General features: G+C 40.1%; 4 protein-coding genes across 12 annotated transcripts in view; 1 reads left to right on the plus strand and 3 right to left on the minus strand.

Moving 5' to 3' along the window:
- The window catches only part of LMO4 (LIM domain only 4), a 14,706-nt gene extending 11,165 nt beyond the window's left edge, over positions 1–3,541 (minus strand). For both annotated transcript variants that reach the window (XM_086617407.1, XM_086617406.1), the window contains exons 1-2: positions 3,305–3,541; positions 720–958 (exon numbers count right to left, since the gene is read on the minus strand). In XM_086617407.1, the coding sequence (XP_086473533.1) occupies positions 720–955 (236 nt within the window). In that variant the 5' untranslated portion in view covers positions 956–958; positions 3,305–3,541. The remainder of the gene's footprint in view (positions 1–719; positions 959–3,304) is intronic.
- A 40,060-nt stretch (positions 3,542–43,601) lies between these two features.
- HS2ST1 (heparan sulfate 2-O-sulfotransferase 1) lies at positions 43,602–195,402 on the minus strand. 3 transcript variants are annotated; one of them, XR_015222367.1, is made up of 9 exons: positions 195,279–195,399; positions 137,277–137,333; positions 132,701–132,939; positions 126,128–126,213; positions 115,463–115,601; positions 111,601–111,698; positions 110,222–110,379; positions 106,409–109,191; positions 43,602–43,619 (listed from the first exon to the last, which is right to left on the minus strand). XR_015222367.1 is itself a non-coding variant. In XM_086617523.1 (8 exons), the coding sequence occupies exons 1-8, from the start codon at positions 195,382–195,384 to the stop codon at positions 108,965–108,967; spliced, it is 1,110 nt and encodes a 369-aa protein (XP_086473649.1). In that variant the 5' UTR covers positions 195,385–195,399; the 3' UTR covers positions 105,822–108,964. The 3 variants fall into 3 exon arrangements, 2 of the variants coding, with proteins under 2 accessions (XP_086473649.1, XP_086473650.1); XM_086617523.1 differs by lacking the exon at positions 43,602–43,619 and having other exon boundaries at positions 105,822–109,191; XM_086617524.1 differs by lacking the exons at positions 43,602–43,619; positions 137,277–137,333 and having other exon boundaries at positions 105,822–109,191; positions 195,279–195,402.
- Positions 195,403–196,316: 914 nt separating this feature from the next.
- Positions 196,317–223,326, plus strand: SELENOF (selenoprotein F). Its single transcript, XM_086617324.1, has 5 exons — positions 196,317–196,399; positions 200,294–200,461; positions 212,541–212,604; positions 219,912–219,961; positions 222,379–223,326. Exons 1-5 carry the CDS (start codon positions 196,331–196,333, stop codon positions 222,508–222,510), a joined length of 483 nt encoding a protein of 160 aa, XP_086473450.1. The 5' UTR covers positions 196,317–196,330; the 3' UTR covers positions 222,511–223,326.
- A 17,377-nt stretch (positions 223,327–240,703) lies between these two features.
- SH3GLB1 (SH3 domain containing GRB2 like, endophilin B1) lies at positions 240,704–269,299 on the minus strand. 6 transcript variants are annotated; one of them, XM_086617334.1, is made up of 11 exons: positions 269,180–269,299; positions 264,545–264,686; positions 261,863–261,991; positions 259,964–260,097; positions 259,482–259,574; positions 257,359–257,397; positions 255,882–255,905; positions 248,525–248,614; positions 247,896–247,996; positions 242,152–242,383; positions 240,704–241,148 (listed from the first exon to the last, which is right to left on the minus strand). In XM_086617334.1, the coding sequence occupies exons 1-11, from the start codon at positions 269,249–269,251 to the stop codon at positions 241,041–241,043; spliced, it is 1,164 nt and encodes a 387-aa protein (XP_086473460.1). In that variant the 5' UTR covers positions 269,252–269,299; the 3' UTR covers positions 240,704–241,040. The 6 variants fall into 6 exon arrangements, with proteins under 6 accessions (XP_086473460.1, XP_086473457.1, XP_086473459.1 ...); XM_086617331.1 differs by having other exon boundaries at positions 257,311–257,397; XM_086617333.1 differs by lacking the exon at positions 257,359–257,397.
- Between the last annotated feature and the right edge of the window lie 7,088 nt (positions 269,300–276,387).

A 276,387-nucleotide genomic window follows, 5' to 3' on the forward strand; every position in this document is an offset into this window, starting at 1 on the left:
AAAAGAAAGAGATAAGAAATAAAGGGCAGGAGCATATCCCTCCTCTCCTATGCCCTGCATTTCCTATACTGGAAGTTAAGAAAAATGTCGGTTCAAAGCTTCTTCCTAACAATGCGAAGACAAACATTATGCCACTGGTTTTGGCTATAAGTAGAATCGGTGGCCCTCCGACTGATGGTTAATCAGCTCCTTCACAAGGAGAACAGAGAATGAGTCATTCTGTTTCCACTCAAAGGAGTTTAAAGGTGCTTATGTAAATATCATAATTAATCAGATACTAAGGGCAGGCATTTCATTATTTAGCACCTCTGCCACAGCCTTATTTAAGCCCTACGATTTTAACATTTACCGTTCAGATATGCACACTTCTCCTTCAACACTACAACAAAAGCAGATTAATTTAGCCTCTCTGATTGCTGTTTATTTTTAGTTAGGACTTGTTTTGTGCTGACAAACCACTTTAAAGTTACAGTCGTCGTTCCGCCCCCCCAACTCTTCCCTCCACTTGGCAGTCGCACCTGCGCCCTGGGCTGGGTGCTCACATCCGACTCCGCACCCGCACGTCTCTCCGCTCTAATGAAGGAGCGATCCTGAGCCAGCCCACCCCTCTGCCCGCGCCACGGACACCCACCCGCCTGCCCACCAGAAGTAAGGGGGGCGAAAAAAAGGCAGGGAGGAAAGGGGAGAAGCGGTCCCCGCCAGCCCGGCCGCCGCCTCACCTGATGTAGTCGTTTCTGCAGAGGATCATGCCGCTCTTGGTGTAGCAGGAGGTGCCGATGTCCCCCAGCTGGGCCTGGCAGCAGGAGCACTTGAGGCAGCGGCTGTGCCAGTAGCTGTCCATGGCGTAGAGCAGGAAGCGGTCGGCGATCTTCCCCCCGCAGCCGGCGCACCTCTTCCACGAGAGGGAGCCCGCCGTCACCGGGGGCGGCTGCGAGCTGCCGCCGGGGTTCACCATGGCCTGCGCAGAGAGAGGGGCGGAGGCGGGTCAGCGACGGGCCGGGCCGGGCCGGCGGCGCGCCGCTCCCTGCCCGCCTCCCGACTCGCCCGCGGCGGGGCCAGCGCCGCTCCCGGGCCCCGGCGTGGGCACTGCCGGGCCGGGCCGGGGGGGCGGCCCGGGGCCGCGCAGCTGGCGGGGAGCGGCGGGCGTGGGGGGCAGAGCGAGCGCGCCCCGCCGCCCGCCCCCCCGCCCCGCTCCGGGCTTGTGCAGCTGCAGCTCACAAGTCAGGAACAGTCCCGGGGTTTGTTTTGCTTATGAAAAAAAAAAAAAAAGTGTGTGAAGAGTGGAAAAAAAAAAAAGTTGTGAAACTGGTTTTTCAGTCTGGGAGAGACTCTGCAGGCTCGGGGCGGTAACGAGGGGCTCGGGACCGGCCGTCCAGACCTCGGGATTTAAGTTTTTTTGTTGCTGTTGTTTTTGTTTTGGGTTTTTTTTTTTAGTTTGGAGACATGAAAGCACCCAGAGAAAACACTCCAGACTGAGGACACTGGCCCGAATAATAGATCATTGAACTTTAGGACGCCTGTTAACTTCCTACACAAACATACTCAACTTTTGTCTCGCTAATCTGCCCTTGATCAGCAGTTTAAATGCTAAAGCTTTGTTACTCGGAAAAAAAAAAAGTTTACCGACCATAGGAAAGCAGCAGAACACTGAAGTGCACCGCTCCGGCCGCAGTTACTCTGGCCGCCCCCGAAACTGCTACTAAGGGCATTTTTCACTTTCTAATAAATGCTTTACGCAAGCAGGCAACCGAGAGATAATATAGGAATCAATTCATAAAGCTTACTCTAAACCGATTAATTTGTTGCCTTCAATCCAGAGTCCAATAAACTCCCGGTGTTCCTCCAGTCACTTATACTATAAAAAGATCAAGTTATTTACTGCCAATTAAGCAGCATGTTTTGTCTTTGTCCTTTGTAAGCCGTATGTGCTCATGCCGAGGCATCTGGCTATCTGCTAAGGACCTTCCGAGCGATACCTCCGGAGCAGCCAGGACGAACTTTTCCTGCCACTGGCCCAACTTGGCTGCAGGAGGAGGAGAGCCGAGGCCCATTTTAAACACACATTTCCTCAGAAAGAGTACCTGGAGGTATGTCCAGTGACCGCACAATAAACCAGAAGAACTGCACCAATTAAGCTGTAACAAAAACCCCGAGACTTTGGAAAGAAAACCACTCTAAAAGCCATTAGCATTGCATTTATCCGAACGCATCATATACCTTTATGTAAATTGATTTCTGATGCATTTGTTCAAGGAATTGCCTTTTGTTACAGTTTCCAGCTACAGCCTAAATGAATCTGCATTTCCTGCTCCGAGTCTTTAAACCGTTTCCCTACGCTTTAAATCACTTCGGATTTCTTAAAAAAAAAAAAAAGACTCCATGCCATCACCTTAGCCTGTCTTTGTCGAAGGCAAATATGTATAAATATAAAACGGGAAACGTTACACTGAGAAAACCATCCAGTAACCCCATTAAGCTAAAGCTCTTAAGGACAAGCAATACCTTAATGCTGATTAAATCTAAAAAGATGAATCAAGAGGACTGACCAGAAAGTGACTCCCTTGATAACTAAGGACGGGCCCTCATCAAGTTTCATTTAGAGTTGGGGGGAAAAAAGCTTTTAACTTAAATAGGCTTACTCTAGTAATTACACTGCCAAGCAATTTAGGTCCTGGGATAGGAGTCAGTGAAATAGAAAGCAGAGCTGGAAGCTAGAGGCAAAATAACCCCCCCTTTTAACAGCGTCTCTGGTGTTTTTTTAATGGAGACCAAGGGAGGGACAAGCGGAGAGCTGGCAATTTGTAGTACAAAAATGGATGCTTAATTCATGTCTTGGTTTTAATTAGGTGATTCACCGGATTTCTCCTGGATTGAAACAAAAGACCGTGCGGGGGGCAGGAAGGGAATTGGAGAGAAATAGAAAGCTCACTTTGATCTTTTCTGCCACTGTTTCAGAATAGTGTTTACTACGGGGGACGCGGGTGACCCAGCCCGCCCGCCCCCCCCCCCCCCCGTCCCCGTCTCCGTCCTCTCCATTCACAGCCGAGGCAGGCAGAGCCCTTTCCCGGCGGCAGCTGGAAAGGGGGGGGGAAGGAAAGCCGCCCCGAGTGGTGGCCGCCGCCAGGCTTTGTACGCGGGGTCCGCCACAATGCCCGGGGCCCGCGGCTCCCCCGCGCCCGGGCGCCCCGCTCCGCGCCCCTCCGCCGCGGCGGGCAGCGCGGGACGGCAGCGGGGCAGGGGGCGCGGGCATGCAACCGCACACACGTACGCTGGAAAATAAGGGGTAATTACCGGCACTTCTTACCTGCTTCCCCTCTATATTGCAAAAGGCCGGGGAGCAACGTCGCTCGGGGTGCCTGAGGAGGTCTCCTTGCAAAGAAACAAATACAGCGCTCGCCCTCTCTCTGGCTTTCGGGAGCGCTGGAGGAAGCCCCCCGCCCGGAAACGGGCAGCCCAGGCTGGAAAAATATAGATATTTCTATGAGAGGCGTCTGCCCGGGTCCTTCCTCCAGCTCCCGCTCCCCTGGAGGGGAGCTGCAGAGCTCAGTCCCCGCCGCCGAGCTGCACACGCAGGGCGCCGCCGCCGCTCGCTGCTGCAATCGCCGGGCAAGTTTGGCAATGTGGCTTCACTTTGTACCGCTTCCCCCCCGCCCCCCCACCTCCGCCCCTTCTCCGGGCTGCGGCGGCTCCCGAGCCTCCCGCGGCGCGCAGCCGGCCGGCCGCGGCCCGCCGAGGCGCCTCCGAGGAGAGGGCGAGAGCCGGCGAGTTTGAGCGGGGCCGGGCGCGGAGCTGCTGCCGGGGATCCTGCGGCGGCGGCGCGGGCGGGACGCGGGAGGCGGCCCCTCCGCCTGCGCGAGCGCGTGTGTGAGTGCGTGTGTCCCTGCGCGCGCGCGTCTGTGCGCGCGTGTGTGCGTGTGTGCCCGCGTGCGTGCGCTCCGCGCTGCCCTCACACATGTGTTACTGACAGAGCAGAATCCCAACTACACTCCAGCTCGGCTCCGCCGTCAGCCCGCCGCAGCCAATCCGCCCCCGGCTTGTTCAGGCGGAATAATAAAACCTGCCAATCCCCGCGAAGACAAAGGAATGAGTGAAAGGGGAGAGAGGGGGGAAAAAAAAAAAAAAAAAAGGCGAGAAAGGGAGGGGGCGAGGAGGAGGAGGGGAATGGAGAGGAAGGAGCGAGTCAGGTGGGCAGTGGTGGCCGCGCCGCCCGCCTGCCCGGGTGCGGAGGAGGCGCGCGCGCACGGCCGTTAGGGCGCCGCCCGCCACGCTCCGCTCCTGGCCACCAGTTGAGAAACTTGGCGGCGAGCGGCCGTCCCGGCTGGCCCCGGGCCCGCCGCCGCCGAGGGCAGGCCCGCTCCGCCCGGGCGGCGCTGTCCGCCAGGGCGCTCCCGGGCGCTGCCGCGGCCCCGTCGGGCCGGCGCGGAGGCGCTGAGGGGAGATGCGGCCCCGCGGCAGCCGGGGCTCGCCGCCCTCCTGGCGCCCCCGGTGCCTGCGGCCTCGTCCCGCCCCGGGGCGGGCTGGCAGTCGCGTCCCGTTCTGGGGAGGTGAGGAGGCCATGGGGGACGTGTCCGGCGCGCCCCTCGGCTGGAGGGGCCGTGCCGAGCCGCCGACTCTTAAAATGAAATTCCCCCGGTGAGACCGTCGGCGGGCCGTGCTTGGGGAGGCGCGTCCGGATACGGCCCGCTATTCTTAGCGCCCGGTAAAGGTGGAAAAGGGTTGAACGGGCGCAACTGGCCGGCGGTTAAAGCACGGCTCGTCGTTTGAGAAGACAACTGCGTTTCCGAGGAAGAAGCCCAAGGCCGAGAGCAAATCAGAAGGAGTAATACTCAGCAGGGACACTTAAAATTGGAAAAAAAACCCGATGTGTTAATTGCGCGGTTTTGAGGCCTAAGCGCAGCACGCGGAATAAGCAAAAGTACAGCACGATACACCTCGAAAAGACCCTCGAGATAATAAAAGTCTCAATAAACGCGCCATCGCGAGCGGGTGTTGTCCCCGCGAGCCGTCCGTCCGGCGAGCCGAGCGGCGGGGACTTGCCCGGCTGCGGGAACGGGCTCCTGCCCGGCGGGGTCTCGCGCGGGGGCACCGCTGTCACGGCACGCGCCAACGCGCTGCACCGCGCGAACCGCGGCCGACGGGTCAGATACGTTACAGGTTTCCAGGATCCGTGGAAGGACAGAAAAAGTTCATTTCACGAGTTTCTCGATTCCAGGCTGCTGACGTAAGCAGCAGCCAATGCAGTGAGGACAGCGGGACCGGCTGGTCAGGCGCGGCTGCGGCTGCGGCGCGGCGCAGCGCGGGCAGTGGCCCCGTGCGCGCACCGGCGGACACCGGCCGGCGCCGCAGCAGAGGGCAGGGCAGGTCGCGGCACCGCCCGGGGGGCACAGCTACTTGCTGTTGTCAAATAAACATTTCGTGACGGCAGCGGGACTGAATTACGAGTTTGCGTGCATCCGCCGTCTCTCCCATTGTCCAAGGCAACACAGTATTTTAAACCTGTTCCTGCTGGAGGCAAAGGCAGAAGGGATGCACCCGCACAGCTATACGAAACTTCAGCCGGCGGTGTTTATGTACAGATAAGCGCATTGGTACGAAAACGCGGAGCGACTTCCCTCTGACAGGCCGACTGGTGAATCTGGTCCCGGGCGTCCCAGCCCAGGTGTGCTTTAGCCACATCGCCACCTGTGGGCCTCCTTCATTCCTGCATCCCTGGCCTTGCCGGACCACGAGACGTGAGCCGGATAACCAGTTAAAATTTAAGGAAAAAAATGCCAGGCTAGGAAAAATGTACTTGGGAAAAACATAGGATATCGCGGATATGTTTTGTTTCTAACTATATAGCAAATAAAATACCGAAACTCGAGTGGCACCGGAGGTATGATTTAAAAGCAGGAGAAAAGTCTGTTTCTGTCTTTCTCCACAGGCTGGGATGTGTTTAGAGTCTGTGCGTAAAGCAGGCTGTGAGCTCACTGAAGGCTTCCGGGAGGAAAAGAGTGAGAGGACCAGTGTTGTGGTTAAAAGTAATGTATTTTTTAGCATACGTCTATGAAATATATCATCTGGATGTAATCTCCGTGTACGTATTGCATTTAAACGTACTCAGCAGTTTTAGATTTGTTATTTAGGATCTGGTACAATTTAAAATATACAAAGTAACAAGGCATGCTACAGATAATCAGCAGTCACTGTTATTCTAGCTCTCTGACTGCTAAGAGCACAAGAATAGGGCAAATGCCAAGCTAAAATAAAATCTACGTTGTCTAATTATCTAAGCCTGTAATGGCTGGAAGCTACCAAATTCAGACTCTGGAAGAGCCATCAGGACTTCCCCTTATTGGAAAAGATATTCTACCAAGAAACTCTGCCATAGGCACTAAAATGTTTACTAGTCTTAAAACTGATCATGATACGAAAATGGGAATTACCTTCTCAAGGAGCAGAGTTTTAAATGGTTTAATGACGTCTTCCAAATACCATTACAATGTTCATATCTTTTTCTGAAATCTGATCTGCACTAATTTTTGTGATTAATTTTAACAGAGGAAACCTTAACTGAGAGCATTTTGCAGAGCAATATTTTTCTAATTTTTCTTTTGTGCAGCATCTGCTGTTGCTGTGCTGTCATCTTCGTTATGTTTTTCATTGTCTATGTGCCATAATGTAATTAGTTAGTTCAACATCATCTGTGCTATTAGATGAGATGTTTCTATGGTAAGTTAACATAGTTCTGTGTAATTGGTAGATTTCAGCAGTAGGCATGAATGTATCCATCAACTTTAGGTCGATTTGAGTCCGCAATATTTAAATTCACTTGGCATACGTTATCCTTGAAGACTGTTAATTTTGGCTGAATGGATAAAAAAAACACAATGCAGAAGAAAATCTGGCTGCTTATATCATGGTACTGTTGGAGTCAGGGAAAGGAAAGCATAAAATTGCTGGCTTAGTAGTTGAAATCTGAACGTCTGGAAAATGTTACAGCCTGTGATCCAAATCATTCTTAAACCTAGACGTGCCCCTAAGATAGCAGGTAGTCCAGAATTCATCAGGGTTATCTCTCCATTCGTGAAAGGAGTCTTGGTTCTCTTCCTAAATACTGCATTCCTATAGGACCTCCTCAACTGTCTTTTCCTCTTCTTGATAGAGAGAAATGTTGAGGCTGCTGCTTTGTCTTGAGATCTTCCATGCTGCACTTTGCTAGTCCTTGTGTCTTGTGAGGTACACCTTTCGGACAATTAGACTTTTAAAACAAACCCTCTGACCCCAGTCTCTTTGGAAACAGTGATGAAAAATCAACAGCCATTTGTTACCTTAAAGTAATGCATCCTTTTACTTGCACAGGATCTTCTGGTTTAAGGCCTCAAACCATTTTAAAATGTGACTGGATTAAGTATTTAATTCTGATATCCAATGATACAGGAGAGTACACATCCTGGCAGAAGCTGGGAAGAATCCTGGATCGCTTTACTCTCAGCATTCTTTTCCAAGCAGTAGACTGTACTATTTGCCCCAAAGAGCAAGATAATTCACTGTTAGAAATAAGTGTATAGACTTTGACTCGATTTTATATACAGGAGTAACTTTATTTACAGGAACCCAGAGCCATGGAAGGTAATTAGTAAGCATGGTTTGCTTAGGTAGGGGCTTGCAAGACCCTTTTATCATCACTGTATCCATAACTTAGGACAGGAGCCAAATAATATAAATGTCAGTAATTATATATATATATTTATATTAACAATGAAGTCCTCTTTAGGAAGAGCTAAGGCTATTTTTGTAATGACCTCATATGGCTAAAATTATGTTCACTTATTTGTCCCATGCACATTCCTGTTGGGAGAATTGATACATTACCACAAGCCATCAGTAAGAGAAAGTCCTGGAAGTGAGTTCCGCGAGTAAGGTCAAAGACATCAGAGTTTGAAATTATATTTAATTTATGTTTTAAATTAAAAGTCTCTATTGGCCACTAGAATATGCATATGTAATAAAGAGTTCACTGAAACAGGGCTCTACATTCCACAGTCTAATAAAATTATTTTGATATTCTCAAAATTATTTTGATATTCTTAAACATAGACTGACTATTTTTGTGATGACATATCTGTAGAGTGATGTTTTGTCACAAAAATAAACATATTTTTATGGTTCAGATGTCACCATCTTTAACAAGGAAAAAAAACCCTTTGACAAATACTTAAAAATATAAACTCATATGGAACTTTAAATTAAAAACAAGTTTTCTTCACAGATACTTTTATAGAACTTGCATTAACATGTTGCCTCTATTCACTAGTCACCATAACAAATGGTCAGATTCAGAATGGGATAGCACAGTTTGGAGGCCCAAATTATAGATAACAGTAGCTACTTTAAATTTACAGAACAAAAAAGATCAACTGGAAAGGAATTAAAAAAAATAAATCTGACTAATTCAACTGACCAAAATGCTTTCACCTAATGCAGACACATGTTTATAACACCATCATTTATGCTTCTGAACATACATAATATAACAGTAAGTTATTGTTAGGTCACTGCCACTTCTTTTCAGTCAGAATTCACTTCAAAAAATTTCAGCAGAGAAAGTAAACGTCTTCTTTTCCCTCTAAGATAAGAAATCATTGAAACATATTAAATATTTTCTACTCAGAGCTGAGTATTTTTTCCTTGTAGCCATTTTTTTGAATTTCCTTTGTCAAAGGAACATTTTTTGAAGAACATAGCTGCACTTTGGTGTGATTTCTGAAAACAGTCCTGTGCAGAATATAGTAAAAACAATGTTCCGGAATAATGTGTTACAATGAAAAATGAAAACTTAAGTCTAGCCTGTATTATTTAATTAATTAGACAAGTAAGTTTGAATATGCAGAAGAAATTAGTATTATGCCCGAGTGAATAAACAGCGTGTTCAATATTTTTTGATGGTGTTGTCCACACATAATACCTTTGTAATTGCTTTGAAATTATTTTCAAAGGTGTGTGTCCAGAAGCAAATCCTAAGTCATTAGAACATCTGCCTGTTACGAGTGTATCCAGGAAATGAGTTATTTATTGTAACTCATTGCTGTTGAGGAGTACATCTGTTACCCTTGTGAAGTTCCCATAACCTCTGAACAATGCTGTAAATTACAGAAAGGTCTGTGACTGACCTTTTCCACCTATTTTGCACCTATCCACAGAGAAGACCCTTGTGATACCTGGCTTGGGCTATAGTAAACCAATGGAGAAACATTTGCTCGAGCCATTTTATCTGTAGGTCTTCACGGGAAGTCCACAACCTGGAGTTTCAAAGGGTTTTGTTGTATGATACATCGTTGATAGGAAGGCATAGTTTCAACTAATACATCTAGATGCTTATGGTGACTGTTTCTGATGGGAATTTGACATGAGCCATTGTTTCAAAATGCTGAGAGAAAGCAAGGTACGGACCAAGAACTGAAACATGACAGGGAGCTCCTGTTGAAGTTGTCTTTTTAATTTAAGGGCTAGCAGCACAGTATGAGAAAATAGAGGGTTACAAAAATAAAGAGGAAGAGCAGCCTGGTGACTTATGTCTGGCAGAAATGCCTCTATCGTATTTGATTTGAAATTTACATAGATGCCAGTAGTTATGACACGACTGTCACTCTAAGTTCACTTAACTGGACATGAAACAATAATGACAAACAATCAGAATGACAGTTCTCCTTCTATTTTGCAGTGATGTTCTTCATATCTTGATTCTGCAACATTCCTTCTGTTCAATCCACCAGGCAAATGTGTTTCTGTTATTATGATTTCCCTCTTTGACTCGGCACAGCCTTGCTTTCAGGAAGAGTTTCTAAGCTTTGTATTCAGTTTTTTAGTCATACCATTTATCAAAGCAAGAGTTTCTTAGTAACAGCTTTTAACATTAACTCTTTAATAGTTACTTTGCTGATGTAATTCATTATTTTAAAACATTTTCTTGTGTAAGAATATTACATTATTTTTCACATAAAAATATAGCCCCTTACTTTTCTTAAGTTGTTTTTCAGAACTGGAGTGACTACTATACTCCATGACCATAACTCTTTTTATCATTCTACTATGATTCAGTAGCTTTTGCTGTCTTATAAACAATCTTACAATTAAGAGCTTATGTTAATGCAATAGATTGTTGTCATAGGATAATGGTTTCCTGCTGCTAGATAAATGCTGTGGCAATGCTAGGACATTTATTGAAAGTAATAGTGAAGACAAAGCTAAGAGATTTATTTTTAAAGCAGGTGCCACAGATCCAGTGACACCATTCTGTTACAATTGTTTTATTTCTATTTCACTAAAAGACTGATGAAGATGGAAGCGTTTTGCCTGATGTATGCAAGTGCAGCAAAGTGACAGTGGCACATTTCACTGTTACTGAGTAAGCTGCATTGCACTTGGCTCACAAAAAGATTTATCGTGTGGCTCATCCAATCAGAAAACAGTTTATCCATTATCCACAGCTTTAAAATATGTTGTATTTCTGTGAACAAGATGGGGCTTGATGCTTTCTTTCTTTCTTTTACAGAAGCAGTTAGGCATAGTTCACAGAAAAGGAGGAAAGCGAGGCCCTACAGTGCTTGTCCTGCAGGTCCGCCCAGAAGCCCTCCTTTCCTCTGTGCCACGGGGGAGGGGGGGGCGGCGAACGTGTCCGTAGTGTGTTCCCCTTCTCCCGAATCAATGCTTCCTTGTCTCCCTTTTTCTGCATTGGAGGGTGTCGCCTCAGCATTAGCAGAGCAGAAATGGCAGCATTGTTCTTATCAGCGCTGCTGTGCAGGGGGTGGAGAGGAAAGTTTTTGACTAGTGTAGTACTTCCTTTGTCTTTGAGCTCACAGGATCTTGAAGTCTTGGAAAATATGCCTTCTTCCTTTTCCATGACTTTTAAAATTGCTCACCTCTGAACCCTCCAACAGAGAAGTGTGGAAAGCAGAGCTTCTAAAGCTTCCTAGGCTCCCTATCTGCTCTTGAGGAACTGCAGTAAACCACCTTCATTACCCCAAGTATCCAGCTCCTACAAAACTAGAGCTGATTGTCAGGATATGCATAGGATCCATTCAATTCAACAAGCTTTCTCAGGACAGGTATGCTCCAGTTGCCTGACTTAGGCCTCAACAGATCTTTCTTTTCTTTTGAACTGTAGAGCAGCTATTCCAACAGGCAGGGTTGTAGCTATGACAGCTGAAGGATATCCCACAAATAATAAATAACCTGATCCCTTCCCACAAACTCTGATCATTCCAAAGCATCTTGAAAGTTATGTTGTAAAAGAGCATAATGGCTTTTTATGACCATAAAGTCCCTGCTAGGATTTCCTTAAGAAACAAACTAATTTTATTATTAAGGCCCAAGGACCTTGATATCAAACCAGCAATTCACTCTTCCAAGGACTTACTCTCTGTAGCTGCTCACAGCACAGCTCTGAATTAACTTCTAAGACCAGAGCTTGAAGGCAGTAAACAACTTTAACCTTTGCATGACCCCAGCCACATCTCACAAATAGGAGTTCAGTAAATGCATGAATTTCACTGTAACTCATGTGCAGACATTCTAAGAACTAATTCACTTTTCATTTTTTGAGTTTTAAGAAAAAATGTATACTAATAAACAAGCAAGTGTTAAGCACTTGTGCCAAAGAGCCATCAGATAAGGATGGTCCTCTGCTGAGCCTAGCTCTTTGTGAAAAGCAGGAGCCAGAGACAACATCATGGAGAAAAGCAGACATGGGAGACGTGTAATCCCGACAGAATGAATCCTGGCAGCTGTGAGGTCCGTCAGGTCATCTGAAGAGCACACAGGGTACAGAGCTACTACAAATATATACTCTTCCAACTAGATCTCTGTAGCAGCAGTGTATCATACTTGATCATCTAATGCTTGTGTCTTCCAGCATTAGTCTCTTATCTGAAGTTTAGGATTCAAATGAATGTTCTAGGAGATGGAGAATTTTCACATCTTTTAAACATTGGAGTAATTTACCTAAGTACTTTTAGGGATGTGACTGTAAGTATTGTAAAGTTCTATGATTTTATCAAAATATTTGGTATATCTATTTAAAGTCCCAACTCTGGAATCATGGTCTTTATACAAATCTACTTTCAACTTTTTTAATTGGAATTTTGAGTCTTCCTGGTTAGGTAAAAACGTTAACTCTTAAAGATCAACTGGAAACAAATAAAATTGATTTATTCTTGTTTAGTATTTTATTGAAATTGATAAAAATGGATTCTTCATTGGATCTAATAAATAGTGAGGAGTCGCGCTTTCTGGATTTTTGGGATTGCTAGTACGGTAACCAAATGTCCTCACACCACGTACTGAATCTGCTCAAGGAATCCTCCTCAATTCAAGGAATTGTTAAACCTATTTTGTTGATAGGCATCTTCATATCACACAGGATGGCACACAATCAATTAATATTTAACTTCCACACCGCATATTGCTCTCACAAAGGGCCAAAATTCCCACTTGTCAGTTATCCTATCTCAAAGTGAATCCCTAGCCTCTTGCAGCTCTTTTGACTAAGGCAGCAATGTACATCCTGCCTGGATCTGGCCCAGATGCTTTATTTCTATTGCATGAGATGATTAATTATGTGGTTTCTTTCTGTTTGTCTGATAGACGCTGAGGTAAGAGAGTGATGGCTGCATAGTGCACTGTTATTAAAAAGCTTCCTTTGATAGCCCTGAACAGGCTTGAGTTGTGTGCTACAACTAATCATAAAGCTGCTTACTTGGAAATGTAATGCTTGTTAATACTATACCGTACTTTTATAAGTAAACTCAATTTTGATTGGCTAGACTTTAACTATAATCAGTAATTAAGGGTCAGCCATCCAGTAAACTCATTAGTTTACACCAATTACATTTGGTATAGTAACTAATGATTTCAAGGATCAAGCCATTTATTTCTAAGCTTTCAAAGTATAATTATTGTGTAAATCAGATAGAGTGTAAATCTTTTCCATACGTTTTGGTTGGTAATTGAGAAATAAAATGGTTTCCAAATGTATTCTCTGTCCAGTTTTTGTTCTGCAGTAGATCTCTCTGGGGACTCTTTAAAGTATATGGAAAAGGTGATGTCAACAGAAGTGTACGCTGGGCAAACTGAGACAGGATTAATTAATAGAGATGAAAGAGAAAAGCCAGCCCCTTGCAAATCGTGGTCCAGCCCTCAACTTGGACATCACACCTTAAATGACAGTTTATGATACTAAGCATGAGTCACACAGATTGACAAGTATTCAAAATAGAAGAGAATTAAAAATCCTTTATGTTTAATGTATAAAGGCCTTTCCAATATGCAGTCTTTAAGATGGTGTAATCTCTGGAGCATTTTTCTTTGAAGTTTAATATGTAGTTCCTCACATCCACATAACATTTTCAACACGTTAAACAAATTAGTCTCTGGTTACAGAAGTTTTTAGACATTTACAAGTTGCCGTTTAACTGAATTTAATATGTGCCAGCGAAGTTGCTCATGCACTTGTTCATTTAGAAAAATGCACTTTTGGAATGATTAATAAATAAACCAGCCTTTCCTATCCCTTCAACTTTGGTGTTTATTTGAAAGCAATCTACTTTAAAAAGACATTAATATCCCTGGAATTATTATTAGAATAATTGCTTTTACTCTTCTTGGAACACACATTTTTTCTCATTTCCCTTCAGCACAGACAGCTTTCGACTCAGATATAAACTTCCTATTATTATTCCCCACTCCCCACCCCAAAAATGAAGAATAGGAATTATTCACTTTTCACTAAGGAATAATTAATTTGTCTCAAGTATTAGAACAGAGAATTGTAGAATGACTTTGAATGGTAGTCTCTAAGGAGAAGCATTGTTTGTTCTCTTCGGTCTTTAATGAGCTTTAGTAAATGGCCAGGAAAAATTACCTTCTTTCTGTAACATGAGAAAAGCGAAGAATGAAGGAAGCTATAGAATCCCTAGGAGAAAAGGGAGCAGCCACACATGCGTACGCGCGCACACACACATAGAGCCCCCTGTACTAAATTGCTTCCAATGGTTAGTGTTCTCCTTTGGAACTAAGCACTAAAGCTCCAGTTTTTCCATTACAGTTAAAACATATAATGTCCTTAATATTTTTGTAGGAGAGAAAATTCCTGGATGTCTCCCACATACTGACAGTGTCTGGCTTATGTTGGGGGACAACTGCCTATAGCTGAGCTCTGGAAGTCATTCTGGCTTCCTCTGCTTTGGCACTGATTTTGCCTTTTAAGATTCTTTAGTCTATTTTTGTTGTATTTCCACCTTTAAAAGCAATTTCCCTTATAGTGCCCCAGCCTACTGCCCTGTCTTTTAACAGACTATAGCAGGACACTCTGCCTAAAAAGGTGGGTGAAATAAGAACTTTGCCCTACTGAAATAAAACTGGAAATTCACTCTACCCTACATACATAGCCAGATGTGGTAGAAGGTAATGCTGACTTTAGTGTTGGAGAACACTACAGACTCAGCAACCACAACCCCAAGAATAACCCAACCGATGTTGCAAGGGAGGAAGTGAATCCAGATGGTTCTGAAGAGGAACCAAAGATTTTGCTGAGCCAGAAGGCTTAGTTGAGCAACAAATGACTGACAGTCAATCACTTTATAAAAGCCCAGTCCCATCTTTAGATGGTAGAGATCCAAATACACCTCTCCAAGAAGTGTGTTTGTGAAGGAATTATCCTCTGAGTAGAGACACTCCTCAAAGGTACCCCTCAGGACTGAGCAAAAGATATCTACCCACCATCTTCATCAATATGGGTGAGAAACAGCAATCTCTATAACATAATTGTATGTTACATATATAAGTCAACTTTGCACTATTACTCAACGTGTTGAGTATTGAGTTAGTAGTGATCACTGAGTATTTGAATATTGATGTAATGCTATAGCTGTTGTAAACTTGCAGTAAATGTTCTAATGAATGGTTTTTAGACTGGAATATATTGCTATCAATTATAACAAACTTTCCACTTTACAGATATATTATTATCCATCATCAATTACAATAAATATTTTATTTATATATATTTTTTTTATATATATAAAATCTAGTCTGCCATCCTCAACCCAATGAGACTATTAACACTTAAATCTTCATATCTAATCCGTAGTCATAAACTGTTGACCAAGTCTGGAACTAGGAGTATATTCAGATCCACTCCGAACCTTGTGACTCAACAGGAGGTTTTCCCTCACCCCTTTATTAGATGTATCTTTATTGGATGTGAGCTGCATCAAAAGAAGCATGGCCAGCAGGTCGAGGAGGTGATTCTGCCCCTCTACTCTGCTCTCATGAGACCCCACCTGGAGTACTGGGTTCAGCTCTGAGGCCCCCAACATAAGAAGGACATGGAACTCTTGGAACGGGTCCAGAGGATGGCCACAAAGATGATCTAAGGGCTGGAGCACCTCTGCTATGAAGACAGGCTGAGAGAGTTGGGGTTGTTCAGCATGGAGAAGAGAAGGCTCTGGGAGACCTTCTAACATCCTTCCAGTACCTAGAGAGGGCCTACAAGAAAGCTGGAGAGGGACATTTTACAAGGGCATGTAGTGACAGAACAACGAGCAATGGCTTTAAACTGAAAGAGTGTAAATTTAGATTAGATATAAGAAAGAAATACTTCACTGTGAGGGCGGTGAAGCACTGGAACAGGTTGCCCAGAGAAGTTGTGGATGCCCCATCCCTGGAAGTGTTCGAGGCCAGGTTGGATGAGGCTTTGAACAACCTGGTCTGGTGGAAGCTGTCCCTGCCTATGGCAGTGGGTTGGAACTAGATGATCTTTAAGGTCCCGTCCAAGCCAAATTGTTCTATGATTCTATAATGTAAATCGTTGACCAAGTCTGGAATGAAGTCTGGATCTAGCTGCACCTAGACTCCTCTCTGAGAAGGAGTTTAGAGAGCAAGGGGGCCCATTCTGAACCTTGCGATTCAACAGGAGGGTCTTCCTTATCTTCTCCCTGATCCTTGTGCAAATCATTCCAGCACTGTTGCTAATATCTTTAATGGTGACTCTCTAAATAACCTAGATCACTTCAGCCCCCTACGACACAGACGGCTTCTCCCTCCACCACATTTTCATTGTCACTTCTGTCCAGAACAGTAACTGAGGCAACAGTGGCAGGTGCTTGTTTCAGCAAAGGATGTAGACCTGTCACCATGGGTAGCGGAGTATGTTCAGGAGCACCTTTTCCTTCCCCCCAGCCTCAACGTATGTCCTCACTACTTATTCCTGTAATGTGTCATCAGTGGTGCTGAGGCAGCTGCTGTTGCTACTTTGGGGTATTGAGGGGAGCTGACCCACTGCAGCCAAGTGAGAACAGCAAAGTCTAAAAGGATCTTGTGGAACGGGGCTCTCGGCAATCCATCTCGCTGGAACTGTTCCATTATGGAATAATTCAATATTAACTGGATTGCCATGTGTGCTTGCTCTCAAAGCACGACTGAGAGCAAGAAACCTGATTGCTGTTTCCCCCTTCCAGGGAATACTTCAATACTTTGTGTTTAGTATTTATTGGGGCAGGCCGTGGCAGACGTGGTTCCCCACCCAGGGTGGTGGCTCCACTACATGGCTGACAAGCCAAGCACAAGCTTCCCACTGAAAGAAAGGGCTCGGGTCACAGTCCTCACAGAACCGTTGGTAATCTCTTGGGTAGGGTGCTCATTCAGGGGGCAAGAGATTCAAGTTCAAATTGCCTCAAGCAGAGGCTGAATACAAGTCTCTCGTATCTTGGCTAAATTGCGACAGCCAGGAGACTGAACCACAAAAGCCTGGGAGAAGGGCACAGGAGCAAGAAGGAGAGACGTGCAGAAGGCAGCAGCGCTATCTGTCATTATTCTGTGAGAAAAACCTGGCGGAGGCGTCCAGTTCCTAGAAAGCAGCAGAGCAAGCGTGGTAAGTAGGTAAAGTAACGCACGGTGTTACAACACCTTAGTCTGATCGTAGCTCTGGATCATGGGAGGTGCTCTCATGGCAGACATCAGATTGCTGACTAGAGTTCAGGGTCACGAGGGATGCAAGGAGAGATGATGAAAGTGGAGAAAGCTGCTTGGACCCATCCCGGACATTTAGGGAAAAGATAAAATTAAAAAGCTGCTGCCAAAGTAAAAATAATTTCTCTCTGTCATGGGCCCTCTTCTGTGCAATTGTTAGAGAAGAATAAATGGAGAAAGATGGTTGAAAGACAGATAGGAGACAGTGAGAACAGGACTAGTAAGTGAAGCAGAAATGTTGGAAAGAAGACAAGGAGTAAGAAACATAAGAAAGCAACAGGAGGACTGGACAATGAAAGAGGAAAAGGAAAAATTGTGACTGATCAAGTCACTTCATTTCTCATTGCTTCAATCTTCTGGCAATAGAATCATAGAATCATAGAATTGTTAGGGCTGGAAGGGACCTTCAAAGGTCATCTAGTCCAACCCCCCTGCAAGGAACAGGGATATCTCCAACTAGATCAGGTTGCTCAGGGCCTCGTCCAACCTGGCCTTGAACGTCTCCAGGGATGGAGCATCCACCACCTCTCTGGGCAACCTGTTCCAGTGTTCTACAACTCTCGTGGTAAAAAATTTTTTCCTAATATCCAACCTGAATCTACCTCCCTCTATTTAAAACCATTACCTCTTGTCCTATCACAACTGGCCCTCCTGAACAGCCTCTCCCCATCTTCCTGTAGGCCCCCCTTGAGGTACTGGAAGACTGCTATAAGGTCACCCCGGAGCCTCCTCTTCTCCAGGCTGAACAGCCCCAACTCTTTCAGCCTGTCCTCATAGGAAAGGTGCTCCAGCCCTCTTATCATCTTCGTGGCCCTCCTCTGGACCCTCTCCAACTGGTCTATGTCCTTCTTATGTTGGGGGCTCCAGAACTGGACGCAGTACTCCAAGTGAGGTCTCACGAGGGCAGAGTAGAATAACATCAGCAAGAGAATCATAGAGCATTTCAGTGACTTTGAATTCCATAAATATTTAGGAGATGTTCAAGTGTCCTGTTGATCAGGATTGTGTTAAGAAGAAAGCAGGAAAATTTAAAAGAATATTTTGACAAGTCTGAAGCGCTGCTATCAGGAGGAAAAAAAAGGAACAGGACTTACGTGCTTAATTTCATATGTGTAACTGAGTATTACAATCCACACCCAAGCACACTTATACTTTTCAATAGTAAAAGATCGGGCCTATTTCAGACCAGTAAGAACACATGGTTTAAGGCATGCAGCTGCTCTTTCTTCAGTAACAACCTACTGTGACTCCTATAATTTATTCCTCCCAAGATTCATTTGAACATCTGCAGTATCATTATTTGAGTTTGTTATACTATTAGCTTTAAAATTTTATAAGCCATACAGTAGGATAGGTGACAAGTTGAAAAGTTAAGGAGGGTTAATTTAGAAGTTTTAAAGCAAAGCTATTTTTGAGTTATACAAGTGCAAAAAAGCATCTGAATCCAAACCTCCATGGTTACATTTAAATAACTCAGAAACTGCTGAAAGGATTTTCTTCGAACTTCACTCAAGACAAATCCCTCTGGGCTAAGACCAATTCAAAAGGTGACTGTTGTCTAAACGGAGTTTTCTTTTTCCCTTTCCCCCCGCCCCTCTCCTTTTGCCTTTTTTTTTTTTTTTCCAATGGTCTGAAAAAAAAATAAATAGCACTGAAAAATAAGGGTCTGGAGTGTAACTGTTTCATATCCATTTTATCATTATAGTAAGAAAAATGCTGTTCGTAAACTACCTTTTTATTAAAACCAGACCCCCTACTTTGCCTTTAGCCATTACCAGCAGTCTTAGTACCCACCTCTAGCAGGCATTTGATAATGCTGTGACTGGGCTGCTCAACAGAGAAGTATTGAGCTGTACTCTCAGCCCCATCTGCAGCTTCTTTGCATGCCTCAGCAGTTCAGTGCAGCTATAATACTACCCTAAATGGACAACTGAGGATTCCCCTTAACAGGAAGTCTTTGGAGAGCAGACAATGAGCAGCTCTGCAGCACTCTCCTTTGCTCCCCATCCCCAGTTCATGGGAGGTGAAGCGTGCTCTGTACCTGTCGGCTGACCTAAACTATGTTTTGATTTCTCACTGGTCCAGGATTTGGAAAGCAGAAAGGTATCTGGTAGTTAAGCTTTTCTCAACTCACCGTTAATTCAGTGCATCTGGCAACCTCCTTCGTTCTTCCCCTTTACAGTTGAGACCAAGGGACTGACCTCCTAGTTGTGTAGCTGAGGGAACCCTGTAAAGGAAGAACCTGAACAGCAAAAGTGGAAATTTGTATTTCCATTCTCAAAGTCCTTGAAGTCAGTTCTTTTGAATAGCAGCATTATGGGTCCTGGTAGACTGGTTATTTGGATTGAAAAAAAAAAAAAAAAAAAAAAAAAGTGGCACTGGATTTTTTTCCCCCTGTTCATTTCAACTCTCTCCCACATTTTGTTTTTTAAAAATTGTCCCCAGACAGACAAGAGCCTTTCCCTCCCCCTTTTGTCCAGGCTTGTTTCTGATTCTCTGGCAGTGCCTGTCACAGTTACTCATTTGTTTGTTTGTTTTTCCACTTGCAACTTTTGCCCCCTCCAAAGAGCTGCCTTGCCCAGGAAATTACAGTAACATATTTAATTCAAATGCATTCAGAAAGGCATTTGAATTGTTTCCTTTTCATTTAGAGCAGCATCCAAATTTGGAACTTGTGAAAAACTGAAGGGGAAGGTTTGGAATATATTTGCTGAAATAATTCCACAATTTAACCCAGGCAAGTCAGATATATGCGGAAATAGCTTCCTTTGCCTATCTTCCATATACATGACCTGGATAAGAGCGTTTTGGGCAAGGGCCAACTCATTGTTTGTGGCCCTAACACAATGCGGCTTGCAAGCTGTGGCAATACTGTAATACCTAGGGATTTGTTTCAGGAGACCTTGATTTGGAAACAAACTACATGTTTCCTGATGACTGCTAGCACTGAACCGTGGGAGGAATGGCTGAAATGGGTATGGAGAGGAGCATCAGGAATCCAAAGTCTTGGGTTCAGCTCTTACTTGTTTTGATTTTGGAGAAGTCTACTGTGGCAAACAGAGAGGCCTTAAAGTTGGTATCGAGATGTGGTAGCTTACAGAGGGATAAGCAGCTCCTGGAAGCTCTGTGCTGTACTACCCTACAAGAGCAGGCAAATTATGGCAAACATTGAAAAAATTGAGAAAATTTAAAAAAAATGTATCACAATATTTAAATAATCAGAAAGTTTTTTCCATTCATAAATGTCCATCTGCTCTCCACCACCAAATTCTGGGGTATCATTTTTCAGTCAGCCTTGGCACTCAACACTTTAAGCTGTCTGCTACTATCTCATTCATACAGCTTTTTCATTGAAGGTCAATATTATCTGACTAGGTTCAGATTAAATCTTAATTACACCGTTCATCTAGAAAACCCCAACTCCAAGCACACTGAAAAATTGCAAACATAAACAGTGCAGTTTCCATGGTTGATGACATATTAAAATGTATCCAAAGGGAAGAGTAGCAGGAAAAAGTGGGAACATGAAGTTATAATCACAGAAGAGAACGCCCTTCTTTTTCAGCTGAGATTTTATGTAAGAGCAAGAAGGAATGTGGCAAAGAGAAGAAAGGTCCATCTCCTCACTCCTGGTTCTGTAGCAAAGAAGATTTCATATCAGCCATGGTAAAATTAGGTAGAGAAATAGCAAATCTGAATATCGTATGGGAAGTTGCGAAATGAGGAAGAGTTCAGTGCAGTTCAAGGATGGCAAAAGTATAATGAAGGCAAATGGAAAGTTGGAGCTGGAACTGGAAGAGAGTAGCTGAAGGAATTTAATATGAAGGCACAAGTTTAATTAATAAAAATGGGCTGAACAAGCTGAAAAGAGAAGATCCATTAAAATGTCAAAATATATCTTCAGTTGTGGCCACTAAGGTAAAATAAAAGTAAGCTATGTATGAAAAGCATGAAAGTTGAGGGGTGCAAGATTAGGTTCAAGGATGGGAGTGCTGAGCAAATCTGAGACTGCAGAGAAGCTCTTCTGGGAGATGACAGCACTGTCTTTAGAGCTTGTTGCTGGCTTCCAAGTACCCAGCATACTGCTCCATTAGTGAAAGTGATCACAAATTACCTCCTAATCTGTTTAAGCTAAATCAGCCAGATTCATTTCACCTGGTGATGAACATGGATATGAGCTAACCAGGCTGGCTTACTTGTCGTGCATTAGAGATGTTTGTTTGGCTTCTTCTGACAGCAAAGCTATGGGGAGGGACCAGGGCAAGCAGCAAAACGTGGCATAGTTTTCAGGTAGTAAATGGTGGCTAGACACTGGGGAGGAAATTTGTTCTAGGAGAACGCATGAACTTATAAGACTGGAACCAATCCAGACATGTGGAAGGATGCAAATTTCTTGAGGTTGAATAAGACTCAAGGAGAAGTTATCATCAGCAATACAGAGTGCAAGAAAAGTTCATCTTTCTACATCTCACTGATATGAGTAAGGAACACATTTAATATCTTTGCTACTGATGCAAAGATAATCTCTGCAGAGGTGTATCTATGTGCTTGGAGAAAACAACAGTTATTGTTTGGTTAGTAACCAACAGGAACTGTAACAGAAGAGACTCATGATTTTACTGTCTCTGGTCCAATAGAAAACCATCATCTATGGTACTTAAGCTTCATATGCTCAGCATTTGCAAATGCCAAGTAATCAAAATTTTTACGGACATAAAAGTGAGCAAAGTTGAAGAGCAACTGCATAAAGGGATCACTGGGACAATACACAGTGGCTTTTGCTTCAGGGTAATAGCTTAATACCTGTGTTCCTTTAGGGACTTGCATCAAGTGAATCGGTGCAGTTAGGAAGCACATGAAAATCTGAGCTTGCATACCATTAATTTACTTCTATTACACAGAGTGGTTCTCTTCTCCAAGGTAGGTAAATCATGGGAAGTTTGTTTTGCTTCAGCTATTGCTACAACAATTCAAAGAGAGGAAACAAGAATTTTGTTTCTAGACGTGGATAAATTTTAGAAACATTAAAATAATGTCTTAAACTGAAACGTGGAAATACGCTTGATAGCCCTCTCTGTGGTGCTCCTTGTAATTCTACTTGAGAATAATCACAAATCAACTTTTATAAGAAAGAGACCACCCCTCTCTGCATTTTTAAAGAGACTGCAGCTCTAACACCTTTGCAATTACTTTTTTTTACATCTATCTACCTATGTTACAATTTAGATTGAGGCTTTTAATATCTGACTCAGTAGGCCTTACGTTTAGTTCTCACCATTTAGGTCCTTATTTGGGTGCCTGTCATTCACGTTTCTGCAAAGTTCAGCTGAAACCAGTAGTGCTCTGTTCACATTACTGGTGCTTTGCATTGCAAATATCAAGAAGTAGAATTTGCAATCCAAGTCATTCACAGAACATTCTTATACAGCACATAATTTGCCAACAGCTAAATTAATCTTACTTCACAATGTGAGGCTGTGTACCTGTGGTTTCTGATACAAAAGGTTCCAGTGAAATCAATGGTATAGGCATCATATTAACTCAGAGCCAGCTTTTCCAGGTCCATGAAGCTTAGTCACGTGCCTGCTAATTTAGAACTCAAATGTAAGCAAGAATCTCAGCTCTCCTTTTTAAACAGTGTGAAGTTTCAATCCAATTTACCTTGCATAGTTGAAAACATGAATCAGTAGCTAGTCTCCACTGCACATACTAATTTAATGAGCTGGGGATTTGACCACGTGTATATCCACTCTGGGAACCTGAAGACCTTTCCCTCTATACTGCATTAGGTTTGGGTGCATGCCAAAGAACTATCTACAAGCTAAAGGGAGGAGGGAAAGGCAGTTTGGCCCAATAGTTAACACTAGGGTCTAGAACAAGGGTGTGAGCCACAGATAAGGGGTCAAACACCATCCATACCCTCCAACTGGTGACTGGTCAAATAAATACATGTGCTGCTGCAAGTGGCACCACAGCCTGGACAGCAGCCCCAAAACATGTCCTCAGACAATGTCTAGGGACACCACTGCTCAGCTGGAAGGGCTTTTCCACCTCTTCCCTTTGTTAGGAGGGAATCCAGTACAACATAGATGATCTCCTGGAAGAAAGCACTGAGAAGAATGTAAAACAAAAGCTTTCTCAGACCTACGTTTTGGCTCATTGTGTGGTGTACTACAAAACTAAAGACATTTGGGGGTTTTGTCTAGTAGGTCTTCAAAGAAAGTGTGTAATGACAAGTCTGTCAGAATGCAAAATGAAGTTGATAATAAAAAGACAGAAGATTGTGGCATCCAATTATTATTACCTAGCTGGCTTGAAGTGAAACTGAATGTAATTAAACTAATTAACTAAGGTTGAGACCCTGCCTACAAAGGTGGCCGCTTCCTCCTGGCTGCAGAAGATGCAATGGCATCCTTGGAGCTGCAGCCTAGGCTGTGGAGCAAACATCTGGTGACCCTGATGTGATATGTCTGAGAGACTCTGAGGACTGCGACTCCCTCACTGGAGCCAGAGTAGCCCAGGGCTGGAGTTGAGAGTTCCTTTGGTTAAAGAAGGTTAAAGCCGCAAGCCCCGACGTGGTATTCATGGGAGGGAAGCGTGCTGGAGTTGGAACGAATGGACTGGGTCTCTGCTCACCGTAAAGCCTTTACTTTCCTCTAAAACAAAAACTGGTAAACAAAAAGGGGGAATTGTGCATCCAATTATTATTACCCAGCTGGCTTGAAGTGAAACTGAATGTAGTTAATTAACTAAGGTTGAGACCCTGCCTACAAAAGGTGGTACATTTCTCCTGGCGGCAGAAGATGCAACAGGCATCCTTGGAGCCACAGCCCAGGCTGGTGAGCAACAGAAGATAAATATCACACACAACCATCAACTGTGCTTTGGCGCTATTCACATTGCGTGACTTGTATTGACCTGACAGGACTGTGACCTGAAGTACAGACTCAGAAGCAGCAGTTTCCAACAACAGAGAAGTCTCCTCAACTTCTCTCTCCCCCTTGCCTTGTCCCTCCAGAAGGGTGAAGCCTTGCCCTTATCATTCTCACACCTCCGTGTGTCTGAGTCCATTCATAAACAGCTCCCTTCTGCTGAACTAACCTAAACCTATCTTCATACACTTGTCCAGGCAACAGCACATGATATCCCAAGTTCTTGTTTCAGTTGTGTGAAACAGTGAAAACAGACTTCTTTGGGCAGATGTTCTTGAGCAGGGAATCTCAAAAACACGCCTACCAATGCCAGGAGTCTTTGGCTTCACAGAGGAGGTTGAGGTAAAGTTGGGAAAAAGCAGAATAAAGCTAATGAATAGAGGTGGGGTAGAGAAGAAGAAAACAATTCTGGAACATAAATTCTTCGTTCACTATAAAAGCAGAGATTGCAAGACAGGTTCAGATAGCACCACTACTGGTCACCTCTGGTTAGACTCCTTCCTACCAGAAGAATTAAATCTAGGCCAGATTTTGCTGAGGTGCCAAAGGAAAAAGGAAATTATATTACCATTTCTGTGAATCTGAACAACAGAATTAGCAACAATCTTTACACTTGAAATTTATTTTAAAAGCATGTTTAGCTTAGCTTATCAGATCAAGCTTATTAAAAAAATCAAAAATTAGAAGCCCTGTGATGTGAGAACAAGCGACACTGAGAGTGAAAAGTCAGCACATTCCCAGCCTGTGGGATGGGAGGGCCATCTGCTATCAACATTTAGGAAACACTTTGGGTGAAAAGTTTCCTTGCAGCCTCAGGCTTTGTTATAGTAACTGAGTTTAGCTCTTAAGCCCTTGTTCTAGCTGTAACTCTAGTTCAGAGCACCTCAAATCTAGGCCTTGCCAAGGGTCCTAGCCTACTGTCTTCTAAAAGGGGATAGTCCTTTATGCTGAGGTCTGTTGGTGGAGTCATGCTGAAATCAAAAGAACTTTGAACAGGCGCAGGAATCCCTGCTGTCAGGTCCCAGATCATAGTATAAACAAAGCTTGTCCAGAAAACCCACGCACAGGTTTTCTTCCTTGAAGAAAAGCCAACAGAAACAATTTTATTATATTTCTTTCTCTCTCTCTTAGCTATACAGGAGCGTCATTTGTTTTTGCATTTTTTCATTATGCAAAGTCGCACTGGACCCAACAGTGCAAGTATCTCCTTCATTCTGCTGGTGTTTGGCTTCTTATTAGAAATGTTATCAGAAGGTAAACATAATGCTCAGGAAGGTTTGCTGTGGAGTAACCAGGTTTTAATACCATACCATGCCATGTTGACAACTCAGAGATGTTTTAACAGGTTAAAACTATTTTTGGTAATTACAAAGAAGCTGAAAGGAAAAGCGTTCCCTCAAGCTGACACCATACATTTTACATAGAAAGAGACAAGATATGAGACCATGAAAATTGCACAGACACAAATATTTGAGATGTAACTGAGAGGCAGAAAAATATATTAAAATGATCATTGATTGAGCAACATGGAAAGAATTCTCTCAGCAGGAAAAAAACAGATTTTTGCAGGTCTCTGAGAAAGATTACCATTTTTTGACATACTTAACACTTTCCACCTGAAATTTTAAAGCTGCTTCTGGATATGATGCCTGTCTCTCTTGATATAGCTATTATTGTTTTTTTTTACAGATTGAGAAACCAGATTTCGGAATGACTGAGAGACTTTCCTGAGGTCAAACAGTAAGTCAGGGGCAAAGACAGAAACATTCTACTTCTCCCCAGTCTTATGCTCAATCCTCCCCATTAACAGACAGTGCAGCCATAAAAAGTAATCTCTTCCCTGTGAAAAGGTAGGTTTTGTGAGAAAAATAACAAGCTCCACCTGTCTCTCCAGCTGATATTAGCAATAGTGAAAATTTCATTCTGCAGAAAAACTGCTGACGCAGCACTTGTAAAAATCCTCCAAATTCATGGGCAGATCACAAATTGCCAATGTGCTGTCCGCAGCTGCAGCTACCACACACTTTCAGAGGGTCATGCGAACTCATCAGCTCTGCCTCTGGGATAGATGGCTCGGTTGTACCTAAAGCCCTCGTGCCTCCCGGGGGGCGAGGCACCACGAGGAGGGGGCCCTGCAGGTCTGCGCGGGCCCGGGTTAAGGTGGGGCACGCCGGTGCCGCAGCCCCGCTGGCCCTCCCGCGGTGCCGGTAAACGGAGGATGCTGACAGGACGTATGCACGTGCAAGTGTTTAAATACTCGTTGTTGGGGACTACAGGAAAGCCTACGATAGACGTTTCGCCTTGGGAAGTTTTCTCTATTGCAAAAAAGCAATAAAAATATGTGCTACTCTGAGGGCTCTTTCTCTGCTTAACCAGCCTCTTTATTATTATCCAGCTTCTCTCAGAACACACCCCTTCTCCCAACGAGCCTGTATTGCTGCAAAGGGGCAAAGCTCAGGTCTCAGGCAGGGGTTGTTGATGCACACTTTTTCACTTTTTCACGGTGTCCATCCGCAGGCCAGTACAGAGCTGACCCCCTCGCTGGGTCCGGTGGCCCTTGGGCACAGATCAGCTGCACAGGGCACACGCTACCGCCATCCCCTTGGGCAGCCCCACTACCTGGCCCATTGTGCTGGAAGCACGCAGGGCAAGAAGGGTTTTGGGAGCGCCGGTCATCCACATCGCTGGCAGAACCAACCGAAAGAAGCTTGGAAAGCCTGGCTTTTTTATTCTCCAGAAGTAAGACACTGATTAGCTGCTGGCCCGAACCAAAACTCCATCTGAATGCTTTAGACAAACCCATCTGCGCTCAGTTTGGGAATGGAGGAGCGCATGCCGTGGCCCACTCCTCACCCGTGCCAGGCAAAAACAAGGGAGAAGGAAGGGGGGCGAGGAGCAGGGCGGGGAGGAGTCCCCGTGCTTGAGCTAGAGCCTGGCCTCTGCTCGTCCCGCACCCACCATGGCCATGGGCACTGCCCTCCGCTCTCCCTTCCCAAACCCCGTGGTCCCTCATGAGTCCCCGCACTTCGTGATAAATTTCATAATTATTCAGCCCTTACTACCAACACCAAAATTCATCACTCAAAGCAAATTAGCCGAGATTCATTAGAATAAGACATCTAGTAGGCACATGTACTTTATTAGCCTCTTACACCAATAGTTTTAATTAGGTACATATTTCACAGCTCTAGAGCTACTCGAGTGAAGGGCTGCTTTTATCTCTTTTATTTACAGTAACAAGCTATCAAACAAATACCACCATAATTAAACTCAGATGCAAAAAAATAAAGGAAATAAAAGATTAATTTAAAAAAAATTTTTCTTAACAGTGACCTACTCAAACCTCAGGTTTGGTAAACTTGGGATATTTAACTAATGAACTAAATGCCCTGCAGCCGCGCAGGACGCCAGGGCAGGGCGGCATCCGCCCTTTCCCCCTGCCCCTGGCCTGGCAGGCCCTTCCTCCATGTCACCTTCAGGCAGGGAGGAGAGCTCTCCCCCGGATAGCTACCGTCGTGATGAGAAAAGTGATTAAAACCCAGAACATTTCTAAATTATTAATGAGGAATTTAAATGATGTTATAAAAGAGGGAAATACAGGCGAAAATGTTACACATTCATGGAATTTTTACTCATGCATAATAATAAGTTGAAACACTTTAGTTATAATACTTCCTAAATGAAAGGGCGGCGGGGGGGGGGGCGGGACACGCGGTGCGTTTCTCGGGCCCGGCCGCCCGCCCTCGCCGCGCGCCACTCGGCGATCAAGGGCGCCACCTGCCGGGCTGCGCGGCGAACCGCGCCCGCCGCCGCTGGCGGGGCCGCTGCCCGCGGGCAATTGCTGCTCTATGCTGTAATGTTTTTATTTAAGAACATGATACTGCGGGGAGTAAGCATGTGAAAAGAGCTCCTTTCTGCCCCGCTGCGTACGCTGAGTCCAACCCGCTCCCCGGGCAGCAGAGCTGCAGCCCAGGGGTCTGCCACGCACCTGGTCAAAACCCCCACCGAGCTGCCTGCTTGTGATTTTGTATCCTCGTGAGTAGCAGCAGCAGTTGGTGACAGCAGAACAAAGGTTCCCCCAGGCAAAGCTGCACGTGGCATGCACCTCACATAGCCATATTTTTTGTCTAAATATCTATGCCGTCTTTTCTGTAAAGACTTCCCACGCTGTCTCTCCAGACTCCCCCGTACCTAAATGCTGTTTGTGTGACCTACGGAGTCACATAACAGTTAAGGGCCTCATCTTTGAAGAACCTATTAAGGTTTTTACACAATCAGGCAGTCATTTGTATTGGCTACACAGATTCCAGTCATCATTTTCCTCTCCCGTGACAGGGGAGAAACCTACAGGCCCACAAAAGTAGTAGTCGCTGGAATACAATCTTAGCCACGAAGTCTCTTGGACCTGCATGTCCCTCCGGCTGAATTCCTTGGGGACATCCTGTACTTCCAGGTGCCTTTCAGTACGATAAAGCTGTTTGGTAGCTCTGCAAAGCAGAGAGACACCAGCTGATTATAGGGGCAGCAAATAAGGCAAGAACAATCCAGGCCATTCTGGACTGTAAGTCTATACAATGCTGTAAGTCCTGCTGAATGCTAACTGGCAGCTAGCACCAATTACTGAGTAATGGGCTCTCCACATGCCCCTTTACTTAATAAGTAGACACGGTCTGCACTCACTTTGGAGCTCAGTTGTCTCTGGCTGTAATACCAACGGAATGCTTGCAGTGGGCTAGCCTCACAGCGGACCTAAGCTCACATCGTTACAGTGAAGTCTCAACCAAAAGAAACTGCCACGCTCTTCTCAATTGGAGCTGATGGAATAAAGGCTCTTGGACACAGTTCCTACTAGGGGCCTGCCAGAGCCTAGTAATTGCAACATGCTGTGATTCTAAAGAAGTGCGACATGGGAGATACCCAGGCTAATTCTGAGGGAGGTAAATTTGCCTGGACGAAAGTCTTCATTAGCACAGTGTTATTTCTTCCACTGATCCAGCCATTCTGGTCCCTTTCTCCATGGCACTAAACTGAGTACATTTACTATTGTGAGCCACGGATGGCAGCCATGGTCCTTCTGGACAAAGCAGTGACATTCAGATCAGAAACAAAAATTTGTGCTTTCTTTTCTCCTTTGGTTCCTATGAAATCTCCACTGACGATATTATCATTACTCCTTTGCCTGGACAGCACTACCTAGATTTTTTGCTGAATTTTGGGCACTATGGTTCCTCTACATTTTACTGTCACAGGAGAATTAATTCCCTATCTTTATCTAGATGGAGATGCAAAAAGGGTTCTTTCCATGAATGTTCTTGAGTTCCTCATTTTCTCCCTAGATCTTCAAAGGAATATACTGAACAGAAGATAACAGAGAAGATCCCTGTGAAATCATAGTGCAAAAAGAAGTTACTGCCAAATAATCCCAAAGCATCTGAGATAGTTTCCACCAAGAAAGCAGTGGGGACTCCTAAAACACAGTTGCCATACATCTTTATGAGGAATGTGACACCATTACTTTCACAGCTAAGGCTATGAAAGGCTGCTGAATGTTCAAAGGAACTTTAGTAGGTTTATTTTGCTCTTTGGAAACAAAAGTTATTACTAAAGGCCTTATAAAAAGTAAGAAGCTTCCACAACCTTGAGTCTCTACAGGCAGCAGTTACATGCAAAGTGTTGTCCTCAGTTTGTATCTTTGGCTGTTTTACAATTTTGGCACTGGGAGGAGGGCATTTGTGGCCCAGTTGTTAGCATCAGATCAGTATTTATTGCAATCAGCTGCATGAGTGCAATGCTGTGACTGAGACTTTTACATCTACGCAAGTCAGCGTATGCAAAACCATGGTTTCTGCAGAGCCATGATTTGCACCCCGTGTATTACGGATTATCTGACGGTATTATAGACAAGGAGCCCCTTCTGTGTGTGCCAGAAGAGAGAAACCAGCCACTGTACTGAAGGCAAACTGAAGTTTTGGGTGCCAAAAAGACACATTAAATTTCAACCTCACGGGTTTATTATCATACACAAAACTGACGTGGCCGTCTTTGTCTGAAATCAGTTTTTTTCTAATTTCACATATACATGTGCAACACAGTGAAGTAATGATGGCTGTTCCATACTTCTTGCCCTTCATGTATTTTGATTCTATGTCTTGACATCCTGTTAAATGTGGTTACCAGGATGGACTGTCCTTCGGTGTTAGTTTTAAAGTGCGTGTGGGAGGTGGGAAGAGAACCCACTGACTGCAGTAGTTCATTGTGTGAACCAGGCAGTAAATACAGATGTGGAACTCCATATTAATGTCTTAGCACGGTATCTCTTCAGTGTCACACCTGCAGGTATTTATATGATCTCACACTGAAATAAATGCAGCATGTGTGGGTGTGTAGAGCTGCACCTGTACTTATAATGAGACATTCAAAGAAATCCACTAAGTTTTGTTGCAATCCCACTTGTCGAAATCATTCTTGTATGTGTTGTCTTGCATGTTCAGTAGCTTTATCCCTAGTGCTGAATCTTTCTCTGGACTGGGCTGGACTGCCCTATGTAGCCATCTCCCTCCCACATCCCAGAAAGAAAACCTCCTACTCTGTCACTTCGTCATTGCTTTCTTTCTAAAGACCAAATCCTGTGAACCATCTGCCTGCACAACTTCTCCTGAGCTTAAAGTTACTGGAACTGAAACTGGGCACAGTAGGCAATTTGCACATCCTTGGATCTGATTATTTGCCTGCTTCATAAAGATCATATAGGCTTTCCCCTATGAGGCAGCTACTGACTGGCAAGTCCTGCTCTGGCACAGAAATATTATAGATCATGGGACTGGTTTTGAGAGCCCTCTTTCAGCCAGTGAAAGGACACAAATCTAAAACCTCATTGTTTATGTGCCGTGTAGAACCTAGTACCTAATATAATAAAAATACTATTACATCAGTCAAAGATCACAAGGAGCATAGACATTGTTCTCCCTATTTTTCAGAAGAGGAAACTGAGCCAAAGTAGCCAAGTAAATTGCCCAAGCAAGCATCAAATATTAGGTTAAATTTTGGAACACCCTTACTTACCCAGAATTTCCAGCTGTGAAGTAATTTAGAGCTCCTTAAGACTGAACAATTGCCTGCCAGGATGGGTAGGAATCTCAACATCGGTGGTAACTTAAGAGTACAAGAGAAAACAGAGAAAATTAAACCATCATTGCCATGCAAAAGTGCTATAACCACTGGATGTTGACTTAGAAACATTCGGACTTTGTGTTGTAGTTCAACCTCACCATAATGACATGAAGTCTCCATATCTGTACACATTTTAAGGAAACAGTAATAATAAGAAATATAAATTACTCTGTCACATGTTACAACCAGACTTAGCATTTCCTAACGGTAATTGTAGAAGGAGAAAGTACTGCCTGGTCTTTAGGCCAAGATTTACTGGAGTAGAGAATAATTCCACTCTGATTCCACTCTTGTAACTGGCTCAATCAGTCAATTGTTCCTGCCTTAGTTAACACATCCATATCACAGGTATTATAAATCTCAAAATATCTCCTTTACCAAAAAAAGTCTTCTCTTTGCCAGCTGCATATTCCATTCCCCTTTCCTTTCTAACAAATGCTTTGGTGATAGATTTGTTTTATGACATTTACTGCATTTGTTGTGCTGACATCATAGAGTCAACGAGAACAAGTATTTATACTTCTATATGCCTTCATTGAACTGAACACGGTGTTCAACAGGACATTTTAATTATAATCCCACTTCTAACAGCATGAGTAAAGGTGTTAAAAAACACAATCAAGCATGAAATAGAACAGTAAACATGCCATTTCAATTACAATATTATGTATAAGCACATCCTTGCACAGCAAAACATTTGAAGACTGAGAGAAATGCTAAAATCCTACCTGAAATCCTGGGAGGTTTTGTGCCTGGGGTTGAAGAAGCTGAAATGCTCTCTCCTCACGTTCTTTTGTGCACTCACAATGAATTTTTGACTCCAGAGAGAAACTTTCAAAGTCCCAAACTGACAATTTTTGTACAGATTTCCATGGAGGGAGACTAGCCATAAGGGTTTTTTGTGTTGCAGTGTCATGTCAGACACTTGTTCGGTTTGGGGAGCTCTTTGAGCTCGTTTTTACTTCCTGGCCCAATGGTGCTGAAATTGAAGAGCAAATGCACTGGCAGATCTTTGCATTGTTATCCACCACCATCTACCCGTACTGGTACAAACTGCTCTCCACCAGGAATGCAATGGAGTAAATACTGTATCATGTTTACAGACACATGTGACCCACCAGAGACTCCTGGACATGGATTGTCCCTCTGGGCACAGCAGAATACTGGGCTGCCCTGCAAAGTGCTGTAAATCCCCTGGGCTGCCAGAAAGGAGGATTTCATTCCTCACTCGACACAACTATACTGTGGGCTTCACCAAGTCCCTGGTTCAGGGAACTGATGCAATATATTATTTTACAGCGGCTCGAGGGAACGTATTGAACTCCAAAATTACACTCTGGAAACAGCAGCAGAGCTGCCTTCCCATTGCAGAGACACTCCACGAGCTTCTGAGCAAGTAACTGATGCCTCGATTTGGCAAAGTCCACCCTCTCTCCAGTGAATCAACACACACTGCTTAAAATAATACAAGGTTGTCACAGAAGCCTGGCAGCTGTGACAAACTGATGTAGTTCAGGACTTTTCGGCATTGTAGGCAAAAGGGAACATTGTTGCTTCAGTGTTTGGGGCTGAGGACGGGACAAGGAGGTCTGTTCTGTCTGTGTGCAGGTGAGCATGCAGGGAAAGGGCAGTGGAGATGGGAAGCTGGCAGTTGGCGTAGACTAGCTAGCTTTCTGCAGCCAGACAGGAGCGTGGACAAAGGCTGCTGCTAGGTGGGGCTTTCCCCTGGCCTTCAGGCAAATTCCTTTCTCCAAAGCAGGAGCACGATGCCCATCTACTTCTCCAGCACTCTGAAACCACATATGAAACAGGCAACGAGGCCACAATCACTTTGCTGCCCTAAATGATTGCCTGCTTGGCCAATGTGTAGAGCCAGCTCTGATGAGTACATATCAGAAAGACCTGGGCACAGCGCAAAGATGAAACCTTTTGTTTTCTGCACGTGATACCACTGGGTGCTCCAGGAGCAGTTGGCAGTGCAGTGAATATTCTTACCAAAGCATGGCCAGACTACCCCAGCCTGTCCTCTGCAGCCCTTGGAGAGACAGTTTCTCCGCACAGCCCCAAAAAGGAGGAAAATGGGAACAACTTGCATTTCGTCCATGCAGATTACACTTTAACCAGTACTGGATGCATTAAGTTCTCAAAGACATCTGGAGATCATAACATAAAATCTGGTGCTATCTCGTGATCTGGACTATTCTCTTTTCCACAAACCACAGTGTTCTGTTTAACAGACTATGCGATTGTCCGTGGTATTGAATCGTCTTCTAGAAAATTGGATCTGGAAATTACTCTGTTATTGTGATTTGAAATTAATAACTTTCTCAAGAATTTTATGGTCACTTACATGAACTTGTAAATACAACATATAATTAGGTGAAGTATATAAGAATCAGTATTTAATAATCTGCTAAACATACACGTATAAGCATTTAATTGATAAGAATCTATACTAGCATCTGTAGGTATTTAATAGCACAGACAGCATTAAAAGTTTGACTGCTATCCGTTTTTTGAAATACAGTTTGTTACTCTCTCACTAGCTTTTCAGAACTGAAGGAAAAACTCAGCATATTTTTTCCGCTTCTGGAAGAACCTGTCTCTCTCAAAATGCCAGAGCACCTCATTAGTGGAAGTCTTGGTTAGCTTGCAGATAGCTGGCAGAGGTGTTTTGTTGTGCTTGTTTCCACTTCGTTTTTCCTCACTGTTATGAGTAAGTAGAAGTAAAAGCATAGTTTTCATTGCCTTTAATGGGAGCAGAATCTGCTTTTACTTCATAGCTATTTTCCATTCTTCTGGCACTACACAGAAATGCATGTGAGGGGAGACGCGGCGGTGAGGTGACTTGGCGGTGAAGGTTCCAAAAGCCAACACTAAATGCAGATAACATATTTTTGACTGGTTATGCACATTTACAGGCCCTGAACTGAAATTTAAGAAAAGCGCTATATGGAGAAGTCATTAACTGAGATTTAAATTTGGGAAATACAGGAAATACGGGAAAACTTAAAATTTAAGGCACATATTTAACATTTCTCTACTTCAAGCAAATCAGCAAATGGGGCAAGGCTGTGAAGTTCATTTATAGTAGAAGAAAGGAACATGAGACCTACCTGATTCCTGCATCTTCTCCTTGAATGCACCACTTTTTTAGAGGAAAGCCATGCTGCTTTTGCTGTCTTTCAGAACTGCTGGAGCTTGTTCAGGTCCTCCCCATCTTCTGGATAAATCAGGTTCCAACCTCTACAACTGAACAGATCCACAGAAGGTTCTCCATGCGTTTCTCACCAGTAGATATAGCTCGGGGCATAATTAGAAGTTGTGATCGTAACTAGCTAGTCCTGATTAGTTAGGAGAAGTAATGATTCATTGGAAGGAAAACATCTCATCTGATGAAGAGAATATAATTTTCAGGGTCAATTTTTAGAAAGGCATATTTTATCTCTATATTCAACACAGAAGCAAGCATGAAGCTTGCATTTGAAAGGTCAGATTTTAAATTGAGGCCATTGTTCAAACATCTTCCTTCGCAATGAGAAGCAGAAACAGTCTAGGTGAAGACAATCTTCGTCTGACTCCCACCTCCCTGTGTGGCTCCCCTGTGCAATTCAAGAGCAGTCTCGGGGCTGGTCTACCTGTGCCTGCCTCCAGGAGGTATTTGTTTCTCTTTCCCAGGCACGGACATGCCCAGGGGATGAAGGCTGTGGAGGAGGACTTCCTGACCATAGCTGCTGGGCATTGCTGAGTCCCCGAGCCTGAGCTGTGGCCTCTGCAGCCTCCAGTCGGGACACAGTGCACTGCTTGGAGGTGGGCACTTGGAGCACCAGCCAAGCTCACAGATGGAGAGGGAGCAGTGACACCAGCTCATCAGTGGACCCGAGGGTTGTCAAGACCTTTCAGACATGAAGGCAAAGGAGAGTGACAAGGAGGTAGTTGATAGCTTATACAACTGCTTGCAGAGTACAGCCACAATGGGAGCTGTATCACAGAGGAAAACAGAGTGTCTGTCTGAAACACTATTTTCTGCTTTATTTTGTAAATACAGGAACTATGACTTCATGTCTCACACTTCAAGAGACATACTCTTGGGCTTGTTTTCTTCTATATCAGAGCTCTAAGAAATCCAAAATGTGTCTCTCTATTTCAGTTCTGACTCGAGGTTAATCTCTAGAAACAAGTAATGTAACATTTCCATCTATCTTTCTACTCTTTTGGCGGTTTAATTATACTAATATGCTATGACAATTTAACAAGACGTATCTCCGCTTCTGGCCTGCTCTGTAATGGTTCAGCTGCTACATGTGCTCCAGCATATTTTGCTCAGACAGGCTGCTGCTGGAGGCAGGGGGGAGGCAGAATAGTGCCCTTCTGTCATGAGAGATTTCATTGCACTGATCATTGTATGTTTGACAGATTCTTTGTCAATGTCAAGTGTCTTTTGTGGTTAAGCCCAGTAAAGCTAAAACAAAAGGTCTCCTAGATATTAGATATATAGTGACATTACTGAATTCACTTGGAGGCAGTAATTTTTTGTCAGCCTATGAAAAGAAAAATGAAGCTAATGTGAAAACAAAAGGAAGATGCTGGCATGCCTTTTTAGCTATTTTTGTTTATGTCAGACATTGTGATTGACATCTGGCCCAGAACACCTCTTCAACCATTGAGGCTGATGTCATGAAACAGAACAAAGAGAAATTGCCAGCCAAGAAAACACCACTGACTCAGAAAGCACTGCTTTTGGTTTATTTTCTTTTAAGCATTTCATTTTCAGTAATCAGTACCATTACACAAAAGTAGTTCACTCACATGCACCCCCCACTTACTAATTGGACTTTTAAGTTTCCTTCGTGTTTGCTTTCTTCCTGCCTGCTTGAATGGCACCAGGAGTGCTGGTTTGCTTGGATGACAGTCTGTCATAACAGTGATGTTTGAGGTTAGTGAAAACTGGCGTGAAAAATACAATCCACCGGCCTTTAACTGAAATAGCAGCTCTGTTTTTTGTGGAGTTGGCAGGCAGCATTTTTAAACCCCTTTCACGATGAAGGCAGTTACAACATGTTTTCCTCTGTATCAAGCAGTTCCATCATGAAATACATTATCTATGTCTGTTGTCATATCAGGATATCGCCTTGGAAGAGCAGTTTGCTGTTTCTTGTGTAGGCACTTCTCTTGTTGAAGTGCTCTAAAAGGGTTAAGGGAATTAGGTGGTCATTCTTCAGGGCCAGGCCAATTACAAAGCCTTACAATTTATTTAAGAGTAATTTTTGGGAAATACCAGTGACCAGAATAGGTCCTGCAGGCAACACCCAAGAGTGTCAGCAGCGTTCTGCAAGTGCTGTAGAATTTCAGAGACTTGTTCAAAATTATATATCAGCAAAAGGAAATTATTCCCTGAATTTCTAACTTTGTCTTGAGAGTATGGTGCTGAACATAACGATAACAAAAGAAAGACGAGAGCAAGACAGTCAGTCCATCAGCCACTTCCCTCCATGCACTTACATGCTGAAATCATATCAGAACTCTTACCTGACAAAAAAAGATCTTGATCACTTAAAAAATTCTAAGGAAGTTGGCCCTCGAATGCATCACATGCGCTGGAGCTAAACGTGCTTGCACCCTTTTAATAGGGCGCCTTTCAGTATTGAACACTGGGGTGCATTCTGCTGTAGAAGCACACACTTAACTCCCTCAGCGTTAATAGCAGATATGCTCACACATTGAGCGGAGAATTTCTCTCTGTCTCTTTGCACAGTGCTCTAAAAAGAACTTTGAAGAAATTGAGAAAAATAGAGAGAGCAGTATATTAATTTTAAGGAGATGAAAGCAGTACATGTCATTCCTAAATTTAATGGAAAATGCACCGTTAGTAACAAAGATGAGTAGAAAATTTCAAAATCATTTTGAGCAGCATTAAAATCAGTCTTCCCTGATTTTCTGTTTTCCCCTTCTTTTCAAAGCACATACATTAAACTCATTTTATGCTTGTAATGTATATAATGATTCTAGACAACATAAGAAGGACACTGGGATTCTTGCTATTTCAACGTATAAAGTGGCAAGCCAATTTATGCAGCTTAAACCATTGCTAAAGAAGATGTATCAAAAATTGCCTGTGATCATTACAAATAACAGCCTGAAATGCTCACAAGAAGCTGTTTGCTTATCATATTTTCATTAAAACATCTTTTCACCTGCTTTGCTTTTCCCATGCCTGTAACCTGCATTGTAATCAGTCTTATTAACTGAGAACATAAATATGATTTATTATGGTCTGATAATGGAAGCTGCATGGACCAAGAGAAGGGATATATTGTCCTTTGATAAAATGGCTCTTTTCTCTCAAATAGAGCTCTATCATAGAGCATGCAGAATGTAGTGAGTGATTATTTCCTGAGGGTGAATGATGGCAGAACCCTACAGAAAATCTTCTTGTTGGCCATGACAGCCTCCGAGTGTCCCCAAATCTCACCGAGTTTGACAACCTGCAGACACTTTTGATGAACTGTATTCTTCTGTCAGAGACAGCCTGTCTGGGAGGAGAAAAGGGAACCTTTATCGTCTGATCTGCTATTATTGTCTTGATCTTTTATAAGCAATCGCTAATGCACATGAATATAATATCCTTTCACACAAGTGCCAAACATAATAGAAATGTAGTTAAAGGACCCTTTTCCCGGTTATGTAAATGTCCTAATACCATAATTAGAAAAGATGGTTTGTGAATGATAGCGGTAAGGAAAGGGTAATCAAAATGTTTTAACATTATCTTTCTGTTTTAAAGACCAAAATCTGTGATAAATAGCATTTATGGTAGATACGGGGAACCAGCTTGTGCTCAAGCTTTTACGTAAAAGAGAATAGTTTTGAGCGTAAAACTGGTGTTATATTTTCATAAAACACATAAATGGCAGCTGGTCTTAAGCCAGGAATGATTACTGGCAGATATGACTTAAAGAAAATGAGTATTCCACTCAAATTCCCTCCATGGCTGTTACAGAAAGAACAAAGCGTTATTATTAAGTAGTGTATTTGGACAAAGGAGTGTTCAAGACCGACTAAAGTTCGCCAACAAATCTCTCTTTTATCTACATCCAGAAGAACAAGCATAACAAAATCTTTTTCAATTAACAGCTGTACACATTAGCAAAACACTCGTCTTTCTCAGCTCAAGCAGTCTGGCTTATTTATCACAAAAATGAAATGTTTGGGGGGAAGGTTTCCAAGTTGCCCAGTAAAAGCAAGATACTTGATTTTTCATTAACCTTTTGACATCTGGAACTGGGATGTCCCAATATTAACTACTAATGGTCTTTTGCATTACCAGTTGGTGTTGAGAGAAGTCCCAATTATCAGAGTCAAAAGGTTAATCAGCAATTTCACACCAATGATGCGGTCAGAGTTTGCATGTTACTGCCTGAACAGCAGGAAGAAGAAAATAAAGTCACTAACAGAAAACTACGTCCCAACATCGTTAAACCCCTCTTGTATTTTTTTTGTTGGAAAACATTTCATCATCTATTTACTAAATATTCTGACTTTTTAGAGGGCTGTGCAAAACTTTGCTGAGAAGTTCAGGTCCAAATACGTGACCAACTTGTTTGGTTTATTCTACTTTTCATGAGAAAAAAAAAAAAAAATTTTACTCACCCACCAAGTGTTCAGACCAGGCCAGAGCAAGGCAAAAGTCTTTCTGGTCTGTTACCCATGGAGATTTAAAAAACCTTTCCAACTGGGGCTAAATCAGCCTGAGAGTTGTGTACTGTCTCCGGGAGGTGAAGACACCTGAATGCCCGTTCATTCAAGGTGAATTTCATAGTGCAGATGCCATATCAGGGATGAAGTACGTCTAATAGCAAAAATCTGAGTGTAGACTTTTCCCTTCTGCCCCTTTTTGCCTTGGTTGTAGAAAATAAGTCAACAGCAGCATTCCCTCAACAAATACAGACAGGAATATTATTTCATGTGAAAGTACTCGTACAAACAGCCATGCCAGTACCTCAGCTGGTATCATTTGATCAGAAATAGCCATAGCATACTTTGACTTGTGGCCCAAGAGCTCTCCTAGCTGTAGAAAAACAGATTTATTTTCCAAAAGAAAATAAAAACCATTTCTGAAGCGTTACAGCTTGGTATTTGCTACCAATGACAACGTTCACGCAAAATGACTTCTTGTTTGCCCTGGCAATATCTGAAGTTGTTAACCGTTGTTTATCTTTCATTTAGCCCCGATGATCAAAAGCCTTCTTATGTCACCATATGGATCAGGCCAATTGTTCTATGTTTTTGAGACATTCTATCTTTTTCCTATGGCTAAGACAAATAAGTAGTGAATCTTGCCCTTAACAACATCCTTCATCCTAGATATTTTCTACATCACACAGTTTCTCTCATCTCTTTCTCTAGTCCCCAAAAATCTGCAACTAAAATCTTTATTCTCTTCATTGCTTCAGTTTTAATGGGGAAAAGATTCTACTCTGAAATGTTCTGAAATAAATTATCAATCTTTCCAAGTGGCCTATTATTTAGTCCACCAATTAGCTGACTATGGAGCCTGAGTGTCCTTGTACATCTTCCCAGTCCCCATCTGTATACTTGGCTGCATATGTTTATGCAATTAGAAATGGTGAAAATCTAATAAAATTAGAACAAACCTGAGTGAGCCATAACTCTGTTTAATCTCTCAAACTGGATTGTTGAAAGCTTGCTGAATTCCCCAAACCTCTCTCAGGTGCCAATGAATGAGTCAATATCATACCAAAGATCTCACAGCATAGCAGATGTAAATTGTACTTCCAGAATCTCACACACACCCTCAAATAATGAATCTAATGTCTCTGAATTAATGTCAGTGAAAAAAAAACAAAAGTTTCCTCCAGTTACCAGCATCGTACTTGGTGGCCCAGAATGGAAAAATGGAGAATACATGGCAGATTCACGTGGGGAAGGAGTCACTTAAAAGGCTTATGCCTTCCTATGGCAGTAATAGAGCAACTCAAGCTGCCTACTTTCAGGGGAGGACTGCTGATATTGTCACACTGGGCGTTGCTAGATCCCCTAGGAAGACCTGAAAAACTCCACAAGGTGGGAGAAGGAAGTTTTCTTTCGTCTCAATGTGATGCCTCTCCAGACTTTTTCTTTTAAAAGCCTGTTTTACACTTCACTTTGTACTGCAATGGTAACTGGTGGTTTGCATAGAAATAATCATCAGTCTGGAAGAACTCCAGACCACTCCATACCTGTGTCCTCTCATCACCCACTATTCAAGAGAAGCCAGGAAAGGAAGTGAAGAGTGATTTTGGCTGAAATTAGGGGTAATTTTCTTTGAAAGGGAGAACAGAATTATTTGGGTTGAAGCACAGTAGAGCAATTAATAACTCTGTTCTTGCAAGAAGGGTCCCAAGATCTTTCTTTCATCTCAAGTTGTGAGGGCTTTGGTTTTGCATCTAAGTCAAGCTATGTTAGTTGTTGCAGAATGGTTTTTTTTTCAGTTTAAGAAGTAAGATGTAAGGGTTGTGGCCTTGGGTCCATAGCTTAGAAGAAAAGATTGTCTTCAGATCAACCAGTTCCTTTCCTACCCCACCACCCTGTATGTTCGTCTTCCTCATAGACTTCATCTCCAAGTACGTGCCTTGTTGACTCTGTGAGACCTTACAGAATTTCAGCCAGGAGGTGACCAGGTCATAACCAGGTCTCCCATAATCACACAACTGAGGTACTGCTCACACTCATACACATTGGGATGCTGAGGTCATAGAAAATAGAGCTGGACGGGATCATAAAAAGTCTGTTACCTGACAGTATTTCCTAGATTTTTTGACTGCTCTGTCATCAAATCCTCCAGTGGTGGAGACTTCATCACCATGCCAGTCAATTATCCCAACAGATAACTATCCTTCCTAAGTGACAAAAACAGTCTGACAGTGAGAGAGACTGATTACTTTCTTAGACATTATATGTTTTTCTCAAATATAACTTAAATGTATTTATGCCTTTCACCTCGTTTCTTCTCCATTTATTTCTGTCTCTGTTACCTTTCCTTCGCCATTTTTTAACTTCATCTTTCTCCCTACTACCTTATTTTTTTCATTAAGTCATTTCCTTTCTTTTTTGACTTTTGAGCTATGTGATCTTTGGCACCCTTGAACTTTTTCTCAAAAGTCTTTTGTCTTTCCCAAAACATGAAAAACAGACTCTTATGTACCAGTGGCCTTGCTGCAGAGACCCATCTCTTGTCATCTCCCAGGAAGGGAAACAAAATGTCACATTTTCATTCATTGCATCAAAACCACTTTTCTTAAATAATGAGAAAGTATACAGAAGCATTCAAATTCAGGTCTAAAGGTAATGTTCTTGAGCTGTGACTGAAGAGCAGAGCTAGCACACGATCTGCTCTGCCCATGCACATGCAGGGGTAGGCATTACATAGCCTCTAAAATAGTAAATCAAAACTCCTGACAGTCGTGTTAACAGATACCTGCTTCCTGCTATTAGGGTGTTTCATGTACAAAATTAGTTACAACACAGGCTCAAGAACACCAGATTAAGTGATTTCGTTTGTAATTTATGCCAGTGAAAGCACCATCAAAAAGAGTTAAGGTGGAATATCACCATAGGCAGAGAATTGTTTTACTTTTGTCCCTTCAAGTCAGGCCTGTTGCACTATTTTAAGGTTGCACTATTTTAATGCATAAGTACGGTAGTGTCCCTGTGGCACTTCGGGCTGCTTGCTCTCACAGGTATTTGGGGATGTCAAGATAATCTCCGAAATTCAGTGCAGCTCAAACACACGAGTTTCTTAAAACAAATGTTTCAACTTATTCTTTCAATTTTTGACAGAAAATTATCAGAGGCAACTACCCCTGCCATGGAAGGAAGCAGTATGATAAATAAAGGGGAGGGCTAAGGAAAGCTTACTCCACACCGAAGAGCAGAAAAGAATGTTTTTTTCCAGCACATGTGTTTCATGCCACATTGTTACTGCAATATACATTTTTTGAATGGCAGTATTTTCCTAGCTGCTTTGACCAGGGTCTGTGCTTGAAAGGGCTCGGTGCAGCGGTCTGAAGTACGACTATTGTGGACATCTGATAAGGAGCTCTCTGCATGATCACTGAGGACCCACAGCAAGAGATCTCTGACAGTGCCTTTCCATAGAAGTTCCGAACATAAAGCAGAGAAACCAAACTTGGTCTTGGGAGGCAGAAGTTCTTTGTCCCCTGTGTGATCTCAGACAACATATTTCCTCTCTCCGAGCCTCAATTTTTCCCTGAAATAGGGAATGACAGCTTCCTATCTTCTCTGTCTGGACTCGTGGCTTTTTTGGCTAGTGGCTGTTCCTGATTATGGGTAGGTCTGATGACTGTGAGTCTGACCTCCAGGAGGCCTCTGGACACTTCTATATTATATTTGATAATGAAGCCTCCTGTCTTATCCAATCAAGACCAAAAAAGTAAGTCAGACCAGAGGAAACTGGCTCAGCACAAAATGGCAGCTTCAGTGGAGTGAAGTCAGAGCCATTAGCTATTGACTACTATAGAAATACTGAAACTGCATCAGGGATTTCTTTTTTTAATTGCTATTTAGGGATTTAAATGAGATTTTTAAAAAGAAAGAAAGACAGAATGTTTAGTCTACAATCACTCTTTGCTGCCAATACAGGCTATCATATAAATTACTTAGACACTTTTAAAAATACATTATTTACTCAATAACCCATAATGGGTCCAGAGCTCCTTTTACACGCTATTATAGAAGTACATAATTGCTGAATTTTCAAATGGATATTTCTTCTAGGCAATAGTCTGTAATGGCTCCTTCAAAGCTCTTAGGCTTTTATCATATGAAGGCCTAAGTAGAAAATGTTTAGTTCACTGATCATTGACCTAATAGAGAGCAACAGCTTCTCTGGAACAACTATTGTCTGCTAGGGCAGATGATGTATGAATGACATTTAAAAAAATTCTTGGAAGTATGTGCTAGGGAAAAATTACTGTTCATGTGCAAAGCAAATACTGCTGATGAGATCCTCAGAGTTCTTTTGTTTGGTTATGCTCGGTTTAGTTTTTTAGTTTCTGTGTGAGCCCAGGAACAAAAGAAAACAGTGGGGTTTGTGTATGAAATGAGAACTCAGTCTAGGATCCACTTGGATCAATGAGAGACATTTCCATGGTCATCCAGCTCAAATGAAAATTGTCTCAAATGAAAATGCAGGTATTTTGTACACATTACAATGCAAGAAGCTGAATCCCGAAGTAAGGAATGCTGCAACAGGGCAAATCACTTTTCTTAAAATCATACTGAACACAGAAAAGCCCACAGATCTATCCTGAGCATGATCCAGAAAGGAAAAAGGCAACTTGAGACATTTTCAGCACTATTGCTATGAATCTCACGATTACTGAGTTGCTGTTCTGTACTTACATTTACCTTTGAAGTTTTCTGCTTCCATTTCAGACACAAAGAAAGGTTCAGGCTCCTAAAAGCTTGGTGTAAGAAAACACATTTTCTCTGCCTGCAAACTTTTGTTAGTAAAACCCAAAGAGGCTATATTGCCGAATGAATGTCAGCTGGGTCTAAGTGCAGGAGCAGAAAGGATGGATGTGAGCTGGGGGGAGAGTCAGGCAGAGACCCTCAGAGAGGCTGAAGGACAGGGGAGAGGTCTTCGCTGGGTGGCACAGCACCCTCACGGTCTTGAGGCTGGTGGCAACAGGAGTGCAGCTCATCAAAGGAGGCTACCCAACAGCCAGCCCAGGGGCTGGATGTGATCTTAACAGCTTGTACCATGAAACCAGATCAACTATCCCCAGCACAGTGTTGGTTTGTATGTGACCTGACAAGAGCAGCTCTCCCATGCCTTTTATTGGTGGATTTCTCCAGCCTAGTGAGGCTGCCTGGGACTCCTACTATTCTGGCATGATTAACAGAAAAAAATACAGTTGCTGGCAATTCTAATAGTTCCTTCTGTTTGATGCATCTGATCGAAGAGAAACTGAAATCACAGACCAATATGCAACCAGGCTGCACCAGTTAGCCTCATCATGCAAATGAGGCACACTTGCAGGCGAACTTATTAGAGATCAAATAGTTTTAGGCACTGCGGATAATGAAGGCAGAGCGCTCGTGCTGCAACAGTCAGAGCTGGAATTTAATCATGTTGTTGATATCTACCGCAGCAGCGAACAAACACAGAAACAGCCACAAAAATCAAGACGTTAGAATGAAAGGAAGGTATAAACCAGACAAATAATAACAATAAAAAAAGGCTCAAACCAAGAAACTTAGTGGTTTCAAGAAGGAATGATCTTGCAAGTTAGATCTGGAAATACTTTGAGCCCTGCTTTTTGTGGCTGAGCGGCTGGAATAGGGGAGGTTGCAAGAAGAAGTTGTTAGGATGTTACTGTCCATTGCAAGAGAGAAATGGCTTCTATGTACCTGTGGAAATGGCCCTGCAAAAGGAGAGGGGAATGCCCCGCAGGACGATGCTTTGAAATCAACCATGAGGTGAAACATAGCCCACTCTGGGAAATAGCATCTCCTAGGAAGGAATTCAAAAAGAAGAAGAGAAACAGCCTCCTGGGGTGGAAGTTATAACAGAAGTTACACAACTGACAGGTTGGATTAGCAATCTGGTAGACATTAAGAAGAAATAAATTCTGAAGAGGCATTAGCCCCTTCTGCCTCAATAAGCCCCTCACACACTCCCACCATCCTTTATGCAAACACCTGGGGAGGACCCCAGGCAGACCCACAAAGGTTTGCTTGTTTTAAGGAGCAAAGATAAGATCCAGCAGGTGAAAGCTGCAAATGGAAACGTTTGGATTCCTTCTGGCAGACAGAAATGGCTAAAAAATACCGGTTTGGCATTTATTCAATACCAGTTGGTAGTAGAAGAGCTCCAAAGATGTCAACAGGAAGCCCTAGAGGTTAGACGGAATGATGTAACCGCATGTGACATAATGCTTGGTGCAGAGATTTCCTGGAATCGATTAGTGCCATTCATGATAACAGCAGCCAGCGAGAGTGTGAGGACGGGGTGAAGGCCCAGGCAGCATTCAGGCATTGGATATTTTTCTTCTCTTTTAACGCGATGTCTGGTCTCATTGTTTCAGATGCATAATACAATAACTGTGTGGTATTCCCACGCAGCTTTGTCTGGGAAGACTTTGAAGCAGCACACGCACCAGCAACGCGCAGCTGCTCCCACACCAAAGCTCACAGATATGACTGCAGAGGTGGAAGGACAACGAAGACTCCCGGTCCTCCTTCCTGTAGAATATTCTTCCCTCCGTTCCTCTCTCTTTCCTGGAAGTATAAGACGCAGCCAGGTCATCCTCATCAGTATATTGTTTTATGCCTGGGCTGTATGCGAAAGCTCTGAAGTGCCAGCTATATTTAACGGGAGGCCTCTGATCTCTGTGAGTGGGTGGTAATTGATAGCGAGTGACATGGACGCTGACAATGGTACACAAACTCCGTGGCACTCTTAAAACTTTTAATTGCATTTTAAAGTAATGTAACAAGGCAATGTTTAATGAGTACTTTGTTTAAGAAATTCTGACTTTATAAGCTAATTAAAGAGAAGGAAGGGTTACTGCACTAGGGCAACAAATCCAGGCTGCTGAACGTCTATATGACAGCAACGCGTAGTTCACATTCAATTGGCAGCCTTGCAAATCTCCAGCCAGCCAGCATGAATGATTTTTTTTTTTTTTGACTGGCAAATAAATTATTATTATCATCATGATTATGTTAATAGAAAAAAGTAAAGGATAGGCAAGTAGTTTTTTGCCAGGGCTGGTAAACTTTCATGATGCTTTTTGCAAAGCTGTCATATGGCTGGGTTAGATGAAACTGGAAGGCTTTATGTGCGTAGCATTTAACTTTAAACATTCTTCATGGAAACTTACACGGCACATAATTTACATATTCAATACCAGTGACAATTTACTTCTCCCATCTGAGCAGGGCTTTCAACTATGCCACTTGAACTAAATTAATAAACAGTAATTAGAGAATGTTGTGTGAGCGAGCTGTTGATGTTGAGAAGATTCTAATCAACACCTTCTTTTAAGGGCCAATTAAAGCTGAACGTATGCAATATAAACATCTTCTTGTATTTAGACATGAACTGGTGAACAAGGTAAAAAATAAAAATCAGAACAATTACAGCAGGTTAGAGATTGTCTAATGGAATGATCGTGAAAAAAGCAGCAATTTCTAAAAACCACTGGCCACCTTCCGTGGTGAAGCAATAAGAACTTGTGCAAGTTAATTCTGACTAGGATAAACCTTCATGCTTTCATTGACAGGCTTTTCTCTGAAAGCAGCTCTGCATCTGCCTCCAGTTTCCCCTGCCGTGTTTACCTGTCTGTAAGACAACCCTGCATCTAAAGTGAGTCCAGGGCTGTAGAAGAAAGAAGGCTTCCCTGGGGGAGGCAGTAAAGGTGAACGTACCCATCCCTCTAACTCTGCCTCATAGCAGAGCGAAAGGCTTCCCGGCACGTGGTCTGGTTAGGATTTGCACGGCACAGCCCCCAACAGCACCACTAGTGGGAATACAAACACAAGGATGAGCCTGAGCGAGAGGTAAAGCTGCCCCAAATTATCTCACATCTGTTACTGGGGAAGAGCAGCACAGGGCAGTTATGCCAGAGCAGCTAATGAACTTGCACCTGTTGCCCATGTGTACTCCTTCACCCCACTGGAAACATAGGTGGTTTATTCCTGAAAGGTGAGTTTAAGACAACCCTTGTTTCCAAAATTCCTGAAGGACAGAGGAAAGGCCATCTTTGATTTAAACAGAGATGATTATTCGTGTACCAAAGGGAGCCTGCAGTAGCAACACAGACTTGTGTATCACCATTATCAACTGTCAGTAAGTTAAAAATAAGCATAACTTGATTCAAACCACAGCTCACTGCTTCCTAAAGCACATTGAAAAAAAAAATAATCTAAGCTGGTGCAATGAAGCACACGTAAAATTTGTCCTCCAAGTTAGAAGTTACAACAAGCTAATAAAGGTAAGGGAAACATCTGTTCCAATACTGCACCAGCACCATTTGGAGAAAATGACTGCATCACTTACGGCCGTTTGGTATCCAGAAATACTACCACAGTAACAGGATGTTGTCACCTCAGGCTCTACTGAAATCTACAGGAATTTTACTTGTTTAAGAATTATAGGATTAGGCACATGATCAGTATTTCTTCCCTTCAAAAATAAACATTTCCACTTACCATTTCTATAGCAGTGTGAGATCATTATCTTGTGACAGTATTTGGTTCCACTGGCATTATCTCCTAATTAGCTATTTAAAAATATGTGTAAGAGGTGGAGGTGGTGAGTGGACTTGTAAACCTGAGAGGTCTGGTATGTTCTTACAAGCTCTGCTAATACCAATTATTGAAAAAATATTAGTAAGGCCAAGCTAGCACTTTTAAGAACAACATAGCAGAAGCCTCACGTCTTGAACTCCAGGAGTTCAGCCTGCAGCAGAAGGGCTCTGGCTCCCGGAGCAAAGCCCTTGGGCAGACGAGGGGCGCAGGAGCAGGGAGGAGTGGGAAGCAGCACGACATGAGGGAAAACAGCCCTGGGAAGAGAGGCAGCACTAGAAGGCTGACAACTTCTGCAGTGTGGTCAGCCCCACGTTACAGTCGTACCATCACCTAAGACGTTTCATGTAGGACTTCAGGGGATTTCTGAAAAGCCAAGCACAGAGAAGTTTACCGGGGATGAGAAGATGTGAGTGATACAAAGGGAAAGGGAAAAGATCTAACAGACGGTGTTCGATATCCCCTGCACTGTCTCCATAGCCTGAGAGAGTATTGCGTTTATAGGCACAAAATCATAAAAGCTTTCTCCAAGATGCTTCATAAGATATGAGCAGGTCTGGGATTTCAGTCTGTGGCATGGTAAGAATTAAGAAGATGGTTACTCTGGTATGCTGGGGTCGTTTTTTTCTCCAAGTGTTAGATTTAACTCCTAACAAACTCTGTTTAAGAAAGAAACTAGGACACATGTATACACGACAGGTCGCTTTGGAGGCACTCAGACGCTTGCAGGAAGCACCCCCTCAGCAACAGTATTTTTCTAACCTTCAGCAGAACTAAGAACTATGATTTGTTTCTGTTTCTGAGTTGCTTTAAAACCTCAATTCAGTAAATGCATGGTGATTTTCAGGGTATTGGGAACAGTGGAAAGCAGCAAAGCAATGTCTGAGGAATACTGATAATATGAGAAAGGCTCTAAACTGCCATTTACTCCAATATCTGCCATTCGATTCAATATGCAGCATGCGACATGATTTTTATTCTGATCAGATGGAATTTCTAGGCCTGAATCTGCTTGCAATAACCACGGTGCGCCAGTAACTTCACAGCAAACAGGGAGGTGCGGAGGAAAAAACTGATGTAAGCAGGAAGAGAATGAGCCTACAGTAATGTCCTCTATAGATTTTTGTTTTCCACTGAAAGTTTTCTCTTGCCTAAAGTCACTTCTGTCCTTTTTTCACACCTCTTCAAGTCCACTTGGTGAATAAATCAAATGAAATTCCTCACTCGTCCTTCATACTTTTTAAACACAAGCTGAGCCTCTTGGCTTTTCATACCTGGACATCTACTTTTTAAAAAATGCTATTGGATCATTTCTCTCTCTTTCATAGGCTGGTGCTTTGGCCCATTTGCACCCTGTGCGCTCCCTAAGGCTCATGCATAACTGCAATGGATGATTAGTCCAATTAAGTCTCCAGCAATTTCAATGGCTTATGCAAGAGTAGATGGGGCACAATATGTAATTTCAGCTTTTTTTGTGAGAGTTTTCAATCCTTCCATGAACTAAATCATTTTATCAGTTTCTCTCTCTTTCTTTCTTTTTTTTAAAATTTGTCCCATTAAACTACAGAACTGGAACATATTCATGAATAGTTTCTTTCTGCTTTAACTCAAGGAGTTCCTGACATAACAAAAACTGGTAATTAACTGGCTCGAAGACTTTTACAATAGCCTCTTTAAATAAGTCCTAGTATGCGGCACTTGCCGCACTGACTCCACATTGCTGATTCCACTGCAATGCACCCTCTATTAAACAAGGTTTGCTACTCTGCCTCAGCATCAGTTCTTGGCCGTTCTCTCCACCGCTCTCCTACTTGAGAACAGCAAAGTCCTCCAAGATTTCTCTATGTGGCAAAGGTTAACCAGCTCCTCCACAATGGGCCCCTGCTCTCTATCCACTTGGCTTTGTGCCACTTCCTCGAACCCTCCGCTATGAGAGGGCCACCTGCCACCAGCGTAAGGACCCAGTGGCGGGTGTCCAATGGCTGGGCATGGCTCAGCCGCTCTTCCGACCTAGTGCCACAGGCTGCTCTGCGCTCCCGGTGCTGATGCGTTTCAGCACGCTTTGGCAGTCCCTGCTACCTGCCCCCTGCTCGGCACCTGCTCAGAGCAGGGATGAGCTCTTCCTGGTAGAAGAATCAGGCTTTGATTTTTCAGATTTCCCTCAGCAGTGTGCGATTTGTAGCTGCTGCTGCACGTCAGCTCTGAGCATCGTCGGTTTTGCCTACTCATGCTTATCTCCCCCGGTTACAATACATTCTGTTTCCAATGAAAATATACTCTGATGAGTGTTTCTCAGGCTCCACCATATTTTATGCTTCCTGCTAACTAGCTCAAGCCTTATTGTTGCAGTTCCTAGTATTTTGCATCATTTGTAGATCTAGTAATTTCGTTTGTAAATAGCATGAAAGAAAGTATTAATGTATATCTTTCCCCAGTGCTCCAGACAGATTGGTTCACCGTGGAACAATTACATACATATGTGCTAGCCTATATTTCTTGTAAAATCAAATCATGTAAGGATGCCTCAGCCAGAACAAGCCATAAAGCTAGACAAGGCATGGAAAAAAACATCCCCAATATGTACTGCTGAAATTATAAAACTATAAAAAATAAAGCAAAATTGAAAAGGGCAAAGGAGACAAAATGTAAACACAAGCTTTTATATGCTCTGTGTAATACAGAGTGAATGTCATTTTGACATGCTGGTATCATGAGCTGCCAACGTAGTTCAGAAAAGAAAGGGGTATCTCCAGAATTATGGCAACGTTGCTTTCTTGCATCAAAGGCAGTTACAAGATCTGTGTCTGTGGTTGCCAGGTATAACTGTCTACTTGGAAACTAAACCAGGAGAAATCATTTCCAAAGTTGTCGTATTTAAAGTGTCCAGAAAGACCATGAATCTTCAGAACCCCCTTTGAAAATGCAGCCCTTTTAGTCAGGGCTCACGACCACTCCCCTCAGTGGAACAAGTGCCTCACTGCAGCTGAAAGCCCCCCAAAACCTGCTGCACCCAGGCCTTCTGTAGGACCTCGATGAGGCAATTGTAACACGCCGCTAAGTTGATTTTGCACCTTTGAAAAATATCCTCCTTAACACAAATACTCCATCACTGTCAGCTGAACACATTTAACTTTCGAATTAATGTTATTTTCAAGAGGTCAGACATGTGACAGTAACTACAGTCTTTTGCCAAGCCATGTATTTCAGGTCTGCATCTGAATTTCCCCAGAGCCCGGTATTGTTTAAATACGAGTAACTGACTCCGGCTCATCGCTAATGCAAAACTTCTGTTCTCCAGACTCCTTCAGGGCCGGGCTCATGGCGGCCTGCCCCACGCAGGCGTGGGGAGGCAGATCTGCTCGGAGCCCTCTCCTGTGGTACACGCTGCTCAGCAGCTCAGAGGCACCTCAGCAGCTGAGAATAACAGCAGTCGTTTTTTCTCCCATTTTGTCCCCACCTCAAAGAGTGCCAGGTGTTTCAGGGGAGGTTTAGGTGATAGCTGCATGGTTTGTGAAAAGTCATGCCTCCACTGAGCGCCGCAGCTGCCTGGCCACGCTGGGCACAGGGATGGGGGCACCGCTGGCACCACGGCTGCTCTGCGGGTGCTCGTGGGCTGGTGGGGAGGAGCGAAAGCCTCTGGCAAGAGGGACAGTGGCTGCCTCTGCTCATGGCTGGGCTCTCACGGAGGAGGAGGAAGCCAGTCTCCACTCAAAGGACGGTCTATTTTACATCACATTGCAATTATACGAAATACGCTATCAGTGCTCTGCACAGTGTCTTTTGGTGGTTGTACAGATCTCGGACGTTCAGAAGTGTTTCAGGAAGCGCTATCGGCGGAGGCACATGCAGCTGGAAGGCGGCTGGGTTCTGTCTTTGGTGGGAATGAGCAGCATGTCTGCCCAGCCGCACCAGTCCCTGTGACTCCGGCAGTCATCAGTGAGTCGCCACGGGCTTTGAGACAGGTCTGGAGTGTACATGGTGCCACAGCCCATTTCCCATGACAAGCCAAGTCACAGATTTCTGCAGTACAGTTTCACAGCAAGCCTGCTCTCACCAAATGAACTATTAACACCAAGCAATATTGCATAAATATAGACATTAGTTCTCCCCATGCAGTAATGCTATAAACCCTGCTCTGCCACTGTGCGCTGCTGAGGATTTTGGAGGGCACGGCCCCTCTCTCCAGACCTACCTCCAGGGAGATGTACATGGCCAATTCCCGGGACTCCTTTTCTCTCTTTCTCTCAGCACAGGTGGGGTCCAGATCTTCTGTCAGTTAAATTTTATTTTCCAGTCTGCTTTGTAATTCAGATAGTGTTTTGGTTCACTTGGCTGGCACAGAGCATTTTCACCACACCCTTGTTTCTTCAGACAAACAACCTCTTTTCTAACCTCTGGCAGAGCTAAACCTAGTGAGTAAGAAGAAACAGTAGTTAAGGCATAATAAATAAAGCTATTCTGAAGAAATACCTACACAAAGCAAGATGAATGGGAATCATCTGCCTGGACAGTGCTTCTGCTAAACAAGGGAGGAATAAATCAGACCTGCCAGGTGCACTAGGACACCTGACAAACAGGGAACGACGTTTCTTGAAACCGTAGTTTTATCTCTGCTTGTTTGGATCAAACACTTGTAATAGTTATGGATTAATTTCCTTTCTATAGTCAAAACAATAAAAAACAGGCATCATTTTATTAATTTCCAAACCAGTGTCAGATAAGCAGAATTGCATTTAAAAAAGTAAACACCCTGCTGTAGAATTGGAGGATATGTAAGCATTTGGGTTTTTTTTCCCGTGTCTATAAAAGGAGATTTTCAGCATTATGAATAGATTTTGTTTTGTAAGTCATACTACAAAGCACTGATAAGGCAACGGGAAAGCAGCAGAGATTGAGGCAGAGCAGGAAGAAATACCACCCATATTAGGAGACAGCCACTTACTTAGTCGCTCCCATTTGAATAAGGATGTCATTGTTCAGCCAGAAGAATGCACATATTCAGAGGCCTGGCACAGAATAGCTCAGTGTATCTAGAACTCCAGAAGTGTCCAAATTACAGCCCCAGGGCCAAAACTGCCCTTGAGTCTTTCTGAAGAATGACCCTCTGCTTAATTAATCAGTGCTTTAACTGTGAGTGATCCCAGGACACACTTTTCTCAGGCCTTTTTCTCAGCCCTGCTTGTTCAGAACAAACCTTTAAATGTTCTCTGGCTGATTTTTGACCATTTTTTTCCCCCTTTCAAGATTATTATTTCCTGTTTTACTGTGAAAGCTCATTAGAAACGAAGACCAGCATCTAGATGATCTCAATTCAGTTTACTTGCATAGGGAATGATTGACTCAGGATGGAGAGACACTGGCTCCATTTCAAGACCTACCAAAAAAGATTAAGTCTACAGACTCTCAGAATATTGCTACTGCAATTTTCTTTCCATGTACTAGAGAAGAATTATAGCAGGGCTGATGAGTTTGTACATGCCATTCTGTTAGTCATATTTGATCCCATCGCCATAACTCCAGCTGTTGTGCATGGGATCCTTACCAAGATCTCTTTCCCGTTTACTCTGCACAAGACAAGTCTGAATTTCTAGCACTGAAAACTCCTTTTGGCTGTCACAGTCCAGGTTGTCTGGATTCTCATAAAGCTTTTTTTTTTTCCTGTCTGGAACAGAACTGAGATTTGATGGGAACTAGAAATGCATGAAGACAATGAAAAGCATTGTGCAAAATTTATCTTCAAATTGGACTCCACCTTGTCTACCTAGGTTTGATGATAAAACTAATCTTATTCTAATTGAAGTTAAAGTTTAACAGGGTAAGTCAAAGGTTTTGCTTAAACAGCAACATCTTTTTTTTTTTTTAAGTGCTTTTTTTGCAGTGAAAACCAAATTAATTTTGACCATCTTTACAAACTCGTAACAAAATATACAAACTAAAAAATGTCAAGGTTTTAAAAAAGTCAGCATGAATGTTTTGAAAAGCTATAATGATAATATAATCTGCAGCTAGGGAAGCTGGAGCCATACTGTTTGATAGGCCCTATCTTATGATATCCAATATTAAGCTAAGTAAAATGATATGACCGGATGGCCTAACTAAATTTAGTAGTCTGGTGAATTGCCATTCGACTAAATTTAGTCAGCCCGTAATGGGCATTAGATATCTACAGTCCAAATGATAAAATCTGTCTTACTTTTTTAGGCTCCTAGCGAATGCACAATGTACTACGTTGCACTGTTAAGAAATAAGCAAATCTGAAAGGGAAACCAGAGGAAGAGGAGAACCAGTTCCCTAAGGAATGCAGAAGAGAGATTTGCACGGGGTGTGCAAATCACATCCTCGTATTCAACAGTACCCTGGCAACAAGTGACGGTGCATAGGTGCTCCCCAGATACATGACCCGAAGGGAGGAGAGGAGGAGAAGGAGGGCTCTGTAGGTCCACTAATCCTCCGCACCATAAAGCTGCCACTCCAAACGTATCTTTGTGCTGGAGCCATGGGAAGAGGAGAGGTTATGGGTAGGACCCGGGCTCTCTCAGCTTTGCTGCTCTTAAAAGAACATATGCTGGCTGCATTTTCATACTATTCTTTCTATATTTTCCATTCTGGGCTTTGTGATCCTGATGGTAAACAGGGCAGTATATTTCTATATAGATTTCCATGCATCTATGAGCCAGCTTTACAGCTATGAAAACTGCTAAGTCACTTTTCTCAAAACCGTATTCAAGGTGTTACTTACACAGTTCCTGCTGTTTAAGGGGATTTCTGCTTCTCGATCCATGTGTGCTGTGACCTCTCTACTGGTTTGAAACCATGTAGGACATTTTTATTTAATGTGAAATCTAAAAGAGTTAGAAGCTTTTTAAAATTCTGGTATTAATGAATAGAGAAGAATAGTAATTGGACATGAAAAGGAAGCACCATTATTCCCATGTCCTTAAAAAGAGTTGCATCCTTCTGTCCTCATATAAGAAGCTACTGGATACCCCATGTAACTCAATGATACTTCTTGATTATAGACAAGTAATATTGCCCTTGTCCTCACTTCAGTTCCCAGTACAGCAACGGAGACATAGTCCCGATATTCAGCAGGTTCTGCAGATCTAGCTTTATACTCAAAGTTGAATATCATAAACTATAAGTTAGCTTTTATCTCCCCACAATAGGCAAATTTCACCTGTCTGAAGTTCTGTATGCATCATTCTCTGCAAGAAGCAAATTAATTGATCATAGCTGGGTGTACATGTTCAACAGTCAAAGACTCAGAACAGTGATTTTAAAAAATAATATATCTCAAAATAATCAGTATAGAAACTCCAAATTTCCTTAATATTTTACACTAAAAGGGAACAAATAGCTCTTTCGAAAAATACTTTGCCCTTTTGGTGAGGGGGAGACCTTCTAAAATTTTAGCAAAGAAGTAGATACAAAAATAAGATCATTACAGCTATTGTAGTATGTAGTCCATCCGTGTAGGCAGAGTGTTTTGGAAACAAGAGAAAGGAGAAGGATAGAGTCTCAAAATTCAGAGCATTTTGTTCATTTGTGAAATTCCAGTTTTCACCCTTTCACAAGATTTTTTTCACCCAGAATTCACCCTTTCACAAGATTTTTAAATCTGAGTTCTCAATAAATGAATGTGGGAAATGTGTTCACCCTTTGCGAGTCCCCGCCTCGTAACTTTTGGAAAGGCTGGCCATTTTGACCCTAGTTGCATTTGGAGATTGTGTAGGTCACACACACAGGGCTATCGCAGGTATCACAAAGCACACCCCTACCAGTGCCCCATCGAGGCACCAGCCCACCGCTGCCTCAGAGGGGCTGTCAAAGAGGACACGTACGAGACACCAGAGAATCCAACCACAGCATCTAAACACAGCGGGAACCAGGGTGCCCTAGTTCTGCTGCTCACACAGTAACTTGTTTTTCTTTTTATAATTATGTCTTAATCATTCTTTATGCTGAAATAATCATAACATATTTACAACCAGACTCTATTTTAATTTTCATCTTCAGATCACTTTCCATGTGGCCTCATACTGCCATTTCCAACCCAACTGACACACTTCCTATCAAAGCCAATTTGGATTTCTTCGCTCAGACGCGAGTTCGCGAGGTATTTTTGTCAAAGGATTTACTCAAGTTCAGATGTTACAAATAGACTTGCTGGTGTAAAGAGGCAGAGCAGCAGCTCTGGATCTGATCCAACACAGATTGGGTTTCCTCATCGCTGTGTTTTGTAACTCTGCCACAAAACCTCATTTGTGTAGCATGGCTTCGGAACCCAGCAAACCCGGCGCTCCCCTGCTCGCTCCAATTGCGCTTCTCATTTCTAGTACAAATGAAAACTTACTGGCCAGTAACCACTAGCATCATTTTTCCAAACATCATTAGCTTTTTTGTGGTTGTTGTTGCTTTTTCTTTTCTGATACAACTTTTCCCCCATCTGCCATGTTTTTTCCAAACTACTCGTAAATATTTGGAAAAAATGCATTAGTTTCGCGTTGCTCTCAAGACGGGTTTCATCTAGATGTGTTCGTTTGCATATATTCATGTTTTACATGTTTTCTCCCCCTCGTTTTTTAATCAAACACCTGTTTTCACAAGGCCTTCAGTTCTTCCTAATTGTCAGTCCTTATTATTTTTGTTAAAGACTGATTTTTTCTTAAAAAAAAATAAAAGCATTCTATTGCTCATCCATTTTAAAATCATAATTAACTTCATCTCCTTCCTCATTTGCTAATGGGTCTATTTTATCTCCAGTATTTCCTTTTCCCCTGATACACTCGTAAAATCTCTCTTGTTTCTCTTATCCCCTTTGGCTGACTCTAACTCATTCTGCCTTAAGCTGGGGAAAGGGAGACGTTCACAACACGGCACTTGGAACTTCCACAGTGTCATACTTTCAAAGTCTTTTGCAGATGTCGACTCATTAACTTTCATAACATGCCAGTGAGGTAGAGAAGTATTAGAAACAGCTTTATTTTGATGAGGAAAGGGGAGGTCCTGGATAATCAATGCTGACTGCAGAGGGACTGCTCCAAGGGCCAAAACTCCCATCCGTGTGCTCAGGCAAGTAGACAACTAAGCCTGCTAATGGGCACAACAGCAGCAGCAGGAAAGTCGGAAAGCTGAGCTCAGGGAAGGGAGTGTAAAAGCTCTCTGTCAGCAGCCTTTACTTTGGTTTATTTTTTAGGTGAAGACTCCACAGAGGTTACCCAGCTAGGTTTCTGTTCAGTTCTGCTGGATAGATGTTCCTACACAACATTAATACATCTGGTTAAAAACACTGTGGGAGAAAGCAGTGCAATTGTTTGCCTAGAGGATAGTTTTAAAAACCTGTTGTTGCTTTATACAAGTGCCTGACAAACATCTTTACTCTTTGATAGCCATTACTCTTAGAAAAACAATTTCAAAACCATATGCTCAAGGTGCTTGGACTAAGATTTAACTAGCCCCGTTTACACAGGGGCATATCCAGGATGTATATTCTCATTCAAATATGCCAGCCTGGGCTTCCTGCAATTTTCTTTAGTTTTGTTATACCCACACAGCAATATATAGGATTCTCACAGCGATTCTTAGCTTGTGGTCCATGGACCACTGGTGGGCTATAAGACATCAGCAAGTGGTGGATGAAACAACTGCACATTTGTCAAGGAAGACCAAAAGCCTAAGCTGTACAAGCATGTTCCAGTGAGTAAACAAAGAGAAGGGGGTGAAATCGAATTAACAAATGAACAATCAAAGCCTGTCTTAATTTTCAGTTGGTTTGCAAAGAAAAGCATTGTGGCTAGACACAGCCTGGGGATATTTTTTTCATGATCCTAAACAGTGGTTAAACACTGCTTTGAGTGTCTGGAAATCTAAAAAGTTAAATCATTTTCATGAGACTCTCTTCTTCTAAGCTGGTGTCAGCAACATTGTCATTACCCTTGCTTGAACTGTGCTGCATCACAACACTGCTCCCTAGCACGAGGGTCCTGGAGCCTATTGTAGCCCTCCTCTCACACTAGCTGACCAAGGGGACCCTTACTGAGCCTTCTGAGGAGCCCTCTCCACTTCCCCTTCCATCCTTGCTGCCCCCCATGCCTGCCATGCCCCTTGACAGGCACAGACAGGACAGGCTCACCTGCAGCCAGGGGCTTCCACAGGGTGAGCGAAAGCTGGTGCCATGCTGCAATTTACAGGCTGGCAGCCAGACGAGGTACAGAGCTGCAGTTTTCTTGTCTCCTGGGGGACTTTCCTGGGGCGGAAAGTGAGATGTGATGGTCTAGTTCCTCCACCTCCAGCGCCTTTTCCAGAAAGAGGTCCAAGTTAGTTCCTGAATCTCCACTTGTGTGTGTGTGTGTGTATGGAGGTGAAAGCAGGGGAAGTCTCCAGCCCCTAAAAAAGGCTAGGTTAAGTTGTGCTGGGCAGGAGTGGCTCAGCACTCAGCCTGCTTAGCACTCCCAGACGGTGCTGGCCAAGTACCCAGTTCAGTTGTTTATGGAGGTATCTTTCCGAGGGCTGAAAACTTGCATCTGTGCTTCTAGTTCAAGTTCTTTCACAAATTTGAACAAAAAGCTTGTAAAGTTCAGCATCTTCCAAATTGCCCCATATAAGTCACTACTGAAACCACATCCAAATGGCTCCCCCCCCCACCATACCTTCCACAGAAATGACCTAAACTTTGTCAGGTTCACATGTCCCTAGAGATGATCTCATTTCACTGCTTCAAAAGAGCTTTGGTCTGCACAGCCTGTAGCAGCAAATTTACACTTCAAAAAGCAGACAGCTTTTTCCACATCTTATTCACTTAATGGGTGAGAATGTAAAATTAGTTCCGTTGCTGATGAGGACCTTGAGCCAAATGAAAAGTGTTCATTTGTCAGCACAGACTTACAGCCTGAAACATGATTATATAGCTAATCCAATAATGGGTTTTGATGCTGAGCATTTATTTATATACAGTATGTCTTGTTATCTGTTGATAATCAGGCTCTACAATTTACTCTCTTTTGTGTCATTAGACATAGCAACATCTTCCAGACCTATTACATTTGCGTGTCAACATACAAACACACACAAAACCTTTCTGACCAAAATACTCTCTTTGCCTGTTTGCCTTGAAACAGCATTTGAATTTGAGCTTTTTGTAGTTTAAAATATTAGTAGTAAATTAATCATTTTAGACAGAGAACCTCTCTGCATTTTAGAAGTCTTAATAGATTAAAATTTGAAACATAAATTTTGTTTCCTTATCTATAACATCATGTGAACTGATTTATTCTTTTTTTGCCTGATGTGAATACCAATATTTAATTATCTCAGGTACAAACTTGTATACATTAAATGGTCCCCGTCCTAAAGTATTCCATGTCCTAACATTGGACGGTATCTCAGACTTTGCCAACTATGCAAGCTCCACTATTTGATGGCTGAACAGATTCATCTTTTATAGAACAGAAAATAGGTATAACTTGTTAATGTTAATATCAAGCATAGTTCCTACATTGAGTACATTAAAATCAAACAGAAAACCAGAAAGCTGTTGGTTTGCTTTTCCTTTTTCAACTTTCTGACTAACTTATGTTGCTAGCTAATACTCCTGCAGTTGTGTGGATGACTGTAAATATCTAACGCTGAATTACTGGGACGGTTTACTCCTCATTTAAATACAGAATACGTAAAATTCAAATATTTAAAACGGGGAGGCGTTTTAATAGCTATACTATAGTATGATACACTGTAACATTCACCAGATAGTAAAAAAAAAAAAGTCTATGGGAAAGTAAAATCACTCCAGTATTAAACTGGGAGTTAATTGCAAATGTGGGGCACACCTGCAAACTCTGCGAACAATCCTGCAACACTACAGAAGGCAATTTCTGTGCTAAAGGATAGCTCTGCCTGTAGAAAAACCCAGGAACACCTCTGAGGGTTGGGTGAGGGCTCCTCTGAATTTGGCAGTCAGGAACCTTTAAGAAGTAAAGCTATTAAGTAAAATTTACCTCAAAGGATACTGCAAATCAAGGGTGCAGGTGAGAAGAAAATAATGTATGAGCCAAACTCGAGCTTTGCCGCTGCCTTTCCTATGAGCAGGATCAGGCCTCCCTGTGTGCTTTTGTTTAGCTGAAATTTACTCTACAATAAATACTTATATATTGCTGCAACATGATGTTTTATTGGGCTGCACTAGTTTACTAAAAACAGCAGGCTGGTAATAGCAGTGCTTGTGGTTTTGCCTGTAATTCATTTGTGCATGGTAATGCACAGGGAGAGATATGATACAAGATAATAAGGCAAATTAAAAAAACGACTAAACTCAGTACTTGCAATATACAGTATATTAGGACCATGTTCAGACAGGCTGATTCTTTGGGTATTTTTATTTTTTGTTTTACCTCGGCAAGGTAATTCATTAGGTATTCGCTTGGGTAAAGAATAAATGAATATAGCATACATTACATCCTCACTTTAGCTGCAGAAACAAATCTTTCCTGTACCCGCCAATGTAATCTTCAGAGTTTTCGTTATATAAAACACCTCAAGAAAAATGCACCTCGGTAAGATTTACACTTTATTACTCTAATGATTCTACAAACACTGCCACAATGTGATGAAAGGCAAAGCAGTCCTGATGTGATTGAGAGCTAATAAAAATCAGTACTGAAAACTGAAAATAGCACCCTTATCATCTTTCTTTCATTTAGACCTGATTACTAGGGGATTATAATGCAATCACAGCTATGTGTGAGAGGTAGCTATGGGAACCAGTTTTAACTGTTTATCTAGCCAAAGATCTTAATTTAAGTTTGAACACTCTGATTCATTTATATGTAAGACACCAAGGAGACAAAATGCAGAAGAAACAGATGCTCACTTGTTCTTTCCATTTAACTTCATAAGCTACCAGCCAATTTGTCTTTCAGGGACAAAATTAATTTCTGATGACAATGTGAGCAAGTAATAAACTAGGAGTTCCTGTCCTGGGAAACTTGTTAAGGCCATGTAATGTTCTGGAGTTATTTAGAAAAAAACAATTTGCTCATAGACTTGCAGGGACATCTGTAACAGAGTTTTCTTTGTCCCTGTGCTGTTACTCATTTCTGGGGGCTTTATGACACCTTTTCCAGAGGTTGATTTGAAAAAGTTCAAAAGGAAACATATTGCCCATTATTTCTTTCCTGAGGGGTATTTTATTTTTTTAGACTGCTCTTTTTTTCCCTTCATATTCACTAATCATGCAAACCTCAACCCACTTGTTTTGCTGCTTCCACACAGCCAGAGAAAGTAACCACCAGCCAGGAGGCCTAACAAAATTAATCAAAAATTATCTGAGGAAAACAGTTGCTTGGAAATTTCAAGGCAAGTACACACCTGAAAACATCTGACAGAGCACTGCGAAGAAGTCTGTTGCAAATTTAGATGGAAGGAGTTTTGCCCATTAACATTGTTAACTCTGTTAAGCTACCATTGTTTTCACGGGAAGAAAAGCCAAAATGAGGGGGGGAGAGAGAAAAAGAAAGAGAGAGAGAGAGAGATCCACCCCAAGAGCTCATGTTTTTGGTCTCAGCTGTGTGTACATGCTCCTGCATCAGTTACTTAGGTGAAATGTTCTCTATCTTTCATTATCTTTGTTGGCCCTATTTCCCCATTTTGCTATTTATTTCACATGTATAGCTCTTTACTGTGGTAACACTTTTCTGTCATTTGGCTCATTCATTGGGGTTTTATCCTCACCTGGCAGTCCCTCCACATCTGAGGTTTCTCTTAGGTAAATTCCTACAGTCTAATGTCTGTCCATTAGCACATTTAAAATCACTCCAGCCACTGTGCTTAACATTTGTTTACAGCTTACCTGCTTCACAAGAATGTTCCTTTTCCAGCAGCTATTTTGAAGAAAGTTTAAAGTAAGTTGCAAAATGTTTCTTTTTCATCTAAACAGGGAAATGAATTTAAGAAAGGAAGAGAAGAGCCTGAAGGTTTAGTTCTTTCAAATTTTAAACAGAATTCAAAACACTGTTGGAACACATCTGTCAGAGAAAGCACAAGAGCACCTGCATTTTAAGAGTGAATCTCTTCCCTAACTCCTTCCTTGATAATAGCTTGCACGAACAGCACCTTTAAACCACATCAATCCCTGACGCTTTCCATCCATCCAGTTATTATTTCTCTTGGCACTGAACTACCTCTAGACTGAAGCTTCTCAGTGATGTGCAGCCCACTGTACAGCACCATGGCTCACAACAAGAAGCGATTAAAACTATTCAGCTGAAATTACAGAACAAGGGGAATTTTGAACTGGTAGTTCAAACCAGAGCTCGGCCTGGATACTGCACAGAGCAACAGTAACTCTTGATTTAAAGGCCAGGTTTCAAATATAAATGATAAGGATGAAGTTTGGAGAGGAAAAACTGAGTATTCAATGAAAATTATAAACTTTACCATATGTCTGTTTGTATTTATGTAGCAGGACCTCACTGCCCGAGCGCATGGTACGTGGCCTGAGTTTCTATCTGTAGGGAAGGGTGCACCATGGTTCAGCTGTTTCTTACCACTCTCCTTTACCTTCAGTTAGTTTCCAGGGATCCTGTTAGTGCTTCCATATGTCCACACATGTCCACCCAAGTGTGGTGGCTTTGCCATTAGCTGAGCACCAATAAGGGTGTTACTGGCAAGAACTGCTGCAAACTTCTTATCAGCAGGACTCACAGAAAATTGGAATTCGTTACTTTAATGGGGATTCGTTTTCGTACTATCCTTGCCACACAGATTCGAAGGCTTGTGTGCGATGACAGGATACATACTAAGGCCATACAGATGAAAACAGAGCTTTGATTCATGTTTCAAGGACACAGAGTAAGGAAAGTTCACACATTTTAGAAAAAAACACAACATTTTGCAAATGAAATTAGTGTTTGAGAGAGATGAGATGAGATGAGATCAGCCAGTGCTCTGACATACTCTTGCACAAGCAAGTGGGAGCAGCAGCAGGGATGTGTCGGCAATGTTCTTCTAAGGCGGGGCTGAGGAAATTTCCCACGTAAGACACTCCACAGATTTGGGACATATCAATTACTGAGGCAAATTTAATAAAAAAGAATGTAAGGATATAAAACAAAGACTGTCAGGAAGGTTTTGTTGGGGGAGGTTTGACTGGTTGTTTCTGGAGCTCTGCTACAAGTCTGAAAATCCGTGTTGGCCTGCTGGGAAGCACAACAGTCGTCTTCAGAAAAAAAGAAAACAGTTTTCTGGGCTGCAGGTATAGGAGAGAGATGGCTGGGATAGGGCTACATTTCAGATAATATTCATCCTCCACAAAGCAAAATGTTAATTAGCATGTAATGAAGGTGGAAAGTATCCTTACTTAAATTTAAGAAATCCTAAACCAATAATGTAGCTTAGTCATCAAGTACAAATATGGGGAAAATTGAGCATTTCAGTCCGTTTCACCAGTCATTCAAAGCCCAGGGCAAACTGACTCCGTAAGAGCAGTTTAAGATGTGGAAGTGCATAAAGGTGAGGGGGTGAAGAGATGGGCTGGGGCAACGTTGGGAAACCTGTTCCACAGAATCACAGCTGCCACTCCACTTCCTGCACAGGTCTGAGACCTGACTCAACATCACAATGCAAAATTTCTTAGATATACCGTTTTAAAATTTGCAATAGTCTAATGATTTACTTTTTAAAACTTGTATATCAGGAAGACATTAGTAGAACAATGAAAAACTTGGCATCTAAATGACTCTATAGTGTATTTCCAAAACCAAACAGATATTTTCCACTCTTCCACAGAACTCAATATAGTATAATATATTACACATTTCCAAGCAGAAAGTCTTACATAATCTATCTCCTTTTTGATGAAGCTGTAAATTTGGGGGTCCAATATCTGAAATGCAATTTTGATTAAGTTAAGAAGCGGGAAACCACAGCAGGGCTAGAGTCATGTGAGTTTGAGACAAGAGAAAGAGTCCACAGGCCTCTCTAAAAAGCCCTCAACACAAAATGAACCTATAACATTGCCTTTACGGTATTGGGCCCAAAAGCCCAGAGGACAACAGACTTGTTGAGAGTAGGAGATGCTGAAGCAGGATGCCTGTGCCCTGGCCTAGTTTTAGTTTAGTGCTTTACAGGTCATAACCACCATATTCCTGCTACAGCAGAAGCAACGTGAGCTGCCTCAGCAGTACATTGGGGTGCAAATTGACAACAAACAAGGAAACGTTTATTTTAGCTCCAAAAATCATTACAGAAAGCATATGTGAGCTATATGAGAGCTGTGTCACTAATACCTCAGTCTTCAGTGAGATAATCCCAGAGTGGGTCACCTCTGGTCTTGGACGGCGTCAATCTTTGGAAGACCAACAAGTAACCAGATGCTCCTCCTTTCTGCAATGCCTCAGTACGAACCAGACATTTGTTTCATGGCGCATAAAGGCTGTGAAATCCATGAAGCTCAGAAATCTCAAGGAGTACAAAATAAATCCACTCCTATGCGGTGCTAATACAGGAAATTCCAGCGTGAGGGAATGCAGCCTCTGTCCAACATACCACAACCAGCAGAAGAATGTGGCTTCAGAGGAAAAAACTTTTAACTGGTTCCTAGTGGGCTCATCCATAAATCGAATTTGCATTACAGTAACCAGCCTCTTGATCTATTCAGTGGTGGCTGTATTTCTGCTGGCCTTGCTGTGAAAGCAACAGAGCCAGGGCAGACAGGGTGCCCGGTGTCCCGTGTGGGCAGGCTGCCCTTCACCTGTGAGACCAGGCACACGTGAAACACGGAAAGGGTGATTTTCTTTTCCCCATGAGCTGGCTAGGAGGCAGGCAGTACTGTCAAAGTCTCTCCCTTTGAGAGAAATTAGTAAAAACTGCCCTGAGGCTACTCACCTCTCCCTCTCCTCGTGAAGTCAGTAAAAACCATCAACACCAAGTGTATTAGTTTGACTAAGCAGCAAACGTAAATTGAAACTTAACATGTACCAAGAAAAATGCATTTCGTTGTCTCCAGCAGCTGGCAAGACTACCAGTTAGCACACAGGACATTGTCTGTACCTGTCTAATAGAAACCTGACTACTGAGACTTGAGACTCAAACCATGCAGACTATGTGTGGCCTCCAGAGATAACTGTTCTGGAAACATTGGAAAAAAAAGGGAAAATATGAGAACTGGACCCTGAACCTGGCATAGCTCCAATAAAGGCATCTTTCTGAAAAACAGGTGGCAACAGAAAAAAAAGATGCAAATCTTGGGCCTGAGAGACCCTCTGAAGGGATCCGAACACAGCTGCATCGCAAGGGTGGTGGCAGAGCGTGTGGTAGGGTGCAGGTCACAGCATCCCCCCTTCCTTCCCTTCCAGCTCTACCTGCCTATGTGGCATGGGGAAGGGACAGCATGGACACAGCTTGTGCTTTGAATTTCTGACCCAGGACTGTCCCTTACAGTAATGTGCCAACCCAGCTGCAATTTCTTAGGTTTAACCATACTATAAATGTTAGCCAGTAATCACAAAAGCAAAATCCCCCCCTTTTCACAGAAGGGCTCTCTCCATCACCCAGGTGAAAGCTAACAACCTGAGAGCGACTGTTACTGACACATGAAAGCTTGGTTGTTCCAGCTAGATGAAAGGCACCAAACCTGAGACAAGTATTTTGTCAACCCTCATGAGGAATCTTATAAAGCCATCTCCCATCCTGTAACTGTTCTGTGGTTAAATAGTAGCTTCAGTTCTCTGATGTTGCAATCCAGCACCTTTCACAGGCATTAAATTCCCTCTAAATTAATTCTAAGGAAAAAAAAAGCATTCTGCTCAGAGTTATTTCTATTGCCCAGTTATTTTATATGAATCTGATAACTAGTTTCCTGCTACAGAGATTACATCTTGAATACTTAATGCCAATTTGGAAATTTTTTAGATAAAACAAAAACAGATCTAAAATATAACACACACGGTTTACCTAAGTGTAGAACATTAATGCAAGGCATGATTGGAAAAACAGCACGTAAATTGGAGGAGGAGAGCAGATTCAGTGGATATCTCTCAGGGTTAGTACTGGTCTTTCAGGCATTTCTGGTTCTGAAAGTACATTTTTCTTAGCATAAAAATCTCAGAGTTCAACAATACTAAAAAAAAAGTTAGAATGAAGGATAGAGTGCAGCCAAAGGATAGCCTTTAACAACCATTTCAAAATGAAATCTAAATATGCTTACATATTAGATAAATGTTGGCTTCCAGGGAAGCTTTACAACACTTTAATTCCATCCTGGACTGGGATATATGGAAATGTTTTGAATTTCCATAAGTGTCCAGAGCTCTCTGCTAAGCTAACAAGCTGATATTTCTATTCATATAACAGAAGCTGGTTTTACCCTGAAGTAATTCACGGGGCTCTCTTTGGTGACGTTTCTTTCTTTTGTGCTGCAGTATAATTTCATTAATAGGACTATACAATAATTACTCTTCTCATATTCACATAACATACTGATAACTCAACTGCCCTATTTTTTGCCACATGAATTCCAGGATCTACATTTTAAAAAAAAAATATGTCAGAGGTCTTTCCCCCCACTCTATTACTTAAGACACAGCAAGGGTTGTGGGTTGCATATTGGTAGAACATCTTCTCACTAACCATTCTCACTCCCTCCCCCTCCCCACTCCAACAGCACATTGACGTTATTTGGAAGTTTTTCTTATCCTTCATAGCCAAACCAGCAGTGGCCAATCTACAGCTCATGGCTCATCACACACGTGTGATATAACACCTGTAGAACAGACAAATTAAGGCTGGCCTTAACTTTCCCTAGTCCAAGATATAGTAAAGTGAGCAGAGAGGCCCAGTGAGTTGTCTGAGGTCTGCAATGACCCAGGGAAAGTGTGGACAATCATACTCCCTGCAAAAGATGAGGAAAATGCAACCCTAGAGTCAAAAAGATCAGCCCTAGCTGAGATTTACAGACACCTGAGAAGGGCAGACTGGTACCCGTTCCCGAGACATGCTAGGCATGCTTCCATCTGCATTTTGTCCTTGTTCATATACAAGTAAAATGAGTAAAAAAGTCCTATAACTGGCTAAATCAATCAATAATTTTTAACAAGAAACAATATATCAAGAAACACCTCTTGACACTGTACCTTCAGGCGGGCATAGGCGGCTGGTCTCTCACCGCTTGCCCTGCTGGGGCCGTGGCAGGCTCCGGCTGGCAGAGCCCAGGCGGCCACTGCGGCAAGCTCTCCTGCAGCAGCTGCCAGTGCCTGTCCTCCCGTGCTGCCCTGGAGCACCTTGGAGACCTGAAAACACAGCGGCAGTGCTTCCTCCCCAGGCAGGACTGCTTAGCCACTGCTTTCACGGGTACAGCACCGGCCGCTTAACACACAAATCCCTCTCGAGGAAAGAACGGATGCAGAGCCCTTAGGCTTGTGGGAGCAGCCTGCAGTGACCACGGGCACTGGTGATGACAACCTATTTACCCACACAGACTTACAGTACTAATTTGCAAGCAACGGACAGAAGCAGGGCTGTCAGCCAAGCGGTAATATTTTGTAGAGCTGACGCCATATGTCCTGTATTAAAGGTCTTACTTCAGAAAACACACGGTTTAATGCTAAGCCCAAGAGTGTCCCGGTGAAGCAAGTCGCATCTCATGATCTTCAAGACAGCTACCTGAAGAACTGTATAAATGGGGTTGTAGCTATTTCACTGTAAGTTTTTCTTTATATTAGCCTTCTTTCTCAGTCTCCGTGTTTAAAGTTGAAGGAAATTATATGAAAAAGCAAAAGATAATTATAGCAAGATTCATAGCAAAGAAAGGAGGTACTTTGATTTTAACTGTACTTAAAATTAGGGAGGAACTTGAAGGCCAAAGAAAATGGCCCATGCTGCTTTTTTTTTCAACAGTTTTTGTAACTTGTCGTTGTGCACGATGTCTTTAAGCAAGTCCATCACTGAAGGCTGTACTGCCTCACGGAACCTGAAACCCTGTACAATGTTTTTGTCTGGTCTAGCTCCCCATGGCTAGTGTATCTCAAGACAGGAGGGAGATCTTATCAAAACAGGAGAGATTAGGAACAGCAAGCAAACCTGCTCAGCAAACAGATACGAATCTGGAGAGATATACCCTCTCCTTGCAAAAGCAGAGCCTACAGATAGGGGTTAAAACGGGTAAGCTGACTATTTCAAAAGATGAAACACTATTTGGCATCTGCAGACTGAAAGGTGATGCCACACTGTAACTGCTTATCGGGCAGGGGCACACACAAACCCTTTAATACAGCTACCCAAGCAGCGGCCCAGGATGAGCAGCTTTCACAATTTGGCAGCCGGATGTGGAGATAATCGTGAGGATACAGGCACTGACCTCTCTACTAGAACAGATAATAAAACAAAAAAAGAGGAAGATACCAAGGAGATACTTGATTTCTTTGGGTAATTGTGACTTGCAGTTTGTTATCATGCTCAAGTGGAACATCAACGGGTTTTGGGTTTTTGTGAATTTTTAGGGAAAATTGATAACATCAGCAGCCAGCTATCTCCTACCACCACTGTCTTGGTTCCTAACACAACTCATAACTCAGACCTGATGGGCTCCTTGCAATCATTTTGCATCAAGATCTGGAGTAACAGAAAACGATTGCAAAAGAAGGCACCAGAGAGGAGGCTGTCCCAGGCCACGCACCAGCCTTTTGTACAACTGGAAACCTGCACTACAGATACGGCGTTGCCTGTTGTATTCCCTCCGCTGCCAAGGACCGTGACTACACTGGCCAGGTGGCCTGTTCCCTGGATGCAGGAACCTGCTCACATCAGCCCTTGCTTTCTCTCCAGCGTTAGGGAGAGGTTCCTCTGCCTTTGAAAGACTGAAGTGGATACCTCATTAGGCCTTGATTATCCTCCAGCGATTGCTTAGATTTCTGCCCTATTACCAATCTGCCTTTTTTAGCAGAGGTCGTGGAATGGGCAGTGGCTTTCTTGTCTTCGTTATAATGCATCATTTGAAATTTTTCAATTAAGCTTCAGATCAGGCCACAGTACTGAGACCGCTTTAACGAGGGTGAGTAATGACCTTGTGCTGCACGTGATTTCTGGCACACCATCAGTTTTAATTCTTCTTGATCTTACTGTAACCCTTTGATACTTTGGATCAAGGGTTCTCTTGAAATGCTTTAAGCACATCGTAGGACTTTCAGGGACTGTTCTGACATGGTTTCTATCCTACTTGTCTCAATGTAGCCAGACTGTCACCTGTAAGTTTTCCATATAAATTCAAATTGCCAAAGATTAAAAGGGAGCTGAAAATCTGGCCTGTGCGCAGAACTGGGGAAATCTGGTGCAGGTCCCCAGAGTGAGAGAACCTAAGGAGGATTCTGCTACAAGAGCAAGGTAACCCCTTTGATGTGCCATGCCCAAGTACAGCAATGCTATGATTAGAACAGAAAGCTACATTATGCTGGAGTAGTGAATTTAATAATAACTACTGAGAGAGACTTCCAGAAATTTAGACTTCCTTGTTAATACCCACCTTTACATTACATATAGGTCAAACTAAAACTCCGTGTTTTAAAACACAGTGTTGACCCTCATACAGTTAATCCAGTGATAGAAATCACATCGACATCAGCAAGATAAAGATCTCACCTTTAAATTAAAGGATGTTTGGACCCAGATCCCAACCCAAGCCTTGTAGCTGGAACCAATTTCCAAACAGGCTGTGTGTGTATGAAGAACATAAACCTTGGTATTTTCGAAGTGCGTTCCCAAGTCTTGGAGCCTCATGAACCTGGATTTCCTTCTCTGGTGAGAAGGAAGAGAATCTGACTATAAAATTCATCTCAGTAAGAGTTTACCAGAAGCCCCTTGACTTATCCATGGTTTGTGGGCTCCCAACGGCTGACGCAAGACTTCCATCAGCATAAGGCGATGAAACAGATACAGATTTGATCACAAAAACTAATATAATGCTTCCATAGCTTTGAGGTATGAATGTTTCACAATGCCTGGGTGCACAAATCTTCAAAACATGAGTCCTTTCCAACACAAGTGATCGATTCCTATCAACAGCACAGGACCGAGCACCAGCTGCACTGAGGGGCCAGACTCAGCATCCGCGAGGGAGAGGAGCAGCTACAAGCCCCCACACCTCAAATCGTGGGCGGTATCAGCAACTTCACTATCAAGGAGACAGGCAGTGAGAATGGGACTGCAGCCTACGCCTTGCAGGCAGGTATGTGGGAGCCTTTGCTATTTGGCCCATGGCCCTGGTCTGTCCTGTCGAGGTACCCAGCACAGGGACTCCACTCACTGAGCTTACCAGAGTGTGAATTTTTAGGTAGCTGTTCTCATCTGAAACCTCCCCTCGAGGCATCCCAAAAGCTCCTTTCCTGGCTCACAGGGCATGTCCTGGGCTGTTACCCCTGAGCAGGCTGATTTACATCAGGCTGCTGATAAATTCTCAGAGGCTGCCTACCAACAGAGCAAAGCAATGAGATGTTTAACACTTCCCCTCCCGCCATAGTTTAGATATCATCACCCTTAGAAGCAATGGACTGAGCCACTTAAAAGTAATAACGCCGTGTGCCTTTTTTTTTTTTTTTTGATTCTTGAAGCTCTTCTTACGTGCAGCATGAGGGGGGTTTATCTGGAAGGGTATCAGAGAAATCCATGTGTTTTATTGCAGTTGGATGGCACTACCAGGGAACTGAAAAAGCTTTAAAACTTGCTATCAATCACTTGATATATGCAGGAGGTGATCTTTATTGATATGCCTCTAGTCACCAACTGAAATGGTTTGTCTTTCATTACACCCTTTATAAGAGGCCTTTTTCACTGCGCTTGCCTGGTGGCTTCTGCAGATCTGTTAACAGTGAACAAAACTCATTTCCCAAACCAAGCTTATTAGATAGAATATACATTTTTTTCCTGGGATGTAGCAGGCAGAAAACACTCTCATCTGGCACTTTCTAGGCTGCAAGGAGAGCAGATCAGCAGTGCCATTAGTGTCCTACAATAGGAGGCACAGAAAAGAGGTGAGGGAACTCGACGGATGTCACTCTGGATAAAATTGTCATCGCTGTGTCGGGATTGACTGCTTTGTCAATCCAACACTGTCACACCTATTAGCATGAAAAAAAGCAGGGGTCTTTTATCACAACCCTATTTACTGTCCACTGGAAATACACCTTCCAGCTCCTTCGAGTATTAACAAAGCTGCACAGAGCAAATTGCAGCAGTGTTCCATATCCCCATATTGGGTCCTCTAGGCAGCAATTATAAAACCCAGTTGTGTTATTGCCACATTTCAAAGTCAGAGCATGGCCACGCTGATGTGTGGCTCTACACCCAGCAGAGGCTGATCTATTAAACACATAAAGGGGTCTGTGTTTCACAGGAGTCTGGCCTAATCATGGGACAGAAACCACAAACTCCCAAATTCGAACCCCAGGTTTCTTTGGCTATTTGACCAACACTTCAGAGCGCATCCATACATTTTAAATTTCACACTCTAATAGGAATACATAGCAATGCTCCTTTCAAAGGTGTTGCATTGATTAATAAGCTTGTCACCGAGGATGGAAATTGCTACATAAGTGTTAAGCACTGTTAACTAATGAAAGACAATTCCGTACATTCTGGTGGAATCCAGAGAAGTTGAGCAAAATTTATTAGTTTCATTTGCATATATACTCTGACAACAGTGATCAAGCTGGTGAAAGTTGCTTCAAATGTTTGTTATGCTCCGTGACTGCAGAAAAAAATAGAGTGAGAATTCTGGCTCACAAGGCAGAATTGTGCCTGCTGAAAAATCTTTAATTTCTGAAATATATAAAGAGCACAAACAAATATTTCTCTCATCAAATTTGCACACGCCTCAGTGATATTTAGCTTAATAACTGTGCAAAGAAGGAACAGTATTGATGAAGTTAAAGTACAGAACAACATTCTGCAGGAATACTGCTAATGCTTTCCGTTTCAGCCACATGTCCTCATTAAGGGCTCAGGCTTCTTGGCAAACTAGAGAACATCTGCTTAAGGCACTTAGAGCTCAGTTTTTCTGTGATTCACCTTCAATGCCACATCACCAGAGTGAATCACTATGGACCACCTGAGACTTTCCTGGTACAGGGCTACGGGCACTAATTTTACATTCTCAGAGGTCAAACTATGGTTTTCCTCAAATAAAACTAGATGAATCTGTATTTCTAGATTGTATCATCCTTTCTGTGAAGACTTCCTGCAGCAGAGTTTGGGATTAGAAACTAGGTCCTTAAACTCCTATTTCAATGCCTTTGCCATAAAACCATGGTTTCTCTTGATCAGCTTTGTAAACAACAAAAAATAGCTGAGCAAGACTGGAGGCTTTTGCCTCCAGGGCTTCCAGAGAAGAGGCCCATTGAGTTTGCAAGCATGGCAGGCTGCAAGAGTCTCAAAGAACATAGGATAATCTTTTTGCCCCTAGATCTTCCATTTTTCTGGGCCAAGGCTGCCTCTTAATTTATGTTGGTGTTGCATTCCCCAGCACAACGGGGTTTGGATGGCTCCATGTGCTGCTGGAATCTGGCTTTCTCTCTGTCTCTTTTGTTCTAAACAACCATTTGGAGATGGAGAGAGATTTATATCTCCTCCCATCACATTGCTATGGAAAGCAAAAAGTGAAAAAAAAATCCCAATAGGCATAATTTCCTGACATATTTGTATGGACCCATTGTGTCAAGGGACATGCTGTGCATCTACCGCGAATTGCTGAAAATGTAAGGTAGCCATGAAAAACAATGTTCTTGCATTTACCAAGAACCACCAGCCCTTTGCCTTTAACAGAAGATCTGTAGCCTAAACAGGCAGTTTTAAGAGCTCTCCTGACTCAGTTGCAATCAAGATACCATCTACTTAAATAAGCATTTGTACTCCCCGTGATTTTAGGAGATGAATTACTGATCTTATTACCATAGTAAATACCCTTGAGGCAATGCACAGGCCAACAGAATATTGCTTTCTGCTGGTACAGTACCCATTTCCAGGAGAACTCTAGGAGTATTTCTAGCCATATGGTAATAATAAAAGATTTTCTTTGTCTATGTTTGCCAGAAAGTCCCATTTGCAGAAGTGGCTTTTAAATCTTTGACACTGTTCATGGGAAACAGCTTGTCAGCAATGAAAATATTCCTACCAGCTCCTGTATATCAGCCTTACTAGTGGGGTGAAGAGAATTGCAGGTGGCATAGCTCAGTACCAAGCAGAGAAAGTTTTCAGCTGACACGATGACTGGCAGAGTTACATTACCTGGACAGGCAAAAGCGGTTCTTGCCTGCCAGCAGCAGGGCAGCCTGAGGTGCCCTATGAGACTGGTCCCCTTTCTCTGCACAGCTCTGCATCTGGGTGGGCATCGGGAGCCAGAGAGGGACCGGGAGTGATGGCTTGTAGGAGGCCTCCAGGTCAGGCACACGCCATTTATTTATCACTGAGCCATCATTTGGTCAACAGGAAAAGTTGATAAAACTGGTGCCTCTGGGGCTCCATTCTCCTTGGGAGTAACAAAAAGGTGAAACTGGTTAAGGTCAGTGCACAGGAGGCCCTGTTGAAGGTGGGAGCAGGTTGGCCATGAATTACTGAGCATCATCTGGTATCACAGATAAGCAGAACGAGTAAGAGACTAGGCAGGCTCTATAATAAGGGATGGATTTAATTAACAATTGCACAGAGGGAGCAGACCGTAGCATTTTGGCAGAAGGACATCCTACATCTGACAGTTACTTAAAGAGACAGGGAGCACCCTATTATAAAAAAATATATTACTCCTCAATGTATTTTAAAAATTACACAAGAAACAATAACATATTGTATTACCCATTCTCTGCAGAGCTGCCTGGTTACACCGGCACTGAGCAGCGCATGCTCTCTGCAGATATTCTGCACCGGGGCCTATTTAAAAACATTAGTCCAAACTTGGTTCCAAAAGTACAACTTTGCTGAAGTCAGGGGGTTGTGCAGATGTAACTAAAGGCAGATGTTAATCCATATTCACTAAACTATTAAATACATCAATCTTACCCAACCATCTGACGCTTTGTCCCATTTCCCAATATTTTGTTTCCCAAAAGTTTATTTAAATTTATCCAGCTGAGAATTTGCAAGCTTCTGGGTAACACCTTTTTTGTAATTTCTTGCTTGGGTTTGGGTTTTTTCCTTCTCTCTCTCTTTTAAGGATATTATTTTAATGTTTAGTGAATCTTTTAATTATTTTGAAAGTTAAAGATGATCATCGTAGCACAGTTCTAGCTGTTCCTCTCTGCTGTCAGTAAAAACAACAACAGCAAAACATCCAAGGAAAGAAGTTGAAACAAACCAGAGTTCAATTCTTATTTCTTTTCACAAATGTGTTAGCAAAACAGTTAATTAACTCACCAGCTCCTTACCTCACGGGTCTGTGTTCAAAAAAGAGCAGACGGGTGACTGATGATCCCAGCCTCAGTCCCAGCAAATGTTTAAGCACATCCCACAGATCAGCGCAGCTTCAGCGGGTGGATTCTCCTCCTGGGGAGCCAAGCATGGGACATACCCTTGCTAAAATGGGCATATATGGAAAATAGAAAAGTACAACCCTGAACACACCTGCTTGAGTAAACAACCTCTGTTCTTTGTTCACCTGAAAAAAGTACTGCCCAGTCACTGGGAATAATTAATAGTGGGAAGGAAATTATTTACTAATCAATCTATAGGAAAAGAGGTTCATAGAGTTCAGAGCTTCCCTACCGGTAATGTATCTGATTTTCTACATTATTCCACCAGCTTTGAGACCATACAATACGACTTACGCTGGGCCTTTTCACTCATGACAAGCAAGACCCACCACTGTATCTTTGTCCTCTTCTAACACTTCAGTTTACTAGAGCCCATCTTGTAGAAGTAGAGTGCTTTTTCTGAATCATATTTAAAAATCAGTAAATTGTACTCTTAAAAAAAAAGGCCACAGAAAAGGTGTGACCTGAATGCATAAGAATTTTTTGAATGAATAGAGCCTTTAATATTTAGTTTTGCCTAATGAAGTAAGGCATGAATGTAAAAGGATTACTATTCCTGTAACATTCAATTCACACACACAAAGTGTAATTCATGGAACCTGGCTTTAATTTTTTTTCATATAAATAATTAATGCTGCATTTAAAGCATTTTAAAATGTTTTATTTCTTAATCAGCTAATTTGACAGAGAAACAAAGATGCCTTTATTTTCATTTTCCTTGACTAGAGTTACTGTAGTAAAAGGACCCCTCTAGCTTTGGCCTTCACTCTCAAGTTTGCTGCTGCCAATTAGTTTTCTAAAGTCACTATTTTACAAAACGTTTCTCACTTTTTAAAAAATGTAATTGAATGTCTGTACATCACAGGGTTTCTTGTGTTCAGACATGGGGTGTTAAATGTTCTTTGGGTTGACTTGGGTCAGCTTTAAAAAATGTCAGACACTGAAACTTGAGAGGCAGTCATGTGCTACAGTGTTTTCTCCACATCCTGTTAAGTATTAAGTGATTATTTAAAATAGACTTGTTATACTCAGCAACTGACTTAAAGTGCTCGATATAGTTTACAAGACGATTAATTAAATGAGAGCATTGCATGTGATGCACATGTATTTCCATAATCATTCACATTGGCCTATAGTTGCCCTTTAATTTTCATACTAATTAAAGTAACACATTGAACTGCAAATTGTAAATGGCTGCATTTCTCAGTAGATGTTAACACTGATGTAAGCTGAATGGTGAATAAAAAACCCCAAGAATTAAGCAGAGTGTTTTTTGACTCTGATCCATTCAAGTTTCCCTACTTATTCCATTACTGGACCATGTCCATATTTTATCAAGATTGCATTTTTTCTATGTTTTCAGCCCCATATTTTTCTGAGGTACAATATGCTTATTTTTTTGTATTGTGGTGTCTGCTTTGTTGGTTTCCATCCGATACAATAGAGCAGTTACACAGGGTTCACAGTTACAGATTAGGTTTTTGAAGTGGTGGTGGGACTGAGGTTTGTAATCTGATGGGCAGAAAAAGAAAACTGAAATGCACAGCTATTTCACCAGTAGTTTTGCCTCTTAATTACATCTGACCCATTATCCTCATTGATTCTTGTTCAAATCTTGACACGGCTGACTTGGAACCTGAAATGCAAACTGAAGGGCTGTACTTTTAGGTCGCATCAAGGAAGGGGGAAGTTACTCCCTAGAACATTTTCTGGGACTTGGAAAAGAGAAGCAGCAGATAGGAACAATTATCCCATGGCTCACACAGCTGCTGGCATTTCAACTTGGCACACGCTCCGATGGGGACCACTGCATCCACCTCAAGCAGTCTCTAGCATGTAATGGACATATGGTAATTGCTGTTGAATGAGAAGTAACCTCGGACTATAGGCATATGAAAAACACCTTTAAAAAAAAAATCCTTGACAAAAAAAACCTCTGTCAGGGCCAACAGCTCAAAAATTAACAACTAATCACTCCTTTCATTGTGTCCTCCATCTAATTGCTTCCATGATGAGGTGGGTTTTTTTTTTCCTTTCAGAAATGAGCATTATAAAAGATTTCTTTTTAATTTAAAATGAAAAATTCCTCCACTCCCAGGTGACCTATCCAAGAGAAATAATAATAAGCACTCGATTGCTCAGAGAGCATCAGCTCTCACACATATTACAAGGCTGAGCGTTCATGCTCTCTTACACCCCCCCATCTCACTCCCTTCCCGCAGCGTGTCCTATCTCCAGATCCTAACTTGGCTCAGCCCAAGATGTTATTTGTTAAAATTAACTTTCAGATCAGGCTGGAGTCAGTGTACTTGGCAAGGAGGAGGAGAACCAAGACTGCAAGGGAGGGAACGGCTTCGGGAGAGGGAGAGAGAAGCCAGGAGCAGGGGTTTTCAGGGAGGGGAGCAGGTCACAGCAGCACTGCAGCAGGACACAGCAACAGAGTCAGGTTTGCTCCCAGGTTTGTTGCAGCCACCTTGAGGATTGTGCTGTCCTCAGGTCCCTTCTTGAGGGCCAGGCAAAGGCTTCATCTACCTCTGCCCCAGCCCCCTGGGCTGCAGCCACGCAGGGCCGAGCCCCTCCTCCTGCCTTGGTGGGGGCACCCCAATGTGACCATTCCCATGATATGCTTCATTCTAGTAAAAGTCTTCTGAAGCTCAGTCGTGGCGATGCTGAACAGCCACGCATCGCAAAATGAACAGAATGACACTGAGAGAAGACCAATAGACTATGGTAATAATGCAAGACCTTTTTTTCCCCTCATAAACCAGATTTCCCATAGATTTATGGAAGATTAATTTAGATTTAGGGAGGTTTTGAGTGAGGTACTGGAAAAGAGATTCTAAATGCAAGGCTGGTTTCTACCTGACCTTAACTACTATATCAGCTACCACTGCTCCGGTACATTTATATATGAAAATGTACATGCACTTCAGTTTAATTACCTAAGGACTCTACAAAAGAAAGCCTTTAAAATGTTTCAGTTGTGAATTCTGTCTTTCCAAGAGCTACACAACAATGGTATTATCCATTGACCAATTAACCACGTATTTGAGGAAAAAAATAAAACAACTCTCGGCTACATGGACATAGTATTTTTTGCCTTAAGTAGGTGATACATGTAAACATGTGCATATACAGAATTAGGTAGTAATTTTAGTTTGTTGGATTTTGTTTTTCCTTTGAGACTGGTTGCTCTAAGTGTAACATCAGATTTATTTTCAAGTTTATCCTAGAACTCTGTTGTAAGAAAGAAAGAGTTATAAAGGAAAAAAAAAAATCCTAGAAGAAAACGCTCTTGAAGCTTTCTGACTCCCATGGCACAAAAGGACTTGGTACCTGCTATGTTTCCGAGTGGGAGGTCCAGCTGACTCTTCCACTTGGACATAAATCTCCTCTCCCCCTCTCTCACTCCCCTAACTTTCCTTTGCACTCATCTACTAAATATAGTGTGGACTTTCTCTTCCTCTGTTGTAGCTTGCAGAGATTGCCTCAGACAGGACACGGCTGGTGAGGCGCAGTCGGGCGATTCGGTTGCTGGCAGGGCAGTTTGCTTTGCAGAGCACTGAGCTGGCACTGCAGCCCCAGTGGGACCATGGAGCAACCCGGAATAAAGGCAGGGCTGAGCATGGCTCGGGAATGGCGCTTACATGAAAGCCAAGGGCCTGGGAAGTCTTTCATCTATCCAAGGCAAATCCTTTTACACAGACTCATGACAGCTGGTTATGATGAGCAAATTAAAACTAATTTCAAAGTTACTCGTGGGCATAATTGTCAGTCTTTCGTTCAGGAAACTCTAAACAAGCGCTTAACTTCAAGAAGGTGCCTAAATCCCACTGAACACAGCAGGATTTATACACCTGTTTTAGTGCTTTCCTGGGCAGGGATGGCCCTCAGCAAGTGGTATGTCACAGTCCAGGAGTCCCAAAGTCCAGCTGGCTTATTCTCATCCAGGTTTAACTGCCACCACTACCGCTAACCAGATTTTTATTTCAGTGCACATCCTGTCGTACCGCAGCCCTGCCACTAACGAGCTGCAGCACGGAAATGTGAGCACGAGAGCTATCTAAGAAGGTTCACAGTCACAAACTGCCACTGTGGACAGCAATGTTGTTCTTTCAAGCCATGAATAGCACATTAGAGCCATTCCTTGAAGTTGCAGCTGAGGCTTTTTTCCCTTTTTTATTCTTCTGAAGACCATCACTGCAGTCCTGGCACAGCCGGGATAGCACCAGGAGCCCCAGTGCCAGAAGTCCTCTCCTACCACAGAAGCAGAGCGTGCAGAGGGGGCACATTTGTGGTAATCTCCCTTTTACAAGATACAGATGAGCCTGCTCAGTGGCAAAATTAGCATGCTGAGAAAAGCTCTTCTCACCCGAGAGCAGCAAACTGCAGAGCTGGTGGGAGGAGAAGGGAAAGGGAAAGGGAAAGGGGAGGTTGGCAGTATGACAAGTAGCGTGAAGTATTTTTTGAAGCATTAACATTGAACTAAGCAAGACACAACGCCGAAAAGTAGCAAGCATTTTCAATGAAAAACCCTCTGTGTTTCATAAACTTCCATTCATTCTTGTTACTTAATTGGAAAGCAAAACCAGAGTTTTCATTTCTCTTCCTCTTTCTCTGCTGGCAAGATGGGAAAGGAAACAGAGAAAGAAAGGCTCACCACTGAGCTTTCTAAGGTCTTTCCTTTTGATACTGTGACTTTCTTTGGTTACTTTTTCATTACTTATCTTCACTAAAATAAAAGATGTCTAGAAAAGCATTTGTTTTGGTTAAAATCAAAATTAAATCTGATACACAACTGAGGAAAAAAAACAACTGGGTCTAAGGCAACCTCTGTATCAATGAGCTTACATATTAAAGAGGGAATGCGCGAGTCAAAAATGCACTGACAGACCAGCATAAGTCAGATCCATGGGGAAAAAAAAAAGGATTTTTGACAATCTTTCAGCCCTCTCTTTATTAGACCTTAATTAAACCAATGGGTAAAAGCAACAGAGGGAAAAAAAATGGTTCAGCTAGGGGACACTAATCAACCCCTTTCAGTGGACTGAAAGATATATCTTAAGCAAGAACTAAGCTTTAAACCAACATCTGCCCCATGTAACACAGACAATATTTCTTAAGAAAAATGTACTTGTAGGACTACCTTTTCTTGAAAATAAAAAACTATTTGTAAAAAGAAATATTACTAAAAATCACAAGGTCAGTCAGCGAACATGCTTGAATGAGAACAATCAGATAAATCTTTTGGGTTTTGGTTGAACACCATCCTTATACATGTGAATTTTAGAGAACCCAGTGCTGAACTGAGATTCAGCTCTTGAGTTAGTTGGTGTTGGATTCAGATGACACAGCTGTGTTGCTCATTAGACCTGTGAGTAGTAATTGAACCATTTAACTAGATCAATTGAAAGTCTGGATTTGCCTGTTTTTATCCCCACAAACCTTGTCTAGAAAGCTGAACACTCCCTAAGATCGACCCTTAAGCAAGACAGAAGGGACAAATTCAATTACGTCAATGCAACCTCAGTAGCATCAGGAAAGCTGAAAGGCTTCAGCCCTGTGATGGAGGGTGGCACTTGAGCCACAGTGGCCAACATGACTGACAGAGTGAGCGCTGGCAGCACTCAGCAACAGAGTGTGACCCCCAAACTAGCATGTAACCCCCCTGCAAGAGCTGTATTGCAAACATAGACAAGCAGAGAGAAGAAACTGAAAGAAAATGGTTAAGATGAGCATCCTGCCTTCAAAATATAAATGATTACTTATGGGGATATTCAAACACAAAATCATCATCCCTGTTCTTCACAGCATACGTACAGTATGCCTGCCCTGCAGAGGCCAAGCCAAGTGGCAAGGCCAAGCCAGCACACAGTGCAGCCGTGTCCCTCCATCCCAGCATGAGCCCAGGGTAAGGAGACATGACTCAGAGCCAGAATTTTCTCCTCTGCTCAGTCCTGGCTGTGGGGGAAGCTGACTTCCCCGTGGCTGGGGACAAAGAACGCCTCCCCGATGCTTGTCCTTCTCCTGGGTTTTGTGCAGCTCAGGGGCACTTTGAATAAATTTGTCTGATTCTTACCCTAAACGCAGACCCAGGATCCGCGAAGCTCGTGTTATGGCCCTAAAAAAGAAACAACAGATTTTTTGCTTTCTTGATCTATGTCACATTAGGAGATAATCTTACATCCTAAAGATGAAATAGTAGATTATAACTAAAGTGTAGCAATTAGCAATGAACAAAGTCTGATTCCCAATATTTGTCTATTAAATAACATATAATACCTCAAATGAGCTTACGATTGCAAACCTGCTGGTTCAGGCACTGTTGGTTGTGGCTGGTTCCGTAACACTACTAAGGGAACTACTCTCTCTCTTACCTGAAGGGCATTTGGAGCTGCACTACATGTGCCATTTAGCCGAGGAGAGCAGTGGTCTCTCCCAATTCCCAAATGGCTCTGTGCAGTTCTCATGATGGAATGCACCCAGGAAATAACACCAAGTTGCCATACAATATCTTGCCGTATTACAATAATAATTATTTGTCTCTACTGCTTAAAAACCACCGTTGCATGAGAAAGTTAATATTTCCAAGGCACTGGGTGGGATACCTTTTCTGGAAAACATGCTCTCAACAGGAAACGCAAACACAGTGCTAGAGAGTTATCTTAAGTAGATTTAAATAATTAAATCCAAAATTCTCAAACCACTCGCTGTTTCAAATTTATTTCTTTAATAACAAGCTTGTTTCAGCGACACACTGGATTAGGGTTTCATTTATTCAAAATTTAAGGTCTGTCCCACTCTGAGTGTTATTTTAAGTATTTAGGGGAATTTTTGTGCTTGTGAAAATGAAGAGATTGTTGCATTATAAATTCATTTCCTCTGTTATTGCACAGGCCACGCACAGTGCAGCTGTGAAAGTGCCGTAAGAGCCCCGGCAGCGTCCTCAGGCTTAGCCAGAGGGGCGAGCCTTTGTTCCCGCGCACAGAGGAGCTGGTCCTTTCCTAGGTCTCCAGCTACAAGCACATCCTAAACAGTGGCGCACCTAACGAAGAGGGGCCATTTAACGACGGCAATGACTGTCCCCTGGGGACAGCAGCCCAGGGGACGAGCGGCCGTTTTCCTGCGGGACTTCCAGGAGGGCTGGAGCGCGTGGCGCCGCGCCCAGTGCCGTGAGCGGCTCCCGCCGCAGGTGTTACTGCGTAAGGAGGGGCTCGGCGGTGCTTGCCATCCGCACCAGCAATTTTACAAACAAGCGAGTTTCTTATACGTTCTTCACCACCTCCAGGCATTCATATTCTTTTTAAGTACAAAAACATTAATTAGATTTTGACCACAGACCCCGGATTTGACTCACCCTGACAGGGTTTCCATTAGTGCAATCTGTAGAGGAATTCACTGTTTTAACATCTGTGCGCCTAAGGCCTATCTCACGTTTACGGCCGCGGTCTGAAAAGCCTCCCTTGTACGGCTGTGTGTTTCTTCGTGCTCCCAATTTCACAGAAGTCATTTCAGCACCAAGCGGTAATTAGCAAAGGGATGGGCCTCGGCTGACATGAATGCAATTTATTGTTTTCCACAAGGCCCTGAACCGAGCAAACAAAGAACGCAGTCTTGCTGTCTGGCATTTTATTAACTTGTATTGTGCGACGTACCTTACTGAAGGGAGATCTCCCAGTAAATGCAGCAGCTAGTATGCAGTAACACGCGTGCTTTTGAAGAATATTAATTTCAGTTCAATTAGGCGAGTTTTGCGGGACCTCAGCCTCTAAAATAGGACAGCCACTTTTATAATTATCTTCTGTATTAACTTTATCACCACCCGACTTTCTACATAAACGCAACCTTTCATCTTTAAAATGCCAACACTCCTTCAATTTTGGCAACCGTACAGCATTGCTAATTATTTGCTCATTATGTGTGGTTAACTGATGAATCATTAATAAATGAATGAATGGCTAATATATTTTTATGGTAATTGGAGATATAACTGATTGCAGACTTCCTTTGCTTCTCAAAACTGCCCTGAATGAGCAGTAGCTGCTTAATTGTTTACAGATTATATTTATGCCACTGACAAGCTCTTCCCAGCACTGTGGTTTCTCAGAGGTGAGCCCTCTGCCAGCCCCCACAGGGACAGAGGGGCGATGCTCTCCCTTCCCCGCAGCCTCACGGCAGACGGGCACGCGCACACGTTTCGGACGGGTTTCCCGCCAGCTCCCCACGACAGCTGGGAGCAGGAGTACTGTCACCATGGCATTTATTGTCAGCATTTCCAAGTTATACCATACCCTGACACGGAAATGATACCTTTCTGCGAGCGTTCTGCCACAGTCTAGGTGACTGCAGCGAGTACCGCAGATAGGGCAGAGAAATCAGGCTCCGGTGACATTTCATTTTAACTCCATACCGTGCGTTACAGTAAATGGCTTATATAACCTCTTGCTGCCAGTGCGCAGTTAATGAATTCAGAGATAATTGCTGGCTTGATTTCTTTTTTTTTTTTTTAATAACCTATATTTCCATAAATCATTCTTAGGGTATATAGTTCCAAAACACAGCATTTAAATCTGCTTGACAATTCACATCAAAAAGAAAAGATAGTAAGATGGCCAAACAAGGCTCCTTTAGCTATGCACACACGTCCTGAAGATCAAGTTAAAAATGCAAAGGAGATTACCAATCCTTAATTATAATTATTTAACCAGGTGGGTAGTTTCTCTAATGAACATTTCTATGAAAACAGAATAACTAATGATGGTCTTAAAGAAGTCTTTGTCTTCCCATGTACTAATGATCACATTTATAAATATGCAGGAAGGCCCCCATGTACATTGCTAATGATAAGTAATTAAGCGCCAGGCGTCAAAAGCTATAGAAAAGGGTCAGGGTAATGCAAGAGAAAATTAAAAATGCAATAAAATAAGTTGTGGAGCAAGATTAAATTTCTGGCTTCTGCAGGCCTGGCTATAAAGAAATCTTTTCCCTCTTCAGTATAAACCAGGGCTGTTGTGGGGTATCAAAACAAAATCTTCTAAGCACTTTCATTAGATTTTACTTGCCTCTGTACTTGTACTCATATTAAAAACAAGTGAACCACCAGCCATTTAAAACAGACACTATACTCAGTAAAGCTACAGTTTCTCTCAATGTTTATGAGAAATCACTGTGGCTGAGATTACAACTATCATCAACCTCCTCAGAAGCATTTCAACATTTCAAAACTTCCAATGAAACAAAACAGGGACGTATTAAAATTGAAACCTGACTTATTTATTACCTTTTTAATCCAGAGGTCCACGCATGAAGGGCCTGCGATTTGATCGCTGGTGAGGTCCCCACCCAGAAGACTCAGACCTGAGACACGCAGAAGCCTGGCTTGAGCCCACGCCTTCAGTTCAGCCGCTGAACCCACACTGCAGCCTATTGCAAAGCATTAAAGGCAGTTTCCAAATTGAAAAGAAACTAGTTGTCTTTGGTAGCAAAGATTTGTTTGTCTCTAAATGTAAAGCTGTTAAATTCAGGTGACACTGACACTTTCCTGGGGGCTCGACATGGCGCTGCGGGAGAGTGGAGGTCCCTGTGGTCCCGCTGGCCACTGCAGCTTCCCGCACCAGGCTCCCCCCAGCATCCTGCATCCATGGATCCTCACCCTGCCTAATCCCCCTGCACTGAAATGCAATTTTTCGCTGCTGCAGTTCAGGGTTCAACAATATGACAGCCTGAGTCTAAGGGAAATAATGTACTACTATTGTTCCTCACCGAAAGTAGAATTAAACTTGTTTTTAAAATCATGGTGAGAACACAATAAAGAGTAGAGGGAGAGAGAGACAAAGCGAGGGGAACGCAAACAAGGGCCGTCCCTTTGCCATGTACCTCTTGAAATGGAGTTTCTGCAGATGCTACAGCCCCGCCACGTTGCAGCGCCACGGCCTCCCTCAGCACTCTCCTCCATGAGCAGCAACTTCACAAGACTTCTTGGCCTGATCTCAAATTTAACCAATGGGTTAGATTAAAACACACACAGTTGTCGTATTTAGAGCTTGTGGACACCATGGCATTATTTGCAAATAAGGCTGTTGCATCTCTTTCAGGTGAAACCAGCGACTCTCCTGTGGTTCTAGCCTTCCAGGACTTCTTTTTCAAAATAATCTTAATATCTGACTTACAAACTGACCTTTTACTGCCTCACACCAGGTATTTTCTAGCACCACGTGTAGCCTGGCCGTGGGTCAGGCTCCCACACAAAGCCCCAGGAGCAGAGGAGCGCGCCAGCCCTCGCCAGGCAGCGCCGCGTGCACTGACAAGTCAGCTCGGTTTTCGTTTTTACGGGCTACGTGGGCCAGCCTGCCTGTTTGAGCTGTTTCATTTTGTCTGCAGCCGAAAATCAAATAACCTGAAATAAAGCCTTGACGGTGAGCCACTGTGGCACGAGCAAGCGCGCTCGGCCCCGAGAGCGGAGCGCACACGCAATGCGGAGTCGCGGCACGTGGACAAGGTCCGCCCAGGGCTGAGCCCCATTCCATGTCCAGATGTAACTGTCCCCTGCAAAATGTCCAAAGGGACATCTCTGAAAGAGACATCCTCAGGGACTTCGTTATCTCCTGATGCTGTCACCTTTTTCCCTTGGGGCAATGACCCATGCACGGGACTGCGCTTGCTCTGCCACATGCTGTGCAGCCCCACACGGCCCCGCGCCTCCGGGACGGCCCGAGAGGGACAGCTGCTCTGCTGCTGCCATGGCCAAAGTCCGCAGGGAGAGGGGACAAGTGTCTGCGTTGCTGCTTGCAACTGCTAAAATACAGAGAGACAGGAAAAGCAGGTATTGAATTACAGTTATCTTCAATTAAAAAAATGTTTATCTTTGAAAATACGTATCTGTTACCGACAAGCTCTGAAAACCACCGCTCCAAGCCTGTCAGTAAAACCAAATGTTAAATGGAAAATATTTGCCAGGATTTAAAATTAGACCTACACATTACTTACAGATGTTTCAATGAAAAACACTTGAAACTCAACTGCATAGAGTAATAAACTCCACAATGGTGTATTTTTTTTTATACTTCGAGTTAATTTTTATTATATAAGTAGCCATACGAAGAAGCTGTTGCATACTGCTTAAATTAAATGTAGAGGAATGAAATCAGCAGTATCCCTTTACAGCATATGGTCCAGAAAATCAAATTACAAAGCTTTCCACATCTCATTAACTGCAATGAGTACAGTGAGATTTCTAATAAGTCACTTCTTTTTCATGCGAGAGGTGAGCAGTGACTTATTGTAAGTATTCTCACAGGATGATCCTTGTGCTGAAATTAAGAACTAATCTAAAATGGGAAAGGTCATTTGGTCAAGTCCGATCATAACATTTCCTCGTTATTGTTTTAGTTGGCATTGAAGCACAAGCTTTCCCGGTGCACCAGCTGAAAAATGCCTTTGATAATTTCACTGACAGCAAGTAACCCACACACTGCCATTTAATGAGTTTGGGCAGGATTAGCTGACAATAAAGAATACAGTATAAATGTTTTTATAGAATGAATTTTTCAGCAGGAAAATTTCATACGGGCGTACTTAACTAATTTATTTGCATTTACCACTGAGATGTCAGTCCAAGTATTGCTCTGGCGAAAACTCCTGGTCCCCAATTAGACAGCAGTCTCCCAAATTGTAGCCTTCCCTTGGAGGGAACCTGCTCCCTGCTCACCGCTCATGGCTCACCTGTAGCCATGGCTTCAGTTGCAGCAGGAGAATCACATTCAAACACTCACTTCCTCCTCTGCACAGAAAATCAAATCGTCGTACAATTGCTCATCATGTGGCTTTGCTTTACGTGGATTCCTGATTTAGTGGCAGATCTGGTCCAGGAACTGAGGCATTCCTGGCTCCCTGTCCTGGGCTCGAATCTCTAACCTGAATCCAATCTTCCTTCCGCCATCAGCCCGAAATTGTTTGCTATAGAATATGTTGACCATAAAAATACAGTATAGTGCACAATGAGAGAAACATCTCAAGACAGTGGAAAAGAGAAAGCTCAGCCAGGCCAGCTGAAACACTTGCGAGGAAAATCAACAGGCTGTTTTTAGCAATTACAAAGTTGTTGGCTGATCTCATGTAGCTGGGCAGGAAATTCCATAGTTTTTGGAAATCATTGACAAAAATGCTCTGGCACTTTTATTCTCCATTTTGTACTTCAAGAAGAGTTAATGCGCTGTGCCCAAGAAGTTCAGCATGCAAAGGAAAATGGGAGAAAGCTTTTCAAATAAATACGGAGACACATCGTCTTCAACAGTAGAAGAAAAGTACTGCGACTTACTCAAAACTTCCTGACGCACCACTGTAATGACTGGGCAGTAGCAGGAACGTGATTGTTCCTGCCAGGACGTTTCACTTGGTTATTAACCTCGTGGAAAATTCTGGAGGACTGTAAATCAATCCTCAAAGGATAGATTTCTTATTTGGTCTAAAAACACTGCCTTTTGTGCAGCCACTACTGAGAAGTCTGAAACCAAGCTACTGTTTAGATTAATTTAATTCCCCCTTAATGTTCATTAAACACTAAGTTGTTATTTTAGGGCACCTCGAGATGAGTTGCCAGAGCTAATTTTTGGAAAAAAAACAGTGTTTTAGTGCAAAACACGTTGTACAGGAACATTCACGTCATTTCCTGTGAGCTATTTTAAGCATCTAGCATCAAACTTGTTCAGAAGCCCTGATGTCCTCAAGCCCATGAGTGGGTACAGGCGGGCACCTGTGACCACCCCAGGCCGTGGGAAGAGGAGGACACGGGATCAGAGCACCTCCATCAGACAGCAGACAGCCATGGGCTTGCTCTGAGAGGAGGCTAAGCCTGGGATCAGCGGCAGCAAGGAAGAGAACGGAAGGAGAGAGATGATGGGCACCATGAGGCTGTTGAGTCCCTCCACCCCATGGCTGCACTTGTGGGACACCAGCTCCACTGTCAGCTTGTGCTTCCCATGTCCCCTCTCCAACATCCAAGCCTGCTCTCACCCTGCTTTCGAAAACATCGGGTGGGTCGGGTGGTGTTTTTTTAAAGTTGCATTTGAAAATTCAGGGTGTGGGGAAACCTTAAAAACATGAGTTGGAGCAGTGACACTCAGAGTGCAGAATGCCTGAAACAACGATTTTTTTTGGCAAACAGGGACAACTCTCACATATCGCACTAGAATTAACTTTTGACCTCCAGACCTCAGACAGTCAAGAGTTTCAAAAAGTGCAGCTTTGCACGACGTGCACTGAATTACTGCAGATCTCAAGTGATACAACTGGGTAATCACATATGCTAAAGTTTCAATTAATTAAGGCCAGAACAGACAACGCACTTTAAAACAGCTCGAGTTGTTTTGCTGCAGTGAGTTAAGCTGAATGCCGCAAAGAGTTTACTAAAAAAAAGCTCAGCCTCTCCCTTTGTGTAATGGTCACGTTGTCCAGAGTAAAGTACTTCAACGCCCCCAGTTACACGCCACCGTCTCAGCATCTGCTGAAGATCTGCTGCAGAAGGAGGACGGTGCACGATGGCACAGTTGCAAGGCCTTCAGTGAAACAGGATCTCATTTAAGAAGTCATTTGCCCCTCTCCACTGAATTCATCTGAAGCTCTTGATTGCGCCTAGATACTGCATTTATCTAACTACATATTGACGTTCTGGGCATATGGGAAAAAAATGGAAAAAGCCAAAGATGATACACTTGAATGCAGCACCTTGCAGCTGTGCTGGAGGGATTAATTTTCAAAATACGGGCAGCCTTTAGTGAACTCTTAGCTTCTACTACAAGAGCTTGGCCAGGCTCCTCTGCACGAAGGCTCAGGGCATACGGCGTGGATGCGAGGTCACCCTCCCAGGCTCATCAGAGCTACGACTGAGCAAAGCTACCGCTTTCCAAGCACCAAATGTAGGCAATTGCCATTAGCATTTCCACGCATGTTTTACTTTAAATAGTTGCTGGTTGCTCATTCTTCCCGTAGCTGAAAATTACCTACATACCTAAATGCATACACTTGTTATGTTCCTGCATATATTTATTTTAAAATAGCTTATGCCTATATAACACAGAGACACAAAAGTTCTCCAATGCTTGTTCCTGGAGGGGTAATAACACAGAAATATTTAAGATGATTCAACAGTGGACGGCTCGGCAGATGTCTCCAGCATGGTGCAAGACATTAACGTCTGCTGACTCATCATCAGAGTTAATTCCTGCCTGGCTCATGTTCCCGTCATCTCAGCAGCAATTTAGTACTTGGTAAATTTTCTCTCATCAGGAGTAAATGTTATCACAGACTTGTGATTATGTGCTATTTGAAACTGGTAGAGCTAAAGCCATGTGTGATAATAAAAGGTAATTGTTTACCTTTGAAGTTGATATCTATGGCCTTCGCTGCTCTCTGCAGGAAATTGGGCCAGTCCACGACCACTCGGCAGCCAGGCTGTGTCTGACACCCCTCACCAGGGCGTGAAAATGAGGTGGGTGCACGTGCAGAAGTTGAAACAAGCTAGCGGCACTTTTATGGACTTGTTTTCCCCTACTGAGTGAAGCTGAACACAATTAAAAATTCAGTAAGGAAAAAGTTCCCCTTCCATTTAGTGTAATGACATTGCTGGCTAGCGTGCAGTAATCGAATTTTCTGCAGTGGAAGGATGAGCGATGAAACGCCATCTACGTATCCACAAGCATACCTGAGCATAGATGCAAGTGCTGCAGCTGTGATGGAAGGTACGGAGCGCGTCAGAGCAGGGCTGCCCGCTGGCTCCAGCCCAGCCCTAAGCCAGCAGTGCTGCCGCCCTCGCAGTGTCATGCCTCGCTTTGGCTGCGTGCGGTACCCGGACACCTGAGGCCACAGGTTCCTATGCGTACAGCCACCATGTCCTGGGACACAGCGTGCCCATCGTCACCTCCGCGTCTGGGATGGATCACCCAAGCCTCCTTGCAGCCGATGCGCACCAGCTGATGGACACCTCGCCAGAGACAGCATTTTGGGTGCTCCAAGGGCAATTTCTCCTTCAGCAGGGAGAAGCTGGGGTGCAATTTCACACCGACCTTAGGAAAAGGAGCCATCAGTGCCCAAAGTTGGCTCTCCGGTGACTGGTGTGGCCACAGGCAGCTGCAAGCTCCAGCTATCACGAATTCCCTGATCTAAGAAATAGGGAAAGGCGTAAATCGGAAATACCAGTTGAAGGGATTTAGTGTTTGTAACACAGGCTATTAACATGCTGTTAGCTTTCACAACTCATTTTCAGGGGATTATAACTATTCCTAACAGAAATGGCCAGGGAGATGAGAGGTCTCAACATTTTTGCCTGTTTTCCTTACTCGGCCTTATCCTCCCAAACAATCCACATTGGAATTCATAAATAAAGACATATGCACATTTGGAGCATGTTCAGATCAATTATCCCACATCTTTTTTTTGGAGCTGGGAAGAAGGTATATTGCCTAAACGCTAATGCCTATGGATCTTTAATATTAATGTGATGCTCAAGAGATAATTACTTCTCATGAACCGGAATGAGTCTGGCCAAAAAGGTTGAACACATCCAAAATTCAGCTGATTTCAGTGCAGCTAATTCTGGTTGAGGGTTTTTCTCCCTGTTGGACACATTGCCAGATGTAATAGAAATAGGCCCCTCTAAAACTGGCTGAGGATACGTATCATATTCTGATTGGTAACAGATTTGCAGATTATTGGAGGGGGGAGGAGAAATTACTGAAAAACAAAAGTCAGTTAAAATACCGTTATGGTTCAGGCGTGACCCCCCGTGAAATAAGTCTTTCCCAAGGAGGATCCTCAGATGGAAACATACCTCCTGCCCTGGCACAGGATCCCAGAAGGAAGCGAGAGGAAACAGTTTACTAACCCTGCCCACGGCTGAATGCAAGAAAACTCTGGCGCCAGTGGGACTTCTGGAAAAAGAAGAAAAGATTAGGTTTGGATTGAACTAAAATCTAGGAACGGCAGACCTGTGGCAGTGTGCTTTGTGGGTAACCTATAGGGAACAGCAAGGTTCAAAGCCAGAGGGAATAAAAGCTGCCTCTATCACTTTACAGAGGGAGAGGCATCTTGGTCTCTTGTATCAAGGCACGGGAAGAGGATAGCCCTCACATGCCGGCCCTGCAAAGTGACACTGAGCCCAGCTGCCGCGAGCATGGTGACTTAATTCTTGCAGCCTGGCGAACAGCTCCTCACCGTGGGACTGCCTTCCACAAAGCTGCCCAAAAGAGGGCTGGGAAGCAGGAGTAGGAGCTCCCGAGCGGCCCAGTGCTGCCCTGGCTCCTCTGTCCTGCTGCGGATGAGTCATGTACAGAGCCGGAAAGGAAATAAATGCAAACACATGGCAGTCAAAATGGCTTTCACAGAAAAGAAAACAGTGGGCTTGAGCTGCTGTAGGTGTGCAGCATGGAGTCGGTCCTGTGTGGGACGGGCACCTCTCAGCACGCAGCTTTGTGCAGCCGTCTGCCATGGCACAGGGAGTTACGAACATTTCCTGACTTGCTAAAGCTGTTTGCCAAGGCTGGGCTAAATACCTCATTTCTTCATAGCTGAGTTTTAAATGTTTGATTCACAGGGTCCTGTTTGACGTAAGAAAGGCTGGAAGAGGGAAAAAGGGGCAGTGGAGCAAAGGAAAAAGACAACAATCCTGGATACAACAAGAGTTGAGGGAGGGGAGAGGAAAAACCTAGCTGGAAAGAATACATTCATCTACTTCTGATATTAAATGTAAATATACACTTCAACCTGTAGGTCACAAATTCAAATGTGGGCACATCATATACTTATCCCACGCCACTTTTATTTCACTTCCTCATACAAGGATTGTTTAATAGTTTTGAATTATCATATTCTGAACTATCATATTCTCACCTTGCAGTAGCACCACCCTGCAAAGGAAGGTGGTAGCTGAGAGATTAACTGTGGCGTAGCAGATCCCTGCTGCAGGACCTCTGTTTCCTTTGCTTTTAGCCAAGCCTGGCCTTGCTTCTCCTCAAGAAGTACCCCTGCAGTTGCTTTTGCTGAGCTTTCTGCTCTGGTAGGAGTGTAAAAGCACCCATAGAACATCACCATTATTTTTATTTTGGTGGTCTGACAGCATCTTCCCAACAAGTTAAAGGGAAAAGACAACTATATTTTCAACAAAAGCTCACAAAATTTGATGGGACAACAAACAAAAAGAATTTACTCTCCAGGCAGACTTTCTTTACTCCCCCTCAGAATGATGTGACTTTTTACAAACCATGGCAGCACTGCAGCTTCCTACAAAGTCGTAACGTTTTTTAAGCACAGTCAACATAATGAATTTTACCTGACTCCTCTACCAACACAGCCTGAACCTTGTTATATTCTTGGGTCTTGTTCCTTCTACCATCTAGGAAGACCTTTCCATTAACAAAGAAGATGCCCTGTTTTAATAACACAGTGTGTCTTCAAAGTCAAAGAAAACACTCATGGTTAAAGACACTTACAGAGCAGGGACATGACTTTTTAAACGCACAAGTGATAAAATATTTCAATCCATTAATATTAGCACTTCAAAGCTGAGAGGAATTCAGTAGTTATTCCCACAAATACTTTTTGTATGTATAGCATACTCTTGGATCTCAGGTTCTTATGACAAATACTCACATACATTTCAGGTGTAAAGGTGTAAGAGAACACTCAGCCACAGTGTGTTTTGTTAGCATGAGGCAAGACACTCTGCTCAGCTTTTGCATAGCGATTCAGCCATGATTTTAAGTATTCAATTCTACTTGTATGACTTCTTAAAATTCCCTGCAATATAATTATACTGATGGGAATGCAGAAAGATAATTGCTTTTAGAGAAAAGTTTCTCTTTTGTTTCACATTCATCTGGCTTCCATAAATAGAACAAGAGACCTTGAACAGCAGCAATATGCATCCATGTGTCTCTAGCTATTTATTTACAAAGCTAGACCTTGACAAATATAATTTGTTCAATAAAATTAAAAAGGATGCACAATAATTCATTTAGACAAAAAGGCTTGAAAAGGAACGTCACTGGGAGCGTGCCTCATCACTAGAAGTGATCAACTGATTCCTGAAGAACTGGCAGGTGCTCTCCTTTCGGAAAGCAGCAGTGAGGTAGTACTTTGGAGAGGAAAAAAGTGAGCTAGGAATCGGAGCAATTCTTTATTCAGGCAATAATTATACAAATTAGATCCATGAAAGCCAGAGAATGACTGTGCCTTGAACCCTGTCTGTGTGCATAGAACAATGGAGAAATTAATAATTAAATCTATTACATATGCTCATAACTCAGCACAAAAGATACTTCACTAGCTCAAACAATTCTGCATTTTCATTTGAATAAAGCTTTCACACATTTTTTTTCTCATTATATATGTATTATATTTTAAATTTAACAGCTTATTTTGTTGCCTTTATGTCTTGAATTAATAAGGCCACACTTTAATGCACTAATGTTGAATAGCATTAGCATGCTTTACAGTCATTACTTGAGGAAAAAAAAAAAATCCCTACTTTCCCAGTGGTGAAATCAATTTGCCCATAACTTCCTGTCTCTCATAACCTCTGCTAGCGTAGCTTGAAACTTTGTGCTGCTTTTCGTACCCAAAGACTCGTTTATACGTTCTGGCTGCGGACGGGGCAGGATCCGAAGGTAACGGCTCCTCTGTTAAGTTTGCACCAGCAGCTCAAGAACAGACCAAAATCTTTTCAGCCAGTTGAAGCAATTAGCAGGCCAGATACAGCGACCTAACACTATTGCCCTTGCAAGAAACAATTTAGCCTCAGAAACGCAGAAGGCTCAGTGAGTTCTGACCCAGCATTCTTTCCCCTTGCCTGGCAGCGGGACACGGTGGAGGGCAGGGCGAGGGGCATGGCGGCTGTGCCCCTTCCTCGAGGGCAGAAAGGCCCCACTGCATTATCTGAATGCCGAGGATGGGGGGAAGAGGAGATGGGGGAGAAAAACCACTGAGACACTTCAGATGTAAAAATTACCGAGTCGCTCCCAAGCCCTGCTTCCTAGACGGAGGCTGACTCCGGGCAGCCCACGCAGGCCCTCCGAAGGCTGCCAAGTCAAATAACGCTAATTGCATTACAGACTGTGAGCAGAATTCGCTGTTCTTTTCAACTAAACTGAAGACTTTCCATTCCCATTTTGTTCGGGGAATTTAAGCAGTGTGATTATTCCTACCGCCGGCCAGGATATGGGGTTAGGAAAGGGGTGGCCATCGCTCACTTGGAGACCAAATGTAGATCCGTAAACTTGAGAAAGCAGCGAGGGTAATGGAAGGAGCACGCTGGACACTGACAGCTGTGGAAATGGCCAGCTGGGCCAAGGCTTGCTGAGCCTCACACACGCTGGGCAGCGCGGGGAGCGGGGAGACCTCTGTGGCTCACCCACGGTAGGTGCCTGCAAACCCTCCGCTCCCCGACATGGGCACCTGCACCCTCACCCGCGCTACCCAGCCCCCCATGGGAGGCACTGGTTGGGCCAGGCTGCTGGGGACACTGAGCCACAGCACAGCCCTCACCCACTCCCCAAAATAAAGAACCTGGGGCAAGCAGTGCCAAGGCTGCCTATCAGGTATCAGTGGGGGAAACAGCCCATCTCCGGGGGCACAACCACGGCTAGTGGTGCTTCCTGCGGCAGCACGCGGAGAAGTGATTTTCAGCTGCTGTTAACGTCGGGGCACAAAATTCCCCCCATTCCCCAATACATTTTTGGGAAAATTTAAAAGGTCTAAAAACTTCAGCAGGAAAAACAGATGCCCATATTTAACTTCAGAACTTTACATCATCCTATTACTTCCCTAGAAATCTATGGTACAGAAACATATGCATGTGTCTTGTCTCTTTTTGCTTATTTGCACATGTCACATTCAAAATCCCAAACACTATCTAGTCTTGAAGTACTTTGCAATTATTAGGATGGCTCCCGTTATCTAGCAGCTCCAAGGAGAAATGAACTCCAATGTTTGGAATGAACAGAAATTCTGACAAACCCTCCTATCATTCATTTAATATGGGAAGACTCTAGTCCTCTTGAAAACCTCTTCAGGATTGCTAACCTCACTCCATCAGCTGCAATGTAATACACATTTCGCACTGCAGCATCCCTTTCATTGGTGTTTCAGCTGAACAGAGATGTTATACTGTCACGCTTATTTAAGCAGAAGGGTTATCACTGTTCCTTCATACAATACTATATAGCTCAAAGGTGCAATAAGAAGCCAAGAAATATACCAAAAAGGTTTGGGAAAATAAACAACGTCAATTTGCTCCTTTAAGTATCATCATGACAAATTTACTGGGCAGCTGCTGGGATAAAACGCAGCACTTTAAATACCTAAACTAATCAATAGAGAGAGCCGAGTGTGCAATCCATTTTCTGAGAAGGGCAACCTTTTAAGGTTAATTCTTCATTCATATAAACACAATGCTAGGGTCATTATTTAACTTAAGGCAGCTCTTCTTTATATTATAATAATTAGGCTCAATTTAGCGCTATTTAGCCCCCTTAAAACAAGAGGATGAGCCTGGAAAGAAAAAGCAGCGCCTGTATTTTTCCGGGAGGGAGCTCCCTGCCGTCGCTCGCTGGGAGCACGGAGCACCCACCACCTTCGCCGCGGCCTGGGGCCGCCGGCCGGGGGTGGCGGTGGCTGGAGGGGGCGGCGGCCGCGCCCCCCCCGCCCCTCCGCCTCCGCGGCGGCCCCGCGGCGCGGCGCCGCTCCTTGCGCGCCATCTAGTGGCGGTCGGTGGCTGCGCGCGGCGTCGCGGCCGGCCGCTGCCCCGGCCCCGCGGGTGCCCGCCGCTCCTGGCACGGTGACTGCGCAACTGCCACCTCCTGAAAAGGGCGGGGGGACGAGGCGGGCAGCTCCCACGCAGGAGTCCTGGGTGCCCGCAGCCTCCTCTGCCTCCCCGCAGCCCACCAAGATCCCGCCACAGCTTGGCACGGGCAGAGGTCCCGCTGCCACCCCTGCACTTGGGCAGCCCCACGTAGGGCCCTGTTAGCAGAGCAGGGTCTTGGCAAAGAGCCAGTGAGGACAGGGCCTTGTCCCGCTCATGCACTGCGCTCCCAGGGCTCTCCAGCAGCACGAAACGTCAGTCACTTGTTGGCCAGATCATTCCGTATGTTAGTGGCAACAACAAAAAAATTTTCCTGTATGCCTTGAGGAAGCCACTGGATTTTGCCATGCCTCAATTTTCCCCTTTATAAAACAGAGCTAAAAATCCACTACTATTTCCATTATCCTCATCTCTGAATATCCCCCCTTTTCTAACATGTTGCCTGATTTCTGTCCCCTGATGGGCTCAACTGCTACTCCATCTCCTTTCAAATATTGCTAAGAGAAAAAAGAAAATCAAATGTCTGTGATCAAACAAACAAAGAAGCTTTTTGCAAACCTTTCCCTGGAACATTTTCAGTTGTGTCCTGCATGACACCGGGAGCACTGGCATCACCGTTTGCTGCAGTACAGCACCTGAACGGGGACAGATACAAACCATCCACACAGTCCTGGGGCAGACGGAGCTCTCACAGCTGACGTCTCGCTACGCTGTCAGCGTTCTTGCACAGTCAACCTCACAAGAAGGAAAACGATTAGCAGCACTCTGGACAAAGCAAAGGAGATAGCACGAGTTTAAAACGGCTTTCCTGTGGCCACACAGGAAGTCTGCAATGAGACGGAAGGTATGACCGGAGGCTTGTGACCATGGCTCATTCTGGGAGTGGTGAGGGGCCACCCCTCAGCAGCAGTGGAAGGGCACACACACACTCTTCCGAGATATGAATACGGAGCGAGCTTAATGCCTTCCCTTGGCATAACCTATCAGCAGCGTGGTTGCAATTGACCTTTTAAGGTGAATTAAAAGTGGACTCCCTCTCACCATTTGCTTTAGACTTCTTTACTTTTGACTTTGTTTCTCATAAGCAGAGCATTACTTAAATCTAGTGAACTGAAATCTGAAAAGATAATAAATCGTTATATCTATTTATTAAAAAAACCCACAAAACGGGTCTTTTGCTTTCCATGAGAGTCACCTGTGACACGCGGCCACGGAGGGTCTGTCCCCTGCGTGTGCTGAGTGCTGGCAGCAGCCAGCAGCAGTTCCAGGCGGCAACCGATTTCACCGATTTCCTGAAAGGCAGTGTGTTAGCACAGATCCCTGCCTCAGCACACTGAGGAGTCAGAGAAAACACAGGAGACGTGGAACGTCTCCGACAAGGAGGCCAAAGGAGGTGGCAGAGTGGCGGGACGCTGCTGGGCTGGTGGGGAGGGGATTGCTCGAAAGCGGGAGCAATGGCAGCATGCTCCTGGTGAGCACCACAGCCGTCATGTGCCCTGGACAGAAAGATCCCTGTATCTCCATAAAAACAGAAAAGCTTCCTTTGAAGAGACAGCAAAGAGATGTAGAAACATCCAGGTTCAAACAAAGTTTTATGAGGAGTCAGAGTGCACTCAGCCTGTAAAACAGCCCAACAGTAGTGGCAGGCCACCACCTGATGCACTGCCTGGGTAAAGCTATCTCATAGCCGTGCGTAATGAGGACATGCTGCAAGTTTTATGAGAGGGACACCACTGTCAACAGGTGATTGAATAGCTCATCACATAAGGAGCAAATGACAGACCTTGCCAGGGATCAGCAAGGGGAACGACAGAGACAGTCATTCACCATGACATGTTTCTTCCACACAACCAAACTAATTGCACACGTCAAAAGGAAAAGGCAACGCATGGCTTTCATCCACTTCCGATAACGATCAGATAGGGCTCTTCCTGTCTTCTCCAGCAGCTCTTCCTCCAGCATAGTATGCAGAGGAGGAAGAAAATACAGCTTTGAAGGTCAGGTAATGGCCTAATTAAAGCAGAATTCCAACTCCAATGCTGCGGCCCTGCCCTTTTAAAGCACAGGGCTGGGTCAGGCTGTCAGTTGTGGTTTAGTGCATTGGTGCTGTTAGCACACCCCTAGTAATATGGTCTTTGGCTTAACGTGGGTCTTTTGACATGCAGGTTTCTAAATAATTGCAACAAGTGCAAAGAGACACGTCTTAATTTTAAAGCTGTTGTTGCTCTGTGAAGGGCACCTACCCTCAGCGCCTCTGGAGACAGGGAGAGCTTTCAGAGGCCAAGAGAGCAAGTCTCTCCTTCAAAAACCAAACCACAGAGTGCATGATCAAGGATGAGGAGGACAATACAACAGCCTTAGCAGCAATGGTTGGGCAGAGTTTAAATCTGTTGCTTGCCCAGAGCCCCAAAAAGCGTGTGGTGATCCAGTCAGCATGGAAAGCCCTGGGAGCATGCTACAGTGCTCAACTTGCACAGATGCACATTTATGGCACAACAGTATTTAATACTCCTTTTGACAGTGTTACTGCATGGCAAGTAAGCCTGGACATATAGCAAAAAATCAAAGTGGTTTTTTTGTGATCTTAGTCCGATATCCTTGCACTTTCATTTTGCATGACTAGTCCTTGCTGGGGCAGATGCTTGCTTTCTTTTTCAAAATGAAGCAAAAATAACTTGTCTTTACTCTGTTAAACATTAGTAGAGTTTGGGCAAGAGGAATGTTGGTCTGAGAACACAAGTGGGCAGGTTCAATACAATCGACGTTTTCTACATCTCCCCAGTTCGTCCCACCGGCTGCATACTTCCCCACAAGGCTATCTGAAGCATTCACTAGACAGGACTCTGAAACACCACTGTTCTCAATGGCTACAGATGTCTAAAAGGATCTGATCACATTCTCTGATCTTTTTCTCCTTGGCTTTTAAAGCGGTTAATATAGCAGACAAACAAAGAAGGTAATCGTGGCATTCCTGTTCTCTGATCACACAAAACCTCAGAAGCAAGAATCAGACTTGGGGGAGAAAAGCAGGCGCAACTGCTGCACTCTAATCCCCTAACGCTGCCAGCACAGACAGCTGTTCTGACCCTTTTCCCAATGAGTCAAAGGAGTTAGTTCCAACTTTCGGAAAGTTGTTGTACGTTGTTTTATTTCCCACTTCAGGGGCTAGGACTCAGTTTAGAGTCTCAGTGAACGACATCTTGTACCCTGGTATGCCTTCAGCCAACAGCGGCAGGTTTGAAGGATTCATTACTCATGACCAGCCATGCAAATACAGCGCTCCCCAGACACCCACACCTGTTCTTTGACCCCTCCTGGTGCCTGAAACATGATAGGCAAGTACAAAAATTAAATTCCATGTTAAGACATAAATTATTATTTTATTATATTAAAATACTAGAGGTCAGTATATATTAATTGGGAGCATTAGTCATGCCAAGGTAGAAAGTTATATGAGTAGAAGATTAGCCAAGAGACATAAGAGGAGCCCTTGCAGGGCTCAGGAGGTCTCAGCTGAATTCCTGGCTCCTCCTTCTTGCATAGCTGTAGGCAATTCACCTATACCAACATCCCTGCTATGTTCGCAGGCACCACACTCCTGGCTTAGGAGGGCAATGAAAAGCCCAATCTAGCTATTATCTCAGCACGAATCAATATCAAAACACCTCAGCAGGCATACCCACCAGGTCAAGGCCCTGTTCCTCAAAATGATTCGTTTGCTGTACCCGAGGGCTGGCAGCAGCGTTCTCGCTGCCGGCAGAAACAGAAATCCAGCTGGGCTATTGCCTCCGCTGCACGGGGCATCTCTGCCGAAGCGCCAGCAGGCCCACGCCGTAGCTGGGTGAGGGGCGAGCCTGCACACTGGCAGCAGCAAGGATCGGAAGATGCAGTTTCTCAGGACAGACGAATTCCACCTGTGTTTCAGTGCCTTACCTCTGATACAGGATAAGAGTACCAGATTCTCTAACAAAAACATTGTGAAGGATAAGAGGAGTCTATTCGATACTATCTGGTAACAATCAGATATTATGGCAGCCACATGCCAATATTGCTCAACAACACAAGCTTCCTTTTGATCTGCAGCGCTATTGGTTTATGTGCCAATCAAAATATTTATGTACAATAATACTAACACAGCTCTTACGCCAAGTTATCTACAAAGAATCAGCATCTATTCTGCTCCCAAGTAGAAAAAGAAAGCTCTTACCTGATGGAGAGACTTTTCTCTACTGGATAGATTATGAAGACAACAGATGCCCAGAGATAAGTAGAAAGATGAGAAGTGCAAGATGCAGGAATTCACGTCCTCCATCCACGTTAGTCTACTTGATTCACCTGTGCAGGGTGAAACATTGGTCTCTGATGAGTAACTGGGAGGTAGTGACTTAAACTTCTCAGTTGTGCTCTATGTCATCTGACAGATTGGAAAATCATCATTCCTAAAACCGGACACCAATATCCCACAACTAACCTTCCTGCCTTTCAATAGGCAGCCAGTTTTGCCCATCACCTGCATATTCTTCAGAGAAATTTGAGACATGAACAAACGTTGCTAAAAAATCTTATTATTTGATGCATTTATAGACAGCTAATGTATCGTCAGCTGAAGCCTATAATCATCTGTAGAACCCTAAGAAACACTCCTAATCTGAAGGGAAGTTCCGAGAGTGGAGTCGATTTTGAAGTCATGTGAGTGGTTTTCTGCCCCAGCTTTGTGCAGGTGGAGAATTTGGCTTTGTTTTTCATGTATGTTTCTTAAACATTGTTTCTCAAAAATCTTTTAAGATATTGTTCCTGTCCTGTTTCTTGTGGTAGTGACATCAAATGAAAAACAGCTATTTATTCCTTGAGGGTTCTCCCTCCTCCCCCTGCCTGATTTGGGCAGAACAGCAGTATGTGTGGTTTTTTTTTTTTGATTTATATGGAAAGAGGAAACCATCCTGGGCAAAAAGTCTACAGTCAGCAGAAGCAGCACTTTGTCTTCAAAGACTTAGAGACAAGACTCCCAAATGATTAATGTTCCTAACTCACATTTTTCTTGCAGATGTGATTACAGAAGAGAATATGAAGAGGAAATTATTTTTTAAAAAAATGTTAGAAATGTATTTTCATAACAAGTAGCAACAGAAAAAAATTTTCTAGGTAGTTTTAAAAGAATAAAGTCAACGGTTACAAACTCAGATGCGAAACTGTTGATGGATGTTAATACTTTGGCACAAAAACTAGATATTCTGCTTTCCTAGAAAGTTACTGATACCTTCTCAACCTGGAAAAAAACAACCCATGAACAATTTCTTAGATAACTACATATTAACACAAATACCTAAATTCAGGCTCCATATTTGAAAAACTGACAAATAGAGTTATCACACTCTTTTTGCATTGCTTTTAGCTATGGAATATCACAGACTGCAAGCAATTTTAGAATATCCTGTATGGCTGCAATACTCAGGTCCCCATTTCCTAGTCTTCTGCAGTATCTTTGGAACTAGACAGTAAGACTTCCAATTATCAATCATTATTTGAATTTTGAGAAACAAAATGAGATTGGCATGGGGGAGAGCCTACCAACACAGCATACATAGAAAAGCACATTCTTTTGGATATTGAACAACTGGTTTCCATGCATATGAGAAAACACAAGAAAAAGTATGAGTTTAAATCAACACGCATAAGCAGAACAAAAAATGATGAAATACATTTTAATAAACATCTCAATGTCTCTGATAAGCCATGATCAGGGTCACTCCCTCCTCCTTCAGTCACAAAGTACATCATTGTCTTGGAAAACACTGCTGTTAAAGGAGCAATAAGCATTAGTATCAGGATCTTTCATTGCCGAAAGCTCTTCTAAATTTGTTTCCTAGATGCTAGAACTGAGTAAAACCCAAGCTGGACTGCGCAAAAGATGCTGAGAGGCCATTTCAGGTACACAAAGAAACTGGGTTTTGAAAGTGCATTCACATGTCTGCCTGGGCATGCTTTGCTCCCTCTCACTACTGACAAGGTTTTCAAACTTGTCTTCCAAAGCTGTCTTTGAATCTGACTTTTTAGCTTTGTAACTCACTTCCATTTATCTCAGTATGATCAAGGATCAAGTGATAATAACTATGACTATATATTTGTAGATACACAGGCACACACATATATGTAAGGAGACTCACTGGACCAGTGAGTTGGGGAGGAGAGGGTATGGAACCAAAGTTACACATGAGCTGGCTGCAAAGCTTTTGCTAATAAAACCTGTCGATTGCAGCCTGATTCTCATGTTGTCATGTACTTGTCCTGCACAAAGATTTTTTTAAAAAAAAAACAACCCACAAGTTAAATATCCTTACTGGATTAAGTGACTGTCAAATACATCGGTAAATGCATCCAAACAGTTGTGCGCACAAGCTAAATCGGCACGATCCACGAGCACTGCCTCTGAAAAACAGGACAGGGACCTCTGTTGCCACCAGACTCTCAAAGGTGATCCTGAGTAAACACCATGTTTGATAAACTCCATACTGGAGTGTGATCTCATGTCCTGTAACAACACCTGCAAGATAAAACTTGTCCTTTGGAAGGCTGGTGAAGGAATGAAACCTATTATGCTATCTCACAGAGCCAGCTGACAAAAGGGAGAGGCTGAACACAGATGTCATACACTCTCATACATTTTTCCATTCACTTGGGGGAAAAAAAAAGGGCACTGACAAAGAATTTGCTGGGGGGAGGGAGGGCACTGGTTTTTCCTTTTTTGCTCTGTTTTTAAGGAAAAAAAATCTCCATTTAAGAAAAAAACACAAACAAAAACTTTGTTGAAAAGTTTTGTAGAAAAACAATGTTTATGGCAATTTAAAAGTAAACCTCAGGTTTCCAACCATCTCTCTGAAGTAACCTTTAGTATTAACAGATGTCTGGTTGGAATCCGCTCGAACCAGTGAACTCATTCTGAATGGACACTAAAAAAAGTGCACAATTTTTGTTCCGCATAATCTGAGCGTAAGATGCTTTCTCCCAGGCTTCAACTATTTGACTTCTATTATGCAATTACTGACTATTTTATCTTCAAGAAGCAAGAATCTCAAATGCAGAGCAGACAAGCCTCCCAGTCAATGTAACCTGCTTTTCCAGATCTATAGCTTAGCTGTAAGTAGCCCTGGAGCAAAATGCTGGAAGGAGGTATTTGGTCTGGGGTTATAAATAGGAGAGGTTTCATTTGTCCGTGTACAGGCCTTGTTTATAATAGCAGCGGCCTTCATGGCTGCAGCTTTGAATTCATTAATTCAGTCAAGGGAAGGCACTGAAGATCCAAAGCAGATAATTAAGCCAAAGATAGCCATCGTAACTGTTAACTTTAAGCAATCTCATATAGCAGTTTATATTTCCGCCTCCACTTTCCTCTATGTTCTTTACATACTGTCTTCACAGATACATATGTACCCTTTATTACTGTTATCAACTGCTTTACACAACGTTTGCCCTTATATTCACTCATCGCTACGCACTGCACTGAGGCAGTCTTGACAAAGCCAGCCTGTAACTGCCCAAGTCTCGAGCAGTTAAGCATTCCTTTTCCCCTCGCCGATTCTCCAAGTCACGCAACATTTTAAAAGTTATTAAATTCTAAATAAAGGAGATTAAAGATGCCAAATTCTATTCTGTGCTAAAAATGGCAATCACTATTTGTCAAGACAATAATGTCTTCAGGGCCAGAAGACCGTTATTCTCTAGACTAATTTTTTTCTTTTTTTGGTAAAGAGACAGTTCATAATATTTTCCAGTAACTGCTGTATCAAACCCAGAATTCTGGTTGAGTTAAAGCATTTCAATTATCATACCAAATTAGGTCTGTTTCTGTCTCAAAATAGAACAGTGTTTTTCCTTATTAACACTGAATTTGTTTGAAATACAATGCTTTTTGAGTTGAAAACACAGATGAGATCATATCAATAACAGAGTGAAACAACACATGCATGTATACAGCAAGGTAGTGAACCCTTTCTTAAAGCACCAGAGGAATGCAATATCTGTATATTTGAACTATAACCATAATTCCCATGAATCACCATTTTAATCTATTTTGTTCCGAGATAGATTATTTTTTTTTTTGATAGGAAGATGTGTAGTTGTTCTTTGTGCGATTATTTTGACAGTCATATTTATTATGAGAAGTTAATGTCTGTGTGCAGCAAATGTAAGAGTGGATTCGCGACCAGCCTTGCAAACATGCAGAAAACGGGCAGAGAATGTTTATCACAGTATTTTCCATTTTTATGAGGATGCAGTTGGTTATTATGACAAGGTGAAAGGCCTCAAAGCTTTCATTTTTAGGCCACAGGTGTTCTTTGTAGAGGTTTTTTTTAATAAAGAGTATTATTAGTCCTTTAAATTAGCTCTTATTGAAAGTTACCACATCTGCGTTATGTGGTAATGAAGCCAGGGGGAGGTCATAGCAGGGGACTTGTGCTTGAAGAAAACATCTGGACATTGCTTTGACATTCACTAGCAACTTCTTGTATTTTATTAGGAAGTAAGGAAATTATATTGAAATCAATGCAAGATTCAAACAATAAATAAAATGAAAATATAGGACCTGGGGAAAAAAAAAATTAAAAAAAATAATCGAACTTTGGACAAAAAAACTCCTTTCCTTTTTTTCACTCCTCTCCCATGAATTCCAACTGATAAGATTAATTACTTGTGCAAATGGCAGCATCAGTTAAAAAAAATAGTTCAACCAGTACTTAACACGTATGTGTAACACTACAGTTATGCTGTCTTTCACGGGAGAAGCTACTGTCATTTTAAATAAAGGATTTTTTTGTATTGTAACTTTTTTTTGGCTGTCATTTTGTTTAGTGCAACATTTCAGAAAGAGGTGCAGTGACGTTAGGAAGTCCTGTACCTTTATATAGGCAATTTTTTCCTCCACTTCCCCTGGATGATGTAAGCAGAGAGACTTTATTTCCTGTGCACAATTACAAATATCACTCCTACTGACAGAAGTAAGGAAAAGTCTACTTGCAATGGGAGGGGGATTTAAAAGCCACCAAAATCCTCAAGTGGAAGTTGCTGAGTAACTGCATGATGGTTCTTAATCGTCAAGGCTGACCAATTTAGTAACTATTGCATTAAGAAACTTGGCTGGGTCAGACAACTGTTCAGCTCCATAGTGCATGCAGCCAGGAATGTTTATAGGGCAATGGTTACAGTACGTGTCAGAAATCCTAAACAGAGTAGCCTGTCCACGCTCGTTATATTTCTTGGTTTAAGTGCTGGCTTACAACTGTTAATGACGCTTCTATTCTACTCAAGTTCTTACACCACACTCATCACTGCAGTAACTGAGTGTCTTCCAGTACCAAAGTAACCGGTCAGGCCATTTGTTCCCTGAGGCAGGGAAGCACGTATGTATTAACGCATTGTTTTAATGCCAGTTTTTTATTCTTATGAATCTCTGTTTTAATATTAAGAACTTTTCATTGACACTTCCAGTGCAGTGTATATCCTCTGCTAATTTATTACATTTCTGGTCAGAAAGTCCAAGGCCTATAAATATATTTGGTTATAGCTCTATGAAATCATTACAGACAAGCTACACTCCAGCTCGCTCCTCCCCTCCAAAATCACAATAGCTGCAAACGAAGTTCTCAATATCACATATAACAACAACTTCTAGAAAAAAAGCATTTAATGTGAATGTGACATGCAGATATTAAGACAGGACACCAGACTTTTCTTTCCCCTTCCCACTGGGTGTTTTATTTTATAGCATTTGCATTAGGTAATCAACTGAAACACTTCAACAACAGAAAGCTGGCAGCATAGTAAGGAAAAACGGAGATTATTTCTCAAACAGCTGTGACAAAATGGTTTCAAGTTGGAATAGTATTGCACAAACAAATCAATTTACGGAGGGTGAGTGGGAGCGAGCATCTTCAACATGGATTGTGAGGAAAAAAGGCACTATTTAGCTGTGTGTGTTTAAAAAGAAAAAAGTCATGAAGCACAATCCATGTTTTTCAAAATTACATTCGGTACTGCTTTAGAAATGCTCACAAACCTGTCTCTTTTTACAGAAGCTACAGAAAGCTGCTGATGTAAATATCAGACAGTACAAGCGCATGAACATTTATAATTATGCTCCAGAAAAGTCTCAGGAAGAGGGCTCTTTCTATAAATATTGCTGCAAAGGTTACGTAGTTGCATAGGCTTACAGCAAAGGAAGCACCTATACAACTAGGCAGCCTTACAGTTTACTTAAGTTTAATCTCTAGTAGTCATAAAATACGCTCTAATTTTGAAGAGCTAAATTGGCAGTGCACTTGAATCAGGCTTTTCCACTGACTGCTTAAGCAGCACAGTTCAGACAGCGTCATCCATATAGATTTTTGTCATACACACATTTAGCAATGCCAGGTAAGCTTAATGGAAAAATTTGACACAATTATAACAGAAAATAACTGAATTTTCCCTGATATAAAATAGAACTGCTCCAAGACCATAAATAAGCAAATGTTTATTCCTGGAAAGTAATGATTTCTATGATTCTATGATAAATATCTTAAGAAAAACTAAGTACCCAGAAAAGGCATTTCAAACAAGCAGGACGGGCTGCTTCTTCCTCTCCTGTATTGTACAGCTATAGATTTTCATGCCTGTTTGAAAATGAAGGCATGATCAGCGTACCATTAATAGAGAAACTGCTTGAAAATCAACCCAGAGCAAGTGGGAATGTGCACGTAGTTCATTCTGCACCCTAGCCTTGTGTCTGCTGATAGATGCACTAACAAAATTAGTGTGAAATTCTTGTTGCATGGCTGCAGAATTATTATGGGAAGGAGTTAAAAACACTGTTGCTCTCCTGTCAACACTGCCCAGTGTATCACCAGTGCTCCAGGCGTGCTGTGGTTATGGCTATGCAGTCACCAGCACAGCTGGACCTAGCACCATTATGCTGACATCAGGAGTTTCAACAGGGCTACAGTTTTGCACAAAATCTGGGCGTTAATTTTGCACAAAAAGTACAGAACAGTGTAACAAAACCTACTCTCAACTACATATATATATATATATATATATATGAGCATTTCAGCACCTTTCAAACGAACTCAGCCCTGCGAAAAGCCAGTCTCACTCCTGTGCAGAGACTACAGTGATTTCAGTTAAAAGATTCATATTCAGGAGCCTGCATAGTAAGTATACTGATCATACAACCTGCAACAACAAAAATCCACATATTGCTGCTTTTCACTACAAGTCATTAAGGGAAAATACACAAAATACATTCTGTTTATATACCGTAAAATATTTTTAATGCCAACAGTTTGGATTGTTTCCATTTCTGAATAGAAGACGAATAGAGCAGGTTATTAAAAAAAAATCTGTGAAGTTCCTTTTCCTAAACTGTCTTTTGGGAAATCCAAGTTTGATAGTTCTGAATTCAAAGGACTCTAAAAAGTTCACAGTTGGCTTAATGGTTGCACTTGATATAAAAGTAGACTATCTTGATTCCTTCTGTGTTCCACAGGCAATAACACTTTCTGAGTACATCTGGAATGAACATCTCTCCAATAGTAGCTAGCATTTAAAAAAAAAATTTTCCTAAAATTCTTGTTTGTCTCAACCCTGTCAGTTCACAGCAAAGAAGTGATATCTGATTAAATAAAATGTGTTTTCTTATATGAACAATGAAAAATATATTGCTCTTTTAAAAGCAAAAACAATGGCATTATTCTATTATTTTTGTTACTGAAGACTCATAATTAAGAAATCCTAAATCCTGGAAGGAAAAAAAAAAGAAACATAACTTTTAAAATTGCTTACAGAATAGGTTTCTGTAGACTCTACTGAAATCAGCAGAAGTTTTGCCTATGTTTTTCTTATCAATACAGAAGCATTTGTCTACATACCTATTCATTACTTAGATGAATACTGAATGTTTTCACTTAGTAAGCTCTTCTGCTCTCTTAGAGGTGCTCTGCTGAAAATTCTGAAGGACACTTAAGAAGGCAAACTGATCTAAATTACTCTGAAGGAAAACAACATAGTCAAAATAACATCTAACATAAAACTATCACTGAGTGGATAATCTTTCCTGGGATTATAAATATTCATTTTATTTCAGAAAAGTTACTGCTTTGTTATGGACACTTTTAGATCTCCATTAGGTACTCCTTGTGTATGACTCCTCAGTTCACTTCTTTAGCTAGGAAACATGTCTTCATGTGTGAACTAACACATCCTATTCCCAAACACGTTGGCATTATTAACGATGTCAATAGACAAGAACTAGAACAGGAAATCTTATGCATGATTCATGCTATATAAATGGTAAGCAATCAGAAGGACTTCCCTGATTATTTGGGAAGAACAGAGAGAGATGAATTTTTAGAATTCAAAGGAAAAGATCCATGAAAATAAAAGAAAATGCAAGATATACTTGATACTTTCTCATTATCCTCTCTATAATTAAGCTGTTGCTTTTGGCTGCAGACATTCAGTTCACAGACCATTTTCCATTTCCTTTGTTTTCATTACAAGAACAAGCTGGTTAAAGAAACTTCCACTTGGTAATTTTAAACTAAGCCTTCAGCATCATCCCTTAGGAATTTAAGCCTTTACCACCATTCCTTACTTTGTCTCCTCAGTGCCTTCCCCTATCAAATTCTGTGAAAAGCACTTTAAGAAAAGGCAGGTGTAAGATGTGTAGATACTCAGATCTTTAAGAAAATTCAATAAGAACGAAACTCTTCTAGTTCTCCACTGTCATTTCCTACAATGCAGTGGCCCCAAACATCTGTTCTCAAATTTCAATTTACTTCATCTACCAGGTGTTTCACATTGTTAATAATGGCAACTCACAAATTTACAATAGTCACATAAGGCAGTTACAGAAATACAGTTATGTCAGTCAAGTTCACTGCATCTTTCTCAACCAGACTACATATGATATTTTTCTTCTTTTCCTTTTACCATAACAAAAGGATGAAGCCTACATTTCTGTAAAGAGAATCCCTGGACAACTTTCTGGTATTGAAGTCAGAGAGGTCACTGAAGCGCATTTCAGTAATGTCCAACAGTTAACTCAACCAGGAAGTAGATGTGATGTTTTTCACTTCACACATAACAGAACTGTTGCAAAAAACCCACTTTAGTTACTTTAAACCTTTTGGTCCAAATACATAAAATAAGCAGTATTTACAGCATTTCACTTATTTCGTAAATGCAATGCTTTAAAACACATTATAAAGCACCTTAGTAAAAATATTCTACAGGTAAAAGTATCGAAGTAGTAGGAAAACCCTAACCATACCACAGCTCACTAATGGAGTCATAATATGGATTCACCAATACCTCAGTTTACAATTATTACAAAGAATTCATGGAGAAACTTAATACTCAATTTACGATTTTTAGACCACTGTGGGAATCAACTAGAACTGGACAATACCGACTTTCTTTGTAGTTTTCCCAACCTCAGTCAGTGGTGGTGTGGATAAACAAAAACAAAACACGCAACCAACCATAAAAGCCCACTGCTCTGATTCTTTAACTTTTTACAGTATTAATGTGGAAATGATGTTTTAACACTAATAATTAGTCGTAATTTTTTAATAAAACCGCATATATAAATATGGGCAATTCCAGCAGCAGCAGCATTTCTGAGCAGAACATGATTAACCATCCCAATTAATGACATGATTCGCAAAAACAAAGCACAGATGTCAACCAGTTATTAACACTACTCAATATTGTATACAACAAAAAATTTCCATGTTGAAAGCTGGGAAAAATGATTTCCTCTTCACAGAAGTATAAATGAAAATAATTGCTCTGAAAATTAAAAAGAGCATCAACAGAAGGATTTTTTTTGTGTGTATATTTTCAACTAGAACTGTGTGTATCAATTGCTCTGAATTAAAGTGTAGATTTCTTCAGGTAAAGCATATTAAGTCTCACTGAAAGTATTAGTTAGATAAAAGAAATGAAAAGCCTTTGCTTCTGGATTACCAGCATAGTTAGCCAGTACCCGATGCCCTGGAGGTGATCCACAGCCAACTTTTCTCAGATCTATAACGAAACATCTTGGAGGTCTACAAACAATCTAGTTTCCGTGGCTGAGGACCAAGATGACGATGTGTCCAAAGATTTAGGTCCATAAATCTAACAGCATGGTGAACTTAGTTTGATTTAGGGTAAATCTTTTCATAGAAAAAGTTTTGAGCCAGAATATACAATTCTCCATCTTTTTCCCGAACTGCATGTGCTCTGACAAACTGAAATTGCTCCAGTGCAAATTCATAGAACTCATTCTCCATTTTCCAGATTTCAGACTGTTGTAGCTTGGCAATAGTTTCTTTTGTGGGAAGTTTTTTCTCAGTTGTTTTCCTAAGATGAGACTTCTTTCCTAAATGCAAAATGAAAGCAATAACTTCACTTTAAAGTTCACGTGATTAAAAAATGTTTACAGTCCTTTTATTTACAGAGTTTTATACTCTCAGCATGATGATAAACTGCATTAGAAGTGACAGAATTTAATCCTGAATTTATTAACATAACATGCGGGGTTGGAAAATTGCAGTCTCTCTCACTCAATATTAATGAATTTTGCATCAGTTCTTTCAGTTCTTTCTCTTTACTCTAATAAACCCAAGGAATGAACACTTCATTTAAGGAACAAGATTACTCTACATAATGTACTTGGAGCAAGATTGGTCTTTCAAAATTAATTATTTAGACGTTAATCTGGTATCAAATGTTAAAAATTTTACAAACTGCAGAGCAAGAGACTTCTTTCATGAGACAAAGATGACCAAAATGATGATTGCATTTTCCCTAACTTGTAAATACCACATATCTAGGCTCTATATGTCAGACCTGTTTCTCCCTCTATTTGCAGACAAAAGCCCCGCTAAGATGGACCATTTCTTCACCATAAGTTGCATGCCAGCTCCTAGAAACTGAGCTTCTAGCTATATAACAAACATCTTATTAAGACCCCAGGAAGATAAACGTGTACTGAGGCCTTTGTATCCCCTGGGAGTTTTTGCATAGCCAACCAGGTTGCATCAAGCACAGTTAATTTCAGCAGCAGAGCTTCTGAGGAAATGAAAATCTGCCCCTGCAAGAACTTTCAAAAATGTTCTGACAAATGCCTGTCACAATTTTTTAAGTGTGGTATACCTACACAACTGCCTTTACCCCAACCTTAAATAGTAACAATTTGTGTAAGGCAGGAAGATACTTTGGCTGCCCTCAAAAATTTGTACTGAGAATCTTTTAAAGAGTTTGTCTCTTCTGTAGGAACATAAGCCAACTGAGAGGCAAACCTGGTAGAGGCTCAAAACTATCCATCTGGGTGTAAAGAATTCACAATTAAAAAAGTGATAAGGGGATGTAAAATCCCTGGAATCCATGGAAATCAACCGTTTAAATACCTGTACGGTACAATTCAGTGGCACCCCTGAAGAAACGGGGCAAAGCTGCCTCCAATAACATGATAAAGTCTTCAAGCTCTTCAGTAACTCCCACTAGGAAGTATTCATTAATCAGATTGTATTTGGCTTGTTCCAGAGCCCATTTGCTTCCCACATTCCTAAAATGACAGAGAACAATTACAGCAAGTTCTGATGTCAGCCAACAAGCCTTGGTCCCTAGATGGAGATTACTTCATAGCAGGACATTTGTATAGGAAAGGCAAGACTCATTTCAAGTTAGGAATGGTTATAACTTCATTTCCTTTTCCAGTTTCTCTCATCTGTGTTCTTAACTAAAAATCTGATTCCTCTATTTATTTTGACTAAAACTCATCCATGAAAAAAAAATCTTGTGTATATGGTTACTGTCTCTATTAATGCGATTTTTGGAGGTTTTTTGTTTTCTCCATGTCAATACTCAGTCTCCCCTTTCACATTAGATACCAGAAATGGTTCTGGTAAGAACACACCTTCCCTTTTGCATTCTACAAGCATAATTCTGAACTAGAAAGTCGTTGTGCTTAATGCCCTACAGAACGACAGACAGAAATTACACCAATATTTTTTCTTCCTTCTTATAGCTTTAGACAGGGACAAAAGATAGGTTCAGAGTTCGTTCTTTCTTTGCTTCTCCACCTGGCCCCAGGTGCAGATAGGTCTGACCAAGAGCCACTGAAAGAGGAGCTCCCAAGTGACCATTTACTTTGCTTGTGTTTGGATAAACAGTGCCTTTGACAAATAATTGCCCTTGATTTCACTCAGAATCCTTCAAATTACGTCCTTTATCTTTTTCTTTTTTTTTTTTTTCCAGTTTGCTGAAGAGTTTTTTAAAATCTGTGCCATTGTTATAAAACATGCTGCATTGACAGATGGCCACTATTTAATTTGTTTCAGTTTCTACTAAGTAGCATTGACTACTGGATGTCTGATACAGGTTTAGGAAGATAAATTTATCCTTATCTCTATTATTTTATTCTCCACAAAAACTCTAGGAGCTTGAACAAAACATCTCCATTCAGAAAGATGGATACTGTAGCCTGACTGAGAGAAAAAAGTCAAGACGCCAAATCTACAAAAATTGTTTTTAAAATTGAAATAATCTATTTTCCCTCATAGCACTGCTGGTACAGTATCCTAACGTATTGCTTGTTTAAAGAACTGCAAGACTGTTTCAGGAAAATGCATCTTCAAAAGAAAATACACTACTGAAGTACCAGCTGCTTCCCTCTGTCCAGTCCCTCAGACTTTCCCCAACTGTGCTACATATGCAAATTTGTTAAGTTTAGATTTCATCATTGATATACATGACTAATAACTTAAGCTACATTTATCTCCCTTACCAGCATTCGGAGCTGTGGCCACAGAAAAACGGAATCTGAAGCCAAAGTTTCTCTGGAGCACAGTCTGAACCTCCAGCTGCCACACATTCATCAAAGGTCTGGAACAAAGAGAAAATTGAGTTGAGCTTTAAAATCTAGTATATGTATCAAACTTCTCAACCTGGTTAGTTGCTAAATGCAGGGGGGATAGAAAAACAAGATATGATGTGAAAGAAAAAAAAAATATTCTTTTCAAGTCTTGCTTTCACATTGTTGTTAGGAGGACCTATTTGTCTCAAAATAGTACTTGGACAGTCTTTTACGATTAGAGCTAATGAACAATTTGATTTTACCTGATACATTTGATATACCTTTGATATAACCTTGATAAACGTTTTAAGTCAAAACAAGCAAAAACAGTCAATACATGTTGGTATCATTATTCTTGCGCCCTACAAAAGAAGTCCCTATAGATACAGAATCAAATGCCATCAGAATTTGTATGATATTAGAACAGCTGGATCTTTATACCATAGAACACTGTGCATTTTGTGCTTTAGATTAAACAATGTTTTATTACATTTTAAATATTATGACAAATAACTGCCATTTCAGAGGCTAATTTGTTTTTGGCAACCAGAAGAAGTCAAAGCACGTTGTTCCCTGCGTAATAGAATATTCCTTACAACATTGCCCTAAATGGCTAGACAGTTGTAGCAACACAGTTTTAATTGCAGAAACACAGTTACAATAAGAACTTCATTAGCATTGGAAAGAATTTGTAAATATTTTATCCAGTCACAATAAAGTAATTATTAATGATATTTCTTATCAAGATATAAGCCATGTATCTAAGACAGATTTAAAAAAATTATTTAATAACACATAAGTGATCACACAGCTTTTTAGACTGTTTCTTCTGTATAAGTTCCTGTTCAAAACAACTATGTAAAAATACATTTGCTTAATTATTTGGTGTCAGAACAAGGACAACAACCTCTGCTTCAATTTTAAGCTGAAGTTCCTGCGATAATCTGAAAAACTTACTGATACCAGGGCAACGCAGGGATTAATCTGTAGTGTCTTGGTCCACATTGCACTTTGAGTTTAGAATAGCTCATATACACCACACGCCACAGATAAAACGCAGCTTAACTAGGAAAACAAGACATTGGTATGCTTTCTCTAGCATGTTCTCTAGAGAAATTCTGCACTGATCTATCATGAGTACTTTATAACATCAACATTACCTAAGAACTAAATTGTTTAAATGTACCTCCTAATTTATGAATGTATATATTAAATATGAAGTGGCATCTGTCAAAAGACAGACTTCTTTGCTTATACCTGCAGGTTATTTTATAGTTAATACACAAAACCAAGCAAGTAGTTTTCTAAGTAAGATGAAATAGGTCAAGCTTCTTTCCCCACTTCCTCTTGTATACTTACTTTGACTACCCCATTCAGAGATTTTATTATAAGAAACACTTGTCTTTACAGACTCTGTTCTTGGAGACAAACTATCTCTAACTTTGGAAGCACAAGGATACAGAAAGAAAATGAATGAAGAACTCTTCCATAGAAATGCAGTCATATGGACTGGGAGAGGATGAGGGTATAAAGTATGTTGAGATTCCTTTTCATTTAATAAAGGCACAATTGACTTCCATTAGAAAGATTGCATTTTTGACCTTCCCTACTTTTCATTTGAAGAGCTCTTAGTGAACCTACTATAACAGATTAGAATACATATCAGTGTTACAGACACTGCAATTGGGTCAATCCATTGCTGAGCTTACTGAATCAAATGTATGTAAAACTGCCGCCATCTATATATGTGCAGTTTTCTTCAAAACACCATGGAAAAATAGTATTACCTGTTATAAATGAAAGAAACCCTAAAACCTGCAATATCAAATCAATTTCGCTTCAAATGAACTAGAGATGTTTACAGGACAAGTTAAATCTGTATGGCAACAACTCTCAGACCTAAATAAAGTGGTATGTTAGTGATAAAATAAAAAAAAAGCATCATAAATAGAAAAACACAAAATTATTAATGCAATGCATTACAAACACTATAAATAGGAATGCATTCTAACTTACTCCAGCAAATCAGAACTGTGGAGCCTACCAAGCAGCAGCATTTGAGATTTTGGCTTAACATCTCCCAGTGACTACTTAAGTCATGTGTTCAGATTGTAATTAAAAAATAAACCACTACTTTTAAATTTCATTCTTTTTAATAAATATTAAGTTCTGTAAACAGCTTGAATTACATAGCATCTGAGCTTTCCACCTCATCCATCTCTACCAGGAAGGAATTCCACTGGCCAAATCATGGTCCTCATGAAAAGGAACTGAATAGGTTACAAAATATGAGATCCTGACTCTCTTTTAAAAAATGCCTTTATGATACCAGAAAACCAAACCATCCCTGTAGCCAGTCTATGAAGACGCATTTTTTTAAGTGTAATTTCAGTTACTGTTCTGTTGGAAGTTTTCCTCTACCCCTACCTAAGCTGCAGGATGTCCGGACAAACTGAAACGCAGTAGCTGAAGGTGGCGCCAAACCCTAAATAACAGAGGAGCACTTAGTTATCAACTAGAAAGAGAAGATGAACGGCCTCTTCCCAATATTTAAAAAACACTATTTGGATGAGGTGGCAGGGGGCATGCGAAGTGATTAGCATTAATAAAAATAATATATAAAAATATAATAAGAATAATAAAATTAATAAAATGTTTAGCAGTATTCAGTGTGATTTTTGCTTAGTTATTTTTTTTCAATGTCTCTCAGTATTTGCATAGTGCTACACTAAATTGACAATCCTCCAGAAAAATTTAAGTTTAAGAAAACATTGCCACTGAAATTTTAAAAAATGGCCTTGTAAAGTATAAAACTCCTTAAGTTTTATAGAAGTTTCCACACTGCTCTAAATATAGTTTTATAAACTATATTCATGTACTTAATACCCTACTTTTCTTCCTGATTTAAGGAAATCAGTAACATCCTCCAACAAAAGTCTTACTGCAAACCATAATATCATAGAATGGTGGTTTGGGTTGGAAGGGACCTTAAAGATCATCTAGTTCCAACCCCCTCTCATTGGCAGGGACACCTTCCCCTAGATCAGGTTGCTCAAAGCCTCATCCAACCTGGCCTTGAACACTTCCAGGGATGGGGCATGCACAGCTTCTCTAGGCAACCTGTTCCAGTGCCTCACCACCCTCAGAGTGATGAAACCGTTACAGTGGATGTACAAATTCTTTCTGAATAAATATATTATGGAGTTTAAATGATGTTGTCGTTATGAAACTGTATTAGTAATCAAGGTTTGAATACGCTAACCTGAAATACTTCTTCAGCCTCCTAAGACTGATGGAAGAAATATAGAAATGTATGATTCATACTCCATAGTTTTCAAGAAGACTCTTTATACAATTCCGTTGCAATATTTACATTTAAAAAAAATTGTGTTTCTAATTATAAACAAAATAAATGTAAAAGCCAAAGCACCAGCAGCTCTACAGCTTTTGGTGAAAAATGTATCTATCTTAGTCTTCAAAAAGAAAAGATGTAGATTTCTTACATAGGAGGAGAAGCTTAACTTCATACTTAAAATTTCTGTTACATAACTGAAAGATTTTTTTTTTAATTTTAATTTTTTAATAAATTGCAACATAAAGTGAATTTATAAGGTTACAAAGAACATACACTCTTGTCCAGTATGGACACCAATGGGAGAATATAACTTAGAAAGCCACCATTATCACCAAGGCTGATACAAGAACTATTCAGCATTTATAAGGACATTTTTTTTTTAAATAGCTTTCGCATTAGCTTTGGTAAGAACAACATATATAGTAAAGTGTACTTTACCTTTTTATCCCCTTGTTTTCGCCTCCGTAGCCCTGGTCTGTAATCATCTCCAAAGCGCAGAAAGTAATAATAAGAAACTAGTCGTTCTATAGGATCTCTTATGACATTTATGTAAATTGGTTTCTTTTTAACACCAAATCTAAAGTAAAAGAGGAAAAAATGTCTTTTAAAGGCCCATCAAAGCTTCTCATTAATACTTAAAAGCCTCTGTTGATACAACTGAAATCTATATACAGAGAAGATGATGGTAAGAGGAAGTTTAATGACCACTTCCTCCCATCCTCGTATCCAGTGTGTTACATGAAAGTCAGTTCAATTTCAGTTTTCCTAGGATTGTGATTTTATTTTTTTTATTAGGGAGACAAACAAAGCTGAAATATTCTCACACAATAGATACTAAAAATGTTTATATTACTATTCTGACTCTAGAAATGCCTTAATTAGTCTAACAGCTGTGTATACATTAACAGTAAGTACAACAAGACTCCATACGGAGTTTCTGCCCCCCTGAACTGTGCTACACAATGCTGCAAGTAGTTTTCCTGGCAGGTCTCCACTTGTCGGAGACATGAACTCTAACAGAAGGAAGACACATCCCAGAGCCTATCCATTACCTGGGTTGAATCCATATGGCTATGCTTATCAAATTTAAGCCTAAGATAGTATTTGTAATCATATTAACTTCTCTATCCAAAGACATAAAATTTTTCCTTAGACATTTACCCAAAGTAAATTTTGATTTACTGCGGTACAAACAGGAAGCTTGATAAAAAGAGGTAGCAAGCTCATGGGACACACAAGAAAGATTTAAACCATCAAAACTGTTTTGTGCAACTGCTACCTTTCAATGATCTACTTTCAAGACAGATTTTACAATACATTTCTCAGTTGTCTTTTCCTTTCCATTTGAGACATTACTGTGGCAAATAAATATGGTATCCAAACATTAAAGAGGTTATATCACAATGGAAGTTGCAAGTGTGTCAAGTGACCTAAAGTAAAGCTAGGAGCTGGAAAAAAAAAATTCTCTTCTCTTCCCATGCAAACTGGAAAGATGTCCTGCATTGACAGAGGGCCATTCAAGTCTCCTAGCTTGGCTAAAACAGAGCATGCTCATAGTTTAAAGACGCAGTGCTATTATTGTTAAAGTGGTACTCTGTACATTTTAATTCCAGATACTGCTCATATGAGGAATCTTAAGTTGAAAAGCTGAAGAACAGAAACGCAGAATAAGCAGTAGAAAGGAGAAAGTTGGAAAAAAACAATTAAAAGGCATTTCTTTGGCGAAAGACCAGCACTACGGATAGAGAAATTTTTAAAGGCTACAGAAAGAGCAATTGATTCTTCAGATGTTGCCAGCAGAGTACCAACGAATCAGACTGCAGCAGTTAAAGGCAGCATTGCTGACATCTGTCTGTGTGCCAGCTCTTACTCCCCACAGTCTGCAAAACAGGAGCGTGTGAATGTTTCAACCATTTTTATGCAAAGTCCAGACTTTGAATTGCACCCTCTTCCAGGTCCACTGAAGTGCCTGAGACATGCACGTGTGTCCCCTTCTACAGACTCTACTGCAAGTGCTGTAGAAGGTTGTAACAAACCATTTTGATATAGTAGCAATCTCAAACAATAATATGTATCTGTGGGTTAAATGAAGGTGTCGAAGTCCTTGGAAATGTTTGTGCGGGACTGTACATCCATATGGATTGGCACACAACCTCGCAAAACTAGTTTCAGTTACGATAACATAAGACACTTGCTATTTTAACTTTATTAATAACGATAATGATTTAGCAATTGCATTGTTAAAGAACTTTTATTCCATTTACCAGAGAAAATAGGGAATAAAGGTGGATCAGAAAGAAAAAAAAAAAAATTTAAACTTTTATTACTGTAGTTTCTACATAGATGGCTTATGATAATCAGTACTCAATACTGCAAGTCACTAATTGAATACAGTACCTATGAGCTTCAGCTTAAATATCAGAAATACCTCTTAAATTAACAGTGGACATAAGTCTGACTTCTGTGTACAAGCAGGCATGGACTTTTCTGAAATATTTTACATTTCTCAGCTACAAGAATGTCTACTACAAGAACACACTTTGCAGCCTTAAAAGTGTGTGCCTTGCCAAGCACAAACAGAGTATTCAAGATACTATTAAAATAATGAAAACCTAGCGTATGAGAAAGCGAGCTGTTGTGGCAAAGAAACAAACCATTTAGGTGAAAGGATAACAAACAACAATCACAAGGATAACACAGTCCTGGAGGGAATATGCAGATGAAAGAAATCTGTGAAATTGCTCAGATGCTTTCTGGATGTAACATAACTATTTGTCCCAGTTTTAGCTGGGACAGAGTTTTTTTTTTAACAGCCAGAAGAGCTCCCTGTTTTGGTTTCACTCAGAGGCTCACTCTGAGAAGAATGTTGATAGCAAGCTGATGTTTGTGGTTGGAAGTGAAACTCCAAGGACTTTTCAGTGTGCGGAGTACAGAAACACGGCAGGATAAGGGGGGAGCATAGCTGGGACAAGGGGGACACGATTCCCCTTGTCATTTGTGTGGAACTTAAGACTGAGGGCCAAACTGGCCAATGAGTATTCCATATCATGCAGCGTCATGCCCAGTATAAAAGTGAGGGTCAGCCGGGAAGAGGGGCTTTTGCGCTTTTGCTCTTTTTGCACTTTTGCTCTTTTGCGCTTGCTGCGCTGTTGCTCTGCTGTTTTTTTTTTCTTTCTCTCTCTCTCTCTTTCTCTCCCTCTCTGCCCCTCTCTATTTCGGGGCCTCGCGTTCGTCCGGGATTTGCAGTTTTCGGGACGAGACGGGCTTCGCATACGAGGGGTGGTGAGCACCTACATTGTATTAAATCATCTGTATTAAATCACTCTTATCTCAACCCACGGGTTTCACGTTTATCCTTTAATTCTCTCCCTCATTCCTGGGGGTGGGGGAGGGGGAGTGACTGGCTGTGTGTGGGGCAGTTCAACATAACCCACGACAATCTTAATTGGCGCCCAACGTGGGGCACGAAGGGGTTGAGATAACGATGTGGCTGGCCGGAATGCTGTTTGTTATGCTTGCGTACATGTTACCGGACATTCATAATTTATTGTCTTATCTACCCTATATGATGTTAGGCGGAATGTTTATGCGGTTTTCTGGCTCTGGGTGTTGGACCGGCATGAAAAGTATGTTATCGGTAATTAAGGGTTTTGCTATACTGTACGGTGTAACTCTGATAAGATCATCGGTGCTGGGTCCGGCTCAGTCTTTGTATTCGGCGGTGCAGAGGGGGATGGTGATGTGGAACTCGTTTATTAATTTTGAGCGTCACCTGGCGGATATCATCGCCAATTATACCGGTGACTTTTCATTCACAAAAGCTTACGTTGATTTTGATAATGCCGAACATCATTGGAATAATTTAACCGGTTTGATTGTCCTGCAAGGTCTCCTGAATATATGTTTAATTATCTATATATTCAAAATCAATCGGCCATTTAGGGGTGTATATCAATTTATTTCTCGGGTTATTGTGCTTGCCATCTCAACTCCCATGACAAGCACTATAGCTACTCAGACTACAACGTTATCAGTTGCCCCCGTAAGGAAAAGAAAATGTATACAAAAGTTAGACGACGAAGAAGAGGAATCAGGGCCATCACAACAACCAAATGAGGAAGAGCAACCAGGACCATCAAAGCAACCAGACAAAGAAGAACAACCGGGGCCATCACAACGATTGGAGGAAGAGAAACCAAGGAAATGTCTGCGAAAGTCAGAATGCAGAGGAGAGGATGATGATGATGATGAAGAGCGACCAGGGCCATCACGAGAAATGAAGCGGGAGCGTTCTGTTTCGCCCCAGAGGAAATCTCAATGGAGGAGGAGTGACATCATAGATGAGAGGATAACCACCAGGTCTCTAAAAATGAGCGAGCTGCGAGATATTCGAAAAGATTATGGCCGCCTTAAAGGTGAGCCCATTGTCTCTTGGTTGCTCAGATGCTGGGACATGGGAGCCAATAGTCTGAAGTTAGATGGTAGTGAAGCTAGGCAGCTGGGAGCCCTTGCCATGGATGGAGGCATTGATAAAGCAATTGGAAGGCAGACACAAGTCCGCAGCCTCTGGAGACGACTCCTGGCAGCCATAAAGGAAAGGTACCCCTACAAGGACGAGGTGCCATGTAATGTAAGCAGGTGGACCAACATAGAAAAAGCTATTCAGTATCTGAGAGAACTGGCTGTGCGAGAGTTGATTTATCTTGACTCGAGAAGCGGACCAAGACTCGAAGATCCAGATGACGTCCGGTGCACACGACCAATGTGGCAGAAGATTATACGGAGTGCGCCAGCCGCATATTCCACCTCATTGGCAATAATGGACTTCGGGGACGATGAAGCACCACTATCCGTAGGTAATCTGGTCACCTACCTCCGACGATATGATGATGACATTTCTATACGAACCTGTGTTGCGGCTGTGGAAAAGCTGTCTGAAGAGGTCCGAGAATTAAGAGAAAAAGTAGATTTCCCACCACCCGAACGTTCTAGAATTTCAGCTGTCAGAACCAGGCGTTACCCTCCTCGAGAGAGACAAGAGAGACGGTACAGATCACGGGGTGAGCTATGGTTCTACCTCCGTGATCATGGAGAAGACATGAGAAGGTGGGATGGAAAACCCACCTCCGCTTTAGAGGCCAGGGTACGCCAGTTGGGAGGAAGAACCAACAGGAATAGAACTTTCTCCAATTCCTCCAGGACAGCTGTTGCCCCAGTCTACAGTGAGCAGTCCACTAGTCAAAATGGGAGGGCTGATCCTCCTAGCCATCCTGACTCCAATCCTGCTGATTCCTCTGATGAATATGATAACAGGCATTAGAGGGGCCCTGCCTCCAGCCAGGTGGAGGAGAGGGATAATCGAGTGTACTGGACTGTGTGGATTCGGTGGCCTGGCACATCATACCCTAGAAAGTATAAGGCTTTAGTGGATACTGGTGCCCAATGCACTTTGATACCATCGAACTTCAGAGGGGCAGAATCCATCTCTATTTCTGGAGTGACAGGGGGGTCTCAACAACTGACTGTGTTAGAGGCTGAAGTGAGCCTAACTGGACAGCAGTGGCAAAAACACCCTATTGTAACTGGCCCAGAAGCCCCGTGCATCCTTGGCATAGATTATCTTAAGAGAGGGTATTTCAAAGACCCAAAAGGGTATCGGTGGGCTTTTGGCATAGCTGCAGTAGAGACAGAAGAAGGCAGGCAGCTGTCTACTTTGCCTGGTCTCTCAACGGACCCTTCTGCTGTGGGGTTACTGAGGGTCGAAGAACAGCAGGTGCCAATTGCTAATACAACAGTGCACCGACGGCAATATCGTACCAACCGAGACTCTCTAATTCCTATCCATAAGTTGATTCGTCAACTGGAGAGTCAAGGAGTCATCACAAAGACCCGCTCCCCTTTTAACAGCCCTATATGGCCTGTGCGTAAGTCCAATGGCGAGTGGAGGCTGACGGTAGACTATCGTGGCTTGAATGAAGTTACACCACCATTGAGTGCTGCCGTGCCAGACATGCTGGAACTTCAGTATGAACTGGAGTCAAAGGCAGCCAGGTGGTACGCTACAATTGATATCGCTAATGCGTTTTTCTCAATTCCTTTGGCACCGGAATGCAGGCCACAGTTTGCTTTCACTTGGAGGGGCATCCAGTATACCTGGAATCGACTGCCCCAGGGGTGGAAACACAGCCCCACTATTTGCCATGGACTGATCCAGACCACACTGGAACAGGGTGATGCCCCAGAACATCTGCAATACATTGATGACATCATTGTATGGGGCAACACAGCAGAAGAAGTTTTTGAGAAAGGTGAAAAGATAATCCAAATCCTTCTGAAAGCAGGCTTTGCCATAAAACAGAGTAAAGTCAAGGGACCTGCCCAGGAGATTCAGTTTTTGGGAATAAAATGGCAAGATGGGCGTCGTCAGATTCCGATGGACGTGATTAATAAAATAACAGCTATGTCCCCACCAACCAACAAAAAGGAAGCACAAGCTTTCTTAGGCATTGTGGGTTTCTGGCGAATGCATATTCCTGACTACAGCCAGATTGTAAAACCCCTCTACCAAATAACCCGAAAGAGGAATAATTTTGAATGGGGCCCAGAGCAAAAACAAGCCTTTGAACAAATTAAACAAGAAATAGTCCATGCGGTAGCCCTGGGACCAGTCCGGACAGGACAAGATGTCAAAAACGTGCTCTACACCGCAGCCGGGGAGAATGGTCCCACCTGGAGTCTCTGGCAAAAAGCGCCAGGGGAGACGCGAGGTCGACCTCTTGGGTTTTGGAGTCGAGGATACAAAGGATCCGAAACCAACTATACTCCAACTGAAAAAGAGATATTGGCAGCATATGAAGGAGTCCGAGCTGCTTCTGAAGTGATTGGTACAGAAGCACAGTTGCTCCTGGCACCCCGATTGCCAGTGCTCGGCTGGATGTTCAAAGGGAGCGTCCCGTCTACACACCACGCAACTGATGCCACATGGAGCAAGTGGATCGCGCTGATCACACAAAGAGCTCGGATAGGAAACCTCAATCGCCCAGGAATTTTGGAAGTGATCACTAACTGGGCTGAAGGTAAAGACTTTGGAATGTCACCAGAGGAGGAGGAGGTGACACGTGCTGAGGAGGCTCCACCTTATAATGAACTATCAGACAATGAGAAGAAATACGCTCTGTTTACCGACGGGTCCTGTCGCCTTGTAGGAAAACATCGAAAATGGAAAGCTGCTGTATGGAGTCCTACTCGACAGGTCGCAGAAGCTACCGAAGGAGAAGGCGAATCAAGCCAGTTCGCAGAGGTGAAAGCCATCCAACTGGCTTTAGACATCGCTGAACGAGAAAAGTGGCCAATGCTCTATCTCTATACCGACTCTTGGATGGTAGCAAATGCCCTGTGGGGATGGCTACGGCAATGGAAGCAGAGCAGCTGGCAACGCAGAGGTAAACCCATCTGGGCTGCCCCGTTGTGGAAAGACATTGCTGCTCGAGTAGAGAAGCTGATTGTGAAAGTACGACATGTAGATGCCCATGTACCCAAGAGTCGGGCCACAGAAGAACATGAAAACAATCAACAGGTGGATCAGGCCGCCAAGATTAAAGTGGCTCAGGTGGATCTGGACTGGCAACATAAAGGTGAAAAATTTCTAGCTCGTTGGGCCCATGATGCCTCAGGCCATCAAGGAAGGGACGCCACATACAAATGGGCTCGTGATCGAGGGGTGGACCTAACTATGGACACCATTGCAGAGGTGATCCATGAATGTGAAACGTGTGCTGCAATCAAGCAAGCCAAGCGGTTGAAACCTCTTTGGTATGGAGGGCGTTGGTCAAAATATCAATATGGAGAGGCTTGGCAAATTGACTATGTCACACTTCCACAAACTCGCAGTGGCAAGCGTTATGTGCTTACAATGGTGGAAGCGACCACTGGATGGCTGGAAACCTATGCTGTGCCCCATGCCACCGCCCGGAACACGATCTTGGGCCTTGAAAAGCAAGTCTTGTGGCGGCATGGCACCCCAGAAAGAATTGAGTCGGACAACGGGACTCATTTCCGTAACAATCTTATAGACACCTGGGCCAAAGAGCATGGCATCGAGTGGGTATATCACATCCCTTATCATGCACCAGCTTCTGGGAAGATTGAACGATATAATGGATTGCTAAAAACCACACTGAAAGCAATGGGTGGTGGAACCTTCAAACATTGGGATACGCATTTAGCAAAAGCCACCTGGTTAGTTAACACTAGAGGATCTGCCAATCGAGCTGGTCCTGCGCAATCAGAACTTCTACGTACTGTAGAAGGAGACAAAGTCCCTGTAGTGCACATGAGGAATATACTCGGGAAGACAGTTTGGGTTATTCCTGCCTCGGGTAAAGGTAAACCCATTCGTGGGATTGCTTTTGCTCAGGGACCTGGGTGTACTTGGTGGGTGATGCAGAAGGACGGGGAAGTCCGATGTGTACCTCAAGGGGATTTGATGTTGGGTGAAAATAGATGATAAAATGAATTGAATTGTGTGATATTAATTGCTGAATAACCCTGTCCCTGCATACCATCATCACTATGGTTGTCACATTGTACTAATGTCATTATATTAAGAATCATCCAGGTTAATGAAGAATGAACTTCGTCAGAATCAGAACTGATTCCAAACAACCAGCAACTTCTTCAAGATCAACATCTTCAACCTGCAGACAGCGGCCGGATACACCAACTACGAGCTCCAGGCGCCACACGCAACAAAGACTACATGTCATCCGTTCTACCGACTGAGCGAATTCCACGTCATCTTTCCTGCCCTGAGAGACTGCTGTAACAGATGAAGACACATTTTGGAGGGATGACCCATGGCTAAGGGAATAGTATATATGTAAGGTTTGAGCATGACATGCATGGTATGGAATAAGGGGTGGATACTGTCCCAGTTTTAGCTGGGACAGAGTTTTTTTTTAACAGCCAGAAGAGCTCCCTGTTTTGGTTTCACTCAGAGGCTCACTCTGAGAAGAATGTTGATAGCAAGCTGATGTTTGTGGTTGGAAGTGAAACTCCAAGGACTTTTCAGTGTGCGGAGTACAGAAACACGGCAGGATAAGGGGGGAGCATAGCTGGGACAAGGGGGACACGATTCCCCTTGTCATTTGTGTGGAACTTAAGACTGAGGGCCAAACTGGCCAATGAGTATTCCATATCATGCAGCGTCATGCCCAGTATAAAAGTGAGGGTCAGCCGGGAAGAGGGGCTTTTGCGCTTTTGCTCTTTTTGCACTTTTGCTCTTTTGCGCTTGCTGCGCTGTTGCTCTGCTGTTTTTTTTTTTCTTTCTCTCTCTCTCTCTTTCTCTCCCTCTCTGCCCCTCTCTATTTCGGGGCCTCGCGTTCGTCCGGGATTTGCAGTTTTCGGGACGAGACGGGCTTCGCATACGAGGGGTGGTGAGCACCTACATTGTATTAAATCATCTGTATTAAATCACTCTTATCTCAACCCACGGGTTTCACGTTTATCCTTTAATTCTCTCCCTCATTCCTGGGGGTGGGGGAGGGGGAGTGACTGGCTGTGTGTGGGGCGGTTCAACATAACCCACGACACTATTTTATTTTTAAAAGTTCCAGTACCTGATAATGTTTTCAGCTTTATGAAGCAAGTAATGTATAAAATAACATTCATTTTTGCTGTTCCAGAAAGCTGTTATTCAGTTCAAGGATTTATTAATGTGGCAGCATTTTAACTTTAAAAGGCAGAAAGGAAGTATTAAATTTGATACATTTTATTTTATTGATTAATTTGCAATTAAGACTTCTTGTGTGTTACTTTTTGTAAACTTCAAGCATTTGCTTGGTACCATTGGTAACCTCCAGCTACTACTGCAGCTTTTAGCATTTTCTAATATATAATATACTGTACTGGGAATCTATAAAGCTCTTGCTTCCCCTTCTCATTCTTTGTAATAAAAAGCTAGAATTAAAAATCAGTGTACAAAACAGAATGAATAATTAAAAGCAATGACTAAACAAAAGAAATTATTACATACAAAAAAAACTCATTTCATTAAATAAATGTTTTAACACGCAGAAACATAACATTACTGAGGACTGACGATCAGCAAGAGGTAAAAGTAATTACTATTGTTCATGCAGTCAAATGTGCTGTGATGTGAAAATTCCACTTTCAATTTTAAACCATTTTCTGCATGCTGCAAGTGCAAGATGAAGCACTGCCTAGTAAGCATCTTAAGCAAAACTGACTTGCCAGTTCAAGGGGAGGTTTCACAAGGCTGAACTACCGAGGATCACTGCTTTAGATTCAGAAGCAAAAATAAGACAAGAAAAGAAAGACATGGAAGTGGGAATACAGACAGGAGCCTGAACCTTTGAAGTCACTGGGAGAATTTTTACCTCATTTTCTTTTAAATTAATTTTAGAAGTAGCAGGATTTAACTTCATAGGAATTATTTCAATGCTTTTTATAGCAAGTCCAATTACTATTAGGCTGGAAAGCTGCTTTAAAATATAACTTTTCAAATTTGATAAAGTGCAAAAAACCTTTTAATATTTTAATAAAGTGTAGAGTTCTTATCTATCTCTCTGATAGAGAACAACTACATAACTTAAGGGCAGGTGGTATTACTTGTTATATCAAACATATTTGAGAACAGGTATCTTAAACTTCCCAGAACAGGAAGCCAATCCTAAGGGGGAACCGCCAGTGTTCCAGAGAAAAGCCAGGATTTTCAGTAAAATAAGCTTGTAATTCAGACAAGGAATACTAAACCTAGCATATAAATAGTTTTGAAATGACACTCGGCTACATTTTATCCTGCAAAAAGACAAGAGAAAACTGTGAAAATCAAAACCAAATATTGCTCATCATAGGGACATGGTTTAGCGATGGACTTGGCAGTGTTAGAGTTATGGTTGGACTCAATGATCTTAAAGGTCTTTTCCAACCTAAATGATTCTATGATTCTATAGGCATTTCAGTGTGAATTTTTCAAAACTGCAGTTGTCAGGCTTTCATCAGGAGAGGGCACTAATATCCCAGCTGGATCCAAGCAACTCAAACTACTACGCTACTCAACAGCTAAATCCAAGGGTAACCTACTTTGCAAAGTCCAAATAAGATATGTGTCCATGGTAAAATCCTGGTTTCATTTCCTTCCAGGAAGTCACATTCTTCACAAATCGAACCTGTAAAAGTAGACAGCAGAAAGTGTTTCTGTACAGCTGGAACACATTAAGTTTCTCCATACATGGTGTTTTCTGGTTTGTAAGTTAAGGTCTTATAACACATTAGAAAAAAGTATATTCTGAATACTACCAAAGAATTTGTGCCATCTAAAAAGCTTTTCTGCAAGCATCCAGTTTAGATCATCACAATTCAATGATCAGAAACTAAACAAAAACAGAATACAGCGATCAGAAGGACAATTCAAGGAAAGCTACCACAAAAACATTAGCAAGACAAGCATTTAAATTTCTGTCAGTCCATTTTATTTGTAATTTGAAAGGAACGCGGAATTCCCTCAGCAATAAGTAGAAATGCAAGTACACCTTTGATGGAATTGTCTGATCTGGATTTAGTCCCTTGCATAAAAGCGTACCAGATTTACAAGCACGTTCTTAGACCTATTTTACTGGGACATAAGAAACAAATCTGATGATTCATTTGCTCCCCCATCCCAAAACGCAATGCATGAGTAATCCAGAAATTTTATAAATGTACACAGTGTAAACTAGATCTATAGTTTACCATTTTGAATAGTTACTGAAGCCTAACGTTTTGATGAAACTTCCATGTTAAAGCATGTAGTAGCCCTCAAACAAGGGCTGATAAAGCAGTTATTGGCAAACTTGACAAAAACAGGAATAGCTTTACATTTCAAAGAACAAAATAAGATGCATGCCCCAAACCAGAAAGCATGATCAAATTAAGTGGGACATGCAAATCCTGATATAACATGACTTTATTAGATGAACAGAATATTTTAATGTCAAAGCATTTAACTTTGAAAGTTATTTCAAAACTAGCAAATAGGATAATAAAGAAAAGATAAATTTGTACTGCCTGCGCTGTCTGACAATGATATGACATTTCTGAAGCTGAGAATTAGAAGATAGCATTCCCTACGCATCCACAATATCTTTTCTGTTATACAGTGACATAGATACTGAGGTGAGACAAGAGAGTCAAAAAAGGAAAGCCTGAGAGCTCAAGACAACACACAAACATTCTGTAAGGTCTAATGGATTGAGAGTGTCTTGAAACATGATATTTATTATTTACTATAACCAACCAATTAAGCATTTTAAGAGGCAATACTGGCCTGCTGCTGTTTTTTCAAACGTGCAAAACTCACAATCTAGGATTTAAGAGGCTGATAATCTTTACATATTTCTTCAAACACTGGCTCTTGGACTCTCAGGTAAAAGAAACATGTATTACTTTTTAGTAACAGCCCATGTTCATTTTTTCAGTGTACGAGTTTCACAGTCTGAGGCATTTCGCAATTTAAACCATATATTGCACATGAAAATTGTGGCAAATCTAGCTGAAAAGCACTGCACAGTGTTATACAATGGTGTTTCATAAACTGCATTGGCTTTCTGTTTGGTTTTGTCCACAGCACAAACTGATAATATATTTATGAGACTTTGAATCCAGTTGCACTACCCTTACTGCTACTGAAACCACACTTTCATTGACTGTACCTTTCAAAGACTAATGACAAGGGATTTTCAGTGGAGAGCCTCAGCTATGAATATTTCTATACCTGGGAGAGAAGCTTCCTAATGCAAAGTACATATTATTCTCCCTTCCCTCACCCTCAAAACCTAAAATGTCACAGTTGGTTGATACAACTCCACAAGTAAACCAGTTATGCTACCTTTTGTGTGTAGTGCAGCATGCATATTAAAGCGTGCACTTCAGTTGCGCTTCTATGAACAAGCTTTCTGAAATCTAGCACTAGCTAGCTTGCAGTTTCTGACAGACTAGGACTAGACACAGGGAAATGTTAAGTTTAAATCCTAAGGGTTAGTTCTGTCTTAGATCCCCCTGCCACCATCTGGCATCAAACCTTAGATGTTCCAGTAACAGTTAAAAAAATCCTTTATTGTCTTTGTCTTACAATGTTGTTGTCCGCTAAGGAAATAATTTTTATGAACACAGAATGGATGTTCCAGCCTTTTATTAACTCTAACGCCAGGCAAGCAGCTAAGGGAAGGCTAGGAAGGTTTTATAAGACAGCTGTGACATTTACATCTGCCTTAGGATGGACCAGCAACACGCTGTGCCTCTGAGCACTTACTTTTTTAACCCCCATAACTAGCCTGCAGGTGAGAGAATTTTTTTCCCCCCACAGTTTTCAGCATTCCAAAAATCAGAATTGTTCCAGGTCACAGACAGCCTACTGACTCTGGATTCACACATTTTAGGGCAGAGATGAGTATTGCTTGCTGCTTCATAGTGTTAAATATGATCAATTTTACTTTTCTTTTCAGGGCTTAGCAGATACTGGAGCTTTCAAGAGACTGAGCAAGCTTCTCCATCTGAACTCGACTGAATAACATTTGAGGTTACTTTAAAAGTTCAGATAGATGTCAATGGAATTCCTGTGAACTTGTTTGATGGTGCTTTTATATAATCAGCTACAAAGTTGCTTCACAGCCTGTAGTAAGTGAGAAATCAGCTAAGCTTCACTGAATTAAAAAGCCAGATCAAATGTACTCTGGGGGCATTAGATGTCCTGAAAGGTAAGTTAAATACATTCAGTTTCTAGGACGAAAAGAATTTAAAACAAGTCCTAGTAAGCCAAAACGGAAAAAAACCCCAAACTCCAGCATACTTGGTCTGAGCAAAAAGCCCTGGGCAATCTGTGCATTCAAACCGAAGTGATGTGGTAAACTGTCATCTCTGTCCACTAATTGCTTCCATCAGTCCCTCTTCTCTACAGTCTGAACACATATACACACCCTCTGCCTCCAAAAGGTGGTATGGTCATTATCCTGTGGCCTGGTATCACACGGACTTTTAGATACCAAAAAAGTCTCAGCTTTTAATGTCATTATATTCTGGTTTTGTTTGTCAATTGCTGAATAAGTGATGTAAATTACAAATAACTGGGGGGATGAATATCACAAGCCCAGCCTGGTGAGGACATAAGAGCATTTTCAATTTGAACTACAAAAGAAAAAAAAAAAAAAAAAAGGGGAAAAAAAAAGGGCTCTCAAGTTAGACTGAAGACCAACACAGTGTTGCTATTAAAGGAAATCTCAGATTCAGATTTAAAGACCAAGCATGATGAAATGACTGAATCAGAATCCCTCTGCAGGAAGGCACTGGTAGCTTAGCTATCCAAATTGTCATACAAACTAATAACTTATAGTTGGCTCTAAATCAGGAATGCTGGAACAGGCTAGCAGCACCCCTTTGGCTGCATGCCATGAGAAACCACAAGCAAGCTCAAGGCAAGGGCAGCTGAGGAGCAATTTTGTGAGATGGTGAAAAGACAAGAGTTCACCAGTTCAGCCACGATACTCACCTCACATGAACAGTTCTTTCTCAGAAGGGAAAATAGAATTGGAACATGTACAGCAGTGGACACTAGTACTCACTAGGCTATCTAACTCCAAGAGAAAAATTCTTAAATATTCAGGAGCACATGACAGTACTTCCACTTCTAACAGAGTCACTGCAATCTTTTACTTGTTCCACTTCTGACAGCCATTGAAACGTTCACCAGCAGAGGAAATAAGCACTACTGAAGTCAGTATGAGTGTGCTATCCTCTGAGAGGCCACTGCTTTAGAATACATTTGGAAGCAAGATTATATACTTTCAGGTTGCTCTTTTGAGAAAAATGGAGAGAGAAACTGCAGGGGAAAAAAGAACAAGGAATAGAAAACAGCAAGCTGAGGGAGTTAAATGCTGGATAATTGTACCATGACTTTTCTATGTTCACAACAACAGGACAGATAATGTGTTCTCATACCCGCTTTTCTAACAATATATCAAGAATACATGCTGCAAGATGGAACAGTAATTTTGTTTTAAATGTTTTAGTTGACAATTTCACCATGTAACAAAAAAGCTAGTTTGTGTGGCTGGTACGCCATCCAAGTAGCCATAACACAGGCATACTTGTATAGACAAAAAGTATCAGTACTGAAACATGCAAGCAACAAATAAAATCCAACCAAACAACTACTCTAATTTAATGAAAGCAAGTGGTTTTTTTTTGTTACAGACCACATAGGTCAGAAGTGCAACATGGGCAACATAGCACTCAGCTTGCTGCAAAGAAAAGGCCCAACCTGTGGACAGAGGGGCAGTTCCCAGGATCCAGCTGTCAGAGAAGCTGCAAAAGAAACGAGGGCTGCTGGGACAAGTTCCATCTGAAACTAAAATGGATGTGTTAGGGACTCTTACCGGATTATCTCAAATCAGATACAGATTATATTTGGAGCGTATTTTAACTAGGGTTTTTTTTCAGATTGCATTCAAGAAGTAAAGGTTTCACATATGGGCAGAGAACTTAAAATCTGTTACAGAATTAGAGTAGTTTGGAAAAAGTACAGCAGAAGTAGTGCATAACGGAGGGCTCACTATTTTACAAATTTATGTCAGGCCCAAGGCAAGTCTCACCTTGCTTAGAGATATTTGCTTTAACAAATAGTATCACTGATAAACACATCATAGAAACAAAATTGTTTTATGTATTTTACTGCTGGTGCATATACAACTAATGCACTCAAGTGAGCTATACTGGTGAAGGTGGCATGTAAATATTTCATGCAAATCCAAGCCCACAAAGAGTAAACCTCATCAGCTACTACTCAGCACCATTGCCATGTCCAGAGTTATGTGTTATGACTCACAACAGCAAGGTGCTGTTTTGATATACTAAAGATAAATAATTATTTCTTCTTTGAACAACTATGCAATATATAGTTTTTCATTGTCTGCATCTCCCAGTTAATGGCCACTGAAGGAGACGAGTATCAACTGTCCAATTAAACACCACAATTTACCACTTCGGATGATAGCATAGTCTCAAATGAAGGTAGGACTGCCAGTATTGTATGCATGCCCAGCATTGATGGATTTTCATTTTTTGACAGGTAATTATTGTAGGGAAGATGAAGAGGAGAGTTTCTCTTAAAAAAAAATAAGCCAGTAAAGAAAAATTTAGTTTGAATGAAACTCAAACAAAAGTAGAAATTTAAGGCAAGGTTGCCTATGTTCAACTTACACCATCAATGATTAGCTCTCCTATCCTTCATGACAGACCATTACAACTCAAAGAGACACCTTGGAAAAAACAGAATCTGTGGCAGAAATTGCAGCAATAAGTATGCCTGACTTGAGCATAACTTTTAATTAACAGATATAGGCTTGTTAAATCTTTTGAAAAATCACTCTGCTGTTAGTGCACAAGTCTTCAGTACTTGTTCTTCGCTGAGCACAGTATTATAGGGATGGCTACCAGATTTAGTCTTAGTAATCTCAGTAATCACATATGGCAATATCACCTTCATATTTAGGAAAAGATTTCACAACAGCAAAAACCCAACAGTAACACAATCACACCATCGCAAAACAGGTTCCCAGTCCCACCCCAAGTACACTCTATGTCCCCTGCACTGAGATCCCTACCTCAATCTTTCTCCCACATACAGAACTGAAAGTGGAGGGCCTGTTACCATCTGCTCCCCCTTGCCCTACTCCAGCAGCTGTGCTGAACTGCTTCTGCCTGCAGGCATGCACTTAAAGGAGCTGTAAGCCTTAGTGCTGACATGCTGCAATGCAGAACAGCTCCTGCCTCTGCTGCACATCAACTTATGATCAGCATGCAACCAGTAGTACATACCTGAGAGTTTGGAAACATTTGATTTACAGACAGTGATGATGACATAGTGATGTTTCAGACCTCTGACCTGAGTTACCTGCATGTGCACTCACGACAAGCAAAGAAACATTATCTTAGAAAAAATCTACTGCCTCACCATACCACATCCCAAGGAAAACAGTGCACTGATCCTTCATCATCTTTTTTTAAGACTCATCATCTGACACAGTGGTAGCCATGACCATTTCTAGCCTAGGACTGCACCAATTTTAGTGAGAGCTTTAAGTGGATGCAAAGTGACCCATCCTTTAGAGTGCAAGCTATTGACAACCACTTCTTTCTACCTGCTTTTTATCACCTGTGAGACTTGACCAGACCTAGTACCAAGGACAGAAGTATAGCCCTGACAGTGTGGCACAGTGCCTGCACTACTCAGAGAGGAAATCACATAAGACTGCATTCCCTGCAGATGGAGATGACAGGTAAATACTATTACACAACCAAAAGACATACAGTTGACAATACTATAAGCTTTTACAATTACAACAAAAAAGGTCATTGTTGCCTTAGCTGTGTCCCATTTTAGCTTTGTTTTTATCCGATAAACAGATACTTACCATCTCCAGTAGCCCAGAAAAAAACTGAACATATTATTTAATAAATAGTATTAATTATCTACAAAGAAAATACAAACACATTAGAAATCATTTATGTTGGAAAACGTGACATAAAAGCCAATTCCATCAGACCACATAAGTTTGCAATAGCAAAAGAGTTTTCTATACTTTCCTCTTGTTTAATAAAAACATCCCAAATGCAGCAGCTCACCTGATCTTGCAGAGACATAACAGGATTATTTTTGGTTGTATTGATATGTAGAACATGATATTTGTTCTTCGCACAAAGATCATAGGCAATATTTGTGAAGGATGTGCTGGCAGTCTTAGGTACTCTGTTGTAAATAATCACCACATCATCTTCTTCATCCAGTGTCACATCTTGTCGCGGGCCATCTACTGTATGACGTTGTTCTATTTCTCTGACTTCATGTCTTGCAATAGCCCTTTCTGTTGAGGATGACAAACACAAAATTTTGACTTAATATATCATCAATTTTGAAGTTCAAATCATAGAATTCAAATAATCTGGTGAAAAGCAGTACTCCTCAGCAATAAAGGACACACTTGCTGTCATATATATAATCTGACACATCTGAAGCAAAACTTCAGTCTATAAAATGTATGAATGATAAAAGGTGAGTTAGTGTGATTCAGAACACGAACACTGGAAAACAATATGCTTAGGGAACACATACCATATTCTATGAGTCACACTAATGTTACTGAAAGCCCTTGCCTCTAAAGAAAAATGCCTATAATACGCTGTCAAAATGGTGACACCCTCAAAATATCCCAAATAATTTCTATAAAACACCTATTTTAAAATTATATAGAAGGAATAACTCAAGCAATTTGTAGAAAATGAATTTTCTGAAAAAAGTAGAAATACTAACACTAGAGATTTAGTCAATTAACTGTGTGGAGGCACTGGAATTCAGATGAAACATTGTTTTGTTATTTCAATTGATACAAGCCCCAAGTGTAAAGCATTACAATAAACAGGTTTTCAAAAATTCAATTAGATCTATTAATTTCAAGTTTGGTAAGAATAAAAGCAAGAGGTGCTTATGAGACAGTTAACACTAAGGCGAAGAGTGATCTCTGAGTACTGAAATACATCAAATACATCAAAAAGAAAGAAACATGGAAAAACAAGCTATGAACAAGATATTTTGGCAAGGTGAGTGCATCGCAAATAAACCATTTTTCCTTTTATACAAAGGGCAATACTCTGAGTAATTGAACTCTGCTTCAAGTGCTAAAAGCCTATTTGGAAAATAAACCCCACAGTATTACAGCATTTTTTTTTCTTCTGCTGCTGAATATCAAATACTTTGTGCTGATTCAGACACAGCTTCGTTCTGTTCTAGATAAGTATATACTTTAATATGATTTGTAATACAGATGTCAAAGCATCTTTTCTGATTAATTTATTGTGATACTGCCTTTAATAATGTATTCAAGGAAATCTGCGTTGGCCAACGGTGCAAGCTGCCGTCAATACCACAAGAGTAACCTGTAATTCTCTATATTATGTTCTTACACAGGGTATAGTGCTTTCTGGATTACATACTTTAAACAGCAGCAGCTCTTGGCCTTTACTTTCCTTGCTTCCTGTAACCCAGCTCCTTCTATTCTCTTTTACCACATCTCTTTAGTTATAACATAAAATCACTTTTAAAGCAGAATCATTAAGCTGTGAACACCACTAGCCTGTAATTCCACATAAATTGTCTTCAACCACAAACTTCCATCTGTCTGAAATGCTTCAAAGCTTAAACTTACTCACTCTCTCATATGCTAGTATCTCACACCCCATAACTAAGTTACATCAGTATGAAAATGTTTGTAGAAAATGCTTATTGAGTATATCTCAATTTTCCACATGACATCTGTTGCTCCCCACTACATCAGTCACAGTTTTTGCTCCTTCCTTTCTCATTTGCTACCTCTCCCATCACTGCTGGCAAACGTCCTATTTTGGAAAGAGATGAGGCAACAGACTCAGGTTTCATCTATCTGAAGATGGCTACAACAAAAAGGGAATGGCAACCATCCCCTTCCGGCCAGTAACAGACAGAGGAAGCATTTGGTAGGGGACAGTTAACCACACGGCTGCCCAAGGCTACATGGGTGTTGAATACTGCCTACAGAGGCTGAAATGAAACAAATTTAATTTGTATTTTCTACACCAGAGTAGTAGATCTCAGCTAGATTTGAATCATAACTGCACAGAACTCCAGGGCTGATGAGGCTGGCTGGTGCAGAGGGAAGCTTCGCCTTTTACATGTAAGAAGTAAACATTTGTGAGAAACAGACATGATTTGCAAGAGGAGTGATGAGAAGTGTTCTTCTAACTAGGTATTTGAAACCATAATGATTCAAGAATTAGCGTGATAAGTGCACTTTAAAGGCTACGCATAAGACATAAAAGATGTATGATTGGATGCAATTAGCAGAAAGGCTATTGCATACAATCACCTTCAACACGTTGTAGGTGAGAGGGGAAAGCAAGAACCCATGCAAGGAGGAGAATCTTCACAAGTGTAAAGTATACAGACAGTTCTATTATCGAAGAATAAGAAGGCTTTAAATTTCAAATTAAAATGAAAACTAATCTTTATGACAAAGAACTGAAATCACCTTTTTGAAATAACTGCAACAGTTAAAAACCAGAAGCTGAGATGACATGCAGGATATAAACTGCTGAAGTGCAAGGGAAGCTAAAGCTAATGAGAAGCACCTGATCAGCCATCCTAATGGCCTATTTCATTGTAGTCTATTAGTAACACAACAGGGAAATCTGCAAGTTTTGTGAAAGTGCGTGCTTTTTCCCGGTTATGAATAGTTTGTAGTTTTTCCTGTGAAGTCGGGAAGCTTTTTTGTAACTTTCTGAAAAGTCAGTTTAACTCTTAAAACGGCATGTGATTTGATCCATATGGATTCTGTTTATTTGTTTATTTATTTATGCATTCATTCATTCCTTTATTTATTTATTTGGAGAGGGGGAAGAGGTCCAGTAATGGTAATGTGCAACTGAGAAGAGCCTTTATGATAACTAGTGAATCAGGAGTTAGAGAATTTGAGGAACTGATGGACATTTGATTAACTACTTCATTTGCTCTTCTATAAAATGTAAATAATCTTGGAAGTAAAAGTCCTGTAATGGTTGAAAAAATGAACATTGCTCATGTGTTTTCAGAGGTACTGTGGAAAATGCAATGTATGCTTTAATGACTTTTTACATGCGGAAGATAGAGAAGAAGATGATGCTAGGTATTTATTAAGTGTATTTTGTTTACCAAAAATTTCCTTAGATGACAGCCCTGCAAATTTAACTTTGATTATGAGAACTCGTCTATGTAAGGTTGGATTGGTTTCACTGAAATAAATTTTAAAAAATAACAATCAGATTAGGTAATTTCTTTCCTATCCAAGATCCCATGGAGAAAATTATGTACTACAGTCTCATTGCTTTCATTGCATTCTATTTAAAGTTGATTTTGTAAGAAAAACATCTAAGCAAAATTATTAAGAGCCAAATGTCTAAACTGGGTTAAGACTGTCCACACTAAGTTTGACAATAATTAACTACATCAATTTAAATAAAGAAACAGCATTTAAGCAAGTGGTACTTGGAATATATGACAGATTTTCATAGTAACATAATATGGGATAATTTTAAGGCATAATAAAAAAGTGTGAGAGAGCATTTTACTACCTGGGTTCACTATAATAAATAACATAATTAATACACAGTAGGGAAAAATGCTGTTCTATCATTTGCAGTTGTCCTATGTGCAGACTTTCATCAACTGCAAAGACAGTTTGCACACAGTTAATATCATATATGACCAGCGTAATAAAGGTTGCTACACTGGTTATTTACCAGCAGATGAATTACTTGCAGAAAGTCTTCAGTTGGCAGAAGCAGCTGTTTTGTGAAAAACAGAACAAGCTGATTTTCTCACCTATTTGTCTACGTGTTCTTCAAAATCCTCCTTTTCCTATTTCTGTACCTATCAGCTCTTCCTATGACTTACATTTCTTGACACATCCTCTTGTAGCAATACACAAGGAAATACCATGGCTAGCAACAAGTTGGTTTGTCAGTCAGATGCTACCAGAAAATAACACAGAATGGGCAAGCTATGTCTTCTCCTTCAGCAGAAGCACTAATAGCAACATTCAATCTGTATGCAACCACTGATTATGGAAAAATTCAAAATTATTTATCTTCAAGATCGCTGCCCTTTCAAGTCCAAGCAGTGTGTCAACAAGTTTAAAAGTTATTAAGAAGAAAAGTAACTCTTTAAGAGAATTTGACAAAGTTTGATTGCTTTATTCCTATTTTGTTAGGATCCCAGCTAATAAAATCACCTGTGAAAATGCACCAGACCTATACATACCTATAAAAATATTTGAAAACCCAACTGAACAATATTTACATAATTATAAGAGCAATTCACCCAACTGAACAATATTTAAATAATTAGAGAAACAAATCACTGTGATCATAAGCAGTTATTTGTCTACGTTCCTTGAACATTCAAACAGATGAATGTCTTAGGTAAAACAAGTTTATCAGCATTTACTTCAAATTCAAGTGTTAACTGCATATAAAATATTATCTTCCCAAACAAAACAAACTTACAAGATTAACAAATCCAAACATTTCAAATTCCTCACATTTTTAACAAAAACACAAGAATCTCCTGGGATTTCTTGAGAAGAAAACCTATCAAAACCAGAAACTCTTCTTTCCCCTATAGCTTAGCACTTACCGCTCTTGATGAAGGATACATTTCGAGCCTTGCTGGCTGTCAAAGTCAACTGAGTATCTGGAAGAATAATTCGGAGCGTTATCGCTCTACTTCCCCAAACCATGCTCTTTGTCCTCTACGTCTATTTTCCTTCTGTGCGTATATATGGATATTATTTAGTCTCTCTCTTCAATGTGTCTTATGTGCCTGCCATGCTTCCTTGTGAGACCTCCCACTCAGATGAGGAAAGACTGAGTCTTAAAATAAATTTTAGCTCAGCAGCCTTCAAGCCTTGCCCAACAGAAGAAAAAGATGTGGATTCAAACTTCACTCACACTGACTAGATGCAAAGGAACTGGACAGCTAGTATTGATAGCACCATCCCTGAGCAAACAGTTGCTTTATGCCTATGCCTACTGGATGTCACTTCAAACCAATAAGCAGGTTTCTTCCAGTTGGGAACAATGTTGAAGCCAGCTGACTTGGTGTCTCAGCTTTCTTTCCACTGTGCTCCCAGGCCAATTAGGCAAGCAGCTAGTAGCCTGAGGCACTGAGCAGCTCTCAAGCCGTTCCCTGCCCCAAAGCGGCATTAAACGCATGATCGGCGTAAATACTGAACTGCAGGAGGACCAAAAACCTACTCACTACTGACTCCGTTCTCCTATGACAAAGAATGTAAACGGACAGCAGCTTCAAAATGAACCGTAATTATGTAGCAAAGTTGATGTCTTGATTAATTTTCAAATTATATACACCCACTACATACATGTAGCCTTCATCCTTCACTGAAACGTGGCACCCTCTGGGAGCTGTTTGGCAGCATACTACATACAAACAAGAGCAGCGCTGCTGTATGTGGATATCAATACTTCAGGGATGGAGAGGAGGAGAGAAAGAATCAATAGTGCCATGACAGTTTATGGCCATGGAGTATTCGTGTCACTATACTCAATTAAAAGTGCAGGAAAAATATAGATTGAATTAATAAAAAATGTCTAAAGTTGAACTCATTCAAGGTATCAGTATTAACACACCAACTCTTTCAAAGACTTCTAAGAACAACAGCTCTATCCTGCTCTAGTCGTAAGTCTAACAGCAGAACCACTACATTGGTTCTGTAGCAACTTCATGACTTTCAGATCATTCATAAATATAGAACATGTATTTTGGGCAAGTCTTCAGTTTCTCCTACTTTCTTTTCCTCTGTAAAAGTATTCCATGGAGACTGCTGTTTCTTTATTGCCGATTAATGAATGTTTACTACTCTCAAAGGCAATTCTGAGTGAGCCATTAGGTGGAGAGGGGGCGTCAGTAAGGTGCAGCAAACCCTGCCTTTCTCCCCTACCTTCCCGCTGGGGTAACTACAGTGCTCTTAAAACCAGTCCAGGGGACTTTAGATTCTCTCAAGTGTAACTCCTTACAAGTATCTCTGAGTATCCTTAAAATCATAATTAACTATTCTGTTTCATCATTAGCATATGTAAACATATTGATTACAGTCAACATTAAGAAACAAGGAAAGCAAAATGCTGGCTGTTCAGTAGAAGCACAAGCTGCTAGTTTTGCAACCTCTCTGTTTATTACAGCTGAGTGACTTTCTACTGATAAAGCAAACACAGCTTAAGTGTGAAACAATACAACACAGGCACACTTACCCCCATCGTACCAAATTTTTATTAAGAAAAATAATAAAAGGATTGCTACAAAACAAAACTGCAATTTTAGTTAAGTTTTTTTCTGTCACCAGTGAAACCTGACGCTAGTGAGAACACTGGCACTCAAGCAGCAGACCACTGCCCTTTGACAGAGGCAAGACGGTCCTATTGCATTGCTGGCCCCACATGCACACTACTGCCAGTTCACATCACATCTTGGGAAATTTTGGTTAACAAAGATACCATCCGGGGAATCACACTTGTGGAAATCATTGCTAATGCTATATGCAATAGCCATAATTTATTCTAGTTAAAAAGAGTAACTCAGACATTTTGCTTTCTTCTTTTCTAAAATATTTATCTCTGCAGCTCAGAAAAACTTACCTAATTAAAAAACATCTTAACCCTTAAGACACTTTAGCTATTTGCATTTTAGGAGAAAAGAGACTGTTGGTCTCATTTGCAAATCTAGCTATCTTTAATCAGCCTATGAAATATCTACTAAAATCTTTAATTTAATGCTTGTCTTTAAAAAGCCCTCAAATTTTAGGACAGCTTCAGCACATATGTGCTCTGAGCCCAGTTCTGACGTAAAGCAAGTGAAGATCATGTGCAAAGCACATACAAGGATGGAAACAGAGTATAAAACTTTGTTTGCAATAAAAAATTGTTTGCAATTGTTTGCGAGTTTTTTCAGTCAGGTCCAAAAAGCTCCACCTTTTCCTTTCTCTTCTAATGATTAATTTTAGAAATTACATTCCAGCTTGTTTTTTTTCCAGTAAGGCACAAAAAGAAACAGGTATAAAAGATCTGTAACAAAACCCAGTAGTTAGTCAAGAATTATAAGTGACTAACATTGCCAAAACATTTTTTTTAATAGTAGTTAATGTATTTTCAGAACAGAAGGAAAAGGAACAATCCAGACAGAAGAGAATTGTTTTCAAACTCCAAACTTTAAACTCCAACAAATGCACACTGGAACTAGTTAAAAGAAAAAATAACCTCTGCAAAAAACCCAGGATGGACCAGCAAGGAGGCACCTCCAGCAAGGCACTGAGATCATTAAATAAAATGTAATGCAGCAGCTGTCTTAAAATTAGAAGTAGTGATGCTGAAAAACCTGCTACAGTTTCATAAGCATTTGATACTCATAATTTATTTTCAAGATAGCATTTTTTCCGGGGCTTTATTTTGAACATGTAAGTAGAAGGATATTGATTAGTGTGTAATATTGTTAAGGGTTTGACGTTAAACTAAAAAAATAATAATAAAAAAATGTTTACCCAACAGGGAAATGAGTATGCCACATATACATCCAAGCTGGTTTTAACCAGCGTTTCTCATTTTTCTGCATTTCTCATTTTTCTGCAAATATTTTTAGTCAATTAATTGTATTTGTAAGGAAGAGAGTATTTAAAGATAAAGCTCTGACCAAGTATTTCCTTTTTTTTTTTTTTTTTGTGAACTACAGTTAACAGACAGCCTTATACATTTTCCTTCCAGCATACTGTTGGGCAGAATATTTTAATGAACGACTATGTTGTGGCCCTTTTTTGCTACAAGACCAGACATATCATGCATGCACTAGAAAGCCAATTTGTGTTTTAGTTACACAATGCATAGGACAGGTAAGGGCCTACATCTCAAGTTGTCCCAGGAAGGGTAAAACTAAACTAAACTCCATGAAAAGTCACAGATTAGATGAACTGCATTTATAGATCAAAGCATAGCTATCCCAAAAAGCATGTTTACTCCCAGAAAAAATATGGCTCACAGCAGACATTTTTGCATAATAACATCCAATAAAACAGAAAAAAGGAGGTTTCATTCCATCAAATACGAAATTTTGAAAAATTTGTAAACACTTGAAAAGAAATAGTGCATACTAAACCCACATCTTCAGCTGTAACTATAGCATCACTACTACGACTTCTGAATATCACAAATAATACCCATTACAAAGTTACATGAAAATGTACAGAAACATTTTAGGCAACATGGTGTAGGAGTAAGATTTAAAAATAAGCATATGTCAAACAGCCCCACAAACTCTCCAACTTCAGACTGAATTGTTTTGCCTGACACAAGTGTTAAATTCAAGTTAATGAACTGGCATGAGAGCAAACACAACAGGCACCATTCATCTTTTTTTCCTCACAGTCACTTGCAATTGCAGGTTTCTCTAGGACAAAGAAACTAGAATAACAGATAGCTGTAAAGAGAAGGACCTAATTAGACAAGGAAAAGGTTTGTGGCTTTTCAGAACTCCAAAACTGTCAGTAAACTGTTATGAAACACTATGACTATGATAACAGCAATGAAAAATAATTGCAAATCAGGGATTTGTTCTCTTAATAATAAACCACAGCTGAGTATGTAACAGCAGGGCTTGCTCTTATTTATTGTGCCTTAGTATTGTAATGCAGGTCTTCGGTGCTAGCAAGAGAAGTTAATAGAACTGGTTTGTACATGGATACAGTTGTCACAAGCGTTTCACTATACAAATGTGCACGTCACTCCTTCAAGCAAAACCCAATTCAAATAATGAAAGAAAGCAGGATCAATATAGATCATCTGACTCCATTTAGCAAGACAGCCTGAAGATTGTTTTGTTATTTTATACAAGCTTTCTCCAGACATACAAACATTTACTTTTTCTAAAAGGGTACTGGCTAGCATGAAAGCAGAAAAAGATCACTAAACTGTTAAAATCATTGAAAGACCTATGTGTATGGACAATGTTGTATTACAGTAAGTCATCATCACATTTAACAAAACTGATTGGTAAAATATACTGTTACTTCTAACACACTACACTTACACCCCAGCTTGTCTTCATTCTTCTTGGCTAAACTAGCTAATCTGGAAAACAAACTATTGCCAGTTGGTCTAGCAGCCAAAATAGGAAATTAGCAAACAGCATTGCCTTCTGATCAGGATGACAACTGTGGTTAAGGTAGAAGATCTAAATATTTTATTAGGAATCTTAGGAAGAGTACCAAGAATAAGCTTAAGATAACTCTATGTAGTACCAACAGATACTGCATGATATTTGCTTAATTAACATTGACTGTGTACAGACTAAACATTTACAGTGATAAACATGATTTCTAACCTTAATGTACTTACAGGATTTTGAGTAAAGTCCTTTGAAGAAACAGAAATGAGTCTGCATGCTGAATGAGCTCCACTGTTGTTAATTCATAACAGAATTAATTTTAACTACGTTTTTTAAATACTGACTAGATAAGCTCTTGATTATATTTTTTGCTTTCTTTATGAAAACCATTTATCTTGCTCTTAGCTTCATTTTAAAAACTTCAGTTTAATTCTATACCCTAGTTGCTTCATATACAAATCAAAAGTATGTCTCGATTTTTTCCCCCAAAAATGCAAATTGTTAATTGAGAGATTCACTAGCTCATGTAGCTTAAACATCAACATACATTAAAAAATTCTGCCTCATCTTTTATTCCAATGTTAGGCTTGCAGCCTAAAGACCTCATCTGAGATGAAGATTAAAAAGATGAGCATGAATAAAGATAAGCTCTAACAACACACAAGACCACTCAAAAATTACATTTCAGGAACCTCAAAGCTATTTTAAGTAAATGAAAGTACAAGAAAAACTCTGTTTTAATTAAATGCTTGAACTACAATGAACATTAAATAGTTTTTAAACTACCTCTGGAAAACTCTTCTTGCTATATCCTACACGTCTTCATACCTGGGGGTCCTAGCTATGCTCAGGCAGAACTACAAAACAAACACCTGGTAAAAAGAGAAACAGTCCAGGATTGGTGAGGTGTGCAATAAGGTGGTTTTGTACAAAAAACTCCCCACTGGTAGCAGAGCCAGCTGCTCACTGAAAGCCTCTGGGTGTTAAACCTGATTAAGATTGGATTAAGCTTTTTGATTAAAAAGAATTCTCTTCCTATATGCATGAGAAAAATTCTCTTCTTTCCCCAAATCAGTTCTTTTCTAAACAAGGAGGACTTTTTGATGAAAATTTGACGAGAACAAAAGGGCAAACAATTCCCTCACTGCAGCTTAGATAACTGTTGCAAAAAGGTAAAAACAACTCCATTCCCTCACTCAGACCTTTGGTTCCACAGCAGTAAGGGATACAATAGATTTGTATTCATCGATCTCTAACAATCCTTCCTGACTAAAACACACCATAATTATTCATTACCAGAAGGTACATCATCACTGAACTTACTAAAAGTCAGAATTGCAGAAAGTTATGCTGGATAATGTAATGTCATTGAAATAAAAGTCAAAAAGAATTCCTACAGCTACCCCCGAGTAAGAACAAAGAAAAAAGGAATCAAGATTCTCTTTTTAGTATTTCAAATTCATTAAAACATTCATTTTATGAAGGCCTCTGGAACAACAAGAAAATAATTTAGTTTTACATATCATTTTGTTGGCAGTTGATGTAGAATTGCACGGTATATAGATTGCTGACTGGCCTTGGAAAAAAACAACCAAAACAACCATCAGAAACACCCACATATTTGGTCAGATTATCTTCTGCAGACATTAAGACTTTAAATTTTCAGATTTTATTTTATACAGGCAAAGTAATCTGCTTCCAACAATAGTCAATAGCCTAAAATCTAGCATTAACCCATTTCTAATATGGCCGAAGCCTGTAGATCTCTGTAAGGGAATAATCCTCGAGCTGTCATTCAGAGAGAAAGTGTTTTGAACTATCAATATCAAGCCACTTAAGATATTTTAACTTGATTGTAAAGAATATATTACATGGTCAGCACAGATAAGAGTAGCAATGCTAAAACTATGTTTTGAAGAAACGTTTGTTAAAACTTCATGGCCCACGTTCCCAAAGAAAGGTTTGTGCCGTTGAGAACTATGCGCCAGAGATGCAGGTATTGGTCTCAGCTCAGCTTTCCCCAGAGAAGCTGTACAGCCCTAACACCTCCTTCCTGTGCCAGCATTAAAGCTACTGAAGTCACCTAAAATAAGCTTCTATTCTCTATTCTTCACATCTTCATACATGAACCCCAAATTTCCTGAAATGCTTTTGGTTTAAGTCTCCAGTGACCACGGATGGTTTCTGTATATATATAATTTGAATTTGCCTTGCTGTTGCATTAAGCCATCATCCTCAAATTCCATTAGTCTCGATTACTATTTTTGTGTATATGAATAGTAAGGTTGAAAAGTCCATTTTTATATTAACAAGCTGTAACCACTTAAGGAGAGATACATATATTTTAATATTTGTTGGTAATTCAAATAAAGCATGCATAGAAAAACACACAAGTCTTCCTTTTTGCTATATGAAGTGGAAGTTAATTCTTTGGAGTGTGAAGTCAGAAAGGTATTTTAATCTAAGCCATTACTCCGTGGGGGGTGGGAATATTATAAACTTCCATGGGAGGATATACCAATTGATACAGTTTTTTGTAAGAAATAGCTTATTTATCTGGGATACTTTAAAGCTAGTGAATTCTGTTTCCAGGGAAATGACATATTACCTTCCAGAAACACGTCACACGCTTTCAGACTGAGTCAGCAAAGGAAAACATGAAATGGACTTCCTTGCCATGACACAGACTATTTGGCAACATTATTACACATGAAAAAATAGAACAGAATAGAACAGAAGGAACTTTGACTCAAGATCCTCAGCAAATTTAGTTGCAGTGGTTAGACAGGGAACTACCCATGTACCAACAGAGTATCATAGTAGGAACAACGCAGACACAAGTTTGGGCAGAAAAGAGGGGGAAAAGCCAAGAGGCAATAGCCCTTTACAGTACCACGTGGTTCAAGGGAAGCTGCAGGATAAGTAATAGTGAGAATGTGTGTACCCTCACCTTTCATCTCCTGAAAGTCACTGCTCTAGATCCACCCCATCTACAATTCTTGTCAAGTTTTAAGGTTATCCTCTTATCTTCATGCCCTTTTCACTGGACTTTTCTTAAAAGAAGCAACATTGTCCCTTCTAAAACAGCAACACAAAGGAATCAAGCAGCTATGTAGGGGAAAAAGAATGAAAGCTCCCACAAAAGGAGCTCAGTAAATTGCTACTTAGAAATAAATAATAGACAAACTTATACTGTTTAGTAAAAAATAATTTAGCAGTACAGTATGCCCATTACAGAATAGCATCTGCATACCAGTCTCCTTCAACTGCATTATCTCGTGTCTTCATACACCGTTCAGTTTTTTGTCACATCTTCTTCCTTTGCACCTTTCAGATAGCTGTAGCCTCTCCCCATACATCCCCTGGCACCCTGCTAATCATCACACACCCTTGCTCATGGTTTCCCATGAATCATTTAGACCTACAATGACCTGTTAGGATACAGCAAGGATCACATTTCTACAGCCTCCTTGGAAGGCTAGTCTTAATGCAATTCTCCCAGATCCTGACATCTACAAGTGTTTTTTAAAGACATACACAAAAACCACATTCCTATTGCACATTTTTCAAGTGCAAAGTCACTTGGCCTTTTGATTCAAGTATGGTGGTTTTTGTTTGTTGGGGTTTTTTGTTTGTTTGTTTCATTACACCATTTATCCTTCACAAGGAGGAAATATTTTGGCTGCATGCAAGTTGTAAACAAATATGTCCCTTGCTCATAGTAAAATAACTTCTAAAGTCCTATTACATTTACATTCCCAGATAAAAGTAACTTCTGAACAGCCTCCTCAAAACATTTTCACATCTCTTTTGACACCTAGTTCAAATCATGCTATCTTCTTCTCAGCAAGGAGAGAATATCATGGGCTGACATCAACTTGCAGGATTGAAATTGACTCAGGGTAAATATTCTCACTATGTTCCAAACACCACCATATCAATGAGAAAATGAGTCACTTTTCATCAAGAGAGAATTCTATATCGAAATAGTTATAGATCTGGACTTCACATCTCTGTATGCTACTAGCCTATGGCCAACTGAGAAGATAAGTCTCAAGCAAGATACAGAGCTGTACTTCAGTACATACGTATATCTTTTTTTTTTTTTCAGCAAAATGATGTTAAATTTAAAAGAGGTTATTCTGTCCAAGTGGCCTCCCCTCTATGTTCCCAAATGTGGACAAATTATCCCAATGATAATTTGGTTAAAACAGCAGCCGTTTCTTCCAGAGACTATGGAAAAGGCCTTCCCTCTGTAGTCAAGGTCATAAATCTGAAAATTCAACAGGTAGCAGAAATTTCACTCAACTTTACATGTGCCACTTAAAAAAAATATCTGGAACTTTAGTAATTTTTGTATGCCCATAAACTGTTTCTAATCTGTTCTTCAACTGAGACAGAATTTCTGCAATATATTAACTTCTAAAAACTTTATTTACAAATGTACATAGTAAGGTTTATTTCAAAATATAACGTTTCCAAATGGCAGGTTCCTATTGAACGAAAAAAGCTGAGCTGCCACAGCTGTACTACTTCTGTGTCTTCCAACTGCCCAGAGGGGTAAAAGAGTTGTTTCAAAGCGTTGCGAATTTTTGGTTTGTTTTGTTTTGTTTTTAAATCATGGCTCTCAAGATCTTTGAAGCAAAGGAGTTCCATGTTGCTTCTCTCCGAGGAGGAAAGCATGACTCTGTATCAGAACACAACAGACGTCTCTCCTGACATCAGAGGAAAATGTCGCAAGCTGCTGTGATGTGACTGGCAATGGGGTAATTGACAGCAGTTTAACTGCGCTGTCTAGCCCAACGGAGCCGGGGAAGTCAGACTAGCTGTCTCCGCACATCTGTTGTGGAGATAAGCATTTGAGAACAACCCCTGCTTTCAGCCCAGATACTAACTCATTCAATATATTCATCAAAAAAGCAGTTGAATCCAATGGCTTTCATTCTACAAAATGATAGATCCATACTCCCTCATGACTACATACATGAATAGCTCCAACTTCTGAACTTCAGATGGATTACTACCTCCTCCTCTGCAAAGGGTCAGTCTGTGCAAAGCACACAGCCACAGGAAACAAACAATAGGAAATCAGCTTATCTATAGAGAATATTTTTGAGTTGATAACAATTGAGCTGCAAACCCCACGAAAACTCATGTTCCTGCAATTAAAGTGTCTGCAACAAACCATCTTGGTGCAAGGAAATCCAACATGCTTACATAACGCATTTCTTTTTATGAAGTGAGAGCTCCTATAAATAATTATTTAGGCTATTAGAAAGCTAATCCTCACTAGGGGGGGCCCAGCTCTCCCTCGAAGAGGCACTTTCAGCCCCATTTCGAAGTCACAGACAGCATCCTGGCTCATTTAACACACAACACAGTTGTCCCTAAGTTAGTCCTAAACTGATAAATATTAAAACGTTTTCCACGTTAATTTTATTATTCAGATCATCATAAAACATGAAAAATGGAAACTCCCAGGCAGTAAAGACATTTAAAAGCAACTTGATTACAAAGCTAATAAAAACAATGATAATTTAGTATTTGTCACAGTACTGCCCATCCCAAGTATTCAAAGATTTACAGTCAGATGTACAAAAAACAGGGCTGATGTGATGGAGAGCATGAATAACACAGGTAAGGTTTTTTTATCTGCCTTCTTGTTTTCCCACCATACAGATACACCTGGATCCCATTACCAAGCCTTTCTTCCCAGCTGTGAAGGATGGAAACTTTCATTTTAAAACATATCCGACATACATCTTTCAAGAGGTAGTGTTTAACAGTTTTATCAATTACTATTAATACTTGAGGAAATCACCTAAACTGTCAAAATTAAAATTATATCTGTTACTGTAAATGCTCTTTAATCTAGTCCTCACTAGCTGGAAAACACACTGCTGAGATTACAAAAATTAGCTAAGAAACATTTCAGCAAGTTTTCTGTTTCTGCTGCCTACTTTTTCTTTCCCTCTGAATCTACGGGTGCATTTTATTTTCTTATTTTACCATAGTAGTACAGCTATTTAAACCTTTATTTTAAAAAAATACTGGCACTAGAAAAATGAGGCATTATCTTAGTTAATTAGTGAAAATTCTTTCATCAAGGAAGCTGTCTTTAAAATGAGTTACTTTTCTTCAAAATTAAATGAAGTGCCATTAAAAAAATAATTAGTATGTAGAACAATCACTTGAAAGCCTATCTCCTGCTATAGGACACTTCTATTGGGCAACAATCTGGACTGCATTATAAAACACTATTATACATGCACAGATGGAAATCATAAAATGATATTTAGCTACAGATTTCCTGTCAGAAACTTATATAAAAAGAAAGGGGGGGGAAATATGCTCAACATTTTCCATTAGCCAACATCAAATCTCCGAAAAAAATCAGAGGAATCTGTGCAATGCCTATGGCACAGCAACCTATTTTTAATCCATGCTTTTTCAAGCCCCTTGCATATATGATAGGCATAAATATGACTATGTTTTCACCTTTAAACACACAATATAGGATCAAATCCAAGAAACTCCCCACCAAAGAACACATGTGAAAATCCATTTGAGTTACAGTTAAAAATTAAGACTTCTCATGTTTGAATTCTTACTTCTGGCTGAACATCAGTGGAAGTCAGCGAAGCCATATAGAGGTTCAGAGATTTGTCAGAAGAGCTGACTATAGGATCATGGCCCAGAAACGCATTAAACTTTCCAATTATAAGCTATAATGAACTGTCTTGGCTAGAATAGCAAACATGTTTATTTCATTCAGATAGGAAACTTACTCAAGTTGCAAAGATCAAGGTGCATAACATCAACTTAGTAGGAAAATAAGCTGCTCCCTTAGTTTAAGGGCAAAGTATTATCAGCTGCTGCAATCAATACCACTATTTTGAAACACAGTCTTGTCTTGGACTACACTTAATAAGAACATTTTGCTTCATCGCCAGGACTTTAAAAAAAGGTAAATATAAATATTAAAGCACAATACAGAGATAATTATAGAACGGCTATAGTAAAAATCCAATGTCAGAAAAACAGTTGCTGAACACATCATGCAAGAGGAATGTGGGGGTGAGGAAGGTAAGATACAGATGTGAAGGGCGAGGCACTCCTTGAAATACTTAGCATAACTTATTAAATAGATTGTGTTCAGTTTATTGTTCAATATAAATCAGCCATTAGAGTTGTATTTCAAAACTGGTAAATTGATAAAGCTACCTGAAAACTAGCAAATCTCCGAAATATTATTTCATCAAGACTTCAGAACACATTAAGTACTACATGAATGTTTCCTTTAGCATGTAAGTGAAAAGTAGTATAAATTTTTAGTCTGTACATAGACTGAATTTGATATTTTCTTCCTAGATTCACCAATGAAAGCTTTTAATGTTACTTTTCCACACGTTCAAATTCTTTCATTTCACTTCTCTCTCTGCACAAAGCAAAGGAACATATAGACTTCTTCTGTTTCAATGGTCTTAAAGACAAACCAACCTTCAAGATCACTGATGACCTCCAAAAGGATTTAAATAACAGAGGGCCTTACTAATAATTACTCCAAGCTAACAACAGTTATGGTTTCAAGCACATCCAACAACTTTCCTAATTCTCCAATAAATGTGTTGAATTCAGGAGGTACATTAAACATGAGGAGGAAGGAAAGGAATTGGAAAGAAAAAATAACGTACGAGTTGGCTATCAATTAGAATATGCTGTATTACTGCACATCCCACTAAAGAGCAAAATTTGTATCCAGAATTTCTGATTTGTACATACAGACACATACAGTTGCGTAAAAGTTCAAAAAGTCTAGGTTATTTTGGTGAGAGCTGGAAATAGTCCATACAGAAAGTAAATCTGGCAGCTCACATCTATCTCAAGCTTACCCTTGGGAAGGGCATCAGAATTCTGTAATATATGTCTGGACACAGTTAATAAGGCTAGTCATTTATAATTAACAGTGTTCTCCTTTTATTTTACATTATGCAGCTAAATAACAACTCTCCTGTTAACCCAAACTGGAGAGAAGTCTTAGGCTTTGTTGAAAACAACCACTAAAACACAACCATAGTTCCAGAAAGTGAAGTTAAAGAAAAAAACAGCCTGAAAGCCACTAAAAAAGGTGGGATATCATCTCAGAGAGCAGAAAAATATACCCCTCTATTGTACAACAAAAGAACACCAGACACCCTTGAGGTCTAGCCAGGTGCACTGGAGGTAAAGAAATAGTGCTAGTTCTGTATGAAAAACCTCAGCAGTTTCAGAAGCTTTTAAAGTTTTTTAGGTAGCTTTTAATAGACTTGAATGAGAACAGTCTGAGGCCAAGAAGCAGTGAGAGGCCTGAGGATCCCATCTTCCAGTCATCAGGCTTACACAATCAACTGCCTCAGCCTGTTTTCTGTGGTTGCTTTATCAAAGAAGGAACACAAATACTTGTTTATAAAGCCTCGGGAATTTGAGGGAGAATGGACATTTGGCTTTCACTATAGAGAAGAATGATGGTCTCCATCTATCTTTTCATATGTAAGGCAGTTGAGATAACATTAGGTCTTGTCTTAATGGATTTTGGTTTAGTATCTTCCAACTCAGAGATAATATAACATGACATACAAAAGGCTTGTGAAGCAGGCTGAAAACACTGGGACATCACTTTAGCTCCCCTTATACTCCCTCCAAGCACAAACTTCTGCTCTACAGAATGTACCTACTTCTATAAAAATAATCAAGTCATTCCTTTGCCCATTTATTAGAGACTGAAAAAAGAACCAAGTATACAGAGCCACTGATCTGTTCAGAGAATGTATACTAGCATTCAGCAATACATCAAAGTGAGGAACCAGAAGATCTTTCAATACACTTGGTATTTGTACTGGCAGACCAAAGTAAACAAGTTTTTTGATTGCAGACTCGTAAAGTAAACGGGAGGAATATATCATCCAACTCCTTTCTTCTCAAACTCTGCCAGTGGGAAGACAGAGAACATTTACTTCCTTTGTGGGAAAACAGATTTAGTACTCAATTATAGCACCTCCTTAAAAAAAAAAACAAAAACAAACAACAAAACTACCCACAAACAAACCAACCCAAAAAACCATCCAGAATTATTCCCTGCCACTAACATCAAAAACTCTTTACCAGTACACAGTTGTGCCAAGTACTTTGTAATAAAGTCCACAATTGTGAGTTTCCAACTACCATGGCCTTATTTGTGTTCTGTTCACAGTTATTAGTGTCTTCTCAAACACACCTTGTCTCCCTTCACTGGCTTCATTTTAAGCACCAAGCCTCCAGCTCTTCAGCTTCCAGTGTCAAAACTCCCCAGGACTCCCTAAACTCTCCTGCTTCTTATTGAGCTCACTGAAGCTCCTACTCCTCTGTCTTAAATACTCCCAAATGTTAAGAAGCCCACATCCAAGTTGCTGTTGCCTAGTTTTCATTTACAGTTAAAACCAAATCAACAGCAATAAATAAGCTAAACAGTTATGGATAGAAACATTACTTTTCTTATCTAAAAAAATCCACACTTGAACTATTGATGAGGAAGCAGTTCCCAGATTAACATAATGGGAGTTGCAAGACAGCTTCCCCAGCACAAACACACCTACAGAAAATAAACAAAAATTAGGCTTTTTGCAATTAAAAGAAGAATTTTGTTCTACTTCACATTTCACAAATTCTATCCCATAGTCAACATCTGCTACCTCAACTTTAATTTTTAAAAGTTTATTTAGGTGTTTATCTTTGGTAATACATGGATGCTTCCTGGAAAGATTTCACCTTCACTCTGGAGAAGCTGTGAACACTAGACAAACAAAAATCACTTGGAAATATTTATTCTTAAGCTTTCTTATGTATGTCAAGATCTGGATAATCACTACACTGTGACAAGTAAAACTATCTCTCATTCCAAGTTAGTCGTATGCTTTTTATGCCTACATTTTGCTAAAAAAAAAAGGAAAAAAAAAAGAATGAAAAATTCTTATACAGAAAAAAACACTGATATAGCAAGCATGCTGATGACTAAGAGTAGATGCTTGAAACTGGTACTTCAGTCATAGTTTCCCTGTTCCACTATTCCATAGAATGAAACCAACCCTTGACTGACAAAAAAAATACAAAACTGTCAAATTAAAAGAATTTTTCAAGTTCCAGACATGTAATATTCTGCTGCTTGTACTGGTGGTCTATAATTATGCAGCACAGATATAGCATACTTATGCAAATGAAACTTATGCTAAGGGATCAATTTCTCCATCCTTGAAGTGCAGAAACCCAGTGGAATATCTAATGACACCAAAAATCAGAACTTCCTCTGAGTGGAAAAATTTTGCCAGTAAAAAAATTAAATAGTTGCTCATGTATATTTGAAAAAATGAATTAAAGACACTAAACTTCTGATTTCAAAGTGAAAATACTCAATCACTCTTCCTTCTCTCATAAGGAGAGACCATTGTCAATATCTATTTTGGAAGCAGCTATTATGCTCTTCCCAGCACTGAATGAATTTAAAGATTACTCAGACCTTTCAAAGGTTCACAACAGTGAATTGCTAATTCATTTCCTCTCAGAGGGAACCTGCACTATCAAAACATTGCAGTTCCTGCTTGAAACCAAAATCTTCAGATTACACACCATCATATTCTCATTATACAACTTCAGCTACTATGTACACTTCATACTGTACATGAAGTCAAAACCAGTAAAATTCTCTGTAAAATCAAAACCAGTAATTATCTGTACAAGACTGGTCCTTAAACTTGTGCTTTACTAGCAGAGTGTCTGCTTCTATTGAAGCAGAAGTAGTGAAGGTGATGGCAGATGTCGCATGCTTTTGTCTGACTTGCCTAAAATTCCAGATGTCAGCGCCATATTTGTCAGCTCTTTTGGACTCTCAACTACTGTACAGACAAGCTCAGATAGACATAGTAGAGGCTGAGAAGCACTATTCCATACCAGGAATGAGGAATGGGCCGTGTCTGCTCCTGCTCAGCCCTATCTCCCATCTTTGCCTCTTACCACAAACCTATCTCCATCAGTGGCTTAAGCTGGTATGGTAAACCATAAATAAGTGATGTGACTCTCAATGAAGACACAGCAGAGAGCTAAAGGAAACTGAGGACAGATGCACTTTTTCAACGGCCACATCGAAATACAGCAAAATTCATCCAGCAAGAACAAAGAACGATTCTGAATCTGACTCTCTTAGGATTTTTTGCTTCATCTGGGAAGCAACGCTAGAGGTGAAGAGGAAGTTCTGAGAAAGGCATTTTGTCAAACTGCCTGGCGCTAAGGAAAAACCATAGCCATTCAGTCTAAAAAACAGTTTGGGATGGCAAAAGCCAGATCACCGTTTGTTTTGCATAAAGGCAATCAAAAGAAAATTTGAAGTTTTCTCAGTAAATCCATGGGCTCTAATCAAACAATTCACAAGCATAAAGTAAACATATATAGATTAATATTGTCAAGAGAAAGTAATCATCTTTGTTTTCCTATTACCAGTATCAGTTCCTCTTTTTTCCTGCTGTTGTCCTATACCTGTACACACAGACATGCTATTTTTCCAAAAGAAAACAAGTTTTTTGAGCTTACCACAAAGTGAAGCCTGAAGCTCTATGTTTTAACACCGATAATGGATGACTTATCTTGGTGAGAACCTGATAGAAAACAGGGGTTCCTACCTGTGAAAACCAAGATCAGGGACAGAATTGCTTCATACAATCTGCATATGATTTTTATATTACAGTTAAACGTGGGGAGACAGTTGGCCTAATACATTAACTGATACCTGATTCTAGTCATATTGGAACTGCACTGCAATTTCAAAGCAGGCCCAAAAGAACCACTACAGGCACAATTAGCGCTAACGGATGAGAGATGCTGTCACAGAAGCACTAACAACACGAGCCTGTGCTTCAAATGACTTGCTAAACACCATTCAGGAACCCACAGTGCATTTGTAGTGCTGATCATTTCCCTCATAATCCGATTCTTACAATATGCCTGAAAGTATACAAGTCCCTGTAGTTGTGCTCTGTTTGCCACTGAAAAATGAGAAAAGCACATTTTTTGTTTCTGAAAGACAGGAGGGGGACGGTGCGTACAGACGGACAGAGAGAGAGGGGGAGAGAGAGAGAGACAGATAAAGATATGCATAGTATGCTTTGCTCTTTTTTAAACAAACAGTACTGAAGAACGCAAAGGAGCAAAGTAGTCTTTTTGGTTTTTTAGTCTCACTTATTTTTCCTATATTCTCATCTTCCACATTTCTCACCTTTCTAGTCTAATTCCCTGTGCACTGCCACATCATCTTTTGGACAAAAGATTCAATTCTCACAATGGAAGCCAACACACATTTCTCTTACCTCAAAATCTCCCCCCAGCAGAAGCTTCTTTTCCCCCTGATTCCAGAAAGGTGATTGTTAACTTCTGGGTTGTCAATTAATAAAACAATGAAATACATGATGCTCTTGGAACAGGAAGTAAAAAAAACCCCACCCACCACAAAAAACCAAAAGGATGCAAGCAAAAAATAAAAATTACATAGTCAAAACACTTTTTCAACTAAAGTGTCACAAATTATTTTCTTATGCTTCCTTTCATCATTTTTTTTGTGCAAAATACTATCACAAGGAACAGAAGAGGCAAACAAATGAGAACAGGCAATACCTTGTCTAAAAATAACTCTTTTTAACTCTATACATATTTCTGTTTCTCTCATCTTTAAGCTGATAAGATTTCCACTTGAAAATTGGAGAAAGGAAGAAGAAAAAAAAAAGGAAAAGGAAAAAAGACTGCTTCCTTTAAACTCCGAGACAAAAATCTTTAAAGATGATTTTAAGCACTTGTTATTCTCTGGTTCCAAAGATGAAGTGGTACCCAAATTAGCAGAAGAGAATTATCATTCCATGAATAGCTAAAAACGGAAAGTAATCATCTAAATTAAAAAGGTTGAGAAAGATTAGGGAAAGTTCAGATAAGTTCAGTTAAGATTTATGTCTAGAGAGCAAGCAATAGAGATGAGTTATAAAATATAAATCTATAAAACATCTTAAAAGAACATTTAATACAGAGCCTGTAGAAGGAATAGCTAATATCAGTTTTCACTGTGACAGCAACTTGTAGTTTAAACTAGTTTTAAATTTGTGTTAGAGACATGCACACACTAAAAATTAAATTTAAGTCCTGCCCTTTTCCAAATGCTAAGAACAAGTGCTTGATTAACATTATGTAAATATATTCCTATTTTGATCATGACCAAGCAGAAAATGTTCATTAAGATGCAAACACAATATGTTGAGAAAGTGTCAGTCCACTTCTTTTGCAAATTATTCATTAGGAGTCGGGCACTACATTAACACAATTAAATTTGTACAACAATAAATACACATAGATCTTAAGCTTAATGTGGGATGAAATTATGGGAACACTCACATTTTGAGACCAACTTTAATATACTGCTACATGAAGTTTCATGACGAATGAATGTCTGATTTACATTTTGTGAAACAGCATATTAGATAGAATTTTTTGGCTCTTCCCCAGGAGTGCTACTGATTTAGTTAAAAGTTTGTAAAACACACTTTGATAAAAACTGCTGTATATTTACATTTTTTATACAATAAACAATAAAACTACTGCTGCTACAGTGTTTTAGTTTGATGTTTACACTGCACTGGAAAACAGAAATCAAAATTAGTGAATAAGCTTATAAAGATTAAATAAGACATTGTGCTTTTTCATAGCTTTAAATGAACATCGAAAGAAGAGAATAAATGCCAGATATGGAACAGGTATTTCAAAGAAACAGAAGAATTAATACAGTTTCTGATTTGAAGTTTTTTCTTGTAAAAATCTTCATAAGTGTGATCAGAGAAGCCATTTACCATGTCAAAGGAATCTACATATACGCTTTTAAAAGCGGCTCCGCAAGGATGGCACTAAGTTTTCATGTTTGCTGAGCCTTGTATTGACTCAATGCACAGAACTGATTCCTTCCCTGCTTCTTCCTCCAGCTACCCTCCCAGATTCCAAGTCAGAGGGAACATATCTGGCAAGAACTTTACTCCTTGCAAAACTAATTCCCATCTGACTTTCTGATAGCTCACAGTGCTCGATTACCCAACTCTATTCTTAAAAACGACTCTCCAAATCTACAGTGTTTGTTTTTTTTTTCTCCTGCTTTGGAGTACCACAAAGGGCTGGAATGTTGCAACAGAGCGGCTCCTTCCTCCCTGGAATCTGCTCTAGTATTTTCTCTTTCGCTTCTGGTGAGAGCGAAACAACCCACCACAGTGTAATTACCAAACTTAGAAATTAGTGCAACTATTTACTAAATGAATATTAGCCTCAAAGCTTAAACTCCTACCAAGGAGAGTGTTTTTAATGTTGAACAAGGACTGTTTCATAAAAGTAGTGAGAAAGGATAACATAGCTGATGCCAAGAAAATTTCATTGTATTTATCCATAGCTATTCAATTCTAAACTGGTATACTCCTAAAATGAAGGATCTTCTATAGAAAATATTTTTAAAAGTAGAGAAAAAAAGGGAATATTTCTAAAAAGAACCTAACTAGTATACAATGGTCCTTAACTTGACCATTGTGTTTAGAGTGTTTTAGCATAGGATGGTGCTTTCTTGTATCTTAGGAGTTTCTGGATGGACCACGATGGCCACATCTGCCATAAAATCTGCATGTCTCCAGAATTTATGGATTTAATCTCCCAAAACTCCTTTAAGATTGGAAGATGCATCTTTCCATTAAACAAACAAGGAAGTGTAGCACAAAGAAGCCACTTGCGCATGTGTGCACAGACAGCCCAGAATGTAAAGCTAGACTGCATAAATCCCGGGCTCAGACCTTAATCGTAGTATTGGTTTGACTTGTCATAGTTCTCTGTAGCCCTGACTGATCCAAAAGAGAAGCTGATATTTCAAGAAGGATGTCTTGAAATCTTACCCAAGTTCTTAGAAGAAAAACTTCAGCTGCACAGCAGAATGCACATTTTATTTTCTACTTCTTCACCAGAATGTTTTATCAAGTAGCTAGACAGGATTTATTTTGCTGCAGTATCACCTTATGCCCTATTCTGCTACTAATGCAGTTCTCTAATATGCATAAAATTACCTGTTCGGACACTTCACACTGAAGTAGCTGGATTAAAAGGACAAACTGTGCTAGTCTTGCATACTGCAGAGAGTCAAGACAGCAATGAAGCTGACACTCAGCGTAGATAATGCAATTACATTATTGCATGAAGTGCAATATCTTATCAAAATCAGTTAAGTCACTGGTGTCCTTTAAGGATGACAATAGACATCAGAAAACCACCAGAAAAAAGGTTTTGTTATCAAAAGTTTACCTTTCCCTACTCATTTCTCCGGTGCACTTCAAATTACACAAAATTATATATTTGAGGGGAAAAAAAAAAAAAACAACAGATGGGAAAGTGTTCAGTCCCCGAAGTGTCAGGTCTGACAAGAAGTGACACTTTCCAAACTAATTACAGTTTTACAGAATTGTGCTTAGTTAAACTTAACTATACTAATTAGGCCCCTTGAGAGAAAAAGGGTAGCTGGCTTTCGAAGAGTTTATTAGCATGGGACCAAGTTGCTAGTATCTGTATAAAGAGACAGAACGATTGCTGCATACCTGTTGGAGAAGTGTTAGAGAAGGGGGAAAAAAAAAAGCCATAAAAATCAGTGTCTCTATCAAGTACAAGGTTTATTCAACCAAATTTTAAATTTTCCGTTATCACTTATCTTTCCTAGATAGGCCTCTTGTAGTTTTCCATGAGAATAAGACCCAAGATATCAGTGATACGCTACTACATTGCAATTAGACGTTTACCAATAAATTACTCGAGAATTCGTCCTTGTATTTTGTATTTTAGTTCAACTAATATGGTTTTCACATGAACAGAGTATCAGACTAAATAAAACACACAGTTGACACACAAAATTCATGTGCTTTGATGCATTTTTCGGAGTGTCCCTTGAGACTTGCAAGTTTTACAGCTTTGCTCTAGCAAGGTGTGATACCATGTGATGTTTCCTGCTCACTATCAGTAATGATTTAGTAGAGTGGTGGAGCTGTTGGAAGTTAGGTGAAAGAAGTTCTGGCAGATTAATTCAAGATAACGTGTTCCCCCTCCCCCCCCAATACAAGTAGTAATTGTGTAATGATTTTTTGAAGGGATTATTAATTAGGGAGTATGTAACTATTAGAAATGAATATTTGGGAAAAGGGCATCTTTCTCTTTGATCGTAAATTTGTACACAATATTTATTTAGCTTGTTGAAAAAGGAAGCACTGTTTCCCTAAAGACCTTGTTAAGTGAATGTAATGCCAAAATCGCAAAGGAGAATGTCAGCAGCATCAGCCTCAAAAATAGATGCAGTGCTACATAGGAACCTGGCTATATTTCTCAGCTTGCTTTATGGATGGCAGCTAGTTTTGCAGAGGCAGGTTTGCTAGCCTTTGTAAGCATCCCACTTGTTAGACTGAGCTCATTCCTGCTTTGTTTTTCCACTTTGATAATACTAAAATTGATCTTAAAAATACTTCAATCGCTACTTTGTGCTTCTGGAGATGAAAACAATTCTTTGCATCCTGTAGTTTCCGCGACCAATATTATTATCTGTCCTTTCTATCACATACACATTGTGATTTTTTTTCTTGGAGGCGTTGGGTAAACTCATATTCTAAGCATTAAGCATTAGATTCCTCAAAAAAAACAGTTACACATCATTGTACATTCACTCTTCACAGAATTAAAAATTGAATTAAGAGCTTTAATAAAAATTATAAAACCTCAGGAAGACAACCCTCTCCACCTGTTCCCAGCTTCCATATTCACTTCAATGCCTGAAGAGCTGTATTACACTTACAGCTTCCTAGAACAATTATTGCTTTAAGGACTCAATAATCTAAATTACTATTTAGAAATTACATGCCCCAAAAGTGGATTTTTTGCCTAACATCGTAATATTTAGAGGAATGTAGAAGTTTATGACAGGTTTCTCCATTTTCAGGTTTTTCTACAATCCTGATAAACACTTACAAATAAGAATCAATAGTCTCACAGCAGAACCAATCAATGAGATCAAGAACTGTAATTTATCTACCTGTGAATTACCTTCTATACCTGGCAGTCTGCACATAATTGCCCATTTGTTGCTTAAAACAAATACAGCCTTACTGTAATGGATGTCATCAATCAGCACGCGACCTCTGTCTATGCAAATCAACCCCAGTTGACTTCTAAATATTATAGACACATTATTTACATTAATTATTTTTATTAACGATTTAATGGTATTTATAATGCACTATACCAACAAACCAGCACAACTAGTATAGTTTGAGATACTGCTATAAACTGTAGTGAATTTTTCTGGCAGCAAAAAGAAGCTAAGCTGGTAACGTCAATGTAAAAATTAGGCCTTAATTCACCACTATTCTCATGAGAAAATTTTGTTGTCATTAGTTTGCTGTACATTTTAAAGTAACAGAAGACACCCCAAGGAAAATAGCAAACATTTTAGTGCAGCCGTATTGATGCACTGAAGAGCTTGTCAATGTATTCTGGAATTTCATTAAAATTTATAGTAAAACAAAAGGTCTCTCTTCTCATCTCAATTTGTGCAAGAAAGATAGCCACCTAATTTAATTTCGTAATCCAAAACTCTATTAAGAATTTAAGTGTTACTACGTATCAAATATGATCTGAATGTTCTTATTCATCTCTTCGTCCTTTGCGTGAATGGAAACAAGGGAAATATTTCCATTTATTTTCTATAATGCATTTTTTAAAAAACTTTCATTTTTTGCACTTTTCCTGGGCAAATCAATTGTGAATGTGTCAACAGGAAAAGCTGACATTCTACCTCTTAAATTGAAAAGAATTCTAGATTTTGTAAGTCTCAGAAAAAAAAAAATGAGAGAAAGCTGCAGTAGGAGTCAGGGGTAAGAAGCTACTCATCTATTGCAACAAATATCCAGAGTATCTGTTTCATAAATACGTTCAAACCCAAACACTTAGTCACTAACCAAGCATTTCCCTACCAGGGATTTCCTGTTCACCATTGCAGTAAAATGGTATTTATAGCCATAAATTGGAGTTGTTTCTCTATTCCTTATTTTCCATTATGTTTGTGGGTTTTTTTCCCCCCAAAAATAACTTCAATAGTTATTTTGTTTCCCTTGTGTCATACTGTTTTTTTCCAACAGATGCATCAGAGATGTTCCTGTGTTACAAGATGGGATGGGGGACTTCAAAATACTTTCCCTGGAGACCGAGGGAATACGTTCATATGATATTAAAAACCAATAGTCAGTAACGTGATATCTAAAGGAAATGCAGAGAAAGAATTAAAAAAATTTAGCAACCTTCCTCCAAGGGAGGTAAAGTGTCCTGAGGTCAGGAACATTCCTATTACTGATATATTAAAGGTGAAGATGAAAACAAAAACATCGTCCTGCAAATGCAGACACTATTTGCATCAGGCTATTTCCAGAATTTTTGTATCTTTATTCTTGTAATCAAATGGCTGAGAGCTGTTCTTTGCTATTGTTACACTAAATTAGATGAAAACAGAGTAACAATTGATTGCAAGTACAGAGGAAAACCTGTGTTAAGTAAAGTAGCATTTGAACATCTTCAGGATCACTAGCACCAGTAATGAATAATAAAATACATTTACTGTCCAGATGAACATACAGCACTCAGCAGCATACTTTTACAGGTCAATGGGTTTTCTATAGAGCTAGTGCTGAGAAATATTTCTAAAGTACCTTCTGAAATACGCTTGTCTAAGTCTGTATGTCCAACTGCACAAGTAAGCTGTCAGACCATAAATAAAGCAAGGCTATTCAGCATGCTATTTATTTTTTTCCTCAGACACTATTTATACTGCTGCATTTTCTTTTAAAGTGCTACATCTGTAAAAGTATTTCATAGAATCATAGAATGGTTAGGGCTGGAAGGGACCTTCAAAGGTCATCTAGTCCAACCCCCCTGCAAGGAACAGGGATATCTCCAACTAGATCAGGTTGCTCAGGGCCTCGTCCAACCTGGCCTTGAACGTCTCCAGGGATGGAGCATCCACCACCTCTCTGGGCAACCTGTTCCAGTGTTCTACAACTCTCATGGTAAAAAATTTTTTCCTAATATCCAACCTGAATCTACCTCTCTCTATTTTAAAACCATTACCCCTTGTCCTATCACAACTGGCCCTCCTGAACAGCCTCTCCCCATCTTTCTTGTAGGCCCCCTTGAGGTACTGGAAGACCGCTATAAGGTCACCCCGGAGCCTCCTCTTCTCCAGGCTGAACAGCCCCAACTCTTTCAGCCTGTCCTCATAGGAAAGGTGCTCCAGCCCTCTTATCATCTTCGTGGCCCTCCTCTGGACCCTCTCCAACTGGTCCATGTCCTTATTTCAGGTCGTGTATGTAAGGAAGTACTATTTGAAGTATCAATAGTCAAATTGGCTGTTTTCTTCTTTTAATGGCAGTCACAGTACTCAAAGACGTTACGAAGTTTTAAAGCCTGAAAAAAGACTGATGCTTGGTTTGAGGGTCGGGAGAGATGATATCAAGTGTGCATAAAGAATCCATGAATACCATTTGCAGAGGTTGCAAATTACAGATACAATCCCTATACTCTTCTATTTTCACTGCTGTCATAACTGAAGCCTTATTTATTAATAAATGCAGAACTTCAAATATTTTCAGAGGCTTAAAAATAGTACAATTCTAACCATAAGTCACTGCAAGAGACACTATCAACTGCATGATGCAAAAAAAAAAAAAAGAAGGAAAATCTGTTCCAGCTCGAAAAACGTTAAGATGGGAGGGATCTCGGTAAACAAGGAGGCTAAAAAAAAATTAATAATCCACATAGACTGCTCAGATCAATGTATCAAGACTTGGAAATGGTAAGATTCAGGCTCTCATGAAAATCAGAATGGTCTTAATTGAGCAGGCTGCTAGTTTGTCTAGATATATATCAATATACGCCCCATAAAGTCAGTCTTTGGGTATATGAAATGTCAGATAATCAAACACTAAGCAATTCCAAGAGTAAACTCGTAAATAATGCAAAATATAGAGCATGTTAGGCTAGCAAGCCCAATTACAAGCAGTTTCATTTGGAAATGCTGATTAGAGCAAAATGTCAGGCATAAAGTTCGTAAAGAAAATGTGTGCTATAGTAATCAAGTCTAAAGATGACAAAGATGGATGCCTGCAGTTTTGTTCAAATCCTCAAAGAAAAGCTGCAATCACTTGGCCAGCTGGAGACAAATATATTTTCCTGGCTACCCAGGCTATCCAAAGAACAAGCAGTAAATCTCACAACTCAGACTGCAGTTTACCTTCACAACTGAAGGCCTTATGCTTTCAAATCAAATTGCATTTACCAATCCAGCTAATTTCTAAAACTGCTGTACCTTCTGCCCAAAACCATCATTGTCTAAAGTGCATGTCAGCTTAGCTTTCTGTCTCTCTCTCTTTTTTAAACACTGAGAAGAAAAAGAATGTTCAATGAATAAATGGAGAAGAAAGTATTAGTAGAGCATCTCTACTGACTTCCCAAGGACCAATTACCATGGAAGACAAAGATGTCTGTGATAACGCAGAGAAAAGTATGAAACCATTCCATAAATGATGAAACAGTGACTATGGAATAACCTACATCTAATGCTGAAGTGAAAACATAGTAGAACAATTCAGTCCTGAACTGCAATCTTCCATCTTTTATACAGTCTGGATTCCAGTAACTTCCAACATGCCAACTTAAGACATCAGAAAACTAGAAATAAACATCAATCTTTGTTACTTTTCTGTCCCTTTTACCTACCATTCTTTACTCTTTATTAGAGCTCCTATACAATGGGATAAAACATACCTTCAACCATGTTTTCATTAATAGTTTAATTGTACACCATGGTGAGGGGGAATCTAATCTTACAGAGCATATATACTTAAGCTAAGCTACTTCTGGGGTATATTTTTTCACCTTCTTCCTGCTGCCCCTACCATGAGATAAACTGTGTAATTTCCTGTTCCAATGTCCAATGGCCATATTTCAGAAGCTAGCTTCTCTCCAAGTATTTTCAGAGAAATAAGGGAGAAAAACAGGAAAAAAAAACCCACACCAATATACAGATATTTAAGCAATATCCACATTTTCCACTGATCTTTCTGTCCTTATGCCTCCTAGTACCACTTCTGCTACATGGTAAACCAAGTCTCTGATTCAGTTTACCTCTGTATCCCACAAAGATTATACAGAATTTGGAACAAGCAGCAAGGGAAGGAGTGGCGTATGCCTAAGTCAGCATTGCTGCCAGAAATAATGTACGTCAAAGTACATCCCTAAGACATCTAGAACATCGAGGAATGAATAAATAATATGTCTGGATTCTAGACTGCCTTTCAGAAAAGCAACATTCTTCTCAAAGTCTTTTTGCCCTCAGTGTATTATTAAATATAACTTACCGGATACCTGAAAACAGAATATCACAACAGTGAAGAGGTCCAAAAAAGCTATTAAAAATAAAACAAAACAAAATAAACCCCACACAAACAAACAAACAAAAAAATCCCCACAACCCAAAAACCAAACCCACATGATTTTCCAACAGGATTTTCTACGTTTCAGGACTCAGCTTTCAGGAAGAAGCCTTACCAAAAGCTAACGATTATTTCATGATATAACTGACAAACATTTTAATGGGAAAGTAAGCAAATTTGAGTTGTGAATTTCAAGATGTTTGCAGTATTACTTCCTAAAATTAGAAATTCAAAACCATTAACATATAGCTAAAGTAATTTTGCAAGCTACACTTATTTATCCTAATAGAAAAAAAAAGTTCTGCTCAGTGTTTCAAAAAGGGAGGAGAGCCCAGTTAGCATATTCACCAACAATATGCCTCAGGAGTTTAATTCTTGGACCTCTGCATGTAAGTGAGATAAACATCTAATCCTGTACTGGTTGAAAATACTGCTAATAGCTCAGTTTCCAGTTCGACAAGATAATTAAGCACATTAGTATTTCCACTCACTTGTACAGGACTAGTCTCATTTAAAATTACTTGTTATCAGAAATCTCAGGTTTCTGGGGCTTTCTTTTTCATTTGTTTATGGTACAGCATTTTTATTTTTTTTAATTCTTGTATGACGGAGATATTCACATATCCTGTGCATCAAAGAAGTGTTCTTAATAACATCAAAAATGTTTTAAGACATCTCTAAGAATATGCTGTATAATAAACACTTTGCTTATAAAATCAGTATCATTTTGTTCAACACTACCAAAGCAGAGACTGATATTCGATGTGTTTGTTCTAAACAAAGGAAACCATCAATTTGTTGTCATAAACACTGTTTAAGTAAAGAGCAAGGCCAAAATTCACAGACATAAAACCCAGAAGTGCTATGTCTTTTTCTATTAAACACGTAGGCCAGCATCTGCTGACACACTGAAGTTAAAACAATTCTAGACTTGAGAAATCATGTAACTTAACTCCTATCTAATTAAGGAAATCATCAAGTTAGATCTGCACAATCCTAATATGCAGGCACTTATTTCTTATTTCTATAGAAATTTCTTAGGGTTGTTTTCCTCAGGTCACAGACTGATGTTGACCTAAAAAAACACTGTACCTTACAATTCTTGACTGCTGACCTCCATCAGCTGTTACTCACTTCCTTTCCTCTGGAAAAAACATGTTTAAGGATCACATGAGGTTATTAAAATAACCTCAGGCAAGGTCAGGTGAGTTAGCTCATATCAGCCTTTATCATCTGTATACACTACCAGCCTAAAGCTGGAGGAAGCTTGTACATAATCACTTTTTTTTTTCCAGCAAAACAGTGAGGGCAGCAAACTCCAGCTGGGCAGCAGCAACATGTTCTATAAGCACAGCTAGATCCAGAGAAGGACCTCTGTCCCAGGCCTTAGACATCTTCTCCATCAGCTACATAAGTGACCCAGACTGTTTAGTTTTACAAGGCAAAAACTCCTGGCTGGGAGTCTCAGTACTGATAAAAAAGTTTGAAATGTTGTCAAAGTGCATGAAGAGAAGCAATGTGTGTCCATGCTTAAAGAAAAGTGCATCTTTTCAGTACTCATCCATTCCTTCCAAGCATCGCTATTGATGGTATGTATTTAGCTACTACCTTTCTCAGGGCAGAGCTTACATTCCTTTTTTTTCCTAAATCAGAGCTATAAAGCTATGACTGCCTTGTGATTCATTCCATGTTCCAGCAGATTTTGTATTCTACTTTTAATGGCAGAGCTTCTCAGTGACACTTACTGATATACACAAAGCCCTGGACATTTACTCTACCTGCAAACACCAAAAATTTAAAATAGCTGTACAGTGTAAAGTAAATAGAATCTAGTAAATCTATATGCATAAAGCGCTTGTGAGGACCACACACCTATATACCTCCTATTGCTTCCTCTCCTCTGCCTCCACATCATTACACTTCATTCAAACAGGAAAACCACTTTCATTACAGGGTTCTAGCTCTTTTGACTAGTTGCCCACATAAGGACATCATGCCCGTGTCAGTAACTGCGACTGGAATATACGGTCTATCCTACACAAACACACCACGAAGTCTTAAATGCAGCAGTACAATGCATATGAATCAACATTATAGTCAGTGATACTCCACGTCTTGCTTATCACTGAGTCAGGTCACGCACAATTAAGAAAATTACACTAAGCTTTAAACTAGACTTACAAAATCTACCTGGTAAGTGCCTTTGCTATACTAACACTCTTAATAATTAAGCTATTTTCTTACATTTTTTCTGTATAGGAAACAGTTTCTCCTCCACACACTAAAAGTAACCTCCAGATCTCAAATTCCTTTTCTTTTGTCGCCTTGTCAGCTCACAAAGACTTGTTATATCCCTAGCTACTGTAAAGGAACGTTACAAATGTTGAATAATCAAACTAATACAAATGGAAAAAGAGTTTTACATGAAATTGTTTTCCATATTATTGTGGTTTAAATCTAGGCTATACAGAATCTAGACACATGAGAAGCAGATCTAACCTTGAAAACATCCGTGCAATCTGAAATGGTTGTTAGAGAAACACATTGTGATCTGAATTAAATTTAAAAGACATTTCATAACACTCCTAAAGTAAAAAAGCCACCCAAAACTAACTGAACAAATCACAGGAAGCAAGTAACTCTGTTTCATATTAACCCAAACTCCCGTTTACTACATTGCATCAAGGGAGAAAATATAATCACAGTGAATTGATTATGCAATTATGATATGATTATGTTGCATTTTCCCTCTTGGTACAATTTGGTAAATGTATGTTTATGCAAATGTTAAGCAATATTCCAGAGGTAATGCAAGTTACACTTTTTTTTATATCTTTAATGGAAGTATTACCAAAAAACAGGAGTCACGAGTGCACATTTAATGCCTTACTATAGCAGATTATTTCAAATATACACTACTGTGAGAAGTGATAAACTGTCTAGATCATCACTATTACATCTTAGTAAATTTGTGCTTGTTTTAATTTATGTGTATGGTACACAAAGAGCTGAAATTCACAAGTCTGCTGTAAACTTAATAGTCAGAAACATAACAAGAAAGGAAGACCACCAAAGTAGAGATGAGAGGATAAGTTGGGGTGGGGGGGTGTCACTATTAAAAAATAAAACATAGTTTTTGTTAATAAGTCTGTCTGGTCTGCAGGCAGAATTAAACGCCTATTTTCCTCATCTCTTTGCTTCTAAAAGCACAGATTTGTAAAGTCCTAAAACAGAAATAAGAGAGACAGATAACACAAAGTCAGATATCATAGAATAGTATGAAACATAATAAAGTATTTTTGAAGATCTGAAAAGCACACTTCACAATTTCAATTTCTGCTCTCAAAAAAAAAAAGGGGGGGAATAATCTGACAGCGTTTTCAGGATAACCATTTTGCACTATCCTTCTTTCCAAATACCATTAATAAATATTTGTTCTTTGTTCACAAGTCTTTCTTTCCTGTACTAATTAAAACCACTTTCTAGACTAGTCAGGGAATGCTTAAACACTTTTCAGCTGGATTGTGATCATCACTTCATCCCTTTCCTTGGACAATACTTACTTAACCGATACAATATAATACCAGAGGTATGGAGTCCTAAGTTTTCTATAAAGGACATCCTAAGTCACAGTACAATGTGTTCTTACATGATCCTAATATAACACATAGAGCAATTAGTTACGATGGTTTAACTAGCAGTTTTAGTCTTTGCCCAGACGTTCTCCTCAGGATAAGCTCAGATGGGCTAAGGGTACGGTCTTAATAGTGCATAATTTAGATGGTGCATAATAATAGTGCATTATTTAGATGGTGATCACCATTAAAAAATAACTCACAAAGCATAAAGTTGATCTTGATCGACATAGATCATTATTAGAAACCTTACAACTTGTCACTGAACTAAATATTTCATTATTCAACCTCAGTTAGAGGAAGCCTCAGGTTAATGCTGTCAAGATCAAATTGCTATTTAAAACCAGCATTAGATCATATAGGTAATTCTAAGATATTTTAAAGTATCTGTTGCAACTAGATGATCTTTGAGGTCTCTTCCAAGCCAAACCATTCTATGATTCTACGATCTGTCCCATGTAGACTTCGAAATTCCAAAATACAACTGGCAAGGTTATACAGATTATGCCAGACAATAACGAAGCAGTTAACCTATCTCTGTACAAATAATTTCATTCAGCAAAAAGCCAAAGATTACATCCATTTATTTTTTTTCCACCAACTTGCATCAACATATAGCATTCACTATTTAAGTCTATGTTTTAGTAATTTATTTTTCAATGATTCACCTAACCTTGAGTTGCTTTAAAAGTACTGAATCACATTATCACCAGATCTTTGCTCAGGACTGAATCTTCATGAACTTTATTGAAAGAACTCTTGTAAATATAAATTTCTATTCCTAGTAGTAAATTACCAAGGACCGTGATCCCACTGCACAATGTGTTAGTCACAGAACTACATCAATACCTGCAACTTGCTGTGTAAATATCACTTCTATATAAAATTTTAAGTTGCAACTACTTAGGTAACCAACAAATATGCTTGTACTACAATTTAAAACTATGAAGAGAAAGCTTTTGTATTCTACTTATCTTTCAGTTTATCATATAGAAGACAAGTTTGGAATCCAGACATCATGCACTCTTAAACTTCTAACAAGCAAAAACATAGCTTGGTTTTAAATATTTCAGCCAGACTTCACTAGCACTAATTAGAAAGATATGGATTCTGAATTGTAAAATGATTCCTCACGTTTAGCAACACCTCGAAAAGGATGTGCAAGGTTTAAGAGCCATTCTCATTTACATTCTCCCCCAGGCAAAAATCACTCTTTAGGAAATGCCTGAAAGTAATAGTAATTGAACACTGGAGTTGTTTAACAGTTGTATTTCCATAATTAAAAAAAAAACAAAACAAAACAGGAGTTTATGGAAGCCTTCAAGGTACAAACGGGAATGGGATACATAAAGGAAAATGTTCTAAGGGGAGAAAATCTGATATGCCAGAGTAATGGTTTGTTAAGAAAGAGCACAGAAAAGGGAAAACACTGCATGTACAGAACTTTAGGGATAGAAGGCTCAACTCAAGACAGTAACTCAAGTCCATCTACGCTAACTGTCTTGTCAATGGCAATTACTTCTCTCTCATCAACCCTCCTCACTTATGAATTAGGCTTGGTAAGATACGATTTGTCTCTTGCTAATCAATGTTTAACCACTTTAGCAGAGACATTTGAATTCTTTATTTAAAGAAATTTATCAGTTGTATATACTTTGCTAAGTATAAGCTATTCTCAAAAGACTTTTGATCAACAAAATGGATCCTGGAAACCAGTCATGAAAAGTTCATTTTGAAATCTAGCAAAATGTAATGATTTTTCCCATTACATGAAAACAAAGAAGAGAAAAAATGATGCTTCTCTATACAAGCATCTGCAGAATTGTGACAGATGACACAGCTTGCATAACCTAAAACCCTGTGTTGCTCAGAAAATCTGCAACTTTGCTGTGATGCGGTCTCATGTAGTTTATAGAAATTAAAGAGTATCACTTGAGCTTAGAGGTAAAGAAAAATTGAAATGAAAGGTCATATTTTCCAGTGTCTTGGTTCTGAAAATAGCATTTAAGAATTTTGGTTCAGTGACATCCATGTTCAGTCTGTCATACGTCTGCAGCACCGAAAGAACCAGAAGCAAAAAAGTTTCGTTTGGGTAGCGCTTTTTCCAAGAACACCATCTACAAATTTGATTTCAAAACCTGATGCATGAGCCAAGACTTCAATGACAGAAGTTAAAGCATATTCAGTTACTTCAAGTAATAACAAAAAATTTAACCATAAAACCGTTTGTTAAAAAATATAGGTTCATTTCTAAGCATGTCGCCAAAAATCAATGTCACTTAAAAAGCCAACTGAAAATTTCTATTGCAATCTTCAGCAATAACATATTAAATCAAGAGGATGCCCTCACTGGTAACACAAAGCACTGACTTTGGGAGAATGGGGGCAAGTGGCATTTCCCACAAACCTTTTCCAAACTGTGGAAAGCAGGAGAGAACTTGTTGCTAGGCATTTGCTAGAATTTTTAATGTTTTTCTTTTATTTATTAATAGAGCTTTATTCATGAATTCATATTGTATTTGGAAATTTCTAAACAGTGAATCTAGTCAGACACTTCACATGACCATTTCCTGACTGTGACGTCTTTCTCTTCCCGCACCCCTAATCCCCTCAAATAAGTAGTTAGTGATAAAATTGCCTGAATGTATCTGAGCACCCAATCCAAAGCCCAGTGCACAGGTACTATGCTGTTCCTTCAGCCAAGAGACTCTGCTTCTGGTCTAGCCAAAGAGTTCACATAAAACCTTGAGGGATATCAGTGTAAATGAATCCATGAGCTGGCACAAAGCCCCTTCTACCATCTCTGCCAAGGCTACCTTTGGCAGATGGCAAGGTCAGGTCCACGAAGCAGAGAATCACTTAAACCCAAAATCCATCTGGGAATATGAATCAGAGCTCTTATGAAGGAAGGGCACGGGATTTCTAAATGCTTAGCTTCAATCTACTGTGCTAACATTGATTGCCAACCACCACCAGCTCAGTTCTCACATGGACTTATAACAGTACATTTGGAAAGGCTAACTCATACCACCAGGGGATTAAATTTTCTTGAATTAGTATTCCAGAAATATGATGATCAAACTCAATTACTGCTGCTGAGATACATTAATACAGAGGAGCCAGAGCTGAAAAAAAGGAACAATTCTATTATTATACAGGCTGTCCCAGTAGAAAAGGTTTGAACTCTTCAAATCAATGTAATGTCAACCAGTTACAGTAATGGGGTTATTGGAAGTTCAATTACATTTTTAAGAGTTTTCGTGAATTAAAAGTGTTACTTCTTAATGGAGAAAAAAATACAGTATATTATTCTTACTATTTCCTCCCTTTTTAAGTAATAGGGCTTTTGTTCACTAAAATTAACATATTTAGATTACCCATTTTATAATTTTAAACTAAAGATGTTTAGATGAAATTGGAGACTAGCAAAAAAAAAAATTACTTGGAATATTTGCTTCAGTTGAGTAAAATAAGGCTTCTCTACTGGGTAGCCTGGATGAAGGAAAATGACTTGCAGACAGATTTGGTTAATCCACCTTTGATTTATCTCTATGTCTAGATACTCAGAAAAGGGTAAATAGTAACTAATCTCATAACATTTCTGTTCCAGTATCAATCTAAAATCCGAATTAAACTGCAGTTAAGCACCATAAATACACCAGTGCAACCCTACAGCTACACAGAACTGGCCATACTTAGGATACTGGGTCATTCACCTCACTGTCTTGACTAACTGTGGCCAAGACTCACCTTTCCTATTTCGTAAAGACATGAACAATTAGCATCTGAGGGAAGAAAACATAAATTTCCACCTGACATGACTGAAACATAGTGGTGCTACAGCAGAAAAGTTGAATAGCTTAATTTTTCCTGTAATGAAGATGAGAGAGTCTTTGCACAGAAAGAATCTGGTTATGGGTATTCATATAAACAACTTGGTTTAGCAAAACCTGCAGATCAAAGCCCTTATCATCTCCCGCCTCCAAAATTAAAGATAGAAATGCTCTTATTTTTCATTTAAAACTTCTCTTTGCAAGGTGATATTACTTCTTAGCTTGCTATTCCCATCTGCGACATGTCAGACATATCAATTAGATACCATAAAAACACTCTACTCCCATCAGTGTGTTCTGTAGGCAGTAGCTGGGAACAAGTGACACTCTGAGTTACAAGTGGATACAAACATAAATAGCACCTCCCTGGAGATCTATATGTGGACCCTAAAGCATCCTAGGAATCAGGTTCCCAGACTCTGAACTTTAGCTGTGCACGGCTGCCGTCTTTATGAAAAGAACTCTTTGGCTTAGCTACAGTTGTCATGGAAACAGCAACTTTGATTTTTACATCTTTGGTACATGCACTATTTCAGCCATATGTTGCATGCATTTAAGTTCTCTACACATTCCTTCTCTTTAAAACTGAGAGAAGTAAGAGAAACTGAATGATTGCAAAGTTCAAGTAAATGCACGCAATGTACTTCTCAACATAGAGAAACATGCTTGCAATCCAGAATAATCACAAATTTAAGCTACTACAAGCATACTTGATCCATGTTTTTTCCTCTGTCCCAAACAGTTCCATTTGTGACAAGATCGCATGTGAACAATTAAGTCTCATTTTTTCTGATAAAGCCATGAGACGGGCTTAAGCTTGCTTCTTAACACAGCATTTGTTGTGCATTTCTCCTGCGTTAACAATGCCCCAGAGAGGCCCCAATACCGATCACACAAGGGGTACTGCTGGGCAGAAAACAAGCTCTCCAATATCCCAATCAGTTTGTTTGTCTCTCCTCAAGCTGGGACCAGGATGGTACTTTACAGCACCTTAGGAGGCAGAGTAAACACAGTCTTGGCTTGACGGCATGTTGATGCTACAGTAAGCATCATACATACATGCTCATCTAAAAAATACCAGCAATATCTAGTGACATACAAGTCTGAGCTCTGATTAGAAACAAAAACAAACAAACAAACAATAAACAACAAAGCAAAATACTGCTTAGTTTATAAAAACCAATCAAATAAACAAAGCAGTGCAACTGCTCATACACTTGGTATTACAACCACGATTGTCTATGTTTCCATATTTTCAGCTTTAAAAAAAGTGAACAGAACTATTATAGGTGCTCTATTCCTTCATCATAAAAAAAATCTGGATAGGCAGCCAGAGAGACAAAGAGTGCCCTCTCCTCTATCACTCAGGGTGCTCAGAGTCTCCACCTCAGTCCAAGCAAAGAGCACTCTAACAATGTCTCTTATTAAAACAGAGATGACATATAACAAGTTGGCAATAATTTTCTCAGCTATATTCGAACTCTTCACTTCAGAAGCCAGGAACATAGATACCTGATCAACGATTCTAAAAGTTTACATCGGAAGAAACAATAATTAATTTAGGAAAATTGAGAACCGGGTGAATACTGAAGGCCAGTATGGGTAAGATCCTTTGCAACAGTTGACCTGAACACTGTACTGCAGCTAACTCACAGCTTCCTAGATTAAACACACCTCCCACTCTCACAATGTATATATTTGAGCTTTAAAGAGATGCTCTTGTTTTATTTGCACACCTTCATTAATGAGGCTCAGTTCTAATTAAAACTATATAAATAAACCAGACCCAAAGGACTCTGGTCTTTTGAACTCAAATGCTATTTAGGAAGCATTCAGCATATTCCTAAATGAAGGCTTTTTCACTCTAGATTTCTTCCTCCCCACTCCTGGGGATAAGTAAACAAATGAATCAATCAATGGTGAAGGAAAAGACAAGACAGCAAGTTACTTTGCCATGGGAACAACTCTTAAAATTCAAAATAGATCACTTTCTCCTATTTAAATATAAATGCAGTGTAAAGCAGCTGCTACAATGAATGACATGTTCTCAATATAGAGCTACCACCACAAGGGTTTCCAACCTCTAATGTGTGACAATATCAGCCACGGAACAGAAATACAAGCTACAAACCACATTATCTCCAGTTTAAGCACATCACAAACAGCAATCAGAACACTCAGGCAGGAAAATAACTGTTGCTCTCTTCTCAAGCAGAAGAAATTAAATTTTAAATATTTAAGTCAGACAGCAGAAGTACCACTTGTCAATTATGAAATCCAAAGAGCCTAATTACTTTCTTATGGAAAAAACAGGGAAACAGTTTTCCTTAAGGAAATACGAACAAAAAAACCAGGACAATACCTGAGAGATAAAAGTGTGACTGAGCTCCTTTCTCTTTCACTGTACTATTACAAGTAATAAAGAAGAAACATGTTATCTTAAGATCTGTTATTTATTCCACCAACACACTGAGAATGTAATCCATGACTCATCCTTAAACATGTTCTATCATGTTTCATACTGTTATACCACTGAAAATCTATGCAGTGTTTCAAATAAATACTAAACTCACACACATTTAAACACTCTCCAAAATTTACTTAGACCTTTAAAAATCAAGATCTGTTTTGTTTTTTTTTTTTTCCTGATTTGCTTTCTATAATGAATTCCTACTGAATCTCTGAGTATCATGTGGACAAACTTGAAACCAGCTCAAAAATAAAAGCAGCATAGTTACACAAAGAGGGTCCATGCAAGCTCAAATGTAGTGATTTTGGATAGAATTTCATATCAGTAAAAATAAATTAGTAAATACTGCAAGTTTCAACTCTTCAAGAGAGTTTCAGGAAGTTATAGTATGGAGATGGAAGTATAGCTAAAAGAGCTCTGTATTTTGATTTGCAAACTAAGTTGCTGGTATGGTATCTAGCAAATAAATTGAAACTGACTAAAAATTGCTGGCATTTTTAGCTTAGAGATAATATGGTAAATTCTCTGCTTTCTATTTCACATAATGCTGCTGTTATCAGAGTTCTATCTACTATTCAATTTCAGGAAAAATTGAGAAATGTCGGACCATGGCATCTGGTTAACATATCAGCCACTTAAGCCATATCTGCAGCTGAGTAATGCTGCCAGGCAACCGCACACACGAACGGCATCCACAGATGGGTCAGGAGGGCGGAACAGAGGAAAAACAACCGAGCGGACGGCAGGGAGGAGGCTCCTACTGAAACTCTGCATAGTATTTTTGACCACATTTTAAAGTGGTTGATGGAAAGCTAGAGAGGCTGAAGCAGTGCCATAAAAATGATTCAAGGATCAGAAAGCTACCTTAAAATGAGAGGTTTAGGGAAGTCAATGTGTACAGTTCTTCAGAGAGATTGAGATGATGACAGGATATAAGTACTTTCACAGGGAAAAATACCACAGGGTGAGGGGAGGGGAGTACAGAGAACAGAATAACAAGATCCAGTAGGTGTAACACGAGATCAACCGTGTCCGGATTTTAAGAAATTGAGACCTTATTTTGAAATAGTGAACGGCTCCAAAGGCCATTCATAAATGAGCAAAGGAGATGCTCCGTTTCTTGATGATATTTTCAAAGCAAGATTGGATCCCTACCTGGAAGAAATGGATTAGCAAAACTTTTGCTAGGTACCACTTGAAATTTAAGTGACTAATGACAAACAGAAGGTTAGTCTATGTCTTTAATTGCCTTCTGAAGAGGCAAAAGCTATGAACCTATGCAATGCTGAAGAACCATCAGGCAAATCATTGCATGAAAAGGAGGTGTTAAGAGACAGATGGTATTTAAGGGCAGTGGCCTGGTGCATACATTACCTAACCAGCTTCAGTGGTTCAAACCAAAGCTCCAATGCCCTGTTTCTTACAGAGGCCAATAGATGTCTGGAGAAGACATAAATACAGATCAAGCACAGGGTTATATCTTCCTCATGCATTTACCATTGTCCACCTACTTGCAACTTTGTAGATTAATAAATTTTAAGATCAACAACTTTTCCACCCCTGGTTTGTCCATGCTCTTCAATAATCATTATACGTTGTACCATTGCCTTCTACAGTTCACCAGTTTGTTTGAGTATTTTTGAAGCTATCAAGCAATAGTTTATTTTGGATCATTTCCTACAATGGTATAGTAAGCACTCCTTGCTCACTTTTCCCATACTACTCATAAATTTACAGGCTCCTATCTTTCATTTCCTAACATGCATTCTCATGTCTGATGAGATGGGAGATGTTTTGTTCCTCTGATTATCCTCACCAGTGATCTTTTTCAACTGTGCTATAACCTTTTCCAAGATGAAAGGCAAGAAAGGACAATGCAGCAGAATTGCTATATCCAATGGACAAAAAAAATTTCTCATGTGGTTCTTTATTTGTTTTTAATGGCTTCCAGCATGCTACATGCACTTTTGACCACTGTTGAGAATTGATCTGCTGTCTTCACAGAGCTAATTTCTGTAACTCCAAGATCTCCTTCCTCAGTGAGGACAGCCAATTCAGAATCAAAGATATGTAAATTTGGGATTGTTTTTCTCCAAATACATTTAGATATGACAATATTGAGTTTCACCTGCCATTACGCAGTCACCTGGTATTGAGAGATTCTTCCTCTGAATAGCTCGTTATCATTAAACTGTTATCCCACAATGCACAACAATCTCTAAAACAAACATAAAAGTGTGTATAACAAGTTCAAACCATGAATTAATGCTCAGTACAAAAAAAAAAAAACTAAACAAAAAACAAGTAACAATTCCAATCACAGTCCTCAAAAGATTCAGACTTTTTTTTAGCTAATTAACAGGACAGAAAGGCTTTTAAAAAACATCACAAATCTCATTCAACTACCATTCAGCCCTCTCTCTAAAGCATTAGAAGGAGCAGGAATCAGATATAAAGAAGATACCAGCAGAGGTCACACCACGTGGTTATTTTTTTAAAAAAAAAACACACACGCCCCAACACTCAATGACTTAAATTCCACTATTCCAAAATACATTAAAGCAATTAGAGCAATAGAGCTTTTTTTTTTATTTTGGTTTTTGTTTGTTTTTTTTTAAAAACAAACTTCTTCAGGATTTAAGTTTAAAGATACACATGCATACACACTTAAATAAAATGCAAAAGCATCCCCTGGGTACTACTGTATCCATTGTGACTATATTAGAAACTTAAGATATCTAACTGCAGAAGGACACTTTAGACTAATCAATTTTACTATTAACAACTGTCTACTCCTCACAAGACACCAAAAGCCCAGATTTAAACCAACCCTACCATGTGGCTTTAGTAAAGACCGGCAGAGCAATTAGGTTTTTTTACTGTTGAAACTTTAGGTTCAAAAACTTTTACTATGCAATGTGAAAAGTAATGTTACAATGTTGAGACCATACAGTTTCAGTTACCATCCAGGTGACATTGTCCTCTCTAAGGGAAAGGGCTGTGAAACAACACAATAACAATTTCTCTGGTGATGAACATGAGAAGGGCACAAGGGGAACAGGGAAGTGGAGGAATAGCAAATTCACTGTCCTGCTCTCGTTTCAGTAAATCTGTGCCTAACACACCTTTATTATTTCTGTGCAACAATACATCTGCTTAGTGTATTATGGTCTCCTGATAACACTACTTTCTGCAAGAGTTTATATTACACCAGAGTGCATCATGCTGAATTCATTTTGTTCCAAACCATTTGTGACATTATTAACCAACTGGTTTTCCTGTACATTAGATAAGAACAAACATTTTGGACATTTAAAGTTTCCAAAACTTCAAACTGTGTGGTTTATAATGTTGTTTGTTTGTTTCATTTGAGGCCCTTTTTCCTGGCATAAATTTCACTTAAGTAGGATTTAAAAACATCTTTCATGCAGACATGTCTACAGTTACATTATTTGTTAGTTCAATGTTAAATTTATATTGTATGGTTTCTAAAACAGAAAAATCTGTTCAGAGATTGTAAATTTAACAGGCTCAGTTTAAGTTACTTAGACCTACTGAGTTTCTATTCTTCTCTAAAGCCAAGCTTGCAGAGACCCTTGACATCCCTCAGTTGCCAATCCTCACCCTGCATATTTTTATGTCTAAAATTACAGTAATTCTATTATTGCATATACAGTGCTATAAGTTTGAATGGCCAGGCTAAATTAGCTTAAAACGGTATTTGTTACTCTCAAACTTAGTAACTCATCTTTAATTCCACTGAGAGATTATGAGCACATTGCCCTGTTCTGAGGCAACAGGCTTACAACAGTGGAGGTAAAATAACACGAGGCTGGAAAGCACCAAAAATTCTACACTGTTATTCTGACCTTCTATACTTCCTTTGTTCCCAGAACCAGACTTTGAAAAAATCACCACAAGCCTTTGCATATGTTTTCTTATAAATTTCCCCCTTTTTTCAGGTAGAGGGAAAAGCTCTCTCATTAATGGTAAATACTATACTTTTTTTAAACTTACCACATTTTTAGAGTATCAGCAGGCCTTGCAAAAACAACTAACATAGTTATTGTGAGGAATAATTAATATGCAGCAGCTTTTAAATTCATCATCTGGCAAAGGAGGTAGGAGAGAAGGAGAAATTGTCTTGTTCCCTGTTCCGAGATGAAAAGTTTTCTTGTATTTATCACTAATTGAGAAACCTAAAGTTGCACTACCAAGAAGTGTGTTGATTAATTAAGCACCAGGCCAAAAAGAAAACACAAAAATCTGTATTCATATAGGGGTTACTCAATATCTCTTCTCTCCCATTACTTTATTCTGGATCAAAGTGGTGGTATGCTTCCATGAAGCACAACTAAAGAATAACATCTGCAGAGGTCTGCTATCCATTCACACAGATGTCAGTGAAGTATTCCATTTGCAGTCTCTCATCAGAGATTTTTAGAGAAGCCCCTCACTGACTGTGCCACAAATTCCAGTAACAAATACTGCAGCAAGTTTTTCACTTTAAACAGTAGGGCCATATATTGTCATTAGAGAAGGAACACTGTTAAAATATGACCAATTTCAGCTTTGTGGTTTCAGATCAATATAGCAAGTCTTCCAGGAAGGAATAAGACTCCTTGAAAGACTACATTTCATCTTTGCAGATGGGATGAGGGATAGAAAAATAAGAAAAAAAAAAAATAAAATCAATACATGAGAGGTTGTTTTCCAGAATGTTATGAAACGTTATCATCTTACAACCAATTTTACATCTTTTCTGTTACCATAATCATTTGCAGGATGCTCTTCTCCTTAGCTGATTTTATATATCTTAGTGCTGAGTATGTGGTATTCGAGCTGCTCACCAGGAAGAAACCATGCAAGTGTCAAAGCACGTTAAATTCTTGAAATAGGCAGTGAGCTCCCAGGGTTGACAGACTACTGCTTATTTAAGGAATAGAATAATAAGCATAACACGTTTGTCCATATACACATTACATATAGAAGAGTCTTCAATAGCATGACTTTATTACACGGTACCGCACAGAAGTGATACCCTGTCCCTGAAACAGTCATCAGTCTTCTAAACATATGCTCTCTCCTCTGAAACGTTAGTTTAATGAGCTTAATTCCAATTAATCTGAAAAGTAAGTAACTCTATAAAGGTTTTAGTTCAATGCCTACTGAACACAGTTATTTAAATAATTAGCAATCCACATGGACTAATAATTAAAAATATTTCAAGAAATTCTTTAACCTTAACTAAAAGATTCTCTCAGCACTAAGATGGGTGCATGATTCCAAGGGAAGAAATTGTTCTATATTCTGTTTGATGCACAATGGAACAAATGGCACAAATAGTAGAAGACAAGACCCATAAACCTCTATTTTTTAGTAACTTCAGGGCAACACACATCATGAACAGACTGACGCTTAAATCTATATCATAAATGAAGCACTTCAGAAACATGCAAGTGAGCTGTTGAACAAATACCTGGGCAGAAATATGCATAGAGAAGCCAAGTTCATACCTTCAAGAGAGGCTGCAGCAGCCTGAGTAAACATACTGGCTGATTCAAACCTAACTCATGTAGCTTTAAACAGAGTAAGGGAGACTAAGCAGTTCTCTGTCAGGCGACACAAGGATATCAACGCCATTTTCAATCCTAGCAACGTTTCTCAAACTTGTATGAAGATATACAAGTTTATGATGTCACATATATTTAACATACTGTTTAACATCTTTGTCAGCGACATGGACAGTGGGATTGAGTGCACCCTCAGCAAGCTTGCTGACGACACCAAGCTGTGTGGTGTGGTTGACACGCTGGAGGGAAGGGATGCCATCTGGAGAGACCCTGACAGGCTGGAGAGATGGGCCTGTGAGAACCTCATGAAGTTCAACAAGGCCAAGTGCAAGATCCTGCATATGGGTTTGGGGCAATTCCAAGCACAAGTACAAGCTGGGCAGAGAATGGATTGAGAGTAGGTCTGAGGAAAAGGACTTATGGGTGTTGGTTGATAAGACGCTCAACATGAGCCAGCAATGTGTGCTTGCAGCCCAGAAAGCCAACTGTATCCTGGGCTGCATCAAAAGAAGGCCAGCAGGTCAAGGGAGGTGATTCCGCCCCTCTACTCTGCTCTCATGAGACCCCACCTGGAGTACTGCGTTCAGCTCTGGGGCCCCCACCTTAAGAAGGACATGGAGCTGCTGTAGTGAGTCCAGAGGAGGGCCACAAAGATGATCTGAGGGCTGGAGAACCTCTCCTACAAAGACAGGCTGAGAGAGTTGGGGTTGTTCACCCTGGAGAAGAGAAGGCCTAGGGAGACCTTCTAGCAGCCTTCCAGTACGTAAAGAGGGCCTAAAGGAAAGCTGGAGAGGGGACTTTTACAAGGGCATGTAGTGATAAGACAAGGGGCAATGGCTTTAAACTGAAAGAGGGCAGATTTTGATTAGATCTAAGGACGAAATACTTCACTGTGAGGGTGATGAGGCACTGGAACCGGTTGCCCAGAGAAGTTGTGGATGCCCCATCCCTGGAAGTGTTCAAGGCCAGATTGAATGGGACTTTGAGCAACCTGATGTAGTAGAAGGTGTCCCTGCCCATGGCAGGGGGGTTGGAACTAGATGATCTTTAAGGTCCTTCCCAAGCCAAATCATTCTATGATTCTATACCTGCAATATACCTGTGAAGGACATGGGTCAAATAAATAGACTGTATCATTTCTGTATTAGGGTGTTCCCTATGGATATTTTTAAAATCACTTTCCATTTGAAATATGAAGACTTTCTCATTTGTTTTTTCCCTCCTTATATAAACCCATCAGCTATATCCTTCGGACTCCACAGATAGAGAGAGCAGAGGCAGATGCATTACTGAACATTTCCATACTTGATGGCTATTAGTGGCCCACACTGTTAGCACTAACCTTCTCCAATCCCGTCATCTCTTGTACTGCTATGAGTCATCACAAGACCTTACAGCCCCAACCTTCCCCCCCTGCTTCAAGTATGGACTCTTTAAAAGATGTGGGAAAATTACTTTCCCCAACAGACTCTGTTTTATTTTATTGTTACTTCATGTTACAAGGTTTCACTTTATAGTCTGTAAAAGTTGTTCTGTTCAGTCAGTGGTTCACAAACTAACCTGTAAACTGGCAAAAAGCTCAATAAAAAAAATGTTCTTCATTCTAACATCATAGCCAAGGCTTGCAGAGCACAAAAGGGAAAATTTCCACAAAACACGCAAACAAAGCAAGCCACATGCACTTTGTCAATCCAGCAGTTGCTGGACCACTCAAAGCAAGATATCTTAAATTTTCACTACAAAATTGTCACTTAAAAATGCCACTCCAGTGGTTGGTATTAGTAAATGTTCTTGGATGTTCATTTTAAAAAACCCAACACCACCCACTCCATCCCCCCACCAAAAAGAAAAGAAAACAACAACCCAAACATCAAACCCAATAGCCACTTCTATGTCAAAGTTTAGCTCTTTAGTAACCAACCATGAAAGATAGTGTCACTACATAATTTTATTTCAACTGTTGTAAAATAAAAAATACTAGTCACAATACTGCCACCAGAATTGCTAATACGTGATTCTACTACACAAAATTCCCAAGTACATGTTACATTGAAATTTTCTAGTCAAAGCAATCCCTTTATAAAAAAACAACCAACCAAACAAAAAAAACCTAAAACATCCAAAGCACTCTAAATTCACCTTAAACAAGCCTGCAGCTAAAACAACCAAACAAAAAACCCCTAAGTCCAAATTTAGAAGCTAAGCGTCTAGTTAGCGTTTTATCTACTACCCTGCACAAAATGGTGTCTGGTTCCAGTTTGGAAACACAGCTACTTCATTTAATAAGCATTCTGTGATGCCTACTGGAGGTTACAGTCACAGAATGAGTAATAAGTATGGAAGTGCAATTTAGGAAGTTTGCTTTAGAGCAGACTATCTTTTATTCAGAAAAAAGGAATCAAAGCATAGCTAAGTTTACATTTATAAATCAGTACTGATGTCAAGGCAGCAGAATACAATAAAAAATAGAGTACAATAAAACTAAAACGTGTAATTATTGCAGTAAGTTCAGTCATAGTTTGGAAAAGTGCTGTTACTTGTTTTCCAAAGAAATTGCTAGAGAAAAAAACAGTCTCCATTATCCAAGAATACTTTTGGCAACTAATTCATATGCTCTTCGACATACGCTAACAGTTCTTGAACGATACAAGAAAAAAACCTTTGCATTTGGCAATAATTTAAGTGCCATACTTTCCAAGGAATGTTGGGATATTTTTAGCTAATTTTGACCTTCCATTTAGATCAAACAGGAAGCAGTGATAAACTTCAGAAAATAATTATACTCAAATCATTAAGTTCTTGCTGTTACAAACTGCCTAAAACAAGGATTCTCTGCTCTGAAACCAAACCAAACACTCAAAACCCGTATGAAGGTCTCCCTGGGACAAGAGGAGGACACGTACACAACCCATTAGCGTACACTACATTCTCATATTCCAACTTCTACAGCATGCAGTTGCTTAAAATCTTGTCACCACAAAATGCCGTATATTAAATACTGCAGGAAAATTTTGAAGAGTAGTACTAAAATTACACAAGACAACAAGTTTAGTCAAGTTTGAAATTGATGCATTTATGATCCTTAAATATCACAGGTTTTTTAGCTCCTCAAATTCCTTGTAACAAAGGTTTTGAACAAATGATAAAGAACAATCCCTTTTTATGGTTTTATGTCTATACTTGGTTAACCCTTATCAGTTGGTAAAGCTTTAAACCACCTGGTAGTTCTGCTTGATATGTATTTGTGAGGTCTAGATATTTTTCTCTAGAGAAGTCAAATATTTTTGCCAATTTAGGTTACTGTTTAATTGTGGAATCTGATACAGCAAAAGTTGAAGGATTAACAAAATTTGCACAGAGTTTGCAGAAATGCAATTCCATCAAGGGTAGAAAACTCTTTCAAATCACTTTCTGAATATCTGAGAGGCTTTTCATATAGGCTTATCTTGCTTACTAGTGATCTCTAGAGTACCATCTCATGTTTACATTTACATGCACATACTTATTACACATTAAGTAAAGTAAAAAGAGAGGTAGGAAAAATCACTGTATTTCATGTTCCTGCTGCTATATGAATACTTGATAGATTTTGTTGCTTAAGTGTCACGTTGTCAGACATTTAGTTGTTTTTTTTTTATACTTAAAAAGCACATGATTTAAAACAATATAGAAATAAAAATAGCACTTAAGACAGCATAACAATGAGAGGAAGCAAGTCTAAAAAAACCTTTACCCTATTTTCCAACATCCATTCTTGAAAACTAGTATTTCCATCTCAGTTAAAATTTAAAACGTTTTCTCATCATCTCTAGCAAAACAAATATTTTGCATGTAAATTTTATAGCACCAGTTTAAGAAATATAAGTTTATTGCATCCCTTTATTTATCACAAAACAGTATATGCTTTTAACTGCAACCTTGACACAAGCTTCCAGTCAAAGAGTGCACATATTTAGAACTTACACATAATCACCATTACTGCTCCTGGAAAAAAATGGTCATTCAGTTTAAGGGCTTTTTTCTATGGCTTAGAATAAGAAATAAATAAAAAAAAAGAAAAAAACCCTCTTTCAATATCTTCATTCCTCCTTCACATGTATGTCTTTTTTTTCTTTAAACTTGACATGTGAATAATTTATCATCTCTTTCTCTTTTCTCATATTAAGATGCCTTGCCATCTGTACTAGGCAATCACACATAAGTAGGCACATAAAAATCAGAAACAACGCTTTGGGTTGCTCCAGTGACCACAAATGTTTAGAAGAATGTTCCCACAAACATATTAGCAAGACCATGTTTTTCAGAGTATGGTTTGGAAAGCACAGACAGGAAAACCAGAAGAGGATACACATAAATGTTTTACTATTTGATTTATCATTTCTTTCTGCTAAACCACCACCTCAGTTTTACGTTGTTTTTTTCACATTAGAAAAGAGAGGAGGGTTTAATAGTATTGTGAAGGGTAAATAACAAATCAGAAGCAAGTACATTTTCAGACTGTTAAGCTAGCCTTGAAAAGAAGCGTATGCCCCAATACTCTCTGTGTTTTTGTTGGGATCACACTGACTGGATAGCTCAGAGATGCAAAAGTCGCACTGATCCTCACATACACATCCTTTCTACTCCTCATTTCCCCTCTTCAGCAGTTCATCTTTAATATTCTCCACTAAGCTTGACCAAGCGCTTACAAGATAAAATTGCCTTAAGGCCAAACGCATTTAACATGCCTCATGAATAACTAAGAAGCCCAACAAATATCCTCTACCAAATTTTTCTGGGTTGAATGAAGGGATGGCTGTCCTTTCCTGTCCAGAAGCAAACATATGCCATCTCTGCAGCTCAAGGCCCAAAGCACTAAACTACACTGAAATCAAGAGTGCTTTAACTTCATGTCCCATGCTCTGATCTCTGCTGGTGGAGGAGCTGGGCACATCTGGTTCCCACCCTGGCTAGCAATGGGGTGACACTCTCCAACAAAAGCGCTGCTGGGGCAAAAACATTTTATGTGCCCACTGCTAACTTTGACAGCTCATCTGTCAGGTCTTGTGACTTCTCAAGCCCTCTTATGCACCTCCATGACTGACAGCAATTTTACTTCCTTAAGCACTCCAAAATCCCTTCTCAAAATTCAAACCTGGAATAAAAGTTGCTCCACCTGAATCCCGTTAAAAAGTTTTTACATAACCCTAACTGCTTTGGCCATTGAATAGTTTCAAAGATAAAATTCAAGTCTGTATCAGACATGAAAGGTTAGAACGCTGCTATGTTTAAATGTAAGCTTAGACAGGTATTTCTGGTCATTCAGCCTTTGCCTTTGGCTCAGAAAGCATGTTTGTGGGGCAGTTGAAAGATTAGAATGGATACTACTAGCCTACTAGACAGTAAGGTGTTCTGGTACTTCTCATAGCAGAAAACACCTAGACTACTGCATACATACTAAACAAGCAGACTATAAACCATAATTTAGAAGTATAAATCAAGCAGTGTGCCAGAAATGTTCTAGGTTGTTTTTTATAGCTTGATCAAATAAAAACATGAAGTGTGCTCCTGTCGAAGACAAGTTTAAGATTTAAACTTAAATAAAGTCTTGCTAAAAGTTAAACTAAATTTAAATTTAAAACTTGCTAAATCTTAAACTAGGTCTTGCTAAAAGTTTGGACTTCAAACCAACCGAACTAATAATTTAGAGAGCAAAGGGAGGGAAGCCCAGAAGTATTTAAAAAATAAAATTTGTTGCATTAAAAGTAGGAAAGCAATAAACATATAAAACACTCTGATTCCTACTAAATGATCATACTCCAAAAAGTCATTTTATAGACAGGAACATTCTCCAAAAATCAACCATACATCTACTCTTGAAATGCTATCTTTGTAAGTGAAATGGAGTTCAAAAATATACTGAGTCAAATCCTACTTTATATACTTTGAAGTTATCAAACTGGACAGCAAGATCTAATTGCTTCATCATAAGACAGCTAACTATTTATTAGCTACTTATCTTTAAAAGCTTGCCTTGTTGGTAGCATCACCAAAGTTAATACAAAATAGTTAATTTGTCTAAAAAGCTATTAAAACATACTAAATTATTCTCAGATAAGCAGTAGGGCTTTGTAAGATTCTTTTGTTTGGCTTTAAAATATAAAAAATAAGAAGGGCAAACTGTAAGACATTCAATATTCCCAAAGGCGCTAACTTGATTAAGAGAAAGCATTTTAGCTCTATGGTCATCTCAGCACAGTTCTAGGATAATGTATAAAGAATAGTATGCAATTATAGACATCTTGCCAGGAAAATATCTTTTCTCACTTTTAAGAGCACACACTGCTGAAGGTTTACTGACAAATGAGATGCTGAAAAATCTTGGCTCCAAAGTGGTCAGTAGGAAGGAGTGCAGCTGAAATAGGATTCTACCTATGAAACACTTCATTCAACACCAGGATACAAAAAAATCTGACGTTATGGCTTTATTTCCAAAACCAAGGATCCTCATACGAGGTATTTTGTGTACCGGGTACAAAACTACATCTGCAGAAAGTGATCATCCGCTTGTGCTCAGGAGTGTTTTTTGGTCAATAGACAAGGTGTAGTATTTTTGTCCTTCACCATAGAAATAAAACCCTGTGAGATAACTACTTTTACCACAGACAGTGGAAGGACATGGCTGGACTCAGCTTTTGTTAAAATTAATCCCCATTTTTTGAAGGAATCAAAAATCTGAAATTAGATCTTCCAAATGTTATTTCTCCTCAATTTACATATGTCATTAAAATCATAGAATCATAGAATGGTTAGGGCTGGAAGGGACCTTCAAAGGTCATCTAGTCCAACCCCCCTGCAAGGAACAGGGATATCTCCAACTAGATCAGGTTGCTCAGGGCCTCGTCCAACCTGGCCTTGAACGTCTCCAGGGATGGAGCATCCACCACCTCTCTGGGCAACCTGTTCCAGTGTTCTACAACTCTTGTGGTAAAAAATTTTTTCCTAATATCCAACCTGAATCTACCTCCCTCTATTTTAAAACCATTACCCCTTGTCCTATCACAACTGGCCCTCCTGAACAGCCTCTCCCCATCTTTCTTGTAGGCCCCCTTGAGGTACTGGAAGACCGCTATAAGGTCACCCCGGAGCCTCCTCTTCTCCAGGCTGAACAGCCCCAACTCTTTCAGCCTGTCCTCATAGGAAAGGTGCTCCAGCCCTCTTATCATCTTCGTGGCCCTCCTCTGGACCCTCTCCAACTGGTCCATGTCCTTCTTATGTTGGGGGCTCCAGAACTGGACGCAGTACTCCAGGTGAGGTCTCGCGAGGGCAGAGTAGAGGGGGAGAATCACCTCTCTCGACCTGCTGGCCACGCTCCTCTTGATGCAGCCCAGGATGCGGTTGGCCTTCTGGGCCGCAAGAGCACATTGCTGGCTCATATTGAGCTTCTAATCCACCAGTACTCCCAAGTCCTTCTCCTCAGGGCTGCTCTCGATCCATTCACCACCCAGTCTGTATTTGTGCCTGGGATTGCCACGACCCAGATGTAGGACCTTGCATTTGGCCTGGTTGAACATCATGAGGTTGACACGGGCCCACCTCTCCAGCCTGTCGAGGTCCCTCTGGATGGCATCTCTCCCTTTCAGCGTGTCGATGTTAAAGGAGTCAAAATCTTAGACTGCTTTGTTTTGTTCTGCAGCCGATTTTTGGTCTATTTAATGTGTCAGAATTAAGATCGTATCATTTTCACATCCTACTTTTTTACTTCATTTCCTTTTACTCTAAATTTGTAAATCTTTCTCAGAATTGCAGAAATCCTTTGCTCAGAATGAATAATCAAACCCAACTCCAATATAATACAATCAATTGCTGATTAATATTTTGTATATTAAAACCCATTTCAAATGCCATATTTTGCAAGAAGAGACTTCTACTACTGCAAAATCTCCTTCAAAGTCTCCCTCACAGTCAATGTAAAGAAATATAAACATTTCAAAGAAAATACAGATCTGCTATTTACGCAATCTTTCTGAATATGTTCAACAACAATATATCTGGAAAAGAAGATACTATAAATATTGAAAATGGAAAGATATGAAAAAAAAAGATTCAGGAGGAAAACAAAAAAAAAAAGAAAAAATTAGCCTCTCCACTTTGCAGAAAGTGAGAGGAACAAGCATAATCTCCATTCAATTGCTCTCACACCTCCAAGTTCCTTCATGTTCTCAACAGCCTATTTGCACCTTTTCTAAAGTGAAATGAAATGTTACTGCCTTTCAATCTGTTGTCCGAGAGAGATCAGTCCTATACGACAACATTGGAAAATATAGACAATGTGGGTGAGGAATATATACATACACAATGTTTACATTTATTATAATTACATACATTATAAACTTATACATTCCTTACTCTCCCTTGTCCATGTATATTTTTCTATATATATTTTTTTTTAAGAAGAATTAAATAAGATATTCTGAGAGAAAAAACACTACAGAAGTAAATGGGGAAGATATACATTTTAATTTAAGGAACCTAAGATCCCATCCCCGCACTCTTTACAGTTTTGCAGCAATTATGCACAAGGTTTGCATAAACACTTCAAAATCATCAAAAGCTGTTTTATCAAAACAGCACTTAAGTTTTACGTATGTTTCAACACAAATTAGTATTCAGAATTAAACAGCAAGTTGATAAAAATAAACAAGATGATGTTGGTTGTCATTTTAAACTCTAACCAGGTATATATGTAGAGAGAATGGACGTAAAGGAAGGCAGATAAAGACTGGGACAAACTGACAGATAGCTTCTTTCCAAATACTTTTTGTAATTTAATTATCTTATTAATTCTCTCACTGCCCTAGACTCGTTGCTACTCATGATGAATTTTATCACTACCAGAAAGCTTGAATAATAATTATTATAGCGGTGATGTTATTGGAATCATGATGACACAAGGATATTGCAAAGTAAGGACAAACATAATACACTGAATACTAGAGACAATAAAAAGACACACATGTATTTGGGCTTCCTGCAGACACATCGGCAAACAATACCTCTATGGTAAAAATATACTCTTAATTTATAGTCATAAAAAGCTAAACTACAGCAATGAATTCTATACTTGGGAACATACAGACACTCGATATGAAGTCAGACCCTGAGACTCAAGGGCACATACTGCACTCACTGATGTGCTGATAGCGTATTCCTGACAGAAACATACACATACGTGCGACACGAATGCTTCTACAAGTCTTGAGAATTTATACCATTAGTGAAGTGCATGGGCACATCAACTACAATCAGCACTAGCACTACTTTTAATACAGGCAATTACTGATGGGAATGCCAAATGGAGTGATTTCATTTCTCCAAAACTCAAAAGGTCAAGTGGAGAGGAGTCAGAGGATGAACAAAGAACCAACTGACCCAGTTCCAGGAAGGAGAGAGGTTGGCTTTTCTCTCCTAAGCGACCGAAGACTTCCCTGAATGCTGCCTTTCTCAAGATGCTGGGCTTTGAACACAACTACTTCACAGAGCCACAAGTTTTTAGGGGAGTGTGTAAATCCAACAGAAGCAATGGGCTTGAGCATGACACAAAGCTAAGGGTTTGAATGAGATACTGCCTGTCCCCCATCTAGATAGCAAGTGGGACAGATTGCAGTTAAGAGTCTGTACGTATTTATGAAAGGCTGCAGCCAGCTGGCCAAATTTCAGATGCCTCTCTCAACACTGAACTCCTTTCACTCAGTCATTTATCTTTTATTTCTGGTTGAAAAAATAATGCAAATACATGTCACACTTCAGCTATTTCTCTACAGCATGGCACTTACATTACCCTTGCTAGGCTAGTATTTCAGATATATAAACAGATAAATAGCACCACACTTCAAGCAAAGTACTTACCACTATTTTAATACTGCTATGAGAACATTTAAATATACACAATTACACAAAAAGGCTGTCTTTTGACCCAATTAAGTGAGAATATGTGGAGGATTCCATATGCGAAAGTCACCCATTTCCTAAAGAGGATCAAGAATTTGAGGGAAGACAGTCATTACTCAAAGACAAGACAAGTCTGGCCAGAATGACTTCTGGCCAGAAGTCCAACAGTGACTCATGGTTGCCAGTCAGCAGATATGGAAATGACTTGTTCATGAACTGTTCAAACATCCCTAACTTCAACAGCCAGGGGCAATACAAAGCTGTGCAAAAAAAGAATCCAGCTACAAATATGTCAATTTTCCAAAATAAGGAAAAAAAAAATTCCTAAGGTTTAGTTCACTTCAGATGTACACGATAAACTGGAAAGTAATGCTTTAACCTGTTATGCTAACTCCGAAGTTCAAGTAGTTCGGCAAGGGCTGGTTTGGGCCGGTTTTGGGGTTTTTTTTAAATATATATAAATTTTAGATGTGTTTATATACATACGTACACATATACAAAATGCATGACCAGTCAATTTTAATTTAGTGGGGTATTCGAGGGTCCCTGGTTTTGTTAGGGTTTTTCTGTGGTTTAAACCAGTTCCTTTGATAATAATCTTCAGTCAGAACTAAAAAAAAAAATACATAGTAACTTTCAATCACTCAATTTCATTCAATTTCTAAGGCACATTGCAGATACAAAAATTTTAGTTACTTTCTCTATGATCAGAAGTAGAAAACGGACAAGAAAAACAAAAGGATCATTGGCATGGCATTATGCCATAATGTCATTATTTTTGTTGCTTTATCACAGAGTAAATAAAGGCATTAAAAATAGCTTCTTCTAATTTCCAGTAATGCTCTTCTTTTATAGTGTCAAGCACATTACTGAATCTTGCTAGGTATTTCATTATTAAAATAACTTAATCTCCCTTCCTTCTCCATGGAAAAACAATGACATGGAAAAACAGGACCTAGAACTCTTAAAGACTTTCTCGTGAGTTTTTCAGCCTCAAATTAATTCCCTACCTCATAGCTACCATTACCAAATCTGTGATAATTCACAGAGACGATGATGATGGCACTTGCATTTCTTTGGCTGTCCAACAAGCTGTTTCTATCCTAAACAGCTGATTGTAATCGTGGCTCTTTTCCAGGATTTCCCTGGAGAATAGTATCGTAAGTCTTCGTGCTCTTCAAGTTGAATTTGTGTGTTAAAAAGTTAACACGTAGATATGACTGGCGCAAATCTGAACTCTTCCAACAGAGAATCGAGAAAGATGCAGTGCCTTACCTGGTGACTAACTCATCCACTGCAGTCCGTGGCTGGAAGGACTGGAGGTGTATGCTTCATCTGATTTCTCAAGTCCGTTTCATTTCTCAGAACAGCCCTCAAAATGTCTCTAACAAAAATATCCCCTCGCCAGATAACTCTCCAGAGCAGCACCGACTATTAGTAGCAAAGCCGCAGCTCTCACCACATCACTAATTCCCAAACCTATTTCACTAAAAGCCTCCAAAGTAGGTACAACAATATTAAAGTTTCTCATGTGCAACCTTCCAGAAGAGGAAAGAAATTTTAAAAAGTTGTGCCTCTTATTTCCACTGTTAGAAACAGATGTTGGAGTGACAGCAAAAAGGGGTGAGATTAACCCTCACATTCCATTAGCAAGTCTGAACCGTCTTGGTACGTGCTTAGGAAAGTGCACAGTTCTATATTAGTCAAAATTCAGACATTATCGATTTCATAGAAAATGCAACGGCAGCAGTTGCAACACTTATTCCCAAAAGAGTTACAAATAAATATAAAAATCACAAACAATAACATAACAAATAAATAAAATCACAAACAATAACATAATAACAAAATTCATACAATTGGTCTATCACACTTTTCAACAGGAAGTACAAGCCTAGTATGGAAGCAGTTTAAAATTTCTTCTGAAAGTGTCTGGAATGACCAGGGCAAGGTAAGGGGGAACTAAATGAAAAAGTATAATAGAACCAGCAAGGTAAAGTGGAAGAATGTTTCACTGGCGGGAGATATACTGAGGAAGCAGCATTAAAACTCTCATTTCAGGAAACCCACTACATAAGAAAACAGCTTCTGAAAGAATGCCTCGGGCTACTCAGTGGAAAATAATAACCATTAGGCAACAGAGCTGTATTTAAAAGAAATACTAGTAAATTATTTGCATAGCTGTATGCAGCCAGAACTGCCAACGATCACAAACTACTCTCTATAAATGAAGTTCAAGTATAAATAATATGCTAAGGAACTATGCATGCTATATTATGAGGGACAATTTAAGTTTTCTGAAGGATTTTCTAAACACATGCAACTGGCAGGCCTACTTACAGGAGATATTTTTTTTTTTCCCAAATGAAAGAAACACAAGATGCCTATTATTTCAATATTCCAAAAAAAGTAGAAACTCTTCTATTTCTAGGAAGCATAACATTTAATCATTGAGAAGGTAAATGATTTAACTTCAAAGTAACAGTGCTTTGTTAGATACTTGCACACTGCTTAGAAGGAAACTACCGCAGCAAGGGCCACAGGCACTAGGAAATCACCTTAAAAAAAATAATAAATCTGGCAATCAATCACCAATTAGATTTTCTTCCCTGGTCTTAGGAAAAGTGCCTTAGCCTTTCAAATTTTTCATGTATTTTCAAACAAACAAACAAACAAAAAAGTAAAATAGTAAGAATTTCTTTCAAATGACAGGATTCAAGATGTTAAACCAACAGATACAAGCCGCAAGTATTCTTCTTAACAGAAGAAATACTCCCACAGTACAGTTTAACCAGTGTCTCAACATGATGTTAAACAATAATCTGAAACAGTAATAAAGTTGTCCAATCCTTGCTGTCCCTGTTATGGTACATTATGCTACTCAGGGACTATTTTAAAAATCCAGTATGTAAGTATCACTAAACAGCTAGAAAGTAGCAGTATTACTTCACTTCAACCCCACCAATCCCTCCCCATCTGCTCTCCTCACCTTCTCTGATCAATCCTACAGACTCTTCCTTGAACAAGGAAGGCATTGTCTTCTCCTACCCCTTTGTCCAACCTTGAAGTGCCTCTAGTACTTGCTACTATAGAACAAAACTAATTTAACAGAAGAACAAGAACACAAACAAGCTTCCCTCTTCTCTTCCTTCTCCCTACCAATGCATTACAAAATTTGGGGGAGGGAAGAGCAGAGATGGATGGATTACTTCCAGCTGGATCAGTTTTTTGATCCGACTCACCATGAACACTAATGGCCATGAAGGAGATGGCGTGGTACACATTTAATGCTACATCAGTTTAAACCAGAGGCAGAGCTGCACCCACCAGGCTTCCAAAAACCAAAGGGGATGGTCAGACATTATTTCTGTTCCAGGAAAGACAGTGCAAACCTCAACATTTGCCTTTCACTTGCAATATTCTCTACTAGCACTGTGCATTCCTATAGCTAATGAGCAAGTACTTACACCAAGCTTAAATAAAAACATTAAAGTTCTCACTGGCAACTAGGGACAGATTAGTCTGGAGAGAATGCCAATTTAGCTGCCCTTACATGTAAACTTGAAAAGAATATGAAAGATTAAGAGCTGTATGTACAAATCTCACCAAAAAAGTTCTTGAAACTGGTTGTGATCTCACCACTACAAACTATTTGTAAAGAGCTTAAGAAGTTATAATTTATATTTTTATTTTCTTTATTTTTTAATTAGAGAATTATCTTTAATATGATGAAGAAAACCACAGGTTTACAAATACCTTTTTAAATGACATTAGACTGATAATCTCATCACAGAGAAAAAAAGCAACATCAGCATTTGTGATGGTCAATTGCTTCTATTTCCTGTACTTCTCAACTTGAAAAAGAAAAGTTTGCCAGGATGACAGAGTTTTACCTATATAAAAACTTACAGGAAGACAGAAGTTCCCATTGTTTTTTCACCAGAATGTTTGAATATTTTTAGAACTGCTGGTAAGACTGGAGAAATATTTATTTGCTACAAAATCTGAAGTCATTCAGTTTTCCTAGTCATAGCCTAATTCTTACAACTAGTTTCTGATATGACAGTTTATCATGTGATATATCAACGCAAACACACAGCATAGTTCAAAACCCAGCACCCAAACTATATGCAGTATGACTTCTAACATAAAGCACCCAGTGAAACACAACTGAAAGACCAAAAGGACTACTTTGACACTATCATCAAATCATAGTATCATTGCCTCTTCACATGCACACTCCTCATTCTTTTGGGGGGCAGGGAGAAAGATTGGAATTCAACTGCATTACGCCAACTAATTACTTTGATTCAGAGAAAAACATTTTCCATATTACAGCTCAGTAGAAATATTACCAACCATGATGGTAAAAATTTTTCTGTAATGAAATCTTAACATTTGCTAGTCATAAAATACATACCAAACACGTAAAAAGGGAAACGTTCAAGACAGCTAGAGCCTTTTTAACAAAGCATACTCTTATGTTATACAACAGAACCTGAGTTCAAAGGTGTTGCAGAAAACCCTTTTTCCCCTCCTTACACACTAGTGATTTTGAAGAATCACTAGTAAGCTGCTCCCAGAACAAACCCTTCCATCATACTTTTAATAAACTTTACTACTATCAGTTTCCCTTCTCCTTAAGAAATGAAATCAGCAGAACATAGTAACCGGATTCTTCTCCCAAAGCAGTATAAGCTGTGTATTTTAATCCTCTAAATATGTAACATAATCATGCCCATTGTATACACATTAAGGAGGAAGAGGAAGTTTTACCAACAAAATTCTTTATTCTCACATGCATTATATTAATCTTTTTGTGCCAGGAGGTAGATTTCCCTAAAGTATCATACACTGTAAGCAACAGAGGCACTGAAGCCATGAGTATCAAACAGTTTAAAACACATGGATACAAAATTTCACTGAACCTCGAGCATTATGTTAACACCTGCTTGAACTATCTTCCAATTTAATTCCTTTTCTTCTTCAAATTTTTGTTTACAGTTACTGAAACTCTGCAACAATTATGCTTCAATTGTAATTGGTACGAAGTTGAAAAATATGCAGAGTAAGACGATCCTGTAATAATAAGCCAGCCACTACCATTTCCAGGATACTAATCTTTAATATCCAATTCAAAGAGAGCAAAGTGGAAAAGAAACGCTGAGAAGTAAAATCCCAATGGCATTCTTACAGCTTAACATTAAGTTATGCTGACTCTGGCCCTGTTAGAAGCTCACTGTTAAACTTCCCATGTCACTCAAAGTCCACTTCTAGTTTAACACCAGTAGGAACATGACGTGCACTTTTCTTCCTACAAACTCGAAGTGTTTGTAGTCTAAATATTTTACAATAGTCAAATAATACGAGAAAACAAATCAACAATGTTTGTGAACCAGTCCCTGTACTTGCATACACCAGAAGCCCCAGTACTCTGTTTTTACAGCTCCTAGGCTCCACAAACTACATTCAGAATGGTATTTTCTCACATCTCTTAGACCCTTAATTGAGTAACGTAAAATCTATACAAGTGCTGCAGCCTTACATACAACAGACAAAGTAGTAAGATGTTACCTACCAGGCAAATATTACTCTAAAAAGGTCTCCTCAGGGCAAGAAAAGCAAAAGAAATCTTACACAAGAGTTTTCAAGTTCATCATTATTCTGCTTAACTACAGCTCAGTGACGGTCTAGGAGATCACTAAGTCTGCTCAGTAAACTCCAGAAAATAGTATCTTACATTCAATGAGAGTAAAACACATTACCCATTTGTCATTAAGAACGATATCTTTAGGCTTTTCTTTTTTTTTTACACTATGCTTTCCTTTACAATGCCAAGCCTCGGTAAAACGTCTGAAGCAGAAATTACATGTGAAGAAGATGGTAATTAGTTGCAGCAGCAGGCAGCAGAACTAGACTCACTTTCGGCACCACTACCGCTGCTCTTCTCCCTTCCCGGTGCCCGTCAGAAGGCACACGCAGGCCAGCGGCTGCTCCTAATAGCTTCCAACACCGCTGCTCTTGTAAGGAAACGCATGCAGACACAGTACGGAAATATTTACCTTTCCAACACTGATCCCTCCTCGGTCTCATGACCGCGCAGAACACACAGACACAAACGGACTCAAAGGCCAAGGCTGCTGCCTCCGCTGTTGACAGCCCCTTCCGCAGAGCCCCCAGACCGTATCGATCAGGTCCTTTACCGTGTCGGGCATGTAAACGCACGGAGCCGTACGGGAAGAGCAGCCCCCAGTGCGTGTCCCCCCCCAGCCCGGCCCGGCGGCACACCGAGGCGGGGCGAGCCCGGCTGCCGGCCCTCCGCGCTCCCGCCGCCGCTCCGGCTGCCCGCACTACCGTCTCGCCCGCCGCCCCGCGCCCTGCCGCGGCCCGCCGCCCACCCGGTCCCGGTCCCGGCACGGCCCGTTCCGCCCCAGGCCCGGCCCTCACCCAGCTTGCCGCGGGACTCCTCCAGCTTCTGGATCTGGTTCTCCAGGAAGAGCACGGCCACCCCGAAGACGAGCACCGCCAGCAGCTGCAACTTGGGCGGCAGCATAATCCTGAGCAGCCCCATGAGCAGCAGCAGCAGCGCCGCCCGCCCGGGATCACGACATAACGCGGGGCCCGGCCGCGGAGGCCGGCGGGAGCCGCTGCCGCCGCCGCCGCGGGGACGGCGCGAGCGAGGGGAGCCGGAGGGACGCGGCTGGGGCGCGCGGCAGGGCCCGCCGCCGCTCTCACATCGCCCCGCCGACCGCCCGGCCCCCACCGCCCCCCGCCGACCACCGCGCGGCAGCCACCAGCGCGCCCCTCCCCCGGCTGCGTGCGCTGCTCAGCAACCGAGTGCCCAACCGCGCACCCGTCCCCCGCCGTCGCCACCGCTTCCCGGCGGCGGGACCCGCCCCCGCCCCCTCCGCCATTGGGCGGTGCTACCGCCACCTCGCCTCTCCCGCAACTGGATTGGCTCCGCTCAGGCGGCGCCCCGCCCACGGGGCGTTGACTCCTCCGCCTACCCCCTCGGCTCTGAGTTGCCGGCCCGAGGCGATGTCCCGCCTACATGCGACCCTTCGTGATTGGGAGGCCCTTCTTAAAGTCCCGCCCATCTGCTCACTTTCATTGGGCAAAGGCACCGCAGCGCTCGGGAAAGGTACAACGGTATTGCTCAGACCGGCTGTCAATCGCTGGGTCTAGGGCCTGTGTGCCGGTTGGCAGCAACTCTCCAGAACTAGAAAGGACCTTACTCGTGGTTGTGTGTGCCATGCCTGACTAAGGCGGGGGAACGGCATCTTCTCTAGCCTCGCTGTGAAGCGCTGCTCCGAACAGACTGAAATAACTTTGCTCTAGGCTTCCCGCAGAGGTTCTGAGTTAGCTGTTTCTGCTTGCGATGCCAGGGGTTGTGAGCAAGCGTACCCGCTCCCGCATCAGGCAGCGTGTCGGGCATCTGCCATGGGCGAGGTCCTTCGGCGGCCTCCGGGCGACGCTGACGGGAGAGTTCCGGCACCAAGATGGCGGTGGCCGCCGAGCTAACGGCGCTGGGGCGTTGCTGGTTCTGGTTGTTAGTGGGGCTGCAGGCGGTGAGAGGCCGTTCTGGTTCATTCGCGCTTGGGGCTGAGTGCGGCTGCGGTTTCCTGAGATAAAGGCAGGCGGTGTTAAGCGGGGCGGGGGGGGGGGGGGGTGGGCAGGGTGAGATGTGTCCCGTGGCGAGAGGGGGAGGCAACGGGCCTTTTCCTGCCCATCCCATCCCCGAGGCGTCGTCCTATGCCGCGTTCCGCTCCTGCCGCCGTGGCCGCCTCTTTTCCTCCCTCTGTTGGAGGCTGTTCTCTGCGTCTCTCCTCTTCGCTCCTGCTGTCGCTGCCTCTGCTCCTCTAGGCTGAGAGCCGCGATTTGAAGCCTGAGCACCCCTCCGCCTTGTCCCCGGTTTGCCGTTAGCTCGGAAAACGTAGCGATCGGTGTGGGTGTCGCAGTGACTCCTGAAGTAAATTTACAGGCTTTCTCGCCCGTTTTTAATGGGATTTGTGTGCTATTATAAACCTCATGACCCGGGTTACCCTTGCTAACGCAGTTAAAAACGGGTTTGGAAAGTGAAGCTTGGTGGCTTTTGATTGCTGACTGAAGGTTGTCCTGTGAAAGGCTGTCCCTCGAGAATTTCCAAACAGGTCAGCTGTTTCAGTGCACCTGATGCCCTTAAAGTTCTGCCCCACCTGAGCTCCAGAGACGTGAGGTTATACAAAAGACCTGTTCAAACGTTTCACTCTAATAAGTACTTCCTAAAGCAATTTGTTTTGATGCTGCATGTGCTTTATTATATTAAATTATCTAATGTGAAAGCAAAGCAGTCATGTAATGTGTATTTCTAGTCAAAGCTTTAAAGGAGAGCACGCTGCTGAAATGAGGTGCATCACTGGCTAAGTAGCTGAATTATCTTGTTCTGATGGGAAATTAGCTTCTGAAACGTGAAATGTCCTTAACAGAGACATTTATTAGAATTAGTTTATTTATTATTTCAGGACAGTACAATAGTTATGGTACTAAAAATTGAAGAAAATACTAGGGACAGACAGTTCCCCCCCCCCTCTTCCCTATGGTTTTATTCTCAAGCTGGTTTGAGCTTGCTGTGTAACCAGAACTTCTCCACTGAGAATTTCTCTTGTAATGGATACTACTTGTGTTCATACACTGTTTTTTGGTTTGTCCCCCAAAAAAACCAAGAGAGTATTTGCCTTATATACACAGATGCTTTAGAGCTCTGCTGGGGAAAGGTGTGAGGAATGTTGCTGGTGGAAGCAAAATGACAATGCCAGTAGTGCCTGACAATGCCATTTTTGCTCCCAGGTGAACACATTCAAAAGTGAGGAAAAGATGACAGTAAAGCATAAAAGGGCTGTATGGCAAGCAGCAAGGTGCAAGAAAACTGTTTTAGCTACCGTCCTCATCATTAATTTAATAAGTGAACAATAATTAAAATGTAGATTTGGCAGTTTTTGAAATCCTCCTTAGATTTTCTATACTACTGTGGTGGTGTTTTATTTCTTTTTGCCAGAATCCCTCAGAAAGGATAATAGTAGATTATTCCAGTAGAATAGGGTCCCACTTTTGCTTACCTGCTGTCGTATATGGAAATTGCTTTAGCAGTGTCCTGTAGGAAGAAGAAAAATAGCTGTCTACCTGACAGAATAGTAATTGAAAATAATTTTCTGTATATTATACTTTTCTATTTGTTTTAACTTTTTTAGCAGATACAGAGAAACAGAATAATGAGGCACTTAATATATTTTCTACCAATTTCTAATCCATAACACTTCCTATCTGTCACATCAGTGACTTGTCTTTGACTATAGGTTGGCCACTTCGGGGGAGGAAATAGGTTTCTCTCTACCTTTCCTTGGATATGCTGTACATATTAAATGATGGGTGAATGTGAAGAGAAGTCTGATCTGTAGAAGGACAAACTTAGTTTTACTACTGTATTTTTCTGTTTGGCCTAGCATAATTCCTCTGACTTTTGGTCTGTTACCATCCAGTCCAGTTTGCTGGTATCATCTCCTTCTCTGAATACAGGGATGCTTGCCGATTGATTTGCTGGTGGTTTAGATTTGTAGGTTTTGCCCAAGGTCTTTCACCCAGACTGAGAAGCATCTGGGAGAACTGTCTCCTTTCACTCCTTTCTTAATTTCCTCCCTCATTTTTTTCCTCCCCCAGCATGCAGCTGGAAGAAAAGGTTTTAATCTAGTCTAGAGTGTGAGAAATCTCTGTGTGGGGAAGTGGGAATGTGAAAACAACCCCCAAATATCATTTAAGTGCTGTGATAGTTGTTAAAATTGTTTTTGCTGCTCATTTAAAAACAGAACTGGTGTTTTCCATAGAAGCCATGTAATTGAGTTGCCTATTTAAATGCATTACTAGTAAATGGGAATTGCAGGTTTCTACCTGTACTTCCACTTTTAGTATGTGGTTTTCCTGTAGCATTAATGCAAATAAGAAATTAAAATTCCACTTGTATGTGTTGTTGAGTGGTTTGGTCTGTTTCATCTCTCCCTGGTTGTGCTTTTCCCACACTTAGTTGTGATACTTATTTTCCAAGTGTTTGTGGCGATACAAAATATACTGAAATTGTTTTGAAAGAGTAGGCTTTAAAGAGCTGTAGCCATGTTTGTTTTTTTCTTAATTTGGAGCTTGTCACTCACCAGCCTGGGCTGCGGCACCAAGGACACTATTGCATCCTCCACAGCCAGGAGGAAATGGCCTGCCTCTTGTAGGCAGGATAGGTACCCTGAGTTGATTAGTATTAGTTCATTATCTCAACTCAGTCCAGCTGGGTAAGAATGATTGATGCCATAATTCCCCCTTCTTGTTTTATCATTTTTTGTTTTCACAAAGGCTTTATGGGTGAGCAGAGACCCAGCCCATTCATCCAACTCCAGCACGCTTCCCTCCCGCAAATACCACATCGGGGCTTGCAGCTTTACCTTCTTCTCCAAAGGACTCTCGCTCAAGCTCCCGGCTCTTGCTCCGGCTCTTTTGGCTCGGGCTCTCAGCTCAGCGAGGGAGTCGGGGCTTCCCAGGGTCTCACGGATGTATCACGTCAGGGTCACCAGTTGTCACTCACCAGCCTGGGCTGCAGCACCAGGGACGCTGTTGCATCCTCCACAGCCAGGAGGAAATGGCCTGCCTCTTGCAGGCAGGATAGGTACCTTGAGTTGATTAGTTAATTAGTTCATTATCTCAACTCAATCCAGCTGGGTAATAATAACTGGTTGCCATAATTCCCCCTTTTTGTTTTACCATTTTTGTTTTCATGAAGGCTTTAAGGTGAGCAGAGACCCAGCCTATTCATCCAACTCCAACACGCTTCCCTCCTGTGAATACCACGTCGGGGCTTGCGGCTTTACCTTCTTCTCCGAAGGACTCTCGCTCGAGCTCCCGGCTCTAGCTCTGGCTCTTTTGGCTCGGGCTCTCAGCTCGGCAAGGGAGTCGGGGCTTCCCAGGGTCTCACGGATGCATCACGTCGGGGTCACCGGTTGTTGCTCACCAGCCTGGGCTGCAGCACCAAGGACGCTGTTGCATCCTCCACAGCCAGGAGGAAATGGCCTGCCTCTTGTAGGCAGGATAGGTACCTTGAGTTGATTAGTTAATTAGTTCATTATCTCAACTCAATCCAGCTGGGTAATAATAACTGGTTGCCATAGGAGCTATCAATAGGAAAACCATAGAGTTGTCAGAAGTGTATATAAATTAACTTTGGCAGGTCTGATACCTTGAAATATACATATTATGAGTATCTAGAATTCACTAGTAGTGTAAGACCATTCTTCAAAATAAGGTGGTGTTTTGCACTTGTGGGCAGACTATTAGGCATTACTGTAAAACAGTAGCAAGAGACTTTCTTCCTAATCATTAAAGTGTTTAAGATCTTAATCGTTTTAAACGACTAATTTAATACTAAAGTATAATATTGTATTGATTTTCAGATAAGTGTATATGGAGCACAGTTGTCATCAGAAGCTTGCAGAGAGCTGGGCTTCTCCAGTAACTTGCTATGCAGTTCCTGCAACCTTCTTGGACAGTTCAATCTGAATCAGTTGGATCCATTCTGCAGGCAGTGCTGCCAAGAAGAAGCTCAGTTGGAAACTAGAAAGGTGAGTTTTGAACCAAATTCCTTGTAGAATAATTTAACGCATTATGTTGTGTTTATGAAACTTTTCATTTTAAAAATATATGAGAATCTGAGTTATAATCTGAAGAAGACAATGCAGTGTTTCTTGGTAGCCCAATATACATAGGGTCTAGATTTGCAGACTTGCCATATTGCTCTAAAATAACATCCCTGTATGAGCAGAGAGAGCTTTGATTCTGTGACAGCCCTTCTTTGGTGTGAAGTGGCTCATGGGAGCTGTTTCCAGCTTCTTTAAATTGAAAGATTTATGGGATTTGGAGAGGGCATAAAAAAAGAGGGTAAGGAGACTGGTGTTATTGATCATAGCTATTGCTTGGTCATTGACCCATGGTGTCATGTCCAGGATAGTTCAGTTCAGTCCCTGGAAACAAAAGGCTGATCCACCTTTCAGATCAATTCCTGAAGTGGCATGAACCAGATAGAAGCAGGGCTGCTTGACTCCATTCTGCAGCAGTTAGAACAACTGGGTTCTAACAGCTCAAAATACTGGGGATGATCTTGCTCAGAGCCTGTGCTGTGCTTCAGTCGGGCTAAGTCCAAACCTTTCTTTTATCTGTAGTAAATAAATACTATTTTGCTTAAGATACATCAGCAGGGAAGAATTTTTACAGAGCTCTTAAAAAGATTACATGCTTTCAAATATGTTGTAATTTAAGAGTACTCTAGAATACATTGAAGACCAATCAATTATCAGGAAAGTAGAGATTTCAAGGAGAAGAGATGCTGAAATTATTCTAAATGGCTAGGAGATAGCTAAATAACTGACAACATGAAATTAGTGAGGAAATCTAGTTAGTAGGTTTCTCCTGTCAATTAAATTAATCACAATATTAAAAAAAGTCTGATTATGGTGTTAGGTACAGTATATTAAATATCAAGAAGAAAATGTTTGAGATTTGCAGAGAATTGATAATAAGTAGTTCGTTAATATTGAGAGACTATTAAGGTAATAGGTAAGACTGCAAATTGTGCTGTTTTATATATTGACGAAAGAATGCTTGCAGTAATAGTTCAGTACAATCCTTATGGGGTTTGAGAGATTTTTGAGGGAATGGAGAAATAGGAAAGGGTCTCCAGCTGTGCTGTGGTTGCCTGCCACAACCAGTAACTGTCGTGGTGGCAGCAGCAAGGCTTCCTGTCTTCCTGTAAAAGTGGATGCTTTTATTTGTTCAGATAATATTCTTACAGTTTTGCCTCAGTGTGCATAAGATGTAGCACAAGAACTTGTGGAGCCTGACAACTTCTGTTGTCATTTGTTCAGAAAATAAACGAGAGGAGTTGTGTTGTATTTCTGTCAATGTGACTTCTGAGGGGAAAAAATCTTGGTTTTATTGATTTATCAGTAATTTACTCAAGAATGTAACTTAGTTTGTATTGTAAATATTGCATTAATAAAAGTTGGATCAAACAACAGAATTTAAATCAACAGATATTTTTCTGATTATCCCGAATCAGACCTGGGTTTCACCATGTGGTTAATCACGCTTTTTGTGTAAGACTAATCAAATGTCATCTTGTGGTCAGGGCTTTACATTGTAAATATTTTCAGTCTCAAAACTTTTTCTATTTTAGTCCTGTTAAATGTAGCAGAACAAAAAGCATAGAGCTGGACAGGGTCTCAAGGTGGTTCGACAAATCCCTTCACAGTGACCCAGAATTTGTTGTGTATTCACAAGAACTATGAGATTGTATATTGTAAGTTGATGGGTTTTTTAATCTATTTATGTTGGTTTCATTTTCTGCTTGTGCTTTGTAGTAAATATGAACAATTTGCTGCTATAGCACAACTCAATGTACATCTTGGCTATTATTTTATCTCTTCTTACTTCTGTGACATTTTTGAAGAAGTTTAATGCAAATAATTCTTGAGATTTGGAGCTAGTATGTTAAGTATCGGCTTGAATTATAGTAGTGATTATGGTACTGTTTTCATATCCAGGTTTGAATGCAGGCTTTCTCTACTCTGTGTGTGAATAGAAACATTGAATTGTTCTATCCTTGTGGTTATATGGCTGAGTGCTGAATTATAGCATTGTTTCTAATATTCTTTTGAATGCTATTTCAGAAGGTGAAAATTTTTATACTGTTACCACTGCTTGGAAATGTGTATTTCAGATTTGCTGATTTTTCTTTAATTCTTTTTTTAAAACTTTTACTTCCCTCAGAGACTAGCCAGTGGAAAATTAGTATTGGGAGAAATGATTGCAAATATTATCTTAACAGATTGTATTCAGAATCATCACATTTTGGATTGACTTGTGTTTTAACATAGTGCTGGTTGTAATAGGTGTCTGTAATTGAGCTTAAGATTTTACTCTTACATAAAAATCAACATTCTAATTTGTAGTAGCTTCTTGCTAAAGTAGTAGCTTCATTATGCGCGTGCAGAATAGAAAAACTGAATGCTGCCTTTTGCTATATTTTTTTTTACTTTCCCTATTTTTTTTTCAGTTTACCATAGAAGTCTTCCTACTGATAATTTGATAGTTCAGAGTGAATGGATGTTGCAAGTCTTAACAGTTTTTTTTCCTACCCTCTTGCTTGAAAAATTTTTTAATCTTGCTCTAAAAACCTGCATCTAGATTTAAGATGTCTGTCTTGCTGATTAGCAACCTTATATGTTGCTGAGTTCCAGAGCAGTGGTGCTCTGAGTTTTGCTACATGCTTGAATGTCCTCAAAGGACAAAGCACATGAATCTTTTTTTTTTTTCTGAACCATGATTCCAGTACATGACCTAGCTTGTTCATTATATGAGCAGATATTTGTTCCCATCATGTCACACAACATGTTGGTAGTCTGTGCTACGAAGAGACTTGCACACTATTAGCATTCTAGGACAGGCTTCAGGATTTTAAGTTAATTCTCCTTGTATGTGGCAAGTATTAGAAATAGAGGAAGCAAGAATTAGGTTATTGCATGACTTGAGCCTGAGTTTTGAATGAGAATTTAATATCAAAGGAAAGGAGATAGCATGTGTATCTGAGAATTTTTATGTATCATAGCTACCTTTCTCAAATGCTCTGTGAAATATGCCCAGTCCTAAAAAATTGTTTGTGCTGCGTAGCAACAGTGCAACCTCAAATGAGATGTTTACAGATTTCAACTGTTTCATATCCTTGAAAGATACTTACTAATCCTGGTCTTGTTATTGGTCCAGTATTCTGTGAGTTGACCTTGTGGAAAATAGCTGTGAGGTACTCTTGTCCAGTATTTCTGTTGCTCTTAACTTCTGTTGACACCTGTGCAGTGAAATACTTTAATTACTTCATAATTGTACTGTGGGTAAAACAAAAAAAATATTTTGGTTATTTTCTCCTCATCTAGAGGTTTTGCATTCACTTTGAGACTAATTCAGATGCTGGCTTAAACAGTATTGCTTTAGACAGCTGCAAGTTTTAAGCCTCAGTCTGTCAGATGCAGAGTACTGCTGGTGTGTAAAACGTAGAAGGATGAAATGGAGGTGAAGCTAACTGTGCGTGAAATTGTAGTAGCAGGAGAGATTGTCCATATTTTGCAGTAGCTGAAAATAGCCGCACTCCATCTGCAGCTTCACTTACCCTGTGTGATCATTTCAGACATAGCTGTAAGCATATTCCATTAATTGTGTAGTATAATCTTAGATTTATCTCAATACATGCATGTCAAAATCCAAATTGATTTTAAGAATCAACTCTGTGATGAAATTTGCAATACATTAAATTTCACAGTTGCACTGTGCAGGATTGCCACAACCCTTAAAAGTAATCCATATTTCTAAACAGAGCTTTGAAATATATTTGCTCACTAAATGTGTTGAACTTCAGCATTTTAAATTTCTATCATTGAGTATTTGTCATGTTGTAACGTTATGGTGTTTGGTGAATTAGATAGCATGACATCAGGTGTAAGCAAAAGTTGGCCAGGAAATTTGAGACCTGAAAGCGGATGGTTTAGATGGCAAGTTGTCATGAGTAACATCATACGTGTCTATCATACAGGATTTCTAAATAGTTTGATTCTGCTGTAAAACAAGGCAAACATAATGATACAGAAGTCTATATGCATACTTTTAAAGTTACGTAGAGCTGGGAATAACTGCTCCACTGTACCAGTTTAAGCAAATCCATCTAAAATCCTGAGATTTTTAGCAACTTTCTTGGGCATGTACTCGGGGTTGTCAAAATATGATGCTGTCAAAACGTGGTTTAATAATTTATTGGAATATCTGGCCTCTGCGTTGCTAACATAATGAGAAATTTAGGATTGTTTTTCACCAAACTTGTACTAGATGTAACAATATAACTAAACTATTTCAGAAACTTGAAATGGATTGTTGTACTGTAAGAGGAGAAGTTTCCACCTTGATATTCTTCCTGCACCAGTAAATATAAAAGTTCCCTTTCATTCTGACATAAAACTTTGTGAAATATTAATCAGAAATAAATGTGAGCAGCTTATAACTCAGCTATTACTTTTTCCAAAAGATCTTACAGCCTGTCTTAAGGTTGGTTTACATTCAGAACCCCATTCTGCATCCTACCTGAACCTAAAATGACTTTCAGTATTTAAGACTGCTGTTTGAAAGTTAATGTAAGTCTATGGACTTAACCCCACTAGCTGTAGACAAACAGAATGGATGAGATTTAGAAAATAGTGGTATTCAGTGACCTTTAAGTATTGCGCTTTCTCAGCATTTTGAAAAATGCTGAAAAGAGAACCAACTGGAGAGAAAATCCTAAGAATGCATACTAAAACACTCTGGAAAATGGGCAGAAAAGTCAAAGCACAGCAGAAGAACTTTTCGTGGAGTTTTATTATGGCATTCCACTGGCCCGTCGGGTAAGTGTGTCTTCATTAGTTTGATTGATCAAAACATGTGGCAGCCAGGCATGTGTCACTCACAACAAAATTGTCACGCAGGCCTTCAAATGTTATAGGGTAGGAGATGAGCATGTATGCAGAAACTGTTCCTCAGATCAGGTTATTTTAATCCTAATGGATAATACTTATATTCTTATGATGTAGTTTGACCATAACTTAAAACCAATTCTTTGGTTGGAGTTAGTGTTAGACCCCTCCTGGAAATTAAATAAATATTTAGTGTAATATTAGTAATAAACATGTCCACTGTAATTATGACTCTGCCACTTTTAATAAAAACAAATTGAAAGCTCTCTTAAAACTCACCTTTTTACATGTACAGACCTTTAAAATGTGCTGTTATGAATTACAAGGAGGAGTAAGGTGACATTCTTGTTCAGACTTACTTTTTAAAACTCAAAATAGTTTACAAAACTCACAATAATTACTGAAACTAGAATAACTTGAAATGCTCTCAGTGCTTTAGGCTACTCCCTGTGTGACCCAATTTAGTTTCATTTTTCAGGGGTTTTTTTTTTCTTTTCCTTTCACTAATTAAAGTGCTATGCTCAAAAATTACTGTTGGCTGCCTGCTTGCTCTGCCAGAGGCTCTTAATATGAGTAGTTCCAATGAAGAAGTCTCATCTCTTGGTTTTTAACTCGATGAGTAAAAATAGAGAACTACTTAGAACTCACTGACATCTCAGTAATGTAACGTAAGTATAATTCATATCAATGCTTGTATAAATGAATTAGAATTTTAGTTGACTTGTAGCTATTTCTCAAAAAACCCAGCTTTTTCTTTCTTTTGATGTGTTCTGTAAAATCCTTTGCCTGCTTTGTAAAAATCAAATTGTGCTTTTACATAGCTGCACTCCATATTTCTAACACGCTATATAAAAATGATTCATGTTCATTTTTTTTACCAGTTGTGACTTTTAAAAATAGCCTAATTCAATGACAGCATATTTTATTTAACACTTAAGTAAATAATCGGAACTCTGTAATTAAGACTAGTATGTCAAATGATTTCCCTTCAAAGTTTGCTTTTAACCAAAAAGCGCCCCATACAGTTCATAGGGGAATTATTTATTGGGGAATATTGATGGGGAAGTTGGGGAATTGAGATGATTGTGTTCTCTCTAATTGAGAGTCTTTTATCAGAAGACTGTTTTTCAGAATATTATGCACAGCCATTCCTTGTACTAAAAATGTGCTGAAGTGGATGTCCTTCTCAAGAACTTTACCACATACACTCTTTCCCTTCCCTCTGTACATGATGGTATCAGCAATGAAAATGAACGTTGACAAACAGTAGTCCTAGATAAGGAAGTTGCAGCTAGCTAGTCAATGCCTAAGACAGAAATTTACCATCTTTTGTTTGGAATCAGATTCACCGAAGGTTGATCTCTGTCAGATAAACCAAGATAAAATACATTATCTGTCTGTAGTAGGGAAAGCTTTACCTATGGAAAACCTCTTTCTAGTCTTATCAGTGAAAAAGAAAAGGTTAGGGAAATTATAAATGTGAATTTGATAAATGTGAGTTAAAGTTGATGTCCGTCTGTGCTAGTGAATAGAATAGGTTTAGCTAATTAAGTCTGACCACCTTCATCTGGATACACATCTGGATAAAACACTAGCATTTGACTCTACATTTATTGAAACAACTTCAAAAAGTACAAAGTCTCCCAATTTCTTAAATGCACAAAGTCAAATAAATAATTGTTGAGTTCTGTTCTCAATGTTTTCTCTGCAACTCTTCCAAGATGCTTTCTTTTTTAATAAAAGCACAGATTCAGGAAAATTTAGAGATTCTACTTTTAGAGGTAAGTAGATGGTTAGATAGCAAAGCTAATTGGACAGTGTATTCCAAAATTGGAACTGTTAACTTTCTGTCTCTACTTTTTAGCTCACATAATTCTGTTCACTAGGTCCAAGTGAGGGCCTGCACATAGGAGCCCTTTTTCTGGCACTCTTCTCTATTCTACTTTGTCCCGCACCCCGATTCAAATGAATTGGGCATTCACACCACCTGATCTGTGCTGCAGCTCCAGAGGTCCAAAGTTATTTTAACTGATGGTTGCTCAGCTTCTACATTTTCTCCCTCACCCTTGTGCCAGATTTCTTGCTCACATGACCTTATACCAAACCATTTGTTTTGGAGCTTTTTGGTGGTTGTTGGATTTAAAGAGTAAAACGTTTAGACAATAGTACAAGGAGGAGATTTTTTTTTTTTTTTAACACCAAAAATAAAACACTTAGATGGATGACACATTTTCTGTATGCCGAATATTCTAATAGTAATGCACCACTGTTATGTACATACAGAATAAAAAAGCTGAATCTTCTACTCAAAACAGAACTCAAAGTTCTGAAGATCTCCAAGGATACAGATTGTACAACCTTTCTCAGTAAATTATTTCACTACTTAAACACTCTCATTGTGACTTTTTTACCCTTAGATTCAGTTGGAATTTCCTTTCCTGCAAATAAATGAAAACTTAGATTCTGCTTCAGCTTTGTTTAGAGGAATTTGCCTGTGATGCATAGCAGTAATCACAGGAATAGCACTAATTCAGATAACTGTTTTTTGACCGTTTGACCCTGTTTCCAAAGTCTAATTTCGAGTTAGGCATCTCCCTTTACAGGATAATGACTTGTGAATGGGAGCAGTTTCTTTGTTGCTAAATTTACTGATGACATCAGTCTTCAATGATGTGTGTGTGTGTGTAGCAATGACTTTATTGGATTTTTGCATTACAGAACAGTAATTCATAATGTTCCTGGCAGTGAGGCTTTCCAACTGCTCTCTATTAACCAGCCCTCAAATTTTTGCTCATTTTCTGTCTCCATGGAAGGGGAAGATTAGACTGATTTTGAAAACTTCTAGCTGTCCTTACAAATACCCTGTGTTCTTTCCCCCAAAGAAGATAAAACATTTTATCGTTTTTATCTCAATGTATATTCTTTAACTAATCTAGTTTTTTAGTAAAAGTAACAAATGAATTGGTAGTTAAGATAACTAGAACGAGCAGAAGAAACTTGCACCAAAATCTCTTTTCTTTGTGACTTCATTGCTCAGAACAAAAAATATCAATTATTAACTTGTTTCGCTTTCTGAGTAGGTGAGGCACACTAATTTGTGTGCTGAAAAGACATCATGCACTCTATTTAAAACAATACCAGTTTGCATGTACCAAGTAACTTTGGCCAATAAGAATAATAGTATCTGTATTTTTCCTGACTTTTCTTTGAAGTAAAACAATAGTATGAGTTGATAGGGGATGAGGAGGTTTCTTTGGCAGATCTGCTTATATAGTAATATGAAATAAAAATTACAGTGAATTTCGTGAAAATAAAAATTGTTTGGTTTTATGGAAAGAGAAGTTGGTGGTAAATATGTAGTGGAAGATAGTCTTGTACCTGAGGCAAGCGAACATTCCAGAGTTTTAGCAGTAGTCATAAATTGTGTTTTACTGCTTGTTCTCAGAGCTTAACTTTATTTTTTAAACTGTGATATTAGGAGAGGAAAATATGCAGATATCAGAGGGAATCCAGATACAATAAGATAGCTATTTAACATTGTGTGGCTTTATCTTAACAGCCTGTTTCCTTGCAAGTTTTACGATGTGATGGTGGTATAATTTTGTTCAGCTGGTTGCAAACATATGTACAAATACATTTTAAGTGACACTGTAAACTGTGCAAGGTCAGGCTTAATCAGTAGTTAGAAGAAACCAGTGTGCAAAGTATAGGTGCTACAGAAGTAAAATTAGGGATAATTTATTGTATTTTACAAAACTTTGTCACCTTTGATGTAAGACCACTTTATGATGATCAAGGAGCAATCATTAAGTACCTTTTTTTTTCAGTTTAGTTTGATCTGAATTCCTATTTGGTTGTAAACACTAACAGTTATATATCAGCTTCGTAGCAGGGATGTGATTTCTCTTCTGGAGTTTTCACCATGAGTATTTGTGATAACAATTCCATATCTATAAATGAACATCTGCTGAACTTTTATCTGGCAGAAATTACTCCAGTTCTCTTCCTAGTAACAGGTGAAATGTTTTCTTTCACCTAAGTTAAGGTTCCTTGGTTTTAATTGACGAAACAGTTATTTTTACAATACATATTTTTATCTAACACTATTCTTATGTAAGTGGTGGTTTATTCTGTTACAGTTAACACTTTCCTTCATCATTCAAGCAGACATGACTGATAGTGTGATTTTCCTCCTCTCAGTTGTGAAGAGGCATCTTCATTACATCAGTGTGAACTACTACAAGATGTTCAAGTATTCACAGAAAGCATTTGAATGAAATTTAACTCAAGCTGATGGTTTGTAAACGATACGGGAAAAGTTCAGATTTTGTCACAAAAGCCTTAGAAAGCATACTATTAGAACATTTTTTTTAAAACTTAAGATATTTTTATAGATGCAGACATGAGTCATCCTGCAATCAGCACTTGTTTTGGACTTTAAAATGGACACTAGTAATAGTTTAAAGAGTCTTTATTTCATTTCTTGTACTAACCTCACTGTCATGAGCACTAAAACAAGTGAAGCATTATTTTAAAATGAACTAACTTATGAGTTAAGCATTGTGTAATGAACTGAGTCGTCATGTTCGTATGCCTCCACACTGAGTGATCCATGTCACTTAGTAATACTTGAACACAGTAAATGCCTTCACAAGGAAGTTTGGAGGACATCTGCCTGAGACATGATGGGATGGTAGTAGCAGTAGATATTAACAAGTATGCTTTTGTTGTGGGTTAAGTGATGCAAATAAACCTGTGTTTCTTGCAAAAGACACCTTTGTTTAGAGTTATAAATGAAGCCAATTGATTTTTCTTTTTCTTGACTAGCAATCTAGAGAGCAGCTGTTTGTCCCAGCAAGGATCTGAACTTTTTTGTACCAGCACAGTTGGGCTTCAATTATGGCGGAGTTAGAAGCTCAAAATATAGACATCAATGAGTGAGCTGTTTTCTTTGTCAAACTTTACTTCTATCAGATATTGGCTAGCAGTTACAAACTGGAGTAGTTTGTAATTAAAGGATGTCTTACATATTTTAGATTCCTACAGTGATCTTGTTTGATAGGAATCCTTGTTTGAAAGGAAGAAATAAGCTGTAAGAATTACTTTCAGTAATGAGAACTGAATAAGAGCTCATTTTGCCATTGTCCTAAATTTGAGTGTACTTGGTTCTTTATACATATAAATAATTAGTTAACTAGATAGAAAAAGGCTACTTACTCTTTTATGTGTATTTCTTTATACTAACTTCTTGGTAGATAATTGTCAGTATCAGAGAACCAGTATAAGTGCTCAGTGTGTTAGTGTGTGTGCAAACTAATATCTGAATCTAGAATTGGTGATACAATTGGTGTTGAATGGTTTTTAAAGAAAAATTAATAGAGATGAGATAAGTGAAGTTTATAATCTCACTATTCCACATTTCCTCCATCTTTGTAATTATGTCATGTTTTAAGTTCAGAGGAACTTTAATTATGCAAGCTAGTATCTGAGCTGTTTATCAGTGCCTTTTTAAATTAACATCTTTATTTGGGCAGTGAAAAAAAGCTTTTAAAAAAATCTGGTATTTTTGATCTCAAGTATTGTTTCATAGCAGTTCTGGGTTTTAACAGTCAAATCTTAGTTTTTATCTTAAATCTAATGTTTAGTTGAAAATGTAGATGTAGTTAAGCAAATTTCTGAGATGCTGTTCTGAAAAGATAATGCAATGTAACATTTTTAGTTCTGTTTCCTGTGGAAGTAATGATTACCGATTAGTTCACATCAGGCAAGAATTCGTATTAGAGTATTTCTTATGTTCTAATTGATGGTATTTAGGCAAATAGTGAGTTGGATCTCAATTCAGAAGATTCATATTCTGAAATGAAGATGTAGTCCTTGCTGTTCATAATGCCTACATAGATAGGTGAAGAAACATGAGTAAAATTGCCTTACTTTGAGATTTCTGTTGTATCGTGTGTTTTGCTTATATGACTTGTCTCTCTGTTTTTAGAATGGTTAGTACTCATCAATTTCATAGTGAAAGCTTGTTTTTAATTACCTGTATTCACAGTTCATATTTTAAGTGAAATGTGAATTTACTTCATTAAGGTTAAATTTTTCCATGTCCTGACTTGGATATTTGGTCTAAAAGAAAATGAAAGTGAAGTCTTAATTGGTTATATAAGGTAGTGAATCGAATTAAAGACTTTTAACTTAAGTATATTCTGTCAGCTTCTCTATAAGCAGTGGAGTTTCAGGGCTAGGTGGTCTTGATTTGGTATACAGTATTGATAACTGTTCAAGATTAAAATGCCTAACTTTACAATATGAAGTTCTATTTTAGTAGCAGGGAAAATATGGTGTTAATTTATATTTAAGATTCAGCAAACTACAGAATCTATTGTGTGTTGCCAAAACAAGTTTTAAAACGTGATGATATACAAGATTATTTTTTTTTATTATTTAGATACTGCATTTTACAAAATTGAAATGAACTTGTACTTGCTTTAAGAACATTGAATGAGTATCTTGTACCTGACATCTAAGTGCAGGCATCAAAGTTAGCCCAGCCTGTGTATATTAATTCAGCTAAGGCTTATTAATGTGATCTGTCCTCTTTCTGCAATCACAGTTCATCTAGTAGTTAGCCCAGATGAGAAGTCTAAAGTCACTGTCTTATCTTTATTATGAACAGTATTTCACTGTCCAAGTTAGGTTTAAAATGGAAACTAAAATTTCACTTGATGAGAATTTCTTAGCATCTTTGGGGAGGAAGAAAATGTTTTCCTATTACTAATCCATAATTCCTGTTTCAACATGGATTTTATTTGCAATTGCAAATTTAAATTGCATTTGAAAAAAGTAAATTGCATTTAAAAAAAAAAAGCTTTGCTTCCAGCACAGTATATCTCAAATTATCTTTTTTCTTGTTTTCAGATTTTTAATATAATGAATGGAAATTATCATGTATCTTGAGTGAGCAGTCAGTTGTTGCATAAATCAGAGACAGGTCTGGAATTGTGATTCTATTGAGGATCTTAATTATTTTTCTGTAGTTACTATCAACACAATAGTGTATTGTCCCCTCAAAGAAAAATAGTTCAATAGATAACACACCATAAGTAAACTAGTAATGTAGATTTTTGATGTCATTAACAGCTTCTGTATATTACAGCTTTATGCAGGAGCTGTCCTAGAGGTATGTGGATGAAAATTGGGAAGGTTCCCTCAAGTCCAGGGTAAGTAAAGCCACTACTGTTCCTTCAAATGTGAATACTGTCATAGCTGAATGAAGAAATGTGCTTTTGAGTACTACTACAAGTAGTCATAAATTTCATATATTATTTCAGTAAAGTTGCATTGACCTGAGACTCATGGAACTGGTCTCCAATAGTTGATAGATGAAATTATATTGTGCACTTACAGAACTACTTTCTTTTCACAGATTCTGCAGTATTAATTGTTTTGCCAGTGGATAATGGCAAAACTAAAGTGAATGGAATACAGTAGTGTAAAAGGAAAATCAATACTATCAGTGTGTGGTTTGGAGGAAGCTGCAGGAAAAACATCTGTGAAAAATTTCATCCTGGCGTTTTCTTATAAATGAGGGAAGAGCTTAGGTGATAGCAGTACTTCGATTTTATTTTTTTTTCTGTAATGAAGATCCTAATATTGTACTTTGGACATAACTGGCCATAGAGAAGAAAGACTAATCTAGCTTTAGACCTAAAAATGCACAAAACCCACATCTTTATCTACCATGGCCGATATTAATACCTCCTTGTTTAAAGGCTGACTGACAAACAAGTGAAAAGGGATTTTAATACAGGTGACAATTAACATAAGTTATGCTACTTTAGATCCTCTCCTGCCATCTCTACCCCCACACAGTTCAGTTAATTGACTGCAAGACCAGAGCAAAGCTATTTTCTCTTTCCCACTGTTTAAAACACTAAAACAAGTACTGTTTAAATGACTTGTCCTACTTCAGGGATGTGAGGAGATTAACTTTGTTAGTACAGGACACCATATTATCTCCATGACTATTCAGACTTTAGCAAACTTAAAAATGTTCCCAGCTGCTGTTGCCCATTCACTCAGCTTCTTTATGGTTGTGAATTTGTAACAGTTAAGTGCATTTTTGAGCTATAGGTTTGAAGGAAAAGGTCAACCTGTTAGCCTGACTCTAACCTGCATTGTCCTCAGTTATCTTCATGTGTAGATCCTAAAAGGGAATGGCCCTCAATTTTTGCTGTGTGCACACTATGGAACGTGTTCCGAAGAAAATACTTGAGAATTTAAAGATTTTTCCTTTCAATTCTGGGTTATCTAAATCTACTCAAAGATTTAAATTCCATTAGTCATGTAGCTTTTTAAAATGACCGAATAAATTTCAGTGGCTTTTCAGTAGGTTCTCTGTTTTGACTACCAGTTCTTCTTTGATATAGTAAGTAAAAAAAAAAGAGGACTGACTAGTGCACTTAAAGATCTCTTTTTCCTTTTATTCAGTTTCTGCAGTTACCCAATCTAAATTTACCTTGACCAGTTTTACTGATAGGGTATTAGAACAGATTGGAAGATGGGATAAATTTTAAGAGCATATTCAGAAATTCTAAAAGCAGTAGAATGTATTCTTCCAGTTGGTATTTATCCTTACATCAGTATTAATCTCAGAATACTTTTGCTTAATTTCCCCCTTGATTTTTAGCTTCTACCAAAAACAGTATTTAATATCTCCATCTTAAGACATTAACATTCAAGATGTGTTTTTATTTCAACTTTTCACTGAGGTGTTTGCTATGGAAGTTAGGTTGCCTGGAGGCCACGCTGCTGCTTTTGAAGCAGTGTCTTTGTAGGCTTCATTAAACTGTGTAGCCTGTCATTGACAATGTCTCATTGCAAATAACTGATTCCTTTGCTGTAGTTTCTGCTAGGATTTTGTTGGTTTTGTGGGGGTTTTCTTGCAGAAGATATACAAAATGGCAGTACTAATTGCAGGATTGTGTATAATTAGAACTATGTGGACTAGTACATGTTACTTCTGTATCTGACGATGAAGTCTTCAAGTACCTGTATAAATTGTTTTGTCACTTGGCTTACTCCTACAGGCTTGATTTGTCATGAACTACTTCTGAATTATATTTTGTCTGGCCAGAGGATGAACAGTGGGTTTGATTTTTTTTTTTTTTTTTTTTTAATAATGAAATTCGATCTTAAATGTAGTTAAGGATTAAAATCTGTTGCATTAATAAAGGTTCTTAAAAGTTACACAATAAGGAAGTTACACAATTGGAAAAACCTGTGTGTTGCCTGTGGTTATTAAATGCAATATTCTATGGTCCGTCAGTGTCAAAATTTCTATCAAAATTATTGGTTATTTAATTTTTAGCTACAAATAGTTGCTTTATATACTTGCCCGCCTGAAATGTGAGAATCATTACATATGGAATATATTTATAGATACTGGGAAAGCAAAGAAGTGACGAGTGATGAAAAAAATCTAGTCCTCAGCAAGATTGAGATAATCTTAAACTGAATGTTCTTTTTGTAATATCACAACAAAGTACTAAATGCTTTTGTGAATGTGGCCAAGGATATCTGTTATCTTTTTTCAAATACAACTTCTTGTGATAAGTCAGGTAACAGACCACATTCCTGTAAATCTCTAAGTTCCGTACTGAAATACTTTTCCTACTAACTTTCCCTGAAAAATAAATTGCTCCATTATAAATGCTGTACTGTAAAATTAATTCTTATATTACTTACATTTTGAAATTGTTCTGTGTAAAGTTCTTAAATATTTATCATTTAAAAGCACTCCATCCAAGTAAAACATTGAAAGCGTAAGTGACAAGATTCATAGATGAAGCAAAATTTTATTATACCAGGTAACACAGAAAATGTGAGTTTTCGGCTGACATCCATAAAACTAAGGCTCTGAAATAAAATAATAAATTAGTTGGGTCAGCGATTAATCTGGCATATTTAAGTTGACTTTTCAGTGGCAGCCCTGTTCTGTTCATGATGAGATAGGAGATCACAGTGTCTAGACTCCTACGTTCTTTCCAGCTTGTTTAGCAAAAACTGACTTAGGCTGGGTTTTTTCTTTGACCGTTTCTCTGCGTTCTTTTTGTTCATCAATAGAATAACTCTCACCTTTCCCCGTGTGACTCTCTTAGTTAAGAAGTGGACGTGCTTCCAGCAAATCTGTTACAGAAACAAGGTCCTTAATCCTTGAACTCATTGCAGCATGCAACTACGTTAGATCCTCTGAATTCAGAGTCAGTAAGCACTCTTATTATATTGCCCAAGTTCTGCAAGCGTGAGGAAGATCCTTGTACCTGTAACTTGTTATCGGATTGTAATTTAAGTAAGATCACTTATTTTCTGGTTATCTTAATCTGTAATTCTTAAACACTGGTGAAAGGAAGTTTTATTAACCTTAAATCTTGCATTGGTGGAAATGTCAGTAAAACTCTGGCTAAGAAATGCAGGATATTGTAGTGGGAGATATGCAATGTTTTGTCATAATCTTTTGTAATCAGATGATATACAAACTAAAACAATACTTCTCTTCAGATTTAGAAGTGTCTCTTGCCCTACTGCTTCTACAAAGTATTCTGGTTTTTTTTTCAAAGTTTCTTCTTCAGGCTTGATCGGAGCTCTCTTTTGGATTTGCTTTTGAAAGTGTGTGATGCTTTGTATAAAATCATGAACAGCTGCACTGTAACTTGATTAATAGGCTACAAATAATAGTTATTGATGTGCCATATGAATTCTTAAATGTAAATTCTCTCAAACTGAGGTCCCTAAAAGGTAAAGAGGGATAGCCATTAAAATGTAAACGAGTGCTTGATGTCTGCTGTAGTTCTGTCTTTTTGCTAGGCCCTCATGGTATCTTTTGAAGCAGGCTCATGCGATATTCAAAATTGCAGAGCATGTATTAGTCTGGATCATGCCCTTCATATATAATAGTAGGTAGTCAACTCTGTTTACAAAGAAGTTATGCCCAGCGTATAGATCTGCAGTTCTGCATGGAGAGATGTGGAGTCACGTCCATTTTGGGTCAGAAAGTTTTCTTACAGTGTATCCTACCATACCTCAGAGAGAATAGAGCAGGTGTGTGCATGCATATACATAGACGTGCCATTTGGGCATGAGTGATTCTTGGATTCCTTAGTAACCTCCATTTAGGACGCAAGGCTTTTATTTGAACAGGCTAGTTTTCACAGACTTTTTCAAAACAAATATGTGTTATGTCAAAACAAGGTGACATTATAATGGTAGCACTGAGTTTCACTGTTCTACTGTGTTCATAGGTAGAGGCTGCTCTTAAGTCTTTAAAAGCACTGTTCAGCGTTACCATGCTTTGCAAAACAGTTTGGTGCTGAGCAGGCTTTGAAGTGCCTATACACACCTGATCCTCTTCTCTGACCTTTTAGTTGTAGTTGATTGTGTGGCAATGAAGTCTGCTCTGTGGGCTCACGTCAGGATTGCCTTCTCACAGAAGGTATTTGGTATTGCGTGTGTTTTATAAGAGCATAAGGTGAAGTGATTTTCTTAACATGATGTGAAAGAACAGTTGTAAAGCTGGCAGCAGAACAGCTCTGACTTCTAGTCTGGTGTTTAATTCACCAGAACATAGTGTCACGGCACCAAGCCCAGAGTTCATCTTATGGAAGTCAAAGTGGAAAATGCCTTCCCTGCTCACCCGTGGTTGGATTATATCAATGTTTTTCTGCTGCAGTGTGTAATTTCTAAAGCTGCTACAGGCAGAGGATAATGGGGAGATAGCTAATGTTTTATTATTAAACATCAAACTATTGAATAGTGGTGTAAAAATGTGCAGGTAGCCTTCAGACATAGGATCATAGGAAGCAAGGTTGATGTCAGGGTATAGCGGGGGAACTGCTGGGGCAGTGCTGAAGGAGAAGCATGTACACCACATCACATGACAGGCAAGCAGCCACAGGTCCCAAAATGTGCACTGTAGCTGCGTCTGACTTCCTAACCCCATCAATTCTATTCAAAGGCTGGTTATTCAACTTAGGGCATGCTTTTGTGGAAAGAAAAAAAGTGTTTGATGGGATAATCTGTATTTTTAATGCTTGTCAGTATATTAGTTTCTCACTTCAACTTCCAAATCTGAAAATATACAAATTATTTGTACAGTGAGCGTTTTTCTTTGTTGCATTGCAAATTCAAGTCACTAATGCAGAAAGTCACTATGATCAGCATTAGAAATAAATAGGCCGTTAACAGAAACCAATTTTGTTCCAGCTGTCTAAAATTTCAGGAAAAATGTTCTGTAGTGCTTCAGCTTTCAGAAAATGTAGACATTTGACATCGATACAAGTGTGTAATAGCTACTTGTAAAGTGACAAATGTAATACTGCCTATAGAATACTTTCTTCCACCTAATTCTGTTCCCATTTTATGCAAGCTTGTGTAGTCCAACACTGCAGCCAGAGAACAGCCACCTATGTCCAAATGGGCTTTCATCTGTCATTCAAGTAACAAATCCTCACACCTGTTACAAGCTTTAAGTGCTGTAACCTGAGTTAACCCCAAAGGCTAGTCTTTAATACAATTGAGTTCCACAGTTCAGATTTGCTTCTGAAACTTTATCCATTTTACTATGCTCTCTTACGGTTTTGTTGTTTTTTTTTTTGTTTTGCAATTAAAGTTACCCACTATACTGACTGCTTCTTACAAACCTCCTTTTCATATAAAGCCCTAGAGGCTGATTTCAGCTTTAGAATTAAATTGAAAATAATGTGAAAAAATTTCCCATGAAATAGTTCAACGTGCTGTGGACTTAACAAAGAATAAGAAATATCTTTGCCCTTTTTTTTCGCATGTTACTGTTGATGACAGCCAAGACAACTAACAGGTTACAAGAACATGGGAAACAAACACTCAAGTTGGAAACTATGTCTTTGTGAGTTTAAATCAGAATTGAACTGCAGTATGTGAGCCAAGTACTGGTTGTTTAGTTCTATTTGAAATTGTTATACAAGTACAGCTTACAATATGACCTTAGTGTATGGTTCTATAGAGAGAACGAAAACAAGCCTTATTTTCTTCTTCATAGCTGTAGTATATCTGGCAGCTCATTGGGACACTGTTTTTTTTTTTTTTTAACTTGTTTATACTGTGTAGTGGTTGGTGTGGCAGGCAGAGTATATGATTTTGAACTTAGCGGGAGGACAGTGGAAGAGGGAAGAAAATAAATGCCACCCTTTATATACATACTGAAAAAGTGTTAAGGTAACCGTCTACAGTAATACAGAGACAGGTTTAAAGATGCCAGGAGGCATCTTTACAATTACTGAGGAAAGCACTACACTTTGTGAGGCAATATGAAACATTAGTCCTGAAGTTGCGCTCATCTCCATGCACCAGCTGGATGCACTGCAATTTGAGAGAGATTCATTGTTACCTAACCTTGAAAAAGCAGCTTTAACATGCAGATAGCACCTTTGTAAGAGACAATCTGTACTGGCAGGGTTCATCCTTGGGGAGACTCTGCTGGTGTAATACAGGAGTGTCCTGAATCCACTTAATTGCAGTACAGATACTGAATTCAGCCTTTAGCATAAACTGAATGTAAGAAGGAGGAATGAAGACTAGGCGATTTTCTAAATAAATTTTAAGTACTTTTAGAACTCAAATATTCATTAGGCTACAGTGTTTGGAAGTAGGGGATTATGCTCACACTTTGTCCGAAATAATTCATATCGTCTTCCCTTTTCAAAGTTAATGTTAACATGAGGCCTGCGTTGTGCTGTAGGGATACAGGCTGCTGTTAATGCTGGCCGTTTCTGATAGTGCTTCAGGTGAAGAACTGTTCATCAGCAGCCCACCTCAGACCTGAACTTCTCTCCATGTAGCTACTTGACAGGCCATAGAGCCCATCTGAAAGCTGATTGATTGCCTTAAGGAGTGTCAAGAGAAGAGGAGATATCAGCTTCTCTTTGTTCTTGTTTTCTTGTTTTGTGCTGGTTTTCAACATGTCATCTCAGAGATCTCTGCAAGGCAAAATGGTCTGTCATGTTTGCAAGAATAACACCTCTGCCCAGTTTCCTCTGTGCCCTTCACCTGCACTGCTGCAGCTTGTGTAGAGTGTGCTGATGGGATATGTGTCTCATTTAGCCTCCCCCACAAAGGTTATCTTCAGCCAAATTTTGATTGCTTTAATGCTTTTCCTCACGTTTGCAGCTATGGGCAGTCTGCTGAAGACAGTCAGTTGTACATGCAGATAAACTGATTTAGATGGTTGCACTAGTGTTTGAGGAAAACTCAAGCAGACATGAAGCTTGTTTAGAATACTAGCAAAACTAGGGTGTTCCTTAGGCATAATAGGTTTAGTATCACTAATTTTGTGAGGATATTAAGAATTTTAAATACCTAAAATACACTAAAATACCTTCTAAAGCATCATTCTAAAAGAAATAATTCAGGGAATGCTAGCTTGAATGTAAGTCTACTTTATGCAAGTGGAGAAGAGTTTGATTATCTTTCCTTTTTTTTCTCCAAACCATAGCTTTTGTCAGGAGTGATAAGCCAAAACTCTTCAGGGGACTGCAAATCAAGGTGAGTAGTATACTAACTTTTTTATTCAGAATGTTAGGAAGAATTAAGCTTGGTGGAGATAGTTCTGTGGATTATTCCTTATTTGCTGATCAAGTAATCCTTTAGCAGAGGACATCTTTTTGCATTGCCAGTATAAATCTTTACAAGTTTCTGCTGCTAATATTAATTGGGTTATTGCACAGTGACTGTTTAGTACCAATTCTTTGTTGTTGGGGTTTTTGGTTTTCTGTTGTTGTTTGTTTTCAATCCAAGAAAAAAAATATACTGGAACCCATAAGTAATAGCAGATGGCAAAAGAATGTGAGGAATGTTTGCATTCTGTCCATACTCTGTGGGTATCTTGGATTTACTCAAGCTTATTCTGCCATAGGTTCCTTTTCTCCTGTTCTGTTCTCCCCTCGTTTTCTGACGGAGCTGCCACTTCTGTATGTTCAGTGATTGTTAGATTTTTCTCCTCCCTCTTGGAATTTCCCTTCTGTGTTCTATGATTGTTTTTCTTTATAGTCTTCAAACATCCAGCTTTATAGAAATGCATATACTGAATGGTGTTTCTTATGACTTGTATATATGCAAAGCTGCACAAGCTGCACTGCTCAAACAATTCTCTGGTTTCAAAGATCTAGTGTAAGACTTCACTTTCCTCTTAAAATCCTGTGTGAACCTCCAGCGTACGTCACAGATATACATCTTGATTCTCACATCTTTTGCTCCCATCTCAATTCACCAAATGGCACCATCTGGAATCACTTTATAGCTATGCATGGCTGCAATAAGTGATTTGTCTTCTCAGCAGCAGATTCCATCTAAAGCAGATTTCCTCTGTCTCATGCGTTCATGTCTGTGTCCTCCAGTTTCTTTCAAAAGCTTTCTCTCCTTCTGTCTCTTTCATTTTTATTTTAAACTTTGTAGCTGTATTGAACATCAAAGCAATCTAGACTACAACTAGTACAGAGCACTACCAGAAAAAAAATAGTGCAAATGGACCTGTATTTATTTTACAAGACTTGAAGAAAACAGATTAGAGATGCCCCTAGCTTCATTAAGTAAAACCAACTAGGTTAGCTCACTAGGGTAAAGTAAAATACTCCTGGGGAAATCTTTTCATGAACTTAAATCGTTAGGGCCTTCTAATACTGTTAAAAGCTTTTATTTGCATTACATATTTTGTAAACTAGTGAGTCTTCAGAAGCATTAAACTATTATGTTACCAGCAAAGCCTAGCAGGCACAGATTACACAGCAGGAAAGAACGTGATTACATTAGCAATTGATAGTAGAACTTCGAGCTGTTAAAGTGACCAGAAATTTCTAAAATGGTAAAAAGGCTATTGATGATACGAGAAGAATCATTCAACTGCTTGATTCAAAAATCCAACTTTGGTAGCTTAAAACAGCTGAAGTAGAATACCATCTTTCAAAGCTAGGCTTATGGCACTGCTGCCCTACATGTGCATTAGCTTTTGTAGTGGGCCAAGGAGAACAAGAAGTAGATGTCTGTGTGTCCATCCATCCCCCCCTCCTTGTTTGACTTGTTCCTCCACTTTCTTCGTGGACATTAAGTGCAAGTCAGAAGCCTGAACTGAAGCAGTTTCCTACATGTTTTACTTAAGGCAAGTAACGCTGTTCTGGATCTCAAGATAAGCATTTACTGCTCTTAAAGTACTATGTTTTAATTTCCTGTGAAATGAGGCCTCTCCATCCCTTATGCTTCATTCTTTTCTCCCACCCTTATTCCTTAGGACTAGGCAAGAAAGCATCTAATCCAGAGCCGCAAACACTGGCCAGCTGTCGCCAGTGGAGCGTGCAACCTGCAGCATCTCTCTGTCTTTAAAACTTCAATATGATGCCTCCCCTTACCAGTTCTTCCTTTGCATGCACACAAACTCTGGCTGTGAACAGCCACTTCTCCTTTGAATCTGGACAGTAAATGAAAAAACATTGGAGGAGAGGAGGTAGCAGCATAGGAAAGAACAAGTTGACTGATCTCATAAGCTTAATTTAATAGATCTGTTTTCGTCAAGAAAAGTGGAATACATTATTGTTAAATACTCTAGTAATGAAATTCATAATATCAGAACAAAATACATGGCACTGGAATATTTATAGCATTGACAGGAACAACCAAGTTTGTCTGTTTGGTTTTTAAGAATTCTAATTTAAAAAGCCAAAGCTTAGGTTGATTTTGCAGCACAAATTGTATTGCAAAGTTTGCCCAGAATACTCTGACTTAATGTAGTGCTCTGTTCTTAAGTATTCATACTTCATGGTGTCATTCTTTAGACTTTTTAGTATTCTTGCTTTGACATATTTCAAACTGATGTAATCAGTTGGGAGGGAGGAGGAGTGTTAACATGGAGAATGCATTTCCCAGCCCAAGGTAACTGACCTTTCTTTTTTTTTTTTATTTTTCCCCTGCAGTATGTGCGTGGTTCTGACCCTGTACTAAAGCTGCTGGACGACAGTGGGAACATTGCAGAAGAACTGAGCATCCTCAAGTGGAATACAGATAGTGTGGAAGAATTTCTAAGTGAAAAATTAGAACGTCTATAAATCATTGCTTTCAGTCCTCTTTCCTTTTCATGTTTTGTCATGGTAATCTCAGATGTAGTGTGCTACAATTGAAAAAACATTCCAGCTTCTATATTAATTTTAAATTATCTGTTGTGCTGTACTAAACATCTTGTAATTAGAAGGGGAAGCTTCAGCACACATATCTGACAAGCTGACAAACAGAATAGTTTGTCTTAATATATTTCAGCTCTTAATGCATTTATCACTAACAAAATGCTTTGTTTCAAAGTTAATTATGCAAATATCAGTTTGTTATAATTGGACCTGTATTTACAATAATTTCAAATAATTGAAACGATTGCCATGCTTTTTGTCTGCTGCTCTTTGTAAGAAAGTCAGAACCAAATGCAATGTACTATCTCCCAAAGAAACTTGACTGCTAATGCCCTCTTCTTTTTTGTATTTGAACTGTCCTTTTTATAGAACCGTTGTTTACAGTGAGTATCTAGTTCACAGTTTTTGAAGCTGATGGAGGAACTCATGCTCTGGTACTGTGAAACACTTAAGTACACTTTAGTGAAGACTACATAGAAAACCTCTGTGGTGTATGGAAGTCAGATGTCAGGTGTGCTTTATGTTAAGTGTTTTGCTTCAGAAAACATGAGATACGAGTCTTGAAAAACCTTTCCTTCTAACTTTCACAAGTTTATTGGAAGACTGTTTATCAAACAAATTTATAAACTGTTTTAAAATGTATATTTTTCTTTCTCAGTTGAAATTTATGTATGTATGGTAATGAGTCAAATCCATTATGACTTGTCAGGTTTTTTCCACTTAGAGTAAATAAATACAGTAAGCAAGAATAATGTGTGGGTTTTTTCTGAAGTCTAATTAGCAACTAAGTCTTCCCTTTAACTACTTCACTCACACCAGTTTTTGGTTGGATGGGTGTTATGCTAAAGATTGAATTGATACTCAGTTTTTTCTCTTAATATATAATTTTATATCTCAAACTTCTGTACAACTTACAGATTTTATTCCAAACTTTTGACAAGAAATGAGCAGCTTCATAGCAGAACAATAAGCTTGGGACTGAGACCATACTAAATTAGAAGTAATACAATAAGGTGATTCTTCAGACATAGTCTTCTGAGTTTTTATTCCTGAAATATTCTTATAAACTCTTAGGAGGTGCATATTGCTAGGTCACATGATGTTATCTTCATTGTTCTCTCTCACACTCTTATTCCATGCCTTTCACTCCTATCCTCGTAAAACATGCTGCTCATCATCTCAGATGACTCAGTGTGGGACAGCTAAATAGTGGTCAGCACTGTCTTAGAGAAATACGAACTCTACACAAAAAGCGCAGATCTTTGCAGCTTGTGCTGACTTATCAGAGTCAAACATGGATTTGTTCTTGGGACATGTGATGTATTAGTCAGCAGATGAGCTACAGCCAAAACATGTGGCATGACAACCCAGTATTTTGGTAGTAAAAATATGCTGCCATCCACTGGTCTTTTAATATACTGACTATATCCCAAACTACTTATGTTTGCCAACAAGGGATTTCAGTTTCTATGTTGATGATTTATCATGACTTTTTAGCATAATATTTTTAACCTTGTCCTTTTCTCCAGCCTTAGGTCCTCTTTACCACTCAGAGATTTTGCTTCGTTTTGATACTTTTCAAATATTTATCTGTTTCTCTGTCAGTATTTCCTTCCTTCTCCTCAATGTGATGGCCAGTGGGTTTCTGACCTTCAGCCTCCCTTTTCTTTCCATGTCTTTGTCCTGTCAGCCCACTACTTCCCTACACAAACTTCCTCTTCCAACAGCAGATCCTTCACTCCTCTTCCTTGTCTTTTACTGAAGCAAGGATCTTTTGCACCAGGAGATAACCGTCCCATAGTGCAGGAGGAGGATAACAGGCCAAAGAATTTCTCTTCTAGCATAACTGGGTTTTATGACTGCAGTCCCAGTACTGATTCTCACTTAATTTCATCAAGGAGACAGGAAATGATCTTTTTTCCCCAGTTTTCCTCCTAGGTTCTCGATTTGCAGATTCCTATTCCATGTACTAATCTTGCATTGTAATACAGATATTTATTCCCTTATCTTAAAAGCATGTGCAGAGTACATCCCTGTATTTCCTCATATATAAGAACATGGCAAGAATCTTCCATGATTCTGTTACTGAGCTGCTGAGGCCCAAACCTACTTCATCTGTCAGTCTCTAGCAAAAGCTTAATTACCCATACTTCTTGACCTGTTGACTGTTCTCCATGCTGTTCTTGAAGTGTCAGATTCATACTGTCCTTGTGTTATTCTTTCTCATTCTATTCTTTAGATGATACTCAGGTTCTTGGCTCTACAGACACGTGTTAGGAACATTTAACATTCTGGGAAAAATGAGCTGGGCTTCGTGCTAAAAGAGGCAGTTGGAGTGGGGAATAATTTTTTTTGAAAATTCTTACATTTCTATTTATCAGTGTGGGTTTTTTTTTCCTCCAGTCTGCAGCTGTGAAAATTCATAGAGCTTAAAAGGTTATTTTGGCTTGTGGCAATTAACCACACAAAATACAAGGTTTAAAGCTCCCATTTAAAAAGGAAGTGATTCATTTTTACTTATAGCCACGATAAGCACCCACTACTTCGTGAAAGGCATTCACTCAGATTTATGTAAAAATTATTTAGTCTTACATAATGCTCTTCTTGTGCCAAATCTTGAGATAATGAAAGGAAGAATAAAAGCAGCAAGCACACATGACTGAGTTGAAACATGAAGTGTCCATCTACCTCTCCTATGTTTTTAGAAGGAAAAAATAACTCATCTTGCAAGAGAGAGTGTTAGTACTTCTTAAAAAAAAAAGAAAAAAGTTGTACATTCCATTTTCTACATATAGTATGTAGGTGAATTTGAAGCATAGTGTACAAGCTACTTGGAAGGGTTTCCAGGGTACCTGCTTAGTCATAGATTCCTGCAGTGTGAACCAGAACAAAATGATTGTAGCAGACAAAAACCTGTTTCAGAGCTAAGGGAAACCTTCCAGCAGACGTTATAATCATGGAAAGTAAGTATTCAACTCAGTCTTGTGTTTTATTGTTTCATCACATAGATAGAACAAGAACAGATTGCCAACTTAATGTAGAGCACGTAAAAAAAAAAAAAGTGTGTTCTGAAATTTGGACTCCTATTGAGAATGTCACTTTTTTTTTGAACCTAAGCTTTCAGAAGTAAAGTAAATCTTCTGATGTCCTTCTTTATCCAGGGACATTAGACCCCCCTTCCCCTCAAAAAGTAATAAAAAGCTAAAAAATGCTTTATTATCATTGTACTTCATTAGCATGGAAGCTGGATTTTTAGACCTGCATTGGAACTGCTCTACATTCTGCCCATAAAGGCAAACAGGCTCAAATCTAACTTGAGGTAGTTTCAAGAGTGCATTGCAAGAACAGTATCATCTGCTGGTTCTTGCCATGTGTAAGGAAGGTCAGACAAAGCACAAAGTTTTCTTTGCTAGGGATGCTTTGACCACTTAAGGTAAATAGACTTTGAAATGTGTCAAGTGTGCCTGACAAGAGTCCATCAAATGCTAAAACACAGAATATTTAGAGAATATATCAAAAGCAGCTAATCTGAATTTATGTTTTTGCTTGAGTTGTTAAATGTTAAGGCCCCACCCAATTACTCTGAAACAAATTTGCTGTCAGGCCTAAGAGGAAGAGCCCAAGGGACAAGCTAGCCAAGGAGACAAAGAACAGACAGTCTGCTGATAGGTTCTGTAATTGAACACCTGTGGTTCAGAACACAGCTTCCCTCCCAAATGCACTCTTGTAAAAAGTCTAAGCAGAGAGGGTAGCTGTATAATATTTTCAGTATTTTTTTTCCTTTATCACTTGTCATAAAGCATGGACAGAGGAAACGCATTATGAAATTACTCACCTAGTGAGCTCAGACAGGAGACAAACTACAGGAGCAGTCAGTATTCTTGCATTTATTGATTTAAATAGGACCCATGGCACCAGGTGAACACAGACCATCTCAAAGAGTTTCTGATGATGTGGTTATGTTTTGAAACGGATTCCTGATGCTGAACACGCCCGCCAGCGTTGTTGCTGTCCAAGAAACAAGGTATCCAACTATGCTTTTCAGTTGCACCTTTCTACACTGAAAGCCTTACGTACAGCAGCAACCCTGTCCACTGACATACAAATTACAGCTTCTGAACACTGAATACGCCTCTTACCACTTCCCACTACTCAGGCAACCAAGATCGAAAGAGTTGACCACGATTTACCCTTGCACTGAGCAAGCACTTGTTTTGAATCGCAGTCCATTTTGGCTGCTCTCAGGCTGTCTGGTCAAACATATTTGTTTCAGAGCACTTGCAGCAATGCAATGGTCCGGGATGACATAGACAGCTTACCTAATGCATAAACTTCAAGTAGACAGTGGTTACATATGTACCCACATATGGGTGGGTATTCCTACAGGTAATCGTTGTCCTTGAAAATACACACCACATATATTCTACAGGGGCCCAGTACCAAGCTGTGTTAATGACTTATTAATTGTGCATCTTTTGGAAGTTTTTAGCAACATTAGTATTTTATCTTGACAGCCTTCAAAGGCCATATATGGCTAATATAGTTTAAACATTTTGTAGAAAGGGAATTGATCCTAGTGCACAAGAGTTCAGTTAGAGTTGCAGATACCCACCAAGATGAGCACTTGGTGGTCATGTTAAGTCTGAGTAGATCTATACCACATCAAAGATAGGTAAGAGCACATGTTACGCCTTAGGAAGTTATAGTCTGACTAGCTTCAAAAAAATAAAACAAGACACACTGGTATGAGTATCATGACAAGCTATAAATACTGTGAAGGGATCTTAGAGTATGTACCGGTGTTACCAGGCCCCCATAGTGGAAGTTTAAGCCATATGTTTGCTGCAGCATGCTGCAGTTGTGCCTGCAGTGCTGCCGCTTTGTCTCCCTGAGGGTTACCCGTTCGCTACTTTCAGACTGAGATTAAGATCAGTTCACTTGACTAGACATAAAGTGATGTCCTTATCCATTTCTGGAATACAAAGATACTCTTTGCTCTGAACAACTCTCAAAAGTGACAGTAAATAACATATTAGAAATGGAGTGGAGGGGAAAACAATTTTATATTTCATAGGAACACTTAAAGAGTCAGTGGTTTATATTTAGTAGGAACAAGGGTATGAACTTCAAGGCAGCAGGACAGCAAAAACTGAGCAGTAACTTCAGTAAGAATAAATTGTTTAGTAAAAATCAATGAATTCTACGAAGCTATGAAGCAACACAGTATTTTCTCATAAATAACTCAGGGTTTCAATCTCCATAAAACAGCAAAGATTTGTACTCAAAATAGAGCTCCTCAATGTCTTGGTTTAAAAGCCATGCTTAATTTACTGCTGTATTAATTACATAGGCTTTCAATAAGTTATTCTTCTAAACAAAAGTAGTTGCATGTTTATATGCCAGACAAAACACATCACAAAAAAATAAGGGTTAATAATCAAACTAGCAGAATCAAGCTCCAGAGACTGTGGCACTTCTGCTTTGTCTTAGTTTTAAGCGCCTGATTTACTCAGCAGCAGCAGGAAAGCAATCACTCTAGTGAGCCAACATTGTAACAGAGAATGTCTTAGTTCTCAGCATTCTACCCAAGTTTTTACTGTGGTGAAATCCCACTATAAGTCATGCTGTATGGAATGGGAAGGAGTAAATCAGTCTTACTGTAAAACCACAAATTCATCCAAGAATATATTTCCTAGTTTCTGTGTAATGGAAATCCTCAGAGGAGGCTGTGTTGGCATTTGATATATAAGAATAACTAGATAATGGATTTACAGTGTAGAAGCCTTCATATTTCCAAAATGATTCACTAGAGCAGTACCTTGACCTTCTTGGCCAGCGTCCAGCACAGCAACACAGTGCACATCCTGGAGCTGGGAATACATCCCCTTGGGCCTGAGTGCATCAGGCACAAAAGTAACCATTTCTGAATTCAACAGCAAAGGCCACATTCATGGGTGACAAGACAGGGGAGAGACATTCCACAGCGCTGCTCTACCAACCAGGTAGATGGGGCTCAAGCAAATGCCTGATTAGGAAGGGCATAAAAAGAATACTTCATCATTTCTTCTAGAAAGCCATGCATGGGAAGGTAACCTACACGTTATGTCTCAGTAACTCTAGAAAAAGGGTTTCAGAGGACAGGCGACAGCTGCAAACCTGCATGCTAGGGTGCAACCACTATTTTGAAATCCTTCAATAATTTTAATACCATTATTTGTAGGTTTTATATCCTGAAAAGATACTGGAAGATGTTCTCTTGATGATGATCTTTTGAGGCTGGATTTAATTTGGTTAGCTAGGAGCTCTTCTGACTTCTCCCTAAGTTTAAAGTGAAACTGGTAGGAAAGCACATCATTTAGTGTTTTCTTCTGCATGCTTGGGGCCAAGCTATGGTTAGGAGGGCATTCATGTTCTGGTACAGTTTAATTCTTTTTAACCCAGTATTATCTTCATATAGTCATTTCAGTGGAAGTGGCTCAAACCACGGACTAAAGCATTCCTCACCTTAAATATGGGCAGAGAAAAATTTCCATTTTTCTCTGTTGCAGGATGTATGTAATTTTAAGGCAGGATGTGTCAAACCTATCTCTAGCCTACAGTTCCTGACCAGGCTGGAAATTCCACAGGCAAACACAGATTTTTGGGGTAGGAGGATAAGCAGAGAACAAGACAGATCAGATAATTTTTCACTCTGCTTTTTTCCCCTGCAATCCATGACTTGGTTTCTCCAACATTACCCTATAGCTTAGCCTACCTGACTCAGTTTCTGGAAAGCACTGATCTTTGATAAGGAGAGCTTTTGAGAACACAGACATGTCTTTACAGGTTTAGGTAGGTCATGGTGAAACACCTCAGAGCCTCTGCACTTACTCAGTGCATTAAAGCTCCAACCTGCAGTTTCCAGTCAGACTGTATGACTCTAATGCTGCCAGTGTGTTTTTTCCCCTCCTGGGTCTGACAGAGCTGCACTGTAATAAGGTGACAAACCGCAGTTCCCCTTCACTTCCAGCAGTGAGGAAACACCCGCTCTCACGCTCCAGCATCAGCCAGCCATGCACGCCCCAAACTAGGCAGCCGTGTCTCCAGAAGGGAGCCTCCCTGATGCTTTTATTGGATTATCTGCATCAGTCACAGAGTATCTTGGTTTATGACTTTCCACCTCTGGACTCCGCCGTGCCCCATGCCAGGCGTCGCTGGGCGCCTGGCCGGGCTCTCCTTGTCTGGGTGCCCACCTCCCTGCGGAGCATCACCACGCACAGCGCATCCCAGGGGAACGGCCAGTGCCACCTTCGCCTTGCCAAAAGGTCGCTGAAGGGACGGTGACAAAGAAGATCCATAATCTGATTTTCCCCACTGTGTGGAATGGGCAGAGGTGTGTCACCAGCTGTGGGACTGCCTCCCTGTGACCACCCGACTTGGCCAAAACCTCTGCTGTCCACAGCAGCTCCCTCCGGGGCCCATTCCTGACACACCAGAGGCCATGGCCCATCAGAACAACAAATCTGGAGAAACTAAATCAAAGCAGAGCTTTTACTTCTTAATCCTGCTGCAAAGATTAGAGAATTCCCGAAGAAAAGCATGGCAGCTGTCACTGGCCCTCAAACAGATTTGCCAGGCCAAGAAATAAGCTTTATGGATCATTTCTGCATCACTGGAACAAAAAGCGAATCCTGCCATCAGGCAAAGCACATACTGCCATGAAACAAACGTTAAGCATTCGACACCCGCACGAAGAGGTGTGTATATACGAAGGCAGTGAGTGACTTCTGCCCGCGGGGCCCCGCCGCAGGCTGCCCGCCCCATCTGGGCTGCCCTTGCTCCCGCCAGCAGCACTGACCACTGCAAAGGGGACCAGTCCCCACGGCGACTGAGGACAGAGATTAATGTCAGGCTGACACTGACACATTTTTCTAAGGTGATCTGAGAGGCAGAATCGTGTAAGGAAGCAGATGTATAAGCAGGCTTTTCTTACTTTGTTTCTTTCAAATAAAAAAGGTGAGTCTAAAGGGACATTCAGTTTGCTTGTCCTAAGCTTCAGAGCTGCAGTCCCAGTCAGCTCCAGCCTCCTCAGCTCATGCTGTCCCTCATTTACTGACAGATTCTTCACCGTGAAACTACTTTATTTATCAGCAGCAGCTGGGGACTGCCATAAATTATTTGTGTGAAAGTGAAACTCACCCCTTAGCCTAACATGAGCATTGCTGCTGTTCATCATTCGTGCATGTACAAGCACTGGAAAGTCACAAAATTTAATAATACTTGGAGCATTTGTTTCCCCATTTCTTGCCTTTTCTGAGACTGGGCCCCAGGCGGGTCCAGCTCAGGACAGGAGAGTGATGACAAGGACTGACCCTGCTCTCGGCAGAATGCAGGTTGCCACCTGCTCCCGAGTACGCACAGCTGTGCTGTGGCTCTGCCAGTGCTCTCCCCCTTACAGGTTTCATGAGTCTGAGTTTCTTTGGTTTTAAGTTAAGATACATATAATCATATCCCTCCTCCTTTTTAGCAGATAATTATTTCTTTAAAACATGCTCACAAGGAACATCACTTACTCACTGTGAATCTGTATTCAGCGAGAAATTTTACTCCAGTTGAATTTTGCATCTTTGGTTACAAAATCAGAGGGACGGCATTGCCATCAATTCACTCCAAGTTGAGCATTAACAGTGTAAACGAGGGATGGAGAAAAGGGCCATTTTGACCATGAAGATCACAGCTGACATATCATGTCTGCATCAGAGCAGCACACTTACAGACATCTTTCATGGGTTACTTGTCATAACAACAGTGCTGGTGTATAAACTCTGTATTGAAACAGATAACTGAAACAGGCACTGAAAAACTCTCTGGATTATTTTCTGTGGCATAGTCAACAGTTTTCATGTGATCTAAAGTTCACCATCCAAGGAAGAATTGCTTCATTACCAGATAAATTCTATATGCAGAAAGTCACATATGTGAATGGCCCTGCAGTGAAGTGTCTGAGGGACAAGTTGCCTGTTACCAACCTCCTCTTGTTCAGGCACCGAGCAACACCCAGAAATCTCACCCCTGTGGACAAAGAGCCTTCCAAGGGGCAGAGCCTGTCGGCATACCTCTAATGGGTCTTCTGTTGACATAGGAGCACAGTATGAAGATGCTGGCATTTTAAGTGGTTTTGAAAGTGCATTCGTTATGGTAATTGTCTCTGAGGAGAAGGGAGGCTGTTTGCCTAGGTGTTGAATGTCAATGCTTGTGAGACAAGCAAAAGTTGTGATCTTGCTTAAAGTGGTATCATTTCATCAACAACTTAAAAACTCAGGTAAAAACATTCATCTAAGCTCAGAAAGCTGTGAGACTTTCTGAAGAGAATTTTCACTGCTCTTTGATGCCACTGATCACCTCTGTCTACATTAGCATAGCACAGAGAGGGAGGATGGATTACAGAGCAAAAGAGCTGGTGCTGAGAATTCAACATTACATGATAGCCCATTCCAGGTGTATTCCATCTCCGACTTTCATTTCACATTAAAGGAATCCAGGCCACATACTCTTAAGACCACAGTGACATGAACCAAAGCACCCTAAGCAAGGACAACTGAGAGGTCCATATCAAAAGCACATTCCCACTGTGAACCAAAACACTAATGCAGACAATCAGACTGTGTCCATTCCCAACTCCGCAGCCCAAGTCTCCCTTCCTCTGAGCACAGCCATTTGACAAAGAACAGTGCCTGATCCCTGCAGATACACATTTAACGGTGTGGTTTTAAAAGTTATATTTAGCTCATTTGTTACACTTATTTTTGCTGCAGAATTGATAGGATGACAAACAAACACAGTAATCACCATTGAGACACAATCAACATTTGGCAGGAGTGCCACAGAGTGGGCTAAAATAAGTTTTCCATGTTTTTTTTCCAAATGGTTACTGTTGCAAAGCAGCTAGCATATGATTTTATTCAGCAAAGACTGTACAAACATGCATAGTCTGAATGTCCAAACCATCACACTCATATAAGCATGTTTAAAAGGCTTGCTGGACTCAGACTCATAAGTATGCTGTACCTTGCAAGTGCAAAGAAGAGACATGGGCGTTTTTCTAAACTAGAGCAAATAAAAGTTGGATTCAAAAAAAAAAACTCTCAGCTTTTGCATAAGCTGAGAGCAGCTCAGTGGAGCACAGAAACTAATGCCACTGACTCTGGTCCTCTATGGTCAGAGCAGCAGTAGCCTACAGGGGTTGTTGGAACAGAAAGTGTCTGGAAACATCCAGTCTAGGAAGAGCTACCACCTATACAAAGTCTCACATACATAATGATCGAAGACTCCAGGAGAATTACATGAAACTACCTGCAAACTCACTCTATTCATCTGGCACCAAAACTTAAAACACCTCTCCAGTCAAATTCTACAATGCTTTAAAGACATTACGTTACCAGTCTAGCCCATCACAGCCTGTTCATGAACGCATATTCAACCACTCTCCTGACTTCTAACCTTAACCAGTTTCCTTATTTATTCTGTCAGCCATTCCATGCCAAATTTAGCTCAACACTATTTATCCTTAAGTATATCTTAAATTAAAGAAGAAATTAAAAAAAAAAGTGTGTGATCTACAGACTTTTTTACAGGATTAATCAGTTATCAAGAAGGTTTATGATCCTCCCTTGTTACCACAGGTTTCTTCAAGCCTCTCAGCATATCAGCAAACACATGCTACCTAATGACTCTGACTGGGATTCCAACTGGAACCACAGGGTTTTCACTGGACACTGAAAGGTGGAGTTTGGATTTTGGTTTTCTAATCATTTATTTCTCACCATCCATAGCCCTACAGACTCTTACCTTCTTGCTCATCAGTAACGGCAGGGTTTGAGCCTATCTGGGAAGCTGGAGGGAGGAAGAATCTGCACTTCCAAGAAGCCATCTCCTGCAGCACGAACTGTGCAGAGAAACTTCAGACTCCAGTCGTACAGCAACAAAGCACGTCTGGTGGAGAGAGAACCCAACCCAGCCTGCCTTTTGGTTCCTATCGTTCACAGCCACAAACTCAAGTGCTATCAGCTGTGTGAGCTCAGTCAAGCACAACTTGGAAAAGCCTGAGGGTAGCCATGGTAACTTGTAGATCTTCACCTGATGCACTTGAGTCACTGTATATTGCTTTTGAGAGAAATATTCATGCCTGGAAGTATCTTAATATTAAAATCTACAGAACTGAAAAAGCTAGAAAGCTTCGAACTGACAGGAAAAAAAGAAATCCCTATTAAGTTGACACTAGCAGTTATTCTATTAGCACAGGGCAAATATGTCTGTTCTGATGCAGGTTGGACCCCATCTACTTCTGTGTTCCCAAGGTGGCTGCCAGACCTTCTCACAACTGGTGAACGAGTGCAGGACCTTGCACTAGGCCTTGTTGAACTTCATGGGGTTCTCAGAGGCCCATCTCTCAAGCCTGTCAAGGTTGACAATGACACTCACCTTTGTAAAGGAAGTTTATGATCAGCAATATGAAGCTCAATATGAGCCAGCAATGTGCTCTTGCGGCCCAGAAGGCCAACCGCATCCTGGGCTGCATCAAGAGGAGCGTGGCCAGCAGGTCAAGGGAGGTGATTCTCCCCCTCTACTCTGCCCTCGTGAGACCTCACTTGGAGTATTGCGTCCAGTTCTGGAGTCCCCAACATAAGAAGGACATGGACCAGTTGGAGAGGGTCCAGAGGAGGGCCACAAAGATGATAAGAGGGCTGGAGCACCTTTCCTATGAGGACAGGCTGAAAGAGTTGGGGCTGTTCAGCCTGGAGAAGAGAAGGCTCCGGGGTGACCTTATAGCGGTCTTCCAGTACCTCAAGGGGGCCTACAAGAAAGATGGGGAGAGGCTGTTCAGGAGGGCCAGTTGTGATAGGACAAGGGGTAATGGTTTTAAAATAGAGAGAGGTAGATTCAGGTTGGATATTAGGAAAAAATTTTTTACCATGAGAGTTGTAGAACACTGGAACAGGTTGCCCAGAGAGGTGGTGGATGCTCCATCCCTGGAGACGTTCAAGGCCCGGTTGGATGAGGCCCTGAGCAACCTGATCTAGTTGGAGATATCCCTGTTCCTTGCAGGGGGGTTGGACTAGATGACCTTTGAAGGTCCCTTCCAGACCTAACGATTCTATGATTCTATGATTCTATGAATATGGAGGCATTACACTGAAAATAATGAACAGTTTCTCTGCAGGGGGAACAGGATTAGAAACCTAGAAACTCTCCTAGATGCTTAATATTCTCAATGGAGAAACATCAATGCTATTTCCACTGGATGGCATGTAAAGGTTGATGTGGGAAATGTGAAATTAAGCCTCAGTGGCATTGGCCTTTCCCTTTTCCAAAAGTGCAAAAAACCTAACTCCCTAAAATCTCCAAAAAGGGGACTTCACATTTCCAAAACTTTTAACATAAAAAAATCCTGTATTTGGAAGACTCCTGATGTATATCAACATCATGGTTGAGTATCTAGAATTAAAGCAATTTAACTCAGAGAAGTAAAATTGGAAGATTATTTCTGGTTTCAAATGTTCCTCCTTTCAAAGAGGCAATTTCCTAGCTCATTATTCCAATTCCAGTACTTTTGCTTCTGCCTATAACTGTGTAAAGACATTTTAAAGCTTTAATTCATTTTGCAATTCTAAACAGCTTCCCTTAATCGCTCATGTCAAACACCTATTTCACATTTTTAAAAAATTTATAAAACAATTCTGTGCTGTCAGGAGGAAAAATTTCTTAGCATTCAGATTATTAACTGCATGCAAGCTCCCCATGCTAATGTGTTTCCTATCATTCGCCTCTGACAGGAAACTACTTATAAAAGGCGTAACATTCATACAGTAATTTAGTGTTTGCATTCATGGTACATTTTCTTGCCATTCCCTCAGCTAAGGTACAGAATTCATCAAGCTACCAAATTTGTTTGGAGGGGTTTCTCACTGCCAGATGCCATGCTGAATGCTCCATGTCACCGAACAATGGTAAGGGCCGTAGCACAGAAGACAACTGAGGTTGTGTCTGTCAGCTTGACTGATGTCTTTGCATTTTCACCAAACACAAATTTGCATGGCTAAGTGAAACTAACAAGCTTGCAATGTACTGCCTTGTACTTCCATTAATAGCTGTGTGATTAATTGGTTACAGCCCATTATATTAGGACATACCCGGTTAGGAATTCTACTTAAAGAAAAAGGAAATGGATAAGGATTGGGCTGGAGGTCAAGTTTAGCAAGGATTTTCAGCAACTCATAAATTCTTAAGATGAATGAAATGGAGCAAAAAACTAAAATGGTTTCAAGTAGGTCTGAGATATGGGGATTCCACTCTAGTCTCACAGGACTCAGAAGACCTTGACCCTAAACAAATATATACGTTTGGCAGTCCATGGAAAATAAGATAGCTTAATTCTTGCAGTCCTTGTTTAGACAGCACTTGTAACCATAGTGCCAGAAAGGCAATCACTAACTTTCCATCACCTCATATAGGGACAAACGTCACCTACTAACTCTCATGGGAGTTTTTGCTAAACGAGACTCCAGGACTTAGTTTATTTATGGCTGATGAGGCTTTGATAACCCTATTCCCTTTCCCAGAAGTATTTATTTCAGACCAGATTACTACCTGACCCGCTAAAAGTCTACCTTTGAATTGGGATACGGGAAGCCACAAACATATTATCATCGAGTACTGATTAGACATTTAAACATTAAATCCTTTTTCTCCAGGTTTAATGTGGAGTTGCATTGCTAGGTGGAGACACTCCACAAATTCTGAAAGACAGATTAAAAGGTACCAGGTTGCAGTGCAGAATTTCATAGGGCTTAGCTACCTTCCACCAACAATTTCAGTCTCAATTTTTTGGGAACTGAAAGCCTGTTTTCCTTTATGCTCAAGGATTCTGTGCTGAATACAAATGGGAGTAGTTTTTCCTGTTCCTTCCAGGTGGAAGCATAAAAATTACTAATGGGGCTCCTGCCAGAAATTTGAGTCAGAGAAGTAATATGATGACTTTTCAATGGAGAACATTTGTTTCATAAGCCTTTTTTATTTGTGGGTTGTCATGAATGCCCTTCTGTGGACAACATTGAAATGGCAAATTCTTGGGGCTTTTAAAATGAAAACAAAGCAGTCTGTTGCAGTTCCCATACAATTCCACAGTACTGCAGTAGCCGGCTTAAACCCCAGACCAATGATCTATTTCACAACGTCAGTTTTTAAGCCCCCCCCAGCTCTCAAGGTGGGATGAAGCACAGTTCAGCTGCTGCAATTGTTTCTGATGGTATTACGTGGACATCGGTACTAAAATTCTTTACAGTGAATAATACTTGTGATTCTGAAATCCCAGACAAGGTGTTTGCACAGTACAGACATAGCCAGTATAAACGCTAACAAGTTTTGTATTTGTTCTTACATTTTCCAAATTGCAATATATTCTTGGTATGTTCTATCATTCAGAAAGCCCACGCCAGCTCCTTGTAAAATCTGGAGTACCCACGTCTTTACTGTACAAAATACAGAGGAGGCCAATCCTGCTCAATTTGCATTTTTAAGTCATCCTGGCTGTGACACTATGCGCATGAGTAAAGATCAGTCATACCACAGTTAAGACTATCAGTAAACTACCAGGCCAGTTCAACCTTCACCACAGCTGACAGGAGTCCTTTAATGTACAGCAAGGTAAGTCCTAAATATAGTTTTCCTCTAGGTTTGACCTACAGATCTGTATGGATATAGGAGACTATATCCTGCACTGGAGGAACTTCTTGTACTATACACTGTGAGGAAGAAATTTATTATTCACATCTCTTGCTGATTGGTGCAGGTGCCCTCTGTCCTTCACTGCTCTGTAAAAAATCCACAACAAACTGTACTCAGACTTTCTTCCAATACTGCAGTCTCCAGGAATTACTAATTCCTGCCTTCATGAGCTACTTATTTACTTCTAAATACTTGAGTTTGTTTTGGGAGGTAGTTTTCTATAAGCCTTGATGGCCAGTTTCATAGCAAGAGTCAGACCTGGGAGTAAGCTAAGAAAGGAAGACGAACAAAGCAAAATATAAATTCAGGGCATCTCTATATTCAGTGTCACCACATAGAATAATTCTCCTGATTTTCTGTATACAACAGACAAGATAGCATGACTAGACAGATTCCTAGAAACGCAGACCTTGGGCACCACTAATCTAAAACCACACCATTAATTTGGTTTTGTTCAATATATTATGTCTTAAATGTATCTTCCAGTGATTACTGGCATAATGTTACAGAACTTCTACACAAAGGAGACTTCTTATCGTATTAAACCTTAAATTTTAGCATGGACATCTTAATATATAAAGGCATGATGACTGAAGAAAGAGCAGAACCATTATGAAGCAACCCATATTCCCAGCAGATTCTGCTAGGGTATCTTGTATTTAATAGTACTGTGTAATTACCAGTACTTGTTGGAGTCAGCAAATATTCTCAAATGTCTGTGTTTGAAAGGGAACATCATTATAATGTCTGTGTTGTTGTCAAGCCTAAAAGCCAGATGGACAGATTGCTGATGGCAGAAACCTGTTGCTGGAACCAAGCAATCATGACCATAATCTTCTGGTAAAAGCAGCTACGAACGTTGTACTCCTGATGCTTATTTTATGGCAAGACTGACTGAGACAACAGTAAAAAGCATTGTCACGGGATACGGTCCTGGTTTCGGCTGGGATAGAGTTAATTTGCTTTTCAGTAGTTAGAATAGCACAAGATTTGGTATGAGAAGAATACTGATAAAATACTGATGTTTCTAACTGTTGTCAAGACATCAATGACTTTTTCAACTTCCCATGTTTTTCCAGTGTGCAGGAACTCAACAGGCTTGGTGGAGCATAGCCAGAGCAAAGGATCCACAACTCCTAGTTTGGAATTTGAGCCTAGTCTTAGGATTGAGACCCAAATTGGCCAACACAATATTCCATATCATGCAACGTCATGCTCAGTACATAGATGAGGGTTGGCCAGGAGACTTACTTTCTTCTGGGATTGCGGTTTCGCGATTTCACTTCTTCGGGGTCGCTAGCCAGGGATGGGACGGGCACTGGTCAGTGGGTGGTGAGCAACTGCACTGTGCATAATTCATTGGTATACATTATTATAATTATTATCATTATTACTTATATTTTATATCAATTATTGAATTTTTATCTCAATCCATGAGTCTCCTTCCCTTTTCCCCTTTAATTCTCTTCCCCATCGCCTGGGGTGGGGTGGTGGAGGGTGAGCAAGCAGCTGTGTGGTGTTTGGTTGCCAGAGGGCTTAAACCACAATGGATATTAAAATGATAACTGGTGTTAAAAGTGGCTGTATCGATGCATCAGTGCAACTTTTAACGGTGGACAGAAAACATCTGTCAAACTCACAGAATGAACTCTGATGAAGCTGCTTGGTAGAAAGCATTCTTTTAAGAGGAGACTGGAAGGGCCAGATGTAATATATGAAAAGCCACCTTCTACACAGGTGCACTTAAGTTGCATATAGCATATCAAGTTTTTGTATTGCTAATTATTTTGGAACACTATAGAGGCAAATTTTCCATATTTTATCACACCTAGACTCCTAGAATACACCTCAGGTGACTGCACAATCTTTCAAAAAGAACTGAGTTGAGACCTAAGAGGCCATTATTCAGTGCTGATAATCAAACACTCAGGAATTAATTGATTTATATTTAATCTACTGATGTCTTATAACTAATTTCCAGATTAAACTCTAAATGCATTATTGAGAGTAGAATCACAACAGTTTTAATACTACCTCTTCCCTGGGTCAGATTTAAAAGTGGAGCTGTTATGTATGTTTCTTCTGAGAACAATACAGCAAATTGCAATTATGAACCTGCATCCTGTGGGCAAACATACGGTCCAATTGCACAGCTACATACATCCAAAAAATTCAAGCTACAACTACCACATGCAAGTATTTAATCTGAATAACTCTTATCATGTATTATGCTAATGTTTTGCTCCAGAATACACCTATACTTTTTCAGTGGTTACTTACTGTAAGCCATATGTTAAGCATATACATAAACTCCAATGACTTGCATGGTTTTATCAAAATATCTTTAGGTTTCACATTTGAGCATTTCCTGTTTTGCTTCTCTTCCCTCAAAACACCACAACCATCTTTCGGAAGCTTCTGTTGGACATGGACTTGCTGGTCATTGTCTAAGCAGCTTGTAAGTAATTCTCTCAAGTTCTGTTTTAGCAGAGCAAGTACAGGTATTAAACTTCATATTTTTCAAATCTTCATATTACTGCTTTAGTCTACTGCTACAGTATCTACATTGTAAGAAGAAGGACACTCTCCTTATAGTGTTCCTTAAAGGTACGAGATATCCTGACAACTAGAATATATGGGCCTAACTCTATCCTTTCTTGCAACCTCATAATATTCAATGAATTGCACAGTATAGAGGTACCTGAGCTAGTGATGCTGTAAGAATTAGTATGTCAGCATATTAATTCGCATACTGTATATGAGATCCAGAGATGCTAGCTCCAATCCCAGAGCTGAAATAACACAGTGTTGTTTGTGGGCTAATTATGCTTGCATTTTGGAAAACAAATGTACAAATTTCTGCTCATCTATAGAACTACTTAAATGCAGAGAGACAGAGCATGTTTAGTTAGCAAAATGCAGTGCTTAATTTAACATAAAGGCTGATTCGCAGCTGAAAGAATCAATAATTACTAATCAAACTGAATTAGCCTCTTTTCTGGAAAGCAATTAAAGGGAAAAAAATACAAGGGAAGACTAAAACCAAGTCAGATCATATGTCACTAGCTTGTGTCAATCCACCTACATGTAGTTCAAAATCAAAACATATTAGCAATTTGCCTTAAATTTTCAACAGAGAGAAAATAACCATTTCAATTTTTCGAAATTAAATTGTGATTAAACGCACAAGTTACTCAACAGATAGCCATACACGTCTCAACACATTTGAACTCCACAAGTGTTGGGAAGAGAACCATATGGACTTCTTCGAGGTTTATGTTTCACGTTTGGTTTTGGTTATTCAAATAACGTTCATTACACCTGCATCAGTTCACAATAAGTTTATTTTATGTGAAGAAAAGCTTTGCCATTAATGAAAAATTTCAGTAGAAAACAGTACCTCCTGCTTTCAATCTAGATTACTCAAAAGTAGAAGCTTGTATTAGTGAAAACTTCAGTAGAAACAAATCTGTAGGAAACATGTTCTTGGCACATGAAGTAAAAGCTTTAAACACATTAAGTTTGAATAGAGTATTTACCATGCAACCATGCTGGCAGAAAAGCCAGTTTGTAATGGCTGGTATTGTCCCTCAAGACAATAACATGGAAGACACTTAAACCTGCTTACATAACGTTAATTGTATATAAATATGGTGTCACCATAATTGACAGTCTTTATCCAGGCCAATCATTTAGTTTAGCAGTTCTAAATAAGTAATAGGCACTTTGCCTTTCTGATTTCCCCTTTCACCCATCAGCCAGTCTGAATCCATGCCAGGGATACTGTACACTGTTATCACCTAAAAAAAACACAAACACATTATTATAACCTTTCCTTGCCTGGAAAAAAGTTACAGTCTACCTTTATGTCATTTCAAAGGTTCTCAGAATTGAGATTAACCAAGCTAAACAAAGCATTTAATACGAGCATCCATGGAATACAATCTAGTGCTCAAAGATTATTTCACCAGTCCATGAAAAAGGAGTAGATAAAGTAGCATATTTTAAAGTCCTTTTTTTTCTGATGAAATTCTATTCATTATTGTTTCTTTTCTATTATTTTTTAACTATAGATCTTGTATATGGCCACCAACTTCAGCAAGCAATCTAAAAGAAAGTTCATTGGATCTTGAAGTGCATGATAGAAAGACAGATGGTGTTGATGTGCTACATCTTAACAGAAAATCTAAGGCCACAGCTTCTAAGTCACTGTCTAGATAAGAAAAACATCCAAATAGAACTATTCCAGTAATGTACATTTAAAAACCAAAAATTCTGACAACTTTTGTGGATGCTCTTCTTCAGGGTTAAGCTACAGTCACGTTACCAGGTGCAACTCTGTTCCAGCACCCTGCTTTCATTGTGTATCTCCACCTGCTTTGCATAGACTCTCTGACTTAAGAGTACAATTGAATTGGAACAGGAATAAACGCAGCACAACCACCACCATCAAAACAAGAAGTAGCTGTATTTTTACCTTCTTCCCAAACTGCAATACGTGATGTTTGAAGGACTAATTGTATTGATAACAGTGCTAAAGGTGTGGTATAAAGTAGACGTCAGAATTGCATCTTGATTGTCTAGCAAATGTTCTTGTAAGCTAAGCTGCTGTAACAAACGTTAACTCTCACTATATAATATTAGGGTATATAAGTACAGGACAATGCTCTAACAGTACTATTGAAGTTTAATTAAAAAAAATCGAGTACACAGATTTCTTGATGTAGCACATCTTAACTGGCTAGTGACAAGTATTATTCTGATTTCACTTTGAAACGACCAAGGTAAATAGAAAACTCTTACCTCATCTGCAAGTAGTGATAACTCACTGCTGTTTGCAGCATCATAATCATAGAGAACTCTAGCTTTCCTGCTGCCACTTGATGACTTCAGTTCACTGATGCCTGAAGTAATTATTGAATTGCTTACTGAAGGCAATGAAGCAGAGGCTGAGGCCAAAACTGAGGGAGTAGAAACACTCTGCATAGAAGTTGAGGAAGACTGATTATTGTTAGAGAGGAAAGTAGATGGAAAGCTGTGGGAGAAAACAAAACGAAAATACTTCTGAGTGAATCAATCTACATGGGGAGTTACATATGCTTCCATGCCTAAACTAGCATTCTTGCTTTTATCAACTGCAAAATAAGCACCAGTAGATAGAAGTAACAGAATAGTACTGATTATTTGTATAAACCTAAATACACTTGTTCCTGACCTGTAGAATAAATCAAGTCAATACACTTCAAAAGAAATACTGCCATCTTAAAAAAAACTTGATAACTACCTCTTCCAAAAAAAAAAAAAAGCAACAGGAAAGCAATGTTGATCAGACCTAATTCAAACTGTATTTTAACAAACTTTTCTTTTGACAGCTCTGCCAGTAAAAGTAGCCTCCACCTCCTCTTGCTCATTCCGCAATTATGTGGCTACACAAAAGATTGTGCTGGTGAACCAGATCAGAGAAATATAATGCAGGTTAAAAACACAGCCTCAGTCTGAAAGAACAAAAAACCTACAACTATTTTTTGTAATCTAAATCAGTTCATTGATTCAGCTAACTGCACGGTATAAAACAAAAATACTTGTTACATTAAAGATGAACTTATATCAACTTAAGCCCCTCCTTTCTAGGTCAGGCTGCTGCCTGTTCTGTGCCAGTTGTAGTGCTTGCCAGACCCTTTCATGAAGTCAATTCAACTCACTAACCTGTCTGAAAAAAAAAAGTAAAAAAAAATGTGTATAATCTTTTACTAAGTTAATGAGGTGAATCACAAAAAACTGTGATGAGAGCCAGAGCAGATACAAGGGAAAGGACAGAATAACTGGCTGAAAAGTAGAAGAAACAGAAAGCAGAGCAAAGCAGCAAGAGATTTTGGAGCAGCGAGGACAGAACAGCATGGGGGGCAACAATGAGCTCCAAGACTCTCTCAGGTCACTCTGCCCTACATCCTGGGATGAAGTTCCATGACAGGTTAAACTTATTTATTTAGCAGTTGACGTAGCCATTCCTTGTCCCTTTGCTGCCTTACTTTGCTCCAACACTCAGCTGATTCTACCTTAAAAGCAGGTCAATGAAGGTTTTGAAAAGTGGCAGAGCTGTTGCAGTGAAAAAGGGTCAGCAGGTAGGAATTAGATTGAGTCAGGATGACATGGAACTGTAGCTGCATTTCCTTCCATTCTTTTGACCAGTCTACACATCAACTAGACAGTCAATTCCCACATGTAACTTTCCTCATCAGTCCTTCTGCCTAGATGCTTTTTCATTAAGATCTGGGATGTGAACATACTACCACCATCCTTTTTTAGCCTACTCTTTTGACATAATGAAGATCTATTTGTATTGTGGGTATGAACCTGTCAGAAAACACAGTCTTCATCTCGTCCCTTCCCACCTATGCTCCCCAGTTAAGTTCTTGAAGATGGAGTTCAGTGGCAACTTTAACTGTACAAATAAAGATCAGTATATTCCCACACCTATGTCTGCAGCATTATTGGTGCTCATATAATCATAAGACGAGCTGGTTTAGGGAGCTGATGCAGGCAAACTAAATCTATCAATATAGTGACTAATTTTTGGATCATGTGGCCATGAACATAGGTAGAATTAAGGTAGGTCAAATCTGTATCAGCTGCAGCAGCACTGCACACAAGTTTACAGTTTCACACTAGACTTAATCTGCAAAATATACACCGCCACCAAACAGGGTGGACCCACTCCTCTAACCCTTTTTTGCACACATGTTCATTCTCTGTCATTCGAGTCAGATCTAGCAATCGGTTGCTTTTGAATTGACTCAACAATCCGATCTAACAAAAATCATCACGAAGATTGCTAACTTTCCATCAGAACAGCTTGTTAAACATGCTCACCTTGCAGTCATGCAATTGTTATATCAGACTGAAGGGAAACAGCAGGAATATACAGGGAAGGACAAAACTAATGCCTTTACAGTTAGACTGAATTGCATATAAAAATCAGGTAGACTTTCAGAAGACTATTGTGAGTTTAGTTAACACTTTACTACTGTCAAAAGGAGGAAGTCCCACTTCTCCCTCTGGCTTACTTTGACCTCAGTTGATCATAAAGACCTAGTTCAACTCATGAAGGAGACTGCAGCTCCACAAAAAAAAAATATTTTTTTTTTTCATTTGCCAGATTAGCTTTTCAAACCAGTTCACCATGTTTGCTGAGCAAATCAAATGAGCAGAACAAGGAGAGGAAAAGCTGGACCTCACCTTTTTGTAGGAATAACTCAGCTATGCCTCATGACGTATTTGTTACCTGATTAGCTGGCATTCAAACAGAGGGATTTAACTTTAAATGACAATCAGCTGTTTCTCAATATTGCTAAATTACTGTTTAGTGTACTGCTAAACCTGTTCTCTGTTAACACAGCAATTACTTGAACATTATTCTGCTCAGTTCAAAGGGTCACTGGTTTGTACAGCTAGTGGAAAAGAAAGCCAAAGCTTTATAACCACTCTGTCAATCAGTAAAGCATTAAGTCTCCCTTTTTTTGCAAAGCCACATGTAGACATGTTACTGGAAAGCTTCAGCTATACAGAGGTTGTCTGGGAATTTTTCTGAACACTTGAGTAGCAGGAGATTCACAGCTGGTAGAATACGGGACTAGTAATGGATAATTTGAAAACATAATGATGCCAAAACTTAGGCTTGGCTGTCAGGGAAGCTGAGAAAATTAAGAGCAAATGTAGTTATCAGCAAGAAAAAAAGCAGCCAGAGTACTGGGATATTTGAAATAGATTTGTTTAGTTCATTCTGAGGAACTAAAAAAAATCCAAGAGAGATTACCTTTAACCTGGGAGATTTGATTATTTAAGCAGCCCCACAAGAGGGGGAGGCAGTAGAAGGATAAGCAGCTGGTGCTGCCTTGAAGAGAAACATCCATAAAGCCACGTCTATTTATATAAAGAGAACTGAGCACAGGTTTTCCCTCCATCTTCCCTACAGCTGAGTCTGGAGAGTACACCAGAAAAGATCAGTGCTCAGCTTTGGAACTTAGAATCATAGAATCATAGAATGGTTAGGGCTGGAAGGGACCTTCAAAGGTCATCTAGTCCAACCCCCCTGCAAGGAACAGGGATATCTCCAACTAGATCAGGTTGCTCAGGGCCTCGTCCAACCTGGCCTTGAACGTCTCCAGGAATGGAGCATCCACCACCTCTCTGGGCAACCTGTTCCAGTGTTCTACAACTCTCATGGTAAAAAATTTTTTCCTAATATCCAATCTGAATCTACCTCCCTCTATTTTAAAACCATTACCCCTTGTCCTATCACAACAGGCCCTCCTGAACAGCCTCCCCCCATCTTTCTTGTAGGCCCCCTTGAGGTACTGGAAGACCGCTATAAGGTCACCCCGGAGCCTCCTCTTCTCCAGGCTGAACAGCCCCAACTCTTTCAGCCTGTCCTCATAGGAAAGGTGCTCCAGCCCTCTTATCATCTTCGTGGCCCTCCTCTTGAATAATCTCAATGTGAATCAGGTTATTGTTTATGCCCTACATTCTAACCCAGGTAAAACACATAATACGCATCTTCTCTGACATCCAGGTTTCTGTTTCAAGCAACAAACTATCTCATTTAGAGGCCAAACACCTTTGGTTCATCAATGACCTTAAAACAAAAATAAGTCCCTTACAGCTCTTGGCTTTCATATGAGAATATGGCACAATGTCATTCCTAGATGTGTGAAAAGAACATGTGTAACTCAGCACTATATACCCCTTGTTAACCAACAGAGTGCTGGCAAATACAACCAAAATCTAGCTGAGCTGCCTCAGCTATTTATTCGGCACTATATTTGCCTACGCATAACACAGGAAGAACACTACACATATCCTGTTCATCTGTTTGTTTAGTGCAAGTGCTGTGCACCATATGCCTATAAACTGAGGAACATTTCCAAAGCAAGGAGCACAACTTGAGACCCTGTCCCAGTGCTTTCTGCTATAGTTCAGCGGGACTTCCTTGCACAAGTTAAAAACACATTCAAGATTTAACACTATTACTATTTTAATCCATATAGGCAGAGAAACTTCATTGGGCTGTTTGGGGCATTTAGGATTTTGCAAAGCTTACATGCTTTTGGCCTTCTAGCAGTTGAGCAATTTTATCAAAAATACTAAGCAGATCACAGCCACAAAAAGATACATCCTTCTGTTTTCCTAAAGACAGTATTTTCTTCAAATATACTTTTTTATACGTGTTAGCAGTTTATACAAATTTTAAACAAAACCAGCTGTTCTGGACATGCTATACATCCTAAAGACAGAGATTTTAAGAGGAATATGTTCTTCCTTAGGCTAAGGGTATTAAGGTTAAAGCTTTCTGTTTGGTAAATATAATAGGTCAAGAGCACAGATTTTAAAAACACCCCCTCAAATAGTTGTGTAAATATACTTCACCTAATTTCTAATTTAAGAGGCACTTGTCCTTAGTCCAGCAAATGTTTATTTTCAAGCTTTCAACTCTACAATTTGTATTTATGTGCTACCAAATTTTCTAGTTGAATTCTTCTTTCAGTGGAATGTAACTTTAAAGATGTAGCTGTTTTTAAAATCACAGTTCCAAAGACTTCTAAAAAAAGTCTTTAAACTACCCATTCAAACAACTGAGGAAAGGAAACCAAACATCACAGGAAGTTGCAAGTCAGGAAAAGACTCAAGCACACTTTTGTTTTTACTTCCTTGTCATGAAAAACATAAACAGAGATTATAGAAACAGTTATTTAGAACAGACACTACAGTAAACTTCGAAGTACAGACAATCCTTCGGTGCAAATGCTCACCTAAATAACACAGTCTGGTATAACCCTAAGAAAGGCTGATTTGTGAAGAAGAATTACAACTGGGAAACTTTACGAAAATTAAGTATGTAGATCTCTTTACATCATCACCAATCACTTAAAAGGATTATGAGCACAAACTAACATCAGTCAGTTTCTTCTCTTACTTTAAAAACGCTAAACGCATGAAACAGTAAAAGTAGACAAACTTCCTTATTCCACTGTGAATGCTTTGGATCACTGATTATAGATATTATGAAGCACACTTCTCCCTAGATACAATATCTATGGTGGCAAATCTCTTAACAGTGGAGAACACAGTTTCACTGAAAATCAAGTACTGCCCTGCAGCAAATTAAGAGGTAACAGGAACTTAGAGGCAGTACAAAAATTTTTCCCGCATTGCATAGCGGTTTTGTAGCATGAAGCGTAAGACAATCGAATGCTTACAAGTAAATCTCTAGAAATTCCTTTTTGTGCTATTAAATGAGGTTACCATAGGCTTACCTTCCTCAACTACAAAATCTAAGTAAATCAATCCTCAAAAGGCATCAGTGCTGTGTGTAGGCTTAGGGAAGTAGTTGCATTAGGCTAATTACATATTAATTACCTGAGAAGAGATATATTCCCTTTCAGTCCAGCATGCCTGTGTGTCCACCCCTGTTATATCAGTGTGAGTTTTCCTACTAATCATAAGCACTTAGAAAAAACGGTTTCTTTCTGAAGTTTTTACAGTGTTACTACCTTCCAAGTTGTTTCTGCAGATCCAGCATATATTGGTAACATTGTGCATAATAGGTCATCTGAGCTTCAACAAAATCATTTAGACAGCGAAGATGATGTGCCTATAACACAGCAAAGAATTCAAGATTTTAGTCTGTAGAAGTACTATGCTGCATTAGAAAGACTGGTCTCCGAGTAAGGTGCTAATGCCAATATTGGCACATAGGATTTATGCCACATAGGCACAGTGCCCTGATTTATCATTTAACTGGGATAAAATGTCACAAAAAATAACATATTTGAGCACAAAGAACAGGTGCAGTACAAGCATCATGCCATTTACCTACATTGATTCCACAACAGAATAAATATTTTAGCACGTTTTCATGGTTTCAATGTTCAGTTGATCTGATGAATGGGAACCTGAGTTTAAAGGGTAAAAATGAAAGTTCCTGCATTCTCAAGGTTAACAGCAGACTAAAATTCAGTGGATATTAAACTAGAATTAAAAAAATAAAAAAACACGGTTTGATGCCTTAATACACTGAAGTGGAACCTCTTAGCCCAAAGTTCCCAAGTATTTTACTGTAGTTAATTTTAGAAAGTGCCCTGATTTTGACTTTCCACCTCTGCACCTTTTGGGTACTCACATGTGTGCTGCTGATCCCTTCCAGCAGAAGTCTGGTGATCTCTGCTTGACGGTCAAATTCACTCTGAGTAATTCGTACTTCCTGTTCAGACTAAAAGTAAGGATGCGCATGAGGAATTTGTACAATGCACTCTCTTACACCTCCCAACTGCAACAATTCCATTTATTCAGAGCTATTCATACAAACGCATTAATCACAAGCTTGGTGTTTGAAACGTGCTTTTTTCTTTGCAGATCTTCACTAGGCAAAAAGAGTAATTGCATTTTGAGTTCAGAAACGTTGAGGTGCTGTACACAAAACAAACAGCTTTATCATCAGACACCTACCACATAGAGTCCACGTATGCAAAAGCAAGCCATTTTTCTGCCAGCAGTATCACCCCACCTCTCCCAGTAACAAACCAAGCATTCATTGGCGTAACAGTGTCTGCACCAGGGTTTTTGCCAGCGTTGCAGTGGAAGCCAAGGACGATGTAATTTTCTTCCATACTTCAAGTTAACAGGGCTCTGACCAAGTAAATTAGGGTAAACCTCACATTATGTTTGTCAGGTAACTGCATGGCAATCAGCTGTACATAAATCTCTGATGGTAAGTTTTAACAGGATATTTCATAAATTAATGTTTCACATTGGCCACCAAGCTACTACAACTATTTCTGGAGCTTGTAATTGAGGAGTCTCTAAAAATAAATAAATCTGAACTATAGAAAATGTTCTAATTTCAATTAGAGTAAAATTTCTATTAAAATTATTTGTTTCATATCTAAAGAATTCAAATTCAAATTTATTTCTTGTTACATATCATTATCAGTAATTTTTAAATAACTTAACAATGTTATAGGAGTCAACAGTTTTAAAGGAATTCCATCTAGCACAACTGAATAGAGTCTTTTTGGTGAAGAAAAAAAAAGACACTATTCAAAACACACAAATACATATAAATATGTGTTGTAATATCTAAGATTTACTGTTCCAAGACAGAATGTCCTCAGCCTGGAATCTGGATTACCTTGACTCAATGCTTATATGCATTTAGTACCTTGTTTCTAAAAAGAAACCCAAAGGCAAAAACCTGCATTAAGTCCAAGATGCAGCAGTTACTGTTCTCAACAAAACGGAGTAAGGAAATACATTTTCAGGAAACTTTGTGAGGTGATACCGATAAAACATTAGTTTCAAAAGGATTTTATGTGTTTGCAAACATTCTGCTCTTGCATTCTGCTAATACTAATCAATACAAAAAGTCACATGGAAGGATCTTAATCTCAGAAATGAGCAGAGAAGAATGATGCAGTTACCCAAGAGATGTTTTTTACGTGAAGTCACCGCAGCTGGGGAGGCTTACACATTAATTAAACAGTGAGGAAGCAGCTATACAGTACTGTGTGTTTCTTACTTAAAACTGAGATAGTAGTGTATGTATCAAGTTACAAACTAATTAAGTTTTCAAAGTTTGTTGAGGCAAGAATCTTTGCTTGGAATTTTCCTATTAAATCTGTATTAATATCATTAAAATCCACCTGGAAGTCCCTGAGAGAAATCTAAGATCAAACAGAAGAAAAAAGCAAATCTGATAGCCAAGAGGGGAAGAAAAGAATTCCCTTCTGTATTACCAACATCCTAATTTCCTCTAAAAAAAATCCAGCAAAATCATAGGTAAATCATTTATCTGGAGACAAAGAGTCTAGTCTCTTGTTTCTCTGAAGTCAGCAGTTGCTAATGTGTTTCTTTCTTCCTGCCAGGTAAGTAAATACATGAGAATAGGAACTTATAAGAAAGGAAAATATCCATCAGAATAATTCTATTTGTTTCAACAACACTTTAGAAAATAACTACTTTCTGTAAGAAAAGACAAAGCGACTAATGTGGTAACATGTATTAACTTAGCCCGTACAGAGTGACTTTAAATACATTGCTTTACAAAAGCCTGATGTATTGGGTTTGTAAAGATTTACATCAACTGAATTATATGATGACGTGTTTAATCTGTTTTGCCCATCCCTACTGTCAGTATTGCTAGGTGAACAGTGGCAGGACAGTGTATCTATTCTACGCCTTATGGTAAAGGTGAAAAACAGCTGACTTTCAATCTGGGAAGTTTATGGCCTGATCACCTTTGTTTCTGAACAGAATGAAGAGCTCAAAATACAAGTCTAAACTTTCCATTGACCTCCAGTTACAGTCATATTTTGCTTTTTAGAACAATTAGAAGGCCTCACTTCCCATGAAGATCCCTCAAAACAGTACTTGCTCTCCAAGTTCAGAATATGAACATAGTTTCTGAATAAGAATATTCAGAAGTTCATTATCTCCCCAAATTGAATATATGACCTCTGAGAAATACTGTGCAATCCTGTAGCTAAGGGGTAATGCACAATCATTGCACCAGCTGAGACTGAGAATTCCCATTCACAAGCTGATTCGCCAACTGGAGAGCCAAGGAGTGATTGGCAAGACTTGCTCACCCTTTAACAGTCACATACGGCCAGTGTGAAAGTCCAAAGGAGCGTGGAGATTGACAGAAGGTTATCGTGGCCTGAATGAAGTCACACCACTGCTAAGTGCTGCCATGCCAGACATGCTAGAACTTCAATACGAACTGGAGTTAAAGGCAGCCACATGGTATGCCACAATTGATACTGCTAATGTGTTTTTCTCAATCCCTTGGTGGCAGAGTGCAGACCACAGTTTGCTTTCACTTGAAGGGGTGTCCAGTACACCTCGAATTGACTGCCCAGGGCTGGAAACACAGCCCTACCCTTTTCCACAGACTGATCCAGACTGCACTGGAACAGGGTGAAGCTCCACAACACCTGCAATACATTAATGATATCATCATCTGGGTCAACAAAGCAGAAAGGGAAGAAAATAGTCCAAATCGTTCTGAAAGATCATTTTGCCAAAGTAACATCAAGGAACCCACACTGGAGATCCAGTTTTTAGGAATAAAATGGCAAGATGGATGTCGTCAGATCCCAAAGGATGCAATCAACAAAATAACAGCTATGTCTGCACCAACTAGCAAAAAGGAAATACAAGCTTTCTTAGGTGTTGAGGGGTTTTGGAGAATGCATATTCCAAATTACAGCCTGATAGTAAGCTCTCTCCATCAAGCAACCTGGAAGAAGAACAATTTTAAATGCTGCCCTGAGCAACAGCAAGCCTTTCAACAAATTAAACAGGAAATGCAGTAGCCCTTGGTCCAGTCCAGGCAGGACAAGATGTAAAAAACGTGCTGTACACCACAGCTGGGGAGAATGGCCCTACCTGGAACCTTTGGCAGAAAGTACCAGGGGAGACTCGAGGTCAACCCCTCAGGTTTTGGAGTCGGGGATACAAAGGATCCAAGGCCGGCTGCACTCCAACTGAAAAAGAGATATTGGCAGCATATGAAGGAGTTCGAGCTGCTTGGCAAGTGTTTGGTACTGAAGCACAGCACCTCCTGGCACCCCAACTGCAGGTGCTGGGCTGGATGTTCACAGGGAACGCCCCTCTACGCATCATGCAACTGATGCTGCTTGGAGTAAGTGGGTCACACTGATCACACAACGGGCTCGAATAGGAAACCCCAGTTGCCCAGGAATCCTAGAATTGATCATGGACTCGCCAGAAGGCAAAGATTTCAGAATATCACCAGAAGAGAGGTGATGTGTGCTGAAGAGGCTCCGTTGTTTAATAAACTGCCAGAAAGTGAGAAGCAATATGCCCTGTTCACTGATGGGTCCTGTGGTGGTGTTGTGGGAAAGCATATGAAATGGAAGGCAGCTGTACAGAGTCCTATACGACGAGTCACAGAAACTGCCAAATGAGAAGGCGAATCAAGCCCATTTGCAGAAGTGAAGACCATCCAGCTAGCTTTAGATGTTGCTGTCTGAGAAAAGTGGCCAGTGCACTATCTCTATACTGACTCATGGATAGTGGCAAATGCTCTGTGGGAATGGTTACAGCAGTGGAGGCAGAGCAACTGGCAGCACAGAGCTGCACATTGTGGCAAGATATTGCTGCCCAGGTAGAGAACCTGGTTGTAAAAGTACAACATATGATGCTCACATACCTAAGAGATGGGCCACCGAACATCAAAACAATCAGCAGGTGGATCAAGCTGCTACAATTTAAGTGGCTCTGGCGGATCTGGACTAGCAACAATCACAGATTCACAGAAACATAGAATGGTTTGGGTTGGAAGGGACCTTAAAGATCTTCTAGTTCCAACCTCCCTGCCATGGGCAGGGAAACCCTCCACTACACTAGGTTGCCCAAAGCCTCATCCAACCTGGCCTTGAACACTTCCAGGGATGGGGCATCTACAACTTCTCTAGGCAACCTGTTCCAGTACCTCACCACCCTCTGAGTGAAAAATTTCTTCCTTATATCTAATCTAAATCTCCCCTCTTTCAATTTAAAGCCATTGCCCCTTGTCCTATCACTACATGCCCTTGTAAAAGTCCCTCTCCAGCTTTCCTGTAGGCCCCCTTTAAGTACTGGAAGGCTGCAATAAGATCACCCCAGAGCCTTCTCTTCTCCAGGCTGAACAGCCCCAACTCCCTCAGCCTGTCTTCATAGAAGAGGTGTTCCAGCCCTCGGATCATCTTCGTGGCCCTCCTCTGGACTCGTTCCAATAGCTCCATGTCCTTCTTGTGTTGGGGACTCCAGAGCTGAACACAGTATTCCAGGTGGGGGGTCTCATGAGATCATGGGCCCACGACACCTCAAAACATCAAGGAAAAGATGCAACATACAGGTGAGCTTGTGATCGACGAGTGGATTTGACCTATTGCACAGGTTATCCATGAATGTGAAACATGCGCTGCAATCAAGCAAGCCAAGCAGTTAAAACCCATGTGGTATGGAGGACGATGGCTGAAACACAAATAGGGGGAGGCCTGGCAGATTGATTATAAGCCACTCCCACAAACCTGCCAAGGCAAGCACCATGTACTTACAATGGTGGGAGCAACCGTTAGATGGCTGAAACCTATCCTGTGCCTCATGCCCCCGCCCAGAACACTGTCCTGGGCTTTGAAAAACAAGTCTTACAGTGACATGACACTCCAGAAAGAACTGAGTCAGACAACAGGACTCATTTCCAAAGCAACTTCATATACACCTGGACCAAAAATCTGGGCATTGAGTGAGTATATCACATCCCCTATTGCACATCAGCCTCTGGGAACATCAGAGAGTACAATGGACTCTTAAAGACTACACTAAGAGCAGTGGCTGCTGGGACATTCATACATTAGGATACACATTTAGCAAAAGCCACCTGGCTAGTTAACACTAGGGGATCTGTCAATTGAGCTGGCCCTGCCCAAAACTACCATGTACTGTAGAAGGGGATAAAGCCCTCATAATACACATGAAGAATATGTCAGGGAAGACAGTCCAAGTTACTCTTGCCTCAGGCAAAGGCAAACCCATCCACAGTATTGTTTTTGCTCAAGGACCTCGGTGCACTTGGTGGGTAACATGGAAGGATGGGGTAATTCTGATATGTACCTCAAAGGGATTTGATTTTGGGTGACTATAGCCAATGAATTAAACTGTATGATGTAAATTGCTATATAACCTTGCCACTCTATGTCATCGCTACTATAGTTGGTATATGCCATATCAATGGTACTACAGTAAAAATCATCCAGATGAATGAAGAATGAGTTTTGATGAAACCAAGCAAAGCGCAGTGCTGATGGAATCAGAACTGGCTTCAGCATGCAACAATCCAACACTACACACCCTCTCTCCTGCCCTGAAAGACTGTTATAACAGATGGAGCCCAAAGTCCTGGACTAAATGAACTCAACAGACATTTTAGACGGATGGCTTATAGACTAAGGGAATTGTATTTGTGTGTATATATCAAGAGACAGGAAAAAACAGTGGTGACTAATTGGAATGTATTGGAAAGTGTAGGACCTGGTCATGATGCAGATGGTACAGAAAAAGGGTGGACACCGTCCTGGTTTCAGCTGGGATAGAGTTAATTTCCTCCCTAGTAGCTGGTATAGTGTTGTGTTTCGAATTTAATATAAGAATAATGTTGATAACACACTGATATTTTAGTTGTATACTAAATCAAGGTCTTTTCAGCTTCCCAGATCCTGCTAGTGATGAGGTGCACAAGGAGCTGGGAGGGAGCATAGCCAGGACAGCTGATCCAAACTGGCCAAAGGGGTATTCCATACTGTATGATGTCATGCTCAGTATATAAACAGGAGGAAAGTTAGCTGGGGGGCCATTACTTGAGAACTGGCTGGGCATCGGTTGGCAGGTGGCAAGCAATTGCATTATGCACCACTTGTTCTGTATATTCTTTTATTATTTTCCCTTCCTTTTATGTCCTATTACACTCTCTTTATCTCAACCTATGAATTTTATATTTTCCAATTCTCTCCCCTATCCCACTGAGGAGGGATGAGAGTGAGCAAACGGCTGTGTGGTGTTAAAAAAAAGTTGCTTGTCATCATCTCTGAAAAGCAAATAGTTTTACTCATCATTGTCTTACAGCTTCAAGATTAGTTTCCATTGCAGCAATACTGCTACCCTGCCATCTTTTTCCCAAAACAGTACCAAGTACTCCAGGAAACAGATTGCTGCTTCCAAATTGTTACTTTACTATTCCCAAAACAAAGTTGACCTAACTCTCCTCATGGCACCAGAGCAGCTATTGCCTAACATTCCATCAGCTTCACTGGGTTTGTCCCTGTGCAAGGACAAGAGAAGGCTGCAGCCCCCATCCCAAGGCTAATACTATATTTATGAACCATACTTCAGCCCAGGTGCAGTTTTCAGATGTCTACCTCCTAAATTCAGTTGCTTAAAACAAGCATAGCATTCTCTAGTGACACTGGGGAGAAAGGTGGGAACAAAAAAAAAAAAAACAAAAACCACCTCCAAAACAGGGTTCTCCCTGAGATTCTTGCATGCACTCCAAAATTTTAGTTGCTGTCCCATGTTCTGGGTAAAAGTTGAAGATCAGAGTTTTTTAGGAGAGTTTAGATTACTAGACCCCAACCTTTCTGAACATTTTCAAATAAGCTCATTCTTAAGAGGTTTTCAACAGGATGACATACCAGATTTTGAGAGATAAGTCCTGTAGTTCTTTTTCTATTGTATCTTGTCACATGAGAATCATATGGTACTAAGTGACAGCCAGAAACAGCTTACTATAAAACAAGCCTCAGGCATTGTTCTACCACTGGAGTCTGAAAGGTCCTAGAGGGAATTGGTGTTTTCTGATGTAATACAGTGGGCTGCCAGCATTAGACTGAAATCAACAACATGCAATATCCTTTATTACATTAGATCAGCACAAGTTATGGTTCCAGAATTCCGCAACTTCTAAGTTGTTTACTTACTTTCGTCACTTCCTCAGCCCATATCTAGTCAGCATTAAGAGTGGGGGGGGGGGAAAAAACACAAACATACAAACTTAGACATTGGTGGTACTTTAATACAGGGTGCAACCCTACTTTGGCTTTTAACTACCTTCCTGTCCTCAGAACTTCGCAGGGATTTGAGGAGTGCTATAAGTAAGTTGCCCAACGCCCTTCAAACACAATGAAACTACAATAAGCATGGATAGCATTAAATCTGTGAAGTAAGTTAGATACTGAAGAGTGTATGACTTATAGAACTTACATGTTAACAAGAATCTATTTAAAACAAGCTATTACAACATAAGACGTAACTTCTGAAGAAAGTAACATGAATCAGACACTAAATTATCTTATGGAAGAATGTAAGTTACCTCAAATAAATATTGGAAAACTACAGAAAGCTATTCTCATTTTAACACTATGTTAAGTAAGACTGAGACAAATGAATGATTTCTCTTGCTAATTCCATTACTGGTTTCCTATTTCACAAGGATTTTTACTGAAATGTAAATTTAATTAAAAATATTAAAAATATCTCAAACAGAGTATTAAAGTAGCAGCAAGTAGTACAGCAAAATCATAGAACCTCAAGGAATTTACAAGTTAATTACTTCAGCTTGCTGTTCCAACTTCCTCTTGCAATGCAGTTCTCCTTCAACCACCTTCTGCAGTTGTACAAAGATGACACAGTCAGGACTTTGGTAGGAAGAAACGTGCACAAAGGTTGCAGAAGAAAGTTGTAACAAACAAATTCATCCGCTCTTCTATCTTTTCACAACTGAGAAATCTTGAACACTAATTGAGATGAGACTCACTATGCTGTGCAGATCCAAGACCCAAACCAGGACAGGCTGAACAGCACAGACTATGTTGTACATAATTAATCTCTTTCTTTCCCACTTTCACAATTATGGTGCTAAAACCAGCTGCACTAATGAGTCCTTGCAACAAATTTAGGATATACTGTACTCTAAGTTAACCCATTAATTTCCGTGACATTATTCAGTTTCAGTTACTTGTAAAACATTGCTTGAAGGGAATAATTTTTACATATTACTGGCTATTTCACATAATTCACCCCTATTCATACTAAAAAAAAAAAAGGAAATTAAATTATTCCTTTCCCTCCAATGGATGAAATTCATTTCAGAAGTAATTAAAAAAAAAACTCCTTTGCATCCTAAGTTTACTTTCATAAACTCATAGAAATCAGAATACAATACCGTATACTTCAGATTAACAGAAATATTCTGATAAAAACATCTAATGCTGTACTGACGTAAGTGTTTTTAGTACACTATACCAATCCAGTTTGGAATGGAAAACATCTGAAACAAGAACAAAATGAGCTGGATAGCAAGAGGAAACATTTGATAGGAAAATGAATGAACACAGGAGGCCAACAAACCTTTAGCCATTTTACATGCAGCAAGTTGAGCACGTAAGAGACATTTACCATAATGTTATTCTCTTCAGGCTGAGAGGTGTTTAGTTGCTTAAATGTATAGATAAAAGACAAAAGCAAGTTACAACATTGTGAATATAGCAGGTGAACAGGTTATTGGCACAAAGCATGGCAAGTTTAAGCTAAGCAAGACTGTAAACTGAATACAGATAAATAAAACTGTTTAGATTTCTACTTTAAACACTGATCTCACCTATGTCAGTAGTACAGTAAACTTAGAGAATGTAATTTCTCCAAACATTAAGTGTTCTTATAACAGGGAACAAAATAATCAAATGTAGATGCAATTTATCATTTTTATCCTGTCAAAGAAAGTAGTAAAGCATAAAAGTTTGCATTGTAACTCTATACACTTTGCTAACCTATCAGTTCAGCACTGTTTGTCAGATACCTTCCTTCATAAATGAGCCAGCAGAAGATGAAACACCTGCATCACACCTATATTCAGGTTAGTTCTCATTTCTGTGTTGCAGAGGATAAAGTACAGATGCAGTTTTTTCACTTCTCCGAGAATTCTACAATCCAATACTTCTTAAACATGCACACTGCTATTAAAACGTAATTAAAATTGGAAGTATAGGAAAAGTAGTGAAGCAAGAAGCCTTTAAGAGCACCAAACTATTTGTGCATAAAACTGTGAACTACTTACTATATAAATATTTAAGACTGGTCAAGTAGTAGCAGCAGCAACTGGCAATAATTTTGTCCAAGCACCAAGCTCTGGATGAGATGGAACTCATACATTAGCGATGGAACTAAAACTCAAGTATAGAGACTTTCCTTTAATACGAAGCTCAAGGGGAACAACTTCCTTACAATCTTTCTATTGCTATAGAAAAGTAAGGTATATACCTTTTCTATTGCTATAGAAAGTAAGGTATATACCTGCTACCACACCACAAAGGACGTTAATAACAAAAATACTTTTTTTTTTTTGAGACTTAAAGGAACAGTTTACTATCCATTGCTTCTCTATCCATTGCTTCCAAATTCCACTGCTAGCTGACCAAAACTCTGCTCTCCATTGTTAGTCTTACAAATTAAGAAAGTAGATGAAGTTTTTTGCATAAGACTTACATAACATAAGGGGAAATGGATTTAAAAAATACAGACAATTTAAACACACAGAGACAGTGTGCACAATGTGGAGGATTGAGACACAGAAGCAGAACTGTCAGGTAGAGACGATGTTGATTTTTAGAAAGATAGCCATCCCAAAGATGCGAGGTGCTTTATCTACGAAGCTCTTTCAGGCTAGTGCTCCATTCCAAAAAGCCTGCAAAATCTGTCAGTTCTACTTCTGCCTCTTCATCCTGTACACTATCTGTGTGTATTTAATCTGTCTGTATTCCATCATCTGTGTGCATGACCCCTACTGCATTAACCCTCATGGGAAAAATCACTTCACTATCTATCATTAACTGCTGCACTTTTAGGAATGCAATCAAAAGACAGCTATGAAAATGCTATAAGCACACCCTGCTGAAATTGCATACATTCAATTATTTATTCCCTCAGTTAGAGGCATGTTAAGAGTTTAAAAAGCAAAAGTTTTCCGTTTATAGTAATTTTAATCTCCTTGAACAAGCATTTCTTGAGGAAAAAAGAACGGTTAAGAGTCAGTTTAAGAGTCTGCCCTGTTTGGCAGTGTGAAATAGTAAACAATATAGAAAGAGTAAACTACAAATATTATTTATATAGAGAAGTCAAGTATATATAGGTTCGTCAGTTGGAAGTAATTATACATATGCTTCAGCACTTGTAGAGCACTTGACCTTTCAATGATTTGTATTTACAACCACCTTCTCAGATTGTAGCAAGTCATTTTTGGCAGCATAGGCTCATCTAGCATGGAACAAGGCCAGAATTATTTTCTTGGGTCAAGTAAATTCAACTTGATGGAATGTCTAAAAATAGAAGACTAACATCTTGATCAGCAATTCACTTTCATTTTCTTGTGTTCCACAGAGGTATTTTTCACAACTTATCTAGAAAAATAATGAGGATAAGAACCTAGGACTGGAAACATAACCAAACAGTCAAGTTTATAAATGTATATCAGTAACTTGGAAAGTTATGGACAAAATAGAAAATAAATAAATAAATCTACTTACTGCAGCTCGAGCTTCTGCAACTTTTGCCTTCTTCAATCTTGTTTTTGCTGCATCCAAATCTAGTCTTTTATTCTGTAATAGTTTACGTTCTTTCTGAAAGCGAGTTAGGTTAGTTCGTGAGAATAGGTACACATACTCAGAAGCAAAAGTCTGTCTACCTGGAAATTTTTTAACAAAGTATCACATGCAAAAAGGTTCTTCATTTGAATAGAGAAGCAGAATTAGATCCTAATCATTCTCACACATTTTATGCTCAGGACACATACTTTTAATAGAACAACAGTTACAAAGAGCAAGTTTTCAGAATTATTTTGATTTTATCTGCTCAAAAGGAAGGCAAATACACCAAAGGTACAAATTCTACCTGAGCTTTTCTACATTAGTTTGAGAAAAGCAATAATGCACAATCATCTGTTTCTTAATTTTGAAGATTTACAGTTTCAATTGGTGTGAAATATTAAAGAATGTAAAATTCAACTTACAGTTATAGTTTTGTAGTCTCCTTCAATAAAATTTCTTAGGGGAGTGAGAAAGTTTATGGCAGAGGTTTGAATTAGTTCTCTGTCCGCAGTCCCAATTCGCTTTTGTGTTTCTCCACACTTAATAAGTGCGTTTCCTGCAAAGGAAAAAAACGTTAGTTCCATAGTCACTCAGGCAGGTGGTCAACAAAACAGGTCTACAGGCAGGAAAGTTTAGGCCAGCGGTTTGAAAGATAATCCGATGCCATTACAAGAGCTTGCACAAGAAGTCTGAATCAGCTACAAAAATAAAATCCAACCAAACAAACAAAAAACAAACCACCCACCCACGCCAAAATAAACAACCACCCAAACCAAACAAACCCACACAACAAACAAAACCAAACCTTTTTTATTAATAACAATCACAGGTTAAGACCAAAATTCAATGAGAAGAGATACAGCATTGTAGAAGTGGCACTGTCTATGGCAACTCCATTGTGAACGCCTATTTTAGAATTGGATATGGTACCTACCTGTTTTAATCCAACAATCTCCTTCCCTTACACCACATTTTTATTTAAGTCAAGACTAGTCAGTAGCAAGGAAAAAGCTCACTTAGCTAACTGAAAATAATGTACTTTTCCCCACCCTCATCTACTCCAAACTTCTAAATACACATTTTTAAATTAATTAGACAATACTTTGAAATTTGGTTGCGAGTTAGGTATTGAAACTGAAGTTAGCATATCAAGAATACAGTCATTATGTTCCAACAAATTGACACAGCTGAGTTAGAAAAGACACTAAGCTTTCAGAGAAGTAAAATATTTTCTGACACCACATGAAAGCTAACAGTATCTATCTTTATGCTAATAGTTTATGCTACTCATCTGAATTCTAAAAATTCTGCAAGTTAAGCGACAGTGTGCCTGTAAGTACAACTCTATTTGACGTTAAAAAGCAAGACTGAGGCTGATGATCAGAAGGAAGGCCTTCTGCATGTAACAGCATAAAACCATGTGGAAGTAAGAGGAACAAAGCCTGTCATTATTGATTTTGTATCTGTAAGTCTTCTATAAAACATTTACTTTTTTTTTTTTAAGTGCACTTTCCTTCTTTTAAAAAGGAACACCATTATTTCCAGATATAAAGAACTCATTCTTCCCAGAACAAAAGTTTTCCCTCCCACTGCAATTTTGAAGAAAGCAATTAGAGAGCTAACTATCAGACTTTGATTGCAGGCTATATTATATCAACAGACACCTATACATTTCAGTTGGTGAAGTTAATTTAACAGCTAAATCTGTTACCAGCAGCTTTAAGAGTTGTAGAGAACACTAGAATTAGACTTTATAATTAATGCCAGTGTAAAAACATTGGATATAACACCTCCAACCCTCCTGTCGTAGGTATATAAATTTGCCAGAGTTAATTTAACTAAACACTGTTTAGTTCTACACTCCTACCTTTAGCAAAATATTATATATTAAGAACAGCAGGAATATTGTGAAGTTAGAGAGGCTTCTTACTAAAGAAGTTAATTTAGGATAATATTTTCTCTCTACACCACAAATAAAATACATTAATGTTGTCAGATGTGCAAATGTGTTCTGTTTAATGAGGAAACTAAATTCAAGAATTATTTGTTCCAGTAAGAAAATTATCCATCCACAAAGACAGATATACAGTTATCATCCCAACAGCAGGTTCTATTTCTAAATTTGGATAGAAACCTTATCATTGATCTTCTAATGCTCAAAGTTATATAGCAAGTCATCTCAAACTGATACAAAGGTAATTGAACTGTTTCACCTAGAAAGACACATGAAATATAATTTTATATTGTTAAGAAAAACTAGATCTGTCCATTTTCCCCCCTTCATTTCTGCAACACAATACATATTTTTTGCCTCTACTTACCATAGGCTGTTCCTGGGCCAAATTCATTCCCAGCATCAATCATATACTGGCCTAGTAACTCTGGATTATTCATGCGACTTGGTGCTTTGCGGTCCAGTTTCTCATAGACAAATTCTTCTATTCTGGCATCTAAAAAATGTTTATTTGAAATAATTACTGCCATTCAAAACACAACTTAGAAATAGAAATTAAAAAAAAAAAAAGGAAAAAAACACTTTCAAAATCCAGACATAACATTGACTTAATGTTGAGTGTAAAGATAAAATACTGTTCTTGGAAACTTTGTATTCCATGCTTGTCATTCTGTGTTCAAGTGTTCCTTAGAGCCATCTGTGAAAGTGAAAAATCATACTTTTCCTCTCCCTTCTGTCAGCAGATTTATACAGTTTTTCAAAATTTTATCCAGAAGTCTTCTCTTGGAGAGCATAATACTACACTTTTCTTTAACAAAACCAAAGAGTCTTTTTTAAATTCTCCAGGAAAAAACAGTAAAAATTGTTCACTAGAATTAGCAGTGTAGAAATTAAGTTCAATAACTACTGTAGGTTCCCTATTAAGATATTCTAAAAGTTTGGTAGCCTCAGAAATTATATCCTCTCTTTCCCACTCCCCTTTCTTCCTTTCCGAAAGAAACCACTACAGATACTAGAAAGCATTTCATTTTGTATTCCCTTCTTTCCTTAGTTTGAGCAACAAAATTATCAAAAAAAACTTGTGACTGTATGATCATTAATATCCATCGTAATAGCCACAGTAGCTTCTTAGATGAAAAAGCCTCACAGACAGAAACACACTGTTAACTACAATAGCGAACTCCTCAGATACAACACCCATTTTCTCTGACCAATTGTTTTGAAATCGAAACTAGCTCACTTCACGCAGTCAGCATGAACTAATTTCAGCCTGCAATACTACAGACAACCACAAAGAAGCTCTCTGATGAACAAATCTGCCACTGTGATGCAACCAAAAATAATACTGTTAATTAGACAACTTTCATCAGCACTGCTTTAAATAACTACTCTCTCATGAAGGTCACAAAAATTAACCTGACAGACAACCACAGGTACTAGTCCATCCCCTGACACCAAGGGTGAACCAAAAATGATCCAAATTCATTTGTTTTTCCTTATTCATAATACTTATTTTTGACTAAATGACAAAAGAACTGAGAAGTAATCTAAAATTATCGGACTATTACATGGGTCTGACCTAAAGGTGCAATTAAAACCGAAAGTCATTTTTTCTGCCCCTGACAGAGTGACTCCATTAACAACAACCAAAAGAAGCTCTCTACAGCATGTCATAGTCGTCCCAGTTAGGCTGCCAAACAGCTGAAGTTACATTCACAGACGAAGACCACTGCTTAATGCTGAGTATTTTTAGCCATCAGAAAATTGACTGGTCAGCATAACTGAGATACTATCACATATTATTCTTCTATTGCATCTTCCTCACACAGTTCTACCAGCCTTCAGCTAGTGATTCAACATTCTATAATTACAAGTTTCTGAAAAAGTCAATAGATATTACAGATACTGAATTAAATGAACAAATTTCCTCTGGCCTAGACAAAAGTAGAAGTTTGAGCTGGAATAATCCCTAAGTTCTACTGCGTCCTTCCCATAGGAACAGTAGTTTTGGTCTTGTTTTGGTTTTTTGAATATCACTTTTACGGAACTAAAGAATGCAACAGACTTTCAAAATAATACTTCAAAGGTCGGCATTATAAAGAATCTATCTATTTGGCATGAGAGAAGCGCTATCAGTATATGATTTACCTGTACTAATAAATCCTAACTCAGTATGTCAGTACAAGGAGAATATCTATGTTTCCAGTGCAGAAGTATCAGCAATATTATAATGTTATCACTTAAGTGAGTCTAAAAGGAGATTTATTTTTTTTTATAGTAGATTGTACAGTGACTACAGACCAGGTCTTGACTTGAGAACTAGATCTGGACACTAAGAAAATTCCTATAGCTGTCGACTCTAGTACAACTGCCACGAATGGCACAGATAACTGTAGGATACAAGTCTGAAACTGATATCCTCAGCATTACTACTCATAGCAGAGATGCCAGAAACAAATAAACACCAGAAAACTACACTTCTTCTACCCATGTTCTTTTATTCACTAGTGATGAAAACATATTTGAAACTTTGATACACCACACTTAGGCAATACAATAATCTCATCATTCTTTAGTAAAGGAATTATTAAAGACAGGCATTTCAGTTCATCTTCAAGCCGAATCGTATTGTGTAGGCAGATTAATGTAATGAAATTTCTTGAGCCACTGTATCTACCCTATGAAAACTTCAGAGTTCTTACAGCTACCTAAGGTTTCTGTAACTAGAGCAGGAAATTCAATTAAAAAGGAAACAACTCAAAAACCAGTCAACCTGAGACTGACCAGTGTATGGAACCAACACTACAGTTTGAAGAGCTCCGTCTAAAGCTTATCCCATTTGAAAGGCTAAGGAAGTACCAGCAATTGGTACAGTGTCTCTGATTCTCAGTAGCTCTTCAAAATGCGCTTTCCGTAAATCCAGCCTTCCAGTTTTAAAACGGCTATATTTAGCCATAATCTAAGGAATACCTACCTATTGCAGTAAGCACTTACACTGGCAAATCTATTAATTCAAAAGTTGCAAACAAAAACCTGAAGGGCTCCTTACTTGGATTTGGCTGCAATAATACTTCTGTTTGTTTCATTATTTTTTCTGTCCACAATTTAGTGCATTCTGCTTTGCTAAGAAGGTTCTCCAGGTGAGCATCCAGTTCAGTCTTCTCTGCTTGACCAAGCTTTTCTTCTGTGAACTATGAGTTAGATAGGTTGAAAATATTCAGTTAGTTCATAGAAATAATTTCCCAGGACAAGTTTCAGACAATAACTATTCACTCATAGTAGTTGCAGATCACATTTTCAAAGACACAACCATTATCCAGTCATCAATAAAAATCTAAGGACAAATTTGAAAGTTGTTAAATTCAACAACACACCTTTACTATTGAGACAAAAAGGGGCGAGATGGTATTACTCAGACCAAGATGAGGAAGGTAATTTACAACATTACAAAGAAACCCTCTGCTCTACTTGGTACTGAGAGTTCTCACCTGAAGCCTTTGTCCAATTTTGCATAGTGTGCTTTGAAAGATGAGACAAAAGGAAAGAGTCCAAAGGTAACAAAGACAACTAAAAGATTATGTCAATCTTATGTATTTTGTAATTAGGTTTGTCTCTTCTCCCACAGTAAGACCCGAAGACACAACAGATTCTCATTGCAGCTACCTTTAACGTGTTTAAAAAAACATCCTGTCCACAACAAACAAGACAAAAAGTACTGGGTTTTAACTTCAGCATGAATATTTAAATTAGAATTAGAGAAAGCTTTTAAAGACAAGGATTAAAAGCCAAAATAGACTTCCCTGGGAAGTTGTGGAATGTATATCTTTGGGGGCAGGGGTAGGGGGTGTTTTGCTTTTCAGAATAGGACAAATCAATGTTTGATGAACTATTTAGATACAACTGAGCCTGTTATGCCTTACAGAAACTGTATGACCTCTGTTGTTCTCTTCCAAGCTGCGTTCTCAGTGACAACGACATACCATGTAACCCCATTTAGCTAAATAAATCCGGCAGATGATTCATTTCACTTGATATTAAATTCATGCCAACTCTTGTTAATCCACAAGCAATTTGTACTTCAATCCCAGTTCTCCCAGAGAAGGGGAAGCCACACAGTTCACATCAAGGAACCAAGCAAAACTGGAACTGAGAGTTTTGCCTGCCTCTCTTCAGAGCAGTACTTCCTCATGATGATGATGATGTCATCACTTGACAGTCTATTCAAAGTCAGGCATTTTCAGAAGAACCCGGCTTATGACTAAATCTCTAACAAGCTTACCAGTTAAGAACATAAGACTGGAAGCATTTTGACTGTCAAACTTCATTCTTAACAAGTTCTTCAGTGGGCAGTAAGAAACAAGAATACAATACAAGTAAATTGCACTGTCCAAGTTTGTTTTAATTTCCATCACACGCAGAATGAAACCAACTTTGATAGCATGTACATCTAAAGTCTAGATAGGTGCTGCAGCATTTGCAGTTCTACATAAAAGCAAACTGCCTTGGTAAGAAAGTTCAGCTGCAGTATAGGGAAGAATGAAATTTATTTATGGATGTATTACTACTACTGTTGTTTAAAAGGCTCTTTAAATAGATGTCAGGTACTGTAAGTTTCTCTCAAAAACTTTGTACAGATTCATTATAATACGATACAAATGGTTTTTAGCTTAATTTTTACTAATTACAAAGAAGAGTATTTGTATATAAAATGGGCTTTCCTATTAATATTTCCATAAATCTTCTCAGCATTGTGAAGATTACTTAGTGAAGATCGTAATGTTGGATTTCACACATACACTTAAAGGAAAAACTTAATTTTAGCAATACTGAGCAGCATGTTGAACAGTTTCAATAGCTTCTGACATAAGAATGTTTCCAGCATCAATGTAATGCAACAATGCTGCCACTCTGATTTCTCATCTCGGTTACCCCAAAACCTGAATTTGAACTGGTCTTTCTGTTTCATGTCCTTTTCCAGGCATTATTCCATCCCTTAAAGATAAGGACAAAATAAGAAAAGTGGTGCTACGAATCAAGAATTTTTCTTCTGCTTAGAAAAACTGTTCCAAGATAGGCAGATACTAATGATTTTCTGCTTTGATTAGAGCTCTAAAAGTTTGCGTTTCCTTTTTATTAAAGCTTAAAACATGCCATACAGAGATACTTAATGTAAGCACTTGCTGGGACAATTCATATCAGTAAGCCATTTAATCCATCCATCTATCTCTATTAAATTCAAAACACATACACAAGTTGCCTGACTGCGACCAGCTCACACAGAAGGATATTGTACTGTTTTGCATACAACTGGGTTATCACAACTCGATTGACATTTCAAGTCTACACTGCTAAATTACTACAAGGAGAAATTACATTAAGATAAGCCTCTAAGTTCAGGTAGAAGTCATGAACAATACAAGTGTTTCTCCTACGAAAGACTAAAAGCCCTGCTCATTCCTGACCAGCAGACAGGCAGCTTGTCGATTACACGGCCTAGCAAGAGGGAGGACTCACATTCCTATTACTATGCTCTGTGGCATTATGTATTTCACCTCAAATACCACGAACTGTCACCATTTGCTACTTTGTTCCACAAATTGCAACTACTGCAAGATCAACTGAGAACAACTCCTTCAAGCATTTTCTGCCTGCCAGAAGAAAGGGTAAGCTTTGGATGAAGACAGCCAGTAGGGTTGATTTTTCTGTAGATTACTAACTAGAATATAGCAGTCTGAACACAGTACAATCACATCCACAGAAGGAACAGGTTTCCTGGAACATGAATATCAGGTGGCTGTGGGTAAAACAGCCCCAATCCCCTCATAACAGAAAAATTGGATAAGCCTGTAAAATACGAAGACATTCACCATCTTGTAAGTTGAAATGGAAATTTTAAGTAGGATTGCTACATACCACTTTATGCTGCTGCCAGTTTCATAGGGTTTGGTGGGTTTTTTTGTTTCTCATATCCCAAAGCAATTAGTGTCAGGTCATATCATGTTATCCAGCGACGCCCAAACGTAAGAGTTTATGATATGATAAAAAATCCACAAAATTATTACCCCTTTATATTATCTGTAGGCCTTGCACAGTAACTTTAAAAAAAACGGGAAGAAACAGCAGCACACAGAACATGAGTTACTCAGATTATAAAAACACATTAGCAGTTTGCTCCTCCTCCTCAATGGCTCCATTAAACTTCTTGGTTTAGGGGAAAGTGGCAGCCGGTAGAGCAAAATTATTACTTCCAGATTTCCACCGAATTTTAGTTTAGATTAAGCAGATAACTAGTGTAGCTATTCAGATGTAAACCAGCAATGCATATAGAGCATACTGGAGCAAACCACAGTTCACACTACCTTTAAACCATGACAGACTGCAAAAACCTACATTAGATTCAATGCAATAAGCTGATTTAAATGTAGAAAGTCAAGATAAAAGAGATGAAATCACAAGATCCCATCACAGGATCTTACAATGAAGGGTGAACTGCATCTAATTTTTTCCCTTGTGCAGCAAGGAAAGGGGTGGAGGATGGAAAGGAAGAGATGGTCTGAGAAACATGTAGACTTGGAAGAAGCCGGGGCGGGAGGTGGGGACGAGGAGGAGAAGCACGGAAGGACCTTCATCAAAGAGAAGCCACAACAACTGCTTTGAGTTCATTTAAATTTGAGCAACAATGTTTTCTGACGAGTTTGCATTTTCAGAGCCCTGCTGTGCTGATGATCACTCGTTCTGCTTCAATATTGCGATTTAGGGCAATACATCAGACCAGATAACACCTTTAATCACGTTCCAAACCTGACTGTGACCCAGTGAGAAACCAAAGTGGATTACTATGCACTGCTTGGATGTCCACCTCCCTACAGGAAATCTGTTCAGGTTTGATTATATAAAGAAAAGGGATTACGGCTCAGGACAACAGCTAAGGAACAAAAGCCAATTATAGTGCCCTTAGCGTGAAGAAAGAGGAAGGCCGATTCAGAAACAATGGGCTATCAAACAAGCTTAAAAACGATACCAAAGCTCAAACAAAACCAAAAAGCGTAAACAGGTACTTTCAAGTGTCACATCAGAGCTCGAATTTTACCGACCAGGCAGCGGGATACATTTTTAGCAGCCAGTAAAAACACCAGCTTATTTCAAACGAGACACACCTTTGTCCTTTCCAGGCACAGAGTCCGACTGCATCTCCCCGCAGCTGACGCCGGCTCGACTCGCCCCCCCCAACCCAGGCGCCTTCTCCCCTCTTTGCCCGCCCTGCCCTTGGGCTGCCTCGGCCTCCCCCGCGGCCAGCTGTTTTGCAACCAGCCTGCACGAAACCCCCGGGTCCTGCCAACCCCAGGGCTAGCCGGGGACCCGCGGGGAAAGGAGTCGGCTTGAGAAGGAGGCGCCTCACAGCAGCACATCGCCGCCCGGCCAGGCCAGAGCTCCGGGCTCACCCCTCGCCAGCACAGCCGGGCCCGGCGCTCCCTCAGCGCTGGAAGCCCGCGGCTCACCCAGCCGCCACCCCAGCCCCTCCCGGCCGCCGCTCGCCCAGCCCGGGGCGGAGCCGAGCGCCCCGGCCAACACTCCGCGCCGGGCTCGGCGGCGGCCCCGCGGAGCCAACCCGCGGCCTCGCCCGCCTCCTCCCACTAGGGCCGCGGCGGCGAGGCCGCCGAAAGGGCGGGCGGGCGGAGCGTACCTGCACGGCGCGGCTCAGGAAGGTGCCCGCATCAGCCGCCAGCTTCTTCACGTTGAAGTCCATGATGTTCATCTTCGGCGGGGGAGCGGGCGCTGACTCGGCCCGGGCACCCGCGGCGGCGGCTGCACCGCTGCGGCCCGTCCCTGTGGGGAGCCGCCGGGGGGCGGTGCCAGCCGTGGCCCGGCGCCGCAGCGGATTGGCTGCTGGCGCGGCGTCACCGGCAGAGCCCGGATGGGCCGGCGGAGCGGCGGCGCCTTCCTTCGCGGGCCCGGCCCGGCCCGGCCCGGGCGCTGCCTTGAGGGAACGGTGGGCGGGGTGTTCCGCCGCCGAGGGCCGGTGTCCCCGCCGCGGGGAGCCGAGGCGGTTACGGGCGCGCCCCGGGGCCTGCGGCGGGAGTCCCCGTGCGCGGGCGGTGGCGGCCCGCCCGGGGCGCGTTCGTTCGCGACCCTACGCAAGGGAACCCCGCTGCCCGGCGGCTGCGGCGCCCCTGGACCCGGCTCTGAGAGGACGAGTGCCTCTCGCCCGCATGTCTCCACTCCGGTGTTTTGTAGGTCAAACATTGGTTGTCTTCATGGAAGACAGTTTTCGGAAAGACCATGAAAATGTGAGCTGGCAAAGAATTTTTAGAAAGTCGTTCAGAAAAAGGCTGGTTTTTAAAAGAGCTTGTTTAGATAAACGTATACTAAGGCACAACTATAAAATCGCACCAAAGCGTTGCAAAGGGAGTATTTGAAACCTTGAGTTAGCATGACTTCATGCCAGCGATCAAGCAAATGAGAAGAAAATACTCTCTAATTTTAATAATTTCAATTATTTTAATACCTCTCGTCATGATTTTTGAATGCCCAAGAAGAGAAGAAAGGACATTTCTACATGGGCTAGCAATTAGAAAACAGATTGGCGCTGTGGTATCATTGGCAATAAACTAATATTCCCAGTTTGAGAATGATCCTGATTATTCAGTTATAATAATAATCCAAATGCTAAGTGATGTTTGGCTACATTTGATAAAGTCAGAGGAAATCCTAGGGCATTATGAGAAGAAGTGAATTCCAGAAAAAGGAAATAACTGTAACAATCAATGCAATCTTGCTTACATGCCGGCCAGATTCCAGGAATTAAAACCAAAACAAAACCCAGGCTGTGAGAAGTTCCCATTGTTCCTTTAGTACTGATGAAGAGAGGGCTTGAATGCTATTGTGTGCATGTGTTTGCTTTGCTTGAATACTTTTTACCTTTTTCAGCCTTTATTGTCTCACACATGGCTGTGTTTATACGTAAAAACTATATGGCAAGTTTTTTCCATTTCTTAAAATGAATTTACTAGCACATAAAGGTCTCACCTCACGTGAGATGTACCCCAATAATGCTTTGGGAGGGTGGTATGTTCAGGCTGAGATAGACAGCAACCACATGGTCTAGCTCTTCCCAAATGAAAATGCTGCTAGTTCTTCCCTGAAGCTTGCACCCTGTTGCTGCCCATGACATGTGGAAAGTGCTACTTTTGTGGTACATTGACTGACAACCTTGACACTCTGCTTTTTCCTTCAGGAAATGGTTAGATACCTCTCCTTTCCGGCATAACCTGGATGGAAGAGGAAGAAGACTTCCATCCCTTAGGACCCCATGGCTTAGAGAGTTCTTGTAGGATTTGGAATACCTACTTTTAATTGCTGCTTTCCTAAGGAGCCATAAACGGAACAATATCACTTCTTAGGAAAATGCCTTAAGTAGCCAGTACTTCCACCTTCAGCAGATGAGCTGTTTGGCATATGTGGGGCATTAGATGTGTTTTGTCAGTTGTCACTTTTTAACATCCTTTCTCTTTTCATGAATGTTTAAGCAGTCAGGATGTGAGTGGGAGGGAGAAAATAACTCTTCAAGCTAATTCTTACTACACTTATCCAAGAGAATATCTAGTGCATGTCATATATTTCAAATAAAACCCTAGTCTGGATAATTTTTTTCCCTGTTTTATCCTACAATGTAAAAATAAATTCAGTTATTGGATCACGTCCTGGAACTCCATGCTTCCTGATTTCCACAGTATTCTACTGCTCTTAAAACACTACTGAGTTGCTCCCTTTCTTGAAATTCTCTTTCTCCACACCTTGTAGGCCTATAACATAGTGTTCGGGACAAACGGACATTTTTGAGGGGATTCTAGAAGGAACAGGCATTCAGGTGGTAACAGCTGCATATTCGAGATTCCTGTTGTCATTTTAAGAGATTATCACATGCAGACTGTCTGCCCTGTCTTGGTAGGAAGCTTCAATACCTGGTTCTAGTAAGAAATGTGGTCTCTCTCTACAGTTGCTATTCAGAGCCAAAAACATTGTCAGGGATGTGTGCTTAATTTTAAGGAATGTATGATTGTCCTAAAATATTTATATTTTAAGGCAATCCTTTGAATACCACTTACCAATATCTAGTGTATCCACTGAGAGTGCTTCCAGTATTTTTTCCTTGATGCTAACGAGTCTTGGACCATATCCTTAAAGACTTACACTTACCAAAAAAACCAAATCAACCAACTAGCCAGACAAAATTATATAATATACAGGTTATGGTATAATTAAGAAAATAAAATATCTTTAGATAAAGAATAATAGTCTATAACTTAAGTGCTTTGGAGTCAAAGATTTAACAAAGACAACTCAAAAATGCCTCCGTAAGTCAGCTTATATCACTGTGAGAACACAGTAAATAAGCGCACACATTTGGTAGCATAAGCAATCCCAATAATGTAGTACTCATGTCAGAATTCGTACATATTTCGTTCTACAATAAGTTGAGTTATATGGGTCACATCTTGTGTCACTGTGTGTATATACGCTATTTCTTTCCCACGCAGGATTATGTAACTGCCACATATATTTGCAATGAAATGGTGGCTTTATGGATATTTATGTATTTATGTCATCTTTAATGCAGTAAAGCAGCGGGAAATGAAGAGGTCTGGCTATGTATTACTAGTCGCAACTCTGCAGAACTCCTACTATACTTGAAGAATAGCAGCAATCCTGGAACCAGATTTTCAAAATAGATGTGCATGAAAATCTCAAGGTAAATTTGATTTAACATTTATTAATATAGTGAAAAGACATATAAAAATAAAAGGAGCATAATGTGTCATTTTAAATAAAAATTATTAAACTTTACCTCTATTTAATAGTCAAAGCTTGTTTTGCGTTAGGTAAGGGCATTTGTTGTGTGTGAGTCTATAGCTTCTGTGCCAACATTAACAACTGTGAGCTTAGCTTGATAATAACCAGACAAAGATTATAAAAATCAGTAGTGCCAGCTGCCTGGCCTGTGTACAATCAGGCTTTCATGAAAATCTGGGGACTGGATTTGACAGAACCAGAAAGCAGCTGTTCTCAACATCCCGCTTCCGCTCAGAAACTGCAGCTATCTGAGTGCGGAATTAATGCTCCTTTTCACATGAGTGCACTCTTCCACTGACTCTTACAGCAGCTGTTGCTGCGCTTCCTCTAAACACTTAAACTGGAGTTGTACTAGGACTGCATGCAGCAATTGGAAAAACATTCAAATGTAGGCAAAAGTCCTGAAATTTCAGGGAACCAAACTAGGTAAATCATGTGTCATTTTTGTGGTCTTTGTCCTTTCAATATCATACTTCCTGGAGCCATAGTGGGTTAGCTTGATACCCAAGCAGGATCGTAATTTAGTCCCACATCCCAGCTGTCTGTCTTAGAAGAAGCTCTCTTATACTTGGAGGAAGATTATATGGAAAATTCTATAGGCCACTACCAGCCCCTATGGAACTAAAAAACCAAGTTTTGAGGTTTCTTCCTTTTACTGTGCAATGATATAGTTTAATGACTGGAGGTATATTTGCAGCTCTACCACTTCCCTGCTGATGACTGTGAGAAAGTCACTTTATCACATGGTACTACAGTTTCTCCACATGTGGCATATGAATAATTAAACTTACCCTAAACCCTAAACTTCTCCGTGGAACACCATGAGGTCAGCGTAGGGAGCTGGAAGCTGAAATTATTTTAAGAGCATTGGAAAGACCATATTGAGGAACAAAGCTTATAGGGTTCTGACTTTATCACATCTTTTCTAGCTAATCTGAGCTGGTGTGTAGCAGTTGTGTCAGCGACTGAGACCCCAGCTTACGTAGTTTTTGAGCATACATGCTGTTAGTGTAAACATAATCATCGAAATCAGTAAAACAGTCTTACCCTGTCATTTTGCACTTGCTTGTCAGAAATCATGAAAGAGCAAATTTTGTCTCTCTTTTGCAGAGATGTTTGGGGGAGTGCTGTATCCTGCATTAACTTGAACTGAATTCTTCAGGGCGTTTACTATAGACAATGCTGAGTAAACTGAAGCTCCTAATTCAAATAAATCTTCTTCATATCCTATAGTAAGAGCCAGCCTTAAGTGCTAAATTCAACGTTTAACTATTCATATTTGATTGTACTTTAAAATATGCATTTATATTAAGGTCAGAATATCTCAGAGAGAGATGCTTTAATCTAAACCGATTTTTGGAACGTATTGAAAAACTGGAAGTGTTGTTGGAGCCCACTAGATGTCAGTGCCGCCGCACAATAGGCTACTGCAGCTCTGCTGGCTAGGCAGGCAGGATTGGGTGTCTTCAGAGTGATGTGTGAGTTGTCTTGGATCGTGGAGACTGGCTGTGTAAGGTCTTTCATATTTTTATGTAACTCTAGGAAACAGTTCCTGGAACAGTGCTGCAACCCATTCATTCTGATTGTATGATGTAGTTCCTACCAAACAGTTTGTATGTAGCAGAAATTATTTAGGAAATAAGATGACATTTCAGAAGCAAGTAAAAGGAAATATCTAAAATCGATTAGAGGGAACTGATATCAGCAAATAACTCTTTGATTTCTGACTCTCCTCTCCATAGGAGTCTCTCTCCTCTAAAATGTGACAGCTATTCTGGCCTTGATATGAACTGAAATTATGACATTTATTATTACTTGGGGAAATGGAATTTTAGATATGAAAAGACATCCAATAGTAAGGTTCGTTAAGAGATGGCATTATGTATAAGTACAGAAACCCACAAAAAATAGGAAACCTAGATAAAGAAAAAAACAGAACTCGGGGAAAATACAGAAATAGGAAAGAAAATGTAGATAAATTTCATTCAAATATTAAAAAGTTGGTGGTGTTGAAATGTAAAAGGTAAGGTGGAACAAAGGGCAAAATTAGATGCTGCAGATACAAAGACAAAGAAGAAAACTTCAGATGGTTGTTCAACATTTGCATAGATTTGTTGGTGTATGCAGGAAAACCATAGAATCACAGAACAGCCTAGGCTGGAAGGGACCTTGAAAGATCATCTGCTCCAACATTTTGTGGAAAAGTGAGCCTAGGTGAGATTACCTAGTACCCTGTCCACTTCCATCTTTAAAACCTCCAGTGATGGGAACTCTACCATGTCTCTGGGAAGGTTGTTCTAGTGATCATTCTCACTGTGAAAAAATTCTTTCATGTATCAAGATGAAACCTCTCCTAGTGCAACTTGTACCCGTTGCCTCTTGTTTTCTCAATGTGGCTCCTTGTGAAGAGAGAGCCTCCATCCTCTTTGTAGCCGCCCTTTAAGTGTTGGAATACTATGATGAAGTCCCCTCTGACCCTTCTCCAGGGAGAAGAGACCTAACTCATAGAATCATAGAATCATAGAATCATAGAATGGTTAGGGTTGGAAGGGACCTCAAAGATCATCTACTTCCACCCCCCCTGCCATGGGCAGGGAAATCCTCCACTACACCAGGTTGCCCAAAGCCTCATCCAACCTGGCCTTGAACACCTCCAGGGATGGGGCATCTACAACTTCTCTGGACACCCTGTTCCAGTACCTCACCACCCTCAATGTAAAGAATTTCTTTCTTATATCTAACCTAAATCTGCCCTCTTTCAGTTTAAATCCATTGCCCCTTGTCCTATCACTACACGCCCTTGTAAAAAGTCCCTCTCCAGCTTTCCTGTAGGCCCCCTTTAGGTACTGGAAAGCTGCTATAAACTCCTTCTGTGTTTCCTCACAGGGCAGATTCTTCAGCCCTTTGATTATCTTTGTGACCCTCCTTTTGGACCCTCTCCAGTCTGTTCACGTCTTTTTTTGAATTGTGGGGACGAGAACTAGACACAATATTCTAGGTGCAGCTTGACAAACGTTCAGTAGGGTGGCATGATCATGTCTCTACCTCTGCTGGTAACACTCCTGCAGATGCAGCCCAGGATCTGATTTGCCTTTGTTGCTGCAGCAGCACACTGCTGACTCATGTTCAGGTTGTTGTCTAGCAGGACCTCCAGGTCCCTTTCAGCAAGGCTGCTCCCCTGCCACAGAGCCCTGCCTGTACTGGGCTCTTAGGTTATGTTGTCCCAGGTGCAGGACTTTGCACTTCTCTTCGTTAAACTTCATACTGTTCTTGCTAGCCCACTCTTCCAGCCTGTCCAGGTGTCTCTGTGAGATGGCTCTCACTTCTGACATATCCACCTCACCGCCCTGTTTAGCGTCATCAGCAAACGTGGTGAGGGTGTGTATTTGTATTGTATTGTATTACATTGTGTTATATTAATTATAAAAATCATATATTGTTTCTGAAGTGTAATTCCCACTATCAGAAATTACATTAATAATGTCGAGCTTGTAAATGAAAGTACTTGTGTTTGCTAGACATGATATACTTACTGGGTAATGCTAGACTGTGAATGATAATTTGACTGTCGAATATAACATTTTTTCATTATTATTGTACATTTTTCCCAGTTTTTAGAAAGCAGAGGTAGAAAGTACTTGGCCACGTAAGCAGTCTGAAGCATTCTGGTTTGAGCCAGTCATGAATTTGCTAGTCAGCAACCTAAGAGTCATTCAGATCACCTTGCTCCCTGTGTCCCTCACACTCCCTCTCCATTAGCAGCTTTTACATCACCCCTTGTTAGATAAAGGTTTGTTCTATCTCCAAATTTATAGTTTTGTTTAGTCTCCACCTAGGAACATTTTCCATGTGTTCATTTGCATGTACTCTGCAACTCTCATTCTGAAGGTATTTATATACTCAACTTTTCTACAGGCTTCTAGATATACATACTTAAATATTTTTTGAAAAATAATCAGGCTGGAGGTACCTATTTTTAAATTCTTTTTGACAAATAAACAGCCTGGAGGTGCATATTTTTGTTCTTGGCTCACTAAGCCT

Source organism: Tauraco erythrolophus, chromosome 10 (genome assembly GCF_009769465.1).
Source record: "Tauraco erythrolophus isolate bTauEry1 chromosome 10, bTauEry1.pri, whole genome shotgun sequence".
Lineage (NCBI taxonomy): Eukaryota > Metazoa > Chordata > Aves > Musophagiformes > Musophagidae > Tauraco > Tauraco erythrolophus.

Bases quoted from the DNA above. Each gene is read 5' to 3' on its own strand.
- SH3GLB1 (XM_086617331.1), bottom strand. From the start codon at position 269,251: ATGAACATCATGGACTTCAACGTGAAGAAGCTGGCGGCTGATGCGGGC. The intron at 255,906-257,310 runs GTTTGTTGGCCT...AATGCTGACTAG, and splicing joins TGCATGTAAAATGGCTAAAG to ATATGGGCTGAGGAAGTGAC. The intron at 248,615-255,881 runs GTAAGTAAACAA...CCTTACTTTTAG, and splicing joins GGGCTGAGGAAGTGACGAAA to TCTGAACAGGAAGTACGAAT.
- HS2ST1 (XM_086617523.1), bottom strand. From the start codon at position 195,384: ATGCTGCCGCCCAAGTTGCAGCTGCTGGCGGTGCTCGTCTTCGGGGTG. The intron at 110,380-111,600 runs GTAAGGGAGATA...CTGTCATTTTAG, and splicing joins GGCCACAGCTCCGAATGCTG to GAATGTGGGAAGCAAATGGG. The intron at 109,192-110,221 runs GTATTTAAACGG...TTTTGCATTTAG, and splicing joins CACTGAATTGTACCGTACAG to GAAAGAAGTCTCATCTTAGG.